This window comes from Microtus pennsylvanicus, chromosome 2 (assembly GCF_037038515.1).
Source record: "Microtus pennsylvanicus isolate mMicPen1 chromosome 2, mMicPen1.hap1, whole genome shotgun sequence".
Taxonomy (NCBI): Eukaryota; Metazoa; Chordata; class Mammalia; order Rodentia; family Cricetidae; genus Microtus; species Microtus pennsylvanicus.
In genome coordinates, this window is record NC_134580.1 from 100,222,816 (window position 1) to 100,509,335 (window position 286,520).

General features: G+C 42.4%; 5 protein-coding genes and 1 pseudogene across 8 annotated transcripts; 3 read left to right on the top strand and 3 right to left on the bottom strand.

The window, feature by feature from the left end:
* Positions 1–2,390: 2,390 nt before the first annotated feature.
* Positions 2,391–81,202, top strand: Golm2 (golgi membrane protein 2). 2 transcript variants are annotated; one of them, XM_075961968.1, is made up of 10 exons: positions 2,391–2,863; positions 32,613–32,667; positions 42,357–42,459; positions 44,581–44,671; positions 48,363–48,504; positions 49,444–49,524; positions 55,096–55,194; positions 57,244–57,414; positions 71,224–71,391; positions 78,960–81,202. In XM_075961968.1, exons 1-10 carry the CDS (start codon positions 2,537–2,539, stop codon positions 79,028–79,030), a joined length of 1,308 nt encoding a protein of 435 aa, XP_075818083.1. In that variant the 5' UTR covers positions 2,391–2,536; the 3' UTR covers positions 79,031–81,202. The 2 variants fall into 2 exon arrangements, with proteins under 2 accessions (XP_075818083.1, XP_075818084.1); XM_075961969.1 differs by lacking the exon at positions 71,224–71,391.
* A 10,490-nt stretch (positions 81,203–91,692) lies between these two features.
* Positions 91,693–145,731, top strand: Ctdspl2 (CTD small phosphatase like 2). Of its 2 annotated transcripts, none has more exons than XM_075961971.1 (13): positions 91,693–92,267; positions 106,842–107,051; positions 109,793–109,931; positions 111,795–111,941; positions 112,795–113,007; positions 117,918–117,996; positions 119,499–119,610; positions 123,391–123,477; positions 133,599–133,661; positions 133,761–133,840; positions 136,380–136,506; positions 138,262–138,357; positions 140,953–145,731. In XM_075961971.1, exons 2-13 carry the CDS (start codon positions 106,866–106,868, stop codon positions 141,016–141,018), a joined length of 1,395 nt encoding a protein of 464 aa, XP_075818086.1. In that variant the 5' UTR covers positions 91,693–92,267; positions 106,842–106,865; the 3' UTR covers positions 141,019–145,731. The 2 variants fall into 2 exon arrangements, with proteins under 2 accessions (XP_075818086.1, XP_075818085.1); XM_075961970.1 differs by having other exon boundaries at positions 91,698–92,267; positions 111,792–111,941.
* Positions 145,732–158,126: 12,395 nt separating this feature from the next.
* On the bottom strand, positions 158,127–158,697 carry LOC142845035 (large ribosomal subunit protein eL21 pseudogene; annotated as a pseudogene).
* Positions 158,698–165,752: 7,055 nt separating this feature from the next.
* Positions 165,753–189,309, top strand: Eif3j (eukaryotic translation initiation factor 3 subunit J). The gene is made up of 8 exons (XM_075961974.1): positions 165,753–165,916; positions 166,000–166,103; positions 177,883–177,937; positions 178,307–178,398; positions 183,019–183,133; positions 185,739–185,900; positions 187,073–187,146; positions 187,598–189,309. The coding sequence occupies exons 1-8, from the start codon at positions 165,874–165,876 to the stop codon at positions 187,727–187,729; spliced, it is 777 nt and encodes a 258-aa protein (XP_075818089.1). The 5' UTR covers positions 165,753–165,873; the 3' UTR covers positions 187,730–189,309.
* Spg11 (SPG11 vesicle trafficking associated, spatacsin) lies at positions 189,203–255,914 on the bottom strand. The gene is made up of 40 exons (XM_075961973.1): positions 255,628–255,914; positions 251,643–251,827; positions 250,046–250,264; positions 247,895–248,087; positions 243,283–243,420; positions 242,546–242,988; positions 238,478–238,623; positions 236,710–236,836; positions 234,337–234,492; positions 233,705–233,880; positions 232,806–232,982; positions 231,689–231,760; positions 225,102–225,229; positions 224,568–224,743; positions 223,740–223,950; positions 220,011–220,214; positions 218,100–218,206; positions 216,123–216,268; positions 214,823–214,984; positions 213,059–213,125; positions 212,428–212,593; positions 210,056–210,261; positions 209,583–209,691; positions 208,165–208,324; positions 207,475–207,744; positions 206,261–206,461; positions 205,488–205,595; positions 203,634–203,796; positions 200,593–200,807; positions 199,276–200,023; positions 196,549–196,688; positions 195,439–195,637; positions 194,956–195,093; positions 194,629–194,762; positions 193,906–194,013; positions 191,807–191,975; positions 191,356–191,444; positions 191,032–191,187; positions 190,217–190,368; positions 189,203–189,709 (listed from the first exon to the last, which is right to left on the bottom strand). The coding sequence occupies exons 1-40, from the start codon at positions 255,873–255,875 to the stop codon at positions 189,529–189,531; spliced, it is 7,293 nt and encodes a 2,430-aa protein (XP_075818088.1). The 5' UTR covers positions 255,876–255,914; the 3' UTR covers positions 189,203–189,528.
* Positions 255,915–257,238: 1,324 nt separating this feature from the next.
* Patl2 (PAT1 homolog 2) lies at positions 257,239–275,895 on the bottom strand. Of its 2 annotated transcripts, XM_075961975.1 has the most exons (20): positions 275,816–275,895; positions 272,622–272,717; positions 270,423–270,556; positions 268,933–269,112; positions 267,665–267,718; positions 267,137–267,265; positions 266,247–266,458; positions 265,036–265,116; positions 264,171–264,280; positions 263,639–263,713; positions 263,271–263,412; positions 262,785–262,905; positions 262,601–262,698; positions 262,361–262,414; positions 262,120–262,253; positions 261,835–261,994; positions 261,222–261,362; positions 259,568–259,662; positions 258,962–259,111; positions 257,239–257,569 (listed from the first exon to the last, which is right to left on the bottom strand). In XM_075961975.1, the coding sequence occupies exons 6-20, from the start codon at positions 267,207–267,209 to the stop codon at positions 257,551–257,553; spliced, it is 1,665 nt and encodes a 554-aa protein (XP_075818090.1). In that variant the 5' UTR covers positions 267,210–267,265; positions 267,665–267,718; positions 268,933–269,112; positions 270,423–270,556; positions 272,622–272,717; positions 275,816–275,895; the 3' UTR covers positions 257,239–257,550. The 2 variants fall into 2 exon arrangements, with proteins under 2 accessions (XP_075818090.1, XP_075818091.1); XM_075961976.1 differs by lacking the exon at positions 258,962–259,111.
* Positions 275,896–286,520: the final 10,625 nt, after the last annotated feature.

Here is a 286,520-nt window from a genome sequence, read left to right on the forward strand (position 1 = left end):
TCTCTTCACTTCCTGCTCCGCCGGCGACTAGACTCTTGGTTGCGTTGCGTAGAGGGCCGTTGCCTGGGACAGTGATCTGTAAGTTTTTTCCCCTTTAAATAAATATCACCCTATTAATCATAATCCCACATTGGTGTGGCATTGTTTGTGACTTACGCCTTCATCTCTCCACTTGGATTTGTTGGATGTTTTTCTCATCATCAAGAGAACTGTGGGGCATTGCCAGCACCACATCATACCGAGGAATACACACAGTCCGTGTATTTCATCATTGGGGTTAATCTTCATAACCTGACTTAAAGAACTGATGTCTGCCTTAATTGGTCAATACCTAACTCATAAACTGGTTATCTGAATTCACTTATACACTCCCTCAGTGATTTCTATATTAGACTCACTATTAAGGGAATAGGTTGAGGAGGTAACTGTGGGACGGGGGGGGGGGGGGTATTAAGGGGGAGAGGAAGAGTCCTTTAAGTGTCAGCTCAGCAATTCCCAGTGTGTTTCGTATAATGCAGAGCTGTCAAATCCCAGTTAAAAAGAAAATATCCTTGGGAAGAGCAGCACTTTAAGCAGTTAATAGCATTTAGGGGATTTTCAACTACTGGCTGAGATAACATGTAGCTAATATTAGTAGAATAAATGGTTACGATTTCCAATCTGGGGCCGTGAGAGGATGCAGAAGGAAAGGGCACTTGCTGCCGAGCTGCACAGTCTTGATTGAGTTCGATCCCCAGGACCCATTTTTAAGGAGGGAACTCACTCTTGCAAGTTGTCTTCTGACCTCTACACGTGTGCAAAGGCATGCATGCCCCCTCCCATAAGTAAATGTAATAATTCTTTTAAATTCCATTTTTGACCTGACTTAATTTTGCCAAAGTGGAGAAGACTTCTCAGATCTTCTGAAGTCAGGGTTCAACTTTTTGAGACATCCACTTCGTCCACAGTCCAAGCCGGCTTTGAACCCCTGCCTCAACCTCCCAAGTGCTCTAAGTACAGGCAAAACTAACCTTCCAGGCTAACAGTTCAACTTTGATGTGAACCAAATAGTTACAGTTCTGTGTTGGTTTTTTTGTACAATATACAAGAGATATCCGTCGGTGAAGGTACAATATTTTTTGGAAGCAGATAAATTTTATTTTTGAAATACACAGGAAGCAGAGAAACAATTATTCAAAGATGAGAAGTCTTCCTGTCTCAAAACTATCAGGCGGTTTGAATAAATACACTAAATTAGTTTGTGTTCTTGAGGATTTATACTGTTCAAAGTTCTTGACCCGGAGTAGCAAATCCACCTCCTGCCTACACAGGTGAAACCCAGTAAGTTTGCTTAAACACGAATAATAATAATAATAAATAATAAATAATAATAAAGCAGTAATTTTCCGGAGCACTGAATGATACCTGTTGTGACCAACGGTGTTAAGAGTCACTTGGCTTTAAGCCTAGTTCAGAAGAGATAGAGAGAGGACTTTGAAGTTTCCGAATATCTTTGTTCCCTGGCTTTCTGTTAAACTGTTATTGGGGGAGAAGGGATATAAAACTAGGCGTGCAGAAACAGCTTGTAAGCGCTGCTATTGCTAATTCGGAATGTGTCAGCCGTCAGTAACGGCGCATTAGCTGCCATTCACTGAGGGCAGCTTCTGGACTTTGTCTCCAACCCCAAGCAGCAGAGCGTTTTAAAATAGGAGCACCGCGTTCTGGAATTCTTTCTGTCCGTGACAGCAGTAACCTTGGAAACCAGGCTGCTAACACATCTCAATCCCAGAGCTTCCTACAGCTTAGGTTCTCTGGCTTTCTTTTCGTATTGTCTGGGCACCGCTGTTTTGTGGGCTGATGTTAACTGTTGGTTTTGGTTTTCCCACGTCATTGGCACAAAAAAAGGACAAGAAGAAAACCTTTCTAGACATCCTCTCTGGTCGCACCTCACCTAGAGCCTTCCCTACTTGATGCTATCAATCCCAGAATTCCTGACCAGGCAAAACTGCCAAAGGGCAGCTTAAAGCAGGCTCTCCCTAGACCTGGCTTCAAAAGATCCACCCAGGTAGCAGCAGTAGGCACACCCACCCAGGTACTCGGCGCGACCCCGACCGCGCACCCCAGCCTCCAGAGAACCCTCGCGAGACAGGACCGCAAGGGGACGAGAGTAAACCCACTATCTCGCGAGAAGAGGGGGCGTCGGCGGAAACGAGCTAATGGCCCCCCGGGCGCCCCTGCCCTAGCCGATGGGCGGGGACGAAGAAAACCCGCCCCCTTCCGGCCCGCATCCCCGCCCCCAGCCCTGAGGCGTGGGGCGTCAGATACCGACGCCTCCTTCTCCCGGTCCCCTGCGGCGGGCGCCTGCTCCGCTGCGCTCCGACTCTTGGAGGGCTCGCGGCAGGGAGCGCCGAGGGGGCGGGGAGGACTCGCGACGCCCCGCCCCCTTCCGCGCTCCGGCAGATAGGCCGGCCTCCGGGGGTCCTGGTCCCGAGGCGGCTCGGAGCGCAGGCCGGCGCTGCCCGCAGGTGTCGGCGGCGTCGGCGGAGCTACCGGCCCCATGGTGGGTTTCGGGGCTAACCGGCGGGCCGGCCGGCTGCCCTCCTTCGTGCTGGTGGTGTTGCTGCTGGTCATCGTCGTCCTTGCCTTCAACTACTGGAGCATCTCCTCGCGCCACGTTCTGCTTCAGGAGGAGGTGGCCGAGCTGCAGGGCCAAGTCCAGCGCACCGAGGTGGCCCGTGGGCGCCTGGAGAAGCGCAACTCGGACCTCTTGCTCTTGGTGGATACGCATAAGAAGCAGATCGACCAGAAGGAGGCCGACTACGACCGCCTGAGCAGCCGGCTGCAGGCCAGGGAGGGCCTGGGCAAGAGATGCGAGGATGACAAGGTAAGGTCGAGCCCTTTCCTCGGCCCTCCTAGGGGTGGGGTATAAATTAATATTAGCCCCCCGGCGTTTGCGGTACGCCTTCGGCATAGTAGCCCTGGAAGCTCCCCAGCCCCCAGCAACCCCGTGTGTTGTCAGACTTTCCCGGCACCAGCGCCACATTCTCCATTCGCTTCCAGAAAGGCTGGCTGTTAAGTTCTAGTTCTCCGGAGTGGCCTATGTGTAGATGCCGCCTTTTCTCCCAGAGCTCAACTGCTGAGCTGGCACTGGTAACCCTGGCCTGTGTGGCCGCCTTACGTTTACGGCCACACAAATCTGCAGACTGCCAGGTATGGTGTGGGCATTGTCTCACCCTCATTCTGTGCAGACTGATCAATATTAATTTATTTCAGAATGGGGCCTCCCTTCCCATTCGGTGCACAACATCTATTTTTAAACAGCATGACTTTTAAAATCTCTGTAAGTCTAGGTATTTTGTGAAGTAGGTTTTAAAAACAAATTATTTTTGTGTTGAAAATGGTATGATAGATGAGTCGGGAACCATATATGAGCCACACTTGTGACTTGGACACCGTTAATCCATTATCTTCTCCATTTGAATTGTTAATGAAATTAGCCAAAATGGTAGAATCTAAAAATAAGTTCATAGGAACAGAATCTATGTCTGTGTCATTATTATTCTTGAAAGAAAATAAAATTGGGTATGCTTAAGTAGCTGTTAGGACTGGTGTTAAAGGCAGATAGAAAATACAACATTTTAAATTTTAAAAGTTTAAAACGACAGTGATTGTATCCTACTTTTTTTTTATTGGTTTTCGCCATTTTATTGATAGCTTATAACCTAGGCAACTTCAGCTTAAAAATCAGAATTTTTAAAATTTCTTGATGGGCACTATTGTAGATGACTTTTCTGGGCTTTTAGAAAACAATTTTACATTTATTTATTTAGTTGCATGCACGTGTGCGAGGCGTGCACCTACACACACATGCCAGAGAACATGTATGGGGATCGGAGAACTGCTTTCTGGGGTCCATCCTGTGGTTTCCAGGGACTGAACAAACTCAGGTCACCTGTCTTGGCAGCAAGTGTTGCTGGCCCTTAAATTGAGTCGTGTGTGTGTGTGTGTGTGTGTGTGTGTGTGTGTGTGTGTGTGTCTTCACCTGAGTGCACATGTCGATTTCAGAGGACAACACGTAGGAGTCATTTTTCTCCTTCTACCATGTTGGTCCTGGAAATGGAACTCAAGTTCCATGAGATATCATGAGCTCCCAACCTTCTTACCCTCTTTGACCTTTACCTTGCTTCTTATTTCATGAAAACTGAGTCTCATTGTTTCTTGTAACCCTTTCTTCTTGACACGGTATGGATGTCCTCTGAGAGAGACTTATGCACCTGCTACACACTTAACTCTAAAGCATGAACAACTCTTGGATACAGTAGATGGAAACTTGTGAGAGTTTGGAGTGGTAAAGTAAGGTCTTCAAGATGGACAAGGACACCCTTTTGAGTTAACTCCCTCTGCCTTTTGGTTGTGGATCAAAATGTGAGCTCTTGGCTTTCTTTGCTCTGCTGTCTGATGGCCTTTAACCCTGTAAAACCCTAAGTGTTTTAGTTTTCTATTGCCTTGACAGAACACCCTGACCAAGGCACCTTAGAAAAGAAAGCATTTTATTGGTGGCTTAAATTTTATTATTGTATGTGTGTGGGTGTTTTGTCTGCATGTTTATCTGTGCACCACATGAGTATCTGGTTCCCAAGGAGGCCAGAAGGAGGCTTTGGGTCTCCTGGAACTAGACTTAGAGGTGCTTTTGAGCCACCTTATGAGTGCTGGGAATTGAAGCCAGGTCCTCTGCAGAAGGCACAGAGGAATACTGGGAATGGCATGAATCTTTTGAAACCTCAAAACCTGCTTGGAGTTGAATTTTTTTACTCTTTGGGGCCTGCCACCCTCCTCCCAAATAAAAACTTAGAGACTTATCCTACTTATAAGTGCCTGGCCTTAATTTGACTTGTTTCTAGCTAGCTTTTCTAACTTAAATTACTCTGTTTCTCTCTAACTAAGGTTTGCCTCTGGATTTTTACCCTTCTTTATTCTGTATTTTGTTCTTCTTATTCTGTGGCTGGGTGGCTGGCCATTGTTGTCCTGTTCTCCTCCCTTGAGCCTAGATTTCTCATATTTATTCTCTCTCTTGCCTGGCTATTGACCATTCGGCGCTTCATAAATCAGTCAGGTGTTTTAGGCAGGCAAAGTGACAAAAGTGACACAGCTTTACAGAGTTAAACAAATGCAACAGAAAAGAATGCAGCACATCTTTGCATCATTAAACAAATATTCCACAGCATAAATGAATGTAACGCATCTTAAACTAATGTTCCACAATACCTGTCCCCAGTGACACACCTCCTTCAACAAGGCCACACCTCCTAATCTCTTTCCCAAACAATTCTACCAACTGGGGAGCAAGTATTCAAACATATGAGCCTATTAGGACCATTCAAACCACTTCATAGATTCAGAAATCCCAGCTCTGGAACCAGGAAGATGATATTTGCTTCCTCCAGTTTATTGTGCCAGTTCTACATGAGAATAAAAGAGCTTGAAAGCGTTCTCATTACTGTCCAGGAAAGTGGAGATCAGACCCATTCCTCTAGATTCTCTCCAAGTTACTGTATTTTATTCTGTTCTGTAAATGATTTTAACTTGGAGAAGGTATTGGTGGAGAAGGGCTGCCATAACAGTACCACAGACTAGATAAAGAACTTCATTTCTACACAGCCTTGGAAGCAGAGAGTCCCAGGTCAAGGTACTGGCAAGTACTGGTTTTCTCTGAGACTTCTCACCTTGGCTACAGATGACTCTTGCTCCCTTGTCCTGCTATGGAGTTCCCTGTGTGCATGCATCCCCAGTGCCTCATCTTCTTAGATTCCAGGCGTTTTGGATTGTGACCCCTGTTGTACACAATTCTTCTAAAAGTAAAACAAACATCTTCTTCAGTTTTAACTGTTTAAAAGTAAACAGTTCAATAAGCCCAGACGGGATGCCTGCATAGAAAAGAGCATCCCGTCTGGGCTTATTGAACTGTTTACTTCCTCTCATAAATGGCTGAGGGGGGGGTCACTAAATCTTTCCTTGAGTGCTGAGCCACTCCATACCAGCTATTGTATACAACTCTGTACTAATTGTTCAGGGCATCAGGGAGGGCTAGAGTCTATAGGCTGGTGAAACCTAGGGGAGGAGGCTGCATCTGTGTGGCTGTGGGAAAACTTTCATTCCTCCTGAGTAAAGATCTTCTGGTGGGGCCTTGGTCAGTGAAAGAGAGCGCCACACTCATGTAAGTAACCCGTTACCTATGTGTGATAAGGAAATCCAGTAAACTCATTGGTTTCCCAGGGGTAGATGTCTTTTATGTTTTCCCATGAGGATGCATTTTAGCAACAGCCCCACACTAGTAACCTCACTTAATCACTTTATTAAACTCCAAATATGACCATATTCTGAAATCCTGGAGGTTGAAACCTCAATGTTCACCCAGTATCTTGGATGAGTCAATCACATACACAATGTAGTCTCTTTTTTTCCCCCTCTTCTTTCTGCCAAAAAAAACCCCCTCCATTACATGTACTATATTTTTCTTTTTGTAATAGACAAGAGGCTCACTATAGACCAAGGCTGGGTCCAAGTACTGGTGTTTATGTATGTGCCCTCCCTCAGCTTGCGATTAGATTCTTGTTACTTTGTCTCATGCAATGCAACAGATGGTCAGGTTCAAGCTCTTGATAAGGGAAAAAACTATTTGAGTGTAGACAATGTCTTCCTCAAAACTCTTGTTCTGTTACAAATATACATACACAAAGGTCAAATTTTGAAATTAGGTGTGGTAGCATTGGTCAGTAATCACAGCCTGGGGAGGTGGAGGCTAGAGAGCCATGAATTCAAGGCCGACCTAGGTTACATAATGAAACTTTGTTTTGAGAAAAGAAAAAAAAAACCTCAGTTTTGAGGCTTGGAGCTGAACAATAAATGACTCCTTTTTATCTTAATTGTCACAATCCTGACTGTGACTATATTAAAAAGAATAGCTGGACGGTGGCACACACTTTTAATCCCAGCAGTCAGGAGTCAGAGGCAGGAGGATCTCTATGAGCTCAAAGTCAGCCTGGTCTACACAGAGATACCTGTCTTGAAAAACAAACAAACAAACAAAAAAGGTGTGTGTGTGTGTGTGTGTGTGTGTGTGTGTGTGTGTATAATAGCTTTAGTTAAATGAAGAAAAGACAGAAAGGAGAATGGAGAGCATATTATATTTTTCCTTCAGAAATTATCTTCACTGTATGTACTGCACAATGTATAGGTATATAACACCCACACACATCAAACCTATGTATAAAAGCTTTGGCACCCAGCAGATGTTTACTTAGAAACCAGGTCTGGGCAGTAGGTGTGCCCTTTACCACACTATACTGTATTGTATAATCAAGCAAATTGCTTTTCTGTGCCTCATTATCCTCATCTACAAAAGGACAATGATAATCTTCTTACTCTTTGGAATTTTAAATTAAATTCATTAAAGTTCTCTTTTTTAAAAAGGTGTATACCCTATTGCCCATCCATTTTAAATGGGGCCAGAGAGAGAATGCTTCATTGGTTAAGAGCACTGGCTGCTTTTCTAGAGGACCGGGATTTAGTTCTTAGAACTCATCTGTGCTCACAACCATCTGTAATTCCAGTTCCATAGGATCTAAAGCCTCTTGTTGTTCCACAAACACCAGGCACATACATGGTGCACAGGCATACATGCAGACAAAACTTTATGCACTGAAAATAGTATTAAGTAAATATTAAAAAGAAAATCTTAAATGGTGTCTTTGCTGCTATTATTATTATTATTATTATTATTATTCCTTTACTGCTTACTTATTTATGCTGCCTTTTCTCCAGGATGGGACTCTGTCTGTGTTCCTGCCCAAGATCAGTCTTTTTTCCTAGATGTTGGACTTTTTTCCTTCCCATTTACTAGTCCAATTTCAGTTAAATTTAGTTGGTTTCTCCCATACTTGTCTTATCTGATTCCCTGGAGCTTGACTGTTTCTGTATTTTAAGGATCAGCCTTCCATAGTTCTAAAATGCATCCATACTTATGCTTTCCCTCAGCTCACTGGTCATAATCTGGCCAGCCACTTAATAACTAATAAATTGCTATCTCGTGAAACTCAAAATCATGCAAAATTAGAACCCTCCTCATTCTGAGCTTCCTCTCCTACTTTATTAGTCTTGTACATACATGGTGTTTATGTAACAGTTATTAAAACAGGTTAGAATTTTGGGCTTTTCCTTTAAGCAGTTCTCCTCATAAGCAAACCCAAGCACCCTCAGACCTTACTTTCCGAATGGTTGTATCAATTATTTCATGAAGTCAGAAAATTGTTCAGTCTTTAAGGTCTTCTGTAGAGTGGCTCCAACCACCTGTGTCTTCCACTCGCTCCTGATCCAGGATGTTCAAGACTGGTGGTTCTGCTGAGTTTTGTCTCCTTTTACCTTTCTGTGTCATGATTGACTTGTGTGTTTCTTCCTCTTTCTTGACTCATCCTCTTGATTCTTTTTTTGCCCATCCCTCTTTATCCACCTTCTGAGCCTTCTATATTCACTCTGTAACCGCTAGTACTTCTGATCATGCTTTTTGTTTTTTATGTATAATTTACATTTATTATTTGAGCCACACTAGTTTATTTGTTTAGCTAATGATAGCTTTCTTTGCGTTAACCTCCTCTTGTCAACATTGTAAGTTCCTTGAGGACAGACTGCTTTAAATTTTCTCCTGTGGGGTTTCTGATAGCACTTATTGTTGACTGAATGTTAAGAGTTCATATGCCTATCTCTCCCATACCGCCTCCCCAAATCCTGTTCAAGTTTTAATCCCTGTTAATGTGATTGTCACTTTTGGAAATGGGTATAGCTTCTGACATTCCTAAGAGAAACTTTCAAATTCTCTGTACCTCTGGCTCTTACAGTCTTTCTGGGCTCTCTTCTGCATTGATCCCTGAGTCTTAGAGTTGTGTTACAGAGATATCTGTTGGGGCTAGGTCCCACAGCTCCGCATTTTGATTGCTTGTGGATTTTTTTGTATGGTGTCCATCCATTGGAAAGAGAAGTTTCCTTATGAGGGGTGAGGACTATACTTATGTGTAGTTAGGGATTATGGTAGCTTAGTAAATGCTGAGTGTGGGTTCTTCAAGATTCATGAACTCGCTAGGCCTGGGTAGGTGACTAGGTTTCCAGTTCCAGACATCATTTACCTTTCATTGAACTGTTGATAATTCCAGTTAGAAAGCTATTGGTTACCAGCAAAGTATGTGTACTATTACTGTGCCATAGGATTATCAAACCTTGTTGGTGATTGTGGTTTATAGGATTGTTGGTTTCTTCCCCTCTTTGGAAGCTTTCATGGTATTTTCTGGTGCCTTGAAAGCTAGTTCCAAGGGAGGAGGCTTTCAGGTTGGTTCTAGCTTAGGAGCCTCTGAGCCCTGTGTCTGAAAGCATGGTGTCTTCAGCAATAGGGACTTACTTTCCACCGTTGGGGTACGGCCAAGGGTAATAAGAAGAGCCTATAATGTTCTAGAGTCTCTTGGGCAACCCTGGTCAACAGTTCAAAAGAGGGCTTCTTGTACCTGGTGTTGGGGTTTTTGTTAGATGGTCTTTGGCACTTGGATGTAGCATTGTAAGCCCAGATGGAAAAATTTCATTAAACTGTATATGTAGATTTGTACACTGACTTAAGTGTACTATAGGTATTTTAGGATGGTTAATAGTATGATTTCTTAAGACTTTCAGACATACTTTCTGTATTTATTTCTGTCCCCTTCCCTAACCAGAGCCCCCCTGTTTTTCCCATTTTCCCCTTCAGATCATCTGTACCCTGTTTTTCCTTCTCTCTTGTGCTTCCCGCCCCCATGGTCCCTTTTTTACTTTCCTGGTTTCTAAAGTTACTCCAGAATATGTACTCATACCTGAATATTTGGAGCTAGGATCCTCAGATGGGAGACAACATGCAACATTTGTCTTTCTGGGTACGGGTTAATTTATTCAATATGATCTTTTTTATTCCCATTCATTTACCTGGTTAGATCCTGGAAAAGGATAGGATAATCTTATTGATGTGTTTTTACTTTGGCTTAAAAAACATTTCAAACAAAAAACCAAATTTATATTTATTAGTTTTTATTTTATATGTTTGAGTGTTTTGCTGCGAATATGTCTGTGCACCATGTGTGTGTCTGGTACCCAGTGAGGCCACAAGAAGGTGTTGCATCCCCTAGAATTGCTTCCCCTAGAATGGTGAGCTGCCATGTGGGTGCTAGGAATCAAACCTGGGCCCTTTAATAAAGTAGTCAGTGCTCTTGAAAATACCTCGTTGAGGGCTGGAGAGATGACTCAGAAGTTAAGAGCACTGGCTGCTCTTCCTTAGTTTAGTTCCTAGCAACCACATGGCAGCTTATAACCATCCATAATGAGATCTGATACCCTCTTCTAGCATGCAGACATATGTTCAGACAGAATACTGTGTACATAATAAATAAATCTTTTTTAAAAAATGCATTGTTGAGAATTTTTACATCGATGTTCATCAGAAAAATTGATCTATAATTTTTCTGTTAGATATTTGTCTGGTTTTGGTATCAGAGTTAATACTGGCTTTGTTAAAAGAATTTACAAGTGTTCCTTTCTTTTTCTTTTTTATGGAATAGTTTAAGGAGTGTTTTTGTTCTTCTTTGGAGCTCTAGTATAATTCTGTTTTGCAGTCACCTGATTCTGGTTTTGTTGTTTTGTTTTTTAGTTTATATTGCAGATGTATACTATTCCTGGTTTGGACCTACTTTTCTTTTTCCCCAAATATATACTGTCTTGAGTTTGAAAATCTAGTCTGTACAGGGAGGATGTGTAGCGCAATAGCAGAGTGCCTGCCTAGCGTGCAATAGGGTGTGTGTGTTTGTGTGTGTGTGCATACAAATAATCCAGTCCAGGTCCTTGCACATGTAGGTAAACACACTACTGCTGAGCTGTATCTCCAACTGAAGCCCTTGGTTTGATCCCAAAACTGCAAAAACGAAACAAACTCCAGTCTTGTAGGGAGTGGGCAATTGGGAAAGGTTGGGCAACAGGTGCAGTGTTGGTTGACAGAATGACTAAGTTCTGATGTTCTCTTGCAGTCAGCTGACTACAGGTAACAGTAATGCACTATATGTTTCAGGATAATGGTAAGGATTTCAAGTATTTCGTCAGCAAGAAGTGAAAAGCATTTGAGGTGATGGATATATTAATTACTCCACTTTGATCAATATACATCAAACGTGTTTCAAAACATCACATTTTGCACTATGTATGAGTATTATATACCAAAATAAAATAGAATGCTAAGAAAGTAAAAAACTGAGTGTTGTAAACACAGATTTGGCACTACAAATTACGTGTGGACTCAGTAAATATTTGATGACTGATTTAGCAGTTTGCCCTGGTTTTGAAACCAAAGCATTGTAAATCTGTGCTGGGCTACCCAACAGATTACCCACGTCTCTGAGAGCACTATAAAGGTCGTGATCAAAATATTCTGATGTAAAACCGTCCATCATCAACTCATTGTCTTTTCAGCATGAAAAGAATATTGTGTTTGTTTCCTGTATATTTTTTTCTCCTACACACCCTCCCAGAGTAGTTAATTTTGAGATGGAGTCTTGCTATGTTGCTCAGTCTGGTCTTAAATCCTGGGTTCAAGCAGAACTACAGAAGCAAAAACGCAAGGTTAGTATATGTAGTGACTTCCTCGTGGACTTTGATGGATTAGGCCTGTGTTTTAGTTTTGGCAGGTGCTGTCTACATGCTGAGTTTTACAGCCAGAATGGTACTTCTACCATAGAGTCAGTTGTACTAAGATCTCTGGGACTCTGTCACACTACACAGAAACCCTGTCTTGGAAAAAAAAAAAGTATATATGACTGTTTTACTTTCTGTTACGTGTCTGCATGACATATGTATTGTGTCTACAGAGAACAGAAGAGGCTGTTGGATCTCTTGGATCTGGAGTTACAGAAGGTTTTGAGTCACCATGTAGTAACTGGTAATTGAACTCCGGTCCTTTGGGAAAATAGCCAGTGCTCTTAACCACTGGGCCATCTCTTCAGCTCTCACCTCCATGTAATTGTTGTCCTTGTCTTCGTCCTCCTTAAGGACTTTGCTTCAGCTCATGGTTCAGGGGCTGTCAGGCTGTCATGGCAGTCAGGGCATGGTGACTATTGAGGCTCCCTTTGTTCATTTTTAAAGATTTACTATGAGTGCTCTGTCAACTTTATGGCTGAAGAGGGCATTAAATTGCCACTATAGATGGTTGTGAGCTACCATGTGGTTGCTGGGAATTGAACTCAGGACCTCTGAAAGAGCAGCCAGTGCTCTTAACCACTGAGCCATCTCTCCTTCTCCCCCCCTTTGTTCATTTTATATCTGACATTGTTATTGAGCTGTCATTCTTTATGTACTCTAGGTGGCAAACTCAATCAGACATAATCTGTAATTTTTGTCCTCGATTTTGTAGGTTGTGTTTTCAGTTTGTCACTAGTATTTTTTGAAGTTTTGACTGTTGATGATTTCAGTTTTATATTTTTTTATTGGTTGTCTCTGCTTTTTATTATCAAATTTAAGAAATAAATATAAAATCCAAGGTTATAGACATTTTTCCTGTTCTAAAAGTTACACAATTTTATTTCTATTGAGGCCTTTGTTTCATTTGAGTTGGTTTTCCCATATGATATGATAGAACCTTGCTTTGCATGTGGTTTATTCAGTTGTCCCAGCATGCTGAAGAAACTTGTCATGGTCAATCTTGTTAATTTGATTGGATTGACAGACCCTAAGGGGTGTTAGTAAAGCATATCTCTAGTTGTATTTGTGAGAATGTTTCCAGAGAGTTTATGAGGGCTCTGACCTAAACAGTGGTTTCATCTTCTAATGGATCCAGTATTTGAATAGCTGTTGGGCGGAGGAAATCTTGGCCCTGGTCCATTTTGTACTGTTGTCTGCTTCCTGCCATAAGGTGAAGAAGCTCTTGTGTCACATCTTCTGTTGTTAAGATAGTCTGCTCTCAGCTAGGCCCAGGAGCTTTGAAGCCAGCTGTACTTCTGAAGCTGACCCAAACAAATCCTCCTTCTTAAGCTTATAGCAGGTATCTTGTCGCTGTGGAAAAACTGACACAGGTCTCTCTCTTTTTTTTTTTCATTAACTGTCTTGGCATTCTTGTAGAAAATCAGTTGATTGTATACATGTTGAATTGTTTTGGGTCTCTTAGGACTGTACACTTAACAGTCAAATACCATACTAAGGGGTTTTAGTTCATCCTTGAGGTGAAGGAGAATAATATAATAAGATTTATTTTGAAAAGATAAGACCTAGGTGGTGGCGCATGCCTTTAATCCCAGCACTTGGGAGGCAGAGGCAGGTGGATCTCTGTGAGTTCGAGGCCAGCCTGGTCTACAAGGGCTAGTTCCAGGACAGGCTCCAAAGCTACAGAGAAACCATGTCACAAAAAACCAAAAAAAAAAAAATGATAAGAGCTGGCCATTGTGGCACATACCTGTAAACCCAGGAAATGAAAGCATTTAGAAATAATGTTTACCTGGTGTGGGGTGGTGGCGAATGCCTCTAATCCCAGCCCCAGCACTTGGGAGGCAGAGTCAGGTGGATCTGTGAGTTCAAGGCCAGCCTGGTCTACAGAGTGAGTTCCAAGACAGCCAGGACTACACAGAAACTCAATGTCTCAACAAAAAAAAAAGTTTATGTTGAGATAATTTTCAGTAAAGAACTTGCTTTATAAGCAGGAGGACCTAAATATCCCAGCACCAGCTAAAAGTGGGGGCTTCTAAAGACTAGAGAAGGGTTCCATCTGTGCAGCTACGGGAAAGCCCTCATCTCTATTGGGTGTGGTCTGTTGGGGGGAGAGCACCAGCATCCCCTCTCTTAAGTAGTAGCCCCCTTATCAGTGCTCTGCAAGGAAGCCCAATAAATTAATAGGCTCCCTAGAGTGAATTTTGGTGGAATCATGCATCTGCCTGTTGTTGGGACCTTTGGAGAAGGGGTAGACTACATTGCTAATATCTCCTCTGGCAGGGAATTTGACTAACACTGTGTATGTCGTGTACATGTAGAAGTCAGAGGACTATTTGTAGGGTTAGTTCTCTCCTTCCATTATGTAGTTTTCTGGAATCAAGCTCAATCAATGGTCAGGCGGGATGGCAAGTGCCCTTCCACACAATGGACCATAGTTAATATTCTTTGTTTTGTTTTGAGACCGAGTCCCTTGAGTTTTTCTCAAGTATTGCTCTCGCTGTCCTGGAACTCACTCTGTAGACCAGGCTGGCCTCGAATTCAGAGATCTGACTGCCTGTATTTGTCTCCTGAGTACTGGGATTAAAGGCAGGCACTGACATTCTTTCCAGCTCATAGTTGATGCTCTTGAAGAAGATAGCCACAAGAGAATCATTAACTATATGTTCAAAGTGAAGGATTATACCATCTTACACCTGTCAGAATGGCTAAAATCAAAAACACCAATGATAGCCTTTGTTGGAGAGGTTGTGGAGAAAGGGGTACACTCATCCATTGCTGGTGGGAATGCAAACTTGTGCAACCACTTTGGAAGGCAGTATGGCGGTTTCTCAGGAAATTCGGGATCAACTTACCCCTGGACCCAGCAATACCACTCTTGGGAATATACCCAAGAGAGGCCTTATCATACAACAAAAGTATATGCTCTACAATGTTCATAGCAGCATTGTTTGTGATAGCCAGAACCTGGAAACAACCTAGATGCCCTTCAATGGAAGAATGGATGAAGAAAGTATGGAATTTATACATATTAGAGTACTACTCAGCAATAAAAAACAAGGACTTCTTGAATTTTGCATGCAAATGGATGGAAATAGAAAACACTATCCTGAGTGAGGTAAGCCAGACCCAAAAAGAGGAACATGGGATGTACTCACTCATATTTGGTTTCTAGCCATAAACCAAGGACATTGAGCTTATAATTAGTGATCCTAGAGAAGCTAAATAAGGAGAACCCAAAGAAAAACATATAGGCATCCTCCTGAATATTAATCTTCAGCAAGCGATGAAAGGAGACAGAGACAGAGACCCAAATTGGAGCACAGGACTGAAATCTCAAGGTCCAAATCAGGAGCAGGAGAGAGAGTACGAGCATGGAACTCAGGACTGCGAGGGGTGCACCCACACACTGAGACAATGGGGATGTTCTATTGGGAACTCACCAAGGCCAGCTGGCCTGGGTCTGGAAGATCCTGGGATAAAACCAGACTCTCTGAACATAGCGGACAATGAGGAATACTGAGAACTCAAGAACAATGGCAATGGGTTTCTGATCCTACTGCACGCACTGGCTTTGTGGGAGCCTAGGCAGTTTGGATGCTCAACTTACTAGACCTGGATGGAGGTAGGGGTTCCTTGGACTTCCCACAGGACAGGGAACCCTGATTGCTTCTCAGGCTGGGGGGGGGACTTAATTGGGGGAGGGGGAGGGAAATGGGAGGCGGTGGCGGGGAAGAGACAGAAATCTTTAATAAATAAATAAATTAAAAAAAAAACAAAGTGAAGGATTAAAGTAATTAGGAGAAGATAATCCAAAATGTACTTCCTTGTAGTATAATTAGCTCACAGCTACTAAACAAGAATGGAAAGTTGACTGAGTGTGGCAGCACTTGCTTTAGTTCCAGCATTTGGGAGTGGATGTTTGTGAGCTTAAAACTAGCCTAGTGCAATTAATGAGTTCCAGGCCAGCCAGAGATACACAGTAAGAAGCTGTCTCAAACGATTAAAGATTTAGGAATACCCACTCCCCCCCCACACACACACACACAAAACCGATGGGTAAAACTAGCAAATCTGGTAAAACTTAAGATTACAAACCAAGACACAAAAATCAGTTCTGCTTCTTTTTACAGGTGATGAACTGTTGGAACATATTAACAATTCTGTTTATATTAATAACAAAACAATTAAAACACTTGGGATTTTAAAAGGGATGAGAAACCCCTACATTGAAAATTACAAAACACTGATGAAGGAAATTAAAGAATACAAAATTATGGAAAGACCCTCCTGTTCCTTTATTGGAAGAAAGAATACTGTTAAAGTATCCACAGCAAAGACAAACATGGACTGAAAGAGAAAGGATTTAAGTTAATATCTCAAGCAATGCAAACTGAAAACAAGTGATGTATCTATTCTGCTCTCTGATAAAATAGACTTAAAGCCAAATTAACCAGAAAAGATAAAGGCCATATATACTAAGGAACAGTTCATCAAAAAGATGGAACAGTTAGACAGGCAAGATGACCTAGCAGCTTAAGGTGCGTCCTGCAGGTCTTATGATTTGAGTTTGATCCTGGGGACTGACACTGTGGAAAGAGAGAACCAACTTCAACAAGATATCCTCTGACCTCCAAAGGTGTGGGCTGGCTTGCATGTCTCCACACACTAAAATCTATCAATTAATTAATTAAACAATTGTTAAAAGATTTATGCACCAGGGAAATGCAAATCAAGACAACTTTAAGATACCATCTTACACCTGTCAGAATGGCTAAATGATAGCCTTTGCTGGAGAGGTTGTAGAGAAAGGGGTACACTCATCCACTGCTGGTGGGAATGCAAACTTGTGCAACCACTTTGGAAAGCAGTGTGGCGGTTTCTCAGGAAATTCAGGATCAACCTACCCCTGGACCCAGCAATACCACTCTTGGGAATATACCCAAGAGAGACCTTATCATACAACAAAAGTATATGCTCTACAATGTTCATAGCAGCATTGTTTGTAATAGCCAGAACCTGGAAACAACCTAGATGCCCTTCAATGGAAGAATGGATGAAGAAAGTATGGAATTTATACATATTAGAGTACTACTCAGCAGTAAAAAACAAGGACTTCTTGAATTTTGCATGCAAATGGATGGAAATAGAAAACACTATCCTGAGTGAGGTAAGCCAGACCCAAAAAGAGAAACATGGGATGTACTCACTCATATTTGGTTTCTAGCCATAAACAAAGGACATTGAGCATATAATTAGTGATCCTAGAGAAGCTAAATAAGGAGAACCCAAAGAAAAACATATAGGCATTCTCCTGAATATTAACCTTCATCAGGCGATGAAAGGAGACAGAGACAGAGACCCACTTTGGAGCACCGGACAGAAATCTCAAGGTCCAAATCAGGAGCAGAAGGAGAGAGAGTACGAGCATGGAACTCAGGACCGCGAGGGGTGCACCCACACACTGAGACAATGGGGATGTTCTATTGGGAACTCACCAAGGCCAGCTGGCCTGGGTCTGGAAGATCCTGGGATAAAACCGGACTCTCTGAACATAGCGGACAATGAGGACTACTGAGAACTCAAGAACAATGGCAGTGGGTTTTTGATCCTACTGCACGTACTGGCTTTGGGGGAGCCTAGGCAGTTTGGATGTTCACCTTACTAGACCTGGATGGAGGTGGGTGGTCCTTGGACTTCCTACAGGACAGGGAACCCTAATAGCTCTATGGGCTGACAAGGGAGGGGAACTTGATTGGGGGAGGGGGAGGGAAATGGGAGGCGGTGGCAGGGAAGAGACAGAAATCTTTAATAAATAAATAAACGGAAAAAAATGAAATAAAAAGATTTATGCACCAAACATTGGGGCTCTCAACTTTATAAAACAAAACTAATAGACTCCAAAGTATATGGAAGTTCTGAAAAATTATAATAGATGGCTTTAGTTCCTCACTGTGATCAGTAGATAGGTCATTCAGATTAAAAAATCAAAAAATTTAAGAACTGAGCTGTACATAGATTAAATGAATTTAACAGACATGTATAGAATATTTCATCCAGCAAGGCTGAGATACATATTCCTTTTAACAGCACATGGAACTTTCTTTAAAACAGATCATAGTTTAAACCATAAAGGAAGTCTTAACAAATAAAAAAAATAAAAATAATCTCTTCTATCAGATCATGCTAGAATAAAACTAGAACTCAATAGCAGGAGATACCACAGACAATATAAAACATCAGAGAGTAAACAGTACTCTCCTTTATTATTGAAGATACTATTGAAAAAAAAATCAGGAATCAAATGAAAGTGAAAAGAATTTACCAGACCCTTTGGGATTACAACTAAGGCAAGTCTAAAAGGGAAGTTTTTAATCTGGTTGACATTGAAATATTAGAGAAATCTCAAATAAATAAGAAATCTAATGATACCCCTCACAGTCAGAAAAGAAAGAAAAAGAAAGAGCAAACCAAATCCCAAAACAGTAGATAAAATAAGAAAGTTCAGGGCAGGAACTAATGAAATGGAAGATTGAAAGAATAATACAAAAAACTAGCAAATCAAAAAGTTCTTTGGAAAACTGAACAAGATCAAGAAACTTTTAGCAAAAGTAATCGAAAGAGAGTAAAGAGCTAAAAAGGGAGCATTGCATACAAGATTTACAAGATGTGGTAGTTTGAATGTACTTGGTGCCTCATAATCTCATAAAGGCTGGCACTATTAGGAAGTGTGGCTTTGTTTGAGTGGGTATGGCCTTGTTGGAGGAAGTACATCACTGTGGGGGCAGGCTTTGAGTTTTCCCTTGTTCGAATACCACCCAGTGTCTCGGTCTACCATTTCCTGTTGTCTGCAGTTACTCTTGCAGCACCATGTCTGCCAGCATGCCACTATGCTCCTGTCATGATGATAACAGACTGAATTTCTGAAATGGTGACCGAGCCACCCCAACTAAATGTTTTCTTTATAAGAGTTGCCATGGTCATGGTGTCTCCTCACAGCAATGAAAACCCTAACTGAGACACAAGATTATTGAAAGTTTACATTTGAAGAAAATTGGGAAGTGAAGATAGGATATAAATTCTACACACATATGACCTACTTAAATCCAGAAGATGTAAACCATTTAAATAGGCCTACCATAAGCAGTGAGATTGAAACAGCAATGAAGAGTTCCAAAAAAGAGAAGCCCAGGCTGCACAGATTCACCACTGAATTCTATTAGACTTTTAATGAAGAGCTCACACCAGTGCTTCTGTCATTTGAAATAAAAAGCAGAGAAATACAAACAAATTCACTCTGTGAGTCTAGTATTACCCTGATACCAAAATCAGATAAGTACACAGAAAGAAAACTTTAGACCAATTTCCATCATGAACATAGAAACAAAAATTATCAATAAAATATTTGCAAACCAAATTCATAACACATTGCAGAGACCATACACTATAATCAAGTTAGTTTCATTCCAGAGTTTCATCTAGGAATGGTTCAAATCAATACATATAATATAGCAGTACATATGTTTAAAGACAGAAACCAGGCTGGGGAGATAGATGACTCAGTGGGTAGGGTCCTTGCTGCTTAAGCATGAGGACCTGAGTTGAGATTCCCATTCCCATATGAAAGGCATGGCAGCCTGCCTGCCACCTGAGTGCTAGGGGCTGGGAGGGAAATGGGGGAAAATAAGAGAGCCCAGTAGCTCCTTGGTCAGCCACTGTAATTGAAAAGGTGAAGTCCAGGTTCAGTGAGAGATGGTGAAGCTGTGAATGACCCTCAGAAATACAGTGGAAACTGGTTAGAAGGCGATACCTGACATCAGTCTCTGACCATCACACACATGAACGGTCAAGCACGTGCAGGTGTGCTCATACACTACATATGCATACATCACACGGTCATACCAATAGATGTGAAAAGACCTTTGGCAAAGTTCAACATTTATGATGAAAGCCCCAAGGGAAAAAAAGAAGGAACATACTTAAACATAATTAAGATAATATGATAGACCAACAGCCAACATAATACTTGATCAGGAAAAACTGAAAGAATATTTATTTGTTTGTTTGTTTGTTTGTTTGTTTGTTTGGTTGGTTTTTCGAGACAGGGTTTCTCTGTGATTTTTGAGCCTGTCCTGGAAATAGCTCTTGTAGACCAGGCTGGTCTCGAACTCACAGAGATCCGCCTGCCTCTGCCTCCCAAGTGCTGGGATTAAAGGCATGCGCCACCACAGCCAGGCTGAAAGCATTATTTTAAATGAAACAAAGTATCTACTCCACTTGGTATGATGCTTGAGAATCTAGCTAAAGCAATGAAACCAGCAGGAAGAAGAGATCCAGATAGGGAAGGGAGGAGATAAATTATCCCTGTTTGTATGACCCTATATCTAAAGACCCAGTGGTTCTTGACCTTCCTAATGCTGTGAGCCTTTAATACAGTTCCTCGTGTTGTAGTGACCCCCAACCATAAAATTATTTTAGTTGCTACTTGATAACTAATTTTGCTATTGTTGTAAATCATAATGTAGATGTCTGATATGTGGGATATCTGATATGCGACCCCTGTGAAAGGGTCGTTTGGCCCACAGACTGAGAACCAGTGCTGCAGACTCCCAGAAAACTCTTAAGGTCTCATAAATGCTCTTAGCAGTACAAAAGGATACTAAACCAACACATGAAAATTAGTTGCTTTTCTTTTAGTAATGAACTTGCTGAGAAAGAAATAAGGGAAAGGGAAAAGATTCACAGTAGCTAAAACAAATAATTAACAGCAACAAAAATAAGCCTAACCAAAGATGTGAAAGACTTCCACAATGAAAACTTTCAAACATGGAAAAGAGATATTTAAAAAGACATTATAATGAAAAATATCTCCTATGTTCATTGTTTGGCAAAATTTCTATTGTAAAAATAGCGATATTACCAAAAGTGGTCTGCATTTGCAACACATATTCTAGTGACATGCTTCTCAAGACAAAACCCTAAAATTTGTATGAAGACACAAAAGACACACAGTCAAAGCAATCCTAGGTAGAAAGAGAATTATACTATGGAGCCATTCATTGTAACAAAATTCATGTTCCAGCATGGTGCTGAAACAAAAGCTGACTTGTAAATCAGTGGGATAGAATTAAAGAAACAATTCTCAAAAGAAGAAATAAAAAGAGCTCATGAGATGGCTTAGTGGTTAAGAGCAAGAGGACCCAGTTTCAATTCCCAGAACCCACGTGCCAGCTCGCAACTGTCTATAACTCCAGTCCCAGGAGATCTGACACCCTTGTCTGACCTCCTTGGGCAATAGGCACACACATGCACAGACATACATGCAGGCAAAACACCCATATACTTAAATATTAGTTATTTTAAAAAAAAGGCCAATAAATGCATGAAAAATGCTCAGCATCCTGAGTCATGGGGGAGTGCATATTAAAACTGCACTGAGCCTGAGGATATACCTCAGTAGCAAGAACATTTGCCTGCGTCCCTCATTTCTCGGCCTCTGGTAAATTGCTGTATACCCTAGGCTGCTCTGGAACTCTGTGCAACTCAGCAAGTCTTGAACTTCAGGTCTTCCTTCCCCTGCCTCTGAAATACTGGCATTGTTCATGTGTGCCATTACATTTAGCTATGATCTGTGTTCATGTGCTTATTTCAAGCATAGTTGGAGAAAGTCATATAACCTACTTGTAGAAATATTTGATCAGCAAACTCAACAGCCACACCTTAAGAAAATTTATCTAGGCACTATGCCCTTTAGAATACTTTTAAGATCTCTTCTCTGTTCTAACTAACTCACTCTTCCTCTTCTCTCACCCTTTCCCCCATTTAAATTCCTTTTCACCTTTCTTGAAGCTGTCCTCTGCCTATTTAAGAATTGTGTGGTATAGCTGGGCAGTGGTGGCACATGCCTTTAATCCCAGTACTTGGAAGGCAGAGGCAGGAGGATCTCTGTGAGTTTGAGGCCAGCTTGGTTTACAGAGCAAGTGCCAGAACAGGCTTCAAAGCTGCAGAGAAACCCTGTCTTGGAAAAAAAAAAGAAGAAGAAGAAGAAAAAGAAGAATTGTATGGTAAAACTTATACCAAATCTACATCTGCACTGTTTTCACTTTAGTAGGAAGGTTCTTCTGTCAACCTTCTTACTTGTTCTTTGGGTTTAATCCAGAAACCTTTAATAAATCTCTCTGAAAACTTGCTACCTTTATGGTTGGGAAGCACACCATTGATATCAGAGGCAGGCAGATCTCTGTGAGTTCGAGGATAGCCAGAGCAACATAGAGAAATCCTAACTCAAAAAACAAACAAACGCTCCATAGCATTTGAAAATATTTGAATTTTTCCCCTTTGCAGTCAAATTTTCTTAAAGAGAATTGCTTCTCTCATGCCTGCATTTTCTTTTCTACTCCTCACGTCTCAGTATCTTTTCTCCAGTTCTCTATGTGCTTGGCTCCCATGAAACCAGTTTTCCATTTTTCTGTTTCTTACTCTCCTTTGCTGGATTCGTCTCTGTTACCATTCTTTAGTATTGATCGTTCATTTTAGTTTGAATCCTCTTCATTTTATTCTTTTCCTAAGTAATGATATTTGCTCACAAAACTTGTCATTCTCTACATGCCCGTGACTCCAGAATTTGTATCATTTAAGCAGAACTCCTTTATGTTTCTTGTAGCTTACTTTTGTTTTTTGAGACTGGGTTCCTTTGTATAGCCTTGACTGTCCTTCTGGAACTAGCTCTGTAGACCATACTGGCCTCAAACTCACAGAAACCTGTCTATCTTTGCCTCCTAAGTGCTGGTATTAAAGGCTGTGCCACTACCACCCGGCTTGTATATATCTCTATCTCAAATCTCTGCAGTGTCCTTTACTACTGGGTGCTCAGTATTTCCTTGTGACTGGCTAATGGAATGAATTATTTCATTGATTTAACAGACCAACAAAATACTTTGTATGCCCAGTCTTAGTGCATAGTGTACTCAGTAAGTACTTTATAAATTATTGATTAAATGAATAATGAAATGTGTACCACAATAAAATGCAATTAATGAATAATTGAAAAAATTGTGGTTCATTTTAGCCAACCATGACCAAAGACTTGGTGTGCTGATTTAAAGTATGTAACTACAGGACCAGTGAAGTAACTAATGGTTCAGCCGAGAAATGTACTTACTGCCCACTGATGACCCAAGGTCAGTCTCTGGAACCCACATGGTGAAGGAAAGAAACAACTCCTGCAAGTTTCCCTCTGACCATCATACATGTACACAAACATGCAATAAATAAGTTAATATAATAATTTTTAAAAGTATGTAATAAGACAGGTGTGCAGTATACTTTTAAAGCAAACACTCAAGAAGAAGCAGGAAGATTGCTGTGGGTTCAAGGACACCCAGGGCTACATAACAAGTCTTTGACTTACGTATCTATCCCACTCCCCATGTAGCAAGGTATGGTTTCTGCTACTATTTCAAGAGAAACAGATCTTAACGGATAAAGTAAAAGTTACAAGTGTATTTGAAATGTTATTTGCATCTTACATGTGAAGTAAAAAAGGTTATTCTCTTATTAGATATGATACATGCACAATGGCCACAAGCACTGCAGTCTTTAGATTGGTTCTACTTGGAAGAGTATCCAGAATCTGTGCCTATGATTAGGGCACAGGGCCCCCATCTGTGAAATGGAGAATATCACTATACCTACTTTGTAGAGTGGTTGTAAGCATTAAATGAGGTTAATATAGAGAAAGAGAATTTATCACAGGATCTGTTGTAAAATAAGCATTTAATGTGCACCATGTGAGTGCCTGTTTCCTCGGAGGCCAGAAGAGGGCATCAGATCCTCTGAAACTTGGATTTACAGACAGTTGTGAGCAGCCATGTGAGTGCTAGGAACTGAATCCAAGTCATCTGGAAAAGCAACAAGTGCTAACTGCTGAACCATCTCTTCAGCCCCTAATTTAGTGCTTGAACATTGCTTTGTTCCCGGTCCACAGTACTACTGGCAGAAGGTGGGACTAGTGGTAAGGCCTAGTGGAAGCACGTGAAGTCCCTGGGGACAGGCCCTCAAGGGAGATACTGGTATCCCAGCCCATCTGCTTCCTTTCTGTTTCCTAGCAGAGATGGACAGGCCTTTGCCTTGGGTTTCCTGTCATGTTGTGTTTCCTGTCTTGCCACAGGCCGAAGGGACAAAGGGACCAAGTGGCTAAGAACTGAAATCTTTGAAAAGAGAGCCTAAATGAATCTTTTCTTGTGATGAAAAGATCTAAGATAATATCATCCTTCTGCATTAACATTCCTGTAGGGGAATATTTGAAGGGTAGTGTGACCAGTATGCAGTTAAGAGTCAGATCCACACAATCCACAGGTGTCTTCTGTAATTTCTCTTCAGTGAAAGTCAGTTCTCTCTCAGCTTCAGCTGATAATTTCCTGGGACTATTTAAGCCCTTGTCACCATCTAAGGTTTTGTTTAAATTAATCAATTCATCAAGTTTTATCCTAGTAGTGGGCTATAGTTGGGAAAATGTCTCCTAGCAATCTTTGGAAGTCATTAAGAGGCTGCAACTGATCTCTCCTAATTTATACTTTTTGTGATCTAATTTTCTATAACCCTATTTTATAACCTAAATAATTAATAGAATCTCCTCTTTGTATTTTTTCAGTAGCAGTTTGTAATCCCCAACAAGGCAATATTTTCTTTACTTCAAACATTCTTTCCAAAATATCTACATTTGAATCAGATAGCAAAATGTCCATGTAATGGTAAACTATAGATTCGGGAAATTGTTTATATCATTTTCTTCTTATAAGTTGATTATGAGTGGTAGCACACTTTCATACTCCACTTTCATACAGCAGCCATATTTTCTAGCCAAAAAAGTATAGATGAGTAATTGCTGTACCTGGCTATTTTTTGGGCATCTTTTGAGGGTTTTTTCCCCCTAAATTAAAGATTTCTGTACCATCCCTCAGCTACTGAATCATACTAGATGGTGAAGGAGAAAGACTATTATGGGTTTTTTGTTGCTTGTTTCTTTGTGAATTTTGAGGTCTATATAACTTGCTTTATTTGTAGTGTAAATTGGTTTGAATTTGTAATTCTCCTGCCTTTGCTTTTCAGTTTAGAAAATGCATTTAGTTTTTATTATATTTATTTAATTGTGTGTATATGTGGACCATAATACATATTTTAGGGGTCAGAGGATTACTTGTGAAAGTTGGTACTCTCCACCATGAGGGTTCTGGGGAATCAAATTCAGCTTGATAGGCTTGATGGCAAATTTCTTAATCCACTAAGACATCTTACCAACCCAGATTAAAAAAACAAAAACACAATACATACATACATGTCTGTTTATATAACTACTAAATATATTAAAGAAGATAGAATTGTTTGTAGAAATCGTTTGAGTGTATGAGATCGAGTTTTAAAATGGGGGTGATAATGGGAGGCAGACACTTTTTGGTGTTGAAAACAAAGGAGAGAGAAATGATGGTAGCTTATCAAAAGCTAAGTATATGTAACCTTCGTAGTTATTGGTCATAGCTGTGCTAATTGCCCAAGAACAAGCCATAATGAAAGTGCAGCAGACACAGCTGAGCCATTTTCAGGGTCCCCAGATGAAAAGGAAAACAGAGCAACTGAGCTGGTAACCGCTGCCAGAATTAATCTAGACAAACCACAAGGGCTGGAGAGAGCATTAAAAGAATTTCAGAAAGAACTGGTAGGTCAATAAAGACAAAGTTTTAGGTAATGGAGGGTGAAAGATGAGAGGAAATGTATGAAATAACTGGGGATAAATAAGAAGCATGCTAAGAAATCTAAGATAATTCTTCCTGAGAAGAGTCAAGAACCTGTGCCTCAGAAGAGAGGTCATAGGAAGGACAGTGTTACTGTTTGGACATGAGGTGTCCCCAAAAACACTCATGTGTCTAGGGCTTAGTCCCAGGGGTGGTGTTATTTGGGGAGACCTGGAAATTTGAGGAGATGAAGCTTGACTGAAGGACGTAGGTGGCTGGAGGTGGGTCCATAGAGGTATTTCAAAGAGGAAGACAGGAAGGGGTCAGAACAAAATACCTCAGAACAGCTCCCTCCCTCCAGATGCCGTGATACTCTTTCCAAATACATGAAACCAGGCTACCCTCACTTGAAACTATAAACTAGCATTAATCCTTGGCCCCTTTAGTTTGCTGATTAGTTAGTTGTAAGTACTAACTAATCAGCCCCACTTCATTTAGCTTCCAAGATCGATGAGATACTGTGCTCTCATGGCTGTATAACTATAGATTCCCTTAGGTTGTTTCTGCTGGTTATTTTGTCACAGCAACGAGAAATGTAACAAGTGAGAAAAAGACATTGATATAGCATGAATAATACAATCTCAGAGATGGATATTGGTGTTCAACCTGAAGATCAGAAAAGGAAAGCTGCTAGCCACTGTCTCTTACCTTTACCTCAGACCAAAAATGGGTGGGATCCTGTCTCCAGGAATCCTGAAGACTCTACAGCCTACTTTCCACTCAGTTCCTGTCTCTACCCTCTATACTCCTGTCTCTGCCCAGTCATGTCACTCTTGTCTCTACCTCTCTAGTGCTGAGATTAAAGGCGTGTGATCCCAAGTGCTGGGATCGCCTTTGTGTGAGCTCTGTTTCTCTTCTAGACAGATTCAATCTTGTGTAGCCCAGACTAGCCTTGAACTAACAGAGATCTGTCTGCCTGTCTCTGAGTCCTGGGATTAAAGGTGTATGCCACCACTTCCTGGCCTGTATGACTGACTAGTATGGCTGTTTTGCTCTCTGATCTTCAGACAAGCTTTATTTATTAAAACGTAATTAATATACCGGTATGCATTGACATGGCAGAGGCCAGAAAGAGTATAGTGAATACGCTTAATTTTTTTAGAGAAACTCCAATCCCAGAGATTAGTATTACGGAGAAGTAGAGAAGAAATAAACTCTTAAGACAATGAAAGTGTTGATGAAATTAAGTGAGGAAGTTCAAAAGTCTGTGAGGGATAAGGAATGTAGCTTAGTTGGTATAGTGCTTGCCTAGCATGTACTAAACTCAGAGTTCAATCCCAGCACTACATAAACTGTAATCCCAGCATTTGGAAGGTGAAGCAGGATGATTAGAAGTTTCAAGGTTAGTGGGTAATGGTGGCTCATGCCTTTAATCCCAGCACTCAGGAGGCAGAGGCAGGCTGATCTCTGAGTTCAAGACTAGCCTGGTATGCAGAGCAAGTTCCAGGACCTGCTCCAAAGCTACACAGAGAAAAAACCCTGTCTCAAGAAACAAAAGCAAAAAAATCCTAAGTGGCATTTGCATTAGAAATAAGACCATATGTAATTTTTGAAAAAAGTTGTTTTTAATGGACAGCTTATGAGGAAACTACTAGTAGAATCTGAGACCAACCAAGTTGTTTTCAACATTATAGAAGGTTTTTTCTTTCCTTCTTTCTTTATCCATGGCATTTTGCTATATTTTCCACATTGGCCTTGAACTCCTGGACTCAAGGAGTCTTACTGGCTCAGCCTGTCCAGTAGCTAACTAAAGGCCAATGTTCCCAGCCACCATTTTAGATTTTTGAAATCTGGACTGGTGTCTTCCTTAGTCACTGTTCTATTGCTGTGAAGAGACATCATGGCCAAGATTGCTCTTATAAAAGAAAACATTTAATTGATACTTGCTTACAGTTTCAGGGGCTTAGTTCATTGTCATCATGGCAGGGAGCAGGTAGCATGCATGCTGGCACTGCAGCCGTAGCTGAGAGCTACATCATGATCTGTAGGTAGAGAGAAACTCTGGGCTTGGCATGGACTTTTGAAACCTCAAAGCCCACTCCCAATGACATACTTCCTCCAACAAGGCCACATCTCCTAATCCTCTTAATCTTTTCAAATAGTGCCATTCCCTGCTAAGTATTCAAATATATGAGCCTATAGGGACCATTCTTACTCAAACCACTACAGTGTCTATCTGATTTTAAATGTGATTTGGGTAAGAGATGGGCTATGTTTGTTACTGTTGCCTGTCTGTCCTCCTATCTACATCACTTAACCTGCAAAGAAGCTTGAAGGAGAAACATATTTGATATCTTTCTTGTGTACATTAAGTAAGAATATCTTGGATAGTTTAAATAAAAAGCCTGAAAGTGGGACTGGGGTGTAGTTTAGTAGTAGAACACTTCGCTGGCATGAGGCCCTGGATTTAATTCCCAGTGCCAGAAACAAACAAAAGATCATTGTAAAAGCTAGTAAGGAGAGAGGGAGGCCATGTTGAACCCAGATAATGAAAATCCCTTTGTGAGATAAAGAGTAAATAATGATTTTTTTGTGTGCTGTTTCCTGTCTAGAAAATATTTAGAAGAAAAGCTAAAGTATTTCTAGAGCTTTCTAGAGCAGTTTAAGTATGTGTGGCTGTGTGATTTATAATTAGTCAGTAGTAATAAGAACCCAAACTAGGGCTTAGGCAGATGGCTCAGTGATCAAGGGCACCTTGTTCAGTTCCCAGCACCCGTGTTGGGCTGCTAACAACTGCCTGTGACTCCAGCTCCAGTGATATTTAGTTAGCGTCTCGTATCTTACTGTGCTGCAAACTCTTCCTTGGCTGGCTTGTCTGGGTGGCCCTTCCCCATGTGTATATCTCATTTACATTTATTAATTGGGGGTGGGGACGCGCTCAGGCCACTGTACTTACATTAAACACCAGCTTCAGTAGTCATTTTTCTCTTCCATGTGGGTTCTGGGAATCCAACCCAGGTCATGAGACTTGGTGGCAAGCACGTTTAACCACTTAGCCGTCATCTCAAGGTGCTGCCTTCTATTCTTACTCTGTTAGTTTAGGAGTAATTGGACCCTTTCTCTAAAAAGCCAGGCAGTAAAGTAGTTGAGGCTTTGGAGGCCATATACCATCTCTGTCTCTATCACCACAGCTGTCAAGTAGGCATAGACACTAGCATTATGGTACATTTCCCACAAAACTATTTATAGACATTGGAATTTGAGTTTTATATAACTCAGTATTATAAAATATTTTTGAGGAATTTTCCTCCAACCAATAAATTGTAACCAATGCTCCTTAGCTGGTCATTTCTCTATAAACAGGCCTAGTTTACAGACATTTTTCTATTGTCTATAAAATGACTCTGTTTAGTCTTGTCCCCTCTCATCTACTCATCATACTGAAGCAAAAATTACTGCAAAATTGCAAATTGGAATCATGCTCTTGCTTAAAGTCCTCTAAAGATCCCATAAGTACCTACCTTCTTTGTATTACCTTTGTGCTATAGACCTTCATTAATTTTTAAGAGATACATCTTATTATTTTCACTTAATTTATTATTCCAGCTCCTTGGGACTGATTGCAGTTCCTAGAATGTAGTTGCAATTGATATAACATCAAATTAACTATTTATTTATTTATTTGTTTGTTTATTTATTTATTTAGTGTGCTGAGTTCTGTCTGCATGTGTGCCTGCAGGCCAGAAGAGGGCATCAGATCTCATTACACCAGATCTCATTACACCAGATCTCATTACAGATGGTTGTGAGCCACCATGTGGTTGCTGGGAATTGAACTAAGGACCTCTGGAAGAACTGTCAGTGCTCTTAACCTCTGAGCCATCTGTCCAGCCCTAAAATTAACCCTTTTAAAGTATATAGTTCAGTGTGGTGTTTTAGAAGCAAACCTTATAGTATTACACAGATGGTCACCACTGTCTAATTCTAAAATATGCTTATTCTCCAAAATGAAGTCCTGTGTGCACATAAGAAGTCACCCTGCGTTGCTAAGGATACTACTCAGGTGTAGCAAATGTGTTTGTGAAAGGCTCTGGTTTATCCTTAGAGAGTCCTTGTTACCTTTTCTCCCCAGATGGCAGCCATTGTCTGTCTGTCCATGTGGACTGGCTTTTTCAGTGTGTTTCATATGGATGTGATCAGAAATTTTTTTGCCCTTTAGTGGTTTCTTCTTTCACTTGCCTGTGTAGTATTTTCAGAGTGAAACTGTGTTGTGCCATACACTAGTGCTTCATTCCTTTTCTATAACCATCTGCCAGCCTTATTATTTAACTTCCTTCTTTAAAGCCCCCAGGACTTCAGTGAGACTGGTGTACTTCCACGCTTGAATAGTTCTGTTTTCATCTGCTCTTTGTTTGGGGATAAACTTTCTCCTTAAGTATTAAGTCATTGGAACTCAGGCTGAAGAACACACCCTGCTTGATCCTAAAGGTCCTTCCCTGTCTTTTCTTCCAGCTCCTTTTCCTACTATTCTTTCTACTGTATCACCAGATAGTACTTTGGAGTCTCCTTATAGACCTCAGGCTTTCTTGACGCCGTACATTTTCTTGGTTATTTTCTCTTTCTGAAGTGCTCCTTTCTACTTGGTTCGAGCTTTACCCAGCCTTCAATTCCTATATCACTCAGAATTCTTTCCATAAACTCTTTGAATTAATTACCTAGGAATTACACTCTGTAGGCACTACCTTGCCTACCAATTCCTTGAAAATGCTCTTATGTTTTATCTGTTGTTTCATATTCTTGCCAATATGTTGGCACTAAATGGTAGGGGAAAGGGAAAGAGTGTGACTATGACAGAAAGTGTGAGCTAATGGAATGACTGTGAACCAGTGACCTGAGAAAAGAACCAGTTCCTACAATTGTCCTCCGACCTGTGTACAGGTGTGTACACACACACACACACTAATAAAATAAAAAAGAGAAAATAGAGTATGAGAGAGGTCTTTGTAGTGATGGAATAGCCTCTGTGCCTTGACTTGTCTGGGGTTCCCAAACCAGCACATTAGATTAGATGACACAGAACTGTACATACTCGTGTTATTGTCTCAGTTTTGGAGTCATACTAATACATGTACAATGGGAGAGATTGTGTGAGGTTATATGAGGTATCTATGCAATATCTTACACTTCAGATCAAAATTTTTATTTAGAAATTGAGTTGGTATTTATCATCATTTGCCTCTTACATTGTTGCTTTTGATCAGTGTGAAACTGGCCTACTTTTGAGGAGACACATTTATAGTAATATTTTACTTACATTTTAAAATTAGGCAAAGCTTGTCTACAACAAGAGCTAAGACATTTTAATGCAAAATAAGAGTATAAAAGTAGGGCTGGAGAAATGGCTCAGCAGTTAAGAGCATTACCTGCTATTCCAAAGGTCCTGAGTTCAATTCCCAGCAACCACATGGTGGCTCACAACCATCTGGAATGAGGTCGGGTGCCCTCTTCTGGCCTGAAGGCATATATTGTATACTAAATAAATAAATATTTTTTAAAAAAAGATTTTCAAAAAAAAAAAGAGTATAAAAGTGGCTGGATAATGGTAGTGCACACCTTTAATCCCAACACTCAGGAGGCAGAGGCAGGAGTTCAAGGCCAGCCTGATCTATAGAGCAAGTTCCAGGACAGCCAGGGCTGCACAAACCCTGTCTCAACAGAATAAAAAAAAGTGTATAAAAATAAAACATGAAAATGTTTATATTATTCAAGTGCATATTTTAACTGTTTCTTTAAGTGGGAAGCCTTAGTTTCATCATGTTTTGTACATGTAAACCTGAAGACCTGAGTTTGATTTTCTAGATCCACATGGTAGAAGAAAAGAACCAATTCTCTGACCTCTGCAAACACATGTACACACCACACGTGCACACGCATGCACGCTTTTGTTATTAGCATTCATGTGTACCTACTCCCTAGAGGACAGTAACCACCACTTGGAATGCTGAGCATATACCATCCAGAAACACTGTGTTGCCCTGGAGAAGCCTGATAAGAGTGAATTGCTTTTGATTTATAATGAATGTTTCAAACATTTAATCTTAGCTTAATATTGAATTATTGGGAGGTCTTCTGTAAGATTTGGGGTGGGGAAGTCATTAAATGATGTTCAACTCAAACTTTAAAACTTTCGATAGTTCAGGGCTGGAGAGATGGCTCAGCAGTTAACAGCACTGCCTGCTCTTCCAGAAGACCTAGGTTCAATTCCCAGCACCCACATAACAGCTGACAACTGTCTGTAATTTCAATTCCAAGGGATCTGACACCTTCATACCAATGCACATAGTCAAATAAATTAAAAAAAACTTTTGAAACTTGTTATACTGTGTATCAGGTAAACATTCCCATACAGTTTTAAAATAGTACAGAATTAGATATTTTAATTCCTTTGAAATAGAGGTGGGGTATAAATAGAGTTTTTGTTTTCATTCATGATCAAGTTCAAAGTGACTGAGTAAATATGAATGAAACTACACATTCTTGGTGGTGAAGTGATACATACCTGTAAGCACTTAGGGAGGTGATGGCGTGAAAATCAGGTATTCAAGGTGAAGTGATACATACCTGTAAGCACTTAGGGAGGTGATGGCGTGAGAATCAGGTATTCAAGGTGAAGTGATACATACCTGTAAGCACTGAGGGAGGTGATGGCCTGAGAATCAGGTATTCAAGGTGAAGTGATACATACCTGTAAGCACTGAGGGAGGTGATGGCTTGAGAATCAGGTATTCAAGGTGAAGTGATACATACCTGTAAGCACTGAGGGAGGTGATGGCCTGAGAATCAGGTATTCAAGGTCATCCTTGACTTTACAGAAAGTTGAGGCAGGTGTGGTGGCACACAGCTTTAATCCCAGCACTGGAGGCAGAGTCAGGTAGATGTGTTTGAGTTCAAGGTCAGCTGGTCTACATAGCAGTTCCAGACTAGCCAGGAATACATAGATAGACCCTTTCTTGAAAAGAAAAGCCTAAACCAAGCAAACAGCAACAAGAAAAATAACATAGAAAGTTCAAGATTAGTTTGAGCTGCATAGGGCATTGTGTTAAAAAAAAAAAGAAAAAGAAACTACATATTATTAAAATACAATTTCTTTTTTAGGTTAAACTACAGAACAACATATCGTATCAGATGGCAGACATACATCATTTAAAGGGTAAGAAACTTTTTAATTATAGGGTAAAGGTAAAGACTACTTCATATCTGAAATCTTCAAAATTAAGAAATAGATGATGAAAGAAATAAAAATTTTGGACATAGTTACTTTGATGGCACAATATCTCTTTACCTTAAAATATAAAAAGATCTATGTATTGCATACATACATACATATATGTTGCTATGTATGCAATAAGAGTTTGAGGCCCACATTTTAGTCTTGTGCATAGATAGGGTTCTTACAATGAAATATTCTTTAAAGAGTCCTTGAAAAGGGCTTGAGATATGGCTCAGTAGTTAAACTGCTAGCCCTGTAGGAGTAAGAACCAGCATTTGAATCCACAGAACCTATGTAAATCTGGGCAAAATAACATGTTAGCATCTGTAATTCCAGCACTCTGAAGGCAGACTAGAAGACAGAGACAGGAGGATACCTAAAAGCTAATGGGTAGATGTTATCTACAGCTATGAACAAAGAGACCCTGTCTTAAACAAGATGGTGGTCAAGGATCTGTACTTGAGTTTGTCCTTTGACCTCTGCTCATATGGCATGACACAAACTTGTGCACAAACACAAAAAGTCCTCAAAGAAGGGCTGAGAAGGTTGGTCAGCCAACAAAGCGCTTGTCATGCAGTTATGAGGACTCGGGGTGCCCGGTGCCCACATAAAACACTGGATGTGGGGCTGGAGAGATGGCTCAGTGGTTAAGAGCATTGCCTGCTCTTCCAAAGGTTCTGAGTTCAATTCCCAGCAACCACATGGTGGCTCACAACCATCTGTAATGGGGTCTGGTGCCCTCTTCTGGCCTGCAGACATACACCCAGACAGAATATTGTATACATAATAAATAAATAAATAAATATTTTAAAAAAAAACACTGGATGTGGTACACACCTCTAACCCTAATACTAAGGAGATAGAGACAGGTGATCCTTGGAGCTTCTAGCCAACTAGTCTCACAAAAACCTTTGAGTTCCAGGTTCAATGAGAGATTCTATATCAAAAAATAAAGTGGAGAGGAATAGAGGAAGACACTCACTCAGTGTTTGCTCTCTGGACTTTGATGTAAGACGGTCTTCTATCTATCTGTTGCTTTCATTGGTTAATTAATAAAGAAAACTGCTTGGCCTGATAGGTCAGAACATAGGTAGGTGGGAAAGACAGAACAGAATTATGGGAGGAAGAAAGCAGAGACAGGCAGATGCCATGATTCTCCTACCTGAGACAGACGTATGTTAGGATCTTTCCTGGTAAGCCACCACCTCATGGTGCTACACAGATTACTAAATATGGGTTAAAGCAAGATGTGAGAATTAGTCAATAAGAGGCTGGAACTAATGGACCAGACAGTGTTTAAGTGAATACAATTTGTGTGTTGTTATTTCAGGGTATAAGCTAGCCAGGCAGCTGGGAGCCAGGCTGAGGGAACTGGCCCGCTGCTCCTTTTACAGGACTTGATATGAATATGTATGCATTTGTACAAGCACATAACACGTACGAAAAATTCTCAAAGAAAATTGGACTGTAGTTTATGTGACCATGAAATTTCTAGAAAAAAGAGGTGGGTGCTTCTTTTGTATTGTGTCTAACCTGCAAACTTTACCCATTCAAATGTGAGGATGCTTTTGTGAGGTTAATGCATTGGACACTCTAGAGACAAAAAACCTGGAACACAGGGAAATGAGTAATAAATAAATTAAAACTTTAAAAATACATTGTATTAGTTACTTTTTTATCACTGTGATAAAAACACCATGACCACAGCAACTTGGAGAAGAGATGGTTATTTCTTCTGAAAGATTGTAGACTATCCAGGGAAGTCAGGGTAGGAACCTGAAAGTGGGAATTGATACAGAGGTCATGAAAGTGCTGCTTACTAGCTTGCTTTCCATGGTTTGCTCAGCCTGCTCTCTCACAGCATTCAGAACCATGTGCCATTTTGTTTTAGATGGAGTGATAGATAGTTACAGCTTCTATAGAAAGAGTAGGTAAGGAGAGCAAGTGCCACCTCACTTACCTGTCATCTTGCCTTTGGGAATTGGGGCATGTGCTGGCTTAATCTTCATTGTCATTTTGACTGGATGTATAATCACCTGGTAGAAACAATTCCAGGCTTGTTTGTGAGGGTGTTTTAAGGGGAATGTAATGGAGGAGCAAAGATTTACCCTGAAATGTGAGTGGTACCATTCCCTAGGTTTTTTAGATTTTTTTTTGAGGGGGAGGGTTCAAGACAGGGTTTCTCTGTGTAACAGCCCTGGATGTCCTGGAACTTTCTCTGTAGACCAGAAAGGTCTTGAACTCACAGAGACCCGACTGCCTCTGCCTCCCAAGTGCTGATATTAAAGGCATGCACCACCACTGCCCAGCTAGAATAATTTTTTTTAAAGTTAAGGTCTTTCTATGTAACCAAGACTAGCTTTAAACTTACAGTGGGTGCTGGCATATAGGCATGCGGCACTAAATCTGGCACCCCAGGAATCTTATAATAGTGACTACAGTAGCAGCTTCGCTGAACTTTATCTTTAAGCTCATATTAAGGAAATATAGTATAGCCAGGTTGTGGTGGCGTACACCTTTAATCCCAGCACTTAGAAGGCAGAGATAAGTGGATCTCTGAGTTTGAGGACAGCCTGGTCTACAGAGTGAGTTCCAGGACAGCCAGGGCTGCACAGAGAAACCCTGCCTCAAAAACAAAATTCAAAACAAAACAAAAAACCAGAAGCTCAACACTTAGGGCAGAAGCAGGTGGGTCACTGTGAATTCTAGGACAGCAAAGTTACGTGGAAAGACCCTGTCTCAAAAAAAAAAAAAAGCGAGACTGAAAGACCATTGCAAGTAATACAATGCAGGATACATCTAAGAACTTAAGTTTGAATCCTATTGAAACACTCAAGTGTTCTGTTAACATGGACCTGCTGAGGAACATGGTTGGTAAAGGAGAAGTAAATACAGACTTCAAAGTTGAAGCCAAAGAAAAATGTAAGTAAAAAAAAATGGCAAAGTTGGAAAATGTGTGATGTTTGAAATTTCTGGTGTTCCAATGGTGAAGCAGTATGGATAATTTTAGAATTTGAAAAAGTTGAGTCAGAAACTCAAACTTTGTAGAGCAGAATGGGAGGTATGTGTTAGATGAGTGGTTAAAAATACGTTTCTAGATCTAAAGCAATCACTCAGCAATTAAGAGCTCTGGCTACTCTTCCAGAGGTTCTGAGTTCACTTCCCAGCAAGCACATGGTGGCTCACTACCATCCGTAATGAGATCTGGTGCCCTCTTCTGGCCTACAGACAGACATGCAGACAGAACACTGTATACATAGTAAATCTTTTAAAAATAAAAGCAAACATGTTTCTACAGTTTGGAAGAATAGTAGGTTTTAGACTTGGCAGAAGAAGTTTAATTTTGAGAACTGGCGTCATCTCAGCATTCTTTGCATGAGGCACAGTATAAACAATGAGGAAGAGCTCAGTAAGCCCTGGAGCTTGTTGACCAGCCAGCCTAGTCTACTTAGTGATCCCCAGTGAGGTGAAAGATCTTGTCTCCAAAAACCTAAGAAGGGCTAGAGAGATGGCTTGGCAGTTAAGAGTACTTAGTGATCTTGTAGAGGTCCCAGATTTGATTCATAACACCTACATGGCAGCTCATAGCCATCTGTAACTCCAGGTGAAAGAGATCTAACACCTCTTCTGACTTCCAAGGGCTCCTACACACATGGTGCAGACAAACACTCAGGAACACAAAATAAATAACAAAAACAACAAAAGTGAATGACTCCTGAAGAGCTATACTGAAGATTAACTGAAGGCGTAAGTCACAAACAATCCCACACCAGTTTGGAATTATGATTAATAGAATGGTTATTTATTTAAAGGGAAAAAACTTACAGATCACCGTCCCAGACAACAACCCTCTGCACAATCAGGAAAGTAGTCTAGTAGCCAGAAGAGCCGGAAGCAAGAGAACAAGCACACAGCTACTGCTGCTTTTTAAAACAAATGAGACCACGCCCAAGTGGGCTGGTATCTTAGAGTCTATTGGCTGAAGGAGCGGAAGGAGCTCCCGCAGCACCTCCCCCCTTTGTTTAAGTAAGATAGTTCTAAACCCAATACAAAACAATATACGTTAGGAACAAATATTAAGAATAAGATTAGAATTACAATCACCATAAACAATATTTAGCAAGGAACATATGTTAAATGTTTTAATAAACATTGTATCCTATGGAATCTAAGTCTTGTATAGGAAATGGCTTGACTAGATCATAAGAGGACAGTAACTATGACTACCTAATCTTCAACCCTATCTAAGGCCTGAGAAGGGAGATAATATTACTTGATCAGGCAGGGCAGCGGGAAGTACAATCAAGTAGCTTCCAAAGCGAGCAATATATAATTTCAAACTAAAACCAATCAAAATAGACAAAAAAGGACATTTCATATTAGTCACAGGAAAACTCCATCAAGAGGAAATCCCAATACTGAACATCTATGCCCCAAATACAAGGGTACCCTCATATATAAAGAAACACTACTAAAGCTTAAATCACACATTAAACCCCATACACTAATAGTGGGAAATTTCAACACCACACTCTCACCACTGTACATGTACAGGTCTACCAGACAGAAACTTAACAGAGAAATAAGGGAACTAACAGAAGTTATGACTCAAATTAACTTAACAGACATCTATAGAACATTCCATCAAAACTTAAAAGAACATAGCTCCTTCTCAGCATCTCATGGAACCTTCTCAAAAAATTGACCACATGCTAGGTAACAAAGCAAACCTCAAAAAAAAAATTTGGAATAATCCCATGTATCTTATCCGGTCACCATGGCTTAAAATTAGAACTCAACAGCAACACTAATTCCAGAAAGACCATAAACACATGGAAATTAAACAGTGCTCACCTGAATCATCAATGGGTCAAGGAAAAAATAAAGGGGGAAATTAAAGACTTCCTAAAATTCAGTGAAAATGACCAAACAACATACCCAAATTTATGGGACACAATGAAAGCAGTATTAAGAAGAAAGTTCATAGCACTAAAGGCCTACATAAAGAACCTGGAAAAAATCCCACACTAGTGAATTAACAGAACATTTGAAAACTTTAGAACAAAAAGAAGCAAACTCACCTAAGAGAACTAGATGGCAGGAAACAATCAAAGTGAGAGCTGAAGTCAACAAAATAGAAACAAAGAAAACAATACAATGAATCAATGAGACAAAGAGTTGGTTCTTTGAAAAAAATCAACAAAATAGACAAACCTTTATCCAATCTAACCAAAAAGAGACAGAATATCCAAAATTAACAAATTCAGGCCGGGCAGTGGTGGCGCACACCTTTAATCCCAGGATTTGGGAGGCAGAGGCAGGTGGATCTCTGTGATTTCGAGGCCAGCATGGTCTACAAGAGCTAGTTCCAGGACAGGAACCAAAAAGCTACGGAGAAACCCTGTCTCGAAAATCCAAAAACAACAACAACAACAAAAATTAACAAATTCAGAAACGGAAAAAGGGGACATAACAGCAGACATGGAGGAAATCCAGAAAATCATCAAGTCATACTTTGAAAACCTGTACTTAACAAAATTGGAAAACTTAAAATGGACAACTTTCTGAATAAATATCATTTACCAGAATTAAATCAAGAACAGATAAGCAAATTAAATAGACCTATAACCGCAAAGAAATAGAAACAGTCATCAAAAGTCTCCCAATCAAAAAAAAACCTAGGACCAGATGGTTTCAGTGCAGAATTCTACAAGATTTTCAAAGAACTAATACCAATACTTCTCACAGTGTTCCATACAATAGAAACAGAAGGAACATTGCCAAACTTTTTTATGAGACTACAATTACCCTGATACCCAAACCATAGAAAGACATTACTAAGAAAGGGAATTACAGACCAATCTTCCTCATGAACATTGATGCAAAAATACTGAATAAAATGCTGGCAAACCGAATCCAAGAACACATCAGAAAAATCATACACCATGACCTAGTAGGCTTTATCCCACAGATTCAGGGATGGTTCAACATATGAAAATCTGCCAATATAATCCACCATATAAACAAACTGGGGAAAAAAACATGATCATCTAATTAGATGATGAAGAAGCCTTCAACAAAATACAACATCCCTTCATGTTAAAGGTCTTGGACAGAACAGGAATACAAGGAACATACCTAAACATAATAAAGGCAATATACAGCAAGCCAACAGCCAACATCAAACTAAATGGAGAGAAACTTACAACGATTCCACTAAAATCAGGAACAAGACAAAGCTGTCCACTCTTTCTATATCTATTCAATATAGTACTTGAGTTTCTAGCTAGAGAAATAAGACAACAAAAGATCAAGGATACAAATTAAAAAAGAACAGGTCAAACTCTTAACTACTTGCTGATGATAATTTACATAAGTGACCTCAAAAAGTCTACCAAGGAACTCCTACAACTCATAAACACCTTCAATAATGTAAACTTAACTCAAAAAAAAATCAGTAGCCCTCCTTTATACAGATGATAAATGGGCTGAGAAAATATTCAGAGAAATATCACCCTTCACAATAGTCACAAATAACATAGAATATCTTGGAGTAACTCTAACCAAACAAGTAGAAGACCTGTATGACAAGAACTTTAAATCTTTGAAGAAAGAAATTGAAGAAGACACCAGAAAATGGAAAGATCTCCCATGCTCTTGGGTAGGTAGAATTAACATAGTAAAAATGACAATCTACCAAAAGCAATCTACAGATTCAATAGAATGCCCATCAAAATCCTAGCAAAATTCTTCACAGACCTTGAAAGAACGGTACTCAACTCATATGGAAAAGAAAAAACACAGGATAGCCAAAACAATTCTGTACAATAAAGGAACTTCTGGAGGCATCACCATCCTTAACTTCAAACTCTACTGTAGAGCTACAGCAATGAAAATTGCCTTGTATTGGCATAAAAACAGACAGGAGGACCAATCGAATCAAATCAAAGGCCCAGATATCAATCCACACACCTATGAACACCTGATTTTTTGACAAGCGAAAAAAAAAACATAAAATGGGAAAAAGAGACATATTCAACAAATGGTACTGGCATAACTGCATATCAACATGTAGAAGAATGAAAATAGACCCATATTTATCACCATGCACAAAACTCAAGTCCAAATGGATCAAAGACCTCAAAATAAATCCAACTACACTGAACCTCAGAAGAAAAAGTGGGAAGAACACTTGGACGCATTGGCACTTCCTAAATATAATCCCAGTAGCACAGACACTGAGAGCAACAGTTAATCAATTGGACCTCCTAAAACCGAGAAGCTTCTGTAAAATAGAGGACATGGTCAACAAGACAAAACGTCAGCCTATAGATTGGGAAAAGATCTTCCCCATATTGGACAGAGGGATGATCTCCATAATGCACAAAGAACTCAAGAAATAGGTCATCAAAAGATCAAATAATCCAATAAAAAATGGGGTATAGACCTAAACGGAAAACTCTCAACAGAAAAGTCTAAAATGACTGAAAGACATTTAAGGAAATACTCTACATCCTTAGCCTTCAAAGAAATGCAAATCAAAACAACTCTGAGATTCCATCTTACACCTATCAGAATGGCCAAGATCAAAATCACTGTTGAAACAGCGTATGCTGGAGAAGATGTGGGGTAAAGGGAACACTCCTGCATTGCTGGTAGGAATACAAACTGGTATAGCCGCTATGGAAATCATTATGGAGATTTCTCAGAAAATTAGGAAAGAACCTACCTCAAGACCCAGTAATATCACTTTTAGGTATATACCAAAAGGATGCTCAATGATACCGCAAGGGCATGTGTTCAGCTATGTTCATAGCAGCATTGTTTGTCATAGCCAGAACCTGGAAACTACCTAAATGCCCCTCACAGAAGAGTGGATAGAGAAAAAGTGGCACATTCACACAGTGGAATACTACACAGCGGAAAAAATAATGACATCTTGAAATTTGTAGTCAAATGGATATATCTAGAAAACGTCATATTGAGTGAGTTAACTCAGACCCATAAAGACAATATCATATATACTCATAAGTGAATTTTAGACATGAATCAAAGAAAAACCAGTATATAATTCACTACCCCAGAGACCGTAGACAACAGTGAGGACCATAAGAGAGACATACATGGATCTAATCTACATGGGACATAGAGAAAAGAAAGAAATTTGTCCCCCCCCCCAAGAAAAACTATAGGATATATATTTAGATGTTTGAGTGCTTGCTTTAACGAAAGGCTGCTGTTTATTGGATAATTAGAAAAAACTCTTCAATTAACAAGTGTTCTGGCCTCAGCACCAAGGAAATGAAGCCAGTTTTTATTGGTATCAAAACCTCAGAAATATAATTTTAGCAGACAGATATGTAAAACTTTAATGTTCTCAAAATGGACATCTAATGGAATATTTAATGGCCATTTTCATTTTAGGAAGTACTTAGCCAAAAGAGTCATGAAACGGAATACCTAAGTATTTATGTTGTGTGTGTGTGGTGTGTGTGTGTCTGTGTGTGGTGTGTGTGTGGTGTCTGTGTGTGTGGTGTGTGTGTGTCTGTGTGTGGTGTGTGTGTGTGGTGTGTGTGTGTCTGTGTGTGGTGTGTGTGTGGTGTCTGTGTGTGTGGTGTGTGTGTGTCTGTGTGTGGTGTGTGTGTGTGGTGTGTGTGTGTCTGTGTGTGGTGTGTGTGTGTGGTGTGTGTGTGTGTGTGGTGTGTGTGTCTGTGTGTGTGGTGTGTGTGTGTGGTGTGTGTGTGGTGTGGGGTGTGTGTGTGTGTGGTGTCTGTGTGTGTGGTGTGTGTGGTGTGTGGGGTGTGTGTGTGTGGTGTGTGAGTGTGTTGTGTGTGTTGTGTGGTGTGTGTGTATGTGGTGTGTGTGTGTATGTGGGGGGTGTGTGTGTATGTCTGTGTGTGTGGTGTGTGTGTGTGGTGTGTGTGTGTGGTGTGTGTGTGTGTGTGTGTGTGGTGCATTTCAAATTATAATTAAGAGAAACTTTGAGCTGGGCAGTGGCTCAAGTCTAATCCCAGCACTCAGGAAGTAGAGGCAGGTGGATCTCTGTGAATTCAAGGCCAGCCTGGTCTACAAGAGCTAGTTCCAGGACAGGCTCCAAAGCAACAGAGAAACCCTGTCTAGAAAAACCAAAAAGAAAAAAAAAAAAAAAAGAAACTTTGAACTTCTGTAAAAGCAAGGCATGATTCTTAAAAGCTGATATTAGGAAAGTACATTTATAAATGAAATTTTCATTTATGATGTAAGTAGACATTGAAAGTACACAGTTTCTACCTAATATCCTTTTACCCAGGAATGACCTGCTCATAAAAAGCAATTGGTATCTCTGCATAGGGCATGTCTCAGCCTAGGCATGGAGGCGAGGACCTTGGTCTTGCCTCAATGAGGGGACAAGACAGTTGTAGTTGAGTTCCCAGGGGAGGCTTTAACCTCTCTGAGGAATGAATGGGAGGGGGGAGGGGAAGTAAGAGGAAAGGGGAAATGGGATTTGATATGAAATAAATGAATAAATAGTTTTTAAAGGAAAGCAAAGAAAATGTGCATAATTAAAAGATCACTCCATAGACTTTCATTAGAAAGTATTGCAGTAAGTAAATTTAATTATTCCATGGTTCTTCCCCTTGTATGGCTAGAACAACTGGCTGAGCTTCGTCAGGAGTTTCTTCGACAAGAAGACCAGCTTCAGGACTACAGGAAAAATAGCACATACCTTGTGAAGAGGTTAGAATATGAGAGGTAAGATGCTGCATGCAGCAGCCTGTCACAAGTGTTTATCTAGTGTTTGTACATAATTCACTTCTTCCTTCTGTCCTCTGCTCTTTCTCTCTCGTTTTCTTTATCTTGTCTTTCAGAGGCTCTTGGAGAGCCGTACTCTTTCATCTTGATATGTTCAACACTATGAAAACGTCTCTTATGTGATGTGTTAGGTCTTTCTAGATTGTAAAACAGGAAAATCCTACTAACGGCAGGTTTTGTTGAATTGGAAATGGAAAGGACTGAAAGGAGAGTCCTTTTTGAGGGACTTCTAGAAGATGAAAGCAAGCCTGGGGCATGTCTTCACAATAGCTAAGGGGGTTTCTGCTCCTGCTTCTGCTGTGTGCTTCTGCCTGTCATGCACACCTCTCATGGTGAAGAGATGGGGAAGTTCTTAGGGCCGTATGCTTTAAAGCAGCTTTATAGTAAAGGTTTTTCTTTAGGTCTGTACACCAGAGGTTAGGCTCAACAGTTTATCTGTTTCTGACTTCTTACTACTGTTATTACCTATGTATAATGTATATATGTATTTATACTGCCAGTATTCAGTGTTTTTCCGTATTTCTACAGGATTGAAGACTTAAACAGTGAGCTATAATTTTTTTTTAGCTTATCAGTTTATCAAAACTTAGTCTCTACAATTTGTGGAACCATTGTAGAAATGTTTGCGTTCCTTGGTATTTCTTGGGCAACAAGATGGCTTAGTGAGTAAAAGGCACTTGCTGTGCTAGTCTGACCTCCTTAGTGTGAGCCCTGGATCCTGCCATGGGAAGGAGAGGACTAACGTCCTCTACCATCCACCTGTGCACCGTGTGCACTCTGCACTCACGTGTCCACAGTAGTTATACAGACAGACATCATACAAATATGTAACAGCAATAGGAATGGTAGAGTAAAATAAATAATTGTAGAATGTTCCATTTTTATTAATTTTTATGTAAGAGATTGTCCCCTCTTAATATTTTACTAGTATATACTCACAAACATACATTCACTAAAAATGTTTTCATAAGTTAGCTGCTGTATAACATAAATAAAAGATTGCTTTCTAAATAATTATGCTAGTTTATAATATGAATATTTTCTCATAGCCCTACCAGTATTGTTTATAGTTTGATTTTAATTCTGGAAATGTAAGCATAAAGCAGTACAAGTATATCCAGATAGGAAGTTTAATTTGCAATAATTATATGAGCATTAATATATGTCTCTGTTTTCATTAAATGCTTGTTTCTATTTGCAACAGTGTCTATTTGTATCCTTTGACTACTTGTCCATCAGAAAGTCACCATTCTTTATCTGTTTTCACTTTTTTCTGATACTGTACTGTTTCTTCCTTCTCTTTATTCCATGCTATAAACTTGTATAATGGTGTTTAAAGTACTATTGCGGGGTATTTTTATACTGTGTAAAGATATATTGCTCTGATTGGTGTAAAGCTGAACGATCAATACCTAGGCAAGAGATATAGGGGGAGTTCTGGGCAGAGAGAAGTAGGAGATAATTGAGGCACACAGGAGACATAGAGGGGAAGCATGAGGTACGAGATGAAAAAGAGGTATTGCCCCATGATAGAGCACAGATCATTTGAAGTTATAAGAACTAGGAACATGCCTGAGCTATGGGCTGAGCTTTCATAATTGGTAAGAGTCTCTGTATTTGGGAGCTGGCTGGCAGGACAGACCAAGATTCCTTACAGAGTACTATTGAACACATTCCTTAGAGGCTCCTAATTCTAGCATTTTTCATCTATTTGTTGAGGGCCAACAGTTTTTTTATACAATATCTTACTCTTGTGATTAAAGTTGGCTCGGCACTTGTTTCTTTATAGGTGTAATTTGTAAAACACTTGAGAAAGGATTGCTTTGTATCTGTCTGATTTCTGGTTTTGTTTCTTGATTTTTTTTTTCCGGTTAATGTTAGCTGTATTCCTTTTCCCCATTAGAGAGTCAACTGTTCTGATTCTGGCTGCATTTCACTGTTTCTCTTTTCTGCTGCTCTCTACTGACCAATGTTTTGTCTTTCTAAACGTATGTGCCAGCTTCTGGACAGACTCGGAGAACTCAGTCCAATGGAGTCTAAAAGAATAACTTTCTAATTTAGTTTTCAGTGTGGACAGCAGATCAAGGAATTAAGAGCACAACATGAAGAAAATATAAAAAAATTAGCAGATCAGTTTTTGCAGGAACAAAAGGTAAATTAAAAATAAATATCTAAACAATACATGTTTTAGTTGTAATATATGTAATTTAGAAGTAGATATGCTTTTGTCATAACACATTAAGTATTCTAGCCTGCTTAAGTTTAAAAAAGGTTGTGTATTAGCTGAGTAGAGTGGGTGTCTAAAAATATCTCAACTTGCTTACTGGCTAGAAATTGAACTTAGGGCCTTGCACATGCTAGGCAAATTACCATTATTATTATTGTTACTATTATTATTGTTATATTGTTGTTGTTAATATTAGATTTTAAGATGAATGGCTTTTTCCTGAAAAGAAAACTTCCTTTTTCTCTCCCTCCTTTTCTTCATCCCTTACTACTTCTTACTTACCTTACTGTGTAGCCCCAGTTGGCCTTGAGCTCCCAATCCCTTTGCCTCAGCATTTCAAGTGATGGGTTACAGATGGATGGCACCGACTCGCAGCTTCAGAAAGCAGAACATAATTGTCACGATTTTTCTTATTAGTCTCTAGTAGTCTGGCACCCTGTCTTAAAACAGAAAGATACAACTAGACACTGCATAACTAAGTTTGGCTTGTATTTTCTTAAAGTACTATGGGTCAGATCTGTGACTTTCCTGTATGCCAAGTATATGTTCTGTTGAGCTACATACCCAACTGGTACATTTTGAGTCAGCAAATTCTATTTATTCATTTTGAGATGAGCTGTCATAAAGGTCATCATAGAAATAGAGGGCACTAGCTGGGCGTGATGGCACATGACTTTAATCCCAGCACTCAGGGAGACAGACACCGGTGATCTCTGTGAGCTCAAGGCCAGCCTGGTCTGCAAAGTGAGTTCCAGTTTGTTAGACAGGAAAACCCTGTCATGAAAAAAACGAGAAAAAAAAGTAAATAGAAATATAGGAAATTTTTCTGAATATCACTAACCATTATGGAATGAGGTTTTTTTTATAGTCTTAGTTGATTAAATGTGGTTTGTATAAAATCTTAGAATTAAAAGTAAAGCATGACTTAATAATGAAAAACATTTCTTTTGTTATTTGGTAACATATAAGGACTAAAAGTCAAGGATATCAGGGTTTTTGTTTGTTTTTCGAGACAGGGTTTCTCTGTAGCTTTGGAGCCTGTCCTAGAACTAACTCTTGTAGACCAGTTTGTCCTCAAACTCACAGAGATTGGGCTGGAGAGATGGCTCAGAGGTTAAGAGAACTGACTGCTGTTCCAGAGGTCCTAAGTTCAATTCCCAGCAACCACATGATGGCTCACACCCATCTATAATGAGATCTGGTGCCCAGAACACTATATATGTAAAATAAATAAATTTAAAAAAAAAACTCACAAGAGATTGACCTTCCTCTGGGTGCTGGGATTAAAGGCATGCACCACCACCACCACCAGCCAACTAGTCTACAGTGCAAGTTCCAGAACAGGCTCCAAAGCTACGCAGAGAAACCCTGGGGGGCGGGGGCGTTGGGGGGAGAAGAAGAAAAAAAGAAAACACTTCCGTCAGATTACTTGTAGGTACTCTATAGTGCATTTTCTTAGTTAATGATTGATGTGGGAGGGCCTAGCTCACAAGGGCAAACCTTGGCAAGTGGTCCTGGATGAGATCAGGTTTTTTTTTCTTTGTTTTTCCTCAGTTTTTCAGTGGGAATATTGAGGGTATTGCATCTTTCTCACAACTTTCCAGTCTACAGATGAAAACAGTTGCTGTTGTCTGCCTCTACTTTGAAGAGTGTGAGAATGGGCTAGTGGAAGAAGGCAGGCTTGAGTGGTCAGCCATTGTGTGGTCACTGAGTGTAGTTAGAAGATAGTATTGATACCCTGGAAGTGTAGAGGAGTGTAATGGGATGTGAACGGAAGGAGAAAGGCTTGCTGTGGTGCTGTGTCATTTATTGCAAGCTTTTATTAGTTTTTGTCAAGTTTTATTAGTTTTGTTGTTTTGACAGAAATAACTGACAAAAGAAATAGGGTTGAAAATTTAAAAGAATACTATTTCATGATGTGGAGATAATACTAAAAATTCACTGTGTTCATAAGTAAATTTTTATGTTTTTGTGATATAAGGACAGAAAGTCTAGACAGACCAGAGAAGCAGAGAAGAATAAGAAGACTTGAAAACTAAAACACCTTGTAGGAGAGAGAGAGAGAGAGAGAGAGAGAGAGAGAGAGAGAGAGAGAGAGAGAGAGAGAGACAGAGAGAGAGACACAGAGAGAGACACAGAGAGAGACAGAGTTAGAGAGTTAGATCTGGAATAGAAAAGCAAGACATGGTGGGAAAACTGGTTTAAAAAAATCTACATGAGCCGGGCGGTGATGGCGCACGCCTTTAATCCCAGCACTCGGGAGGCAGAGGCAGGCGGATCTTTGTGAGTTCGAGGCCAGCCTAGTCTAGAAGAGCTAGTTCCAGGACAGGAACCAAAAAAAAAGCTACGGAGAAACCCTGTCTCGAAAATAAAAAAAAAAAAAATCTACATGAAGTCTAAAAGTTTAGTTAATAATAATAATAATAATTTTATCTTTTTCTTTTGCCTTTTTTTCTTGTGTGACTCAGACTGGTCCTAAATTCCCAATGTAGCCAACAGTGGCATTGAATTTATGATTTTCTTGCCTTTATCGCCTGTGTGCTGGTATTACAGATGTCTGCTATCCTACCCGGCTTATGCAGTTCGGGGTATCCAACCCAGCGTTTTATGGATGGTAGGAAAGCAATCTACCAATGGAGCCACACCTCCAGCCCAGTTATACTGTTGTCTTTATTTTACAGGTCTATCATGGTAATATCTGTTTTAACATTAGGAGAAACTGAATGAAGAACAATTCATTTTCTATAAATTAAAATTATTTCATGCTGGGTGGTGGTGGCACATGCCTTTATTCCCAGTACTTGTGAAGCAGAGGCATGCAGATATGGGCTTCAGAGCAAGTTATAGGACAGCAAACACTACACAGAGAAACCTTGTCTCTAAAAACCAAAAATAAATAAATAAATAAATTTCATAATAAAAACTTTCCTTAAAAACAATGAGGAGTCCCCTCACTAAATCACCAAACACTGTTTTAAGAAAGTTGTCTTGGGGCTGGAGAAATAGCTTAGCAGTTAAGGGCACTGGCTGCTCTTCCACAGGTCCTGACTTCAATACCTAGCAACGACATGGTGGCTCACAAGCACCCATAATGAGATCTGGTGCCCTCTTCTGGCCTGCAAGCACACATGCAGGCAGAATACTATATGCATAATGGAGGGGAATGGATAGATAGATAGATAGATAGATAGATAGATAGATAGATAGATAGATAGATAGATAGATAGATAGATAGATAAGAGGCAGCTGGCCTGGTCTATCTTATCTAGGAAGTCCTAAACAGCATAAACTATAACCTTGTGTCTCAAAAGAAGAAAGGGAGGAGGTGGAAACAGACTATTCAAAAGGTGATGACATTAGAAGGAAAATAACTTTTTAAACTTGTTTTTGTTTTTTAAAATATTTTTGTAGCCCTTAAATGGTTTAGTAGGTAAGGGCACTTGTCAATAAGCCTGATGACCTGAGTTGATCCCCATTCCCACATAGTGGAAGGAAAGAAATGACTTATACAAGTTGTCCTTAGACTTCTATGTGCCTGGCACCACGTGTGCATGCAACACAAATTAATAATAATTCACAACTGAAAATACTGTTACTAAATCTTTATCTTTGGCAGGAGACCCACAAGAGTCAATCAAATGATGGAAAAGAATTGGGTATAAATGATCATGTAGCCCCTAAAAATATTCCAAATATGGCTGAAAATGATGCAAATAAGAATGAAGAACCCTCAAGCAATCATATTCCACATGGGAAAGGTAATATTATTGTTTTATGTTGATAGTATACTGACTATTTCTTCCTGTTTTGAAGTATGTTCAGTCATTAAAAGTGTTTGATTTTAGTTTTGAGATGATTTAGTGTCTGTATTGTTTAAAATTTTTTCCTTTGATCGAAGAGTAAAAAGTAAGATATTTTAGTTTAAAGTGTTCCTGGGCAGTAGTAGTACACCCTTTTAATCCCAGCACTCAGGAGGCGAGTTCCAGTACAGCCAAGACTACATGGAGAAACCTGTCTCAAAAAAAAAAAAAACTGTATCAGGGCCAGGGAGTTGGCTCAGATGGTAAAAGTACTAGCTATGCAAGTATGGCAACCAGAGTTCAGTTCCTCAAATCTACATTAAAAACTTGATTATAGGGCTGAAGAGATGGCTCAGAGGTTAAGAGCACTTACTATTGCTCTTCCAGAGGTCCTGAGTTCAATTCCCAGCAACCACATGGTGGTTTACAACTATGTGTAATCAGATCTGGTGCCCTCTTCTGGCCTACAGGCATACATGCAGGCCAGAATGTTGAATACATAATAAATAAATAAATCTAAAAAAAAACAAAACTTGATTATAGTGGCATACCTTTGCAATCTCAGAATTCCTGCGATGAGGTGGGAGCTAGAGACAGATTTTTCTGGAAGTACTCAGGTTCACTAGCCTGGTGAATGCAGCACAGCAGTACACAGAAGAGACCCCACCTCAGGAGTGGGCAGAAAGCACCTACTCCTTCCTACTGCCACACGTGCACAGACACACTCTGAGGAAAGTATGTGTTTTTTAAAATTAAAAGCAAAACAAAACTAAGTTCTAAAAACAGTTGTTCAGTTGTAACCTGTGACTTTAGAAACTGGTCTTTACTTTCCTTCAAAACTTTCTCAATTTATATAAACATAAAACATAATTGTATCATATTTTGTTACTTGGGCAGAACAAGCTAAACGAATTGGTGATGCAGGGATGCCTGGAGTAGAAGAGAATGATCTAGCAAAAGTAGATGATCTTCCTGCTGGTAAGTGAAAGTTGGGAGCCATTCTGTTGTAAGAGCTGCGGGCTGCGTTCAGCCGCCCCAGCTCCTGGTCGCCTGGCTAGCTTATGCCCCAAAATAACAACACACAAACTGTATTCTTTTAAACACTGCTTGGCTCATTATATCTATCCTCTTCTCAGCTAACTCTCGCACCTGGACTAGCCCCTTTCTAATAATGTGTGTAGCACCCCAAGGTGTGCTTACTGGGAAGATTCTAGCCTACGTCCATCCTGGGTCGGAGCTGTATCATGTCTGCCCAGGAGAGGGGAGCATGGCCTCTGAGCTCACTTCCTCTTTCTCCCAGCATTCTGTTCTGTTTACTCCTCCCACCTATGTTTTAACCTATGAGGCCAAGCAGTTTCTTTATTACTTAACCAATGACCTTCCTCCATCAGATGGCTCTTTTGTTTTTGTTTTTCGAGACAGGGTTTCTCTGTGGCTTGTGGAGCCTGTCCTGGAACTAGCTTTTGTAGACCAGGCTGGCCTCGAACTCACAGAGATCCTCCTGCCTCTGCCTCCTGAGTGCTGGGATTAAAGGCGTGCGCCACCACCACCCGGCTGGATGGCTCTTTTTGAACATTCATGTGAACAGTAGCTTCTGTCATGATACCATCATGTTCATATTAACTTTCTATTGATGTGGGATTCCCCTCTGTATGCTGTGAATATGTTTTATTACCATTTGGTTAATAAACTGCTTTGGCCTATGGCAGAGCAGAATATAGCTAGGTAGAAAAAACTAAACAATGCAGGGAGACAGAAGGCACAGTCAGGCAGATACCATGTAGCTACCAAAGAAACAGGATGTGAGGTAACAAACCACAAGCCTCATGGTAAGATATAAAATAATAGAAATGGGTTAATTTAAGATGTAAGAGTTAGTTAATAATAAGCCTTAGCTAATAGATCAAAGAGTATGTAATTAATATTAAGCCTATGTGTGTTTCTTTGGGACTAAATCGTTGCAGGACGAGGCAGGCCAGAAACCTCCATCTACATTCTGTGTTGTAGATTGTAGGTGATTTGCCTGTATTTGCTGGCCCAAATAGGAAAGGATGTATTCAAGCTGGGCTTCGTGGGGCACGTCTTTAATCTTAGCACTCAGAAGGCAGAGTCAGGCAGATTATACATTCAGGGCCAGCCTGGTCTACAGAGTGAATTCTAGCACAGTCAGGACTGTTACACAGAGAAACTGTGTCACAAAACAATCAAAAAAGTGAAGTATTCAATTTCATTTCGATCTTCAATGTCAGAATATAGGACTCTTGTCCCCTAACCACAAGGGAAAGCTGGTTCTGTATCCAGTAAAAATACAAAATAGGATCATATACCATCAAATTTCCCACACAGTCTTTGAGAAATAAACTGTACCAGTATTCATAGGTAGGAGTTTCTATTTTTCGTCCCCTCTTGTTTCCTTTCTTCTTGGTTTTCTTGTCAGCTGTCTACTTTCCTGTCATGTTTTTTTGGCGTTTGTTTGGTTAGTTTGGTTTGGTTTGGTTTGGTTTTTGGTTTTTCAAGACAGGGTTTCTCTGTGTTGCTTTGGAGCCTGTCCTAGAACTAGCTCTTGTAGACCAGGCTGGCATTGAACTCACCACCGCCTTGGGGTGTGTGTGTGTGTGTGTGTTTTGCCAAGGGATATATTGGAGTGATCAGTGATGTTCGAAAAAATTACCCAAGCTGGGCTGGTGATGACACACGCCTTTAATACCAGCACTCAGGGAGGCAGAGGCAGGAAGCAGGCAGATCTCTGTGAAGTAAGGCCAGTCTGGTCTAGAGAATGGGTTCTAGGACAGCCAAATATACAAAGAGAAACCCTGTCTCAAGAAAACAAGCAAACAATAATCTTTCCTTGTTGGCTTTCATATCTCTCTCTTTTTCTTTCTCTCGCTCTCGCTCTCAGACTCGCTCTGTAGCCTAGGCTGGCTTTGAATTCATAGCAGTTTGCCTCCTTTACTCTAGAATCGACCACCCTGCTGGCCTTCATTTCTTAAAAGACAAGAAATTTTTAACTCTTAAGTTCCTTCTTGTTGATAAAGCTCTATGTACAAATAACATTTTTCACCTTAAAAATAAAATTTCAGTGAGTGGAGAGATGGTTCAGTGGTTAAGAATATTTACTTCTCTTGTAAAGCATTTGGCTTCAACCCCAGCAACCCACATGGCAATGCACAATCATCAGCAGCTTCAGGTCCAGGGAAATGACTCCTTCTGACCTCCGCAGGCTCCTCCAGCATGCACATGGTAGACATACATATACTCAGACACACACATACACATAAAATTAAAATGAGTATTTAAGAGATACAAAACAAAAATTCTAGAGCCAAGCATGGTAGCTCATGCATGTAATCTCAGCACAAGGTCAGGAGTTATAGCAACATAATTTGCCTGGACTGAAGAATGAATTCCAAGCCCAAGTAAGCTACAGTGTGAGGTCCTGTCATATATAAATAAATAAAACTCAAGTTTTATTTTGTTTTAATTGAGAATTCCACATGATGGCTCACTGGGTAAAGGCACCTCCCACCATAGATGATTATCACAGTTAATCCCTACCTCCTACCACTACTGCACAAATAGGTAAATACAAATGTAATAAAAATTTTTGAGCAACTAGGATACCTTATTCTTTTTTTATTTTTATTGAGTTTTACATTTTTCTCTGCTCCCCTCTCTGCCTTTCCTCCTCCCCTCCCTCCTTCAACCTTCCCTCAAGGTTAAGCTTTTGTTAGATTTAATGTTTTCTTTAGCTGATGAGTCTATTTCCTCTATTGTATCTTCAGCGCTTGAGATTCTTTCTTCCATTTCTTGTATTCTGCTGTTCATGTTTGCATTTGTGGTTCCTGATCTTTTTCTCATGATTATTTTTCTATAATTCCTTCGGCTTGTGTTTTCTTTATTGTTTCTATCTCAGTTTTCAAGTCCTGAATAGTTTCTTTTATATGTTTGAGCTCTTTTTCTTGGTTTTCTTTAAGTGATTTGCTGGTATCTTCCAATTTTTTGTTTGTTTTATCTTCCATTTCTTTAAGGGGATTTCTCATTTTATCTTTAAGAATTTCAAACATTCTCTTGGGGTTATTTTTTAGATCATTTTCTTCTGGCTCATCCATATTTGGTTGTTCAGGTCTGCTTTTGTAGGTCTTTAGGTTTTACTGGTCTTGTGTTGCTCTTTGTGGTGTAGCATGTGATCTTACCTTTTCTACTCATCTTTTCCTAATAGGTATGGTTGGGGCTGTCTGAGATTCTGTTGAATAGTCTTCTAGGTGCCAGTGAATCCAAAGATGGTTGCTCCTCGTGGTACAGTCAGTGTTATAGTTCTACTTACCCCATTGGTTACTCCTGTTCCTGGAGATAGCTCCTGTGCTTTGGTCTGCTCCCTTGGAGTTTGCTGTCTCAGGCCTACTTTGGCCTAAGCTGCTGGCTTTGATATGTTTCTGTAAATCCTGGTCTGGATCTCCTCTGCAGAAGTCCCTGGTTTGGAGTTGGACCTGTTCTGGTAGAGATCCCTGACTCTGGATCTGGTCGTTGGCTCAGTCCTGATCCAACAGTGTTCCGGGACTGGGTTGGCTCCCAGGGCTGGATTTGTTCCTGGCTTTCTGCTCCCCGGTGGAGCTTACCTTATTCTTAATATTTTACCTAATCTGCAAAGTACAAATTTTTGCTTGTACTTATTTATATAAAAAGATCTCATGGTTGTGAGCCATTATATGTCAAGATATTAACTTGTTTGTTTATTCATAAAATCTTGGCTGAGTGCCTATTATTTGCCAGGAACTGTTAGGTATGGTCAGCTAGGCAGTGGTGGCACACCCTTTAATCCCAGCACTAGGAAGGCAGAAGTGGATCTCTGAGTTCAAGGCCAGCCTGAACAGGACCTTCTCAGAAAACCAAAAAGAGAGGGAAGCAGAAGGGAAGGGGGGGAGGGAAAAGGAGGAATGAGAGGAGAGGGGAGAGAAAGAGAGAATATGGTAGTCAGCAAGACAGAATAGAGAGTACTGTATATCAATGATCATAGAAAGAGGAAAACAAAAATGGCCATCAGCACCCACTGTGGAACTCTAAGGAGCCTGAGAGGTTCTGAGCGGTGACACAGCAGCAGAAAAAGGAGTCTGCAGAGCCTGAAGTAGCTCTGGAACAACTTCAAAAAAAAAAGAAAAGAAAAGATGCCAGGCGGTGGTGGTGCACGTCTTTAATCCCAGCACTCGGGAGGCAGAGGCAGGCGGATCTCTGTGAGTTCGAGGCCAGCCTGGTCTACAAGAGCTAGTTCCAGGACCGGAACCAAAAGCTACAGAAAAACCCTGTATCGAAAAATTCAAAAAAAAAAAAAAAGAAAAGAAAGAAAAGAAAAGAAAACACAGTCTTATGGGTGGTAAGAAAGATAATGGGGCAGAACCAAACATGGCACTTGGCTGCCACAGCTCAGCTAGTAGCCTGCAAGCACAAAGCTCGTGTTCCATGAGCCTTAACGCTGCCAGCACCTATGACAGCGAGATGCAGTAGCCTGGGGCTCCCACAGAAACAGGTTATTACTAGGGCTGGGCTGGCCACCGAGGCTGCTGCCTATGCTGCCTGCCCTGCTGGGAGATGGAGAGCACAGGTGGGGAAAATGGAGGAATGTACCTGTGAGTGCACGTTGGAGAGAGGCAGAACTAGAGATGCAGTGGAGGTGACGGGTGTGAGAGAAGGCTGCAAAGGCTGTGGTGGATGGCGGGGGGGGGGGGGGGGAGGGGGGTGTTCTTGGTGAATAGGGCTGATAAGGTGATGTGGGTATCCTGGAGCTTGAACAGACTCAGACCCCGAACTTGCTCACCACCTGCATGATCATCCTGGTTCTGAGCAATGAAGATGCCCAAGATGAAGCATAGTTCATTTATTGGATTGAACCTCCTTGAAAGACCTCTATGGTCCATGCTACCCCTGGAGGCCACATTGGTATCCCTTGGGGTTCAGGTTGTTGTCCCCGGTCCTGCAGCAGCCAGGGGCTATGTTGATGTACTGGCCTGTGTTACCACCAAAGTCCATGCAGATGTTCGTGACCTGTGCCACTGAGCCATGTTGATGTTAGTGGACTGTGCTGGCACCAAGGGCCAAGCTGATGTGAGTGGCCTGTGCAGCCACTGAGGCAGGCCATGTTGATATCCATGGTCTGTGCTGTCTTTTACCAGGAGCCATGTCTGGGTCCATGGTCCTGCTGCAGCCTGGGCCATGTTGATGTCCCTGACTCCTACAAGAGTTATTTGCCGAAGATGAGAATTACAAAATTAAGATAAGCTGGAACTGGAGAGATGGTTCAGTGGTTAAGAACACTGACTGCTCTTCCAGAAAACCTAGGTTCAATTCCCAGCACCCACATGACCACTCACAACTGTCTGTAACTCCAGTTCCAGGGTATCTGACACCAATGCACATAAAATAAAATAAATAAATAATTTCTTTAAATTAGAGTAAGCATCATAGAATTACTGCGATGTAAAATTGATTCACGATGTTTAGCTTTTAGAAATCACAGTATTCATGGGAATAATGATAGTCTTTTTGTTTTTTTTGTAGCTTTAAAGAAGCCCCCTGTGTTAGCTTCTCCACATGAAAATCATCAAACAATTTCCCATCTTCCAACTGGACAACCTCTCTCACCTAACATGGCTCCAGGTATAAAGTCTCACTTAGCATTTCCTTGAGAACCAACTTACTGTTCAACTGTTACTGTAGAATAAGTAGAACATGTCATTTAGAAGCATGGTGAAGTAGTATTTGTTCTTGAAATTATTATTTTTAATGATTGGTAAAGTTCAGGGAGAAATAATTATCTAAAACTGTACTGGGAAGGCAGAGGCAGGTGGACCTCTGTGAGTTTGAGGTCAGCCTGGTCCACAGAGCTAGGTTCAGGATAGCGAAGGCTGCACAAAGAAACCTTGTCTTAAATGATTAAAAAAAAAATCATCCTCTAGTAGTTTAAGACCATCCTGAGCCACATGAGACCATATCCAAAAAATAAGCAAAATCTTGCTAGATGGTTCAGGAGGTGAAGGCCCTTGCACCAAGCCTGGCAACCTGAGTTTGGTCCCTGAATCCATATGGTAGAAGGAGAGAATCAACTCCCAAAAGTTGTAAGTTGTCCTCCAATCCATACACATGTTTGCATGCTAACATTTGTATACACAAGCGCGCATGCGCGCGCGCACACACACACAAGTAAATAAATAAATTTATTAAAAGTTGGATTTTAAGCTGGGCAGTGGTGGTGCATGCCTTTAATCCTAGCACTCGGGAGGCAGAGGCAGGCAGATCTCTATGAGTTTGAGGGCAGCCTGGTCTACAAAAGCTGGTTCTAGAATAGGCTTCTTGTCTTGAAAAACAAAACAAAACAAAACAAATTAGGTTCTAAAGTGGGTGTGATGACGCATACCTGTAATGCAGATGGCTCATTCCAGCACTCAAAAGGTTGAGGCAGATCATCTGAAACTCAAGGCCAGCCTGAGCTTCTTGTAGGGAGACCTTATCTCAACAATCAAACAAAAAATGTTGAGTAGTGTGGTTGTGTTAATCACTGTTCTCTCCTAGTGAAAAGACACCATGACCTTGGCAGCTCTTACAAAAGAGAACATTTAATTGGGGCTGGCTTACAGTTCAAAGGTTTAGTCCCTCGTCCTCTTGGTGGAAGCATGGTAACATTGTAGGCAGACATGGTGCTAGAGTCCTCATCTGCAGGCAAGAGCAAGGGTGGAGCCACTGGGCCTGGCTTGGACTTTTGAAACCTCTAAGCCTACCCCACAGTGACATACTTCCTCCAACAAGGCTATACCTACTTCAAAAAAGCCACAAGTCCTAATCATATCAAGTAGTACCACTCGCTAATGACCAAATATTTAAATCTATGAGCTTGTGGAGATCATTCTTATTCAAACCACCACAGTGGTGGCCCACGCCTGTAATCTCAGAACTTGGGAGGTAGAGACAGGAGGACCAGAAATTCAAGATCATCATTGTTACTGTTCTATTGCTCTAAAGAGACACCATGACCAATGCAACTCTTATTTAAACAAACAAACAAACAGTTAATTGAAGCCTTGTTTGCAGTCTTAGTCTATAAATATCATGGCAGGAAGCATGGCAGCATGTAGGCAGACATGGGGCTAAGAGCTTACATTCTGATCCACAGGCAGCAGATAGAGAGCCTGAGACTGCTGTGGACTTTTGAAACCTCAAAACTCACCCCAGTGACACATTTCCTCCAACAAGGCCGTATCTCCTAATCCTTTCAAACAGTTCCACTCCCAAATATATGATCAGGTGGGAGCCATTCTTATCCAAAGAAATTATTAGACGAAAGTATTAGAAGATAACAGTTATGATTCATTGTATAGATGAAGATGACAGAGTTTTAAGGTGTTGAAACCCTGGTAGTTCCTAGAGATTTCTAGCAGCTGTTTAGAGTTTAGAGCATGGAGGAGAAATGAGTGTCATTTCTTCTGTGTAGAAACACACAGACGAAAAAGTTGAGTAGGCTTGTAGTCAGTGGTAGAGATGCTTAACCACAGAGAAGGTGGCATTTGATAAACTAGTAAAGCTTAATAGCAAACCAACTCTATGACCTCCCAAGGTCAGATGGTCATGGGATTTTGCTTTTCTAAAGCAAGTCACATTAAATTGTTCTCTTAAAGAATTACGTTCTTTTAATTTGATGTGTTTCTTCCACAGGTTCACAACTAAACCAGAATGAAAATCCTGGTACTTCCAAACAGAACCCTTCAAATCCTCTTCAGCACCTAATTCCAGGCTCAAACCTGGAGCGGGAACCCAGAATTCAACCAGATACACTAAAGCAGGCCACCAGGGACAGAGTCAGTGATTTCCACAAATTGAAGCAAAGTAAGAATCAATTGACGAATACTATGTTAACAGAAGTTTTTTAAATACAGTGAACTTGTTTCCGAGACTCAGTTACGGTCTCGTTGTTATGCTCTAACAAATATGTAAAGAGAAAGTATGGTTAAATTTTAAAGAAAAATAGGTTTTAAATGGATAGAAACTAGTCTAAGAAAATTATAAAGTCTTATCACAGTCACGATTATTAATAAATGTCAGGTGAGTTGATTTCTATATATATACTTAGTTCTTTGCATTTAAACTTTTTTTGAGAAATAAGGAAAATTCATTTTGGGAGTCTAATGATTGAAAACTTTGACTAGGAGGGGCAGAAAGTAGTTTTGAAAAGTGGCGTATTCTGGGGAGAACAGGCACCTGGTGAGGCTTCTGTAGAGGGAAGCTCAATATGGCTCCCTCCTCCATCCCTTCCAGTTGTTTCTGCCTTATGTAGGTATGAACAGTAGTACTGTGGAATGAAGTATGCTTAGTTACTTCAGAGACATTGATTTTGGCAAGTTAACATTTCAATGGGACCTATAAGTAAAACCCATGGTAGCAGAGAATTTACTGTAGGAGCTGTTCTTAAACTGTGCTTTCCATTCCATTTTTGTTTAATGGCTTCTCCCCTCCAATTCTAAGTTGACAGAATGCTTAAAAGCTCCAGTTATGATAGCCCCTGTTCCAGAACCATAGTGTTGTTTGCACACAGGTTGCATATGTGTTGAGAACTGGACAGCATATATAATTTATTCAAATACTTCTGTCTTCTAACAGCTACTTATATGGATGTATATGTGAAAATGTAGTTTGGATATTACTTGGCTTTCCTTTAATATTTAAAGCATATTTGTGCATATTGATTAAAATAATAGATAATGTTTTATTTGTAAGACTATAGCTAATATCTTAAATATGTTGGGAAAAAAATCTTTTCTTAAGCCGCACTGTGGAATTAGCCTGTGTGTTGGTTACTTGTTTCACTTCTGTGACAAAATACCTGCAGAAAGCACTTTAAGGAAGAACTTACTGGCTCACAGTTTAAGGTACGGCCGGCCCATCAAGTTGGGAAAGGCATGTCAGCAGGAGCTTGAGGCAGCTGGGCACAGTGCATCCTCAGGCAAGAAGCAGAGTGCTGAGTGCTCTTGCTCAGCTCCCTGTTTTCTTCTTATTCAGTCTGGGATCCCAACCCCTGAGTGACAGCACCCACATTTAGAGTGGATCTTGCAACTTTAATTAGTCTAATCTAGATAACCCTGGACAGACATGCCAGAGGCTAGTCTCTTCAGTGATCCTAGATCCTATCAAGTTGACAATATTAAGCATCACGCCTGAAAACAATTATCTCAACAAGGACAGAGGATAACATTAAACAAGAGATTTAAAGAACTGGTCCTGGTGGCTAACACCTATACCTCTAGGCACTTCAAAGACTGAGACAGGAGGATCATAAATTTGAAGCTAACCAGGGTTAGTGAGTTCAAGGCAAGTCAGGACTGCATAATGAAACCTTGTCTAAAAAGGGGATCAGGGAATCTGAGGATACATCTAAGTTGATAGAGTGTTTGCCTATTGTACATGAAGCCCTCGATTTGATTCCCAGCACCACATAAACCAGAGGAGATCATGTACACCTGTAAATTCAGCTTTTAGAAGGAAGAAGGGTATGAGTTCAAGGTTATCCTTGGTATGTGTTGAGTTTGGGATACAGGCAATTCTTTCAAAAAAAAAAAAAAGAAAGAAAGAAAGAAGGAAGGAAGGAAAATAACAAGGCTGGTAAGATGGCTCAGTGAGTAAGAGTGCTTGCTAACAAACATGATGATCCGAGTTTGATCCCCAGGACACACACAGTGAATAAAAGAGATAACTGACTTTTGCAAACTGTCCTCTGATCTTGACATGCATGTGCCAGATCATACATGTACTCATGCACATGTGTGCACACATGCATGCACACACACACTAAATGTTAAATATATATATAAACAAAATAGGACCGAACGTAGTGGTATATGCCTTTAATCCCAGCACTTGGGAGGCAGAGGCAGGAAGATCTCTGTAAGTTCAAGGACAGCCAGAGCTACACAGAGAAACTCTGCTCAAAAAACCCAATAATAACAACAACAAAGTAAAGTGTCTTAATTTGTCACTCAGATTCATATAACATTGATTCTGTAGAATTTTTCTCTAGTACTGATTTGTATTTATGTATAGGTAGATGAATCTGTAGTTAAAGAATGTCTCTAAATAATGCTTGGAAATTACTCTCTATAACTTACCTTAGAAGGATCTCTGCTGAGCCATAAATTATTTTCTGTGTATCATTAATGTATATGAAGAACTGAAATCACTACTCACTTTTTTGATGGAGGAAGGTCATTGGCTAATAAAGGAACTGCCTTGGCCCATTTTATTGGTTAGAACATAGGTAGGTGGAGTAAACAGAACGGAGTGCTGGGAGGAAGAGGAAGTGAGCTCAGACTCGACAGCTCTCCTCTCGGGAGCAGATGCCTCAGAAAGACGCCATGCTCCCCACTCCAGGGAAGATGCACGCATGAAGCTCCGACCCAGGATGGACTTAGGCTAGAATCTTCCCAGTAAGACCGGTGCTCACAGATTGTTAGAGATGGGTTGACCGGGATATCAGAATTAGCCAGTAAGGGCTAGAGCTAATGGGCCAAGCAGTGATTAAATGAATACAGTTTGTGTGTTGTTACTTTGGGCATAAGCTAGCCGAGCAGGCGGCTGGGGTGCTGGGGACTCAGCCCCGCCGCTCGTATTACTACACTTTTTTTTTTTTTTTTTGGTTTTTTGAGACAGGGTTTCTCTGTGGTTTTGGAGCCTGTCCTGGAACTAGCTCTTGTAGACCAGGCTGGTCTCAAACTCACAGAGATCCGCCTGCCTCTGCCTCCCGAGTGCTGGGATTAAAGGCGTGCGCCACCACTGCCCGGCTGTACTCACTTTTTCAAAGAAAAAAATGTATGTGTTTTGCCTACATGCATGTATATGCATCATATACATGCAGTGCCCCTGGAGGCCAGAAGACAGTGTTGGGCCTCTTAGAACTGGAGTTACAGGCAGTTGTGAGGCACTGTTTTGGTGCTGGGAGCTGAACCTGGGTCCTTTGCAAGAGTAGCAAGTGCTCTAAACCACTCATCGTCTCTCCAGTCCCCCAGGCACTGTTTTTAATTCACTTGACATTATTTGTTAGATGCCCCGTTGTGGGGTAATGGAAACAGGGTCTTGCTATAGAGCCCAAGATGACCTAGAACTTGTAGTTCTCTCCAAACTCAGCTTCCTGGGTGGTACAGGTGTATACCACTACACCAGCTCTCTTACATACCTTTGATCTTACTTTTTATTTTATGTGTATGGGTGTTTCATCTGTGTCTATGTCTGTGTACCACTTATGTATCTGGTGCCTGTGGAGGCCAGAAGAAGGTATCAGATCCATGGAACACATGTTACAGGCAGTTGTAAGCCACCATCTGGGTGCTGGGACTTCAACCCAATTTCTCTGGAAGAGCATCCATCTTAACTGCTGAGATATCTCTCCAACCCCTTAACCAATAATTTTGGTTTTGTTATTAAAAGAGACACAAATATATTCTTTGCATATGTGCATCTGTGTGTATGAATGTGAGTCCATATGCCACAGTGCTTAAGTGGTCAGAGGACACTTCGGGTTTGTGCCTCACTTTCCCCTCTGGCTCATACCTTTCGCCTTGTTTGGAATAGTTACTGGCATGTTGTTTTCAACTTTATATGCCAGACTAGCTGGCTCTTGAACTTCTGGGACCTTATCTGTCTCAGCCTCCCATCTACCTACAGGATCACCATTGCTTGGGTTACGTGTCTGGCTTTTACAGGAATCCTGGGGTTTTAAGCTCAGGTCTTTACACTTGAGCATGTGTTTACCTTCTGAGGTATCTGCCTAGTCTACATATACGTTTTTAATATCTAAATTCCATTGTGCCTTTTACTCTTATTATTTAGATTATTTCATATTTTCTTATTTTAGTTGTCATGATTATGAGTTTGCTTTCCCTTAGATTATTGATGCTTCCTACTTTGAGTGTTTCTTCAAAGAGAGTGCAATTACTGAGTCAAGTACTTACTTGATCAGCTTTGTAGCTGTTAGGTCATCACATTCTTCTTTAGAGCAGTTTTCAGTGTCACTGATCTGTTGTCCTCTGCTCTGTCCACACCCACTTATCTTCTAGGGTATTTAGAATATAATGTTTCCAAGACAAGATCTCCTGAGTAAATTGGGAGCATTGGGACCTTGGGGGAGGGCTGAAGGGGAGGGGGGAGAGGAAGGGAGGGGAGCAGAGAAAAATGTAGAGCTCAATAAATATCAATTTAAAAAAAGAATATAATGTTTCCTTCATGGTGTTTTGGTTGGGTTTGGAAGTATAGCTCAGTAGTAGCACACTTCTCTAGCTTATATAAGACCCTTGGTTCAGTCTCTAGCCCCACTTTCTGATGGTGCCTCTGTGTAACAGACTTAACTGTCCTGGAACTAGCTCTTATAGACCAGGCCTCGAACTCACAGAGATCCGCCTGCCTCTGCCTCCCTAGTGCTGGGATTAAAGGTGTACTTGTATTGATTTTTTAAGCCACTTACTCTGAACATTTTATAGTTTATTTCTGTATACTTACTTCAGATCTTTTAAAATAACTTAGATATTACCCTTTAATAAATGACTTTTGAATCTTTTTCCTACTCTGGTGCCTTTCCTGGTAGAAGGCCTTATTATGTATTTTCTTTAATTAACTAATTGATTGACTTTTTGATTTATGTGTACTTTGGGAGTAAAGTGTGTGCAGATGTATGTGCAGGTGCCTTCAGAGGCCAGAAGACAGTTCTGGGTGTCCTGGAACCGGAGTTACACACAGTTGTGAGCCTCCATGTGGGTGCTGGGAATTGAAACCTCATCCTCTGGAAGAGCAGTCAGAAGTGTCCTGAGCCCATTAAATTGTCATTCCCTATTCTCTCCTAAGAGCCCCTGGCAACCACTAATCTGGTATTGTAGATATCTCAATAAATATAATTATGAAATGTGTGGCCTTAAACCAAGTATGGTAGTACACTCCTGTGAGCCCAGTGTCTGAGCTGTCTGAAGTTCAAGGTCATAGCAAATGAGAAGGTGCCCTTTAATGCCTGGCTTAACATGTTTGGAGTCTTTGAGTGGTGTAGCATGCAATGCTGTTTTATTCCTTTATAAGCTAGATAGCAATCAGTTTATGCATGCAGTTTGTTTATTCGCCTATTTTTGGACACTTGATTTATTTCTACTTTTTGACTATTTTGAGGATTGCTGCCATGAAGCTTCATGCACAGGCTTGCTAAACACCTGTTTTCTGCTTCAGGGTATGTACCTAGACGGGGATTGCTGAGTCACACAGTAATCTATGTTTAGCTTTTTGAGGAACTGCCAGGCTATTTTCCATAACAGCTGCACCATTTTATTAATACATTTTCCCCTGTAATATGGAAGAGTTCCAGGGCAGGGGATATGGCTCAGTTGGTAGAGTGCTTGCCTAGCATTCACTAGCCTAGCATACAGAAAGCTCTGTCCTGGCTCTGATTCTTTGTCAGCACCACATAAAGCCAGGAGGCACACTTGTAATCTCAGCTTCCATAGTGAGTTCAAGATCAGCCTGAACTACATTGAGACACTGTTTCCCAAAAAAAAAAAAAAAAAAAAAAAGTTACAGTTTCCCTAACCCCTAGCAACACTTAGTCTTTTTCCTCTCCTTGTCTGTCTGTCTGTCTGTCTGTCTCTGCTGTCACCCCAGTGGATGTGGTGGGTTCTAACTCTTTCTCTTGTTTGTTTTCAGGGCTGTGGTCTCACTCTTGGCTTTGCACTGGCATCCTAGGCTTCAGATCTTTTGCTTTTGATTTATGTCCCTTGAGACTGAGCTCCTTTTGATGTTCCATTTGTGTGTCCTCTTTGGAGAAATGTCCATTCAAGTCCTCTGCCAGTTTTAAGATTGAAATTTTTTTGTTGTTATAAGAATTTTTTTATTCTTTGTGAATTTCATTCAGAATTTCTTATATATTAGGGATACTATAGCTATTAGTTTTCTATATTAAATACTAGAACCCTTAACTATACCACCTTCAGTTTCTCTCTCTCTCTCTCTCTCTCTCTCTCTCTCTCTCTCTCTCTCTCTCTCTCTCTCTGTGTGTGTGTGTGTGTGTGTGTGTGTGTGTATGTGTGTGTGTGTGTTTATGTTTTTTTGAGACAAAGTTTCTCTGTGTAGCCCTGTCCTCTGCAACAATGTCAAGTGTTCTTAACCACTCAGCCATCTCAGCTCCTTGTTGTAGGTTTTCCTTTAGAGCCTATGACCTGTGTAGCCACAGGTTCTTGGCCCCAGTACTAGTCCCAAGTATGGTTTGTGGAGCAGACCTTACATTCAGTCAGAAAGTGGTTACTCCCATGATTTGAAGATACTGTTGCTCCAATGGGCCTTCTTACCAGAGTTGACAGCGGGATAGGACTGCTGATGGCTTTTCTTCTCCAGTAGCCTGCATTGCACCTCCCAGCACAGGAAAGCTAGCCAGTAGGGATGAAGCTTTCATATCTCCAGAAGTTACCTTCATCAGCTCCTTTAAAGTATGATTTTATATGTATGAAGACATATGTTTGTAGAGCATGATGCATTGGAGTCCAGAGGAGAGCTTTGTGGAGTTGGTTCTTTCCATCTTTTCCTGTGTTCTGGGAACTGAATTCAGGTTGCCATATTATGTAACAAACACTTTTTACTCTCTGAGCCATTTCACCTGTCAGTTCTAATTAGTACATTTATCTTGAGTCTGTGAGTTTGAGAAGTACTGTTTTGTATGGATTCGATCCTTAAAGTTTAAAAAGGTTGGGGGTTTTTTTCTTCAAAAAAAATTTTACTTACAGTTATATTCTTTTTTTTGAGATGTGTGGATTGAATCCAAGACCTTATAGAGGCTAGGCCTCTATCTATATCCTGAGCATCAGTTGATTAAGTTCTAATGAACACCTTTCAGAAAACTTAATTTATGTTGAGTTGAGACTGTTTACTACTACTTAACAAAATCTATTTCCTATACTGTATAAATATTAGTCATAATCTATAATCTTTACATCCAAGACTTCATACTTCCTTGGCTTTGGTAGTCTTATGATTATCTCTGAAATTGTTGCTCTTTAAATTCAGTTGATTGTAGCATGAATAATAAAAACCGAGACAGATATTGGGGTTCAACCTGAAGGTCAGAAAAGCAAAGCAGCCAAGCCACTAGAGAGCCCTTACCTCTAAAAAATCCTCAAACTAAAGCCTATCTTATCCCAGTTTATATTCCTCTGTAGTGCGGGATTAAAGGTGTGAGCCACCACTACCTGAATTTGTTTCTTCATTGATCTTGTGTAGCCCAGCAGGGTCTTGAACTGACAGAGCTCCATCTGCCTCTGTCTCCCAAATCCTGGGATTAAGAGTGTGTGACACCACTGCATGGCCTCTGGTGGCTTAGTTTTACCTTCTGGTCTTCAGGCAAGCTTTATTTATAAAACATAAATAAAATATCACTATAGTTGATATTATATATTTACCTTTTTTCTTGTTATTTCAAACTAGGTTTGTTTTCGTTGTGTTTTGTTTGTGCATGTGTTTGTATATATACATGTGTGTTCATGAGGATATTGACACATGTATGTGCATGCATGTGGAGACCTGAAATTAGCATGAGGTGTCTTCCTATATCACTGTCTACTTTTTGCTGAGGCTGAATCAATCACATCAAGTGTAACTGGCTAGCTTGCCTTGGGGATCTTGTCTCTGCTTCCTGTGTGCTAGAATTACAGGTTGTCACCTGTAATTTTCAGATAGGTGCTGGGAACCTCAGCTCTGGGTTCCACTCTTAAGCAGCAAGCGCTTTATCCACTGAGCCATCTCTCTAAACCCTTGTTGTGTCTTCAACTATTACTGTAAGTAGATAATTTACCTTTCACAGAGATCCACCTCTCCCTACATTGTGAGTGCATGGTACTACTCATTTTGTAGCTTTCTGCTACTATTTGCTCATGCATTCAATACATTTTTTTACAAGGATTTGCAAAAATACTTATTGACGGTGTGGGAAAAGATTTTATAGAATTATCTTCACGATTCTTTTTGTTTGTTTGTTTGTTTGTTTGTTTGTTTTTCGAGACAGGGTTTCTCTGTGGCTTTGGAGCCTGTCCTGGAACTAGCTCTTCTAGACCAGGCTGGTCTCGAACTCACAGAGATCCGCCTGCCTCTGCCTCCCGAGTGCTGGGATTAAAGGCGTGCGCCACAATCGCCCGGCTTATCTTCACGATTCTTAACTCAAATTACTCACACCAAATTTCTGATAATGTTTAAAATGTTAAATCTAATGTCTTTCTTGTAAGTGTAAAACTGGCCTTTGTGGTTAAGTTCCCCTTTATTTAAAGAGTCCAATTTTTAAGAATTCTGTCTTAAGATCTGTAGATCTATGACTTTTACTGCCATTTTTATTTATACTCAGAGAATGTCATCAGTATTATTCATTCAGCTTTGTTTGCCGGGGGTGAACATCATTGAGTCATGACTAAAGTTTATTTTAAAGTGTAGTTTTACCTTGTAATTTTCTTCCTTTTGTATTTCATATTAGTTACTTTCATTGCCGTAACCACACCATCTTGCAAGAAGCAACTTAAGGAGGGAAATGTTTGTTTTGGCTCACAGTTCATGGTAACAGAGTCCATTATGGTAGGGAAGGCATGCTCACAGTCAGAAAAGGTAGAAAGGATGAATGGTACTAGCATTCTTTCTCTAGCTTGCTTTCTCTTTTTCATTCAGAGACCCTAGCCCATAGGATGGATTTGTCTACATTCAGGGTGGTCCTTCCTCTTCAGTTAATCCTTTTCTAGAAATGTCCTAGACACATCTAGAAGTATATTTCATTAGGACTCTGAATCTAGTCAAGTTGACAGTGAAGATTAGCCCCATAGCCTTATCATTTTCTCATTTATTTTTGTCTTTGTCAAATTTTTCTCCCTCTTTTTTTTTTTAGCTTTTTTAAAAGTTTTTTTTTGTTGTTGTTTTGGTTTTGGTTTTTTGGAGGATTTTGGTTTTTTGGTTTTGGTTTTGTTTTTTGAGACAGGGTCTCTCCATATAACTGTCTGGCCTGGATCTTGCTGTGTAGACCAGGCTAGCTTCTAACAGAGATCTGCCTGCCTCTGCCTCCTGAGTTGTGGAATTAAAGGCATGTGCACTCATAACCAGATACCCTTGTTAAGTTTTTATATCCTTGTCAACAATCTTCAATAACGGGATTATTAGAGCTACACTCTCTATCCTGCCAGAGAGTTGGTGAGTGGCAATGAGCAACACCAGTCAGATTGCTATGAAGATTGCAGTTCCTGACTTAAACCTCTTTTTACGTGTACATTAAAACTTGAAAATGCTGCTTTGGGAACATGTTGTCTGCTCAGGAGCAGGGGACGGAGGGAGTCCAGCGCGTGCACGTGCTAGGCAAATGCTCTATTACCTAGTTGCAGCTCCAATCCCAAGACTGTTATTTGGAAGTAGAATACTCTTTAATATGTCTTTGTGCTGTTTTTAGCGAGCACCTTCTTGTACTTTGAAACTGTTGTGCTGTCACATATTTGGTACGGTCCTAGCTTTGTCTGTGCTATCTTGTCTAAGTCAGTTTCTCTTCTTGAGCTTCTTCAGAGCATGCTTTCATTAGTATATGCAGCATGTCACTTTGTCCTATGATGACTGCTTACTTTTCTCTTCTCTGCTAAGATGATAACATCATTAGGGTGAGAGTGTATTACTTTTTGTTCTCCCAGTCTAGCAAGCATTTGTTAAACACTGATAAAGTTGTTCTATCAGTATTTGAATTTTGTATTCCTTTAGATAAGCAATGAATTTATTTATTTAATATATAATGATACTTAATATACAATTAATGTTTTCATTTTATATATTTTGGTGTAAGATTATTAGCCCTAAACAGGGTTTTTCTGTGTAGCCCTAGCTGTCCTGGAACTAGCTCTGTAGACCAGGCTGGCCTTGAAGTCACACAGATCCACCTGCCTCTGCCTCCCAAGTGCTGGGATCAAAGGCATGTGCCACTACCACCCGGCTAGCCCTAAAATTTTTGTATTTTCTCTTATTGAAAAATTATAAGGCAGTATACATCTTTAATCCTGGAACTCCAGAGGCATAGATAGGTGGATCTCTGTGAGTTCCAGGCCAGTTTGATTTACATAATGAGCTCTAGACCACACACTGAGAACGTTTCTCAAAATAAATAAGTGAATAAACCATATATGTGTATATATATTTGTTTCAGTTTTTATTTTTAATCAGTAGGGTGGAGGGGCTCACAGGTGGGCCAGTCTAACTGAAATGAAGAATTCCAGATTCAACTACTCTTTTTATCTTTAGGAAAACAGTGGCGGGGAGGGTGCTAGAGAAAAGGCTCTGAAGTTAAGAGCAGAGTACTTTTGCAGAGGACCTGAGTTTGATTCCCAGCACCAGCTCCAAAGGATCCAACATCTTCTGACCTCCACAGGCATTGCTGGTGCACACATATGTGCACGTGCACACATACATATTTTTAAAAATAATTAAAAACGAGAGAATATTTTACTAATTTATTCTGATTTTGTTCTTCGTCTGGAAGCACTAGAATATTATTTATGATTTTAATTGTTTTGTTTTTCAAGACAGGGTTTCACTGAGTGGAACTCACTCTATAGACCAGGCTGGCCTTGAACTCACAAAGATCTGCCCACCTCTGCCTCCCAAGTGCTGGGATTAAAGGTGTACACTGCCATGCCCAGATTTGATTTTAATTATTAATTTTTCTTTAACTATATTCCAAATAGGTGGAAGAATATTTGGAATTGAAAGTAAGGTTAAGCCTTCTTGTTTATTAGATACATAAGTACACACTTTATAGGAATGCTTAGACTTCTATGAAATTTGGCAGTTTGATCTTTTATTGGGCTATAACTATATGTTCACAATATGTTCACAATGTTTTGTTGAAAAATCTTTTGCAGAAATAGAAAACTTAACTGGGTAGTGGTGGTGCACGCCATTGATCCCAGCACTGGGGAGGCTGAGGCAGGCAGATCTCTGTGAGTTCAAGGCCAGCCTGTTCTACAAGAGCTAGTTCCAGGACAGGTTTCAAAGCTACAGAGAAACCCTGTCACAAAAAAGAAAGAAAGAAAGAAAGAAAGAAAGAAAGAAAGAAAGAAAGAAAGAAAGAAAGAAAGAAAGAAAGAAAGAAAGAAAGAAAGAAAGAAAGAAAGAAAGAGAAAGGAAGGAAGGAAGGAAGGAAGGAAGGAAGGAAGGAAGGAAGGAAGGAAGAAAGAAAAGAAAAGAAAAGAAAAGAAATAGAAAACTTTATGATCTGTGGCTATATTCAGCTAACATGGGAATTGTGTGTAGATCTATGTGATTTTTTTAATTAGAAGTGATTGGAAATATTTATTACATTTATATTGTATGTGTGTTCATACACCTGCTACAGTGTATGCATGTCAGCCAAAGGACAACTTGCCCTTTCTCCTCCCACTGTCTCCCTTTTTGGTTGTTGTTGGTTTCTTTTTGTTTTATTTTGTTTTGTTTTTTGTTTTTGTTTTTCTTCAAGACAGGGTTTCGCTGTGTAGTCTTGTCTGTCCTAGAACTCACTCTGCAGACCAAGCTGGCCTTATCCACCTGCCTCTGCCTTCTGAGTGCTGGAATTAAAGGCATGCACCACCACTGCCCAGCTCACCGTGTGCCTTTTAAGAATGGAATTCAGGTCTTCAGGCTTGATTTCAGGTTCCTTTATGTCCTTAGTAAATTAACCTCATTCCTATTTGGAGATTATAATGATGTTCGTATTTTTAAATGTGTGTATGCACGCGTGTGCACCATGGTGAGAGTATAGAGGCAGAAGATAACTTGTAGGAGTTGTTCTTCTCCTTTCATCTTTGCCTTGGGCTCCAGGATTTTACTCAGGTCATCAGACTTTTGTAGCAAGTACCTTTACCATCAGAGTCATCTTTCCTGACCTTTAATATTAATTTTCATTCTGGTAAATTTAATGCTAAAGTAGTTTTGTGAAGTTTTTATTGCTTTCTTTGTTGCAGGTCTAGGAACTGAGCACATAGCTTGATGTAGTGTAGACAAGTGATCTATCACTAATTTTTACTCCCAGCCCTCGTCTGTTTGTGGATTAGATTTTTGTGTACCTGGAGTGTTTACTTGTACATTTTGGAATGTGTGTTCTTATATATCAGGGAGAGAGATCAGGCATGGCAGAAGGCCCATTACCTGCTGAGCCATCTCACTGGCCCCATTTCTGCTTTTAATGTCCAGGTATTAACAGCTTTTTATATGAGGTATTAAGTTTATTGCCCTTCTTGAATTTTCATTGTTATGAAAGCATATGTGATTTTAAATAGACCAACTTCTTTAAGCTTCCATTGACATTTAAAAGACCTGACCTAGGAAACAGAAAGGGATAACAGGATTTTTTCAAGGCAAATACTAATAAGGATCTGATTTGTACTGTTTGCCATGCCTCCTTAGGAGCCCATGGCTATGGCTAGTCAGTATTACTAAAAGGAATTTGAAGTAGCCTTCAGATAGTGTTAGTTTGTCTTACAGTGCAAAGAGAATTCAGTTTGCATAGAACTCAATGATTGCTTTAAAAATGGTCTTCAAATCATTCATGAATAATATATGTAGCAGTAAACGACTTCAGATTTCAGTACATATCATATTTATTCTCTTCCTAAAATATCATTTTCAACTAGTACTTACATTAATGAAATTATAGGTCTTCCAGACAGTAGTGGCACATGCCTTTAATCCCAGCACTCAGAAAGCAGAAGCAGGTAGATCTCATGAGTTTGAGGACAGCCTGGTCTATAGAGAGAGTTCCAGAACAGCCAGGGCTACACTGTGAAACCCTCTCTTGTAAAACCAAGAGAGAGAGAGAGAGAGAGAGAGAGAGAGAGAGAGAGAGAGAGAGAGAGATTGATTATAGGTCATTAGAAAAGGAATTCTAGCCAGGCCTGTGGTGGTGCATGCCTTTAATCCCAGCATTTGGGAGGTAGAGGAAGGCAGATCTCTGTGATTTCGAGGCCCACCTGGTCTACAAGAGCTGGTTCCAGGACAGGCTCCAAAGCTCTCAAAAAAGAAAGGAAGGAAGGGAGGGAGGGAAGAAGGAAGGAAGGAAGGAAGGAAGGAAGGAAGGAAGGAAGGAAGGAAGGAAGGAAGGAAGGAAGGAAGAAAGGAAGGGAATTCTAAACATGGCACCCTTTACTTTAAGAAAACTTTTAAATCACCAGAATTAGGGAGACCATCTTGATCTACACAATAAAACTTTGCCTCAGCAAAAAACATTAAACTTTTTTGTTGTTGTTGTTGTTGTTGTCCTGGAGCTCCTCCTACCTCTGCCTCAAAGTTCTGGGATTAAAAGTGTCCATCACCACCGCCTGCAGAAAACATTAAATCTTAACAGGAAACACTAAACACAAAAGAGAAATTGTTGACTAAATTTTATTTGGGGGTACAGCAGGAGTAGAGTTGCTGCTCGGCCCACTATTCTCTTAAAGTATAATCAATAAACTTATTTTTTTAAGGTATTTTGAGTCTTCATTCTTAATTACTTTTGTCTTGTATAATCTTCATAAAATGTGTTCTTTTGTGACCAGTACTCTGAACGTTGCTGGGTTTCCCTTGACTACTTTCCCGTCTGTCTTCAGTATAGGTCCCTTCTTCTCTGCTCTTTACTCTTGAATTAATCCTCTACCTACTTCACAGGCCGATTCTTTGATGAAAATGAATCCCCTGTTGATCCGCAGCATGGCTCTAAACTGGCGGATTATAATGGGGATGATGGTAACGTAGGTGAGTATGAGGCAGACAAGCAGGCTGAGCTGGCTTACAATGAGGAAGAAGATGGTGATGGTGGAGAGGAAGACGTCCAAGGTGAGCGTGGCCTGGCTTCCATGCTGTGACCGTGAAACTCACCTCTTAGGTTTGGTTGAATTTGTGTAGAATTTTCCCCACTTACAGTCATAGCTGTATCTTAGTCTGAACTCAAGATTTTGTGCAATTTTTCAGTTTTGAGAACTATTTTATGATAGAAGTTTGTGAGTAATTGGAAGGGTCATTCTTTTCATTTTCATATTATATTATTGATATAGTGACAATTTGAAATGCAGAGTTCTCAAAATTTTTAGGATTAAATTGTTTGAAATGACTCTAGGCATTACTTGAGGCAAATACTTCAGAAAATACCTTTTTTTTTTTAAAAAAAATCTCACTGGAGCATACTTAGTATTCTAAGTATATACAAATATTGCCCAGACAGCTTTTTTGTTAAAGCAAAGCCACATGGTCTCCATAAGGAACAGAAATTTATTCTGCCCATGATGGGACATGAGAAGGTGAAGTGTTCTGACAACTTTAACCTTTATATTTAACGAAAGGTTTGAAAGATTTGTCTTCATGGTTAATACACAGATTCAACACATTTTTTTCTTGTTAACAATTGCTTCTAAGCTTTTAACTTAGTAAAAGTTAAGATTCCTACCTGTGTGCATGCCTCGGACCACACTGCTGTGCTGTAGTGGGGCTTTGGGCTTCTTTTCTGCCTGCTTGTGTTCAGTAGTATCTATGGAGTTTTAGAGTTTTAGAGTGTTTTTTATAAAAGTTACCTTTGATCTTAGGGTATAAAGTATAAGATTTCTGTAATACAGTGCATGAGTTTTCTGGGGTAACCAGTTTTTATTTCTTTTTATAGTTATTAAGTTACTTAGGTTCAGGACAAGAATTAATTTTTTTAAAACTTAGAAAATAATTTAATTGCCCTCGAATACTATATAGTTAGGATAAAAAGGAAGGCTAGTGATCTGACATCCTAGGCATTATTTTGTAGTCCACTCTAGATTGGGAATAAGAATAAATACAGTTATTTGTGGAAAAGGAGATTAATAGGTACTGGAAGTTCTGTGAGGACATCATCTCATTCTTTTCTCATCATTTTTTACTTTGCTCATTGCTTTTATGATTTGATTGGATTATGTTTGCTTGCCTTTATCTGTAACACTTTATGTCTTTTGTCTTGCATGTGTATCATCACCAATTAGATTGTAAGCTCTTGAGCAACCAGAATTTTCATTTATTTTACCTTGCATCTTATTTGTGTTCTTTTTTGTGCCTGTTCTCCCACAGTGTTTACACTCAGGGCCCAAGCAATGCTGTTAACTGTTAGTTATTCTTTTCCATTGGCTTCTGTTCTTATAACTGACCGGCTGAATGTTCTTTAACTCTGGTCACAGCTTGCTCATTTGCACTTTGAGGAGTCTTCCCCCCCCCTTAAGGATATCTATCATTTAATTAGTTCATTTTGAGGTTTTTATTAGAGCAATTAATTTCAAGTATTATTAATAATTCTTACATTTTTGCTTGTCTTAAGCCTGATGATTTTTAATCACAGAATTTCTTTTAATATTTGTGTCAATTTTATGCACAGTGAGTGATTTATCTTCAGTGATTTCCCTCTTCCGTTCTTGTATTCTCCACACCCATTTCTCATTACTGCTATGCTTTTCCTTTCACAAAAGAATCTAAGTTTATTGGTTCTAAGGCCCAAGATGTTTTCAGTGAAGTAGGGAGGTGCTTTTTATCCCCCCCCCCTCTTCTTTTAGGATCTCTTGTAATCCAGGCTCACATTTAGCATATAGTTGAGGGCAACCTTGAACTTTTAATCTCCTGCCTCCATCTCCCAAGGGCTGAATTAGAAGCATATGCCAACACCTCCAGTCTTATGTGGTGCTGGGAAAGAAACATAGGGCCTCACAGGTAGTGGGTGAGCACTCTACCAACTAAGCCACATCCTCAGTTCTAAATTCTTTGCTTCAGTGTTTGCAAGTAAATCTTCCTTGAGTTGAGACTTGCTTCTTAATATTTATCTTATTTTAGTGTTTGTTAGTAATAGTGGAGACTCATCACAGAATAGAAATAAGCAGGAATGGCAGCCCCAGTAAAGGGAAATATATTGGGTAAACTGACTTTAACATAAGTATTTAAAAGACTTAAAATAATTTCAAACGCATTTGTAAAATTAGGTTCATTATTAACTGTCCAAAGAGTGGGGGGGGGAGCAGCTCAGCCCCTACTTAACAAGTTAGTTTGCAGATATTATTGCAAGGTCAGATTTTGCAGAGTTGAAATCATTTTTCACTGTGTCAGTATCGTTACAGTGCTTTTACAGCCCAAGCAAGTCTTAAAATTGAGAAATGGGGGCTGGGAGAACAAAACCACATATTGGAGTTAGAGTTAAAAGAAAGTCTGTGTAGTGCTTCTTAAATCACATAGATATTCTGTGCAGTTTTTCATTTAGAGCTAGAATGTGGCCCACCTTTCAATGGAGTTGTTGTGTATAACTTAATTACTGTAGGAAAATACAATCCCTATTTCAAAATGCCTGAGGCACATTTATCCCCAAACTCAGGAAAAAAGAAATGTTTTTCCACTGTTAGAGCCTTACTACCAAAGATAAAAACAAACCCTGGTGCCCTGAAGTGTGGCTGGGCATGGGGGCCCACACATGTAATCCAGCACTCAGGAAGCTGAGACAGGACAACAGAGAGAGCTCTAAGCTATTCTGAGCTACAGATCCACATCTTTTCTTTTTGGTTTTTTAAAACAGGGTTTCTTTGGAGCCAGTTCTGGAACTAGCTCTTGTAGACCAGGCTGGCCTTGAACTCAGAGAGATCTGCCTGCCTCTGCCTCCCCAGTGCTGGGACTAAAGGCGTGTGCCACCACCTCCTGGCCACACCTTTTCTTTTTTTTTAATATTTATTGATTTATTATGTATGCAATATTCTGTCTGTATGTATGTCTGAAGGCCAGAAGAGGGCACCAGACCTCATTACAGATGGTTGTGAGCCACCATGTGGTTGCTGGGAATTGAACTCAGGACCTTTGGAAGAGCAGGCAGTGCTCTTAACCTCTGAGCCATTTCTCCAGCCCCCCACATCTTTTCTTTTACTTTAAATTTTTTCCCTATTTTATGTTGAGTGTTTTGTTTACGTGTGTGTCTGATGCCAGAAGAGGACAGAAGTGGGTGTTATATCCCCTGGAGCTGGAGTTACATATGGTTGTTAGCCACCATATAGGTGCAGGGAATCAAACCTGAGTCCCTTAGAAGAACATCTAGTACTCTTACTGCTGAGCTATCTCTCCAGCACCAAGACCTTGCTTAAGAGCAGGGAAGAAGTGGGGAGGACTTGAGGAAGAAGTATTATTAAGGTTTTCTAGGCACAGGCTCTGCTCTGCTGATTGTGGGAGCAGTTTGAGGAGTGAGGGATACAGGGTTAGAAATTCCAACTGAAGGCTAAGATTTCTGTTAAATATACTCTGGCATAGATCTTAAACAAGTCAGATTGTAAAATGGTGACTTTGACCAATAGGAAGCTAAAGCATTCCAGCCTTACTGTTCTCTGTTCATACATAACTGATAATGGAGTCAGCACTATTACTGTTACCTCCAGTATGTGCTAATAAAATTAAATAAGGCCTCCTTTCCTGTGTTGACTTATTTTTATTTCAGATTCTTAGAGTATCCTAAAGGGAATAATTTATTTGCAATGATATAAAAATTTGAAAAGAGTAACTCTGGAAACAGTATGCCTTAGATAGATAACAAGTCTTTGGGGTTTTTTTTTGTTTGTTTGTTTTATTTTGTTTTGTTTTATTTTGTTTTGTTTTGTTTTTTGAGATGAGATTTCTCTGTAATAGCCCCAGCTGTCCTGGAACTCGAGCTGTAGTCCAAGCTGACCTCAGACTTACAGACATCCCCTGCCTCTGCCTCCCAAGTGCTGGGATTTCATTCTTTATGCTTATAAGAAGATAGAAACTTGGGCCTGGAGGGGTAGGTGGCTCAACTGTTCGTCAGAGGACCTGGGCTCAATGCCCAACATCCACATGGCATTCCACGACCATCTGGAACTCCAGTTCCAGGGGATCCAGTACCCTCTTCTGACCTCCAGCCCATGTAGGTTGGGAACAAACAAAACACTCACATACATAAAATTTTTAAGTTTTTTAAACAGTTGTTACTTTTGGAGCTGGAGAGATGGCTCAGAGGTTAAGAGCACTGGCTGCTCTTCCAAAGGTCCTGAGTTCAATTCCCAGCAACCACATGATGGCTCACGGCCATCTGTAAGGAGATCTGGTGCCCTCTTCTGGTGTGCAAGCATACATAGAAGGAATGTTGTATACATAATAAATAAATAAATCTTAAAAAAAAATTGTTACTTTTAAGTGTTCCTGTGTATGTCTATGTCATCAGATCCCCTGAACTAGAGTTACAGATAATTGTAAGCCACCTGTTTTGGGTACTGAGCACTGAACTCAGATCCTTTAGAAGAGCAGCAAATGCTCTTAACTGCCGAGCTGTCTTTCCAGCTCAAAAGTAAAATTTTAAAAAGAATATAAATTTCCTTTGCTCTTTAATCTCGAAGTCTTTAGTTTATTTGTAAATATTAATAAGCAGTAGGTACTGTCTACATACAGAAGTTTAGCTGAGTATTTCAGAGCCTACATCCCAATGATTAAAAGCCTGGATTCCAATTCTCTCTTGTAATTCCCACAACTATAAGGCAGAAATACATGTACTTACGTATGTGTGTATGTACTTCTAACAGAAGTTATGTAGACTGCATGATTTGGTATCAGCACTTAAAACAGAGCACTTCATTCTGTAAAGCACTGTCTTAAGTGTTTGCTCAATAGTTTTTTAAGTAAAAAAATCTAGAATTTTCTCTCTGGATTGCCTCCTTTGAAGGATAGTTGTCCTCCGCTCTGTGGGTGAGCTTGTGACTCTGTGGGCCTCAGTGTCATAGTTTAGTTCATAGTCCTTTCTTACACTCTCAGGGGGCTTTACACTGATATCACAAATGATGGCTAGCTCTCTGGTTGTATTGCCTTGGTTTCCTCATGGTTAGATACTTCAGGTTCTGCTGCTTTCTCTTTGTATTTATTCATATAAAGTTCAGAAAAGTAACAACATTTTTCCTGCAATAACTTTTGTGTTTAATTTCTCAAAATGTTCCATTGCTCCATGATTGTCTTCATTTAGTTACTAATTCTTGAAAGATGTGTTCAGAGGCATAGATTGAGACCTCATAACTCAGGTTCTCCAGAGGGCATTCTGGCTAAGTGTCTATGATTGTTTCCCCACTTTTAAAGACAAAGATAGGTTTGTTTTGTTTTGTTTTTTAAGTGTGGTTTTTGTTTTTTATAAGAAAGTGATTGCCATGATTATAACACACAAATGTGAATATAACTTCAGCCTTTACAAATGTTTACATCTGGGATGCGTTTTACTTTAAAGATAACATACGTGATTATCAAGCAAGGCCTGGTGGCACAGGCCTCTAATCCCAGGAGCTCTGTAGGCTGAGGACAGGGGATTGTAAATTCAAGACCAGCCTAGGCAACTTTTAGTGAGATACTATCTCAAAAATAAAAAGTAAAATCCATCTAGGGATATGGCTTGGTGAGTAGTGTGATCAGAGCCTTGGGTCCATCCATAGCACATAAAACAGAAGAAAATCAAATGACACACAGATCTAACCAGGCTGAGGATGACGAGTGTGCAGACAGACTTTTTGGAAGTCAGTCCACAGCACCACTTCCTAAAAAACAAAAAAGTGATCAGTTTTAAGAATATGGTACAAAATGGTTGCCTGCAATTCTAAACAAGAATTTCTTTGATTTTAACAGGAAAGTTGTTGAAAGGAAAAATAAAGTTGGCTTGTTTGTCATTTCTGAAAGGCCAAAACAGCATGTGGAAGGTTGAAACAGGAGGATTATGAGTTCAAAGCCAGCCTGAGCTACATAGTGAAGTTGTCTCAAAAACAAACTGTTGTAGGGAGTTTAGATCTGGGAGGAGTTGGTGTAGGGCTTGGGGGTCAGTATGATCAAAATACAGGTATGACATTCTCATAAAGAATTCATAAAAATTTTAATTCAATATAATTAAGATTCAAAGATGGTCCCTAATTTATAATGGTCCAGCATATGATTTTTCAGTTTTCCAATATTGCATACAAAAGCATACCCATGCAGCCACTCTGCTCTTCATTTTCAGCATGATATCCAATCAACTATGGGAGATACTAGAAGATAAATAACAAAATGAAGCATTGAACAAAGAGAGCCAACTCCTGAGACTTTAATTAAACTTCTTTCCTCCCCCCCCCCCCCACCTTTTTTTGGAGACAAGGTTTCTCTGTGTAGCCTTGGCTGTCCTGGAACTTGCTTCATAGACCAGACTGGCCTAGAACTCACAGAGATCCACCTGCCTCTACCTCCCCAGTGCTATAACTAAATGCGTGTGCCACCACTGCCTGGGTCTTCCTTTGTAGCTTAACTATAACATAATTGTGCTTATTTTGAACAGTTATATTTAAAAATTAGAAAAGGGGGTTGTTATTGAGAGATAAGCTGACAGCACAAGAACGGCAGCTGGCAGGTGGGATTGTAGCTAGAGAGATCTGACCGCAAGGCACTCGGTAGTCACTTCATACAGCTCTTCAAAAAGGCTTTGAGGGCCTAACAGTTTTTTCGTTTTTTCTTTTTTTCTTTTTTTCCTTTGGTTTTTTTAGAGACAAGGTTTCTCTGTGTAGCCCAGGCTGGCCTGGAACTCCTGGTCACTCTGTAGACCAGGCTGGCCTTGAACTCACCTGGCTAATTTTTTTTTTTTAAGAAAGCGTTATGTTTTGGTTAGTGTGTTGCATTTAGGAAGTCAGGGGAAAACTATTCTCAGAGAACATCACTGAAATGTTCTATGTTGGGACTGGGGAGAACTTCTCGTCTCTTATTTTCTGATTTTTTTTTCTTTTTTTTGTGGCCACTATAGGTTACCTTTATAATTTGAAAAGGTGGTGGTGAATTTTCAAGAGTGTCTCCTGTAGCTTAGGCTGTCCTGGAACTGGCTCTGGAGCTAGGAATGACTTGAAGCTCTGACCTCACAGGCACGTGCACACCCAGCTCAGCTAAGATGCACAGCACTGGCGCTTCGGTCCTGGAGATTCCTAACATTTTGTTAGCTCTATCTATTGTACATTTGCCTGTCTCCATGATACCTGTCAGAGATGGTTCTTGTTCTCTTTTTAGATTGGGGATGGTTCCTGTTTTGTTTCTTTGAAATGGGGTCTTATGTAGCCCAGGTTTACCTCAAGCTCTCTATGTAGTCCGGGTCTTGAACTCCTGATCCTTCTGCCTCCGAATCTTCCCTAGTGCTGGGATTACAGGTGTGAGCCACCATGACATGATAAAAAAAAAAAAGTTTGTTAAAATTAACTTTTGGGAAGTAATGAGAGACTTTTCACTCTTCAACCGTGCAGCTAAAGAACCAGCTAAGGTAACAGATAAGAAATGTGGAAAGATTGCCAGAAAGGTGAAAAACTGGAGACAGTTTGAAGCTGGCTGGCTGTGGCGACTTTGGAACTCTACTTGTGATATGTATTATTTGTTTGCAGATGATGAAGAACGAGAACTTCAGATGGATCCTGCAGACTATGGCAAACAGCGCTTCAATGATGTCCTTTAAGTCTAAGGGATGCTCGCAACCCAAAGTGCTGTGCAGTGAATCATCTCTACTTGTCAGTTTTGACTTCTGTTGTAAAGATCAGTTGTATCAGTTGTAAAGATACATTGCGATAGATTTAAGGAAATTTTAATGAAGGAATGTACCGATGTACATATGTGAACTTTTTCATATTGTATTATCAAAGCAGATACTTTTTTTGGTTACAACACAGCTGAGCCAAAAACAGTTAATCTTTGCATTTAAAGCAAACTAATGTAAATTTCACATTTTATTGAACCTAATTTTTTTCACAAAAAGACAAACAGGAACAAATGTTTGTACAGGTTAAATGCTGCACACAGTGTAATGGCAGTGAGAAGTTAGTGTAGACACTAATACATTTTTGTTACTTCCCATAGGTGTCCTCTACTACCCCTCATTTAACACTCTCTAAAGAGTTACGGTAGAATAGTTACACACACAGTGGGGACCTGGATGCCAAGCAATGTGTGTACAGAATGACCTCCTGCTCCTTTTCTTTGGCTCGAGTGCTGAGGCCTGAGGCCTGATGGAAGCCCAGCTCATCATAACAGTGTTTATAAGTTATTCTTAACTTAGTTCTTGAAGTTGCGGAATGCATGGTTGACAATGAATTTTTATTTTTTCAGGTAATACCAGTACTGTTTAACTGTAGTCAGCACTGGCTAAAATTCTTTCTATTTTCAGAGTTGAGTCTGGTGAAAGTATTCACCGTTTACATGTCAGCTCCTGAAAGTGACCAAGTCCACCTTGAAATGAGTCTGCAGTCATACAGCAAAGCTCTTCTGGTAGTTTTAATGATTGTACTTGATTAGAGTTTTCCAGAACTACTAAGTAAGGGATTTTAACAGGTTTTTATTAATGAACAGATGAATAGAAGTACCATGAAGTCTACAGCTGTTTTATTGAAATAGTCGAAAACTTTGTAATAAAAATGAATATTTGTAATTAATGTTAGTTAAGAACCCACCAAGCTCGTTTGCTAGACTTACAGAATTATTTTCAGTGCATTATATCTTTGCCGTTATTTCATTAGGATGTATAAGCTAGCTAATCCTTGTTTTCTGATTTCACTTTTAAATTTTTTCATGTTACCTAAACATGAAAGGTATTGATCATCAGGGGGAAATGTAAGGCTGAAACCCTGTAATTGCACATAAACATGAAATATTGGGGAGTGACATAACTCAGTGGTAGTGTGAGGCCTAGGTTGATTCCCAACACTAAAAAATAAACAAGTAAACACATATGGAAAGTCTCTACACTAAGGTTGTAATAAAAATACTAGCCAATAGAAGCATCACTTAGTGAGATGCTGAAGTTCTTATATTTCAGTCCAAAGTTATTTAGTGGCCAGGAAAAGATGGAAAAACTTATTAAAATTTGTTTTTCTACTATATCAGATTATCCAGTGTTGAGGAAGCAAAGACAGATGGGTCCCTGGGGCTTGCTGGCCGCCATCCTGGCCTAATTAGCAAGTTCCAGGTCCCAATCAGGACTACTGCCGAGGAACACCACACACAGATTGACCTCTGGCCTCCATATACAAACACAAACACCTGCGCCTACTCCTGCACACGTGTAAATGCTTGTGTACAAACACACACCCACACCAAGAAACTTTGTTGTCCGTAAAGTCAGGCCTACAGTAAAACTGTGAGGAGTCACACTAACGTGTGGTTGACGGGCAGTGAGGCGCACCTGCAGGAGTGCAAGGGGAGCCAGCTGAATGCCTGGTGATGCTTTGTACTTGGCATTATGGAACTGTATAGACAGACCAGAAAGTCTCCTGCCAGTTTCATTGTCATCAAAACAGCCAATTGTTTGTATCGTAGCTGTCCTATACAGCAAAAACTTCATTGGACAGCCTAGACATTTTATAAACTGGGGAATCTTAGACCAATTGATAATATTTCTGACTGTATTAACATTGTAGTGCTATCAAGTGCTATGTGGATCTCTTTAAATTGTGGCATTCTACAGTCTGTATTAGACTTGCTGTTTTGTTTACAGTGTTTTACTTCTACCTTAAGATTTAGGGTTGTTTGTTTTGTTTGTTTCAGTGTATTTTTGCCCTGAATTAAGTGTTAATTTGACAGGAACGCTGCTTTTAAAAAATCTTACTGGGTTCTAATAAATTAAAAGTTAAACTTGTTTCACAGTTTTGATTTTGCTAGATATATAAAAAATTATGTAAATGTAAACATTTGCATCTAGACTCTGAAATTTGAATAAATGTCAGCATTTATTTTAGGCTAAACTGAACTGCAGGAGCGGGGTTGTTTGGAAAGGTAGAAAACTTCGGTGTCTTTAGCTTTAGTTCTAGACAGTGAGATAAGGGAGTAAGATGGCCAGGTTCTGTTCTAGCGCTTGGTTCAAATGAATCAGACAAAATGTGATAAAAAGAAACGGGAAGAGGGGGCTTTTCCTGGAGAGGAGGTTAAATAACACTAAGTATACTTCAGACAGACACACTAGGCCTGGATTGGACTTTTGAACTCTCAAAGCCCCACCTCAGTGTCATGCCTCCTCCAAGGGTCCACACCTCCTAACAGTTCCAAATTCCCTTGGTGATCAAACATTCAAATCCATGAGCCTGTGGGGGCCATCCTCATTCAAACCACCATATAGATGTATGTGCACACGCGCGCGCACACACACACACAGAGCTGCCACTTAGGGCAATAATGCTTCCTGAAAGAGCCATGGACTGTAACAAAAACCCTAATATCATGCATGAGAAACCCCTCCAAACTTGTTGGATAAGGGATTCCAAGAGACATAAAACAATATTCTCTTGCTGTTGCCCTGGTTGTCTCATTACTGAGAACTTGATACACCTTAGCTAGTACTTGGAGAAATGGAACTGACCTGAAACTTCCTCCCCAAGGAGTGACTCTCATAGTACCAGTGCTATGCGGGTTGCCAAGGAAGAGCAGCACCGGATAATCCTACCCAGCTGTAAAGCCTATGAACCATAACATTTACTGCACCAAAACATACTTACAATGCTAAAATAATGACACATATCTAACAACTTAAAGATCTGCTGAACAGGAGGGAAATCCTGCTGGTACTGTAAACCTAGGCAGCTACCTGTGGACGGAGAGGTCAGAGACCTAAGAGAGGAACCTACGCCAAGGCTTTCCTGACCAGCAGAATTCCTAATTGTACTCGAGATACTTATCTTTACACCCATAGATGAGTATAGGTCTCACCCCTCAAAGCAAACCCTTCTTTTTGCAGCTGGAGACCATTACAGAAAGCCACAGCTAGTCAAAATGCAGAGAACTGACCATGAGGTGCCAGCCACAACTGGGACATGCACAGCACAACGCTTGCATGTGAGGCTCGGGAACTAACGCTGAAGAGGGAACAAAGATTGTAAGAGCCAGAGGACTAGGAAGTCTGCTGGGAGGGTAGCTATAGCAGGAGTTACACCATGAAATCTCAACCACATGGCTGCCTAAACAAGACCTGAACAGCTGATAACCCAGTGTAAAAGGGAGCAATCGTGGGATACATCCCCTAAAGAACTCTAAGGAATTAACGACTGCTATGAATGGGAGAATTGGTGTTCCCCAGGGATGATCCCCCTAATTCGTTACCCAATACCAAGTGATCAGCCTTAGAAGTATGAACAGGCAACACTGAACAATTGTTAAAGGAAGGCTGGGAAACAGACAAGATCTCCTGAGAAAATTGGGAGAGAGAGGAGAAGGGGAGGCAGGAGGAGGATGGAGGGAAGGGGGAAGGACAGAGAGGCGGAGAAAGGAAAGATATCTTGATTGAGAGAGCCATTAAGGGACTAGCAAGAAACCTGGCACTAGGGAAATTCCCAGGAATCCACAAGGATGACCCCAGCTAAGACACTAAGCAACAGTGGAGAGGATGCCTGAACAGGCCTTTCCCTGTATCAGAATGATGACTGCCTAGAACCTTCATCCAGCAACTGATGGAAGCAGATACAGAGATCTACACCCAAGCATCAGGCCAAGCTACTGATCAATCCAAGAGAGGGAAGACCAATAATATGAGCAAAAGGGTCAAGACCATGATGAGGAATCCCACAGAAACAGCTGACCTGAGCTAGTGAGAGCTCACTGACTCTGCACTAATAGCGGGGGAACCTGTATAGGACCAAACTAGGCCCACTAACTGTGGGGGACAGTTGTGAGGCTTGGGAAGTCTGTGGAGCCACTGACAGTGGGACCAGGATTTATCCCTAGTCCTTGAACTGGTGCCTTGGAGAACATTCTCTTTGGAGGGATGCCTTGCTCAACCTAGATAGAGGGAAGAGGGCCTTGGTCCTGCCTCAAAGTGAAGTATCAGACTTTGTTAACTCCCCATGGGAAACCTTACCCTTTCTGAGTAGTGAGTGGGGGAGGGTCAGAGAGAGAGGGAGGAGAGGAGAGAGTGCGAACTAGGATAGTTATGTAAAATGAGAAAAGATTGTATTAAATTTTTACACACAAAGAAATGAGGCCCTGTGGATTTGGGATAGAGTGGGGATTACATGGGAGGGGTGAAGCAGAGAAATGATATAATTATACTTAAAATTTTTAAAGACAAAGATATTTTTGTTTGTTTGGTTTTTCGAGACAGGCTTTCTCTATAGCTTTTGGAGCCTGTCCTGGAACTAGCTCTTGTACACCAGGCTGGCCTCGAACTCACAGAGATCCGCCTGCCTCTGCCTCCTGAGTACTGGGATTAAAGACTTGTGCCACCACCACCCGGCAACAAAGATAATGTTTTAAATTAATTGATTAATTAATTTATTTATTTTTTATTTTTGGAGACAGGGTTTCTTTATGTAACCATGGCTTTCCTGACTGTAGACCAGGCTGGCCTTGAACTCAGACAGATCTGCTTGACTGGGTCTCCCCAGTACTGGAATTAAAGGTGTGTACCACAGCCACCTGGCTTATTAAAATTTTTTTTAAAGATTTATTTATTTATTATGTATACAACATTCTGCCTGCATGTATGCCCACACGCCAGAAGAGGGCGCCAGATCTCATTACAGATAGTTGTGAGCCACCATATAACGGGTTGGTTGCTGGAAATTGAACTCAGGACCTCTGGAAGAGCGGCCGGTGCTCTTAACCACTGAGCCATCTCTCCAGCCCCCTTATTAAAATTTTTAATTAAAAAAGTATCAAAGGGCCGGGCGATGGTGGCACATGCCTTTAATCCCAGCACTCGGGAGGCAGAGACAGGTGGATCTTAATGAGTTTGAGACCAACCTGGTCTACAAGAGCTAGTTCCAGGACAGGCTCCAAAGCCACAGAGAAACCCTGTCTCGAAAAACCAAAAAAAAAAAAAAAAAAAAAAAAAAAAAAAAGGATCAAAGTCTGGGAAGACAGCTTTGAAAACTCAAGGCCACAGGCAGGAGACGCACATAGTTAGGCAGTCTTGGTCAGGCTGTGACCTGACTGAATGACGCCTTAGTTCTAGTGTTTGGAGGCTCTAGGGTGAGTCTTAGCACCTGAGGGGCAGTTTGGTTCTTACTGTAAGGTGAAGGTGGTTCCTCTTGTTTTATACACCAGCCTCACCATAAAGTCACAGATAAAGATCACTGTCCCTGGCAGGCAGTGGGCCACTAGGTGCCGTTTCAGGGGTCTAGAAAAGGATGTGCTAAAAGCTGGCTCTCATAACCTGCTGATTATATTGTTGGAAAATCTTTACACTACTACTGTGTTAGTGTTTTGGGCCTTTCAAAAGAGGGAGGATGACCATTGCTAACTGCCCGCCCCTTTAGGGATTCACACCTCTCCACGTAGAGTGAAACGGAAATCTAACTCAGCTAAAGACATGATGAAAGCAGAGATGCTAAGCTTTATCATGCTTTAGTTTACCCTGCTTCTGCTTGGCAGTGCAGAGTCAACTGAGTTTTTGAGTCAGTGTCACCAAACCTGGTGGCACACAATGGGAGGATTATGCTGAGGAGGTGGAGGAGGCAGGAGGACCAAAAGATAGTTCTCATACTAGAGCCTAAGATGGCCTGATTGTTACTATGTAGCCCAAGATCACACCAATCTTATGTTCAGGCTTCTCAATGCTAGAATTACAAACAGGAGGCAACCATTTTTAAGAGAAGGGAAATGGGTTGTGAGCCTCACAATCACCCAGCTTCCTGTGCTGTAAAAAGATTGGTGTCAGAGCAAAACACAAGGGCTCTGCCCTGAGAACACTGAGACCATTGTTGGGACAGCTCAAAAAGCTGGAATCCGTTTGGTGGGCTACCAGAGAAGAGGAGCTCTTGAGAGATACAGCCCTAATAATCCACAAGCCCAGATAGGACTGAGAGCCGAGCTGTACTACGCTCAAATTGGAAACACCTGATATCTGATAGAGCCTGCCTCACCTTGCATGAGGCTCTAGATTTGATCCACTGTGCTGCGAGAAGAAAAAGAGGGAGGTGCCAGATATAGTGGTGGACGATTTAATCCCCACAGGAGGGCAGAAACAGGCAGATCTCTGTGAGTTCCAGGCCAGCCTGGTCTACAAGAGCTAGTTCCAAGACAGGCCTCAAAGCTACAGAGAAACCCTGTTTGGGGGGGAAGGGGGAAGATAAAGAAAACAAAAACAAAAAAAAATCTGGATTTTACCAGCAGCCCTTACTTGGAGTAGATCTTCCCAGGTCAACTAATGTTATCAGGACAGGGTGGACCCAGCCACAGCAAAGTCAATAGAAGCCTGAGTCTCAGTAGTTTACCCTAGGGCAATGCCTGGGTCCAAGAAAGACCACAAACTGAGACTACCCAGGCAGAAACAGACCCTCCAAAGGAAATTCTTAACATTCCAACCATTGTAGATAGGATCACCTGCCAGCACACACGCCCAAAAATCGCTTTTCACCAGTATACTCCAAGACAAATGTCAGCATATCATGGGTCCTGAACCTTAGAAATCCCTCACCCCTACCTTTGCTACTATAAAACTCAACCCTGAACTGGGGCTCTCCAATTATTCCAATACATTGGGCATGCTGAGAGACTGAGTTTGCAAACTTGTGTAAAATAAAGGCTCTTTTCTTTTTCACACAGGACTCAGTCTCCTTGTTGGGTTTTGGGGGACCTTGTGGATCTGGGTATAACAGGCAGTTATTCAGTTGATATTAAAACCAGCTATTGGGGCTGGAGAGATGGCTTTGCCTGCTTTTCCAAAGATCCTGAGTTCAATTCCCAGCAACCACATGGTGGCTGACAACCATCTATAATGAGATTTGGTGCCTGTAATGGATTTGCTGTGGGTCCTCGGCAGCTTGCTGCAGTAAGCAACCAGTCCCAAGCAGGCTGCAAGTCACCAGCAGCTTGCTGCTGAAAGCAGCCAGTCCCAAGTAGGGACGGGGCAGGAGACCACGTGGCAGGTCTCCATGTGATGGCGGAGGGCAGGCAGAGAGACAGATACATGGATAGGCATGCCATGCAGAGTGAGGTTGGATATTTATTCAGGGGGCTGTGGAGGGGGAAGGGAGATGGGGAGAAGAGCAGAGAAAGAGAGAAGGGAGAGACAGAAGCGGGGGATGGGGAAAAGTGGGGAGAGAGGCAGAAGGGGAAAAGTGGGAAGAGAGGCAGAAGCTGCCTCTCCGAGAAGAAGACAGAAAAGAGAGCTAGCTTGGGCCAGGAAGCTGAAGATCAGCTTGCCTCAATGGATGGGGGAGGGAGTGGGCGTGGCTTGTCTCTTAAAGAGACAGAACAATCATTACAGTGCCCTCTTCTATTCTACAGGGATACATGCAGGTAGAACACTGTATACATAATAAGTAAATCTAAAAAAAAAATCCAAATTAGAGTATTAAAAAAAAATGCCGAGCGGTGGTGGCACATGCCTTTAATCCCAGCACTCAGGAGGCAGAGGCAGGCAGATCTCTGTGAGTTTGAGACCAGCCTGGTCTACAGAGCTAGTTCCAGGACAGGCTCCAAAGCCACAGAGAAACCCTGTCTCGAAAAAAAAAAACAAAAAAAACCCAAAAAAACAAAAACTAACTATCACTGATGCTGCCAAGTCCTTGACTACACCCCTAGCCTTTTATTTTTATTTTTTTTAATATTTATTTATTTGTTATATATACAATATTCTGTGTGTATGCCTGCAGGCCAGAAGATGGCACCAGACCTTATTATAGATGATTGTGAGCCACCATGTAGTTGCTGGGAATTGAACTCAGGACTTTTGGAAGAGCAGGCAATGCTCTTAACCACTGAGCCATCTCTCTAGCCCCTACCCCTAGCCTTTTAAACCATCACAAATCTTCAAGTTATTGCTAGGTTGTTTACAGTCCTTGATACACTCTGAATGTTGCGTAAATAATTATTACATTATGTTGTTTAGGAGACATTAACAAAAGTGGGCAGTATATACATTATAGACTTTTTTCTCTTTTTAGATAGTAGGGTGAATCCAATGGATATGGAATAGGTATGGAATATTGAATAGGCATGAAAACTGAATTTGGAATATTGAATATGAAATATTGAAGATCATCTGGATTATACTTGGGTTTGAAGAAAACCTGTCTTTACCAAAGTCTAAAACACTGAGGTATAAATGGATGAGAGAAAAATCTAGTTTGGACCATATAAAGTTTCATTGCTGTCAAGTCATTACACAGCAAAATGACAGCCTGGATATCTCAATATTTAATATATTATTGCACTAATAAATTGATTACACAATGGATTAAATGATGAGTTGTGAAGTTAATATTGTAATGGTCTGCTCTATCCCTTTCAGAGACAAGCCATACCCACTTCCTCTCCCAAGCTGATCTTCCTTCTTTTCTGTCTCCCTTTCAAAGAGGTAGCTTCTGTCTCTCCCCTTTTCTCCCTTCCCCCTTCTTTTTCTCTCTCTGCCTGTCTCTGTCTACCCTTCTCCACTTTCCTCTCCATAACCCACTAAATAAATATCCAACCTCACTCTGCATGGCATGTCTAACTGTGTCTCTGTCTCTCGCCTGCTGTGTGGCTCCCTGCCCTGGACCAGCCACCTTGGTCTTGTGGCATGCCCATTCATCTGTCTCTCCTCTGTGGGACTCACTGTCCCTCATGGCCCACTGCAGCCACTTGGGGAATTGTGCTGTCCCTGCCCTGGACCGGCTGCTCTCAGGATCCGCTGCCTGCTGCCTGCCCCTGCTAGAGGACCTGCAGCGTGGTCTCATGGCCCATTGCCTGCTGCATTCACTCAGGAACCTACAGCATTTTACTTTTACCATTACAAATATACCATATGATTCAACTAAAAATAAATTTCTTATATGGGTGAAGTGATCTGAAATGCTTGGGACTAAAAGTGATTTAGTGTTTTTGGATACTGGAATATTTCCGCATGTATCAATGAGCTGTTGTGGAGGTGGGACCTCATCTAAACACAGAATTTATTTCCTGTGCACCTTATGTAGACAGCCTGAAGTTTTTAGTCAACCTGAAATTGACTGTCACCTGAAGGTCAAGTGTGGAATTTTCTCCCTTTGGTGTCAGTGGCGATTCAAAGGTTTTGTTTTGTTTTGTTTGGTGAGCTGAGTCAGTTTCTTTTCTATTGCTGTGATAAAATACTGGGACTAAAAGCAGATTAGGAGCTTACACTTGTTTTCAAAAGACTAGAGTCTTCTGAATGGTGGGGATAGGACAGGGAAGTTGGCTAACCACACACAGGAAGCACAGAGAGCCAGCTGGAATCAGGGTAGGGCTGTAAACCCTCAAAGTCCACACCCAGTGATGTATTTCCTTCAGAAGCCTGCACCTCCCCAAACATTGCAACCAACTTGGTACCAAGTACATGAGCCTATTGGGGACATTCTTAGTCAAGTCACAACAGGGACATCCCATTTGAACCATAGACTAAAGATCTGAGATGATGTCATTATTTTGTAAATATCATATGTCATGTTTCTCCAGAAACTTTTTTTAATTGATGTGTGATGTCACATTGTCTGTAATCTTGGCCCTTGCAAGGTAGAGGCAGCTGGGCTGGAAGTTCAAGGTCATCCTCAGATATGTGGGAGTTTGAGACCAAGCTGAACTACAAAGAAACTGTGTTGAAAAACCAAAGCCAGTGCTGAGTGTGGTGGTGTGTGCCCTCGATACCAGCACTTGGAGGAGGCAGCCAGAACTCTTAACCAGGGAGCCATTTCACCATACACCTAAACTTTTTAAAATAAAAATTAAAAAGTTCCAAAAAGTAGCTTTTTCAAACTTATATGCTTCTAAAACCTAAAACATGCATTTACAGACTACGTATGTATGCATTTCTATGTATTCTTCCAGAGGGCCTGGGTCTAGCGCCCTCTTCTGACCTCCTTGGGCATTAGCCACATACATAGTGCATATAAAGCACCCAAATACATTTTAAAAAGTCTTAGGAAAAAAAATAAAATAAAATAAAAAGTCTTAGGCCCGGTGGTGGTGGTGGCGCACACCTTTAATCCCAACACTCAGGAGGCAGAGGCAGGCAGATCTCTGTGAGTTCGAGACCAGCCTGGTCTACAATAGCTAGTTCCAGGACAGGCTCCAAAACCACAGAGAAATCCTGTTTCGAAAAACCAAAAAAAAAAAAAAAAAAAAAAAAAAAAAGAGCTTTTGCGCAGGCCTGATGACATAAGTGTCATCTCTGGAAGCAGGAAAGAACCACAGAATTGTCTTTTGACCTTCACATTCAACAGTAGTGTGTGTGTGTGTAAAAATGTATATAAAGTAATTTTAGTACTCAATGGGGATAATTTTTTAGTTTACATTCTATTACTTTCCAACATAGGCACTAGATAACCATGAATTATTTTTTGATTTTCAGTTGGTCTTTCAGGAGCCTATGACTATGTGGACTCCAAACTTGTTCTATGCTTTGATCACCATCGATTTGTAATCGATGCTGTATTCAAAGATTTCTTAACTTTTTCTCCCCTCTCTTTCTTTTGGAGCCAGGTTAGCATTATGTAGCCCGGGCTGGTTGGAATTTTTTTTTAATATTTATTTATTTATTATGTATACAATATTCTGTCTGTGTCTATGTCCGCATGCCAGAAGAGGGCACCAGACCCCATTACAGATGGTTGTGAGCCACCATGTGGTTGCTGGGAATTGAACTCAGGACCTTTGGAAGAGCAGGCAATGCTCTTAACCACTGAGCCATCTCTCCAGCCCTGGTTGGAATTTTTTAACCTCCTGCCTCAGTAATCCTGAATGTCACCCATGCCCAGTCTCAAACCAATTTTATGCTGGGAAGATTGCAAGTGGACTCTGATAGGATCTCTTCTGAAGACAAACCACCTGTTCCACATTTTGAAAAAGAAACTTTATAAGAGCACTCTAGGCAGAGCGGTGGTGGCACACGCCTTTAACCCTAGCACTCAGGAGGCAGAGACAAGCGAATCTCTGTGAGTTCAAGGTCAGCCCGTTCTGTGGAGCAATTTCCAGGCCAGGCCCCGAAACTACAGAAAATTTGTCTCGAAAAACAAAACAAAACAAAAAAAAGTACATTTATACATTAACCTTTCCGCCTCATCTGCTATTATCCCCTACCACCAACAATTCCTGCCGTGGAACTTTTACTTGTATCCTTTATCTAAGAACACAGCTCTTACAAAAATCAAACCATCATTCACGCTGCACTTAGCAAAGTTTTTCTTGTCTTTTTTCCAGACAGTTCTGTGTAGCCCTGGTTGTCCTGGAACTCACTCTGTTCTGCAAACCAGGCTGGCCTCAAACGTACAGAGCTCCTGACTGCCTCTGCCAACCAATACTTGAATTGAAGGTGCACACCACCCGGCTTACGGCTTACTTGGTTAAATTTAAGTTTAACTAAGTCTAAGCTCCCCAGAGCCCGTAGCTAGCGCGACCACATCGCTTCTCCCACCTTATCAAACCCTTAGAACTGTCTTCTTTGGTGGAGTGTTAACTCGGGAATGCAGTTGTTTTTCCTAGTTCACTGTTATGTTCCTTTTACACAGTTTTCCGATAAACATTTCTTACAGAAATATGAAAGCGGCTTACAGTTTCAGTCCAAAGCTAAATCCGCTAGCTAGATCAGTGTTCTCAACCTGTGGGTCTCGACCCTTTCATTCGGGTCGCCTAAGACCACCGGAAAACAGATATTTACATTACGATTCATAACGGTACCAAAATTGGTTAGGAAGTAGCAACTAAAACAATTTTATGGTTGGGGGTCACCACAACACGAGGAACTGGGTTAAAGGTCCGCAGCTTTAGTAAGGTTGAGAACCGCTGATCTGGACAGAACATTTTCTCGTGCTTGGAGCCCATAGTTGCGTGTGGAAACGCATTTGAAAGATCCGATTTTTCAGCATACAGGATCACTGTCCACATCGCGAAGAAGCGAAGGGTATGGGTTTGTATCACAGGACCGAGAACGACAGCGGCTGCCGGTAGGAAAGTGAGCAAAAAAGAGAAGCTCGGGGAGCCCGGAGAAACCCTAAAAGCATCCAGCATCCGGACCAGGCTGGGTCCCTGGCTCCGGCTCCAGCGCGCCAAGCCGTTAGCACCGCCCCTTCCAGCCGGCTCCACCCACCGCCTCCTAGTCTCTAACCCTGGCCTCCGGGCGCTCGGCGCGTTCTTAAACCCCGCCTCCGCGGCGAGGGCGCGCTCCCCTCGTCGCTTGGCCCTAGGCGGTTCCGTTAGCGGCGGGAGGGAAAACCGTCCCCGGCGTCCCCGCCTCCGCTGCTAACGCTTTCCTCCCTTCGCCCCCTGCGACCACCCTGCAGCCCGCTACGGAGGCCCCCGAAGTACAAACATCTCTTAGGCCCCGTGCCCCACTCAGTAGCTGCGTCCCGTCCAACTCGCGGACCCTAAGGCCCTGCGCTCGCTTTTTCGTCTTTTCTATTTTTATTTTTATTGTTTTGTCAGGAATTCGCGCCGCTGAGTTCCCTAGGGCGGCAGAAACTTCACCCTCTTTACGGAAGTGAAAGTTGCCCCTTCCCCCCCCTCTACCCCCGCTGCCGCCCAGGCCTCCTGCATTCCTTCCCTCCCGCCTAGCCGGAGAGCGGCTGGGCGGGGGAGGAGGAAGCCAGGGCGCCTGCGCGCAGAGGCCGCTTTCCATCCGGGTCCCTGCCCGTGCGGTGCAGCAGGTCGGTAGGCGGGAAATGGCGACTGGCTGAAGGAGCTGGTTCTGTTGCTGTTGAGGGATAAGCGGGAAAGACACCACCTATTGCGCAGTCGGGACCATCGCCGGAGCCTGAAGACACTTTTCTGTCGTCACAGTGAAGGTAATTCCCTTGGTCCAGACGCTGCCGTTGCTCCCAAGCTCAGTCCTCTCCCAGGGCCGTCTGCCGGGATCTCCTCCCCTTCCCTAGCCGAGCCTTCAGCGGTTCCAGCGCGTCCGTAGGCATGCACTGTTGGCGCCTTGTAAGTCCACAGTGTGGTCGCCGCTCTGGCCTGGACTTTCCCCTGGGAACGGAAAGGGAGCTCACTTCCCGCCAGCTTCAGCTCTTAGGCTGCGGCCTGTGTTGTGATTTCTGGGGTTAGATTTCACTTTGCTACCTACCCCCAACCCCATCTCACCTTCCTGGTCTCTGACCCCGTGGTCCTTATGACTAATGAAGTTAGATTGCCTTTTCGAACCTTCTTGTGGGCCCACGTAACGTTTGGGGTGTTTAATTCTTGTGGGGTGCTTTGGGGGGCGTTGCTTTAGCTCAGCTCTTATAAACAGCCTTTGAGAATCTGGAACGAGAGGTTACAGGAACTTCTGTCTTCTGTACTGGTAAAACGTTGAGTTGACATTACTCCTTCTGAAAATCAAGAGTGGTAGTAAAAACGAGCCCGTGTGGGAGGCCTCTGGTTTCCATAGTGGTCAGCTCGGGGTGAATTTGGATTATACAAACGTGCCGTTTCCTTTGGGTATGCCCGGCTTACTTTACTTTTGCATTCTTGACCAGGATTCTGTTATAAATAATTGCATAAGTAAACATTGTTTATTTACTTCTCGCCCTAGTGGCAGTTGGATGTGTGAATGAGTACCACAGGGAAACCTACGGAGATACTGTTGGGAAACTACCCTAAACTCCCGAGATGAATGGACTGAGTAGATGTTACTCTAAGGCAGGAATTTATCATCTTTCTAATGCTCGGCAGGCAAAACCAAGATTACTCCTTTACGTCGGTATACAAATTAGTGACATGAAATGATAGGCTTATCTGCATAATTTTTAGATTGTAGATTGCTTGTTACTTCGATTCATCAGATGCCAAGTTACACATTTTTGCTTGTGATCCAGCAGTTATCTTTATAAAAGCAGCGAAATGGCAATTTGAAGCTTTTTTTTTTTTGCTCACATTTTCTAGATGTACAGAGGTCCTCAGTTTTTGTTTTTGTTTTTTCAGTATTTTGGTCATGTAGAATTTGGGGCATTATAGGTGTTTTCCCCCATGAATAAAAATGAAGGTTAAAACATGGCTTATGTTACATGTCAGTTAATGTTTGTCATTCAGTATTTTTCTGCTCCATAGGTCCAGCCTTGAGTACTTCATGTTCATGTCAGGATTCAATTTCAGTAATAAGAAGGCACGTGCAAACATCATTATAGTTTTCATTTGAAAGACTTAGCCCACGTCATAAAGAAAGTCAAGGTAAAATGTAGCTCTTAGGTGAAGTAGTGTTAGGAGTGAGCTGAGCTCACTTCTTTTTAGGTTCGGTTGACTTAGGGGTTATCAATTTATTTATTTTTTTTGGTTTTTCGAGACAGGGTTTCTCTGTAGCTTTGGATCCTGTCCTGGAACTAGCTCTTGTATACCAGGTTGGTCTCAAACTCATTAAGATCCACCTGTCTCTGCCTCCTGAGTGCTGGGATTAAAGGCATGTGCCACCACCGCCCTTTCAATTTATTTATTTATTTTTAAATGTGGTCAATTACATTACTTGAAAGAATCCGGATAAGTTATGTGTCTAGTGCAGGCTTTGTATTTTAAGTTGTTTGGGAGATAGTTTTTTTTTTTTGGTAAAATTTAATTTATACGTAGCAGAGTCTGCATTGTAGACTGTTTCCAGGATTTTGCCAAGTTAGTTACTATTACATTCCATTAGTCCCTGCGTTCTTTGTCTTCTTTCTTTCTGTTTTTCATTTTTTTTTACATTTTTTTATTGATACTTATTGGGCTCTACATTTTTCTCTACTCCCTTTCCTGCCTCTCTCCTCCCCCCCCTTCAGTCCTCCCCCAAGGTCCCCATGCTCCCAATTTACTCAGGAGATCTTGTCTTTTTCTACTTTCTACTTCCCATGTAGATTAGATCTATGTAAGTCTCTCTTAATGTCCTCATTGTTGTCTAAATTCTCTGGGATTGTAGGCTGGCTTTTTTATGTTAAAAACCACCTATGAGTGAGTACATGTGATAATTGTCTTTCTTGTTTGGGTTACCTCACTCAAAATGTTTTCTAGCTCCATCCATTTTCCTGCAAAATTCAACCTGTCATTTTTTTCTGCTGTGTAGTACTCCATTGTGTAAATGTACCACATTTTCCTCATCCATTCTTCAGTCAAGGGGCATTTAGGTTGTTTCCAGATTCTGGCTATGACAAACAAAGCTGCTATGAACATAGTTGAGCACATGTCCTTGTGACACGATTGAGTATCCTTTGGATATATACCCAAAAGTGGTATTACTGGGTCTTGAGGAAGGTTGTTTCCTAATTTTCTGAGAAATCGCCACACTGACATCCAAAGGGGTTGTACCAGCTTGCATTCCCACCAGCAATGCAGAAGTGTTCCCTTTTCCCCACAACCTCTCCAGCATAAGTTGTCATCAGTGTTTTTGATCTTGGCCATTCTTACAGGTGTAAGACGGAATCTCAGAGTTGTTTTGATTTGCATTTCTCTGATGACTAAGGATGTTGAACATTTCCTTAAATGCCTTTCAGCCATTTTAGATTCTTCTGTTGAGAGTTCTCTGTTTAGGTCTGTACTCCATTTTTTTTTATTGGACTATGTGATTTTTTTTGGTGTCCAATTTCTTGAGTTCTTTGTATATTTTGGAGATCAGACCTCTGTCTGATGTGGGGTTAGTGAAGATCTTTTCCCATTCTGTAGGCTGTCGTTTTGTCTTGTTGACCATGTCCTTTGCTTTACAGAGCTTTTCAGTTTCAGGAGGTCCCATTTATTAATTGTTTCTCTCACTGTCTGTGCTGCTGGGATTCTATTTAGGAAGTGGTCTCCTGTGCCAATGAGTGCAAGTGTACTTCCCACTTTCTCTTCTATGAGGCTTTATGTTGAGGTCTTTGGTCCATTTGCACTTGAGTTTTGTGCATGGTGATAGATATGGGTCTATTTTCATTCTTCTACATGTTGAAATCCAGTTAGGCCAGGACCACTTGTTAAATATGCTTTCTTTTTTTCTATTTGATATATTTTGCTTCTTTATGAAAGATCAGGTGTCCCGGAGATGTGTGGATTGATATCCAGGTCTTCTATTCAGTTCCATTGGTCCCCCTGTCTGTTTTTATGCCAATACCAGGCTGTTTTCAGTACTGTAGCTCTGAAGTAAAGTTTGAAGTTAGGGATTGGATTTTTTTGCCCCCCCCCCCCCAGACAGGGTTTCTCTGTGTAACAGCCCTGCCTGGCCTAGACGCACTTTGTAGACCTGGCTGGCCTCTGCTTCCTGAATCCTGGGATTAAAGGTGTGCTCCACCATTGCCCAGCTTAATCCCTACATTCTTAATCCTTTCCTGTACATGATTTGAATGGATATGAATGCTGCCAAGTGGTGTAGTCTTTAACATCTGTGTGTTGCAGCTGTATGGCAATGTATAGGTATGTTTTAGGGTTTTCTGTTTCACACAGTGCTAGTGCCTTTTGGACATTGTGTTTGTGCTGGTGGTGTTATTTTCTCCCACCATTAGGAAAGTGGTGGTTGGAAAGTTTTCTTTTCCAAATTAATCTAACCTATTCCAAGACTGTAGATTTTGTTCAGGTGGCATCTTCTTGTGATGATTTTTAAAAAATCTGGCTGGGTATGTAGCTCAATTGGTAGAGTGCTCGCCTAGCATGCAGGAAGCACTGGGTTCTAGTACCCAGATCCCCATTACCACATCAGCTGGTTATAATGGTGTGTCAGGGAGATGGAAGCAGAAGAATCACAAGTTCAGTTACAAATTGGAGGCCAGTTGGGGCTATGTGAGGCCCTGCCTCTAAAAGGCTTGGACCTGTTTGGAAAGGATGTACTGGACATTAGACTTGTAGCTGCAGAATCAGTTGCTGATTGGATAAAGTAGAATTAAGTTATCTTGGTTACAATACACTATACTTTTGATTGATGAGTTAAAGAATGTAGTGATTTGCCAGGAATTTAAAAAGGCAACATCTCATTGTATTTGTAATTTATCAAGTTGTTAGGAAATATATAAGGGGAAAAGATAGTTTAAATCACAAATGCCAAACATGTGAAGAGGACCTCATATATGGGTATGGTCTTTTTTTAAAAAAAAAAAAAAGATTTAATTATTAAGCATACAATGTACTGCTGGCATGGAAGGCACCAGGTCTCATTATAGATGGTTGTGAGCCACCATGTGGTTGCTGGGAATTGAACACAGGACCTCTGGAAGAGCAGCCAGTGTTCTTACCCTCTGAGCCATCTCTCCAGCCCTGGGTATGCTCTTAAGTAATTTTTATTAGTTGGTTGAAATTGACAAGCCGTTTTAACTGGATTGGCTACAAGGGTCATTTGTGATGAGGCTGTTTATTTATTCACTTGTTTTTTTTTTTGTTTGTTTTTTGAGACAGGGTTTCTCTGCCTCCCAAGTGCTGGGATTAAAGGCGTGTGCCACCGCTGCCCGGCTCACTTGTTTTGTTTTGGTTTTTTTTTTGGTTTTTCGAGACAGGGTTTCTGTGTGGCTTTGGAGCCTGTCCTGGAACTAGCTCTGTAGACCAGGCTGGTCTCGAACTCACAGAGATCCGCCTGCCTCTGCCTCCCGAGTGCTGGGTCACTTGTTTGTTTTTATAATGAGTCAGGGTCTGGCTGTGTAGCCCAAGCTTACTCAAACTCCAGATCCTTCTGCCTCAGCCAGGAGTGCTAAGATTACAGGTTAATGCCACCATATCCCAAAATTAGGCTGTTTAACAGGCATGAAACTTCCTAGAATGAACAATTTGACTTCCGTTTTTTCTTACCCTGATATCCTTATGCCCTAACATCCATATTCATTAATGTTTGTATGAGTACATGCGTTTTTATTCCATTAAGAAAAAGTCCCACTATACACTATATAGCTCTGGCTTGCCTGAAACTTCCAATGTAGACTACGCTGGCCTTAAACTCACAGAGAACCTCTTACCTCTACCTTCTAAGTCCTTGGAATAAAGATTTACGTCGCTGTAGCCATTGAGTACATGCCTTTTTAATTTACACTGTGCTGAATTGTTATTGAACAAATAGGTAGCCCTGGGTAGTTGAGATTTTGTTAAGAATATCCATGCTTGAGTTCATTTATATATCCTCATTCTATGGAATTCTTTCTGAAGTACATTGTTTAAAATTACAAATTCTCCTGGGTGCGATGGCACATGCCTTTAGGATCAGCACTTGGGGGAAGAAGCAGGTAGTTTTTGTGTGTTTGAGGCCAGCCTGGTCTACAGACCTAGTACAGGATAGCCAAGCCAGGGCTACACAGAAAGACCTTGTCTCAAAACAAATTACAAATTTTAAAAATTTTAGATAAAATGTCATTGTATTTTACTTGTAAGTGTAGAATAGCTTGTTAAACTACAAGTGGGATTGAGAAAAGTTAAATTTTCTTTTCTTTTTTAAAGGCAGGGTTTATCTATGTAGTCCTGGCTCTTCTGAGACTCATTCTGTAGACCAGGCTGGCCTCAAACTCAGAGAATCATCTCCTTTGTGAGTGCTGGAATAAAAGACTAGTGTCACCACTGCCTAGCAAAGAAAGTTAAACTTTTATATGCTAGTTATGACCAGGAGATATGTGGAATTTAAGAGTATTGTCTAGGTAAAACAAGCTTGATGAGAATAAAATGTACACAGTGAGACTCTTAGGCCTCCAGGAATCCTTTGGTACTTTTGTGAACCTGGCAGTAAGGATTTTTTTTTTTTTTTTTTTTTTTTTTTTTTTTTTTGGTTTTTCGAGACAGGGTTTCTCTATGGCTTTGGAGCCTGTCCTGGAACTAGCTCTGTAGACCAGGCTGGTCTCGAACTCACAGAGATCCGCCTGCCTCTGCCTCCCAAGTGCTGGGATTAAAGGCGTGCACCACCATCGCTGGGCCTTTAAGTGTGGCCTCAGGTAAGACTTTACAGACAAATGGTTTTTATTTTGTTTGTGGAAGGCCAGACAGGCTTTGAATAGTCTATGTAGCAGGGGCTGACCTTGAACCTCTTTGTTCTTTTTGCCTCTACTTCAAAAATCCTTAGATTATAGGCATAAGCCACCATGTCCAGCAACAAATAAAATTTTGACATATAGTCAAAGTAGGATAGTTAACTATATTGGGATCCCATATTTTACTATAGGCATAGCTTTCTATAGTAGATTGAAAGATTGAACATTACTGAGTTGGATTTCTAACACTCAGGCTTTCATAGCTGCAATAATTTGTAGGGCAGGTACTTTTTCTTGTTTCCTTTTGGTTTTGGCTTTTCAAGACAGAGTTTCTCTGTTTAGCAGTGCTGGCTGTCCTGGAACTCAGCTTTTGTAGATTGAGCTGGCCTCAAACTCACAGATTGCCTGCCTCAGCTTCCTAAATCCTGGGATTAAAGGTCTGTACCACTACTTCCCTGCCTCATTTCTTTTTAAATAAAGAAAAGTGGCACTTGAATACTTTAAAATAATTAGGTTTAAACTTTATTAACTCTGTGTATGTAGACTTTTTGTCGTGTCTCTCCCCCACCCCCTTGAGACAGGATTTCTTTGTAGTTTTGGAACCTGTTCTGGAACTTGCTCTGTAGGCCACACTAGCCTTGAACTCACAGATACCCTCCTGTCTCTGCTGGGATTAAAGGCGTGTTCCACCACTGCCCAGCCCTTAATTTTTATAAGGTGGTAGAACAGCCTCTTTCTGAATTACTTTAGTGACTTAGATTAGTTGGGGAGAGAAAATGGGCAGACCTAACAGTGGAGCACTGATTTCAGTTTAGGTACATGAGAATGGACTACTAGACTACTTTCAACTGCTTCTTTCATGGGTATCATGATGAGGAGCACTCATAATGATTTTTTTTTTGGTTGAATAAGAATTGTAGAATTTGGGGGCTGGAGAGATGGCTCAGTGGTTAAGAGCATTGCTTGCTCTTCCAAAGGTCCTGAGTTCAATTCCCAGCAACCACATGGTGGCTCACAACCATCTGTAATGGGGTCTGGTGCCCTCTTCTGGACTGCAGGTATACACACAGACAGAATATTGTATACATAATAAATAAATAAATATTTAAAAAAAAAGAATTGTAGAATTTTAGATTTATCAGAGAAAAAAATCCTTAATTCTTCCAAAGTTAAGTTCATTGTTTTAAAACTGAGTTGTTGTTTTTTTTTTAATTAAAAAAGTTTTACGTTCATTGACTCTCATGTGTATCTGCATGTGTATGAGTTTGTGCGACTGTAACACTTGCACTTGGTATGCTTGTGGCAGTGAGAGACAGTTTGTAGGAGTCAGGTCTTGACTTTCACCATGTAGGTTCTGGGACTCAGACGCCTGTCAGTCAGGCTTGGTGGGAAGCCCTTACCTGCTGAGCTTTTGCAGACTTTAAATGTGTAATAGATGTTTAACTGAGTGCTGTTTGGACAGGTTGGAGCAATGACTTGTCTTTCATTTTGATTTATTATGTATGTATCCATATATGTTTTGAGATAGGATCTCACTCTGTAGCCCAGGTTGGCCTTAAACTTGATCGTCCTCTCAATGCCAAGATTATAGGTATGATCACCTTGCCCAGCTCAGCCTTTTACAAAAAGGTAAAATTTATATTTAGTTAAGTCCAATGATGCACCATGTGGATTTTGGGGATTGAACTCATATTGTCAGACTTGGTGGGGTTTTTTTTGTTTTGTTTTTTTGCCTTTTTTGAGACAGGGTTTCTCTGTATAACAGTCCTGGCTGTCTTGGAACTTGTTTTGTAGATCAGACTGGCCTCAAACTCACAGAGATCCGCCTATCTCTGTCTCCCAAGTGTTGGGATTAAAGGCATGCACCACCACAGTTTAGCTGTTGAGCCGCCTAATTGGCATGGTATTTCTTCCATGATACTGTCTAGACTACAGGACCTTGCCCACACTAAGGTAACTACTCCACCATGAATCTATACCTCTAGTCTATTTATTTTCCCCTCCCCCCCAAGACAGGATTTCTCTGTGTAACAGCCCTGGCTGTCCTGAAACTCTCTTTGTAGGCCATGCTGGCCTTGAATTTACAGAGAACTGCCTGCCTCTGCCTCCCTAGTACTGGCATTAAAGGCGTATGGCACTACTGCCCAGTTTCAAATATTCTTTATAATTGACAATCATGGCTAGCTTTGCCCTTTGGTGGGGGGTGTTGGTTTTTCTAGATAGGGTTTCACTGCAGTTTTAGATCCTGTCCTGGAACTAGCTCTTGTAGACCAGGCTCGCCTCCAACTCACAAAGATCCGACTGCTTCTGCCTCCCGAGTGCTGGGATAAATAAGGAAGGCATGAGCCACCACCATCCGGCTTTTACAGTTTTCTTTATTGTCTGTCCTTATTTAGAAATTAGTGTGCTGAAGACCTCCGTGACAAACTAAACTGAGTTTGTTCTTGTATCATTACTGAGAAATTGCTGCATTTATCTAGGAAACACCTAGATAAAGCCAGTCTAATACTTGTACCATTATTGTAATCTGGTAACCTAAGAGGATTTTTAATTTAACTGTCTGCCTTAAAAATTGCTTGGGTCAGCCAGGCGGTGGTGGCACACGCCTTTAATCCCAGCACTTGGGAGGCAGAGGCAGGCGTATCTCTGTGAGTTCGAGACCAGCCTGGTCTACAAGAGCTAGTTCCAGGACAGGCTCCAAAACCACAGAGAAACCCTGTCTCGAAAAACCAAAAAAAAAAAAAAAAATTGCTTGGGTCAGTGAGATGGTTCAGAGAGTTGCCAAGTCTGACCTGCTGAGCTTGAGCCCTGAACCCACATGGCGGAAGGAGAGAATGCACACCTGGAAGCTGTCTTCTGATGCCTGCAGGTATGCAATGTCATGTCAGTGCCCAATCTCCGCTCAGTCATACACAGGATGGCAAGAAAATGCAAAAAAAATTATAGCTTTGGTAGGTAGCAGGAATTTTGTGATGAAGAAGAACTTATTTATTAATTGGCCCCAATTTTGTAAGCAAACATTCTTAATGTACTTCTGATTGTTTCAGCGATACAGTTTTCTCTTATGTGATTTTTTTTGAAAGACATGGGAAGAAAATTGTTGAGTTCAGGGGAGACTGGTTGTGTGTGTCAGGTTGTTAGAGATCATTGCCTTAAAGAGTTTTTAATTATTGCAGTACCTCTGCATGCTTAGCCAAGGGTTCATACATCTCCTGTCCTGGCCATCAGGACTCACTTTTGTCAAGTGCAATTGAATCTATTGAAGGAGATTATTTTAGGGTAATTTGGTAGGAGAGATGACCTCAGGCTTTACAGAAGTTTATAGGTGTGGGGGTGGTTCTTTTATTGGTTCTGTGATACTTAGGCTGAGTTTTAAACAGTGAGGATAACGAGATAATTAGTTGAAATAATATTTGTGGTAAAGAGGACAGAAATGTGGGTAGAGAGCCCAGAGTGTCAGCAGCTATAACTACTGCAGTACAGAGAATAACAGCAAAAAACAACAAAGAGAAAGACTGGCTGGAAAGCTTCTTTGGGGAAGTAAGACAGGTGGATTTCTGGTGCTGATTGTGCGCTCCAAGTTCTGTAAGAAAGACTGAGGAAGGCATCTGATGTCTACTTCTGTCTTCCACACAGGAACATCAACACACATGAACACCTCTTTGTATTTGCACCATACACACAGACACACAGACAGACACACACAGACAGACACACACACACACTGCAGTACATATTTACCAGTGAATTTAGTTTACATTGGAAAGCAGTTGATGAGAAACTAGGTAAGAGGAATAGGCACATTTCTGTAGTTCAGAGGATAGATTTTTTAAAGGGAAAGACTGGAAAATTAATTTTAGAGGTTAAAAATCAGAATTTGGTAATTGACTGTAGGGGTAAGGGCAGGGTGTCACAACTAGCTGGGTGGTGGAGTTTGGATTTCTTGATTGGTAGGCTATATGGGTGACCATAGGAGAAAAATATACAACAGGAGGTAGATATTTTGGGATGGAATGGGATAAGAATGAATTCAGTTTTGTGTAAGTTGAGTTTGAAGTGCCAAACGTGGTAGTTAGGTGTGAGTCTGGAATTTAAGATGGTAGTTTAGAAAACTTGTAGAATTAATGTTGTTGTTTATGGTGAATCTTTGGAAGACTTTTTCCAGCACCAACACCCCTCCTCTGTAATCTGCTTACCTGGGCATCAAGTAACTACAGAACAAACTTACTGCTCAGTTTTTAGTTGTCATAATCTGAATGAGGGGCTAGAGATGGTTTAGCAGTTTAGAGCACTAGCTGTTCTTCCTGAGGACTTGGATTCAATTCCCAGCACCCACATGGTACTCAAAACTGTCTGTAACTCCAGTTCCAGGAGCTCTGACACCTTCACACCAAAAGCATGTAAAATAAAGTTAAATAAATTTTAAAAAAATCCTGAGTGAGATCTGGTTGGAATGTTTAAAAAAAAAGAGTGCTGCTGGATGGTGGTGGTGCACGCCTTTATTCACAACCTTTAACCCAGGAGGCAGAGGCAGGCAGATCTCTGTGAGTTGAGCCTGGCCTGGTCTACAGAGTGAGTTCCAGGACAAGCTCTAAAGCTACACAGAGAAACCCTGTCTTAAACCACCCCACTCCCAAAAGTGATTTTTATGTCTCAAGTTTTTGGACTTAACTATTCTCATTTTTATCATTTTCGTTCACTAGTACTAGATTTATTAAAACTAAGCATGACCATTTCCCTGCTTGTGACTCACATTTTTCCTCACATTCCTCAGAATTTGTCCATTCTACCTGAATTGGTGAATGTAAAGATGTTTGGAATGCTCCATAATTCTTTCTGAGTCTACAGTCTTATTTTCAAGTTTTCGTTCCCAATAGTGGTATCCTCTTTTTTTATTCTTGCTATAAGTTTATCAATTTACTGATCTGTTCTTAAAAAGTCAACTTCTGGTTGTATTTACTCTCCCTCCCCTCTATTCTATAATTCTAGAGACAACCTAGGATCTTATGCATGCTAAGTCAGTGTTCTGCCCCTGAACCGAAACTCCATCCCCAGCCTTATTTTTTCCGGTTTGTTTGTTTGTGGATAGTTTGTTGCATTTGTTGCTGGTATGTGTGTGAGAGTGTGTGTGTGTGTGTGTGTGTGTGTGTGTGTGTGTGTGTGTGTGTGTGTGTGTGTGTGTGTGTTAGGGGAGCATGCCACAGGGCATGTAGAGGCCAGAGGGCAACTCTCCTTTCACCTTTATGGGCTCTGGGGTTTGAACTCAGGTTACTAGGCTTGTGTAGCAAGTGCTTCTGCTCAACTTGCCACCTTTCTAGCTTTGGGAATATTTTACTGAATATTATGAATAGAAAGTAACTGCTGGTAGAGTATATTTGGAAAATTGGATTTATGGACTTGTAATTGAAGGCATTTGTGTTAGCCTAGTCAAGAGTTGAGTTTCAGTTTTGTTGCAGAGGATTCCTTTGTGCGTCATTGGCTTAATTAAGTTCCCTTGTTACGTTACTCAGAATCCTAGCTGAAATATGGGAAAGCATCTTAGTTTTCCTGTTCAGCTCTGGGCTTTTGTTTATTTAACTCTTTGCCTTCATTTTACCTGGTGCATGCTATCCTAGTGGCGGTTGTGAACATCTCCCATCCTTTTCTTATCCTTAGTGACAGCTTCTCTTATGTCTTTGGGGTCAGCTGGACTTGTGGCTCCAGAGCCTTCACAGTTTTGTACCTTAGGAGAGAGAATCTGGTTTGGACTCTATTTCCTACACTAGAGGTTGCTCCAGCACCACAGATATATACTGTGTCCTCATGCTAGCCCACGTGCATTCAGTCTGCTAACAGTTTTAAGGACAGAGATAGCTCAGTGGTCAAGAGCATTTGTTGCTCTTGCAAAGGTCCTGGGTATGATTCCCAGCACCCATGTGGTGGCTCACAACCATCCATAACTCCAATAAGTCTAAAGAAAAGTTTAAAAATCACACACACACACACACACACACACACACACACACACACGTTGGGTTTTTTCGTGACAGGGTTTCTCTAATAGCCCTGACTGTTCTGGAACTTGCTCTGTAGACAGACTGACTGTCCTTGAACTCATGAAGGTCAGCCTGCCTCTGCCTCCCTAAGTACTGGGATCAACTGTGTGTACCACCACCACCAGCACCTGGCTTTTTCTTGGATTGAGATTTCTTTCTTTTTTTTTTTAAAGATTTATTTATTTATTATGTATACAACATTCCTCCCATGCATGTTTGTATGCCAGAAGAGGGCACCAGATCTCATTATAGATGGTTGTGAGCCACCATGTGGTTGCTGGGAATTGAACTCAGGATCTTTGGAAGAGCAATCAGTGCTCTTAACCTCTGAGCCATCTCTCCAGCCCTTGGATTGAGATTTCTTAGTTACTGCAAGTCCTTACTACTATGGTTACAAGAAAAATCTCTTTTGTGATTCACCCAAATTTTCAACTGTTGTTGGTGTTGGGCTGCGGCAACTTAATTATCAGCTTTCTGTAATTGAGGCAGAATTCTGTTACAGCAGAACTTTTTTTTTTTTTTTTTTTGGTTTTTCGAGACAGGGTTTCTCTGTGGCTTTGGAGCCTGTCCTGGAACTAGCTCTGTAGACCAGGCTGGTCTCGAACTCACAGAGATCCGCCTGCCTCTGCCTCCCGAGTGCTGGGATTAAAGGCGTGCGCCACCATTGCCCGGTTTGTTACAGCAGAACTTTAAGCAGAATTGGTTATAGTCCTTTCTTGGATTACAGTTTTAATAAGTCTGCCCCCCCCCTTCATATTGTCTTCTGATTTAGTTCAAGGAAAGGATCAGCCTGGCCAGATTGAAAGTAAAGAAAGAAAACAGTGTTTTACTTGGCCCTGGCATTTTCCTCTTAAGACCCTGGGTAACTCTCTAGGCTGGCCTCAGTTCTTGGTTACCTTGTCTGTTGCTGGTGTTTCTTTTGGAATCTAGTCAATTTCTAGTGTCTGATGGGGTTCCTTTATGTAGTCTGGATACCAATTCCTTAAGATGAATGATTTGTACATATTTTCTTTATATATATATATACACAATTCATATGCATGCCATGATATGCAAGGTTGGAGGACAATTTATGGGCCTCTAATATCCCACCATGTGGGTCCTGAGGGTTAAATTCAAACTGTGTTTACCCATTGATCCAGCTCACTGGCTCTTGGGTTACGTTTTGACTTTGTATATTAGCGTCCTTGGTACACAATTAAAATTTTTAATTTTGATGTCTGATTTATTCTTTTTTGAGACAGGCTGTCATGTAGCCCAGGCTAGCCTCCTGCTCTTACAGAACTGCCTGCCTCTGCCTACTGAGTACTGAGATTAAAGATGTTTTAAGCAGGCTTTGAAGAGGCAAGCATTTTTTATCTCCAAGCCATCTCTCAAATCTCTCCAACACCAGATTTGGGATTTGGGATTTTGTGTGTGTGTGTGTGTGTGTGTTTATTTTATGGGTTGTCTTACAAGTATGTTCATTTAACAACATTTTTCCTTTTTCTTTCTTTCTAAACATTTTTTTTGAATTTGTGTTTTGCCTACCTACATGTGTATCTGAGTACCATGAAGGTGCTGGTACTTGGAGAATCCTAAAGAGGGTGTCAGGTCCCCTGGAACTGGACCAGATTGTTGTGAGCCTCCATTGTAGGTGAGAAAAATCAAACCTGGGTTCTCTGGAAGAGCAACAAGTGCTCTTAACTGCTGAGCCATCTCTCCAAAATTTCTTTTTAATTATGTATATTTGTTTTTGTTTTTTTTTTCAAGACAGGGTTTCTCTGTAGTTTTTGGTGCCTGTCCTGGAACTAGCTCTTGTAGACCAGGCTGGCCTCGAACTCACAAAGATCCGCCTGCCTCTGCCTCCCGAGTGCTGGGATTAAAGGTGTGCGCCACCACCGCCCGCAATTATGTATATTTGTATTTGTGTAGCTGGAAGCAGAACCTGAGACCTCTCATGTTGTAGCATTAATTCACACATCCGCCCATAAATCTAGTTTTATTATGTGTGATAAGACTGAACTCTTATCAAAGTGATCCAGCCTCTCTTTCAACTCTTACATTGCTATTGGTTTCATAAATATAATATTTATGAAATTCATTCTTCAAATGACAGGTTTTACCCCTAATATATCTTAAGGTCAAAAGGACAAAACCCTTCCCTACATTGTTTACTGTTATCTCAGTGCTTACCTAGCTTGGGATCTCAAGTGTGTTTAACTGCTTAATAAATATTTGTAGAGTAAATGATGACTTATCATAATTTTGGCATAGGTAAGGGTAAGCACAGTGTTAGAAAGATTGTGTACTCCCTTTGGTATTACTCTACTTTCTCTTATAGGATGCAATATCAACATGTTGTTGAGTTTACTTGGTAGATTACATATAAAATACAGTGCCTTTCACTTCCTCTTAGAAACCTGGGCTCTTTTAAAGAAGTAGATTTTTATTGTGTAAGTTAACTGGGCATATTGGGTAATTTGTGTTATTTTTTTTCCTACAGGTTTACATGTGGCACCCATAAAAGATGAAGCTGAGAACACGGAAGGCTTCTCAGCAATCCAGTCCAATCCAAGCACAGCGCACTGCCAGAGCAAAAAGGAAATACTCAGAGGTTGATGATAGCTTACCTTCGGGAGGAGAAAAACCATCAAAGAATGAAACTGGCTTATTGTCCTCAATTAAAAAATTCATTAAAGGAAGCACGCCCAAGGTAATACTTTAGCCTCACACCTACATAAAAAAAATCATGCTTAGGTTATTTTCTCTAAGCATATAGAAGTTGATATTGCTAGAGCTCATTTTAAGGGTTTTACACATTTTGGTTTTATATTGCATGTGAAATGAATGAAAGTTCAAAACAAACGTTCCACAGAACTAATGATAGCTTTCTGGCCTGGTTGCTTTGTAGTTTTGAGAGGTATTTGCTATGTAGCCCAGGTCGCCTTGCTTTAACTTCCTGAGTGTTGGGATTATAATTGTGCCGCTGTACCACTAGCCTTCTGTTTTTCAGATAGTATTGTGGAGAGCAAAAGAGGATTTTCTTCATTCTTTTGAATTATTAAAGAAAACAGATTTAGCATAGTGAAGATGAGCAATGGGTATAGCAAGAACAAAATTATTAAAAACTGCAGCAGAAACAAAATTATTAAAGAAAAAATGACTTAGATGTGTTCTACATTGATATTATGGGTTTCTCATAAGCAACTTAAGAAAGTCAGTTACTCTTCTAAGTGTCAGGGAAATTGGGGTCGATGCCAAGTGCTTGGTCTCAGAATCGTTTTCAGAGTAGATGATACAAAGTGGAAAATCAGTCTCAGAAACTTATTATTTATAATGTAGATTTTGTTATGGCTGTTAATGACTTTATTCTGTGTTTCTTGGCAAGTATTTTTGAAAGATAACAATCAGTTTCTTGGCTTATTCATAGTGATAAATATGGTTATAGCTAACAAATTCTTTTTAATTTAATTTTTTTTTTTGAAGACTCCCTCCCTTCCCCCACTCCCCAAGCAGAAGCAGGGTTTCTCTGTGTAACAGTCCTGGCTGTCCTGGAACTCTTTTGGTTTTTAGAGACAGGGTTTCTCTGTGTAACAATCCTAGCAGTTCTGGAACTAGCTCTTATAGACCAGTCTGTCCTCAAACTCACAGAGATCCACCTGCCTCTGCCTTTTGAGTGCTAGATTAAAGGCATGCGCCACCACCGCCGGCTTCGTTCTGTCATTTCTTTTAAAGATGATCATAAAACTATAAATTAATTTCATGATTCACTGTTGGATTTATGTCCCTTGATCTGAAAAACATTATTAGATCATTTTTGTTTTGGATCAGAGTTTCACCAAAAGTCCAGGACTACCTGGAACTCTATATAAATCAGGCTGCCCAGAAACTCCCAGAGATCTGCCTGCCTCTGTCTCCTGAGTGCTGGGATTAAAAGCATGTATCATGCACGATGCTTTCCAAAACAAAAAGCACTTCTCCATGCATGTTGCATTTATATGTTTTCTGCTCTGTCTACTACATTATATATGCCTAGCATTCAGCATTTCTACTATTCTCTACTAAAAGAAACTAAGAAGAAACTTGAAGAAATGTTTCAAATTAGGGTTTGGATAGTAAGATTGGTTGGTTGGTTGGTTGGTTTTTCAATTCAGGGTTTTCCTGTAGCCTTAGCTATCCTAGAACTCTGTGTAGATTAGGCTAGCCTTGAACACAAAGAGATCCATCTGTGTCCCGAGTGCAGATATTAAAGATGTGCACCACCACACCTGACATGGATAGTAATATTGTAATCCTTAGAATGAAATAACTGATGGTACCATAATAAATACTTTAATTACTTTTTATTTATTATGTACACGTATATGTATGGGTGTGTATATGCCAAAACACATGTGTGAAGGTCAGGATCTCACAACCATGAGAGTCGTAAGGCTCCAACTCGGGTGGACAGCAGGAACCTTTGCCTATTAAGGCATCTTAACTGGCCCAGGACCATAATAAATAATAAGTAGGTAATCTTTTCTTCGTTTTCCTTTCTCTAAGTTTCATGCCGCTTTATGTATCAGAGGATGACCCCGAACTCCTGATCCTCCTGCGTCTACCTCCAAACTGCTGGCAACGTGCTGAGATAAACACATGTCACAGCACCTGCTTTGGCTGCTGGAGAACAAAGCCAGGGCCTTATTCATGCTAAATAAGCACTGAGCAACAGCCCCAACCCTTTGTTTGTCTTGTTGAGACAGATTTGTGTAGCACGAATAATAAAAACCCAGAAACAGATATTGGGGTTCAAGCTGAAGATCAGAAAAGCAAAGCAGCCAGCCACTAGAGAGTTCTTACCTCTGCCAAGGCTCAGACAAGCAAAGGGGCAATCCTGTCCTCAAAACGACTGCAGGCTGCAGTGAGCTCTTGTCTCCTCATACCTTATATACCTCTCTCCACCTAGCCATATCACTCCATCTCCCTAGTGCTGGGATTAAAAGTTTGCACTACCATTGCCCAGCTGTGGTTTTTCTTAAGTTGAGGTCTTACCAAATATCTTGGGCTGACCTTGAATTGGCTGTCCTGCTCTAGCCTCTCAAGTAATGGTGTTTATAGGTCTGTTCACCAGGTCTGAATTACTGTTACTGTGTGTTCTGTGAAGAGTCTTAGATGAATGAGATAAATAATAAAGCTGGTCAGTAATCCAGAGCATATTGTAAAATTCAATGTTTCAGGAGCATAGAAAATTTAGGAGCCTTAGAAAACTTGTTCTGGGGATGCTTTACTTATAATTGTGAAGTATAACTACATTAACACTTTAACATTGCTGGTCTATCTTCATTGTTAATTGCATTTTGTTTCTTCATGATTTGAAAAGCATGAGAAAAATATATTGTGTCTTATATATTTCATTTAAATTGAAAGGCAGAATAATTATGCTCAGTAAATTTTTTTCTGTTGTGTCTTAAGGAAGAGAGAGAAAATCCTTCGAAACGGAGTAGAATTGAACGTGATATAGATAATAATTTGATTTCATCAACACCAAGAGCTGGAGAAAAGCCTAACAAGCAGTTATCTCGAGTAAGACGGAAAAGTCCAGTCAATGGAGGTTTGTTGATGATTTGATGCTATCTTTCTTTTAGCTGTAAGCAAAAGTCCCTCCACACCTGCCATGACCCTTTGTTTTGAAAACCTGCTTTGAAGCTAGGCATAGTGGCCTTTGCCTATAACCATAGAACTCAAAAGGCAAGAGGATTGAGACATCAAGGCCAGGCTAGGCAACAAATCAAAATACTAACTCAAAAAGCAACAATAAAACATTTAGTACAGGGGCTGGAGAGATGGCTCAGTGGTTAAGAGCATTGCCTGCTCTTCCAAAGGTCCTGAGTTCAATTCCCAGCAACCACATGGTGGCTCACAACCATCTGTAAAGAGGTCTGGCACCCTCTTCTGGCCTTCAGGCATACAGACAGAATATTGTATACATAATAAATAAATAAATATTTAAAAAAAAACCAAACAAAACATTTAGTACAATTTTTGCCTTTTAAAAAAAAGAGAAAGAAAAGATTTATTTATATGTGTGAGTGCTCTTTCTGCATGTACACCTTTATGCCGTAAGAGGGCATCAGATCCCACTATAGATGGTTGTGAGCCACCACCATGTGGTTGCTGGGAATTGAACTCAAGACCTGTAGGGGCAGTCAGTTTTCTTAACTGCTGAGTCATCTCTCCAGCCCCTTCCTTTGTTGTTGTTGTTTTTTTTTTTTTAAATATTTGTTTATCTACTATGTATACAATATTCTGTCTGTATGTATGTCTGCAGGCCAGAAGAGGGCACCAGACCTCATTCCAGATGGTTGTGAGCCACCATGTGGTTGCCGGGAATTGAACTCAGGACCTTTGGAAGAGCAGGCAATGCTCTTAACCACTGAGCCATCTCTCCAGCCCCCTTGCTTTGTTTTTATAGTCTATTTTTGTACCGAGAATTAGTTTAAAGCATCAAGTAAAATTAAAAATTATTTTTCTACAATTTTTTCTTTGGATTAAAATGAGTACAGGCAGAATACCAAATTTATATTACTTACTCTACAATATTTATGAATTGGAGCTAGGAGGAATTACCACAGTAATAGGGTGCTTGGATAGCTTGTTCAGTTTCCAACACCAAGAAAAGGGATACGCATCAACATTATGACAATTTAGTTGAAATTATATAAAACCCTTGTTTGTGGATCTAACTATATTCATTAGCAGTCATTTACTAGAAGTAGATGTCAAAAAAAGTTTTCTGAAATAGCTAATGTCCCAAAATATAAACAGCAGGAATCATGTGTCTGAGTGTTAGAATTGGTAACTTGTTTGCTTGCTTACAAGGATTTTCTTCATTTTCTGCTGATCGGAAACCTTTCAGTTTATTTCATTTTAGATGCAAATCACCTTTGAAAAAACTCAGTGATGAAAGGTTTCTGTACCCCAATATTGGGTTTCTCTCCTGATGCAATAAATCAGATCAGGCCAAGTTAAAAGTCCAGGTTTAATAAGCAAACCACCCCTGGGTGATTCTTGGGGACGAAAGCAGAAATCACATGGCAGGTCTGAGGCACACACACTCTCACACACACTCAAACTCCTTCCCCTCTTAAATACCCTGTAAGCTTGGTCTCGAGCATCTCAGAGAGGAACCACTGCTTGATTGCCTTTCTGAAGGTGGGGTCAGGAAAGAGAGGGGTGGGGACAAAGTGGAGCTTCCACCTGAACAAGTGAGTGTTAACAGAGCATTGTAAATAGATAAAAGAGTTTGATTTTTAAGGAATTTGCCTCAGGAGTTCTTTAATAAGCACTTATGAACATTAATGTTAGTCTACATGAAATACATTTTAATGTAAATACATTAAAAATTATTTACAGCACATAACCTGAAATGCAGTGTTTGTAGACATTACTTTCTTCTCTGTTTCTTTCTTAGAAGCTGGTAGTTATGAAATGACAAATCAACATATAAAACAAAATGGGAAATTAGAAGATAACCCTTCTGCAGGTAGCCCACCAAGGACTACATTGCTGGGGACCATATTTTCTCCTGTCTTCAACTTTTTTTCACCAGCAAATAAAAATGGTAAGTAAAAATCATTTTTTAGCTGGGCGGTGGTGGCATACACCTTTTGTCCCAGCACTTGGGAGACAGAGGCAGGCAGATCTCTGTGAGTTCGAGGCCACTTGATCTATAAGAGCTAGTTCCAGGACAGGATCCAAAGCTATAGAGAAACCCTGTCATGAAAAATTAAAAAAAAAATTTAATCTTGAGTCTTTTAATAAAAAGATTAATTATGGTTAGGGCAACATTTAGCCCCTTCTTGGATAACTTGAGACTTTAGCTGTCCTAGTGGCTAGAATGTTTATTGTATTTGAACTGGAAAGATGGAGAGCTGTTTGGGGGTGATGGATGTTTATCAAATGCCTCACACGCAGTACTTTAATGGAAAGTTCTAAATTGTGGTTGTTATTTGACTTATGAGGTGTTTCTGAACTATTTGAGAAGTTAAGGAAAACTTAATTCATAAATATTAGTGTAGTCATTCCTGGTGACACAGACCTATAATCCAAAACTGCTGTGGAGGCTGAGGCAGGAGGATTGAATGTTCAAACTCTTACTGGAGTACTCAATGATACCTTGCCTCAGAGAGTGAAAGAAGTCTAGGGCTATAGCTCAGTGGCAGAGGGCTGGGCTTGGCTAGTGTGTGATGAACTCCTAGGTTCAGTACCTAGTACTAAAAAACAAGGACAGGTGCCTGTAGTAATCTTTATTCCCCATTGTTTATTGGGATTTTTATAGATATTTCAAACAGTGGTACCCTCAGTTTTGCTTTTTTATGGGTTATCATTTAAATAAATTGTAGTGTTGATTGTATTTAGCTTTTCTAATATTTGTGCTTTGAAGTGATTTAGAGTTTACTTATGGACAATTTCAGGAACGTCAGGCTCGGATTCCCCGGGACAGGCTGTGGAAGCTGAGGAGATAGTAAAGCAACTTGATATGGAACAGGTGGATGAAATCACTACCAGCACAACGTCAGCTAATGGAGCAGCTTACTCAAGTCAAGCAGTTCAAGTGAGGCCATCGATAAATAATGGTTTAGAAGAAGCAGAAGAAACAGTTACCCGCGATATCCCACCTCTTACTGGTGAATAAAATAACCCCTTTGACACATCTTATGAATAGTTACAAAAACACAGAATTTAATATTTTTTCTTAAATGACTAGATTGAATGGTTAAGTTTTTATTCTTTGAAATTAAAAAGGCTGAACAAATTTTGTCCCCAAATTCTGTCATTATACATAATAGCCTTGGGTCCTTAAGACTAAAGTCCCAGTGTAGAGAAAGGCAATCTCATACCTTTAGATTTATTTGATTCATAAATGGAGGCTACCTTGCCCAGAATATATCTTCCCCTATGCCAGACTTTGCAGCTTAATCTTAGATCTTTACAAAGTTCTATCATTGTTACATTCCTGTGCTAGTTGCCATTGAAATATGGAACACGTGATATCTGAATTTATTACTTACTGTGATACATGTTTATAAAAAATACAAGATGAGGGGCTGGAGAGATGGCTCAGTGGTTAAGAGCTTTGCCTGCTCTTCCAAAGGTCCTGAGTTCAATTCCCAGCAATCACATGGTGGCTCACAACTATCTGCTGTGAGATTTGGTGCCCTCTTCTGGTCTGCAGGGCTACATGCAGGCAGAATACTGTATACTTAATAAGTAAATTTTTTTTAAAAAGTACAAGATGAAATTATGTTCTGCCTTTTTTTTTTTTTTTTGATTTTTATTTTCGAGACAGGGTTTCTCCTTAGTTTTTGGTTCCTGTCCTGGAACTAGCTCTTGTAGACCAGGCTGGCCTCGAACTCACAGAGATCCACCTGCCTCTGCCTCCCGAGTGCTGGGATTAAAGGCGTGCGCCACCACCGCCCGGCTTGTTCTCCCATTTTTTATTTGTTTATTTTTGGGTCTCATTATGTAGCTCTGGCTATCTGAATAGATCAGGCTGGCCTTAAACTCAGAGATGCACTTGCTTCTGCCTCCAAAGTGCTGGGAGTAAAGGTGTGTTCCTCCACTGGCCGGCTGCCTCTGAACTTTTTACAGTTGAATTAAAGAACCAAATATAGAGAAAAATTATGATAGCGTAATAGCAAATGCACATCACTGTTATTCTGGAATGCTATGAAAAGATAGACAGAAGTGACTTTTATTTATCTTTTAAAGGAGGCAGAGGTAGGTGGGTCTCTGTTTTGAGATCAAGGCCAGCCTGATCTGCTTAGTGAGTTCCAGGACAACCAGGGCTACAGAAAGACCTTATTTCAAAATTAAAATAAATAGACTAGGCAGTTATGCCACACATGGGAGGTAGAGGCAGGTGGATCTCTGTGAGTGCAAGGCCAGCCAGGGCTACACAGTGAAACCCTGTTTTGAAGAATAAAGTGGGGGAAAAGCGGTCAATAAATAAAATCAATAGTAATGATAAAGTGCTGCTTGTTTTAACTTTGAGAATATAGCCAAAGATGTCAGGAATACTGGAGGCTTGCTCTATCATTTCCTTGGCTTTATAACTTTGGACTACTTATTTAAGCTTCAGACAATTTCAAACAGTTAATCAAGCCATTACACTCCTCAGAAATAAGGAACTAAAAGTAGATAAATATCTGGGCTTGGTGGCACATCCCCACAGTGCTGGAATTTAATAATTATATTGAATTCTCTCTTTTATCTCAGATATTACTTGTTTACCTTGTGAGCTTCACTGCCCTCTCTAGCCATTGTAGAAAGTTGTTTCTGATGCTGTCACTTGACATGTCCTTGGCTCCAATAGAATGAACCATGGAATACAAAATAAAATTGCTTTTGGATTTTTTTTTTCTTCTGGTTTCTCGAGACAGGGTTCTCTGAAGCTTTGGAGCCTTTCCTGAAACTCACTATGTAGACCAGGCTGGCTGGCCTCAAACTCACAGAGACCCACCTGCCTCTACCTCCGAGTGCTGGGGTTAAAGGCATGCCCCCATTGCCGGGCCTTCTTAAACCATTTTTATTTCTTTATTTTTATTTTTAATTCCTTTGGTTTTGTGTTTTTGCCTGCATGTATGTCTGTGTACTATGTATTACTGGTTCCTGTAGAGGCCAGCAGTGGGCAAGCATCAAGTCCCTAGAACTGGAGTTACAGTGAATTGTAAATTATAAGACACCACGTGGGAGCTGGGGACTGACTCCAGGTCATTTTTAAATACACATAGTGTTATTTACTGCTGTGCCGTCTCCTCAGCCCTCAACCTTTTCTTAACTTTTGTTTTGTTTGTTATTTTGGGGTGGGTTTTTTTGAAACAGGGTTTCTTTGTAGCATTGGAGTGTATCTTAGAACTTGCTTTGTAGACCAGGCTGGCCTCAAACTCAAGGAGATCCGCCTGCCTCTGCCTCCCGAGTACTGGGATTAAAGGCATGCGTCATCATCACTACCCGGCTCTTTTCTTAAATTTTTATAATCATAGGTAACTTTGAAATTTCTGGACATATGTTCTTTTTTTAGGGTTTCTTTTCTTCAAGGGTTTTTTTTTTTCTTCCTGATTTGTTGTCTTATTCTTTTTTTCTCTCTGCCTTTATGATTTTGGTCACAACAGAAAAATTAAACATATTGCCAATACTTGAAGGATCTCATGATTTGAGGCCAACTTGAGTTACGTAGTGAGGCCTTGTCTTATACAGTAAGAGCTGTCGGGGCGAAAGAGATGACTTAGTAGTTGTTGGTTAGGAACACTGATGGAGGAGGGTCATCTTTCTATCTGTTGTTTCATTGGTTAAGTAATAAAAAAAACTGCCCTGGCCCTTTAATAGGACAGAAAATTAGGTAGGTGGAGTAGACAAAACAGAATGCTGGGAGAAAGGAGTCGAGTCAGGCAGTCGCCATGATTCTCCTGCCGGACACAGATGCAGGTTAAGATCCTCCCTGGTAAGCCACCTCGTGGGCTACACAGATTATTAGAAATGGGTTAGATCAATATGTAAGAGCTAGCCAATAAGAGGCTGGAACTAATGGGCCAGGCAGTGTTTAAAAGAATACAGTTTCCGTTTAATTATTTTGGGTATAACTGGGTGCCAGGGATGCCCGCCACTCATATTACTACAGAACACTTGTTTCCCTTGTTGAGGACACTAGGTTCAGGCTTACAACCATTTGTATCTCCAGTTCTAGGATAACCAACACCCTCTTCTGACCTCTCAAGGCCCCATGGTGCACAGACATACATGTAGACAAGACAGTTATATAGATAAATCTAAAAAAGAAAGAGAGTGAGAAATAAAAGCTAGGGGTGGTGGAGCATTCTTGTGATCCCAGCACTTAGGAAGCCGAAACAGGAGAATTGGTAATTTGAGGCTAGCCTGGGCTACATAGTGAATTCAAAGCTCATCTAGTCTACAAAGCGAGACAATGTCACAAAACAAAATAGGACAATACAAAAACATGGGAAGGGGAGGTATCTGCTATGTAATATTTTAGTTTACATGTATAATTTATAGTATTTAAGTTAGGCTAAATCTGTTTATCTCTTCATACATAACATTTCTTCATGATAAACAATGTTTTTCCCCCTAGCTTTTTAAAATGTTTAATACATTATTATATCTCATGTACAATAGCGCATGAGAACTTCTTTTTGAAACTGAGATACTTAGTGCCGGTTGATCATCCTCTCCTCTCCTAACCGCCACATGGTGAACTCATGTGCTCCTCTTTGCAACTGACTCAGGTTACTTAACACAGTGCTCAAGCTGCATCTCTGTTCTGAATGTCTGGGGATTAGTGGATTACTTAGAATGTTAGTGGGTTTTAGATTTTACAACTATATTTGGCTTGTTGTCAGCAGGTATTGATTGAACACCTGTATGTACATGGCTTGCTGTCTTAGTACTACTGCATGTATATACTGTCCAATTGGAAATGAATTGTTCTGGTTTGCTTTTTATTGCTGTGATAAATGTCATGAACAAAAACAAGCCAGGCGGTGGTGGCATACACCTTTAATCTCAGTACTCAGGAGGCAGAGGCAGGCAGATCTCTGTGAGTTGGAGGCCAGCCTGGTCTATAGAGTGAGTTCCAGGACAGCCAAAGCAACACAGAGAGCCCTATCTTGAAAAACAAAGCAAACAAACAAAGCAATTTAAGAAAGGGTTTATTTTATTTCATAGGTTATTGAGAACTCGTGACAGGACCTGAAGCAGAGATCATAGAGGAACTTTGCTTATTGGCTTGCTCCTCATGGCTCATTCAACTTGTTTTTTATATAAACCTTCTTAGGGGTGGGCTGGACATTCCTACACCAATTGTCAATCAAGAAAATATCCACAGACTTGCCTGCAGGCCAATCTGATGTAGGCTTCCTTCCTTCCTTCCTTCCTTCCTTCCTTCCTTCCTTCCTTCCTTCCTTCCTTCCTTCCTTCCTTCCTTCCTTCCTTCTCTCTCCCTCTCTTCTTAGTTTTATGTACATTGGTGTTTTATCTGCTTGTATGTCTATGTGAGGGTGTCAGATTCCCTGGAACTGGAGTTACAGTGTTCGTTGCCAAGGTGGGTAGTGGGAATTAAACCTGAGTCCCCTGGAAGAGCAGCCACTGCTCTTAATCACTGAGACATAACTATAGCCCCGGAGGCCTTTTCTTAATTGAGGTTTTACCTTCTAAAAGGACTCTAGCTTTTGTTAAATTGACAAAATACTAATTAGCACAAGATTTTTTGCTCTTTTTGTTGTTGTTGTTGTTGTTGCTGAGTATTACTTTCTAATAATAGATCTCCTCTTAGCTGATAGACATTTAAATTCTACCCATGTTGTAGTTTGCCATGTCATCGATAGCAGTAATTAATTTCCTTTGGGTGTAGAGTTGAATGTGTTACTGAATTGTTTTTAAGTGATCTTTATGAATTATTTTATCTTTAACCTAAAATACACAGAACCTCAAGAAGCTCTTGTATAGAAACAGTAAAAATGTGTACTTTGTGGGAAGCTTCAGAGAAGTGAAAGTAATCTTCCCTCTTTGTCTTCCTAAATAGCACCAGTAACTCCAGAGAGTGGTTACTCGTCAGCCCATGCAGAGGCCACCTATGAGGAAGACTGGGAAGTATTTGACCCGTGAGTTGTTTTCTGGTTATCAAATTTTCTATCTTGAACAATTTTCAGCTTCATGATGAAATTGAAAAATATTTGTCCAGTAGAAAATTTACTTTGAGGGGGCTGGAGAGATGGCTCAGAGGTTAAGAGCATTGCCTGCTCTTCCAAAGGTCCTGAGTTCAATTCCCAGCAACCACATGAGGGCTCACAACCATCTGTGATGAGGTCTGGTGCCCTCTTCTGGCCTTCATGCATACACACAGACAGAATTTTGTATACACAATAAATCAATAAATATTAAAAAAAAAGAAAGAAAATTTACTTTGAATGTTGAGTTTCAACTTCTTCCCAAGTAAGGAGTACCTAACAGGATACTCTCTCATGATGTTGGGGAGAGAATTCCATTTTCCTGTTCATTTCCATGTACTCACGAGGACAGACAGCTGATGCTCTGCATTCTTCATTTAGGCTTTATATTTTCTTAGTATTGTGTTTGGAAGTCTAGGTATATTAAATGCTTTTTAGTTTTTGGTTTTTCATGACATGGTTTCACTATGTAGCCCTGGCTGTCATGGAACTTACTCTGTAGACCAGGCTGGCTGTAAACTCACCTGACTCTGCCTCCTGAGCGCTGGGATTAAAGGCATACACCACCACAATCACCTAGCTCAAAGTAACTTTTTTTCAGGGAAAACGTTTCCACAACCATCAGCATGAAGAAAATAATGTCCAAGAATTCAGAGTCCCGAAGTCTGGATTTTTCTAGAGCAGTGGTTCTCAACCTTCTTAGCGTTGCTACCTTTCAGTCCAGTTCCTCATGTTGTGGTGACCCCCAGCCATAAAATTAATAGGTTGCAAAATTTCATAACTAGTTTTGCTACTGTTATGAATTCTAAAGTAAATATCTGATATGTGACCCCTGTGAAAAGGTCATTCGACCCCAAAGGGGTGACGTCCTGCAGGTTGAGAGCTGCTGCTCTAGAGGAATAAACACCTATTTCTTTGGTCTACAAGAGATGAGACATAGAATAAAAACCAAACTTATTTCTTGTAGGCAAAAACATATTGATTATTCTTTCTTTGTTTGTTTGTTTATTTTGGTTTTTGGAGACAGGGTTTCTCTAGCTCTTGCAGACCAGGCTGGTCTCGAACTCCCAAAGATCCACCTGCCTCTGCCTCCTGAGTGCTGGGATTAAAGGCGTGCGCCACCACCGCCCGGCCATATTGATTGTTCTTATTGGGATCAGTTGAGATGTGTTTGAGTCTAGTTACAACTATTTAAAATTGAGTAGCATAGCAATTCCTTTTGTGCCTATGTAATAATCCATTGGGGTAGATAATAAAGACCAGCCATCACAGGCTGCTTTTGTTTTACTTTGTACTGTAGGGATTGAACCCAAGGTCTTGAACCTTCTAGGCAAATGCTGTATAGCTGAGCACATCCCAAGCTAGTATAAATTCAGTAGTGTTTGATATGTATGGAACATAGAAGTGTTGATATTTTCTTAAAATTTGATTTATAGCTATTATTTCATCAAACATGTTCCGCCTCTGACAGAAGAACAACTAAATAGGAAACCTGCTCTTCCTTTGAAAACGAGAAGCACACCAGAGTTCTCCCTGGTCTTAGATTTGGTGAGTGTGTTATCTTTACAGGTACAAAGAATAAGGGTTAAATTCTCTTAAAGTAACAGTCTAAAGTGCTGTAAAGAATACAAGCAAATAAGGAGTCACCATATTTACTGTAAATATGTTCTGAGTGTTTGAAATGCTTTTATTTAAGTGAATAAATGCTAGGGACTCTACAGATCCTAGCATTAGACTAGTTTGGTTGAATTTGGTATATTTTGAAAATCAATTAGACTTTTACTTTTGTATTTAAATGAGTTTTTCCTCCACATTCTTGAGATCCTGTGATTTGTTTCTAATTTTATTTGATGTTTATTTTTTTGAGAAGTTGGTAATTGATCCAGGGTCTTGCATATGCAAGACAGGTGATATACACTGTATTATATCCTCTGCCTGAATTCTCTCTCTCTGTTTTTTTGTTGTTGTTGTTTGTTTTGTTTTTATTGTTTTTCGAGGCAGGGTTTCTCTGTAACTTTAGAGCCTGTCCTGGAACTAGCTCTTGTAGACCAGTCTGGCCTCGAACTCACAGAGATCTGCCTGCCTCTGCCTCCCGAGTGCTGGAATTAAATGAGTGTACCACCACCTTCCGGCTCTCTTATACCTTTGTAGCCTGTCCTGGCACTTGCTTGGAAGACCAGGCTGACCTCGAACTCAGAGATCCACCTGGCTCTGTCTCTCTTTTAAAACAAGACTTATGTATGTTTGTAGGCAGAGACTGCTCGTTCATTTCCCGTTTCCTGGCTGCCCAGACCCGAATAATCACATAGAAACTATATAACACTACTTGGCCTATTAGCTCAGACTTCTTATTGACTAGCTCTTATATCTTAAAATAAACCATTTCTATTATTCTGTGTATCGCCATGAGGCTGTGGCTTATCAGGCAAGGTTCCAGTAACCATCTCCTTTGGCAGCTTCATAGCGTCTCCCTGACTCTGCCTACCCTCTCTTTATATCTCTTCCAGCCTCGCTATATTCTGCCCTGCTATAGGCCAAAGCAGCTTCTTTCATTAACCAATAAAAGCAACACATATACAGAAGGACATCCCACATCATATGTTTGTATATGAATATTTTCCCTGCATGTATCTCTGTACCAGTAAATGTCTGGTGCCACAGGAGGCCAGAAGAGGGCTCTGGATCCCCTGGAACTGGAGCTGTGGATAGTTGTAACTGAACCCAGAACTTCTGCAAGACTAGCAAGGTTTCTAATCACTGAGTATCTTGCCAGTGCCGTAAAACCCCTGCAATTTCCAGTTTGATCCTATTAAAATGATGTCTAGAATTTAGATTTCCTTTTATTTTTATAATTTTCTTTTCCTGAAGGTCCAAATATAATTTGGCTTCAATAAGTTAATTATTAGAATGTGTTTTTTTCTACCCCTTCCCCCCTTAAGAAAAGTTCTCATGTGACCTGGACTGGCCTAAAACTCCACATGTAGCTGAGGATGATTTTGAACTTCTGAATCTTCAACTTTCTCCTCCCAAGTACTGGGATCTGAGGTCTCCGATGTGCCACTGTGCCTGGTGTGTTTGATGTTAGGGATTTTTGCGTGCTGAAATTTCCAGCTGAACTGTGTCCCTATTCTGTTTTTGTTGTCAGTTCATTTAATTACCGATAAAGTAGATTATTTAATTACCAATAAAATAGATTTATTTAATTACCAATCAACCTTTTTTTCTCAATGTGATTTAAAAATTTCTAGTTTGCATACTTGGTATAGAATATAACTTTATGTACTTTATAGCCTGATCTATGGAAGAGGCTGAGACATAAGAGTAGCAGGTCTGGGCTGGAGAGATGGCACAGCAGTTAAGAGCACTGGCTATTCTTCCAGAGGTTCTGAGTTCAAATCCCAAAAACCACATGGTGGCTTACAACTATCCATAATGAGATCTGGTGCCCTCTCTGGCCTGCAGGCATATATCCAGGCAGAACACTGTATACATAATAAATAAATCTTTTTTATATATATAAAGTTTATCAAGACTTCTATCTGGGGAAAAAAAATCTACATTTCTGAGGGTCTTAATACCCTTTGGGTACCAGAAAAAGTTTGAATTGAATATCTCATTTTTACCAACCCGTTTCTGTGGGGGGGGGGGTGATTTTTTTTTTTTAACATTTACCACCTACTTACAGTTTTATGTTCTTATCAAAAAATGTATTTAATGTGCTGGAGAGCAATTTATTGCTTAACTTGTTCCTGGTATCCCATAATTAGAAGTGTTATTTAATTCTCAGTAAACTTATCTTGATGTAAAGCCAGTTCTTTTACTTATGTTTGGTTTTGGTTTTGGTTTTTTATTTATTTACTTATTTAAGGCTTGTGCCAACACTGTTTGGCTATTTTAGTTGAGCTTAACTAAGCCCATTGAAAAATTTGAGGGTGGTTATTAGCAGTACATTTTATTTTTGAGATAGCCTAAGCTATCCTTGAACTTATATAGCCAAGGGTGAGCTTGGATTCCTGATTTTCTGCTTCCATCTCCCAAGTGTTGAGGATAATAGGCATGTGCCCCTTATATGATTATATAGTCCTGGGGATCTAATCAAACTGAGGCTTTGGTACATGGTAAGAAACACTCTTCCAGGTCAGTTATATTCCCAGTCCTTTTTAACATTCAGGTTTGTTTGTTTTTTTTTTTTAAATATTTATTTATTTATTTATTATATATACAATATTCTTTCTACGTTATGCCTGCAGGCCAGAAGAGGGCACCAGACCTCATTACAGATGGTTGTGAGCCACCATGTGGTTGCTGGGAATTGAACTCAGGACCTTCGGAAGAGCAGGCAATACTCTTAACCTCTGAGCCATCTCTCCAGCCCCTAACATTCAGGTTTTAAGACATGTATTAACTTAGACATTTTTCTTGAGCAGCTCTCTTATTTTTCTTATTTTCAATAAGAAATCAGGATTTGATATCCTAAGATGATAAGTTTTCATTAGCTGTCTAACCAAGGTAGATGAAATATACTCAGATACTATAACATCTAATCCTAAATTAATAATCTTATAAAAGTTTGAAGATGTTTTATATGAGAAAATACAAATAATTAGATTCTAAACTTGCATGAGCTAATTCAATAAAATATAGTTAGTATAAACAGATGGTGATGGCACATGCTTCTGTAATGTCAGCACTCAAGAGGAGGAGATCGTGAATTTGAAGATAGCCTAGACTATATAGTGAGACTGTCTTTTAAAAACTAAATGATGGGCTGGAGAGATGGCTCAGCAATTAAGAGCACTGACTACTCTTTCAGAGGTCCTGAGTTCAATTCCCAGCAACTACATGGTGGCCCATAACCATTCATAATGGAATCTGGGTCCCTCGTCTGGCTTGCAGGGACACATGCAGTCAGAACCCTGTATACATAATAAATAAATAAGTCTTTTAAAAAAACACACACAAAAAACTAAATGATTATTTTCTTAAGGAAGTTAAAATACAAAAGGAGTAACAAATGGTCTTTAACAAAAAGTTGAGCTGCAGAGCTCAGAGCAAAGGTTTTCAAACTTGAATATGCTGCAGAGGTGCCTGAGAAGTTTATCACAGCCACTGAGTCTGTAACTCATAAGGAATAGAGTTCCCAAGGATCATGGTGCTGTTTATGCTCTAAAATCTAGACTAGAGAACCAACTTATAGGAATAGCCCTGTCCTAATATGCTGTGTCACATTATGCGACATATAAATTCCACCTGTGAAGGGTGATCATGACCACATAACTGTCCTTTGAAGTTTCTTTTAATGTTTTGTTTTACTCTGTTTGTTTTAAGGATGAAACACTAGTGCACTGTAGTTTGAATGAGCTAGAAGATGCAGCACTTACTTTTCCAGTCCTTTTCCAAGATGTCATTTATCAGGTAATTAAGACATTTTAAACCTAATTTTTAAACTATTAGGTAACATTCCGAGCCAAGAAAAAAATTTTATGATGTTCAGCATTCTTTTTGTAGATTATTAATAGTTTTTATCTATATTTTAATAGTGATTAACACAAAATAGCATAATGCTAGAGAGTTATATGAACAACATTAATTTGTAACCAAAAAATTCTAACTTTGCTAACTTGTGATCTCTACTAGTTTCATACTCTTTGCCAGCAGGTGGAGGCAAGGAACACTGATACAGATCCCCAGGAAGAACTTGCCAGGTTAATACCTGGGGGTTTTGCCTTTATTTCCTCCCCTAAATCCAATTAATACAAAGAATGTTCATTCCTTGTTGGTCATTTTTACTTACTAAAGTAATGTTATCTGTAAATTACAGTTCAGTGTACCTAATTTATATTAATCACAGAATTCAAGGACTCCTGTAGTTGCTACTTTTATATATAAAGAATTTAGGTACCTGCATTTCTCTCATCTTTGTTGATGGACAGGTTACAGTGCAAAATATAAATACTGTTAAGATTTTACTGTGGATTATCTGTGTTGGCCATATTTTTGTTAAAATTTCCTGTCACAGGATTGGCTTAATTAATCAATGAATATATTTGGAAAATTGCAAAGTCCTTTGTGTGTTTGCATTTGCATTAGTGTGATCTTTATATATATATATATATATATACCAGCTGCTGAAAGATTGGAAAAGGTCAAATGTGTCAAGAGGAAGCCAAGCCACCTTGGGTTTTATAAAGTTGTAGGCATTTGTATGTATGTTTTGTATGTACTGTTGATGGGCACGTGCGAATGCTTATGGTTTTTGATAGATTTTAGTTGTTGTCTTGTAGGAGTCATAAGATTTCAGAGTTAAGGGGCTGGAGAGGTAGCTCAGAGGTTAAGAGCATTGCCTGCTCTTCCAAAGGTCCTGAGTTCAATTCCCAGCAACCACACGGTGGCTCACAACCATCTGTAATGGGGTTTGGTGCCTTCTTCTGGCCTGCAGGCATACACACAAACAGAATATTGTATACATAATAAATAAATATTTTAAAAAAAAGATTTCAGAGTTAAGTAGAAGTAGTTTCGAGCTACTTTGCCAAACACTTTTATGTAGTGTAGTCATGAGTAGTGAGGATTAATTTTACTAGTGATTTTTGGTCTAATTTAATCTAGATGGGTATTATAATATCTGAGTAGTATATTCATTTCCTTTTAAAGTAATCTGATATTATTCCTGATACATTATTAGGGCAAGAGGAAAACATACTTAAATTTTTTTTATTTTGGATTATTACTTGGTTTAAGGTGATTTTTGTTTCGTTTTTGTTTTTGTTCCTGAATGAACTATTCCCTACCAGACAGATTGCTCATGTTTAGCCCCGTTAAGGGATGGGAGTCTTAAAGGCCAACATACGTAATATAGCAATAACTTAGTGTTCTGTTTGAGTGCAGTAGTAGCCTTGTTTGTTGTTCTTTGTGGCTTGGTTTTAGCTATTTATTTTGAACGACTTTGAAAACTGGTTTTAGGCCTTTGGATTTCAGAAGTAAAACTTACTTGATAATTCTTAAATTTCCTGATTTGAAATTTATTTCTTACAAATGGGGGTTTTGTGTGTAGTTTTTTTGTTTGTTTTTGTTTCTGGTTTTTTTTTTTTTTTGAGTAGTGAAATAAATGTGAGAAGTAGATTCCATTTGGCTCCTTTCAGTATGGGTATATATAGAAATTTTTCTTACTGCTTTTACCATTTCTGCCTTTTTTTTTAAAAGTTATTTTCCTGTGGATCTGGATAATTGTCTTTGTTTGAATAAAAGGCTTATAACTGTATGTATTAAGTAATACTTAGAAAAGCTATGCAATATATTATGCTTACCTTTATAGAATTCTGAAACCTTTTCCACATATATTTTGAGTCACACTTCCTGAAACTGAGTGAAGTGACCCAGCCATCTAAATAGCAGTGGGCAGGAAGTTTGAGTTTTAGAAGCTGTAGAAATGATTGCATTTTTAGTATTATGATTTATTTACTTTATGAAGGACATATTTAATTCCCCTCTACTAAATTTTTTAAGATATCCATAGTTAATATTGGGTACATTTCCTTGGATTTCTGGTTTTAACGTAGCTTTTTAAAAATGGAGTCTTTGGCTTAGGGCTCCCCCCAGTTTTTTTCAGACCAGCAAGCTCCCTTTAAACAGGGAATGATGTCTTTTAAACTTTCAGTGGTGTTGTCTCCATCTACTGGCAAAGAAGAATATACACAAGGGTCTGGGATGAGCTAAGAGATTTTGGAGAAACCACATTATTAGGTAAGATGTAACTTACATATCTAACCACTGTAATGTAATATGGCCCACATAAAGGTGGAAACCCATAAATACTGTATATACTCTTATTTTAAAATAACTTATTGAGGTGAAATTTACATAGCACATCCATGACATTTACTTGTACTTCTTAAATATATCTATTCCATAGCACCCCCCTTGTGTGTGCATGTATGTGTATGTGTGAACTGCGTGCACTCATTTTTTTCTGTGTGTGTGTGTGTGTTTAAAAATTAGCTTCTTGCTCTGAATAAAGGTGAGATAAAGTATCCACTTGGGATTTATTTTAGGTTTGTGTTCAGTTTGTAATGTCATCTATATCTAATTTCAATTCTACTTTTTTCTACTTTAAAACAGTTTAAAATGTAAATTATGTTAAATATGCTTTAAAAATTATCAAAGCCGGGAAGTGGTGGCGCACTCCTTTAATCCCAGCACTTGGGGAGGCAGAAGCAGGCAGACCTCTGTGAGCTCAAGGCCAGCCTGGTTTACAGAGCAAGTTTTATGACAGCCAGGGCTACACAAAGAAACTCGGTCTTGAAAAACAAAACAAAACAAAAAAATCTAAATCAGGAGTTTTAGAAAAATCTAAATCAGTAGTTTTAGGTTTTACAGCTCTTGCTGCAAGCACTTTTTCTGCTTTTCCAACATGAAAGAACCATCTATCAAAAAGAGTTGGCCAGAAGTGGTGGCATACGCCCATAATCCCGAACTCTATAATTCCCGTACAGGGGAGGCTGTGGCAGGAGGAAGATCATTGATTTGAGACCAGCCTGGGCTATATAGTTCCTCGCCATAATGTGACCCTGTCTCAAAAAATAGCCAAAAATATGGTTGTCTTCTGGTAGAACAAAATATTTTAAAAAGTAAGTAGTAGGTTGTATTTGGCTAACAGTCCTTAATTTGCTGGCCTAATAATTTTTTGGGAGCATATACTTAAATTTGAGTAGAAGTGAGTAACCAAATATTAATCAGAATTCTTACTTTTATATAGAAAATTTAAATTCATGGTGATCTGGTAATAGGCTTTTTTAAGATTGAGGGAAGTTTCAGGTAACTACTAAGATTGCTATGCTTTATGACATATACTCTCCTTATTTTGGTAAATAGGAATAAATTCAGATACTTCCAGCCTTTAGAATTTTCAGGCAGATAAATCATTCAAGTCTGAATTTAGTATTTACCTAAATTCCATTTCTTAGGGGGGGAAAACAAAAGATTCATCTCAAATTAAAGTTGACATATTACTCCTGATCCTAGATATAGTGGGCAGACTTGTTTGTGTATATGGGAAATATGAAAGAATGGACTTGAAATTGAGGGTATTAGACTCACAAAAGGTACAGATTGTTTGAATTGCTGTACTTTTTAATACACATCTTCTTAAGAATTGTCGCCATAGTGATTAAGGAAGGATATATTCATAAAATGGTACAGATGCATTTCATTTGGAAAGAGGTGCATGACCACTCCCACTGCACGTTTAATATGACACATTGTCAGGAAATCCATCTCGTGGTGTTACTCAGTTAAGAGGTCTCCACTGTATTTAGTTTCTGTTCCTGCAGATCCACCAATTCAAGACTCTAGGTCATCTCACTCCCTCTTCCATCCAGAAGATGACTGCTATCCACAAGCAGAACTGAATCAAAAGACATTTTTCACTTAGCTCTTGAGCCGAAACACCTCCTCAATGACCTTCCTCTGTCTCCATCAAGAACTGGAGCTCAGTTTTTTGAAGATGTAATAGAGCTACTCAGCCCAAATGTGGCTGATTGAAGACAAAGAAGATACCTCATATGTCTGACCACAGTGCCTCAAACGCAACTGTGTTGTCCATCTCCTCAGTCTGTACAGTAAGGCAGGGGCATCTGATTTTTTGACTGTATTCACCATTAAGACTTTAGCCAGTCAGTGGCTTTCTGAGGATCAGTAAAATCAACAAACTTTGGGTCAGCTGTCCAGAAATCAGACTATGGTAAGCACTCAAGGAGCTAGGATGCTGTAGGGAGCTACTTGTAAAAGATGCTTTCTTTCATTGGTTGAGGTTGCTTTTATGGAGAGAGTGGTGGGGGAAGAAAGGCCAGTGGAGAGCTGGTTAGCAAAACAGCCTCTTCCTACTTTGTTTTCTTGAAAATCATAGAGCTCAGGGCATTTTCCATATCACAGAAAGAGTTAGAAGTGTCAATGGCTTTTAGCTCTTCCTAGAAAACCAGCTTGATTTTCACTTCATGAAGAAAAATATATTTAAATGAAAAATTCTGTTGTCAATACCTGATTATATTTTCTTTTGCAAATTCTGACTCTATAATTGAAGAGGCATTTTGTTGCTGAGTTTTATAAACTTTCTTTTGTTGTACATAAACATGTATGTTTGTATATAATTATGCCTTGTATATAGTATTTGGGGTTAAGAATATTTAGTATTGATGTCACTTTTAGATAGGAGAGAAGAGTATTTGGATAATAACTTACCTGAAAAATAATACTTTAGAATAATTATAAAGTAACTTTCCCATCTTTCTTAGTACTTAAGCATGGGCACTATGTTTTTGTTATAATTATTGATTTTTAGATTAGAAATTATATAAATTAAACTTACAGTTTTCTCTTTATCAAAAATTAGAAAATATATTTCATGGGAATTGTTAAAGTATCTCTCAAATTAGGAATAAATCACTTAGAAAAGCAAATTATACAGCCAGAGAGGTGATGCATGTGTGTCATCACAGCTTAGAAGAGTTTGAGGCTTGCTTGGGCTATATATGGGGAGGGGTAGATGGACTTTACACATGAAAGTTCTTATTTAACAGCTGAAAGTATTTTAAATATAGAAGAGATGAGAGTTGATTACAGCGTGAACTAAATTGGAGGGTTCATTATCTTTAGAATGATGTTTGAGAGTGGTTTTTATTTAATTTTATTTTTGAGATATGGTCTCAGTATGTATATAGCCCAGGCGGGCCTAGAACTCACAATCTTTTAACTTCCTGATTGCTCACTAGAATGATTTTTTATTGTTGTTGTTATTACTACTACTACAGACAAAGTCTTACTTTGAGGCACTGACTGGCCTGGAACTCACTCTAGACCATATGGCCTTAATAGCACAAAAATCTGCCTGCTTTGCAAAGGCGTGGGCCACCATGTTGGCTTATGCTAAAATGGTTTTTAAAGGCAACATTTTGCTACTTAAATGGCTACTTTCTTTTTGCCCTTGAAGTAATTATAGTTTCTCTTAATAGATGTCATTTAAAGTACTTATATACTTAAATTTATGTGTAAATATATCCCTATTTTTTCCCATCATAAACATTATTCTTCATTGAATACTTAATAATGTACATGAATACATTAAACTTCAGTTTTTCCTGTTTGGACTCTAAGCCCCTTTTCAGATTGAATTCTATTTCATAGTTAAGGAAAATTCTGGTTCTGGTGTTTGAGTCCTTCCCTGTTCATCCCCAGATTGATTCCCCACCTCTTACTGGAACTAGTTGAGGCAAATGATTACTAAATTAACCTATAGGTTATAAAGTGGGGGCCTCCATGGCTCTTACTTGAGCAGCCTTTCTGTGTTTTCATGCTAATGCTAAGAAAGTATTGGTGGAGTCAGTAATGATTTTCTTTTAAGAGACTAGTTGGTAGCTGTAAGGCTTTCTCTTTAGGATTGTGGTTGCTCAGTTCTACCCCATAATACGGGGACTGGTGACTTTTAAATAAAGAACTAGGTAATAGTGTTTACCAGTTTTTGTCACCTTACATTCACTGGGTACGATACCAAATGCTTACCTGTATTGTTTACCCTTTATAACATTGGGATCTATTTTATAGATGAAGAAATGAAGTTGTGCCAAAAGGTTGGAAATTGGCAGAGCCGCTTTGTATACCAGTATGTCTATTCATTATAAGATCTTCTGCCCCCCAATAATTTAACATATAGTTAATTCTTCAAAAACTCCAGCATCATTTGTTTTCTGCTTTCAGCTACCCAAGTGCTAAGATCACATGTATTGACATGACTTGCACTTGTCTCTGCTTATTAAATCATTAGTGCTCACAGTTATCTTTTTGTTTAAAGGAATACCTAGTGTATTTTCTCTATGGTATATACTTGCATTTGTTTATTTATTTATTTATTGTGGCTCAGACTGGTATTAAACTCAATGAAATCCTTCTGCTTCAGCCTCTGAAGCAGTGGGGTCAAAAGCATATATCTCTAATGAGTTACTGACTATATGTTTCTTTCAATGCTAACCCAGGGCCCGCCCTACTAAGCCAAGCATACATGTAAACCTTGATTTATACTTCTACCCTATAAACTTACTATTTTTTTTTAAATTATAGACATGTATATCAATAAGTTCAAAGGATATATCAAAGATTTTTTTTCAAGACTGGGTTTCTCTGAGTAACGCTAAGTGCCCTGAAACTTACTCTGTAGACCAGGCTGGCCTCAAACTCAGAGAGATTGTTTTGCTTCTGCCTCTTGAGTGCTGGGATTAAAGGTGTATGCCACCATCATATGAAAAATGAAACACAAAAAAACCCTTGTTTTTAATGTTAATCTGGGCTTGGAAATCATGTAAAATATTTCTCCTAAAAAAGTTGACTAGTAATTTTCTCACAATTTGAAATTGCTGTAGGTAGGATTTTGCTTTGTTTCTCTGTCTTATTGTTAAAATAACATGAAATTTTGATAAATTAATAGAAATAAGTTAAATTTGTGTTTGACCAGACTTAAATTCAGTGTTTATAATCAATTTATAAGTAGTCTTCTATGTAATTGTGGTTATATTGTGTTTTGTTAGTACCATGAACATCAGTTTTCATTGACAGGCTACCAAAGAGGACACAGAAAATAAATTATTATTCATTGTTAAGTAGAGTTATTATATTGTTAATGTAGTGTACTGGGTTCTTATTGTATATATGTGTGTCTGTGTGTCTGTATATATATGTATGTATTTATATACGTGTATATATAATTTTTCTTTCTAAATTTAAATTTTAGTAAAGCCAGTTCTTCATAGATTCTAATTTTTTTTGTTTGTTTTGTGTTTTGAAACTGGGTCTTATAACTTACACTAGACTAGGCTGGCCTCACATTTAGAGATCTGTCTGCCTCTGCCTCCCAAGTGCTGGGATTAAAGGCATGCGCCACCACCACCCAACAAATTGTAATGTTTCTGATTTTTAAAAATTTGGCAAAATGTACTTATTCGCAGATACCCACTTTTGAGTGATTGTCAGTCTTGCCAGATAGTAATAATTTATTGCTATCATTAAGCATTATTTTTAAATTTAACTTATTTTCCAAAATATATTTAGTTTATTGGAAACAGACTTAACCTAAATAGCATTGCTGTAGGTCTAGAAGAACATTTTAGCTAGAGTGAAATCAGTCTTTTAGTCTTTAAGAGTTTACACAAGAGTTGTGTTTGGTTAGGCATGGCTACAAACGCCTGGAATGCCAGTGTTGGAAAGGCTGGGCAGGAAGGATCACCATAGTACCCAGGTCATCCTGGCTACATAGGAAGTTCCAGACTAGTCTGGGCTGCAGACTAAGACCCTGTCTCAACAAAACAAAACAAAGAGTTGTGAGTTTTTATTTAGGAGGATAGTTGGTAGGAAATGATGGGTGGGTGCTTCATAATAGAATCCTGTATGAGGCTGAAGTTTGGAGAAGGAAAATGGAGCTAATTGTTACTTGTGAGCTTAAGTTTGGAAGGATTTAGAGGCAAGGCTGTGTCTGTCTTTGTGATCTAATACAATTAAATAATGTTAGTGTCAGGAGCTAAATTTTTGGAGCCAATGAGATGGCTCAACAGGAAAAGACTTGCCACTTGAGTTTAGTTCCTGGGCCCGACATGGGGAAAGAAGAAAATGGATTTTCAAAAAGTTGTCCTCTGACCGATGTCGTGTACACACACAGCACACCTTGCCCCCAGTAGATAGACCTAGTGAACAAAGAAAGACCATATTATACATGCCTTCATTCTTTCTTCTAGAACAAAACTTAGGACTTGCTGATTCATATGTATTCCTGTTCATGTTTAATAGATTTCTGAGTCATGAACCCTGTTGGGCATCTCTACTATTTTCCTTTATGGTTGTGTGCATTTGTATCGCATGGCACAGCTCTCTAGTCTTATTCCAGACCTAACCACTATTTTTTTTTCACCATTAGCTACTGTGTTATCTGTGTCTTTGAATCTTTTTGTGATACCTTTCTGATTAAACAGTGAATCTGTTCTGCAGATAGACACCTTGACAGACAGCTCTTCTTAACCCTTGTGTTCACAGGATGGAAGCACTAGCAATGGACTCTTCCGTCCCTAGTGCTACCTTTCATTTTGAAAGCATGTCAAATTATAGGTTGTGTGTTAAATTTAGACATAGAAATAGCAGTAGTGTGCATAATGCTATTATAGGTTTAGTCTAATCTGGAAGTCGCTGGAAAAATGTTACTTTTGTCTTCTTTTGTTGCATGCTTTCCCAGTTTTACTATAAAACATTCCCAGACCTGGCCTTTTTGTCACAGGAACATTTTTTTTTTTTCGAGACAGGGTTTCTCTGTAGCTTTTTTGGTTCCTGTCCTGGAACTAGCTCTTGTAGACCAGGCTGGCCTCGAACTCACAGAGATCCGCCTGCCTCTGCCTCCCGAGTGCTGGGATTAAAGGCGTGCGCCACCACCGCCCCCACAGAAACATTTTTATGTAGATGGCAAAATTGAACACTAAGCGTGCATTAGATGTGTTGTCACCACAGGCTTGTTACAAAGTCACAATCTGTTTAACTCAGTTTATTTATGATATATGATATCAGTAGTCATCTTTCAGTGGATGGAGTACAAAACTTTTCTAAACTTTAGTCACCGAGTGAACATAAGAAGAGGAGTAGACGGTCTTTGTAAGTGGCTTCAGTGGTTATTTGTAGCTTATATTTGTGTGTTTTTTCTGATTGTCGCAGCATATTAAAAGAGCAGTAACACTAGGAAAGAAGCTGAACTTAGAGATAAGAATATATAGCTGGGTGTTGCACGCTTTTTTTAATTCCAGCACTCCCGAGAGAGAGGCAGGTGGATCTCTGAGTTCAAAGCCAGCCTGGTCTACAAAGTGAGTTCCAGGACAGCCAGAACGACACAGAAACCCTGTCTCAACCCAACTCAGTATATATATAATTTTTATATATGTATGTGTGTAAAATCTTGAGAAGTAAACTTTGAGAACTACTGACTTTGTATACTTACAAACTCGGTTGTTATGTCTGAAACATTAAATGTGAAGGATAAGTTTGATTTCTTTAGAAAGGGGGGTATTGAAACTCGCCAATCCAGATACCACCTTCTTGACTATTACTTGTCTTAATATAAAAATTCAGTAGGTATTTTTAACAGGTACTTTTTTAGAAGACGTTCTGAGTAATTAAAGGTCCATTGAGACAGGTCAGCTTAGAGCTGGACTCACAGCCTGCAGCATAATTGGATGGATGCTACCTGCTTGGAAGATGGAACTGATTGGTGGATCACAATCTGTAATGAGGGAAATCTATTTTTAGTTGAAATGCTTTTTGTATTTCCAGTGAAATACAGTTGTATTTGCTATTAAAAATGAAACAATGATTACTGTCTCTAAAAGTCATCTTAAGTGCTTCTGGTACATGGAATATGTTTGGTTTGAGTGATACTTAGTAAATATTTCTATTACTTTAAAATAGGAACTTTAAAATTATATTATGTTTATTTGCTGAAAACTATCTTTGCATTTCTTCAGGTTTATGTGAGATTAAGACCATTCTTCAGGGAATTCCTTGAACGAATGTCTCAGATGTATGAGGTAAATGTGCTTAAACTAATTACTTATGTATTTTTTATTCAATATAGTACCCATATTTAGATCATGTATAATGATTACTTCTTTTCCCTGAATTTGTAGATCATTCTTTTTACTGCTTCTAAGAAGGTGTATGCAGACAAGTTACTGAACATACTAGACCCTAAAAAGCAACTGGTCAGGTAAATTTAATTAAGAAATCGTAGAAATGTCTGTCACACTCATCCATGCAATTACCTTGACTTTATTTAATTTTAATGGCCATTTTCAGTTGGCTGATATCTAGAGATTATTGTGTTGAATAGTAAATGAGTCTTTTAAGTCTCACAAACAACTCTTTAAGAGTTTCTAATTATGTGGCTTCAGACAGACATTCCTTAAAGGGTCCCAAAGTCAGATATATTTCCTATTACATCTATATCTTCATTTCTTTGGGAATTTGGGTGAGGCGGGTGGTGGTGGATATTTTCACTATGAGCTTGTTTTACTTTCGTGTCTCTGAGATAATGTTTGTTATATTGCCTTTGTAATGGCATTTAGAAATATAGTAGAAAGGATGCTTTAAGACTAGATTTGCCTCCCTCTCTCCTGAGAAAACGTTACATGCATCTATCTGGAAATTAAAACTGGATTGATCATGCAGTTTATCCTGAACTGGACTCTGTTCCTTGTGTTTGTCATTAACGAGCAAATGAAGTGTGTTTCTGGGTAGCAGGGCTGCCTTGGGCAATTTTGAAAATCAGTCCTTTATTTCTGTCAGCTGAAGACACTTTAGTCAAGACTGTAGTACACTTGCTCCATCGTCTGAGGCGCAGGAGTAAGTCTGACTTAGTGATAAAAAAAATAGAGAAAGGATGTAAGAAGCTCATAGCAGCTATTTAGCTGGATATTGTGTTGAGCATTATCTCCCATACTTTAGTTATAAATCTTAAACCTAGTTTACTATTGATGATACTTTCTTCCCATGTGTTGTGGCATAAGACTTTAACTCCAGAGCTTGTGAAATAGAGATAGGCAGATCTCTGCGTTTCATGCCAGCTATACAGTGAGATGCTGTCTCAACAAACTCAAAAGAACTTTTATTGAATGGTTACAATTAAACTGTGATCTTTAATTTTTAATTGAAAGGATCAAATAAGTTACAGAGATAAGATATGGTATTTCCTACTCACAATGTATACTGTAATAATATGCTCACTGTATCTAACTTTAATAAAAGTATATAAATTTAGATTTTGCTTTGATGACTATTCATGTTAAAAGATTTCTTTTCAGTATCTTTAGTATTGTAGCAACAGTTGTAAGCAGCATGGTCCTGGCTCTTGTGCAGTTTCATTTCCTGGGGAGGAGCCATGCTGTTACATTGTATTGTAAAATCTACACACTTGGAAATGCTCATTTGCTCTACCATATTGGATTTTTAAAGAGGAAAAAAATGTGACTGATTGGAATTTTTTGAAGTGCTTTAGAGAATTATCTCTTAGTAGCTGGGTAACTAAAGCTCCCTAATCGTCATTGCCACTAGCACTGGTTTTTTTAAGATGAGTTTGTGTGTGCTTTTTAAATGTTGGTATTGAACTAGGACAGGATGTATGGGTAGAAAATGCTTTCTTCTTTTTCTTTTTTCTTTTTTTCTTCTTCCAAGACAGGGTTGCTCTGTGTAGCCCTGGCTGCCCTGGAGCTCACAGAGATGCAGCTGCATCTGTATATGCACCACCACTATGCCCAGCTGAAAATATACTCCTTTCTTGAAATTATAAAACAAAAGTACAGGCATGAATAGTATATTGCTCATGAACATTTGTTAAGGGTTAAGCAGCAAGACAAACTCAGTTGTTAAGGCATATAGTACAAACGTATTTCAAGCTGAAAAACCTGTTTCAGTTATTAGTAATATTTAGGGAATAGTATCTTGATTATAAATTCAGATTGCATAATTACTATAGTATATAAGAATTACACATCTTTTAATAGCTTTTAAAATGGCAGAATTTTCTATTTAGTTTGTAAGATTATTAGTTTACATTTGATTTTTTTTCAGTCCCTGTTTTTTGAATCAGTATTACACACACACACACACACACACACACACACACACACACACACAGAGAGAAATAAGAGTGTTTGGGGAAAGTTGAAATGATGGAATGTTTTGGCCTCAGCATCTTTTCTCAAAAAACTATTAGGAAACTAAAAAAAAAAATTATTTTAACCCCAATACAAAAACATACCTTCTTATATTTTCTATTCTGGCATGTACAGGGATAGGGAGGCTGTGTGGTCTACTGGTTAGAGCAAAGGACTGGGAGCCAGGATCCTGGTTTCCAACTAACCACAGACTTACTGTGACCTTGGGCAAGTCACTTGTGCCTCAGTCAACCATCTGGAAAATTGGTTAAAAAGCAGGACCTCGATGACAACCAAATGCTGCATCTGAGCTGAGCTTTCTTGGGTAATTAAATTACAAAAACAACTTCAAAGTTTTAATTTCCTTTTTATTTTATGACATAGTATAAGCCAGAGTTGTTTAAACCATTGTAATATTTGGTGTTTTTTTTTTAAAGGTCTCAATAATTGCTAAGAATTTTTGTATTGAAACTATACTACAACTTAGGTCAATGTTTGTAGTTGAATTTGCTTCCTGAGAGAAAGAATACGTAGAAATCTTGTGGCATATGAATCTCAGTGCATGTTTTAAAATCTGTTTTTATTTTTGTTTAGGCATCGGCTTTTCCGAGAACATTGTGTTTGTGTACAAGGAAACTATATAAAGGACTTAAATATCCTTGGAAGAGATCTTTCCAAAACTATAATAATTGACAACTCACCACAAGCCTTTGCCTATCAGGTAGGGAGAAGATTTCTAAAGAAACCCAATTGGAAAAATTACAAAGAAGACAGTTGCTGCCAAGAAATTATGATAGAAAAAAAAACAGTAATTTTTGTTTACTATGTAATCTTTTAGGATTAGAAAGGCCAAATGGATAAGTACTTGTAGAAATTTTTTTTCTACATGAAGTACAACATAAATTAAGAGAAATCTAAGTAGTAAATCTGCAGATAAAATGAGGGGTCAGGACACCAGTTAGTAGCATTTCTATTTGTTTGTTTGTTTGTTTGTTTTGTTCAGGGTAGGTTTTCCCTGTGTGACAGCCATAGCTTCTGGAACTAGCTCTTGTAGTCTTGTAGATCAGGCCACCACCACCCGCCCCTTGATATTTTTTTAAAATTATAAACATGTTTGAAAACTAAAATTAGCAATGTTCTAGTCTATTGACTTAAATAATTTAAAGTGTTTTGGCTAGATTTTTGTGTGTTTTGCTAATATTACCTTTTGGTTTTTCAAGACAAGGTTTCTCTGTAGCTTTGGAGCTTGTCCTGGAACTAGCTCTTGTAGACCAGGCTAGACTCGAACTCACAAAGATCCGCCTGCCTCTGCCTCCCAAGTGCTGGGATTAAAGGTGTGCATCACCACCACCCGGCCTGTTTATTTCTATAGCTCTGTTCTACCACTTGAATTATTGTGAGACATTTTGTTTTATCTTTTAAGTCAGTCTTTCTGTCTCTCTCTCTCTCTCTCAACATATGTATATGTAGCCCATGCCAACCTTGAACTGAGAGATCAGCATTCTTTTACCTCCCAAATGGTGGAATTAAAGGCCCTATCCCTGCCCCAGAGTTTACTTTGTTAAAATCAGTGCTTTTCCTACCTTGTATTTGTACCTTTACTTGTACTCATGCGTTGATAGCAGGAAAATGGTTAGTCTGGGGTGGGAGTATTGATTGCTTAAGCACAGGTGTTAAAGGCCTGCCTGAGCCTCAGAGTGACAGGATTTGTCAGTGTAATAGCCCTGACTGTCCTGGTACTTGCTCTGTAGAGCAAGCTGGCTTCGAATTTAGAGAATTCCACCTGCCTCTGCCTCCCTAGTACTGGGATTAAAGGTGTATGCTACCACCACCCAGTTCAAGACCCCTTCTCTCTCTTCTTTTCTTTTTTGGGGGGTTGGGTTTTTCAAGACAGTGTTTCTCTGTATCTTTAGATCCTGTCCTGAAACTCACTCATTGACCAGGCTGGCCTCAAGCTAACTGAGATCCTCCTGCCTCTGCTTCCCAAGTACTGGAATTAAAAGCATGTGCCATCACCACCCAGCTCAAGACTTCTTCTTAAAAGAATAGAACAGTGACTATAGAGTGTTTCAAAAAGAAAAGGAGAGACCAAAAAAGGAAAGAAAGGAAGGAAGAAAGAAAAAAACCAATGAATAGGAAGGGCATGGTCCTTGTGGAAAAGTACTTACATATGCTTTCTGAGAGTGTTTAGGTTGGTAGTTTGTCTTTACTCCACAATGACTAGCGTTGTGCTGGTGACTTTCTAGAATGAATATTGTAGAATAGCCTAGTGAGCCCTTTTGCACTCACCGAGGAAGTCAGGAACACTGAACAGTCAGTTAAACTCTCTCTTGCATTATTTTGCTGCCAGTGAAATCTAATAATATTTTTTTCCAGAGAAACTTTTATGTCCATAGTTATTTAACTCTGTTTTTTAAGTTTTTCAAAGCAGGCTAATGTAGTTAAAGAGAACTTAATTACATATTTATTGTTTTAGCTTTCTAATGGAATTCCTATAGAAAGCTGGTTTATGGATAAAAATGACAATGAACTCCTAAAATTGATTCCATTTCTGGAGAAGCTTGTAGAAATGGTAAGTATGTCATCTATTTGATTTTTATTGCTGCTGCTGTTGTTGTTAGTTGAACTATATTGAACAAATCGCTCTGTGTGTATTGGCTTTTAAAGTTAACTGTGTACCAACTTGGAAGACTAAAGAGGGAGAATCATCAGATTGGGGGCAGTCTAGGTTACATATATAGAGAAATCCTCCCTAAAAAATAACAGCAACAAACAATAAAGTTAACTGGTAGAAGATTGTGGCAAGGGGCTGGAGAGATGGCTCAGTGGTTAAGAGCTTTACCTGCTCTTCCAAAGGTGTCCTGAGTTCAATTCCCAGCAACCACATGTGCTCACAACCATCTGTAATGAGATTTGGTGCCCTCTTCTGGCCTGCAGGGATATATGCAGGCAGAACACTGAATACATAATAAATAAATAAATCTTTTTTTAAAAAAAAGAAGATGGGGGCTGGAGAGCTGGCTCAGTGGTTAAGAGCACTGGTTGTTTTTCCAGAGGTCCTGAGTTCAATTCCCAGCAACCACATAGTGGCCCACAACCACCTGTAATAAAATCTGGTGCCAACTTCTGGCCTGCATGGACTTGTGCAGGCAGAACATTGTATACATAATAAATAAATAAATAAATAAATAAACAAACAAACAAATAAATAAATAAATAAATAAATCTAAAAAAAATAAAAAAAGAAGATTGTGGCAGAAGTTGAAAAAAACCAGTAGGTTTTTTTTTAATAAAACAATATGCAGTAGAAATTGAGTAGGCTCATTCTTCTATTGAAACAAAAGTTTTCTGAGTGTTGTGGTACATATGAATGATCAGTTGATCCCAGCACTAAGGATCACAGAGGCAGGAGGATCAGGAATTAAAGGTGATTCTTGAATGGTAAGCTTGAGGTCAGCCTGGGACTAAATGGAACTCTTGTCTTATAAAAAATCTCTACAGTTTGTTTCTGTTTGCATATTGAAAAGATAAAGTTTTCAGTACTCATAGTCCTCTGTTATGAAATGTACAAAAATAAGCAGAAAGTAGGATGACTTGCGGGGCTCTTGTTGGCAACACGAGAGTGAGCTTGGCCTTGCACTGTGATGCGCTGACACACTGCAATCAGTTAGCCTCAGGGAGTCTAACCTTTTACAAACTTCCCCTAGCTTTTGCTTGGAGTTAGGAGTAAGCAGGAGTGTGAGAGCTAAAAACAGCTCAGAATTTCCGTGACATGGAAGAGTTCAGCCATGTGTGTGGTGGTGGGACAAAAAGATTGCCTGGGAGAGTAGTTCTGGTGAGCAAATGATTTGGGATCCTCACTGGTAGTTCTGATGGGAGGCGGAGATTTGTGATCAGCTGGAACTGCCAGGATTCTGCCTCAGGCAGGATACGAAGCCTTCCGTGATGCAGCTGGTCTTCAAGGGAAACTTTATCAGTGGCCGGTAAAATGGACCAAAGAAATAGGTCAAGGTGGTTTTTTTGTTGTTTGAGACAGGGTCCCAGAGACTTGACTGGCCTGGAACTTACTATGTGTATCAGGCCGGCCTCCAGCTTTTAGAGACCTGCCTGCCTCTTGAGTGCTACTATGCCCAGCAAATCACAATGTCTACAGCAAGCAAGGCTTTCCTTCTCAGTGATTCGTCAGGAAAATTAACAGAGAAGCCAGAAGCTCTGGAGAGAACAAGGACTCAGAAAAGGCTCCCTTCTCCTTGGGCTTTATAAGAGAAATCCTGGGCTGGAGGCCGGATGCTCAAAGAATAAATAATATTCCTCCTCTGGGCAAAGATAGAGGGCTTAGCACAAATTTAGTGATTTGTAGCCTCATTTCAGGTTCTAAACCCTGGTCCTTACTGCCCACCATTGTTTTCCATGAACAGTTTTGAATTCTGTTAGAAATTATTAAAAAATAAGGCCTACCAGTTTTTAAAGGTTTATATACTGAGTGCTTGACTTTACTTTTTATAGTTTCCTCTTTTGTTTACATGTGTTCTGAAATGATGCATTTTACGGTCATAATTCACATTTAGTAGTAATGCTTTGTCACTCAACCTTTTTTCTAGGAATTATTTTCTTATTTATGAGTTAATCAATTGTAGAAAGTAGAATTTAGTGGTATAAACCTTTTACTTATTTATTGGTTTAGCTTCTTAATGTTTTTTAACAAAATGACAAAGAAAAAGCTTAAGTCTAAATGTAATTTTGAACTTATGCTGTAGTCTAATACAGTCAACCCTCCATAACCCTTCTAGATTGAATCCAGGATCCCCCATAATAACAGTATCCACATGTGTTCAAGTCCCTTAGAGAGTTGTGTGTGGTGTTTGTGTACAACCTTCACATACCTCCCAAATCCTTAAAATTATCTTCAGAGTTCTTAGTAATATCTAGTATGATGTAAATGCTAAGTTAAATAGTTTGCACTGTACTGTTTAAAGATTAATGACAAAGAAAAGTCTGCCAGTACAGATGTGAAGCTATAGATTGGTTATAGAAACTGACTGTATTTGTCAAGCAAAATAATGTGTCATTAAGTAAAGAAGTAGTTCACTTCCTCTGTAAAGAGTGTTATATAGGACCATATCTTAGAAATATGTGGCTTTTCAAAAATAATCTTTTCTCCACACAGAATGAAGATGTCCGGCCTCACATCAGAGACAGATTTCGCTTGCATGATTTGCTGCCCCCAGATTAAGTTCAGAGACTTGTCAGATCACTGAGGGGGGAGAGAGAATGCAGGACCCTTTGGACTAAGACAAAAACATTGCCATTACTGTTGAAATTTTGCATTTTTGTACCCCGTCTTGCTTTTCTTATCTTTGGTGCCCAATAATAATCAAGGGTTACAGAAAGAGACTATCTATCTCAGATTGAACACACACAGTGGGTAGGCAAAACAGAAGCGTCTGTAGAGCTAGTACAACTCCAGTGAAACTTTCTATGTACAGGACATCTGCAGTTTATAAAGAATTCTGTTTTCTGCCACCAGCAGTCTGACCTGTAGTACACAGGATTTTATGATAATAACAGAGGTGAAAGTGGACTTTCATTTTCCCTCTGTTTGGTGCTCTCAGTGGGTTTGTAGCCACTTTTCTGTTACTTTACTATTCTCATTTCAACAGGAATGGCCAGTAAAAGTTGTTTTATTTTTCCTGTTCAGGTTTATAACCTTTTTACACTTCTGACCTTTATTAGATTAGACTCTCATGATGCATTCCTTTTAGTTGAGGCGCTTCAGTTTTCTGGAAATAGTCAATTTTTAGTTTTTGGGTGTATATATATATATACATACATATATATATATACACACACCTATATATATACACACACATTTGAATGGCCGTTTTCCTGCTTTGTCTGCCTGCATATTGTATATTTGTTTAAAAATATTCTCTTTTAGTCCATGTAAGTTTCATTTTTAAAAAACATGCATTTATATTTTGTTCTGTAATATTCTACTGTAGGTAAAATCTTCAAAAATCAAGAGACTGGGTAGGTAAGAATATATGAATGACTAATATTCAAGCGATTTGAACCATTGTGATGACATGTATTCCAGATGGTAATATCTTGTAATGGCACACATGGAATGGATAAAGGTATACCTCAGACTTCACTGTGCACACCATTGAGGAGAAAGAGTTCAGTCTCCTGTCAGGCTTGATTCAGTTACTGCTGCCTTTGGTTTTCTCCAGGAATGAAGTATTCAGCACAGTGACTCAGTATTTGCTTTGCATGGACTGGTGGTCCCTCTGTTACACTCTCGGTTACAATCAGTTTAAAACTCTGTGTAACAGGCTTGGCACCTAACAGTAGCTATGCGTACCCGTGGCTCAGTACACTCCTAGCCACCCGTGCAGTTAGTCTGCTCACAGCGGTTTTCTGTGCTGTGTGGGAATAGTCGTCACGCCTTGGTTCTCTAATGCAGCTACCACAAGAGGTTGATATTTTTATAGTGGCGTGTAATCTCCTTTTCAGGGGCTTTTTATGGAAGGTAGAATTTGTAAGAGTTAGTATGCTTTGCCTCTCAACTGCATTGACATGCCGCAGGCTCAGACTGTTTTTGTGTAAAGGATGTCAAAGAACGGCACTTTTTCTAAAGAGAAGTTTGATATTTTGTATGCTTGTTAAGAAAGTACAGTATTGGAAATTAAAGGTGGACAACTGATAATTGAGGAGTATGTCAGTTAATTTTTTATGTATATTACCTGTTTACTTGTACAACTTCTTGTACAAATTACATGCAGCTTCATTTTCAAATGAATCCTTAAAATAAGGAAATCTTTTTAGGAAAACATTTAATTTTTGTATTTTTGATTTTAAAGGCATGAGTTGTCAGTTTTCAGTGTATTAATGAAGATTTTAACTTTTCATCAGGTTGAGTGTTTTCTTATTATTATCTGTTATGTATGTAGTTAGCATATTGTGTCACTGAACTGTTTAAAAATCTAGCATGTAGAGCAAGCCTGTTTTGTGGAAAATCCTTATTCATTAAAAAAAAATAATCATGGCAGATTTTCTGCAAAAAAAAAAGCAAAAGCATTTGCAATTCAGAATACTGATTTTTTTATTTTAAAAAAAGGTATTTTGCTTGCAGGAACAATACTACAGATTCATTTTAATGAGAATCTTTTAATGTATTTATCTTTAGGGCACCTGGGCATCTTTATGCTGTTTGTCTTATGTCTTTCTTGAAATAAAATGTACATACGTTACCTTTACATATGCTCTTGCTCAAAATTGTGAACCTAGTTAATTTCTTCCTGACCCCCATCATTTTTATGCTTCTTTAGCAAACCCCGAACCTACACAAGATCTGAATTTTTTGACATGCATAATTGTTGAAAGCTTTCCTAAGTGAATACAGTCTCAAAGCCCTTCCCACAACTTGAAGGGGAAATGTAAACACTTACACACCATTATGCCTCTGGGCACTTTGATAATAAAAGCAGACCCGTTTGAGGAGGGTTCCTTTAAAGTCAGCTGATAGATGACTCAAGAATGACAGAGAAAACACATTGTGGGAAAGTTTATATGACCAAATAAATGGACATTATTTTTCCATTACTTTATTTGGGTAATTCTAAAGTTATTGATACAAAGTTTAAAACAAATTACAAATACTTTAGCCAGCTATTTCCCTTCTCAGTAGATTATCTTCCAGTCATATCTTTCCGTTGTTGGTAGCTGTAGAACACTTCCATTTAGTTACTCGGAGGTGTATCGTTTTTTAATTGAGACGCACCCAACTGTCAGTACACACAGCAAACATGCCTGTAGTAAATGTAGGGGCAGTGGATCCATGAGGCATAGCAAGCTACCTGTGTACACATTACAACTCTTAAGAACCTATTAAAATTGTGCTATTTCCAGTTCTGAATGTTTGACTTTAAGACATTCTTTTAAATATTTGTATCATTGTTAGAGGATGTTTTAATTGGTTGTATTTTTTAATCCCATGTAATATATGTAGTCCTGACCAGATTTACTACCATTTTTCTGGGTCCTAAAAGAGAATCGATGACAATTCGTAACCAGAAATTGTTTTATATTTGCTAGTATGTATATTTATTTATCCAATGGCTTTATTTGTTTCCCAAAATTGTGTTGGGACTTGTTGAAAGCATTGTGTGACTTCTATAAATGGCTATTTTCTTGTAACTGTCAGTGATATGGATGTGTACATTGTTTTATATATATACATATATATATTTCTGGGGGTAATTTTTTTTTTAGGGTTGACAATGTTTTTTTGTTTTTTAAGTTACCTTTTGCCAATGACTTTCTGCTAGCTTTTGCTTCATTCAGCCTTCTAATGGAGTTCATTCTTATTCTGTTGTCAACTTGGCTGTAAGAGACTTCATCTCATCAGTGAAGAAGGTGTTTCATTATTCCTACAAGTCTTACAGCAAGCACAGATTCTTCATAAGGATCGGATCTCTTCCACGTCTGTGTCAGTCACATAAAGGACACTGAAGCCTTCGTTTCCTTGTACTGATATGATGGTGTTATACACTACATCACTAGCTAGTTAAGGTTTTGTGACCTGACCTCTTTGTCTTCCTAGGTATTTATTTGTTACCTCTTTAAATCTTGTATGTCTAAATTAACTTAGAATAGTTACCCACCGAATAACTATGCCAAGAACTAGGAAAGAATGTTTATTTTATTTCCCCTTATAGGGGAAGAGTGGACTGGGAACAAAAATGTAAGGCCAATAAATAGGCCTTAGGTTGTCGTTCATTCACTTTCTTATTCCTCTCATGGGCTGTATTTGAATTTTTTTTTCTTCAGTGCTAATGTATTTGATTATACCATTGCTTTTCATGTCTTCCCTTGAGTTGAAAACCTGCTAGGAATTTGTATGAAATACCTTAAAAAGTTTTCAGAGTTAAAACTCAGTTCCTTATATTCAAATCCTACTTAAATTATTGAAATCCAGGTCACATACATTTTCTCAAAATGTTTCTCTGTTATCTTGAATTGAGATTTCATTGTAAATCAATTTAGTCAACAAACGTGTTTTGAGATCTTTTTTAAAAAGAATTAAGGAAATGAGAGCAAGTTTATTCTAGTTTATGGTTTAATACTATTGTTTTAAGATACATAGTGATTCTCAAACCAGCATGTTCATCAGAATTACTCTGAGGAGCTTTTTGAACTGCAAACTCCTGAAGCCTGCCCCTGGGAAGCCTTCTCATTGTGTCAGGAGCACGGCTGGGAACAGTTCCGTTTTTTAAGGTTCTCCTAATGATTTAAATAGACAACTTTGGTGTGTCCCTGTTCTAAATAGTGTGGTTTGAGAATAGGCTACAAAAGTTCACCAGTCATCTCTCTGTGGTAGGTTTTTTTTTTCCTTTTTCTTTTCTTTTTTTTCTTCTTTTCTTTCTTTTTAAGTCCTGGGACCAGATTTCACAGAACTTATTCAAGATCCGAGGAGGAATAATGAAGATTGAGGCTACTGCTCATTATTATTTTTTGTCATTCATACTTTTTAAAGAGTTTGCATTTATAGAGCTCTGAATAGCTGATCATTTACGTAGCTGAAGGACATGTCCCTGAATGAGACCATTATATATAGTAACTAAAATATTTCACTATTTTTTTATTTTATAAATCTTTGTAGAAATGAGCAATGAAATGCTACTTTCATCTTTTGAAATGGGATTTTTCAAGGTAGTGTCCTTTTGGCATTAAGGTAGGGAGGAGTTAATATTCTCTCTACTTATTTCCACATGAATCAATATGAAGTTATGGACATTTAAAAATCTCAATTTAATTTCTACTTATTTACTATGCAGTATAGCCGTGAACAAGTAATGTAGATTTAGTTTTCTCATCTTCAAATGCCCTGATCACCCTACCTCACAGGGTTGTTGTGGGGATAAATAAAACTTTTATGGAAGTACTTTTCTTTGATGACGTTTTATCGGCCATCAGAAACAATGAGATTTTGAGTATTTTTTTTGTTTGTTTGTTTTTCGAGACAAGGTTTCTCTGTGGCTTTGGAGCCTGTCCTGGAACTAGCTCTTGTAGACCAGGCTGGTCTCGAACTCACAGAGATCCGCCTGCCTCTGCCTCCCGAGTGCTGGGATTAAAGGCGTGCGCCACCACCGCCCGGCGATTTTGAGTATTTTCATGTTCTTTTCGATACTGACCTTAGGACATGCTATAAAGATCAGAGTGGGTTGCAGATGAGGAAAGACCAGTACAGAAACAAGGTCAAGTCGGGCCTGTGAACCAAAGCCAAATTCACCTAGCACTGCAGTGTGCTGGCATTCTTGTGTGGTCATGGTTGTACATAAATACAAAACTTCCTCGTACGTCAGTTTGTCTAAAAGATACCGTTATAAAAAGGAATATAGAAAGGCTCCAAAGCTACAGAGAAACCCTGTCTCGAAAAACCAAAAAAAAAAAAAAAAAGGAATATAGAACCATACAAACTGGGCTAAAGGTATCCAGTTTTGAAACTAGAAGAAAACTGCTGCTTCCAAATTAACTCTCCATTATGCAGCTAAAGGTCACAGCTGGGAATAGAATGTATGTCTCATAATATCCACTACTCCATTATAGTCTTAGCTGTTTCTGTGCGCCCAGATGAAAGAAAATATCTGAGGTCAGTACAGATAAAGGAGGTTAGTTTGGGCGGTGGGCTTGATGAGGACTCTTAAAAGCTGATTAGAGTCTTGATCTGAATTCAGTTTCCTGAGTCTCAATTTTTTATTTGTAAAACTGGTACACTAATACCTACTTTTGAGTAATCTGATGGTAAACAAAAACTACAAAGCAGTCAACAGCAAGAATGGGGATTCCAAAGCAGATGGTCTTCTGAAGGGTGGTATTTGAAATAGTAACTGGTATCGTACCACACATACAGCAGCCTGGGCTATATGCATGCATGGCAAGTACTAGGAGTTAAAAGGGCACCATGGTTGTTGGAGACTTGTTATGAGTGTGCTTGGTTAGGAGGTAGGTGAAGAAAGCGAAGAGGCTGGGGAAACAGCATGGGGTAGTAGGTACCTAGCATATGTGAGACCCTGGGTTCAATTCTCAGCAGTGTGAAGTACTAACTAGTTGTAAAGTGTGAACAGGGGGCTGGAGGGATGGCTCAGAGGTTAAGAGCACTGGCTGCTCTTCCAGAGGTCTTGAGTTCAATTCCCAGCAACTACATACATAGTGACTCACAACCATCTGTAATGAAATCTGGTACTTAAAGGCATACATGCAGGTAGAACCCTGTATACATAATAAGTCTTTTTTTAAAAGTGTGAACAAAGTAGGTAATACGAAGGGCATTGCCATGCCAGAAGCCATCTTGAAAGCTAAATTGAGCCAGCCCTCAGAGCTTTCAGAAACAACCATATAAACTGATACTTAGCTATTTGATGAATGTACTACCCTTCCTAAAGATATTACTTTTAGTGGAGAGAATGCTTACCTTGCATGCACAAAGCTCTGGATTTGGTTTCTGGCTTGGAATAAAGTAGTCATTGTGGCAAACACTTGTAACCCCAGGGTTGTCCTAATTACATAACAGGTTTGAGGCTACTGGGATACTTGAGATTCTGTCTCAAAATACTACTAGTCCTGTACATGTAGCTTAGTGTAGTTCTCTTGCTTGAAATGTTTAAGACGGGGTTCTATTTCCAGTACCTAAAACTAAGGTGCGCTTTTTTTTTTAACTACTAAACCAAAGGTTTCTGTCTGCCATAAGCTTAGTGTCTATAAACAGTTCTCAGAGGACAGGAGGGGTCAAGCAAGGGAAGAGGAAGCTGCTCTAATTGCTTACTGCTGGGGAGTGAAAAGTAGCCAGCCAGGAGTTCTGTGACTAAGCTCTGCTTAGTGGTACACGCCTGGAATGCCAGCACCTGGAGAGGTGGGAGCAGCAGGCTGCATTCCCGGCGCCCGGCCTCCTGGCTAGCTTATACCCTGAAATAACACACAAATTGTATTCATTTAAACACTACCTGGCCCATTAGTTCTAACCTCTTACTGGCTAACTCTTACATACTCATTTAACCCATCTCCATTAAAGTCTATCGCCACTTGACTGGCTTACCGCCATGAGTCTAATCAGCATCTGTCTCAGAAAGGAGAGCCATGACATCTGCCTGACTCTGCTTTCTTCATCCCAGAATTGTTTTGTCTACTCCACCCACCTAAGGGCTGGCCTATCAAAAAGCCAAGGCAGTTTCTTTACTAACCAGCGAAAGTAACACATAGACATGACCCTCCTACACCAGGTTCTCTTGCTACAGGGAACCTTTTCAAAGCCGTATAGAAGTTAAGAAAGAGTATTTCCCTTTCTTCAACTGCTGAAGGCACTGCTAACGCCATCAGGCTGTTAAGACTGGTCAGAGCATGGTTTACTGTCTGAATCTTGGGTATTTCTTGAAGACAGGCATGTTTATTCCTCTGGCTAGACAGAAATGGAAAGTTAGTCTAGAACTGGAGCTTCCTGGCATCCCCAAAAGGGAGATTTTGAGGCAGATGCTTTTTTTCCTCCACCTTATTTTTGGTGCTGGGACTTGAGCCTTGAGCATGCTAGGCAAGCGTTCTACTAAGTGAGTCCCTCTCCCCCATTCCAGAGGCTAATGTTCATGTCAGGATTCTTGAGTGGATTTGGTTTGGGGTTAAAGAGTAAAAAGTCAATTAGCTGTTTCTGTATCAAATCATACAAATATTTTTTCAAATGAATCTGTGTTACTCAGGTCAGCTCTAAACTCCTGCCTCAGCTTCCAAGTTGCTGGAACTCAGCAAGCAAGAATCACAACTCTGGAGGGAATTCTTAAAAAGTTTGAATTTGGCTGTACTTGTAACCCTTCCTATTTCTTCTTTGTCTCCTACTCAGAATACTTTAAAGAGCAGCCTAGAGATGTGTACAGAGCAAGTTCCAGGACAGCTGGGGATAAAACTGAGAAACCCTGTCTGGAAAAACAAAACAAACAGCCAAGAAAACCTGGATTCCTTTCTGCTATCATTTATTCGATAGCTTGAATAACAAGTCTCCTTGAACTGGGAGTTTTGAAACTTGTTTTAATCCTAGCACTGGGGGAGGGGGGTGTGGTAAAAGGCTTATCCTAAATTTGAGGATAGATTGCATTATATAGATATAGCAAGGTTTTGTCTGAAAACAAGGAGAAAAGCCCGAGGGAAGAGTTTCTTTGTTCTGTATTGTTAGAGATGAAGTCCAGCATTCTTGGGAAGTAGTGTCCTACCACTGGGTTACACCCCCAGGCTGAAAGCACAAATTTCAATATGTTCAATACAAATTTATTTTTTTGCTGGGTGTGGTGACATGCCTTTAATCCCAGCTCTCGGGAGGCAGAAGCAGGCAGAGCTCTGTGAGTTGGAGGCCAGCCTGGTCTACAGAGCAAGTTCCAGGACAGCCAGGGCTGTTACACTGTCGAGCAGGAATAGTCAGTCCAAAATTGTTGACTTTTTATTTTCTAAGTTATATATTATAATCACATGGCATTTTCATCTTATTGAGTATTAATAATACAGAGGTGATTTGCAGAGTATGGGGGATGGTGTAGTTTTGTACAATTCTATGTCATTTTATATAAAGGACTTGAGAATCCACAGATTTTGCTACCCGTAGGCTGAAGGGCCAAACCAACCTTCCACAGATGAGAGATAATTGTGCTGTTCCTTGTGATTTTAGGGTTCCCCTAGAGCAGTGGATACAGGCTCATGTTGTGGTGACCCCAACCATACGTTTATTTTGTTGCTACTTCATAACTGTAATTTTGCTACTTTTATGAAACAAAATATAAATACGATGTGGGATATCTGATAGATGATCCTGAAAGGGTCATGACCCACAGGTTGAGAAACTGTCCCAGAGAGCACAATGAATAGATCCTTTTTAAGGACTAAACAAAGGGCACAGCAGTTTTAGAAAAAGCAACATGCCCACTATGGGACAGTCCTGCACTGAAGAGGTGGCCAGTGGTGCACACACTTTACATAGTACCTCGGGATGGTTAATCCTGCCAACTGGATCTAGAATTGCCCTGGGTGTGCCTGTCAGGGATTAGGCAGGTTAGGTTAACAGAGGTTAGGCGAAATTGAATTTAACTGTAGGAAGTTAAAGTCTACCAGGCCTAGAGGAGCCAACCTGGAGTCTGCCTGGCACAGCCAGAGGTCCTAATAGGTCCTAGCCAACGAGGGGCGACCACGCGATGCCAACAGATTGGAATGCCTGGGTGCTGGGAGGGTATATAAGCTTTTCCCTGTTACATGAGTCTGCAACATCCCTTTTGCTGGACTCTCCCGGTGCCTCACCCCCTCCCCAGTGGAAGATGCCCAGCAACATCTGGTACCCGGGACAGGGACTTCTAACATATGTGTTGGGGCCACCTGGTCAGAGTCCTTTATTTTCATTGCAGCTGTAATTTTGGGGTTTTGCCTGGAACAGGTTCTAGTCATTCCCCTCTCCTCACTTGCAATGCTAGACAGCACCCCCAATATGGTGTCGTTTCGATGAGAAGGCTCCTGGGTGCCTTCAGCAGGTAAGAGTTGGGACCCCCAGGCTGGAGAGATGGTCCTGAGTTCAATTCCCAGCAACCACATGGTTGCTCACAACCATCTGTAATGAGATCTGGTGCCCTCTTCTGGTGTGTGAGCATACTTGCAAGCAGAGCTCTGTATACAGAATAAAAAATCTTTAAAAAAAAGTTGGGACCCCCATCCTTGCCTCCTTTTGTGTCATCTGTCGTATTTGTCCACCTATTCGGTTAAGAAGGCACTTTTTTCTGTTTTGGTTTGCCCAGCGTCTCCATATAAGGGCTGACCACCCCCAGGAGGGGAAACCAAGGCTTGACTCCCTAATGCCATCTGTCACCCAGAGACACTGTGGGCATATGCCTGTGACCTAAAGAACCACAAAAATTCCTCACTAATCACAAAACATAAAGATCTGATACAATTTCCTACTTTGACTATTGTCTCCCTCTACAAAACGAGTAACCTTTCCACCTCCACCCCTCCATGTCTGGTCTCTCCTCAGCATCCAATGATGAGAAGGCAGACAACAAAACGTGCTAAGGAGAGCGAGGCTACAGTTAAAACTGAATGTGCTACTTCCCTGTCAGCTTCTCTCCCGCTGCGGGAGGTTACACCTTTGTGCGGTGATCTTGGAATGCCCCAAGGTGTAGCACGATTAACAGGATACTAGAGACAGATATAGGGATTCAACCTAAAGACCAGAAAAACAAAACAGTCAGCCACTGGCTCTTACCTCTACCTCAGTCCAAAAACGGCAATTCTGCCTCCAGGAATCCCAGAAAGAGACTGTGTGAGAGCTGTCTCGCCATCATTTATCTTCCTCTCTAGGGCTGGGATTAAAAGCGTGCACCACTACCGCCCGGTTTCTATGGCAAACTAGTGTGGCTACTGGGATTAAAGGTGTGTGTCACCACTGCCTAGTCTGTGGCTGTTTTACTCTGCGAACATCAGACAAGCCTTATTTATTAAAAACACAAATGAAATATCACTACACCAAGGGTCGCCTGCCCCCAAAGGCAGAAGTTCCCCAGCACTGTGGTATGACCCCCACAACTGCTGCATTCCCCCTGCCTTAGGCCTCAAAGGCTGGCGGGAGCCTCCCTGCAACCTTAACCAGCCCTGGATTCCCATTCCAGTAGCTGAACGCTCCCTTATCCGGAAGGGGACTGATGAGCCAGGCCCAGACTCACCTTACTTTGAACAGGTCCTCACTCAATGGGCAACCCCAGCCTGACTTCGGTTGGTGCAGTCTGCTGAGCCAGTCGCCTTTCTCAGCTGGCTATCAGCGTGTGAGGATCAAGCAGAAGCGTGAATGAACCTCTTCATTAATGTGTCAGGGACCCTTGACGTGCTCACTGGACGAGGTAACTGTCCGTTCCACCCATCAGGCTCAGATTGGCCAGCAAGCCTGTTACCAGCAGCTGTCTAACTTGACCTTCAAAGCTCCCATGGCACGTACCCCGCCGGACCGTCAGCAGACTTCCACAATCTTCTTCAATAGCCAAGGGAACTTTTTACTGACTTTCTCGCACATACCAATGAGGCAGTGGAGTGGAGAGTAGACCCGGGCCCCACTAGAGAAATGTTAATCAGCCGGGTGGTGGTGGCGCACGCCTGTAATCCCAGCACTCGGGAGGCAGAGGCAGGCGGATCTCTGTGAGTTCGAGGCCAGCCTGGTCTACAAAGGGAGTTCCAGGACAGGCTCCAAAGCTACAGAGAAACCCTGTCTCGAAAAAAACAAAACAAAAAAAAGAAAGAAAATAAAAAGAAAAAAAGAGAAATGTTAATCAAACAATTGGTTTGGGAAAGGCTTAGTGCCCCCACCCACAATGCGGTTGCAGCCGTCTGCGACGAGGACATTCATATGTGAGTACTGGCCATAAGAGATCTTGACCCCAGTAATGATCCCATCACTCCATCACTGCCCTCATCGCTTCCCTAGATGCCTTCCTTGAGGACAGGCAGCATGCCGAGGATACACCCAAGTAGACAGACCTTGCTGGGGATGCGGTAAGCCAGGCCATCTGTGGCGTGACTGCCCCTGGGCAAAACCTAGGACCTGATGCCCCAGAGGCAGTAAGGGATCTCATTGGGCAAAGGATTGCAGATCACAATCTGCCAAAGCACCTGCTCCTTTAAACTCCAGGCAGGGCGCTTCACTGCCCCACCAGTAAGATGAGGCTCTGATAATCCAAAACTCTATTGGACTCGGCCCGTTTTTCCAAACTTCCCAGTGCTGACCATCTATCTGTTAGAGGTTTGGTGGACATGGGTGTGGATACCACCATATTGACAGAAATGGAGGCACTCGACTTCTCCCATTAGAAATCCGGGCCTACCATCAGTGGAGTAGGAGGCCAGCAGGTTTCAAAACTTACCACCTGTCTGGTCCATTGGAAAGATCTTGATGGCAACAAGGGAGCCATTCACCCTATCCATTCTACAGTACTGAGAAACCTCTGCGGCAGAGACATCCTGGAAGGTATGGGTGCTGTCCTAACTCCTGACGATAGGGTTTTCTTCGCTAATCTTCAGGTCCATGAAAAGAACGGTCTGGGGGCAGTGGTGATGCACACCTTTAATGCCAGCACTCTGGAGGCAGAAGCAAGCAGATCTCTGTGAGTTCAAGGCCAGCCTGGTTTACAAAGAAAGAAAAGAAAAGACACGACAGGCTTGGTACATCGTGATCCTACACATGTGTTGCACCCCCAATTCTAAGGGCCATTGACCCTCAGAGATCCACCAAGACTGAGGCTGCTAGCCCAATCCCATTGACATGGCTCTCGAATTCAGACTTCCGGGTGGAACAGTGGCATGTGATTGAACCAAAGCTATCAGCTCTAAAGGAATCAGCTGCAGACAGCTAAAGATAGGGCACATAGAACCAAGCACAAGAAAACATAATACCCCTATTTGTTATTCCCAAGAGATCAGGACGCTAACGCTTCCTGCAGAATCTCCATACAGTTAATGATCAAATGGAAAAAATGGGGTACACACAACCAGGCCTCCCCCACCCTAGTGCTATTCCTCCACCTTATTATATTTTAGTTTTAGACATTAAATATTTCTTTTTTCTTCAATGCAATGCCCATCAAAATCCCAGCAAAATTCTTCAAAGACCTCGAAAGAACAGTACTCAACTTCATATGGAAAAGCAAGAAAACCAGGATAGCCAAAACAATCCTGTACAATAAAAGAACTTCTGGAGGCATCACAATCCCTTCAAACTCTATTCTGGAGGAGGCAATCTTTCAGCTACTCATTACTTCACAACGGTCCCACAGAGGTATTTTGGATAACTTGATTCCCCCACATCTGAAGACTGATAGGTCAGCTGGGCTGTTCTTTTTTTTTTTTTTTTTTTTGGTTTTTCGAGACAGGGTTTCTCTGTGGCTTTGGAGCCTGTCCTGAAACTAGCTCTGTAGACCAGGCTGGGCTCGAACTCACAGAGATCTGCCTGCCTCTGCCTCTGTTCCAGGATAGGCTCCAAAGCTACAGAGAAACCCTGTCTTAAAAAAAAAAAAATTGCTATATGTACAGTGTTCTGCCTGCATGTAACCCTGCAGGCCAGAAGAGGGCACCAGATCTCATTACAGATGGTAATGAGCCCACTAAAGAGTTGCTGTGAATTGAACTCAGGACCTCTGGAAGAACAGTCAGTGTTCCTAACTTCTGAGCCATCTCTGCAGCCCAATAACAGACTTCTTAAAGAGCAGTTGGCATCTACAAGAGCACTCTAAGCAATACAGGTAGGTCCCAGGTCACTTTATGGCTTAGGATTATGTTTCTGTATATTTCAATAATTCAAACAGAAACCATAAGGGTCCAGATTCAAGTAAGACAATGATGGGGGGCTGGAGAGATGGCTCAGTGGTTAAGAGCATTGCCTGCTCTTCCAAAGGTCCTGAGTTCAATTCCCGGCAACCACATGGTGGCTCACAACCATCTGGAATGAGGTCTGGCGCCCTCTTCTGGCCTGCAGACATACACACAGACAGAATATTGTATACATAATAATTAAATAAATATTAAAAAAAAAAGACAATGATGTAAAGGTTGAACTACTGCTCCCCGGGAGACAACACTGGAGAGGAGTTGACACACTTTTGATGATGTTACTGGGTTGCTTATACTCCACTTAGGGACAGGTCCCAACTATATCTCCCTTGAAGCACACACTATTTGGAAGGCTTTTGGAAATGAGAAGAGGTCCACAGAACAAGGGACCCTGAACTACAGGTCCAAGAGCGTTAGTTAATTTGCTTCTAAGTCTGGTAGGCCTGCTATGTAATCTGGTATGGTAAGACAGCAGACATGGCTTTGAGGCGCTCATCAGCTACTGTGTACTACAGCAATTTCCAGGAAAGGAGAGAGCAGCTGCACAGTCTCCCATATGCACAGTACAAGGGACGAGGTCAATAAAAGCAGAGCATCTGAGTCAGTAGAAGAACATCCATAGCCTATAGTATTGCATATTTAGATGCATCGTATATACCCAGCATTGGAATACAAAACTACACAAAGAATATTAGACATTTACTCAATATCTGTGTGTTCAAACAATTTGTTCTGTATTCTTTATTGTGAGAGGGATCACTGACTCATTTGTAAGAAAATGTTTTGAGCGTTTACTATGTGCCAGGTACTGGGAATTTAACAACAAAGAACACAAAGAGCTCCGTGTGATGGCACAGGAAGCAGACAGAAGGATGAATCTAGAGTGGAAATCAACAACTACCTAGCAAGTTCCAGGCTAACCTGAACTCAACAGTCCAAGACCTTGTCTAAGCCCCCCTCCCCTACCTCAGACAGGAAACAAGATCATCACAGAACACATGCTGTGACAAACCCAGAAAACAGAACGAGGCGATGGAGAGCAAATGGGAAGGTGCTTTGCAGGCGCGCGGCACCCTGCATGGCGCGCGGAACTGAATTCGGGGCCTTCTGCACGCCAGGCAAGCACTCTACTAGCTTAGCGCACGCCCAGCTCCCAGGAGGGATTTCTGCAAAAGTGACGTGCAGCTTCGCTGTGAAGGAGGAGAGGCCAACCATGCGGAGTGTGGGTAATAGCAGCGACTCTAAAGCTCCTAGAGACAAAGAGTAGCCTCGGCTCCAGAGGGGAGGGCAGCACAGGGGGAAGTAGAGACAGGAAGGAAGAGGACAAGAGGGAGGAAAGAATGGGCCAGCCTGTGTCTGAAAGGAGGCAGGACAGTCTATGCAAGGGCTTATTGGCCTTGTAACCCAGGCTGGCGTCAAACTCACCGTGTAGTGGAGGATGAGCTTGCTCTTCCGGGCCTCCTGTCTCCATCTCCTGTGCACTGCCACATCATTTATGTGGTGTTGGGGATGGAGCTCGGGGCCTTGTGCATGCTGGGCAAGCACTCTGCCAACTAAGCTACGTACCCAGGCCAAGAAGTGGATGCTTTTCTAAAAATAAATAAGAAGTCATTGAAGAGATTTTACTTGGAAGGAAGCAATGTTGTTTACTATGTATTCCTTCAGACAGTGTCTTGATGTGTAGCCCAGGTTGAGCTGAAACTTGAGCTCTTTTGGCCTCTGCATCAAGATTGCTGGGAGACAGGCCTGGATCACCACAACTGGTAAAAATTAATATTTTTTTTGTCATTTGTTTTGTTTGTTTGTTTGTTTCAAAACAGGGTTTCTGTGTAGCCCTGGCTGTCCTGCCACTTACTTCGTAGCCCAGGCTGGCTGTAATGGATTAATTAAAAATGCTGCAGGATCCCCAGTGGCTGCAGTGGCAGAAACGCTGCAGGTCACTGAGCAGCGGCAGTGGGCAGTGAACAGCGGTTCTGAGAGCAGCCAGTCCCAGGCAGGGATAGCATGGTTCCCCTAGTGGCTGCAGCAGGCCACGAGGGAGGAGAGACAGACAGATGGGCATGCCATGGAGAGACAGACAGATGGGCATGCCATGAGGCCACGCTGCAGGTCTCCGAAAGTGGATGGTCCCGGGCAGGAAGACACGTGGCAGCACGAGAGAGAAACCTTGTCTTGAAATTCCCCCTTTTCCCCTAAAAATGCAACTAAAAGCAGCCAAACTGATTAAAGCTTCTGACAATACAATGCCACGTGCAAATACTTGATTTATGAGGTACCAGGCTTTTCTGGGTCTTCTCTAAACCAAGTTTTTTTTTTAAAGATTTATTTATTATGTATATAGTGCAGGCCAGAAGAGGAGACCATATCTTATTATGGTCCACCCTTTATTATGATTATGAGCCACCATGTGGTTGCTGGGAATTGAACTCAGGACCTCTGGAAGAGCAGGCAATGCTCTTAACCTCTGAGCCATCTCTCCTGCCCTCTAAGGGAAGTTTTGCATAGGCTTTGTATCCATGGGAAACTCTCAGTTAAGATTCACATAGGTATTCAGAAGGTATTTGTAACACAAAGGAAGGCCTAGAGGCTGTGTGAAAACTCCTGAGCCAGGTCAAGTATAGACTTCATGGCTAGTGGGGGTTACTTGCTATCCCTCTGGCACCAGGTAAGAGGGACATTATACCCCAGATCTCCCCTTCTTCCTTTCTTCAAAATTTAATTTTCAAAGGTTATACAGCTTTTTTTTCTATCTATCTGACTTACAATTTTATATAAGTAGGCCAAAACACATCTTAAAACATTATTGATAGAACAAGAGCAACACCTGCTCCAATAAGAATTCTGATAAGATGATTCATAGGGTTGAATGGAGCTATGGTATCTAGAAGAATTTCCATAATATCTATTCCTGTCATATCAGGTATTTTTTTTTTTTGTAAAAGGTTCCCTGATTTCTTTCTGTAAATCATAGACCATTTGAGAAGAATTAGTGTGACCCATCTGTTTGGTTGAAAGCATCACCCCCGCTCCCTAACACCCCTGTATACAAAAAGTCCAGATTGTTTGGCTGGGAGCTTCACCTGGCTCCTGGAATAAGACCCCTCCCCAGGGAGTGTGAAGACCACTCCCACAAGCTATTTAAACCGCTCCCCAGAGAATGAACAAATGGTCTCTGGGCTTTGTGTGGTCTCCCCTTTCCTCTCTTCCCCTCTTCATGCTTTCCTGGTGCCACCCAGGAGCTTTCCACTAAACATGGGCATCTTTTAATTCAAATTCAGTTTAATTCTGTTCGACTGGAATTATTTGCGTTGGTGGAGAGGCTCGTCTTGAGAAATACCTAACACCGTCAAATACGTCTTAACCTTATCCCGATCATATTTGCTTTCATTAAATCTTAAGAGTGTAATACAATAAGAAGAAACATTCCAATCACATTTTAATCTCTTCTGCTCCTTAAAAATTTCTAACTGAGCCGGGCGGTGGTGGCGCACGCCTTTAATCCCAGCACTTGGGAGGCAGAGGCAGGCGGATCTCTGTGAGTTCGAGACCAGCCTGGTCTACAAGAGCTAGTTCCAGGACAGGCTCCAAAACCACAGAGAAACCCTGTCTCAAAAAACCAAAAAAAAAAAAAAAAATTTCTAACTGAACCCCTAACAATATAACAGCTCGTCTTAACTCAGCTAATTCACTCACTATCTCATTATCAATTTTATTTTGTTCAGTTCAAAGTTCTGATGAATATTTATGCCAGTCTCTAATGAATTCAGTAGTTTTGATTTATTTTCCTTTTTCTTTTTCTTGGTTTTTCGAGACAGGGTTTCTATGTAGCTTTTGGAGCCTGTCCTGAAACTAGCTCTTGTAGACCAGGCTGGCTTCGAACTCACAGAGATCCGCCTGCCTCTGTCTCCTGAGTGCTGGGATTAAAGGCATGCGCCAACACTGCCTGGCTAATTTTGATTTCTTTTCTTTTTTTTTTTATAGTCCAGGTCTTTTATTTCTTTTTGTACATCAGGCCCTGAATTCGTAGGGAATGGGCTCCAGCAGCTCAGGCTCCTTCCCGTTAGTCCTCACGAAGTGTGCTTCTCTGGGTGGAGCAGGCTGGCGCTTCAGCTGAAGCCAGGTGCCCTTCTCTTTGGCTTCCTTTTTCTTCTGGTCGTTCTCCTTCACCCGCTTCAGGAAGCTGTCTCTGCTCTTCGAGTGCTTGATGTGTTCAATCCGCACATTAATTCTCTTGGCAAGAATCTTGCCCTTAACTTGCTTGTTTACAATGATGCCCACAGCATGCTGGGTGACATTGTAGACTCTTCCGGTTTTGCCATGGTAACATTTATGGGGCATTCCTTTTTGAACAGTGCCCATCCCCTTGATGTCTACAATATCGCCCTTCTTGTAGATTCACATGTACGTGGCCAAAGGAACAACTCCATGTTTCCTAAAGGGCCTAGAGAACATATAGCGAGTGCCCCTCCTCTTTCCCTTTGTGTTTGTCATCTTGGCGAGTTACTGAAAGATGGCTACCGCGGCCGAGAGCTAATTTTGATTTCTTTATGAAGCATCATTATAGCTATTGCTGCTGTAGTTGTCAATACGATGATCCTCAAATCAATTACAATAACCAGTCTTGATGTGGGATTCCCTTCTGTATGCTGTGAATTTGTTTTGTTACCACTGCTTAAATTAAAGAAAGTAAAGATAAAGAAGCTGCTTCAGCCTATAGCAGGGCAGAATATAGCCAGGCTGGAAGAGATATAGAGAGAGGGTAGATGGAGTCACAGAGATGACATGTAGCTGCCAAAGTAGAAGGACATGCTGGATTCTTACTGGTAGGCAGTAGCCTTGTGGTGATACACAGATTAATAGAAATGGGTTAATTCAAGATGTAAGGGGCTGGAGAGATGGCTCAGTGGTTAAGAGCATTGCCTGCTCTTCCAAAGGTCCTGAGTTCAATTCCTAGCAACCACATGGTGGCTCACAACCATCTGTAATGAGGTCTGGTGCCCTCTTCTGGCCTGCAGGCATACAAGCAGACAAAATATTATATAATAAATAAATAAATATTTAAAAAAATAAAAAAAATTTCAAGATGTAAGAGCTGCTGGGCAGTGGTGGTGCACACCTTTAATCCCAGCACTCGGGAGGCAGAGGCAGGCAGATCTCTGTGAGTTTGAGGCCAGCCTGGTCTACAAGAGCTAGTACCAGGACAGGCTCCAAAAATACAGAGAAACCTTGTCTCACAGGGGAAAAAAGATGTAAGAGCCAACTAGAAATATGCCTAAGTCATCGGCCAAGCAGTGTATAATTTCTGTGTGATTATTTGGGTCTGGGCAGAAGGGAAAGAGCAGTCTCTGTCTACACAGTCTAACCATTTGACATGTTTTGTTTTTTCAATATTTTCTCAGGGAGTTTCTGCACCAGAGTCATCATAAAAGAGTCTTGCCATAGCTTCAGCAACTTCATGGGTATTCAGATTGCATGTCTTGCTCTAAGAATACTCTCAAAAGTAAAATTTAAGAACATACCAGAAAAGGATGGCTCTGATTTAGTTTAAAAGACGAATTATATTTATCATCCTTAATGTTTAATTTTCCTTCCCATGCCTTATGAGGGTGGAAGGCACTTTCCAATTTCCACAAGTTAGTCTGAACTGAAGTGCCAGATTGCAGGAGAGGACCTGCCATTCCAACTCCACGCCATCAGATAGGTTCACTAACAGAAGCACCAATTTCCACAGTTCCATTCAGATTATACCGTGTCCATTTTAGCTCTGAGTGAGAATATTTTCCTTGAGAGGGGCCAAAATGGTTCCAGTGTATGATGTCTCCTTGGGATATATTAATTAACACTCGAGGATTCTCGCTCTTACACTGTTGCCAATGCACCCAATCAGATTCCTTGTTGGTGACCCACATCTCACAGAATGGTAGTCTTATGGAACTAGTGATGGAGGAAGGTCATTGGTTAAATAAAAAGAAACTGCTTGGTCCTCATTGGTTAGAAGATAGGTGGGAGGAGTAAACAGAACAGAACACTGGGAGGAAGAGGAAGTGAGCTCAGACTCCACAGCTCTCCTCTCGGGAGCAGACGCCTCAGAGAGACGCCATGCTCCCCTCTCCTGGGCGGACGTGAGAGCTCTGCTCTCTGAGGCAGACGCATGCGATGAAGCAAGCCGCCAGGTCAGACATGCTGAATCTTTCCCGGTAAGACCGGTGCTCACAGTTTATTAGAGATGGGTTGATTGGGATATCAGAATTAGCCAGTAAGGGCTAAAACTAAAGGGCCAAGCAGTGTTTAAATGAATACAGTTTGTGTGTTTTTATTTCGGGGCATAAGCTAGCAGGCAGCTGGGGTGCTGGGGACGCAGCCCCGTCGCCGCTCCTATTACTACAAACTAGTATCATTAATCTCCTTTAAAACCAGATGTTTGAAGCATATAAAACATGTATGTATTTCTGGGAAGTATTGACTATGGATAGCCATACTAGAGAAGTTAATTTTAGGCACTGAGTTCCATTTCCTGTGCAACTAGGAATTCCTTGTATTCCCACAGTGTAATTGTCAATCCTCTACCTACCCTCTTCCCATGACTGAGAAGGGACCTCTGTTGTCATATGGACAAGGTAGCCATGAAGACGCATTAACTGCTACAGGGATCTCCCCAACTCACTGCTTTGTTAATTGGAGAATTGGGCATAAAAGCCCAGTATGTAAGCCGGGCGGTGGTGGCACACGCCTTTAATCCCAGCACTCGGGAGGCAGAGACAGGCAGATCTCTGTGAGTTCGAGGCCAGCCTGGTCTACAAGAGCTAGTTCCAGGACAGGCTCCAAAGCCACAGAAAAACCCTGTCTCGAAAAACCAAAAAAAAAAAAAAAAGCCCAGTATGTAAAGTTTGTCCTAGTCACCTGTCTAATTACCACAAATAAGTATATCGAGGAACAGATCTGTAGTATTCTGAGTCATTCGCCTCCCCTCTGTCACACAAACTCTTAAATTGTCCCCAGGTGGTAGGAAACACTGTCTGCTCCAAAGGCCTTGGCTTCCCAGAGGCATCTCAGCAGCTGAAGCATTCCTCTTGGCTGTGCTAGATTTTTATCAGTTTTGATGGGATACGCAATCTTTTATTTCCTGTGGAAACATGAGTATAACCTCAGCCCTGACTTAACACTTTCCCTGGGTTTACATGGACTAACCTAATTCAGCAGCTTTCCCCCATAATCCAATGTCTTTTAGCTGCTATCCCTTTTTCTTTCTTTTTTTTTAATATTTATTTTTTATTATGTATACAAGATTCTGTCTGTGTCTATGCCTGCAGGCCAGAAGAGGGCACCAGACCCCATCACAGATGGTTGCGAGCCACCACGTGGTTGCTGGGAATTGAACTCAGGACCTTTGGTAGAGCAGGCAATGCTCTTAACCTCTGAGCCATCTCTCCAGCCCCTGCTATCCCTTTTTCATTAGCATTTAATTTTTTTTTTTAAATTAGAAGTTAGTAAGTAAAGCATTATGTATTCTATCTCTAGGGCATCCTTATATTCCCCTTTGTTTAACAAGCATCTCTTGTTAGAATTTTTCTAATCTGTACTTTTGTAGCTGAATTTCTGTTTACTTACTTTAAATCTTAAATAGTTAAGAATCTCCTCTTTGTATTTTTCCAGGGGAAATTTGTAATTCCCAATGGGTAAATTTTTCTGTATTGCATCAAACATTCATTCCAAGGTTTCTGTATCAGAAGCAGCCAAGAAAATATCATCCTTACAATGATAAACAATAGACTAAAGAAATTGTTTACATACCACTTCCAGTGGTTAATTTTGTTTTGTTTTTTGTTTGTTTGTTTGTTTTTTGTTTTGTTTTTCGAGACAGGGTTTCTCTGTAGCTTTGGAGCCTGTCCTGGAACTAGCTCTTGTAGACCAGGCTAGCCTTGAATTCACAAAGATCCGCCTGCCTCTGCCTCCTGAGTGCTGGGACCAGTGGTTAATTTGTAAAATATTGACACAAAGCTGCGCTATTTAACAATCTAAGAAAGTACTTTTATTGATATCTCTTTATGGACTAGGCATTATTGTAAGTAGGCAGCACGAAGACATTTTTTTTCTATTTTGTTTGTGTAAAGGAATTTTAAGCAATAAAGATCCCATAGATTGAATTATCTTATTAATAGCTCTTAGATCGGTTAACACTTTCCATTTTTTCAGTTTTTGAGATTCTGTTTTATTACAAACCACAGGAGAATTTTAAGGACTGGTAGTTTCCTCAATGTGCTTAGCATCTAACTGTGCTATTACAAGTTCCTCAAGCATTTTTTTCTTTAGTTAAGGGCCATTGTTTTATCTACATAGACTTTAATATCCTTTTCTGTCTTTCAGGTTCTATATGTTTAATACATTTTACATTTTTTTCCACCTAAGATTTTATTGTCCATAAGTTGAGTGGAGACCTCTTGAATAGGTCAATTCAGATTTTAGGATTTTGAAAAATTACAGATGTCAACTTTGCATTTAATAGGCCTCAATCTTACTGTTATTTATTTGCAATTTTAACTTGGCCTCTCAGAATTAATAACAGTTTACCAAAACACCTTTTTCCCCAGTGATTTAAAACCTTTTACTTCATAATTGGAACTGTTTTACCTTTAAGATATGGGGGCAACAATAATTGAGCAATTCTATAACCAGTTTTTATCTGCATAATCTTTTATACATAAACCATCTTTAAAAGCATTAAAACAATCTCTATGAAGAACCAAAGTTCCTCCATTTTGTCCTCCACCTCCATCTGTGTCTTGCTTATGCTATTTCTGGTAAAACCTTCTAGTCCTCAGCAATGGCTGGGGGCAAAAGTGACAGGGTAGCCATCTGGAAAGTGCAGATAACCACAGAATGTCCCCACCTGAAGGTCAGCTGATATGAAAGATTGACAAGCAACAGGCAAGGTTTGGAAATAAAATTTGAGAAAAGTCCCTAGACACAAGCCAATCAGGATTGAACCCGTCACCCCACACCCTGCTAATGTAACTTTTTTGGCTTTTTCCTTTAAATAATGGCCTCTAGAAGGGCGGGGGACCTCCTCTTGCTGCTGCTGCATCACTTGCATTGACAAAGTCCCTGCCAGCTTGTATTGTGCACACAATAAACCTTGCTTTTGCATTTCAGTGAGTCAGCCTCTCTGGCAAGTCTTTTGGGGTAATTATGGACTGGGCCCAACAGTTTATAGGATTTTAAGAACTCAGAGTCACATTGAGAATGAACTCAGCCTCTGTGCCTGCAGGGGCCTCAGTCTTGGTGAACTGAAGCCTTCCCTTTGCCTCCCAGCATCTTTATTTTTCCTATATTTATACTTTAGCTAGTAGATTTCCATATCTCAAAACAAACTGATAGAAGCTTTTGACAATACAATGCCAGGTACACATAGCTGATTCATGAAGTACCAGGGTTGTCTGGGTTTCCTTGAAACCAAGTTTTGCATAGGCTTTGTATTCGTGGGAAACTCTCAGTTAAGATTAACATAGGGCAGCAAAAGATATTTGTTTGTTTGTTTTTTGAGACAGGGTTTCTCTGTAGCTTTGGAGCCTATCCTGGAACCAGGCTGTTCTCAAACTCACAGAGATCCACCTGCCTCTGCCTCCTGAGTGCTGGGATTAAAGGTTTGAGCACCACACTGGCCAGCAAAAAGGTATTTGTAACAAAGGAAGGCCAAGGGGCTGTGTGAAAACTCCAGAGCTAGGCCAGGTATACCCCAGCAGGGTTTCATGGCTAGTAGAGGTTGCTTGCTATCCCTCTGGTGCCAGGTCAGTGGGACATTATACCACAACCTGGCATAAATCACTTTTTTAAGCAAGCGAACTGTTGTGTGTGGGATGGACTGGGTAGAAAGAGATGAAGAGGGAACATCAGTTTGAAGTTACAAAACTCTCTGATTCAGGTAGTGGTAATTTTTCAATTTCAGTAATGAAAGCAGAGCTACAAAAGTGGGTAGCAAATGGAGTCCCGGGGGGACAGAGAGAGCAAGAAGTCAAGGTTAGCTCTCAGGTTTTGATATGCACCATCACTCAGTCTCCTAAAGCATAACCTTTCTTACTCGGAGCTTCAATAAATTCAGTCACCATATTAGAGCTCTCTGAAGACACAGATCAATGGGATGCATGTATAAAAGGAGAATTTAAGAAATTTAGATCACACAACTTCAAAATCTTCAGGGCAGGCAAGTAGGATTAAGACCCAAGGGAGATCTGGAGGCACAAGTCTTCCTTCTTGAGGGTCTTACTTTAACTAAATTACGGCTTGAATTCTTCTCACTGAACTAATTCACTGAGGTTAGGGGTTGCATAGCTCCGTGGTAGTGCAAGGCTTGCAGAGGCTCTTGGTTTTATCCTTAGCACAGCAATTAATTATACTTATGTATTAGGGACTTTGCCAAGTGTTGAAGATAAAATTTGTGAATGATTGTGTCCTCTTCTTTGTTGCCGTCTCTCTTGCTTAACTTTTAATCCACCTTTACAAATAGATGCGGTGTTTATAGACTGTCGCCTCACGATTTAATAATGCTGTACAACACTTCTTGAAAGTCCACCTTATGAAATGTTTATTTTTAGACCAAAAATACGCAAGAAATGGAAATTAATGAGAATGGCTGGTTACTGTATATTTTTTAAAGATTTTTAAAACTATGAATATAGCCAGACAGTGGTGGCGCACGCCTTTATCCCAGCCCTTGGGAGGCAGGGGCAGGCGGATGTCTGTGAGTTCCCGGACAGGCTCCAAAAGCTACAGAGAAACCCTGTCTCGAAAAACAAAACAAAAAACAAAATAAAAAAACCCTAAATATATCGGAAAATAAACAACAAAATACCTAAACTAGCTCGTCCCTTAATGTCCTTACAACGGAAGTCCAGTGCCAAATGGGGGGAAAAAATGCTCCTTTTTAGGTTCTTTATCATCAATTTACCTATTCGATTGCACTCTTTCAGGTGAGAGCCACAAGCCTTTTAAATGCACCGGAGGAGTCACGTGGTTTCTTAAATACCAACTTCACCAGCGCCTACCGCAGGCAGCCTACCGCAGACAGGAAACTGCATCCTCCGCCGTCGTTAATGCTACCTTTTTACATCTAACCTCATAATGCTTCTTTTTGTTGCAGCCAGAGCTCTATGTCGAAATGTGTTTACATAACTATTTTGCTACTGGGTTGAGAACAAACTAGAGCATATGCCTGGCACACACCACGGAATTCCGAAATGTTTTCGTTAGAGAATCACCGTGCTGGCCTCCGGAGGCTCACGGAAAGGGGAAACCCCGAGAGATTGGGGTCAACTTCGATCTCCCGACCCGCACGCTGGAATACTGCAGGAGGACGCCCCGTCTGCTGCCTCCACCCGACGCTCCACGCCGCTCCCAGTCCTTTCGCAGCGGGCGATCGACAGCCGACGGACCGCCCGACCCACGCGTGCGCACTTGCTTTCCTTCCAGGGGCCCCCGGCTGGGGCTGGCGTCTCCCAGCCAAGCGTCGCCCCGCCCCGCCCCGCCCTGCCCCGCCCCGCCCGCCGCGCGCGTCGCCCGAAGGGGCGGGGCCTCGGCCGGGCGCCCAGTCAGCCACGGTCCCAGCCTGCCCCGCGCGGGCCAACGAGAACCAGCCGGGTGACTCACCTCTGCCGCGCTAACTCTTCGCAGCTCTTCCCTTCACGCACGCTCATCCCGACTCGAGATGGCGGCGGCGACGGCGGCGGCCGGCGACTCAGACTCTTGGGGTGAGCAGAAGTTCCGGCCCGAGTGCGGGCCGTGACGGCCTCGCTCCCACGCGTGGACTAACGCGACTCCCTCTCTTCCGTAGACGCTGACACGTTCTCTATGGAGGACCCGATGCGGAAGGTCGCGGGCGGCGGCACGGCCGGCGGGGACCGCTGGGAGGGCGAGGACGAGGACGAGGACGTGAAGGTAGGTGCGGGCCGGGGCGCCAGGCCGCTCGGCAGGCGCCGGCTGCGGGCCGGCGGGCAGATCGGGGGGCCCCGGGGCGCCGCCCGGGCCTGCGGGCCGTGGGTCCCGCGTGAGCGTCGGCCCAGCCGTGCCCTGGTTCCCTCGGCCGGCCGGCCATGTGGGCAGCGGGCGGCGGCGTGTCCGGCCGGACTCTGCCGAGGGTGGCGGCAGCCCGAGTCCCAGCCCATCACCGGGGGTCCGCTCCCCGGCCTGGAACCTAACTGGCGACGAGAAGTGACAGCAGCAGTCGGGTCGGCCCACGTGCAAGCTTCGCAGTCCAGAACCTCTCACCGGAACGAGCCGAGCAGATTGGAAACTCGGTTGCAGTGTTTGTCCCATATGGAAAGTAGGGAGAGCCGCCTGCCTTGCCCGGTTCGCGGCTCCCAGGTGTCAGTAACTTAGATCGGCTCCTTAGTTAGGGTCGGCGGCTCGTTACAGCGGTTGGATGCAAAAAAGAGCTTGGTTTTTCCTAAACTAGAATTGGAACAGTAAAACAACTTTTAGCTCTCCCTTCCCCCACCCTGAGGTAAGAAGGATGACCCCAGTGCCGAGTTAACCAGCAGGCTAGTGGACAGAAACCTAGGCGCTGAAAACTGGGCGCTGTGGAAAAGGGAAAGGTAACAGTAATTCATCTGCACAGGGATAGGCCTTGAAAAACACTCAAGATTTGGTGGTTGAAGTAGACCAGGGGCCAGTGGTTTTGTTTTTCTTTGTCTTGTAAGTTCGAATCCTGTTAACCTTCATTGTTTTTGAAAACTCCCACAGCTCATCCTACAGCTTTAGATGTCATTATATTCTGTGTTCATTAAAAAAAAAAAAAGTTAGAAAGTCTCAGCTCCATAACTGTATACTAGTGAAGTTTTCTTTTTCTTTCTTTCTTTCTTTTTTTTTTTCTTCCCAAGACAGAGTTTCTCTTTGTAGCCCTGGCTGTCCTGGAACTATCTCTTGTAGACCAGGCTGGCCTCGAACTCACAGATCCGCCTGCCTCTGCCTTCCGAGTGCTGGGATTAAAGGTGTATGCCAGTACTGTCCTGCCACTATTGAAGTTTTCAAAGTCTTCCGATATTTGTGCAGATAAAAAGTTTTGTATGGACTGGAAAATGCTTTTTCGTCCTTTGATTAATCTAGTACTTTGTAAATCCTGCTGGTGTTCAGAATTTTGAGCTTGGTAGTCATTGTGAATTTAATAGTAGTGTTTGGATTTTTATGTCTTGTCTCTGACTTTTGTCGAGTGTGTGTCCACTTTACCAGACAGCCTGAGTTTGAGGAAGAGGTGAGGTCTGCGTACATTGACGTTAATAATGACTAATAGTTTTATTGAGTAGCCGCTTGCATTTGTGTTTACCTGTTGTGTATATTGCACTTGGGGATAATTTGTTACCAACCTTCTCTTAACACACAACAGCAGATTTTCAGTTTTGATTTTTCACTTTTCCTAGGAAGTGGAAGTTAAGACGTAAATAAAGAAAGAAGTTAGAACAAGGAATGGGAGTAAGTTCAAAACAAAACAGGAGGGCTGGGGAAATGAGAGGAATTGGAAATAAGTTCCAGAAAGTTGTTTAAGTTTGTCTGTTATGATGCCATGTAGTATCTATCTGGGATTATGGCATCTAGATGGTGTTGAGCCTGATGTTGATAATTCTTATCACTCACATTGTTTCTTAACCTTCCTAATGTTGTGACCCTTTAACATGTCCTCATGTGTGGTGACCCCCAATCATAACATTATTTTTGTTGCTATTTCATAACTGCAATTTTGCTACTGTTATGAGTTATAATGTAAATATTTGATATGCAACCCCTGTAAAAGGGTAATGCGACCCCCAAAGAGACCTATAAGTTGAGAGCTGTTATAAGTCTAAGTCTTAGAGCTAAATTTTAGAGACTTAAAGTAAGGTGTTGAAATGTTTATTTCCATTCTCATGGTACATTATAAGAATAGTTTGACTCCTGGCTTTTAGAATTATACTGATTATAATGTTACCTTGGCATTTTCTAGATTTGTGGCCATAAGCAAGTTATACTTTCTCAATATGTAAATAGTCATAATGAGACCCGCATTACATAGTTGCTTTGTTATTTTTGCTTGTTTTGTTTTGAGATAGGGTCTCACTGGGTAGCCCTGTATGTCCTAGAACTTACTGTGTAGACCAGGTGGTGTTCAACCTCATAGAAATCTGCCTAGCTCTGCTTCGTAAGTGCTGGGATCAAAGGAGTGCAACACCATGAGAATATGTATTTTAAATGAGCCTTAAGCAGGGTCACCTAACACCTGATAGGTATTCAATAAATATTAGTTTTCAGTGATCTTTACTTTTTTTTTAATCCTATGAACATATTTAGGCTGCTAAATGAGATTTATTTTGTGCCACATTTTATTATTTCCTGAGGCCAGAAAGATAAGTATTTTCTATAGTATTTATTTACTATGAATTTTGTGGGTTTTTTTTTTAAGATCCTGTTTTTTGTTTTTGTTTTTGGAGCCTGTCCTGGCACTCTGTAGACCAGGCTGGCCTCAAACTCACTGAGATCCACCTGTCTCTGCCTCCCGAGTACTGGGATTAAAGGCATGCACAACCACTGTCTGCTTTCAGCATTTAATCTTTTTGTGAGGGTATGCAAACAAGGTTTAATTTTCATGAAACCAAGTAATTGTAGTCCTTAAACAATTCAATGTGTGAATTTTTAAAAAAATATCCGAGTTTTAAAAAGATGCCCAGATGACCAGTGCCTATAGTTTCAGTACTTTGGGGAAGTTGTGGGAGAATCTCTTGATTCCAGGAGTTTAGGACCAACTTTGGCAGTTGAGTGAGAGTTCTATCACAAAACTTTAGAAAGCATTATTCATTTTATGTCAGGATAAAGTGACCTTTATAAATTGCCAGTTTAATGTTGTTTATTTAGTTACTCGCTCTGATTGACTGTCCTTTTCAGAAGCTATTTTGCGGTGGCAAAAATGGACTTAAGTTGCAGACCTCTTAAAGGATAGAGTTTTTCCCAGTAAAAAGGTGAGAAGTGACTAGAAATGGTACAGAGGTTAAGAACAGCAGCCTCTTCCTGAGGACCAGAGTTAAGATTCCTAGAGCTCCTGTCACAATCCCTGTGGCTTTGCATCTGGAGTCTGTTCTTGTAGACACATACATACACACTCAGACAGGCAGGCAGATACACATCTATGTATGTATATAAATAAGTGGAGCATACATTTCTGGTTTTATTTACTTGAACCTTTCTTACTATCCTGATACACAGAGGTCTGGAGAGAATGTTTTACTTTGTGTATGACTGGAATGACAAGAATGTTTTACTTTGTGTATATGACTGGAATGATGTGCAGGATGTAGACACAGGATTGAGCACTTAATGGAAGCAAGGACAACGCAGCTTTAAAACCATTTTACTGGATTGCCTACATTCCCATTGAACAAGTTACAAATTAGGTTTATTCAAAAGGTATACAGATTTTTAGAGGAAGCTTCTGACTGTGTTCAACTCTCTCAAGCATTTGTTTTGTTTTTATCTGTGTATGTTTAGTTTTTTTTTAGTCAGGATCTCATGTGGCCCCATTTTGCATAAATAGGTATCTTTTTGTTTTCTTTAAATTGGTGTCTCCTAAAGTCGAGGATTGTGTCAGATTCACTGTGTACCTGAGGATAGCCTTGGACTCTGATCTCTTGGCTTGGGCTTCCCAAGTGCTGGGATTACAAGTGTGTGCTATCAGGCCTGACTTATGCAGTTCCAGTGATCAAACTCAGGATGTCCTGACTCTACCAATTGGACTATCTCCCCAACCCTGTTTTATTTGGGAAGTGGGAGAGGCAGTCGAGTTATGTAGACGAGACTGGACTTGAATTCTCCAGGTTCTCCAGCCTTAGCCTTCTGAGTGCTGGAATTACAAGTGGTTGCCACCATGCTTTTCTGAAAATTTGTATATTGGAGAGATTATTTTTCTAAATTTTACAGAAAATTACAAATATGCAGGAATAGTTTAATAAGTTCTTCACTGTTTCTTGATCCTCAACTGAATGAAGAGAGTGACCATCATTTTTTTCCCCAGCAGCCTGCCTTTTATGGCCAAGGCTGTCCTTACAACCCCTGTCAGTTCTCCTGCTTTAGCCTCCCAAGTGCTGAGATTATAGCGTGAAGGAGCCACCATGTCTAACAGATTACTGTTAAGAAAATTCCAATCATTTCAGTATTGTAATACTTTTTGTAAAATAGCAGGTTTTTACTTAGCTTTTTATAACTATTGTTGTTGTTATTTTGCAGTTACTGGAGTATAAACCCAAGTGTTTACACTTAATATGCTATCATTGGACTTCATTTTCAATCCTAAAACATACTTTAAATTTTTTTTCCTTTTTTGTGTGGGTGCATGTGCCACATTGTATGCCTGGCAATCAGAAGATAACTTCAGAGTCAGTTATCTCAACAAGAATTTTTTGTTCTTGTTTTGTTTTGTTTTTGAGACAGGGTTTCTGTACGTAACAGCTCTGGCTGTCTTGGAAACTCACTTTGTAGACTAGGCTGGCCTCAACTCACAGAGATCTATCTGTCTCTGCCTTCCAAGTTCTGGGATTAAGGACGTGTGCTACCACTGTCCGACTCAGAGTTTAGTTTTTTGATTGTGATACTGCTCAGCCAAGAATGTAGAGTTTGTTAATAATCACTCTGAATGTAAGACAGGTAGGCATTGAGCTAGAACACAACTAAGTGCTGAACCAAACTTAATGAATTGGATTGCATGGAGTAGAATTTACTGAAACAATTACATTGACTTAAGAAAGATGATAGAACATTTATTTAACTTTCTTTCATAAACTGAATTTTTATGAGAAGTCTAGCCCTGTCGGTGCTGAGGCTGTTTAGAGCAGAAACCAACACATAATTTACAGAATACTAAGAAGTTGTTTTTCCAGTAAGATTATGATGTATTTTGTGGGCTGGAGATATAGCTCAGGTGATAGAGTGCTTGCCTAGGATACATGAAACTCTGGATTCCATTTCCAGCATTACAAAAACATGATTGTGGTGCCTTCCTATAATCTCAGCGAGGGTAAGAAGTTCAAAGTCATCTACTCATAGGAAGAGTGGGCTACTCTACCTTTAAAAGAAATGTGAGGGCTGGAGAGATGGCTCAGTGGTTAAGAGCATTGCCTGCTCTTCCAAAGGTCCTGAGTTCAATTCCCGGCAACCACATGGTGGCTCACAACCACCTGTAATGAGGTCTGGTGCCCTCTTCTGGCTTGCAGACATACACACAGACAGAATATTGTATACATAATAAATAAATAAGTATTTAAAAAAAAAAGAAATGTGAATCAGAAAGTTTTGCTGTGTCTTAACTAAATTATTTAAGGAGAAAAGGAGAGAAGTATATGTTAGCTCCTGGGATATTGCTATGAGGCAAAAGCCGTTTAACCGCTCTTTTGAAGCTATTCCTGTTTGACAATCTATAAATATGTCTTCCTTCAGCTGGAAATCATTTTCAGACTTGAATATATTCTCTCATTGCATATGACACTCAACATTTCGGTATTGTAAAAATGGCAGAACCAGCCAACTGCTAAGTACTTTATTATAAATTTACACATATATAATATGTGTACGTATATACACACATACATACAAAACAAAATAAAGTATTTGTTTTCATTTTAATACTTGGTTGTGTTTGGTTAGAAAAAAAGATATTGAGGGGCAGCCGTATGCCTTTAATCTAGCACTTGGGAGGCAGGCAGATCTCTGTAAATCCAAGGCCAGCCTGGTCTACAGAGTTCCAGGACAGTCAGGGCTGTTACACAGAGAAACCCTGTCTTTTTTTTGTTTTGTTTTTGTTTTTTGAGACAGGGTTTCTCTGTAGCTTTGGAGCCTGTCCTGGAACTAGCTCTTGTAGACCAGGCTGGCCTCGAACTCACAGAGAGTGCTGGGATTAAAGGCGTACCATTTGAGAAACTGTGTCTTTAAAAAAAAAAAAGATTTTTGAACTTGAAAAACAGCCATCTCTTTCAGACAAATGATTCAATTAGAATGATATTAGGCATAAGGAAATTATAAACAGTCTCTCTTCTAAAGAAGCTGGCCATTACAGGAAGGCAATCAATGTTTTTGTTATAGTCTCATGGTCCCAGCTGGCCTAGAACTCCACGTGTAACAGAGGATGGCCATGAACTCCTTATCCTCCTGTCTCCAGTCTCCAGCTGCCGAAATTACAGGCATGAGCCACCAGGATACCTGGATCAGATTTCTGGAGTGTCTGTTGTTTGTTTCAGTAATGGAGATTGAATCCAGGACCTCATTGCGAGTTGTGCGAATGCTGTCTCAATTGAGATATATTCCCAGTTTCTGGGAAAGGTATTTTTAATAGGATATTAATAGATTGTATCTTGAACCAAATAACACTTAGGTCTTTTTTATTTTGAAGTGATAGATAAGCTTGCTGTCTATTTTAAGTGTCTTGCAACACTTTTGTCATTTTATCTGAAAACTTGCCAGTGTTTACAGAGTTCTTGTGTTTACAGGATAGTCTGCACAGTTGTTTTTTTTTAAATAGCAATTGTGGTAGGTATTCTATGCCCTACATTAAATTTTTAGGACTTGCTAATTTCGTAGCTAAAGAGCTAAAATTTTAAAAATTCCTGTGGAAAGCTACTAAGCCTTCTTTGATAGTTCTGTGTACTCTTAAGAAAATTAATATGGTAATTTAGTAGTAACTTCAGGGCAGGTTTGTTGCATGTATTTGAAGGTAATGATGATAGACAGTGACTTGCCTTTCATGGTCCTTTGTGCATTGGGGCAGGGTCACGACTCTGCCTAGAATTTGTTTACAGGAACTGCCTCTTTGGCTATTAAAACCCTTTCTGGCCTGGCTTAGTGACATTGCCACAAATCCCAGCATTCTGGAGGTAGAAGTCAGAGGATTATGAGTTCAAGGCCAGCCTGAGCTACACAGCAAGACCCCACCACAATACCCTACACCCCCACTGGAAAAAAAAGGGATTCTGATAAAATGGGGAATTTCTAGGGAGCCTCCTGTTTGCATGGATGGGAGCTGGGTTATCTTTTATAGGAAACCATTTCATAATAGGGACAGGGTATATAGAGTTGATATGGATGAGCTACTAAGGGTGCTTCTCTGTGTTGAAGGTATCACCAGGGTACTGTTTATTTTCAGTGATAGTTCTCTCTTGGCTTTGTGGTACCAGACAGACTTCAAGATTTTTAAATTTTTAAACAAAATAATAGGCACCCTGAGTTTTGAAGGTGTGTAATTAATCTGGGCACATTTTACATATTAGCATGTACCTAACTCTGCTTTTTTTTTTTTTGAGATTCCCTATGATCTAGGGGAGTTCATTCTAGAACTAATTGAAAGGACAAATATTAATAGGAGAAAGTCAGTTTGCAGTTACTTTATATTCTGAGTCTCAGGAAGTTCTTTTGTCACTTTGAGCCACTCAGTGCAAGTCCCTATATTATTTCTTACTAAGATCATTTGTTGGCTATATCCGGATCACAGTTTTTTCTGTAAAAAGGGATGCTGCTGCTGTATATTGAGAAGAGTTACGAGAATTAGCCTTAATGTTACAACAAGAAAAAGCTCCTAACATTATTTTGGGTGTAAAGCAAATGTTCATCAATATGTTCTGTTACTATTATTATCTCGATTTTAAATCTGCACTTAATTGAAATACAGTACCCTCCTATCTGAAGCACTGTCTAAGCAGCATATTATAGACCCTGAAATACTTGATAGTTAACTTCTATTGGTAGCCCTTTGGTTCCCTTTGTACTACAGTTTTCATGTGAAAACTAAGGCATAGTAGTAAGGTAATAATACAAACTTTTTTTATTTTTAATTTTTTGTTTGTTTGCTTTTTGAGATAGGGTTTCTCTGTGAAAAGTCCTAGCTGACCTGGAACTTGCTTTGTAGAGCAGGTTGGCCTTGAACTCAGAGATCCACTTGCTTCTGCCTCCTCAGTACTGGGATTAAAGGTGTGTGCCACCACTGCCTGGCTCTGATTTTTTATTTCCAACTCTAATATCTTAGTTACTTAAATAATGAATAATTAATTTGTTTTCAGTCTGATAAAACTCGAAACCATGAGTTAAATTGACAAGTGATTGTAAAAATATATTTTTTACTGGTGAGTTAGCTCATTGGGTAAGAGCACTGGCTGCTCTTCCAGAGAACCCAGGTTAGATTTCCCAGCACTCACATGGTAGCTTACAACTGTAACTCCAGTTCCAAGACATCTGAATCCTCTCTGGACTCCCTGGTCATACAAGTGGTACATAGGCATACTTGAAGGCTGAACATCCAAACGCAGAAAATAGAATGTTTTAGAAACTTATACATACACATACTTACTTGCATATGAAATTATTCCAATAGATTTTTAATTTCTTTGCTGGATGTACAAACTTGTTTTTATTTAGGTTTAGTGTGTGTGTGTGTGTGTGTGTGTGTGTGTGTGTGTGTATCTGCATTGATTTAGACCTGTGGTCTGTAATGCTATAAAACTAGACGCTTGTGTTTGTGTCATAGCTGTGGTATTAGCTGTTGCCTCTTGTAATGGCATTAGGGCTTCCTGCTTTGCATCTTCCCTCTGATGGCTCATCTTTAAATGACATGTCATACTGTGCTGGTGGTTGCTGAGACTGTGTTCTACCTATAGATTAAAGTACAATTTAAATTGAGGGCTGTCTCTATCCCTGCTAAACTGGAATCTTGTAAATTCTACAGTGTCTTCAGAAAATTGTTTGACATTAGGTTTATATGTAACTCAGTATAGAGTTAGGCATAGAAAAACAGATTATAGGTCTACCTCAGAGTGCCTTGCCTGGCTTAAGGAGGCAGAGCCATAAAGGGATGAATAGTTCTTCACTTGTCTCTAATACTGTGCCTAAAAATACTGTGTAATTTGATTCATTGACTGTGATTGTGTTGTAAGCAATACCGCTGGAAACAACCCATTGATTAGAGAGCAGCATCTGGTGAACGAAACAACTGAAAAGCAGTGGGCGGTACACACACATAGGTAATCTCAGAATGTAGTAAGGGGAGGCAAGAGGATCAGTTCAAGGCCATTTTGGGCTATATAGGTAGACTTTGTCAAATTAAAAATAAGACAGCAGCTTACTTAAGGCTTATAAATTTGAGCTTGGTTATCTTGTATTTTTAATTGGTAAGCTTTTTATGGCATTAGATAAGTGGATATAAAGGCTTATGGAAAAACAAATATAACAGTAAAAACATTAAAAATCTTAATGGGGGCTGGCTCACAACCATCTGTAATGAGATCTGGTGCCCTCTTCTGGCCTTCAGATATACATGCAGGCAGAACACTGTATATATAATGAATATATAATGAATAAAAAAATCCTAAAATGGGGAATGACATTAAACACACATTATTTTATGTATGCAGACATTAAACATACCATAAAGCTTCTGTGATGAAAGTAGTGTGGTAGTAAATGGGTGTTAGTTCCACTTTAACCTCTGCACTCAGGAGATACAACAGGGTCACTGCAAGCTTTAGTCTGTATGACAAGGTCTGTGGTTTTTACTATAGATAGATCAGGGGTCTAAATAAAAAACAATGAAACAATATACATTCTAGAAGAAAACATGGTGAATTCTTTGTGAGATTTTTTTGACTTAATGCAAATCTAATGCAAATATAGAGGTAGCAAAAGCCAGTGACTCATAGATTTTGCTGTATTTGGAGGACAGTTTCATTAAGAGAGGAACAGAAAAGGGTGCCTATTGTCTCTGTTCTGTTCACTAGTGTACTGGAGATTAGCAAGTACAATTAGAGGAATTAATTCATCAGGCTGGTGTGGAGGGCCTTCTTCATGCCTTCAATCTCACCACTTGGAGGCAGAGGTGGGGAGATCGCTGAGTTGGAGGCCTGCATGGAATATATAGTGAAACCCTGTCTCAAAAGTCAAGAAGTAGTGCGCCCTTTCTGTTGTTTTTAGGTGATGTGTACTGGTTGTATAGTATATCCCTTATCCAGAACACTTGGGGCAGAAATACTTCTATTTGGGGATTTTTTTTTTTTGCTTCAGATTTTGAGGTGTATATATGTATATATATGTAATGGTATGGGACCCAAGTAAACATGAAATTCTTTTGTTTTAAATATACCTTATACCCATAACTGGAAGGTAATTTTATACACTATTTTAAGCATTCTGTTTGACAAAAGATCTATCTATCTGGGTCAGATGTGGAATTTTCTGTTGTTATTTTTATTTTTTGGTAGTACTGGGGAGTTAACCTAGGGGTCTTGTGCATGCCAAACAAGCAATTTATTATATAATTTCCCTACTTGCTCTCTCTCTCTCTCTCTCTCTCTCTCTCTCTCTCTCTCTCTCTCTCTTCTTAATTTGAAACAGGATTACTCACTTCGTAGAGGCAGGCCTTAAACTTTGATTTACCTTTCAAGTAGCTGGAATTATATTTAGGCTTGTGGTACTAGGTCCATTTGTTGTAAGTATGGAATATTTTTCTTTCCTTCTTCGAGACAGCCCTAGCTGTTCTGGAACTCACTCTGTAGGCTGGCCTCAACTCACTGAGATCCGCCTGCCTCTATCTTCCAAATGCTGGGATTAAAGGCATGCAGCGCCCCCACCCCCACCCCAAGTATGGAATATTCTTGTGCCAACATGTTGATGATACTCGAATGTTTTGAATTCTGAAACATTGCAAATTTTTTTTTTTTTTTGGATTTTTGAGACAGGGTTTCTCCGTAGCTTTTTGGTTCCTGTCCTGGAACTAGCTCTTGTAGACCAGGCTGGCCTTGAACTCACAGAGATCCGCCTGCCTCTGCCTCCCGATTGCAAATTTTTTAATTAGGGAATTATAAGTAAGGAATTGATAATAAATCTTAAGTGGTAAAATTGCTGTTCAAAGGCTGGGTGTGGTAACCTGTACTCCAACCACTTGGGAAGTGGAGGCAGAAAGACCAGGAAGGAGTTCAAGGCCAGGCTAGGCTATACTGGACTCTGTCCTTCACTAATGTTCAAAGCCCAGTAACCTTTGCTACATACAAATAACTAATTATAGGGCATGATGGGAGCAAGGGAAACTTAACTTACAAAAGCAACAGAATTTACAGGAATTTACAGAATACTAGGAACAGACCCAAAGAAAAACATGTAACACTTATTATACTCCTGAGATACGGAATTAGACTTGAAAAAATGGAAAGATAACCATTGGCTAAGGGCCTTACTGTTACAAAGGCTATAATACCAAAATTACCAACAAACTTGTTTGTGCAGAGTTAACCATAGAGATTCCCGCCCCCCACCCTCCCACCCCCAGACATGGTTTTTCTGTAGCTTTTGGACCCCATCCTGGAACTAGCTTGTAGACCAGGCTGGCCTCCAACTCAAAGAGATCTGCTTGCCTCTGCCTTCCGAGTGCTGGGATTAAAGGCATGCGCCACCACCACCCGGCAAACGTAGAAATCTTGTGGGAAAGAAAATGTGTAAGAATTACTAACAGAGGGGCTGGAGAGATGATGGCTCAGTGATTAAGAGCATTGCCTGCTCTTCCAAAGGTTCTGAGTTCAATTCCCAGCAACCACATGGTGGCTCACAACCATCTATAATGAGGTCTAGTGCCCTCTTCTGGCCTGCAGACATAACACAGACAGAATATTGTATACATAACAAATAAACAAATATAAAAAAAAGAATTACTAATGGAGGTTCTTGTCTTCAGGATAACTGGGATGATGATGATGACGAAAATAAAGAGGAAGCAGAAGTAAAACCAGGTGAGCCACTGATGCTGCTTCGTTGTTTTAAACCAAATCTCTCTGTATATTTTCTTTTTCTTGTACTTTTGTACAACAGTCAGATTAAGTACCTACGGGTTTTCTGTTTGATTGCTGGGTCATCTAGGTAGGAGAAAAGAGTAGAGGAAATGGTGTTGTTTGAATAATCTTATTTGTCTATTTGGATCTTTGGGGATAAGATTTGAAAGGAAAAGGAAGAGTACTGGAACTTTTATCATTTCCAGAATATCACCATAAGACTCTGAAAGCTAGGGAGGTTTTGTCTCTTCAGGTGTTCAAGTATCATATCTGCCTAAGCTACAAACTAGAAAGTATTCAATATAATTGTAAATAAAATATTTCTTTCAGAAGTAAAAATTTCAGAAAAGAAAAAAATAGCAGAAAAGATAAAAGAGAAAGAACGGCAGCAGAAGAAAAGGCAAGAAGAAATTAGAAAGAGGGTAAGTTCTGTCAGTTTCCGTATAATGCATACAGAATTCATAATGTGTCAGTTGTGGTACAGCGTCTTAACTGGCTGCAAATATTACCTCACAACCTGAAGGGCTCTGTAAAGACAAAGTGGATATACCATAAGATAGGTGCATCCCAGAGCAAAGGGATTTTTGGTGCAAAAATCCAACCCAGAAGTCTTACATCTGAAAATATTTTCAGTTTCATCAGAACAGTTAGATTGTGCAGTGACCACACTTAATGTTTTTGCTAGCACCTGCAGTTTTGCTTTTTTTTTTCTTTCAGTGCTGGGATTGAATTCAGGGCCTCATGCATGTAAGTGATCCCTCTGCCCCTGAGCTGTATGCCCAGCCCACCCGCAGCTATTTCTAGTCGCAGTCATACACAGAGAATACACTGAGCAAACCTTTGTCATGTCCTAAACTGGTTTTATTCTCGATTATTTGTAGCAGGATCCAGAAGTATTGTTGTATTTATTAATTTTCTTTTTAATAGGAAACATTTCATAATTCAAACTATAAAACACTTGTAATTCCTTATTCTGTCTTTCCCACTATCCCTCATGTAAACACTTGTTCCTTATCTTTCCATCACACCTTTATATTTCTGTGTGTATTATCTCCAGCTCTCTTTGAGACAGACTGACCTTGAGCTTGATTTTCTCCTGCCTCCACTTCCCAAGTACTGAGATTATAGATATGCACCGCTAACTGGCTGTCCTTTCTTCTGTAGTTTCCACTTCATTTTTATTTACTTTACTGTAGAAATCTTCCCATACATAACATGGAAATACCTCTAATGCTTCACTTTTTGTTGTTTTGTTCTGTTTTTTTTTTTTTTTTGAGACAGGGTTTCTCTGTGTAGCCTTTGCTGTCCTGGAACTCACTTTGTAGACCAGGCTGGCCTTAAACTCAGAGATCTGTTTGCATGCCTCTGCTTCCTGAGTGGAATTAAAGGCTGCACCACCACCCCTTTGACTTCTTTACTTTTTGTTAAAAAAAGATCTTCAAATATGAAAGTAGGAAAATAATCAGGCATAGTGGTGTATTCCTGAAATCCCAGTACTCTGGAAGTGTGAATTACATTACTGTAAGTTCAAGACTAGCCTGAGTTGTATTGTAAGGCCCAGTCCCATAAAGCCAAATGTTGGTGATATCCATACCTATAATCCTGGCATGTAGGAGGCAGAAAGAGGAGGATTGCTAAAAATTGTATGCTAGCCTGGTCTATATAGCAAGTTCTAGGTCATCCAGGGCTACGTAGTGTGAGACTGTCTCAAAAACAACAAATATCACCTAATATTGTTAATGTGTCCCCAGATTTGTTTCAGCTATTTTTGTTTTGCTTAATATAACTAATATACATTTTACCTTTAAACCTCTGAAAGGGGGATTTTTTTCATATCAGGTTGTATTTATGCAATATACCTGATATTTTAGAAAACTATATTTTTAGCTGTGTCTGTATAGCTTGTTTTTACCAGAAAGAGATGTAGCATGGGATCTGCATCTGTGAGATGCAGCTCATTGATGGAGTGCTTGCTTGTGTGAAAGGTGCTATGGTCAGTCTGCTTTATGTGGGGGAGACAGTGTCTCTGTGTAACTCTGTCTCTCCTGGGATTCACTCTGTAGACCAGGCTGGCCTCAAATTCAGATCCACTTGCCTCTGCCTCCAAGTGCTGGTATTAAAGGTGTGTGCCACCATGTCTGACTCTGCCAAAAAAATAATTCTTTGTTTTCATATAAACTTGTTAATAAGGTTTTTGTAACTTGTGTTTTACTCAAGCATAGTAGTTTATTGTTTGAGACTTTTATACTTGTATATAATGTGTTTAGTTGAAACCCCTAGTTCCTCCTGTCTTCCCCATTACTCTCCTTCCCAACTTCATATGCTGTTTTTAAAAACTAAAGAGTCTACTTGGTGCTGGCAGTGTGTAGATGGGTACAGGACCATCTACAAAACCCTGTGTTCAATCCTTCGCACTTCATAAAACAGTGTGGCCCTACATGCCTATAACCCCATTGCTTGGGAGATGGAAGCAGGAGGATAAGAAGTTTGAGTAATCCTAAGTTAGGTAGTGAGCTTGAGACCAGCTCGGGGGCAGGGGGTAGGGGAGGCTGTCCTTGTGCTTGTTCACACCACCACCACCATCATGTATGGTACACACATATGAATGAAAAAACATTGAAGTTTCAAGCAGGTTGTGGTTCTGCATGCCTATAATCCCACTGAGAGAGTTACAGGTTTGAGGATAGAATAGCCTGGGACAGAAGAGATCATGTCTCAATAAAGAAGCAAACATTTGTAAGAGCTGTGCACGGTGGCGTATACCTGTACTCTCATCCCTCCTTACTGTATGAGACTATCTCAAAAGAATTTAGAAATCAAAAAACAAAACAACCAAAAACAAAACTATAACGTGTTAAAGAATAAAATTTAAAGCTCTGAAGTGGAGTTTAGGGTTTGTTTTGTTTTCCGAGACAGGGTTTCTCTGCGTAACAGCCCTGTCTGTCCTAGAACTCTGTAGACCAGGCTGGCCTAGTCTACAGATTAAAGACATGCACCACCACCACCTGGCCAGGTTTTCAGGCTTTCATATTAGTCTCCAACTTGAGGAGACCTTGACTTGAGTGTTAGTTTGTCTTAAGCCTGACATTGAGATATTTTCAGTTTTGATCTTTGTCTAGGTCTAAAGACACTTGGAAATATTCCATTTTTCTTTTTTTTAACCTCTTTACATTTCCACTCCATGAACAAGGAAATGTGTTTTCAGGGGCTGGAGAGATGGCTCAGTGGTTAAGAGCATTGCCTGCTCTTCCAAAGGTCCTGAGTTCAATTCCCGGCAACCACATGGTGGCTCACAACCATCTGGAATGAGGTCTAGTGCCCTCTTCTGGCCTTCAGACATACACACAGACAGAATATTGTATGAATAATGAATAAATAAATATAAAAAAAAGAAAAAGAAAAAAAGAAATGTGTTTTCAACATGAAAATTTGCATAGGTGGGAACATGCAGGTGCTTGTATTATTCCCCAATAACTGTTATCTGTAGAAAAGACACCAGCTACTATCTACCCTTTCAGAGGGTTGGGGGGATAAGTGAGAGCTTTACATTACTGAGGTGTCATGTTGGTTTACATTTAGATTACATGTTAGATTACATTTGTAACTCTAAAATAAAATAAAACTTTTTCTAATGGTTTGAAAACATCTTTAATGTTTATGTTGCCAGATGAACAGTGTGTTAAACATTCTGTAGTTAATGTCACTAGATTTACTTGCAATTATAAATAGTATTCCAGTGGATATCTTTGGGTTCAGCTCAGGTTTCTCCACCTCCTCCCATCCCATTTTATTTATTTATTTTTTTAATATTTATTTATTTAGTGTACAGTATATCCCTTCAGGCCAGAAGAGGGCACCCGACCTCATTATAGATGGTTGTGAGCCACCATGTGGTTGCTGGGAATTGAACTCAGGACCTTTGGAATAGCAGACAATGCTCTTAACCCCTGAGCCATCTCTCCAGCCCCTCCCATCCCATTTTATGTATATTGGTGTTTAGCTTGCATGCTTGCCTGTCTATCTACCACTTCAGTGCCTGATGCCCTTGGAGGCCAAAAGAGCACATTGGATTCTCTCGAATTGGAGTTGTAGGTGGTTGTGAACCCCCGTGTGGGTGCTGGGAAGAACACTTGGTCTTCTAGAAGAACAGCCAGTGGTAATCTTTGCCACTGAGCCATCTCAGTGCCTCCTCTCTTTAAAAAAAAAGGTTTATTGTTTTTGAGTGTCTTGTGTGTATGTATATTTGTACTGTGCTCATGTGGTACCTGTGTATCTCCTGGAACTAGATTTTTAAGTTACCATGGGGGTGCTGGGATTTGAACCCCTGTTCTATGGAAGAGCAGCTAGTGCTCTTAACCACTGAGCCATCTCTCCAGCCCCCTGCCCCCATCTCAGGTTTCTTAATACAAATGTTTATTATAGAATTGATGAAAGCGGGGGCTGGAGAGATGGCTCAGTGGTTAAGAGCACTGGACATTCTTCCAGAGGACCTGGGTTCAATTCCCAGCACCCACATGGCAGCTCACAACTATCTGTAACTCCAGTTTCAGGGGATCTTATGTGATACCTTCGCACCAATGCACATAAAATAAAGTTAAATAAATTATTTAAAAAAAAAAAGAATTGATGAAAGCATGTAGAAATATTTTAAGATGCCCGATAGAGGTCTCCATATTCTAGAAAGGTTGCTCAATGTCTGTTGTGGCATCCTGTGAAGAGTGCCGTTTCATCTTACCTATAATTTCATCCACTCATTTTTGACAAGTGGACTGGGTTCAAATATTACTCCTATTATTGTGTGTAAGTTGTTTTACCTCTCCGTGTCTCCATGCTTTATTTAATTATCTATATAATTGAGATATGAATATCCTTTAAAGTGTTTAGAAGAGTGCCAAAATACAGTAATCATTTGTATGATTACAAGTATGTGCTTGCTTCTTTGTGTAAGTGCTGATGACTGACATAAAATCCATACAATATAAAAATATACTCTGTCTGCTATAAGCTTGTCTTTTACAAGTGAAACTTGTGTTTCATTTTAGTTAGAAGAGTCTGAAGAACCTAAAGTGCTAACACCTGAAGAGCAATTAGCAGATAAACTTCGGCTAAAGAAGCTACAGGAAGAGTCAGACCTTGAATTAGCAAAAGAAACTTTTGGTAAGATGGTGGGTGCAGTGTTGAACTACTCCAGGTGAAAAATTCTGCCAGTCTTACTACCTTATCTGTGAGAGATCAAAAACTATGTTTTTAAAGGACGCACACATTCTAATTGAGATTAGAACACTGTTTTAAGCTGTTGTTTATATATTTAAGATTACTTGACAAAGTATAGACATGTTTTCAAATTTTTTAAGTAATATTTTATAGTATCATATATATAAAACATCATTTGTAACACATGCCCATATTCCTAACACTTGGAAAGCTGAGACAGGAGAGTCAGAAGTGGTGGTTAACTAGGGCTATATAGCAAGAAGGCCTCCCAACGCCCTCCAAAAGATGCCAGCAGACCAGTAAAGTGTACTGTTGCCTAAATTTATGAACTGGATAGATTCTGCTGTCTATGGCTTTGAAATTGAAATACCCAACTGTCTTTGGTGATATCCTATTGCTGTAAGTCCAGATAGGACTTGGACAGAGCAGGTTGGTCCATGTAGAATATTCAGTTTTGGCTTTGCCTTGTGTTCAGGGTTGTTTCTATTTTTTTGGCCTTCATAATACCTTACCTTTCAGGGCCATCATTTATCTTACAGCTTATATAGTCCATCATCAGGGAAGTCAGGCAGGGCAGGAACTGAAGCAAAAGTCATGGAGGATTGCTGCTTACTAGTTTGTCCCGTAGGGCTTGTTCAGTCTGCTTACTTACAATTCCCAAGACCACCTGCCCAGGGGTGGCATTGCCCACAGTGAGCTGGGCTGTCCCACATAAATCAAAAATCAAGAAAATGTACTGCAGGCCAATCTGGTGGGGGCATTTTCTCAGTTGAGGTTCCCGCTTCTCAGAGGACTCTAGTTTGTCATGTTGCCATAGAACTAGCCAGCATACCTAAGGAAGAGTTCAAAGAAATAGAGAAATACAGACTACTTCATTTGTCAAGTTTGTCCTTACCTGGTGTGAAAAAATTCACCAACCCCTTCTCTAGAACAAAGAGGCTTGCTTGTTCCCCTTTAGGAAAGTGTGTTCATACCCTCAATGGGTTTCTAGCAGTGTTGGCTGTAACTGTGGGTGTTCCTCTCTTCAGGACAGCCCATGTGTGTATGCTCAGTGCAGAAAATCTCATGGGGGTACCAGTTGCAAATTAAGAAAATGAGCTAACAGTCACTATTTGGTTAATAGGAATTGAATTTGTGGTTTTGCTAGATCATTATTTGACATTGAAAAAGATATGTTAAGAAGCATACATACTTTTAACCTAGAATTTTAGAATTTAGATTATTTTTCTCTCAGGTTTTAATACATGGTTACTTCTGTTTAATTTTTGGAGTTAGCTAATTATTTTTATCATATCCGTCTCCTTATCCTTTCCCATCTTTGTAAAAAGTTTTGTTTTTACATTTATTGGGTTTCTGTACCCAAGGATGCTTGTGGAAGCCAGAGGACAGCTTGTGGAGTTGCTGCCATGGGGGTTCAAGGGATTGATTGAATGTAGGTGGTCACGCTTGGTGGCCCCCCATCCCTTTTGTCTTTCTTGGACAGATCTTTTGAGAGCATCCTTCTTTGAACAGCTAGTAAATTCTGTGGATTCCTTTTCTAGTTACAGCTTTTGTTTTTGAGACAGGGTCTTTGTAGCTCTGACTGGTGTAGAACTTACTATATAGACCAGGTTGGCATGGAACTCAGAGAAATTTGCCTCTGCTTCCTGAATGCTGGGATTAAAGGTCTTTCTAATACTTCAGTTGGAACAGGAATCAAACCCCAAAACAAATCCATGACACACACAGAATTCAAGATTTTTAGTTTTTAGTGCAGGGGATTGAACTCAGGGCTTCATATAAGTTAGGCAAACACTATGTGAGTAAGCTACATTCTCAGCCCCTATTTAGTAATTTACTGGTTTGTGGTTTTTTTTTTTTTCAGACAGGTTCTTGCCAGGCTGGCCTTGAATTCTTCATCCTCCCAAATGCTGGGATTATAAATGTTTGTAACTACTCAACTTCATATGTTTTTTTTTTATTGGTAGTAGTTGACAGTATTGTAAGCAGACAGTGATGGGGTTTGTTATTAAATATGATTGTTGCCTAAAATAAAAATGGAAGAAAATGCTAAATTGGAGGTCAGTAAAATTCAAGATAAAATAAAATTTTTTTAATATTTGAATTTCAGAAGCACCCTTCTGAATTCTGTCCAGGAACTCCCACTGGCCCAGGTTAAAAAGTTCAGTAGTTTAAAAAGCTTCCTAGGGGTGGAGTGGTGGCTCAGTGGCTAATAAGCCTGATAACCTGAGTTTGATTCCCCAGAACCCTCATTGGTGAAAGGAGTGAAAGTTATCCTCTGATTTCACATGCAGATGGTGGCACATGTTTTTGTAAAGTTCTGCTTTAGAGTAAAACTGATTGTTTAGATAACAGCTTGGTTTATGAACTTTAAAGTTTTTGTTACGGGGAGGAACATGTGGAGATCAGAAGACAGTTTTGTGTCCTCAGTTCTTTCTCCCCATCTTTACATGGGAAGCTCTTACCCTGTGAGCCATTTCTCTAGTCCCCATTGATGAACTTAAAAATGTTTGTATCTTCCTAATGCTTCAGGTCTTCTCTCCCGCAGGTGTTAATAATACAGGTTATGGAATAGATGCTATGAACCCATCTTCAAGAGATGATTTCACAGAGTTTGGAAAGTTACTAAAAGATAAAATTACACAATATGAAAAATCACTATATTATGCCAGTTTTTTGGAAGCCTTAGTTCGAGATGTCTGTATTTCATGTAAGTGATGCTGATTTCTAGCCCCTTTTGTTAAGATTATATTGTAAACATCATACTTGGGAAATTTTTTTTTTAAATAAGCTTTAATGCTATATAATGTAGACTTTTGGGATTTCCTTTTTAGCAACTATTTTTGGAATGTTATCCAATTTGAGTATTTGGGGGTGGGACAGGCTGCTTTCATTGTTGTGTAGGAGCTTCTCAAAAGAGATAGCTGATTTATGCCTAGCAAAGCAGGTCACATTGTCTCCTAAAGGACTACAAAGTATCTTTAGAGGGAATGGACTAGGGGCTCTTTGGGACTGTTGATTTTACAAGTAGGGTTTGAGATGCTATCCAAATTGCCCAACAGAACTGGTGCCTTTAATGTTGGGACACCATACCAAGAATGTCTGAGGGTGGTGAGGGGCTTGGAACTGGTTGCAGAGTGTCAAAAGGCTCTTGAATTAGGAGTCGTAGTTTGAGGAATGGTCAGGAAGCAGGGGTCAATGTAGGTAATGATTACGCACAGATGGGTTTTCATTTTACACATATGTACTGTTTTTCCTGTTTCTTTTGTGGGGGGCTTTCTAACCAAACCCTAACATTTTCTGTATCTAAGAACTGATCTACTACTGTTTGTCCACTACTAAAAGGTGTTGTTCCTGGGCTAGAAAACATAGCGGGGGGCAGAGGCCTATCATTTGTGTGTTTAGTTATCATTTCATATTCTATGTCGCTGCTACTCAGTGATTGTAGAGGCTGTGGTTAGTCTCCCCTCTGTTTAGACTGAGGGAAGACAGTAAGAAGCCATGCAAACACTAAGGAGTTTACAAACATTGTTCTTTTGTTTTCCAAGACAGGGTTTCACTGTGTTTTGCTGTCCTGGCTATACTGGGTCTCACTCTGTAGACCAGGCTGGCCTGGAACTCAGATCCACCTGCCTCTGCCTCCCCAGTGCTGGATTTAATGTGTGCATCTGGCTAATTAGAGTTCTTATACTCATTGGGTTGACCATTGTACTTTAGTGTGCTATAGACTGAACAGTTACTTACCTGTTTATTTATGAAGGAGAAATTCATAGTTGTTTTAATAAAGGTACCTAGGTTACAAATGTAGGATATCTATTTTGATTTTATTTTTTAAAATGCTTAAAAATTGAAGTTTAGTATTATGTCTCTCTTTTTTTAAAGTGGAAATTGATGACTTGAAAAAGATTACCAATTCATTGACTGTGCTTTGCAGTGAAAAACAGAAGCAAGAAAAGGTAAGAGCAAGCTGTACAGAGAAATGCTTTATGTTAGGGTGGGGCTGTGGGCAGAGTTCCCTCAACACAGTAAAGAGCCTGTTGAAATTTTAAGTTAGAACAGAACAGCAGTGTGGTGTCTGTTGTCTCCATTCATAGACATACTTGCTTTCTTTTCTGAGACAATAAAACTTGCTGTAGCCTAGCTGAGCGGTGGTGGCGCACACCTTTAATCCCAGCACTCAGGAAGCAGAGGCAGGCGGATCTCTGTGTTTGAGGCTAACCTGGTCTACAGAGCAAGTTCCAGGACAGACTCCAAAGCTACAGAGAAACTCTGTCTCGAAAAACCACCACCAACAACAACCCCCCCCCCCCCAAATGCTGTAGCTTTAACATCTCAAGGGTTTGCTGTGACAGGTGAAATATTCATAGCATACAGGTTCGTGAATTTTAACTCTTCCTTCATTTTTAGCAAAACAAAGCCAAAAAGAAGAAGAAAGGTGTGGTTCCTGGAGGGGGATTAAAGGCCACTATGAAAGATGACCTGGCAGACTATGGTGGATATGATGGAGGATATGTACAAGACTACGAAGACTTCATGTGACATTCTATCTTCTCCTGGTGTCTTCTTTCTGTTGCCCACAATCCCTTCAACATGTAGCACAACTTCCTTTCCTTTCAGTTCTGCCAAATGCTACAATCAGAAGTGCAGTATCTTTCGTGCTGGTTATTTAACCCCTTGACACTCAGGTGCTAATGAGCAAATGAGGGAACTTGGATCTTGTTGCCAAGGGGTTAAAATTGGGAACTTCAGTTGCTACTAAATCATAGTTTAAAAACAAAACAAACCTAATAATGTTGTCATTGTTGCTATCTGACTCCATAGCAGCAGTCACTAAATTGGAAACAAAGGTCGCAACATGACAAAAAATTGTGTAGTATTTACCAGCACCATTCAGTAATACAGCCTTAACCATACCTCCTTGAACTACTTCATAACTTGTCAAGAAGAGCAGTTTGCAGCAAGCAAGGGCATGTGGGATGCACCTAATATTAAAATTGCTTTGTCTAAAATTTGAGCTTGAGGATATTAAAAAGATGTTGTGAAGAAGACTGCTTATCTCAGAGTGAAGATACTGTGGCTGAAAAATACTAGTTTGATACTTAAGATTTTAATGACCAAAACCCTTCAACTTTGAAGCTGAAGAAGGTAAACCTCTCCATTGTCACAGTGCCAGTGGTGGACGCTCCAGTGCATTGACTGTCTAGTTATTTATCGGCCTATTTCTACTGATGGAGGACTTCAGATGGGGGAGGGAACTGTTTCTATTTGCCTGATTCAAGTGTCTGAGAAACAAATCTTGTTCTTCTAGGCTGCAACAGAAAAACTTAACAGGGTTTTGGCATTTCCTTTTCTTTATAAAACATACTCAGCAAACTGCACCAGTTAACTACAGTTTGGTAAATTGTTATGTTAACAATTATGACATCTGCAATGTTTTATAAAGCAACTAATTTAATAAAATCACTATTGTGAGGACTTAAATTTTGTGTTACCTCCCAAGAGATAGTTGAGTACAGGATGCAGCTCTTGGGTAGAGTCTCTTTGTACTCACCAAGGCTTAATCAGTGCCTGATGTAGTTACAGTTTTGAAGCAGGAATGTTTGGGGTCTTTAGTAGAGCAACAGATATCGCTTTCCTCTTTATTTGGGAAATTATTTTGTTTAGATGCTAGAGGCTCAATTAAGTACCTTAGGACTATTTATTTGGAGTATTGGCGCCTACTACTTATGTTATTGCTGTAAGCATAAGTTGGGTGATCATTTAAGTCATTTAACCAAATTTGTGGGTTTTTTTTTTTTGTTCCTCATAATTGTCACTAGGTCAAAAATGTTTTTAAATTCTCTTCCATAGGCAATAGGAACCTCAAAGCTCTGTAGACCACTAAGTGGAAAGCAGGACCATCTAAATGACTTGAATTGATGAAAGGCCGTGACTACACAGCAATAATTACAATAAATACTGTTGAAGGCAGACAAGGGCTAAGATCTCCTTAGCAGTAATAATGACAGACACTGAATTTAAACCTATTTTATTATAAAAAAGATCAGTTTCTAACTCATGAAAATGTATTACCTGTTCCTTAACTGTGTAAATAAGATTAAATTGCTTTGAAACTGGAACTTGCAGGCACAGGTACTCTTTAATCATGACTGTTCTCCTAATGTGGAAGCCATTCTAACAAGTCTTTGACCTTATACCAGTTTTCCCTTCATTCCTTGTAGTCATGATTGGTGTGATACGGTGTGTTTCTGGGCTTCTCACCTCAAGCGGGGAGAAAGATCTTCAAATACTTTATTGCCATATAGGTACAAAAAGCAATAAGGCATCTTTCAGATCTTCTAAGCTGCGAGCATATCTTTAAGACAGCATCCTGTTTGAGGGTCCTTCAGAAGCACATTTACAATTTCAAAAAATTTGTGTTCATATGCCAACTTGTAATGCAGGTAGATGTCTTCACAATATGAGAGTAACTTCTTCAGGTTTTCTGTGACCCTGTCGGTAGGCTGGTGTTGTTTATATCTACACAAAAATATGTAAAGTACAGGTTAAATACTGTAACAACAACGGGGGTGGGATCAGCTCTGCCACCATACAGGAGTGTTGTAGCTTAGGAAATTATTGAACTAGTATTAGATTTAGTATTAGATTAGTTAATTAAGAGCAATTACGTTGCTGGGCATTGGTGGCTCACACCTTTAATCTGGGAAGCAGAGGCAGGTGGATCTATGAGTTTGAAGCCAGCCTGGTCTGTAGAGTGAGTTCCAGGACAGCAAGGGCTACAAAGAGAAACCCTCTCTTGGCAAAAAAATAAAACAAGAAACCCCAAATATGTCAGCACCTACCTTAATTAAATTTAGTACTACTGCAAAAGACGACTTGCTGGAGTTTCTGGCTCACTATTAACTTTTTCCTTTTTTCCCCTTTTTTTCCTTTTCAAGACAACATCTCCATATGTAGCCCTGGTTGTCCTGGGACCCACTAGGATTTAAAGCAAGTGCTGGGATTAGGGTCAATTTAAGTACTTACTTTTTGGAAATGTCTTCAAATATACTGGGTCTTAGTAACTTTTGCTGCTTAAATTCTTCCAAGTAACCAAAGTCTCCTTTAAGAATCACTTTTTGGTAGAGAACTTCAGCCCAGTCAGGAACAAAGTCATAGGCCTCAGCTACAATAGAAGCCTTAAAAGGATGGAAATGAAGGGAGGGGACGTTAGAGCCCATGCTGCAGAAAACTGAAGGCACAGTGTTAAAGGTATCAGGTTGCCTGGTGTTGCTCTCCTCTCATAAAGCCCTCTCCAGTAACTTGTTTTTAGTCTTCCTCACAATGGACAGTAAAACCGCTGATGTGAAAATTTATTTTCATAACTCAACTGTGGGGGAAGCAGGAAAGCACTGATGCTGGGCCATTTGTGCCTTTTGTTGTAAAGGGCAAGACCCAATCTCTGGGCAGTCTTGATTCTCATTGCTAACCTGCAGGCTTCATTCCATGGACACCGTCTGAAAGACTGTTAAAAGGACAAGCCAAGGAATTCTCTTCAAACCATAACTGTCAAACATCAAAATTCTCTAGCCTTTGCCCAAATGATGCGCTTGAGATAATATGCTGGGCGTGTGCCTTAAATGGTGCCCACATTTGTGAAGACCTTGTCTGATCTGAACCACTACCAAAACACATGCACATCTATCTCAAATTGCCTCTTCTTGATACTATTAGACAGCTAAATCAGAATAAGTAGTTTGCCGTGGGTCTGTCCCTAATGCTGAGACCAGTTACTCAGCCTCTGGACAGCAAGGGGAAGACACCAGGATTACACTGGAGTACCTGTCACAGAGTGTTTGTACCTGGTAGAACCTAGGTAGAGCCATGATACAGTCCATTAGCTTCTGCTGGCCCAAGTTGATTAGCATTGTGTTCTGACCAGTGTTGAGAAAGTGAATCTGCAGTGTTATCAGCTTAGTGAGCCGGTTACAGTGTAGGGCTTGTCGCACACAGGAGTCCTGAGGAACAGGTGGAGGAAGCACAAGAAGAGAATTTTATTACCATCTCTTCTTTACTCAATAGTGACCTCTGCTTGACCCATTACACACTCCATCTTCACTTGGAAGAGCCCAAGCCAAAGTAATTCCTACTAATCCGGAGGCCGGGCTAGAATAACTCTTGGTTACCTTGGCGTAACTCTCCGCCGCATCTAACATCAGAGTCAGGGCTTTAAGCAGGAGCTGTTTGAGTTGGGCTCCATCCTTGAGGCTTTCCTCTGTAAAGGATACTTGCTGTAAGCTGGGCAGTGGTGGCGCACGCCTTTAATCCCAGCACTCGGGAGGCAGAGGCAGGCGGATCTCTGTGGGTTTGAGACCAGCTTGGTCTACAAGAGCTAATTCCAGGACAGGCTCCAAAGCTACAGAGAAACCATGTCTCGAAAAACCAAAAAAAAAAGAGGATGATTTCTGTAAAGTTGAGTGACCGACCCCTCAGGCCACTCAGTGTGGCAGGCCAGATGAGAGAAACATCCTAAGTATGTGTATCCATAGGTACATTTCACTTGGGCAAGAAATGTCCTAAGGTTCAAACTCTTCTGTAAACGGCTGTCTCCCGCCACCAGGGCTGCAGCTCACTCACCCCAGGGCTGGGACTCAATCAGCTTCAGCTGGATACAGGCCGCCGCCTCATGATTCTCCCCTATCTCCCGGCACATGCTGAAGCACAGGGCAATCATATTGTGCTTTTCGCTGTCTCCAGGGCGGCAGCGTTTGATGTAGTCTAGCAAGGCTGTCTTCAGGGTGCCAGTCTGCCCAGGAAAAAAGGATATTTAAGTTCTTAACCAGGGACCACAGGGGAGGATCAACTGAGTCCCTTTGTTTTATACTGCTCAAAATGCCCAAAGAAAGGTAAGTGACGAACAACAATGGACTGTGAGATCTTAGGCTGTCTAGGGGATAAGCAAACAGACGCATCCTTTGGGAGGACAGCCAGTTAACCTGACCATGAAGGCAGCCCCGGAAGCACACACTGACCTACTATTGTGTTCGCTAGGACTCTATCCTAAAGACCCAAGTGTGAAGGTGAGTGTAGCAGATTTAACAGCTTTAATTAGAAGCAGTTTGAATGCTCCAAATAAAGGCTAAGAATACCTTGTAGCCATTAAATTGCTGAAGGGAGTCTGTTTTGTTTTGCTTTTTTCAGTTAGGGAATTGAACCCAAGGCTAAGCACATGCTTTAAACACTTTAACTGAGGCCAGACTACCTTGACATGGGAAATAGCCACAGCAGACATTTTAAAAGGAGAACCTCAGTCATCTTATTTTCAAGGCATAAAATTTTGCTAAAATGTGAACTATATTTTAAGGTACACGTACAAAGAAAGGGGTATGTTAGCAGTGGCTCTCTCCAGATGGTGAACACTGAGGACTTCCGTATTGTTTTCTAAATGTCTTATATGGAGTATGTATTACTTTTGTAATCAGAAAAAGTTATTAAAATAATTTTAAATGCAAAATGCTTCAGAAGAACAATTTTAAAATCTGGGGATCCTGAATGGACCTGTGTCGGGTCTTGCTCCTTTGTCAGCAGCAGGATTGTCTGGAAACAGCCTAGTAGAGGTTTTTTAAGACTTGGTATTTTTTGACAGAGGAAATAAAGACAACCCACCAACCCAAATGCTTTGTAAACAAAAGCTATATGAACGACACCTCGTGTCATAGCATGTAAATGGGGCTGGAGAGGCTGGACCCAGCAAGCCAGGCCTCTGTTTCCAAGGCTTTTTCCTGTTGTCATAAATGGGTCTCTGGTCCAGGTTAATGCACTTGCTTCCTACCTTGGTAATTGCTTTTCTTTTCTTTAGTGTCTTTTCATATGTGTTTTGATCCTGTTCTTTTCTCTCCAACTACTAGATCTTCCCTACCCACCCAACTTTGTTTTCTCGGAAAAACAAGAAAACAAAAACAGGCCAAAAAGAAAGTGCCAAATGAAAACCATGGAGTTTTTGTGGTGACCAACATTTCTGAGCATGGGTCTGGAGTGTGATTGATAGTACCCAGAGACACTCCATAAAAACAGCTTTTCTCTCTCCTAGAAGGTAGCAGTTACAAATAACTTCTTGTGGAACTTTACGTCCTTTTCCCTTTTGCTGTGCTGGAATTCTGTCTGGTTTGAACTGGGGCTAGGCTGGTGCATGCCGCCAGTCTCCGGTCCCTAAGTGTATCAGCCCTGATGTGTCTGGAAGACACCGGTTCCTTGCAGTCATCTACTCTGCCTGGCTTTTAAAATCATCCTGCCTTCACTTCTGAATTAGATTTCTGAGCCTTTTGTCAGAATAGAGACCTGTTGCAAGGAGACTTGTTTTTCCCGGCTGCCCGGCTAGGCTGCAATGGCTCTCAGCACCATAGTTTGTCTGGAAGAGAAAAACAAACCCCCCAAAAAACCAAACCCTCTAGTGGCACTTCCGCACAGCCTCAGCACCGACAGACCACTTGCAGGGTGGTTCTCGTCAGAACAGATGCTTTAAACAACAGAGAGGGGCTGAAGGCTGAGATGAAAGACAAATATTTTCTTCAGTGTTCATCAATATCATGACCTAGTGTGAACTCTAGCTTAAGTCACTGGTGGTAGTGTGTACCCAGGGGAAGACCCTGACCTCACTGAACATTCTATAGACCTATACAGATACATTCCCAAGAGCAGGTTAGACTTACATCCTGAGCTCATTACTAAACACGTACCGGATCCAGCTTCTTCCTCATCAGAACTTCAAAATAGTGCTTTTGATGCAGCAAGTCAAATATGTATGTCATCTCATTGTACCTTCCGATGCCGGTGAGGAGGCGTACCTGCGGGAAAGAGCATTGAGCTGCTGAAGCCAGACCACTACCATCGCCCAACACAACATGCTGAGAATGGTCAGGCTGCCTGCCATGTTTCATTCCCTCCCAGTCACCCAACTGAGGCTTCTCTGGATAACTGGAAATGTATCTTTGGGATGTCACTGTCACCCCTTCTCGGTCTTTTTTTAACTGACTACCAAATGCTATAAAACCTCTCTGAGCAGGTGTTTCCTCTTGTTGCTTCTCATCCCCCTGGGATCCATTTTACTTACCCACGTGGTCAGCATTTGCAGAGCCATAAGGGGCTTGAATGCTTTGTTTACACATCATGCCTAAACCCCTGTTTGGGGGAGAAGCAGTTCTTTCTCCTAGAAAAGTTGACTTCCCTGGCAAGAAGCTATAGTAGCCCTGGGGCATGATGGGACGTCTTGCTTTCTGCTCTTTTGGGACACTTCTTTAGACAAATCAACCAGCAACCCGGGGCTAAACTGTCTGGCCAGTGATCAGGAGATGTGGGGCTTCTGACGGCAGAATTCCCTGAGGCCCTATTAGCTGTGAGCTGGGTCTTTGTTTCTCTTCAGAGCTGCCTCAGGGTGAGGTGGGCTTGAGGGGACTACTTACCACCAGCCCGTACTCCTCCTTAGGAGCCAAGTGGTTGTCTGTAAGCATCCGGGCGGCCTGTAGGACTCTGATGATGCCCTCCATGTGGCACGTGAAGGTGAAGCAGTGGTGGGCCAGGATCAGGAGCTCTGTGGCTGGGTAGTAGGATGTGGAGAAGCTGGGCTTGTAACTACTGTTGACTTTGGCTTGCCAGGAAAGTAAAGGGCCTGGCAGAGTGTCCTGTCTAGAGAGCGCTCATCCTCTGACAGGCTTAAAATTTAACAGCAAAAACTGGAAGCAATCTAAAGACACTACAACAGTACAAAAGTTTGGATTATAAAGACTTACTGCAGGACAGCTCCCCGTGGGGGACAGACGGAATCCTGTCCAGCAACTTCATGCCTACCAGTGTGCGGTCTTGACACACAGCAGTTAGCTGAACAAGTGTTTGGCTTTCCTCTGCTGGGTTGAGAGGCTGCTTTTCTCCTGCACAGAAAGATGAGGAGACTCACTGAGTCTGCCCTAAGAGAGCTGCAGGAGGCCAGAGCACGGGGCCAGGAGGCCCACTCTGTCCAGGCCCGGCAGTGGGTGAGTATGCTGACAGCTCTGTCCATCTGGCCTTGTGGGTCAGGGGCATTCTTCAGAGGCAGAGCAAGTCTAACCACGGTCATAAAACAGTACGGAGCAGGAAGAGGAATGTAAAGGATTTTCCCCCAAGAATCTGTAATCTTGATAGAGCAACATACAAGTTGTGTATGATTCTAACATTCACATCTTTCATGCTGGGAAACAGTGCTGTCTGAGAGGCTGGGAGGTCTGTAGAGAAGGCACCTGTTCCCTCCGATGAGGTCAGCAGCTCTCGGGTCACCTCTTCAGCCACCAGTTCAGCCACAGTGTCCGGCTCCAGGCCTTGGGTGCTGATAAAGACCTGGGCTTGTCTGCATCGGTCAGGTCGCTGAGAAGCCAAGATTGTTCGCAGCATGGCTTCACTGTCCCTGGCCGCAACATCAGCATAGGAGCAGCCCAACTCCTAGGTGGAAGATAACAGAGCAAAGCCATTGTGAAACAAAAAGTAAACACACTCAGAAATGTGCAGACCACTGCTGCCTGAACTTAGCAATTCCAGAAGACCAGAAGCAGCCAGCAGCACGCCTGTGAGCCCGGTCACCTCACCAAGCCAGTCCCTCACCTTGTGTCGAACGCTCACCTTTTCAGTCATACAGTGTAAAGGAGTGGACGTGAAAGAGCCTTTATTGCTCCCGGAGCATGCGCGAGGCCCGAGTTTGCAGAGACCCTGTCTGAGGCGAGCGCTGTACTGTTCAGCTTCGCTTCCCTTACAGTCTTGCACTTGTGGCTGTTTCCCAGCCAGTGCAGGGCCACACACAAATCCTGGCTGCTCTGGGTTGTTTTGGAGTAGGGATGGAGGAGACAGGGTCTCTCTAAACAGCCCAGGCTGGCCTCAAACTCCTGGCAATCCACCTGCCTCTGTATCCCAAGTGCTGGGATTAGAGGCTTAAGCCTTCTGTCTTTATATACATCAAATGTCATATACAATGTTAATTTATAGAGCAAAATCTTACCCCTGAAGTCTAGAAGGAACTCATGTTCAAATCAGTGTTTATAGAGAAGAGCCAGGAGCCCATGGGAGTTAAATATCTTGCCCCACCTTTCTGTTTGCCTGAGCTACAGCCAAGACTCAAAGTGGCCTGGCATCCTCCCCACTAGTCCTCAGATGGGTCACCATCTTGACAAGGGCCTGCACTACAAGTCATAGTTCTGTTTTCTTGTGGCTATGGGGATCTAGGGACCCTGCTCGTGCTAGGCAAATACTCTCTCCCTTTCACAATTATCATCTGAAGAACTCCCACTGCAATGTCCAAAGTCTACCCCAGCTTCCCACTTCCCTCTCAGACAGTGCTCTGTGGGCCCCCTGGCACACACCTTGGCAAGTTCATACAGACAGAGGACCTGCCGGCAGTAGTTCTTCCCGTGGAGGCACTTGCTGGTGAGAGCGCGGAGACTCCTCGCCACCTCATCAGTAGAGGGCGCCATCATAAATGACTGACTGTCCAAACTCGAAGCTGAAAGCAAACCCAAGTCTGAAGGGAGCTTTAGGTTGCCCTCTTCCCAGCGCCCCATGACTTCATCACTTTGAAAAGACCCCCGCCCCTCACTGCCCCTGAATTGAGCTTCCATGATGCGCCTGGCTCTGGGGCCACTTCTGACAGAGCCTCACTTAAACTTCCATCACCGCCTTTCAGGAAATCCAACCATGGTTTCTTCAGTGATCTCACTACCTCAGACTTCAAGCTTCCTGCCTGCACTAGAGGCCAGCACCGAGACGCGCCAGGCCCTCTGCTCTCGAGTCCCCCTTGTGTTGCACAGACACATCTACCTATCTCCAGACCATCTCTCGACCCCTTGGTTCTCACTTCAGCAGGGCTCTGCCTCCCTTCTCCTTCAAATAACTCCTCCCCAGTCTTATTCCAGGTTTTAGAAAAGAAATCTTGGGGCCAGGCATGTGGTTCAGAAGCAGAGTGCTTGCCTTTTTTTTTTTTTTTTGTAAAGGCCTTAGGTTGAAACCCAGCACTGTAAAAATGCCAAGCCTTAGCCTGAACTAGGAGAAATGTTTCTTGCTTGGGAGAACATTTTCGTAAGGAAACAAAAGTAGACCGTGTGACACTTTGCCTCTTTTCGTCTCTCAGCAGCTCATTCTTAGCAGGGGTGGCCCGGAACTCACTTTGTAGCTCAGGCTGCCTTAACTTTGGAGTGATTCTCCTGCTTCAGCTCCCAAGTGCTAAGATTGTAGATGTGTGCTGCTACCCTGTTTGTGACACAGGGTTTTACTATCAATCAAACCCCCTGAAGTATGGTACATCCATCCAGTAGAATGGTCTTTCCCCATTAGAGAGCCCACTGGTCCATCCTGACAGATTAATATGATAGGGTCTAACTTTTGGGGAAATGTGTTGTGTGTGCTTACACTGACATGCAGAAAAGAACACATGCAAGCAAAAAATTGGTGTCCTGGAAGCTCTGAAAAGACAGCACTGAATTTACTTTTCGTGTTCTGCATGACTGCACTCCGTCATTTGTTACACTAAGCATGCTAAACTTCTATACTTAGAACATGAAGCATCATGAACTGAAAAGCCTAGCATGCCTGCAGCCCTGAGCTCCACTCGCATCACATAAGTCTGCGTGGCGGCATAAGCCTGTGACCCCAGCTCTCTAGAAGTGGATGCAGGGAGACTCAGTAAAGAGTTCAAGGCCACCGCTGCCCATATAGTGATACAGCCAAACAGAAAAACAGCTTAAATCTAAAAACATACACTTTAAAAGTGAAGCAGGGTGTTGGGGACATCTCTCTGATCCTGGTACTTGGGGGTAGGAGATCAAGAGTTCAAGGTCATTCTTGGCTACACAGCTAGTTGGAGGCCAGCATGGGCTAAGTCTTAAAACACAACAAACAAACCTGTAGAAGTCCAGACCTGAGCACGGAGGTGGAGGAGAGACTGCAAGTGTCTGTCCGTACATACGAGCACTCAAGCAAGTGCTAGGACCAGTTTTAAGGTAGGGCATATGCTCCTGTGCCTACCCTCCCTTGCCCTGGCATCTAAGTTACCTCTTGGCAGTGGTGGTAGAGGCTGCCATGGCAGCTGGAGTGAGCTGGGGGTTGGGAGGAGGTAAATCCATATTGAATCCAGGTTCAATCCCCAGTACCCACATGGCAGCTCACAACCAACCCCAGCTCTTGTTCCGGGGTTGGATACCCTCCTCTGGCTGATGAGGGCAGTGAATACACACGGCGCACAGACAAACGTGGTTAACATACTGAGTTCTAGGCCGGCTACATAGAGAGACCCTGTGTCAAAAAGGGGTGGGGGGCTGAAGGATGGCTCAGCAGTTAAGAACACTGACTGCTCTTCTAGGGAATCCCAGTTTGATTCCCAGAGTCCACGTGAAGACTATAACTGTATTTTCACACACAGTGAAAAACACCCATGCACTTTTCTTTAAAAAGAAAAAACAAAAACATTACACAATAAGGTAGAAAACCGTCCGAATGATCCAAAACACAGGGGAAAAAGTTTTCCTGAAAAAACCACAAACTACCAAAACTCATCTAAAAGCTAAAAGATAACCTTAATAACTGTATAATAATAAAAGGAATTCATAATTTAAAATATTCTAAAATTAAGCCTCTAGATTCAGACTTGGGGAAACAATATCAAGTCAGCCATGGCGGCTCACGCCTCTAATCCAAGCACTTGAGAGGGAGGTAGGAGGATGGGGTTTAACATCATCCTCAGGTACACAGGAAATTAAAGGTTGGTCTGGGCTACATAAGACCTTGGGAGGTGTCGGGTAGGGTGTGTGTGTGTGGGTAAATTACAACTGGGTAAACCACAGCTGGGTTATAATATTTATATAATTTTAGTCAACTAAACTAGCTATCAGCCAAGCTGAATTCCTCCACTTGATCTACTTGAGCTAGTAAAAAGATGTTACTTTATTGACTAGTTAATAACCTTGTTAACGCATTACTTGGGGGAAAGTTAGCGGCTCCTTAGTTTAGTGTAACTAAACATCCTAAGAGGGGGCCCCCTTCTGGAGATAGCACCGCACCATGTGGCAAAGACAGACAGGGTGTCACCCTTTACTCACTGCTATGGACTTTCCGGAGAGGGGCGCTAGGGCTCTCTTGGTCGTCAGGCAGCGCAGCACTTGGGAGGAGAGCTCGGATGTCTGAGTGCAGGTCGTCCACGCCGGCCTCTGCGGACGCCAAGGCTCTAGAGTGCAGCACCAGCGCCACGTCCTGACTGTAGAAGTGGAAATACCGGCACACCCTGCTTGCTTCGTGCACACAGCCGCCATCCAGCAGCTGTCCGATCAGAGCATTCAGTGCTTCCTGCTCCTTCCAATTCAGTCTGTTCTCACACGTCTCTTTGGATGGAAGACCATTAAGGTCTAAGTATTTGGGTGTGTTCAGAGCAGCAAGCTTGGAGAAGGAAAACTCATCGGCTAAGATATCAAAGGACAGTTCAGCACCAGCTGACACTTGTTGAGAGGGGCCGGGCTGGGCTTCCTCCGCGCCCCCTCCACGGGCATGCCAGGTGATGCGGAAGATCCAGGCCTGTTTCTCCAGCTCTTCCAGCTCTCCCAAGGGGACAGGCTCTTCCTGGGCCAGCCAGTGCCCCCCCAGCGTGAGCAGCAGGTGGCACTCCTCCAGGCTGCCTGGCTCAGCGGGATGCTCACTCACCACAGGGACCTGGCTGGAGAAGAAGGAAGAGGCCGCTCTGTTCGAAATGGAGTTTTTCTTAAAGTTTTCATGGCATTTTTTCCAGAAGTCAATTCTTGTGTGTTTGACGGACCACTTCTGAGTGTGTTTTAGGGTCTCCATTTCCTGGGTTAGCTGTGAAATTGAACAAAGCAGACTTCAGCTTTGCCGGGGTAAGGAAGCATCCTCCAGACATTGATGCGCTAAGGCCATGCTGGCTACAAGCCAATCTCACGATTACAGATGAGCCTGGGCTGCAGAGGGCGCTGGGTACAATTATCAACAAAGTCAGAATGAAAACAGTTCTCAGTGCGTCTAACTGAGTTCTATTTACCCTGTTCAAAGGAAAGCAGCTGAGCTTATTCCAGGGCGTGGTTCTCAACCTTCCTAGTGCTGCGACCCTTGAATGCAGTTCCTCCTGCTCTGCTGACCCCAACCATAAAATTAATTTTGTCACTACTTCCTAACTGTAATTTTGCAATTATTATGAATCATAATATAGATATCTGATATGCGGGCCATCTGACACGTGACTTCCAGGTAGAGAACTGCTGTTCTACAGGCAATGCCTATGTCAAAGAGGCATATTTTTCAGTATATGCAAAGCGTACTCACTTCTGAAGTAAGGCAGAAAGGGCTGCCCCGTCTATGGACTGCATCTCTTGGGTTCTCTGTTAGGAGCGTGAGCATCTTAAATGTTCTACCTGCTCAATGACCAAGCTGTCCACAGGCAACGCTGCTAATTCTGCCACTCTCCTGGCCACAGCAAACTGTCCATCTGCCTTCAGCTTTTCCAAAATAGATCTACACTCGTGCTGGAAATTCTCAGGGCTGTAGCTGGTAATAACCGCAGGGCTGATGGCCACAGGTGTATCCTTCAAGATCTGGCTGAGCACACACAGCTTCTGCACGTCTGGGCCTGTGTGGAAGAGAGGACACAGTCATACAGTACTGAGGAAACACCCCGTGAGGAAAGGAGAAACAGACACAGGACTTTCTTTTTTGGGTTGTTTTTGTTTGATTGATTGTTTTTTGAGTCAGGGTAGCACATAGCTCAAGCTGGTCTTGAGCTTATTATCAAGGAAAACCTTGAACTCCTGATTCTTTTGACTCTACCTCCAAAGTGCTAAGATTATAGGTGTATGTCCTATAAAAACAAGTCTTTTATTCTGACTGATTAGAAAGCTGTAAGTTCAGTTACCTACATACTCAAAATGCTAAGTCCCATCTATCTATCTATATCTATCTATCTATCTATCTATCTATCTATCTATCTATCTATCTATCTATCTATCTATCTATCTATCCACAAACACATATGTATCATGAATATGTATATAAATATGTGCATATGTATGTATATATGACATTTAGCATTTCCAGTGTATGTATATATATATTTGTGTGTATATGTATGCATGTATGAGTGTGTGTACATTGCAAAACCCTTAGTCAAAGTCTGGCTGAACTTGCCCAACTTGCTCTAAGAACTGGCAGAAATTAGATTAAGACATGAAATCAACATCTATCATACACATGTGGCTTTTATTAGACAGAATCTCACTTTAGTACAGACTGGCCTCAGTCTCATGGCAATTCTCCTACCTTAGCCTGCCCCCCCCTCTTTCTCTCTCTCTCTGTATGTTTCTATCTCATTTGTTCTTATTTCCATCTAATTTGTTTGGTCATTTGCTCAATCAAAACCAGCATCATGGAGACACAGGCTTGCAGGGCAACTACAACTTTACTGGCCGGTCCTCAGGCATGGCTACTGAAACTATATTCAGAGTGGAGCAATATTTGCTCCATCTGGTGTTTGTTTAACACAGCGGACACAGCTGCACTTCCTGTTTCCTGTGGTAACATCAGGAATCTCAGAGCTGTGAGTACATCTTGAGAGTAGAGAGCCTGGCTAGCACACGACACCCGGGGTTTGATAGCCAGTACAGCAACACCGACAAACAGACAAGCACGGATTCTCTACCAATGCTTTGTGCGGCTGGGTTTGTTCCTACTTCCAATTAGTATCATGTGAAGCCCATGCATGTCCATTTACACAGGACGATACGAGGTTATTTCTAGTGTTTGCTGCAGAATGGCAGTTTGATTTAGGTAGTTCTAGAGACAGGCGACACACCACACAACGGTCACCAGCTTGGTCATGCCTTCTCTCTTTATATTATAGAAAACGCAATAGAAATATAGAAAACACAAATGTTTTTCTTGATTTTTGAGACATGGTCTTGTTATGTAGCCCACACTGGCCTCAGGTCTTCCTGCATCAGCCTTCCAGTTGCAAGGATTACAGAAGTAAACCACAGGCTCAGAAAAAGCATAACTGTGCTTATAGACATGTGCTGTGGTCGGTCTGCTTTCTGTTGCTGTGCTACAGCATTCTGAGCAAACGAAACTCAGAGAGGAAAGGGTTTCTTTCAGCTCACACTGCCCAGTAGCAGTCTATCACAGAGGGAAGTCAGGGCAGGGACCGGAAGCAGGAACTGAGGCAGAGCCCATGGCAAAGTGCTGCTTACAGGCTTGCTCTTCTGGCTTGGGCTCGGACCAGAGCTGCCCACAGTGGGCTGGACCCTCCCAGTCAATCAACAACCAAGACCATTCCTCATAGACATGACCAAGGCCAGTCTGATATGGGCAATTGGTCAACTGAGACAGCTCTTCCCAGGTAAATGTTGCTTGTGTCAGCTTGACAAAACACTAACCAGCACACAGTCATTAGCCCGTGCTGTTCTGGAATGCTACCTCTTAGGAACACTGTTTCCTTTCAGCCATGAGACCCCGAGCCTGGAATGTCTGGTACCGAGCCCAACATTCTGTCAGTGTTCCGTGGAGTTCTGCTCATCAGCTGAACATCTATGAGCATCCCAGAACAGTACAACCGGAGGACACTGTCTCTCAACAACTTGAAAGACCCAACAAGCAGGAAAGAGAAAGACAATGTCAGTTTGATATAACTGGCAACCATCTTAGAGAGCCAGTGTCTGGAGGAAAAAAAGAAAGCACAAATTGTCTCTAAAATGCTCACAATTAATTATTATTTCTGAAATAGGGTTTGTGGCCATAAGCAATGAGGACATATTACAGTTATCTGGCAGAGAGGGTTACAATGATGTGTCAATATGGAGGCGTGTGCACACACGCGTGTGAGTGTGTGTGTCTGCGTGTGGGACCATGTGCTATGGGATAAACCCTGTGAAGATTTGTCATTCATACTGGTTTCATACAATGCTGATTGGCCAGAAGCCGGGCAGGAAGTATAGGTGGGATTACCAGACTAGGAAAATTCTGGGAAGAGGAAAGGCTCAGTCTACAGTCACCAGCCAGATGCAGAGGAAGTAAGATGAGAATCTGCACTGAGGAACAGTACCAAGCCACACGGCTAAACATAGACAAGAATAATGGGTTAATTCAAGTCAAAAGAGCTAGTTAATAAAAAGCCTGAGCTAATAGATCAAACAGTTTATAATTAATAAAAGCCGTTGTGTGTTTTGTGGGGACTGAACGGCGTGGGACCGGGTGTGACAGAAACTTCCATCTACAACCATGTGACAGCTGTTTAGAAGGACTGGTTGCATCACGGTGGATGGCGCCATGACAGACGACCTCAGTTATGGACATCAGTGTGATGCTATCTCTCGATGCATTCTAAAATTCTGAATGCCCTCCCAAAATAATTCTAAGATATGGGAGCTAACTTCTTGGCAGCAGCTCCAGGGCAACGCTGGCTTACCGTCGGAAAAGAGGTGCTCAGTTCCAACAAGCAGCTGGAGGAGCTTCCCCAGCTCATACTGTGTCTCACACTGCTGTGGCATGAGTTTCAACAGGAAACACGTCTGGTCCTTCATCCATGCGGCAGGGAGGACAGGAAGGCCCCTTGCAGGAGCTGTGTCAAGCTACGAGAAACAACAAGGGCTCAAAGACAATGGTTCACGGGAATGAAAAAGCAGAATCCTCAAATTTCGGGACAGGAAAGCCAAAAACTTTTAAGGGTATTCTCTAGTGGGTCTATCACACAGGGAGAGTCTGAGCATCCTCCTCGGCCTATCACACACGGAGAGTCTGAGCATCCTCCTCGGCCTATCACACACGGAGAGTCTGAGCATCCTCCTCGGCCTATCACACAGGGAGAGTCTGAGCATCCTCCTCGGCCTATCACACAGGGAGAGTCTGAGCATCCTCCTCGGCCTATCACACAGGGAGAGTCTGAGCATCCTCCTCGGCCTATCACACAGGGAGAATCTGAGCATCCTCTTCAGCCTATCACACGGAGAGTCTGAGCATCCTCCTCGGCCTATCACACAGGGAGAATCTGAGCATCCTCCTCGGCCTATCACACGGGGAGAGTCTGAGCATCCTTCTCGGCCTATCACACACGGAGTGTCTGAGCATCCTCCTCGGCCTATCACACATGGAGAGTCTGAGCATCCTCCTCGGCCTATCACACAGGGAGAGTCTGAGCATCCTCCTCGGCCTATCACACACGGAATGTTGATATCGGGGCTATGTGTATGGAAGTCGAGAGACGCCAACACTGGGAACCATGGAGTTCCCTGGCTAAATTCTTCATATTACCAAATTAGTGTCTCGCTTGGGCCTATATCTGAGCACAGGAGATTTCAAATTCATATAATTAAGTTCTTTTAGACAGCCTTTCTTACCTCTGTTGAGAAGAGGAGGAGAATTATAAATTCCAGGTCAGTCTAGGATACCGAGCAACACAATGTCTCAAAAACCCTCACCTGAGTAGGTATTTCCTTTCTTATTAAAATACGAAAAATCGGGCTGGAGAGATGGCTCAGTGGTTAAGAGCACCGCCTGCTCTTCCGAAGGTCCTGAGTTCAATTCCCGGCAACCACATGGTGGCTCACAACCATCTGTAATGAGATCTGTGCCCTCTTCTGGTTTGCAAGCAGAGTACTGAGAATACTGTATACATAATAAATAAATAAATCTTAAAAAAATACGAAATATCTTATTTTACTTAATATTTAATTTTACTCTAATATTTTGAATGCCCTCCAAAAATAATTCTAAGCTATGGGCACTAACTTCGTGGCAGCAGCTTCGGGGCAACGCTGGACTGAGAGATGCGTGAGGCGGCTCATGTGGGACACTTCAGGGAGTTAGGCCTCTCTCCTGCTTTCCACCCTGGCTCTGGGGATGAAACTGAGGTTGTCAAGCTTGCGAGGCGAACCTGCTGAGCCTTCTCAATGGCTCCCGAACCAAAACCTTTGCCTCTCCCAGGAGATAAAGCGGTGTCTCGCCTGGGTCACCCTCAGGGCCATCCCCGATTGAGAAAACGCAGCCATGGGCCACCCCTCTCTTTTTGGCGTCCGCATGCATCTCTGCCCCACTAAATGTGGCTACACCACCAGGACACGAGCGCAGCAGCGTATCATGCGACATGTCTCTGTGGCAACTACAAGTCACTGCATGCCTGCCTGGCTTCCCCGCAAGGACACACGTGACTGTCAGTCACATGATGCACTCGCTCGCCTGCTGTCTCCCCATGCCAGCCACCAAGCACAAGAGCCAAGCCAACCAACTTCAGACCAGAGGGCGGGGCACTCCCATTCCAGCCTACCGTCTCAAGGCTTTTCTGAAACTCCACAAGCTTGACTTTGGCTTTCTCGTAATTCTTGAAGAACATACACAGTTCGTACATCTCCATAATCAATAGAAGGGGCGAATCCTTTGAAGAAGAGTTGAAATTAGAAAACCCAGAACATCAAATGCTATTAATAACAGCTTCAGAATCAAATTGTTATTTCCTACCCTCTTACGGTCTCTGTGGCACCATCCAGACTAGTAGTGGGGTTGTCAGGTCAGAAGAGAGGAATTTTGGATTAGAAAGGAGTAATCGGAACTGTAAGTGTGCCCACGTACTAGTGCACTTAAGTCTGTGTGGTTTCAGTCCTGTGACTTTAGTTTTTAGTCTGAAAATAAGGGTAATGCGCCGGGCGGTGGTGGCGCACGCCTTTAATCCCAGCACTCGGGAGACAGAGGCAGGCAGATCTCTGTGAGTTCGAGCCAGCCTGGTCTACAAGAGCTAGTTCCAGGACAGGAACCAAAAACCAAAAAAAAAAAGGGTAATGCCACTTCATAACATCTACATATACATAGTTTTATATTGTGAGAACTTAATACACCAATACATGTAAGTCCTCTGCTAAATAAATGTGGTATCTCTCAAAGGCCCTGGGGCTTGATACCTAACACTAAACACCACACAGTAGGTCTACTATCATTTCTTGTTGATTCCGTAAGAAAAAGCCAAGGGGTGCTATGCCTTGAATGCTGAAGTTCTAGAAACACCTGGAGAGAGAGAGAGAGAGAGAGAGCGAGCACATAAAATACCTTAATGAAAAGTTGGAAGCCTCGGATGAGGGTGTGGCTCTTCTGCCTTGTCAACACAGTTCTCCAGATAATGGACAGGTCCTCAAGGCTCCATGGATGATCCTCTACAGAGGCCTGGATGTGTCCCATTGCTTCAGCTGCAACCCTGTCCTCCACAGAGGTGACAATCCAAACACACAGGCAGGGGACAGCACTGGCACCCTGTCACCGGATAAGAATGTTTCAAAAGGAAAGAACTGGGCCTGGATCACACAGATGCACAAAGGCCACAGATGGGCATTCCCTCTCAGAAGAGGTCACTGTTTCTCAGAGAGCATCCAAACGTGACACAAACTGACGACTATGCAAGGAACCATCACATACTGTCCTGAAGAATGCGGCGGTCAAAGGCCACCAAGGGGACGAGTTCTCCAGAGAGGGGGAGGTGGATGCCTGCCCAGCAGAGTGCTCTTGTGACAGACAGCCAGTCAGGGTCTGAGCTCTGACTGCTGGCTTCACTGGTGTCAGGAGACAGGGAGGAACCTCAATGGATGGGACAGCCTGAGCTGTGGCAGCACGGACACTCAGTGACGCTGGAAGCAGGTGCAGGAGCCTCACTATCGTGCATCCCCATCCCCGCCTGTGGCTAGCTTTCCTTTCTTTCCCTTTCTTTTTCTTTCTTCTCTCTCCTGTCTGATTCTCTGTATCTGAGCACTGGTGTGCTGATGCCCACAGAAGCTAGAAGGGGACATGGGTGCCCAGAGCTGGAATAACAGGTGGCTCCAGTTTTCTGCAAGAGCAAAAAGCACTCTTAACCACTGAGCCAACCCTCCAACCCTTATCTCCTTCCACCTTGTAAGGCCCAGGAATCAAACTCAGGTTGTCAAGTTTGTGGAAAGTGCCTTCCCACTGGCTGTTTTTATGGTTGTTATTTTACTTTTTAAAAGACTTAGTTTATTTTAACTACGTGTGTGCTGAGTGTCTGTGTGGGGTGTATGCACGAGCGCCGGTGCCCAAACCCAGGTCCCCAAGAGTGCAGTGTGTGCTCTAAGCCCTGAGTAATCATCTCCCTAATCCTCATGCTGCTCTCTCGAGACCCAGGCTAGCCTCAAACTTTCCATCCTCCTAACGTAACCATCCAAGTATGTGGGACTTCAGGCCCCCACCACGATGCTCAGCTCTGTTCTGTCTTACTGCTTTCTGGCCCCTTAACTTAGGCTTCGCGTGCCCCTCACCTGGAGACAAGCGGCCAGGACACTGAGGACAGGAGCCCGTTGTCTCACTGCCTCAGCCAGAAGCCAGCACCAGGAGGCTGACTCCTCCGAGCACTGGTGGAGAATTTCGAAGAAATCCCTTGTCTCTTCTTTGCTTTGCTGGAGTTCCTGGTGGCCCCTGTAGTCTTGGTCCCCGTCCACTTGAGAGATGGGTCCTGATGACAGTTTCTCAAAAGCCAGCTTCAAGTGGCTCTGAAGGACGGGGCTGAAGTACTGGAGGAGAGAGTTCACCTAAAGGGCAGATGATTAAAACACACTCATACTCCTTTTTAGCTAGAGGGAGCGCGTGCATCACAGAAAGGCTCAGGATGGATCTTTAGGATGCTGAACTGTCAGAGGTGACCACATGCTGCTTCCAAAGTCATCTGACTTGCATGTGATAATGTCCGGCTATCTGGCCCAGGGTGGCCTAGAACTTGTGATCCTGCCTCCCCCGTCTCCCTAGTACTGAGATGACAGACCTGAGACACCACAGTTGGTTGCTTTTGAGTGAATCTGAGTGAACTTCCATGTTCAACCTGGAATCCTCAAAACTCGTCCACACTCTACCTACGAGCACCCTCTTGTCTGATGCCCTTCTAATGAACTTGACAAACATGGCCCTCACAGCAGACAAAAACAGAAAGAACACTGTTCTGGAAGTGGGTTTACCTCTTCTGGTTGGTAGTTATGGAGTTGGCTGTGAACCAGGAACTGCAGCCAATCATTTGCCTTGGCACATTCTCTAAGGTAGGACAGGCTCAGCTTCATATTGTGGACCATGCAGAACTGTAACACTAATGCCCACTGGCTGCTGGATTCACTGGACAACCTAGAATCAGAATTGGGGATGGACAGCAGATGGGAAAATATTAAAATATAGCTCTGAGGCCAGACATGGCGGTGCGTTTCTGCACTCAGGAGGCTGAGGCAGGGAGTATCTATGAGTTTAGAAGCCAGCCTGGTCTATAGAGAGAGCTCCAAGCCAGTCAGGGTTCCATAATGAGACCCTATCTAAAAAACAAAACAAAACAAAAACCATGAAATAAATAAATAAATAAGATGGCTAAGTGGTGAGGGGAGCTTACTGCTCCTACAGGGAACCCAGGTTTGGTTCCCAGCACCCATGTTAGGTGGCTCCCAGCCGCCTGCAATTCTCATTTCAATACCTTTGGCTTCCATGGGCACCTGCACACATATGCACAAACACACACACATACACACACACACATATGAACACACTTATAATATAGATCTAGTTTGAAACTTGGAAATTGGTAAAAATTAACCAGAGCACTTTCTTTTTAAAAAGGGAAAAAAGCAAAACAAACAGAAACCCTTTCAACAGGAGTAGGCATTACCACCCAGTACAGAACAAATGCTTAACATGCATGAGGCTGTGGGTTTGATCTCTGTTGTGGTAAAAATAAAAATAATTAAAATATATGCTTCTCAACACATACCAAATATTTATTAGAATTCCTAAAAACAAAACAAAACAAAAAAACTAGATGGGTGTGATGGTGTACACCTTTAATCCCAGCACTCAGGGGGCAGAGGTAGGTAGGTCTCTGAGTTCTAAGCCAGCCTGGTCTACAGAGTGAGTTCTAGGACAGCCAAGGCTACACAGACACAAGACAGAGAGCCTGTCTTGAAAACAAAACAAACACCCCTCTCTTGGGCTGGAGAGGTGGCTCAGGAGTTCAAACAATGGCTGTTCTGACAGAGGACCCTTGTGCAGCTCTAGCACCCACAGGACGGCTCACAACCTTGTGTAACTTCAGTTCCAAGGGGCTGATGCCCTTTTCTAGCCTCTGAGGACACTGAACTTATGTGGTACACAGATATACATGCAGACAAAACACCACAACAACCTTAACCACCCACCACCTCTCTTGCCTACGAGGAGGAGCAGACTTCCTTTTCATCCACACAGAGGGCATCCACAGGGAAGATGCAACTCTTTGTCTGCTTTATGCCGGCTGAGGAAGACCGGGATTTTGAGGAAAGACATGACACTGGAAGATCAGCCGAACACAGGCTGCCACGGCCAGGTTGACTAGAACAGCCCGAGGCTGCAGCTCACAAACCTGCTGAGACCCTGCTGCTCAGCGCTGTTCCACACGCCTTCTTCCAAGAGAACGAGCAGCTCTCCGGTGGTGGCCTTGTCACCGTCAGCAAGCTTGGTCAGCTTCTCAGCTGTGAAAAACACAGGCGAGAAAGACCCAAGTGGGCCCAGCGGCACAGCCCTGTTCGGGTTCAGGAGCTCAGGGTCAGCCTGAGCAAGAGAGAGCACAGTGGGGCCCCATCTCCAAAAAGCCAAAAACCAAAGAAAAGGCTCAATGAGATCAAAGTCATCAAGGGTCCGGGCATGCGTTCAATAGAAAAAGTCAGGACCTGGGCATTTCTGTTCAAGTAATGAGGCTCGGGGTCATTTAAATCCCGTTAAAATGACATCTAAGAAAGTGAAATAAATAATACGAACTGAGTAAGAAAGGGGGTAAGTACTGTCTCCACCCTTCCCCGCGTGTCCTTTGGGCAAAACGGAACAAAGGCGCTGTACCTAGAGACTCTCTGACAGAACTGGGGTGAACGTCTTCATTTCTGCACTTGTAGCCCAGAATCACATTCACCATTTTCATGTCAACTCTGAGCTTGAGGCTGCTAAGACCAAGCAACTCTAAGAAGCACACACAGGCAGCCGCTACCGAAGGGCTGTGGGAGGAAGTGAGCCCTAAGGTGTAGGCCTCCTTGCCCACTTGCTGGATCCTGAAAAACAAAGATCAACATTACATCAGTCAGAAACATCATTTTCACACTGGCTGGAGCCCTAGCTCAGTGGTTTAAGATCCTGCTGTACAAAAGTGTGAGGACCTGAGTTCACACCTTAGAACCCACACAGAACAGTCAGATGAGGGGGGCCAGGAAGACGGCTCAGTGGGTAAAGATACTTGGTACCCTGCCTGACAGCTTGGGTTTGGTTCCCCAGACTCACATGGCGCAGGGAACCAGCTCACAGACATTGTCTGCTAGGCTAGAGAGATGGCCCAGTAGTTACAAGCGCTTACATTATTGTCGATGACCCAAGTCAGGCTCCCACACCCATGCCAGGCAGCTCACAGCCACCTGTCACGCCAGCTGCAGGGGACCTGGTATCCTCTCCCGGATTCCCACCTGCACGTGTATAACCCCTCCCTACTACAGACACATAACTTAGAATTTTTTGTTTGTTTTTTGTTTTTTGAGACAGGGTTTCTCTCAGTAACAGCCCTGGCTGTCCTGAAACTCACTCTGTAGACCAGGCTGGCCCTCTTCCTCTGCCATACAGGTCCTAGGGCTCAGCTTGTCGGGCTCCTCACCTGTGGAGCTGTATTGCTGACCGCAGATTCTCTTGGAGCCCCTATTCAAACTCTTGAGCACTGTGGCTTCTACCTTCACCCAGCAGCCACCAAGAACTTTCAAAAGCGCTGGACCTGTGCTCTGAGCATGCTACGGGTATGAGCACGAGGTGCCGAGAACATCAACACTGCCTGTCTTTTGAGATTTATTTCTACTTTATATGTACGAGTGTCTGTGCATCACGTGTGCTCAGTGTCCATGGAGAGAAAAAAAAGGGCATCAGATCCTCTGGAACTGGAGTCACAGGTCCCCTGGAAGAGTGGCCAGTGCTCTTAACCACCAAGTCAAGCTCCAAGGCACATTTTAGAGGTCTCAGATGTACATTTTATATACGCAGAAAGTTTTCTAGCAAGATGTACAAGACATTGCCGACCCTTTAATATGAAGAGTTGGAGTCCGGCCTCCTGTCTTTCACTCCCTCCTTCCTGAACTACTGAACTACATCACCAGGAAAACCTACTACTAAAACAAAGCTTAAAATGCATCCCTGTGTTAATCATAAAAAAAAAAATCTTGCTGTCAATTACATCAGACAGTTCCCCCAATTCTGTATGAAGAAGAACACAGAAGACAGCTCATGCATACAAAATGCACCTTGTATAGAATCCCTCTGCTGCAGCTGCTGGTGCCTGAGCAGCTGTCATGTGACTTTAAAACAGGTCTCTTTTCAGAGTTATTGTTTTACTTTTTCCATTAGCAAATATTATGTACAATAAAGCCAAAAACTCAAAATGCAAAAGAAAGGCACAATGGAAAAACACAGTCACCTCGGTGACCTGGGACTGCTTGGAGTCTGACAGAGTCTAAACCTGAACTTGAGCTCAGCCCTCGTCAGAGAAACTTCTCTTTGCAGTTGGTGGTGATGACCACAGACTCCCAGCTGATTCATTTGCACAGGATAAGGGACGCCAGAGTGCTCAGTCCCCTGTCCTCAAGGTTCAGGGATCTATGTGGAAAGGGGACCAAAAGATTATAGGAGCCAGAGGTGGTGGATGATGTCAAGAAAACCGTGGCTCTCCAGACAGAGCGGGGCGGGAGGACACGTGAACTCACAGACTGTGACAGCGTGCCAAGACCACATAAGCTCAAGCCAGACAGAATCCCAGCTCGGAGCAGGGGAGGTGGGCACAGAGTCCCATGATAGCTGAGGAGCTGCTAGCATGTGATTGTGCTGGGGGAGGGGAGGGAGATCCCATCTTCCTTAGCGGGGTGACACCTGGTGCACTGACCATCTGCAAAGCAGGCCTCAGGCTCAGCTGTGCTCAGTTCACACAAAGTGGGCTCAAGGGGACAGAGGGGACAGGGGAACACACAGAGTATGAAGTTGGGTAAGTAGGGAGGTGGGGACACCTGGGATATAAGGGGGTGAATAAGGTCAAAATGCATTCTATGAAATTTTCCAAGAATACAAACATTTAAAACAAAACTAAGGCAAACAATCACAGTGCAGGTAATGATTAGTCTCATTACTCTTTAAAATGCACAATAAACACACATATGCTTTTCTACAGCGGAAATGAAGCTCTCAACACTTACAGTTGTTTGGGAGTCTTACTCTTGATCAACTCCTGGACCAGGAAAGTGCCAAAGGCAAACGATGGGCGTCCATGATGTAAATAATACGCATAATTTAGACGCTCCACTACGGCGTATTTACTCACCAGGTCAGGGCTGGAAAAATGTGGGAGATGGCTGGCTGTATCTGGGGAGAAAGCAAACTGTATCAACCCTTACGACAGATAGTATGAATTTAACATCACAAGCATGGAGACAGAGGCATGATACATGATATTAAACATTAACCCCAAACACAAGAGAAACAGAAGCTGAGTTCCTAAAATGGCACAGAACTCAAAGATTCTTGCGTCCTACCCCGGACAGCAGTGTGTGTGAGCCTGGCACATGGTGAAGGGAGAGTGGCAAGCACCTTGCTCTCTGAGCTGAGGCTGCAGCTTGGTTGGTAGAGAGCTTGCCTCACACGCATGAGGACTGGATTTGATCCCCAGAACCACTCCGTCAGATGTGGTGGCAAACACAAGAAACCCAGCATTAGGGAGGTAGAGGCAGGAGGATCAGATATCTAAGGTCAGTCTGGACTATACAGCAAGTTCCAGACCAACCCATATGAGGGCTATGTGCTCCCAGAGTAAGAAGTCCCACGTCTTACCTCCTATTGCCAGTGTGTTGGCAGACTGCCAGCCGAACAATCTGCTAGGATCAAAGGGCGGCAAAGACTGAGAAAGAGGAAAAGTTAATCAGACTCGAAAGCTTATTGACCCTAAAACAAATAAGCAAAACGACAGAAAGCCCTCCAGAGGACTCTGGTAGAACCTTTGCCAGCACATGTGGGCCTCTGACTTTGATCCCTAGAACTGAACACAGCTTAACGCTATCTCTCTGAACGTAAAATTCATTACAGAAGAGAGCACGAGACGGCCCCTAAGGACCAACACCCACGGGTGGCCTTTGATCTCCACATGCACGGGCACACGTGTGCACCTGCACACGCATGGAGAGCACGGGCACACGTGTGCACCTGCACACGCATGGAGAGCACGGGCACACGTGTGCACCTGCACACGCATGGAGAGCACGGGCACACGTGTGCACCTGCACACGCATGGAGAGCACGGGCACACGTGTGCACCTGCACACGCATGGAGAGCACGGGCACACGTGTGCACCTGCACACGTATGGAGAGCACAGGAACAGAAAAGTGCACACACACAGAGAGCACGGTGACATGAGACCGCAGTCCTAGCACTCGGGGGGCTGAGGCAAGCGGGTCACTTGAGCAGCACGTAAGATGCAGCTTTAAATAAACAAATGAATAGCCAGGTGTGGTGCACCTGCCGGCCCAGGTCCTGGGTGGTAGGAGAGGGAGGATCAGGAGCCGAAGGCCATCCTAGATTACATAGTGGGTTTGAGCGCTGCATGAGATCTTGTTTCAAAACAAAACAAAACAAAATTATGTACGTCAAGAAGAGAACAAAGAATAACATGATTTGTTTTAGAAGTTGATTCAAATGCTGGAACTCTGTACACCTTTGATCCTAGTACCTGAGACACTGAGACAGGAGGATCACTACATTGAACCAAATCTGGACAGAGCACTGTGTCACTGAAGCGTCTGGTTTACACCAATGCTACACAAAGTGCTGCAACCATGGCAGACACGCCTGCACCAGAATGTGCAGCCAGTACGAGGCTGCCTTCAGGAAATTCTTCTAAGGATTTCTGTATATGAGTGTTTTGCCAGCGTGTATGTGTGCCTAGTACCTGTGGAGGCCAGCAGGGGGCAATCGGATTCCCAGAATTAGAGTTACAGATGGTTGTGAGTGGCCATGTGGGTGCTGGGAATCAAACCCAGGTCCTCTGGAAGAGCATCCAGTGCTTTAACCGCTGAGCCATCATCCAGACCCATTCTTCGGGAAACTACAGAAAACTGATCTCGAGGGCATACCAAGTGGCGTGATGGGCTTGCACTCTAGCACAAGCTGCTAACCTCAGGGTATTCCAGAAACAGACAGTTCTGGCATATTTGTGAACCACACTTCCAAGTAGCGTTAGTCCACCTCAAGAATTCCTCACATCTGAGTAGGGCAGATTTCACATCTCTAAAGAACAACAGAACTTAGGCTGCACTGAAGATACTGTGAGCATATATGTAAAGAAGAAAGCCTGTTGAACTGAGATACGGGCAAAAGATGCTTCTCCTCCACAGCCTGAGTAGGTCTCAGAGGGTCTGTACATCCTTTGAAACAGAAGCAAAATGATATGTTTCCACGCCATTCTTCTGGGTGTAGGCTCAGAGCTTTATCCTTCTTTGCCATGATTCCTTACCCTGAGTGTCTACAGGAGGTAGGGTTTTCTGTTTCCTGGCAAAGACCTGACTGGCACACCCAAGAACCAGCTCCCTAAACACATTACCTGAAGGAGGTGGTAGAGTGTGACATCAGAGGGCAGGACACTGGGAGCGGCGCCCTGTGGGAAGAGGGCGGCTTTCAGCTTTGGGTAAGGTGTCAAAGCCACCTTCAGGAGCTGGGGGTCCACCTTCTTCAAACAGTTCTCATTTTCTTCGTTCTGAATGACCTAAGCAAGAAGACACATTACAGATGGGAGTGACGTTTAGCATGTATATTTTAAGATGTAAAAACCAGCCACTATAGGAGACGGCTCGAAGTGAAACAGTACTGGCACAGCGGCCGCACGGCTGCATGACGCTGGACTAGATCCAGCCTCCATTTCCTGCAAGATTAGGAGGAGAGCTAGATCTACTGCTCTCAAACCATATGTTGTTTGGGGAAAAAGTCATCCCTACTCCAGTGTTTATAATATTTCTATTTAACATTCATTAATATCTTAAAAGATCTCACAACTATTACTGCTGGACATGGTGGGGCCTGCATATCGTCCAGCATTTGGGAGGCTGAGGCAGAAAAATCACTCAGAATCCAAGACTAGCCTGGGTCACACAGGGGATTACAGGCCTACTTGGCCTAGAGAGTGAGCCTGCTCACAAATAAAAGAGCTGGGCAATGACAGGGCACACCTTTAACCCCAGCACTTGGGAGGCAGAGGCCTGGGCTACACAGTTGAGTTCCAGGGCAGCCAGAGCTACTTAGTAAGACCCTGTGTCAAAAAACCAAAAATAAAAACACATAAATAAATAAATACCATCATGCAGATGATTCCACAGTCCTTTCTTGACCTGTACCCTCTGACTGGTGGCTAAAAGTGGGCGCGAGTAGCTTAGCCATTCAAGCACAGCAGCAATCTAAGGGTAACTGCCACCGGGAAGAAACTCCTGGAGAGGGGTTGTCCGGCAGCATTCTCGCCCTCTGCCCCGACACACTGTATGTTCAGAGAGCACAGGAGCACATCCACATGTCCCCCAGAGGAGTTTATAGGGAAAGCTAAAAATTATGCTTTCAAATAAACCTTTCAAAAGGGTAAACGCACAGACACATCACAAGCCACAGATGACTTGCAGAAGTAACCTGATCGTGATTCTGTCCTGGCGTTATAGAAAACACACCAAAGGGACAAAGAATCTCTGTCCATGCCTGAATTCTGTTTCAGCTCAGGACACAGGACCGTGAACTCACCCGTTTAGTGCTCACCCATCTATGAGGACACTTGGAAGCTAAGGTTTAGACAATCCCGGTTGTCTATGCCAAGTTTCAAATCAACCCGATTTCACCACAGTAAGTCTGAGTGACTCCCGTACCTGGCTGACACCCCCAGGAGCATACATGGTAGTAGCGAGGGCCAGGAGGGTGTGTCCTTCCAAGAGCATACTGCTCACACTGGCCTGATTGGTGGGAATCAAAATTTGAGCATTTGCAAGGCTGGCCTGGAAGATCAGTTTGGGATCTGAAAATAAAAGGGATAATTACCAAATTGAGAGAGATAGAATTCTGAGAAAGATATTTTTAACTCTGTCCACAGTAAGAACAACTTCCTAAGTTTAAAAACAATGAAAAGACATGTGTGTGTGTCAAACTCAAAAGATTCATCTTCATAAAAATAAAACTGTCAAAAGAAAATGTAAAGGTAGCAGAGTCAAACTTCAACACGTGACATTCTAAAGTAGTAAGGCCCTCTGGACAAAGAAAGCAGCAGACATGCCTACACACAGCCCCCTCGCAGCAAGGGACTCGGAGGCCTCAGGTAAACCGCATCAGCAGTGCTCCGGGGTGACTGTTTGTTGGTCATCACGAATAGGCTGTGCCAGGCAAAGGCCCGACCTCACTGACGGCAACTGGCCTGACAGTAACCCTTTCGGCCAACGGCCTGCGACTCGTTAATTCTGTGTGCAGAGGCCTGCGTGTGCTGCAGAGCTCATTTGAACATAAGCGACGGTTTTACGTTAAGATATATTCAAGACAATTATTTACAATTGGGAAAAAATGTAATGACAAGTTCATCAAAAAAATAGAGACTGGTAAGTTAGTGGAGGGACTATTTCTCCAAGAGAAATCTTACGCCAACATTAACATGAGCGCTGTCTCATTACGCAAAGGCAGTTACAAAGCACAGATGTTTCCTATGCTTCTGCACAGGGCAGGCGCCACGGGAACCAGATGGAGAATGTAAGAGTAGTCATGAAAGAAAGCAGAAAGAAACTGGAAATGTTACCGATGGCCACTTGTGGGCAGTCATCTTCCCATAAGCCCAGGCTGGGTCTATGCAGGTTTGACCTTATGGAAGTTATAGGTGGCTTCCTTTGTTTGTTTATTTGAAACAGGACCTCACCACATAGCCCTATGGCCTAGAACTCAGGCGTAGACCAAGCTGGCCTTGAACTCACAGAGATCTGCTGGCCTCTGCCTCCCGCGGGTGTAAGGATTAAAGGGTGTACACTGCCACCTGTAACCCTAACAATACTGGACACTACATAAAAGACTGGTTGTTGACATTACTTGATGTATAGTTGCTTACCCAGTATCTTTCCCCAGAATTTGGAAAGAACATTACTAGCTAGAATGCTTGGCGGTAAAGGGGATTTTTTTCTTGTCCAGTCATAACCCCACCAGTTGTTTCAGCAGCTCCCTTCCAAGGACACAACAATCCCACACATACATGAGTTTTTTTCCCTTTCATTTGGAGCTCCAGACTGCAAGATTTATAGGCTCCTAGAACCTGCCTAAGGGTGGAAGGAGAGAACCTGACTCCACAAAGTTGTCTTCTGACCTCCACAGACATGCCTGGGGCATAGGGACTTATCATGAGAGGCCCTAGCACTGTAAAAGAATAGAAGGGAGGGAGGGAGGGAGGGAGGAGGGAGGGAGGAGGGAGGGAGAGAGGACAGAGGGAAGGGAGGGAGGGGAGGAGGGAGGAGGGAAAGACTCCTAGCAGGTTTCTAGAAGGCACACCAATTCTTTGTGAGAAAGGGTGTCAATCTACCAAAGCAGGAACTGAGCCTGTGCTGCGGGTGGCGTGACCGAGCGGCAGAGCGGAGCACAAGGCAGACGTGATGGGAATTTAACTGCATAAGCTCTCGGCTCCAATTCTGACTTTTCTTGGCAGGCAAAAACCATGTTTTTTAGTTTTCTATATCATTAGTAAAATGTGAGCCTGGATCACAGTCAGACATTTGACTACAGTCAAAGGATTAACTTAAAGGTTTGTAAGTTAAATGCCATTCAGTTAGACTCACAGTTTACCTAGAGAAGACTTGTGTATTTAATACTGAACGTAATACCTGTTAAGTTACTGGAAACTTGCCGACACTGAACCAAAAATTCAAGCCAAGGATGAGCTTCATGTAGTTCTTTCTTTTCCAAAAAAGGACAATTTCCAGGGCTAAGTCTATATTTAAAGACAAACAAACAATGTGTGGGATTATCACACGGGACATGACTGTCCTGAGCACATTTGCTCAGGTGAGAGCTAGCATTAGAAAACAATTTTGGTGTCGAGTATAAGGTAGCATTTCAGGCCAGCCTGGGCTACACAGCAAAACCTTGTCTCAAAAACCCTGAAAGTTAGCTGTAGGTCAGATGCAGGGCCCTTGCCTGGCAAGTAGAACACCTTGGGCTGGATTCCAGCACGGCCACACAAAAGAACATAAACTCTAGCACCTGTAATCTCAGTGCTCAGGAGGCTAAGGCAGGAGAACTGCTGTAAGTTCAAATCCATCCTGAGCCACAGAGTGAGAAAACAAACACCTCCCTTCCCTATAATGAGTACAGGCACACACACACACACACACACGCACGCACGCACGCACGCACGCGCGCGAGGAGAGAGAGAGACAGACAGAGAGGGAGACACATACAAGTATACAAAGGATGGGGCTGAGGAGGTGGCTCAGTGGTCAAAGCTCTCGCCATGCGACCATAGTGAGGACCAGAGTCCAGGTTTCTAGAAACCCACATAATTACAGCGTCAGAAGACAGAGACAGGAGATTCCCCAGAGCAAGCTAGCTAGAGAGACGAGTCATATTGGTAACCTCTGCATTTGACTGAGAGACAGTGTCTGCTATACAATAATAAGAATCTGAATGCAGATCTCCAGTGCCCACACAAAAATCTAAGTGACTCAGCAATCTGAAGCCTCAGCTCTAGAGAGGTGGAGTAGAGATGGGGAATTGCCTAGCGTCCATTGGCTGGCTGTCTATCCCACCAGCAAGTTTGAGGTCCAATAAGCGATCGTACCGAAAAAGTAGGTGGACAGTGACTGAGGACATCACTCGGTATCAACATCTGGCCTCCACATGTGCCCACCTGTGCATATGTGCCCACCCATCCACATGCACACACACACTGAATATGTATATATATGTGTGTGTGTATATGTATATATATATATTGATATATATATATATCAATCAAAGACTACATCTAATGGTGCTAATACTGATCCAATAACAATTAGCAATGGCCACAGACAGGATTCTACAGTTGGTTTTAAATGAACGTATGCTGATTTATGTAAATTTATCTATATAAACCTACCTTTTAAAATTAATCCATTTTACAGTGGCTATGAAATTTAAGGTTTCTTTTTAGAATTCTCTGAAGAGAACCAAGAATTGCTAGTTCAGTCTATCTTTCTGCTAAGGTCTCTCCTTTTAAGCGTTTAAAACGAACGTGCTTTTCATTCTATCATTTTTCCATGCAGCGCTGGTGAATGACTCCACGGCCTTGCGCACGATACACAAGGGCTTTGCCACTCACTGACGTCCCAGACACACCATTTCATTCTGATCTCAAGTGATCTGAAAGGCTAATAAGATGCTAGACTCATGTCAACAAACACACATGTCTTTAGTTGAATATAATCCTGAGATCACAGATGTGCCAAGTGTGGAAGTGGAAGAAACTATTTCCAAAGGATCAGTTTCTCAACACTTAATGCTTTCTCAAAGCAGTTCAGGAGCCACATGTGACAGCTGCTGCCTTTGACCCCACAATTTAGGAGGTAAAAGCAGGCCTCTGTGATGCTGTGGCCAACTTGGTCTACACAGTGAGTTTCAGGGCTACATGGTGAGACCCTGTCTTAAAAACAAACAAGACCACAGCAGTTCATGTAGGCACACGGTGCACATTTGTAATCCCACCACTCAGGCAGCACAACAGGAAGGCACGGGAGCCGGCTCACAGGGCTCACCTGTAGTAGTCAAGATAGACGTAGAGAAGGTGCTGCAGGCTGTGCTCCACACAGTAGAGGATGAAGTGGGCGTGGAAGTCCCACCCTCCCGAGGGGCTGGAGCTTCGCACGGGGAGGGTGTCCTGCATGACGCCCCCAATCCGGCTGAGTCTCAGGAGGAGGAGTTCAAAGTCTTCGAGTTCAGATGCGAGAAAAACCCCGTTCCTGTGGGGCAGGATTGAGAGAGGAGACGTTAAACCCATTCCTGTGGGACAGGGCTGAGAAAGGTTCAAGTTAACATGTGTCCACAAGAGTGGCTAAGAAGCCATAGAGTTTAATAGACACCAACTACTTAACAAGGATGGAGGTCTGCACTTAAATATCACCTTTCATTAATTCACTACTAAATACAAAACTGCCATACAAAAGGATCATGAAACACACGCACAGAGTTAAAAGAAATACTATATAAGGGCCACAGTGATGGCTTGGTGGTTAAAACATGGGCCACTCTTCTGGAGGACCCGGGTTCGATTCCAGCACCCACATGGAGGCTCACAAACATCTGGAACTCTAGTTCCAGAGGATCTCATGCCCTCTTCTGGCCTTCATGAGCACCAGGAACGCAGGTGGTGCACAGACACACATGCAGGCAGAATACTCATTTACACGCAATAAAAATAAACTAATATTTTTAAAAATTAGATATTTTGAAACTAGAAATACCACATAACTGGCATCCTGATTATAGACAATTGTGCTTTGGAAGCTACTGCTATATTCCTTCCCGCTGCAAGCCCTACAGCAACCCGTCTGACTTCTGTGGTAACTAATTCCTACCTTTTAATTCACAGCTTATAACTACAATCAACCCCAATAATATATGGTTCGATTTTGTCAACTTTGAACTTTACACTAAGAATGAAGCACTGAAAATGTATATTATTCTCTGCTCAATTCTTATTTATTTATTTATTTAGTATACAATATTCTGTTTGTGTGTATGTCTGCAGGCCAGAAGAGGGCACCAGACCTCATTACAGATGGTTGTGAGCCACCATGTGGTTGCCGGGAATTGAACTCAGGACCTTTGGAAGAGCAGGCAATGCTCTTAACCTCTGAGCCATCTCTCCAGCCCCCCCCCCCCATTCTTTTTTAACTCTCTTTTTATTTATTCTTTATGTCTTTCACATCATGCCTCCCGATCCTACCCATCTCCTTCCCTGCCCCAAAATAAAACAATATAAACTTTAAGAGAAAAAAAAAAAAGGAAAGGGACAATCTCATCATGGAAGCTGCAGTGTGACACCGTGAGTCACGTGGTAAACCCCTTTATCCATACAGCTTTACATGTAGGCGAATCACAATCACTGGTCTGGTTTGAGGCCCCGGTCTCTGCTGCACCACTGACACCGGGCCCCCACTCAGACTCTTCCTTTGCTTAAGTCTACTTTCTTATAGAACCCAGGGCCACCGCCCAAGAATGACCCCTCCTCCACAATGGGCTGGGTCCGCCCCCATCAATCACTAGTTGAGAACATGCCCTACATGCTCGCCCATAGTCGCTCTTACGGAGGGAATTTCTCAAGTGAGGTTCCCTCCTCTCAGATGACTCTAGCTTGTGTCAAGTTGACAGAAAACTAGCTAGTGGTCATTTGTGCTTCCTTTTCAGTGAAATATCCAAGAATTGGTTCTAGTGGCCTCTCTCCTCAGACCTAAGCTCTGCTCTTCCCCTGCTGTGGTCCTGGACGCTCACCTGTGTGCTGTGATTTGCCCAGTCAGGAGCGAAGAGTCAGGGAGAGGGGACAGAGTTAGCCTGGCTCTGCAGTAGAGACTGCAAGCTGCCCGCCACCTCTCTCTGAGGATCCTGACCGACAGTTCTGGTATCAGGTAACTGCTTCTCTGCTGCCTGGGACATTTGGGAAGCAAGCCTCCTCCTTCAGGCTCTTATGTGTTCTGACATAATGACTCGATACACAGTGTCAGTTTGCCAGACGGCTGCTCATTTCTCACAGTGCTGCTCGCGAGAAGACCACCATGCTCTGGGACCACTCTTGTCGCATAGAAACCGGTCGCATATGTCCAAGTCTCTTCTCTGCTCTCACTCTGTCTTCCCTGTTTAGAGTGAACTTTGCCGTCTTTAGGACAACTTCTTTCTACAGGTTTGTGACCCACATTTCCACACATGCATTTAAAATCAGATTGTTCCAACCCAAAGCAAGACCCGCTGGAAGTGCTCCTGAGCCCACAATGTAACACAATGTGGCCGTGGGCTCTTTTTGTTCCAAATCTAAAGACAATGCTTGTACTTTTTCACCATTTGGACAATGTTGGCTAGAATGGTTATTTTTAGACACCAATATTTTAGGGTAAGGGATTTTGCATCTATTTTTAAATTGCTAATCTTTCTGAATCTAATGAGAATGGTATGATTTTCCTCTTTAATATAATTACATAATAGGTATTATAATCTTTATTATTATTATTGTTTTGGGTCTTTCTACATAGCTGTTGCTGTCTTCGAAGTCAGTATGTAGACCAGGCTGGGCTCAAACTCAGAGATCTGCCTGTCTCTGCCTCCAGAGTACTGGGATTGAAGACATGTGCTGCCATGCTTAGCATAAATTAATTTTTCAATTCATATTAAAACAGATAAGTTAGTTTTTTAAACAACCAAATGCTAAGGCAAATATTTTGATCATATAAATTATACAATATCTCATTTTTAGTAAACGAGAAGAGCATTAATGCAATGAGAACAGAGGCCAGAAAAATCAGATGTTCAAGGGCTCCACTCCATAAATGAGAGGTTTAGGCAATGCTCTCCACTTCCTGGATCTGACTGCACCTGCACGCTGTGAGGGCGGAGAGCATCAGGACTTCCCCAGCAGTAGGAGCGGAAAGGAACTCGAGTGACAGTGGGAGACACATGCTGATGTGCACACCTAGCCTTCCTCAGAGGAAGACAGGTAAGACTGAACCACGTGAAAGCTGACAGTCAACTACTTGGACACACACAAACGGCAAGTTCACATGGTTAGATCTAACACAGTTATCTTTATAAATGAGCTAAAATCACCACTCAGCTCTGTGTCTTACTCCCATAGTCCTCTGCAGCCCGCTCAGCTCTGTGTCTTACTCCCACAGTCTTCTGCAGCCTGCTGGGCTCTGTGTCTTACTCCCACAGTCCTCTGCAGCCCGCTCGGCTCTGTGTCTTACTCCCATAGTCCTTTGCAGGTCAAGGCCATGCAGCAGAGGTGGTGACATTATCTTGTATTATTGTGCAAGAAGAGTGGATTCAGCCACAGGACACCTCATCTTGGGGTTTCTAACTCTGTCTCCTGCCACATGCTCCTCAGAGTTCTAATGACAATTCTGCATCAGAGATCACTAAGTAGCAAGTTCCAGGCCAATCTGGGCTACCTCACAAGACCCTGTCTCACAACAAACAAAACAACACAAGGCACAAAATGTTGTGGGAGAACCTGCAGCTGGAGTTTGAGAATCTCTTCACCACCATGGCATTAAACCACACCCTTCAAATGCTACGTTATGAAGCAGCCCCGCGCTGACCTGCGGTGATTTAAAGGGGGGAACCACACCTGTGCAATCGCACACCTGTGAACACACACACTGAACACAGCCTGCAGGCACCGGGGAAGCATTCTGCCCCTCACCATCATTATTATTTTTTAAAATTTTCCTTTCTTTTGTTTTCCCCATTGGACTTTCGTCTCACAGTTACAGTACCTGGCCAGCTTGTCCAAAATCTTATTCCTCATGTAACTGTTGCAGCAAGTATTCTGATCAATGACATCCACGCTCAGAGGAGGCCACTTGTTCTGCTGAGGGGGCCCAGTCTCCTGGGTCTGAAATTCTTCAATCCACAGGCTAATGCTTGACCAGTCATGGCAAGCCGTGAGGTATCTCCAGAGAGCATCCGGAGAATATGCTTTGTATTCTACATGAAGAACAAGACAAGAGCCTTTAGGAGCGCAGTGAACTGTGGTCACTGACTGTGTAGTCAAAGCATGTGGCCTACGCAGGCCTCTACTGATGTAACAGTCTTCTCTGTTAATCTTCCAGTCAACACTACAGATGCGAAGAGGGAAGGTTCCTCCCTGCAGAGTCTGAGCGAAACAGGCACCGAAGTTGCCAGCTTTCTCCTCCTCTGCCACACAGAGACTCAGGCTAAAACAGAGGCATGAATCTGATGCTAAGACTTTATCACTGCTCACCTAGTTAGCTAGGCTCCAGAGCTCCGTGTGATACTAATTCCCAGCTTATGTAAGAAACTCAGAGGCTGTTTGGACAGAGAGATGTCACTCCAAAGCTGGAGTGATAACACTGCTTTGATAATATCCACTCGCTGAACCTCATGACTTTTTCACCACCACAGTGTAAATCCATTACAAAAACCTTGTAAACAAGAGGTCTTAACTCATGGCTGAACTTTAAAGAAAGTGAGCCTTCCCCGCCGAAAGGAATTCTCAAGTAGAGACTTCCAAATATTAAAACATTAATGTCTAACTTACTCCCCGTTTAATATGCTCACATTTCAGGGGCTTTTGTACTTACCTTCTGGACTTATCCTGGGGAAAAGGATGCATTCCTGTGTTTGCTGATCCCACCAGCGAGCCCAATTCAGTGCAATCCTATGGTCCTTTTCACTAAACTCATCTATTCGATCACATTTGAGGAATGTATCCAAGACAGATTTGTGCTTCAAATAGTCCTGTTCCTTTATCCAATAACTAAAAACAGTGAAATTTCATTTATTTATTTATTTACACACACACACTTTAATTTTTTTTTTGTATTTGTTTTTTCGAGACAGGGTTTCTCTGTGTAGCCCTGGCTGTCCTGGAACTCACTCTTGTAGACCAGGCTGGCCTTGAACTCATGCTGATCCACCTTTCTCTGCCTCTGGAATTAAAGTCACGTGTCACCACTGCCCTGCCTAGCTGATGCCCCTCTTTAAGATACAAATTTTACCTTCCTGAGAAATGAGTACTTATTTTCACAAAAGCAAAGTTGCTCACAATTATTACAAACAATGCGCTCGCTACCCACGGCCTTCTCCATTGTTACCTAGGGGACGAGTGAGCCTACCTGGGGAAGGAGTGCATCTGAACATTTTCTTGGAAATGTCCTGAATAAAACTTCTCAACTTGATGAACAAAGTCTATAGTTCTTCTTTCTTTTTCAGAAAAACATTCTTTTCCTTTTAAAATTTCAACCTTGGATAAAAAGCAATTAGAGCAATTACCACACAAAAATCAAAACCATTGACAAAACAAAAGCCATTTTGTTTTTGAGATTAAATGCCATTTAATAACTGTATGCTGAGGTAGAATGTAGCTGGTAGAGTGCTTGTTTGGCATGCCTCAGGCCCTGGGTTTGGTCCACAGTACCACAAAGAAAGAGTGGAGGGGAGGGGGAAGAAGAAGAAGAGAGAGGGAGAGAAGGGAGAAAGGAGGGAGGGAAGAGGAGGAAATTGTATTCCACACTAAAAATTTTTCATTCCATTATTTGATTTGCACAGCAACACCTGTCTGTGTGTGTGTGTGTGTATATGTGTGTGACACAGTAGGTGTGTGTATGTGTGTGTGTGTGCTGTGTGACACAGCAGGTGTGTGTGTGTGACACAGCAGGTGTGTGTGTGTGACACAGCAGGTGTGTGTGTGTGTATGTGTGTGTGTGTGACACAGCAGGTGTGTGTGTGTGTGTGACACAGCAGGTGTGTGTGTGTGTGATACAGCAGGTGTGTGTGTGACACAGCAGGTGTGTGTGTGTGGTGATACAGCAGGTGTGTGTGTGTGTGACACAACAGGTGTGTGTGACACAGCAGGTGTGTGTGTGTGAGCACAGCAGGTGTGTGTGTGTGTGACACAGCAGGTGTGTGTGTGTGACACAGCAGGTGTGTGTGTGTGACACAGCAGGTGTGTGTGTGTGTGACACAGCAGGTGTGTGTGTGGTGTGGTACAGGGTGTGGTGACAGCAGGTGTGTGTGTGTGATACAGCAGGTGTGTGTGTGACACAGCAGGTGTGTGTGTGTGTGATACAGCCAGGGTGTGTGTGTGTGTGTGACACAACAGGTGTGTGTGGACACAGCAGGTGGTGTGTGTGTGACACAGCAGGTGTGTGTGTGTGTGACACAGCAGGTGTGTGTGTGTGACACAGCAGGTGTGTGTGTGTGTGTGACACAGCAGGTGTGTGTGTGTGACACAGCAGGTGTGTGTGTGTGACACAGCAGGTGTGTGTGTGTGTGATACAGCAGGTGTGTGTGTGTGACACAGCAGGTGTGTGTGTGTGTGACACAACAGGTGTGTGTGTGACACAGCAGGTGTGTGTGTGTGACACAGCAGGTGTGTGTGTTGTGTGTGTGTGACACAGCAGTGTGTGTGTGTGTGACACAGCAGGTGTGTGTGTGTGTGTGACACAGCAGGTGTGTGTGTGACACAGCAGGTGTGTGTGTGTGTGTGACACAGCAGGTGTGTGTGTGTGTGTGACACAGCAGGTGTGTGTGTGTGACACAGCAGGTGTGTGTGTGTGTGACACAGCAGGTGTGTGTGTGTCTGTGTGACAGCAGGTGTGTGTGTGTGTGACACAGCAGGTGTGTGTGTGTGACACAGCAGGTGTGTGTGTGTGTGACACAGCAGGTGTGTGTGTGTGACACAGCAGGTGTGTGTGTGTGACACAGCAGGTGTGTGTGTGTGTGTGACACAGCAGGTGTGTGTGTGTGTGTGACACAGCAGGTGTGTGTGTGTCTGTGTGACACAGCAGGTGTGTGTGTGTTACACAGCAGGTGTGTGTGTGTGACACAGCAGGTGTGTGTGTGTGACACAGCAGGTGTGTGTGTGTGTGACACAGCAGGTGTGTGTGTGTGACACAGCAGGTGTGTGTGTGTGTGACACAGCAGGTGTGTGTGTGTGTGACACAGCAGGTGTGTGTGTGTGTGACACAGCAGGTGTGTGTGTGTGACACAGCAGGTGTGTGTGTGTGTGTGACAAGGCAGGTGTGTGTGTGTGACACAGCAGGTGTGTGTGTGTGACACAGCAGGTGTGTGTGTGTGACACAGCAGGTGTGTGTGTGTGACACAGCAGGTGTGTGTGTGTGTGACACAGCAGGTGTGTGTGTGTGTGACACAGCAGGTGTGTGTGTTGTGACACAGCAGGTGTGTGTGTGTGACACAGCAGGTGTGTGTGTGACACAGCAGGTGTGTGTGTGTGTGACACAGCAGGTGTGTGTGTGTGTGTGACACAGCAGGTGTGTGTGTGTGTGTGACACAGCAGGTGTGTGTGTGTGATACAGCAGGTGTGTGTGTGACACAGCAGGTGTGTGTGTGTGTGATACAGCAGGTGTGTGTGTGATACAGCAGGTGTGTGTGTGTGTGACACAGCAGGTGTGTGTGTGTGATACAGCAGGTGTGTGTGTGTGACACAGCAGATGTGTGTGTGTGACACAGCAGGTGTGTGTGTGTGTATGTGTGTGTGTGTGTGTGTGACACAGCAGGTGTGTGTGTGTGTGACACAGCAGGTGTGTGTGTGTGTGACACAGCAGGTGTGTGTGTGTGACACAGCAGGTGTGTGTGTGTGTGACACAGCAGGTGTGTGTGTGTGTGACACAGCAGGTGTGTGTGTGTGTGATACAGCAGGTGTGTGTGTGATACAGCAGGTGTGTGTGTGTGACACAGCAGGTGTGTGTGTGAGATACAGCAGGTGTGTGTGTGTGTGTGTGACACAGCAGGTGTGTGTGTGATACAGCAGGTGTGTGTGTGTGACACAGCCGGTGTGTGTGTGTGATACAGCAGGTGTGTGTGTGTGACACAGCAGGTGTGTGTGTGTGTGATACAGCAGGTGTGTGTGTGTGACACAGCAGGTGTGTGTGTGTGATACAGCAGGTTTGTGTGTGTGTGTGTGACACAGCAGGTGTGTGTGTGTGTGACACAGCAGATGTGTGTGTGTGACACAGCAGGTGTGTGTGTGTGACACAGCAGGTGTGTGTGTGTGACACAGCAGGTGTGTGTGTGTGACACAGCAGGTGTGTGTGACACAGCAGGTGTGTGTGTGACACAGCAGGTGTGTGTGTGTGATACAGCAGGTGTGTGTGTGTGATACAGCAGGTGTGTGTGTGACACAGCAGGTGTGTGTGTGATACAGCAGGTGTGTGTGTGTGTGACACAGCAGGTGTGTGTGTGTGACACAGCAGGTGTGTGTGTGTGACACAGCAGGTGTGTGTGTGTGATACAGCAGGTGTGTGTGTGTGATACAGCAGGTGTGTGTGTGTGTGTGACACAGCAGGTGTGTGTGTGTGACACAGCAGGTGTGTGTGTGTGTGACACAGCAGGTGTGTGTGTGTGACACAGCAGGTGTGTGTGTGTGTGACACAGCAGGTGTGTGTGTGACACAGCAGGTGTGTGTGACACAGCAGGTGTGTGTGACACAGCAGGTGTGTGTGTGTGATACAGCAGGTGTGTGTGTGATACAGCAGGTGTGTGTGTGTGACACAGCAGGTGTGTGTGTGTGACACAGCAGGTGTGTGTGTGTGACACAGCAGGTGTGTGTGACACAGCAGGTGTGTGTGTGACACAGCAGGTGTGTGTGTGTGATACAGCAGGTGTGTGTGTGTGATACAGCAGGTGTGTGTGTGACACAGCAGGTGTGTGTGTGATACAGCAGGTGTGTGTGTGTGTGACACAGCAGGTGTGTGTGTGTGACACAGCAGGTGTGTGTGTGTGACACAGCAGGTGTGTGTGTGTGATACAGCAGGTGTGTGTGTGTGACACAGCAGGTGTGTGTGTGTGACACAGCAGGTGTGTGTGTGTGATACAGCAGGTGTGTGTGTGTGACACAGCAGGTGTGTGTGTGTGATACAGCAGGTGTGTGTGTGTGTGTGTGTGTGATACAGCAGGTGTGTGTGTGACACAGCAGGTGTGTGTGTGTGTGTGACACAGCAGGTGTGTGTGTGTGTGACACAGCAGGTGTGTGTGTGTGTGACACAGCAGGTGTGTGTGTGTGACACAGCAGGTGTGTGTGTGTGATACAGCAGGTGTGTGTGTGTGATACAGCAGGTGTGTGTGTGTGACACAGCAGGTGTGTGTGTGTGATACAGCAGGTGTGTGTGTGTGATACAGCAGCAGGTGTGTGTGTGTGACACAGCAGGTGTGTGTGTGTGACACAGCAGGTGTGTGTGTGTGACACAGCAGGTGTGTGTGTGTGATACAGCAGGTGTGTGTGTGTGATACAGCAGGTGTGTGTGTGTGTGTGACACAGCAGGTGTGTGTGTGTGACACAGCAGGTGTGTGTGTGTGTGACACAGCAGGTGTGTGTGTGTGACACAGCAGGTGTGTGTGTGTGTGACACAGCAGGTGTGTGTGTGTGATACAGCAGGTGTGTGTGTGTGTGTGTGTGTGATACAGCAGGTGTGTGTGTGTGTGTGTGTGTGACACAGCAGGTGTGTGTGTGTGTGTGACACAGCAGGTGTGTGTGTGTGTGACACAGCAGGTGTGTGTGTGTGTGACACAGCAGGTGTGTGTGTGACACAGTCAGGTGTGTGTGTGTGATACAGCAGGTGTGTGTGTGTGACACAGCAGGTGTGTGTGTGTGATACAGCAGGTGTGTGTGTGTGATACAGCAGGTGTGTGTGTGTGTGTGACACAGCAGGTGTGTGTGTGTGACACAGCAGGTGTGTGTGTGTGTGACACAGCAGGTGTGTGTGTGTGACACAGCAGGTGTGTGTGTGTGTGACACAGCAGGTGTGTGTGTGTGACACAGCAGGTGTGTGTGTGTGTGACACAGCAGGTGTGTGTGTGTGACACAGCAGGTGTGTGTGTGTGATACAGCAGGTGTGTGTGTGATACAGCAGGTGTGTGTGTGTGACACAGCAGGTGTGTGTGTGTGACACAGCAGGTGTGTGTGTGTGACACAGCAGGTGTGTGTGACACAGCAGGTGTGTGTGTGACACAGCAGGTGTGTGTGTGTGATACAGCAGGTGTGTGTGTGTGATACAGCAGGTGTGTGTGTGACACAGCAGGTGTGTGTGTGATACAGCAGGTGTGTGTGTGTGTGACACAGCAGGTGTGTGTGTGTGACACAGCAGGTGTGTGTGTGTGACACAGCAGGTGTGTGTGTGTGATACAGCAGGTGTGTGTGTGTGACACAGCAGGTGTGTGTGTGTGACACAGCAGGTGTGTGTGTGTGATACAGCAGGTGTGTGTGTGTGACACAGCAGGTGTGTGTGTGTGATACAGCAGGTGTGTGTGTGTGTGTGTGTGTGATACAGCAGGTGTGTGTGTGACACAGCAGGTGTGTGTGTGTGTGTGACACAGCAGGTGTGTGTGTGTGTGACACAGCAGGTGTGTGTGTGTGTGACACAGCAGGTGTGTGTGTGACACAGTAGGTGTGTGTGTGTGATACAGCAGGTGTGTGTGTGTGACACAGCAGGTGTGTGTGTGTGATACAGCAGGTGTGTGTGTGTGATACAGCAGGTGTGTGTGTGTGTGTGACACAGCAGGTGTGTGTGTGTGACACAGCAGGTGTGTGTGTGTGTGACACAGCAGGTGTGTGTGTGTGACACAGCAGGTGTGTGTGTGTGTGACACAGCAGGTGTGTGTGTGTGTGACACAGCAGGTGTGTGTGACACAGCAGGTGTGTGTGTGTGACACAGCAGGTGTGTGTGTGTGATACAGCAGGTGTGTGTGTGATACAGCAGGTGTGTGTGTGTGACACAGCAGGTGTGTGTGTGTGACACAGCAGGTGTGTGTGTGTGACACAGCAGGTGTGTGTGTGTGTGTGACACAGCAGGTGTGTGTGTGTGACACAGCAGGTGTGTGTGTGTGACACAGCAGGTGTGTGTGTGTGACACAGCAGGTGTGTGTGTGTGACACAACAGGTGTGTGTGTGTGACACAGCAGGTGTATGTGTGTGATACAGCAGGTGTTTGTGTGTGACACAGCAGGTGTGTGTGTGTGATACAGCAGGTGTGTGTGTGTGTGACACAGCAGGTGTGTGTGTGTGTGTGTGTGACACAGCAGGTGTGTGTGTGTGTGTGACACAGCAGGTGTGTGTGTGTGTGACACAGCAGGTGTGTTTGTGTGTGACACAGCAGGTGTGTGTGTGTGACACAGCAGGTGTGTGTGTGTGACACAGCAGGTGTGTGTGTGTGTGTGACACAGCAGGTGTGTGTGTGTGTGTGATACAGCAGGTGTGTGTGTATGTGTGTGTGTGTGTGTGTGTGTGTGTGACACAGCAGGTGCGTGTGTGAGGAAGTCAGAGGACAACTTGTAGGAGCTGGGTTCTCTCCCTCTACCATGTGGGTCCCAGGGACAGAACTCAGGCTGCCAAGCTTGCCAGGAGCCTTTATCTGCAGAGCCGCCCGCCAACCCTCTAAGCTGCATTTTAAAGTTTTTGTAAATTTTCCTTTACCATAATGTCAAATATCAAAATACAATCATTAAAAAAGGATTATCATGTTTCCCCAACTCATGTTTCCTAGATATTAAAATTATTTATTTTAAAGTTAAAAAAATTCATCAAGGTGGTCTAATAAGAATGTAATCCACAGCCAGGCATGCCTGTAATCCTAGCATCCAGAGAGCCGAGGGAGAAGGACGAGGAATCGGAGGCCAGCTTGGACTACATACCAACACCCTGTCTCAAAATGAAAAACAAAGGCTACACAGTCACACCTTTACCTACCAAAAGGTCCCGTATATTTTTATCAGTTGTATAAAAGCATATCCTGAGCAACTCATCTTCCACATTGAAGCCCTGAAATGAATGAAATTTAAAAGCTTACATTTGTAATGAACCCATCTGAATGTAAGTATGTTAGACGCAGAAAAGCTCCTGTAGACACGTGTTCTGCTAAGCAGTGCACGGCTTCTGCTCTTGGGAATATTTACTTTCTCCATCAGTTCTATGTATTGATTGCTTCTCCCCAAAGCCCTTAGTTATTTTCCCAGAGCGAAGGCAACACACAGAACAATTTACGGTAATGCCAGGCAACCAGAGGACCAAGACTACAACAAACTGCTGCGGTGGTTTAGCAGGAACCCAAGTTTGACAGAAACAGCAAACGCATCTGCGCTTTCAGCACGTTTCCCTGGTAAGACTCCAGCCACACAGACGAGGACCAGATCTTAACTTAGCTCAGAAGCCCTGCTTCTTCTAGGATTTCCCTTCTCAAATGAAGCAAAACTAGGGACTATAAAGCCCTAAGCCAGTGCCTAACCCACCAGAAAGTTCAAATGGACATGTAAGGCGTTACATGAAGAATACAGACTGCCCTCAGCAAAACCGAGGCCCTCTGCATGACACGTCCGAAGTCTTTTTTTTTTAATTTAGTTATTTTTACTTTGTGCACATTTGTTTTGCCATGGGTGTTGGGTCTCCCGGAACTGGAATTACAGACAGTTGTGAGCTGCCATGTGGGTGCTGGGATTGAACCTGGGTACAACCAGTGTTCTTAACCTCTGAGCCATCTCTCCAGCCCACGTCTGAAGTCTTCTAGGAAAACACTGTCTCAGAGGGTGTGATAGTACAGCGCTTGAGAGAATGAGGAGGACTGTGAGTTCAAGGCCAGCCTGGGCTACACAGCCTCTAAAAACAAATGAAAACAAGAGATGTCAGGTGTGGTGGCTCACGCCTGTAATCCCAGCATGCTGAAGCTGAGCTAGAAGGATCACGAATAAGTCTGAGGCCAGTCGGGGCTGTAGAGTGAGCTCTGGGTCAACCTGGTCCACAGAGACTTTGTCTCAAAACAGAGGGGTGGGGTCAAGCCTTCTTATCCACCAGAGACAGAGTCACCACTCACCATATTCCTCAAGAGCGTGGAGGCTTTATCTACACTGTTCTTTTTCAAACTGTCAAACACCAAATCTAGGCCTATCCTGACCAGCTCCTCCAGTTGTTGAGCAGAATGACCAGTAATCCTGAAGAAAGTCTGCGCCTCTGGTATCTTGTTATTTAAAATGGCATCGGCAATAACTTCCTAAGGAAAAAGAAGAAAAAGTAAGTTTAAGTTCCTTGTAGCTTTCTTACTGTCAACGCAGAATATATGCATGGACTAGACATCTACTAAGGGGCCTTTGAAAACCTACTTCTTGCTGGGCTGTGGTTGGTGCACGTCTTTAATCCCAGCACTTGGGAGGCAGAGGCAGGTGGATCTCTGTGTGTTTGAGGCCAGCCTGGTCTATAGACAGGCTCCAAAGCTACAGCAAAATCCTGTCTCAAAAAAAGAAAGAAAAGAAAATCTAATCTTGGCAAGGTGTAGTACTGACTGAAGTGGAGAACCTCAATAGCCCAGGACCCCACAACTCGGAGGACATGGAAGAAAGTGACAGTTACGGCGCTCACTGATGGGGGCTGTGATAGCTGGGTTATAAAATGAGTTCAAGGAAAGCCTGGGAGAGTAAGACCCTGTCTCCAAAAGAAATAAAAAAATAAAGCAGTGATGCAGGGCTGCTGGGCGCTGCCACTGGAGATGGGTTAAAGGCTGATCCTGCGGCCGACGTGGCATTCTGAGGGCACAGCATTAAATGGGGAGGCCCTGGAGATACGGATTTGACATCATGCCCCGAGAACGCACATCAGCAAAACCTAAGACCCTGGCCAAAGACTCCACAGCACGGGTACAGACTCTAAAGTCCATTTCTTCTGGTGTCCTCTTAGGCTATCCGAATCTGCAGAGCTGTGATGAGTACTCATATTTACCTCAAAGCTGAGTTTCTCCCAAGTTTTGCCCTCCTTTACTGTGAGGACATCTTTGTTTATGTCACAGTCCTCAGGGGCGTCTGCTGGCTTCCAAGGAAACTTTATCATGAAAGTCCGAAGTTCATTGATGTAGCTGGTCAAAATGTCCACTCCTTTCTGGAGATGCTCATCTAGCTCTGTAAAACACACCAGTGTGCGTGTGTGTGTGTGTGAGTGTGCATGTGCACGAGTTTGTATGTTCACGTGTAAATAGGCATGGAAAGAAAAGGAGGGGAAAACACACCACAACTTGTTGAAAGGAATTCTGGGAATTGTCAAATTTGAAAACAAGTATTTTCAAACAATAACCTGAGGTGTTTCTCCCTTTCTACGAGCAGCTGCTTTTAGCACAGTCCACTCCACTCTGCACAGAGATTATCCTTAGATCTTCCTGCTGGTGCTCCTACGTCAAACCCATTCCCCTCACTCTTCTTCACTGCAGTGTGCTCCCCTTCACTGCAGTGTGCCCCCCTTCACTGTGGGGTGCCCCTTCACTGCAGTGTGCCCCCCTTCACTGCGGTGTGCCCCTTCACTGGGTTTTCTGTTTCTGTTCTGATAAGGAGTGGCATGGCCACCCTCACTGCTATTCTTACCTTCAGTGTGCACAAAAAGCTCCCTTATCTGCTTGTTAAGGAAGGAGAGTGTGAGGTGAAGCAGCTGCTCTGCAAAGTGCTTGCTCTGGGTCTCAGAGTCGCTTTCTCTGATTGCCGAGCAGAGCAAATCCAGTGCTGGTCTCATCTCTTCTACCTCTGAGAACAAACGAGGAAATTAACATGGCAACCAGCTCCCCAAATTAGCAATCCAAATGTTAGTTGCAATGTTCTTACATATATGAACAAGGTCCAAGGTCTTGTTTTCACAAGCTCACACACCTTAGGAAGGCTTATGACTTGCAAACCTCAATGACTGCAGCCATTAATAAACTTTTACTGGTATTACTACTATTATTTTACAGACCTGGTGTTTTATAAATTCTTTTTTTTTCTTTTAAATAACCTATTAAGTGTTTACTTCCTTTCCATAGAGAGGAGATTGAGGTTGAGAGAGAATAAGTCAGTACCCAAGCTAATTCTGAAAGCAAATAAAATGGCAGAGCCAAAATTTGAACTTAAACCTCTGTGGCTCCAAAGCCACTGCAACAGGCATGTAGAGGACAGGGTTGGAACACGCCCTGAATCCCCCTTCCTGCTTGAGGACCCTCTCGGGGGATTCCTGTCTCTCAGCATCCACCCAGCTTTGAAAGTGCATGTGTGCAAGAATTATGGGAAACAGGCCTAGGAAGGTAAGCGAAGCTCGTTCCCAGGCATCTGATTTCAGATCCATTTCTGCCTTTAGATAAGGGCAGTGCAGGTAAGAAAAGAGAGAGTCCAAACTATCAAACACATGCGGGAATAGCGGCCACACAGCTGCTGACGGAACACTTTCAATACCACAAATCAAGTCTTTTCCTATGAATTAATCTATATGTGTATTTTTAATTGAGAAGCTTAAAAAACACATCCAAGAGGAAGAAAAACCAACCCTATGATCAAGACAAAATCAGGTTGGGAGTGTAGCTCAGTGGCCTAACACGTGTGAAGTCCTAGGCTTGATCCTCAGAACAGAAAGAGGGGTGGGTAGAGAGAAGAGAGGAGGGTGAGGGAGGGGGAAGGCTGTCCTTGCATCCCCAGCAATCTGCCTGCTTCTGCCTTTCAAGTTCTTAAATTAAAGTTCTGTGTCTGGTTTATTTTGAAACAGATCCCAGGTTCCTTCAGACTTACTAGGTGGCACAGACTAGCTTTGAACTTGCAATCCTCCCTCCTTCAGAAAGGCTGCATCACAGGCATACAACCCATGCCTCGCTTCACTGACAGAATGCCCATTGTATTATTTTATTTTATGTGTATGAGTGTTTTGCCTGCATGTATGTATGTGCACATTGTGTGTAACTAGTAACCAAGGAGGCTAGAAGAGGCATCAGATCCCTTGGAACTGGAGTTACAGACAGTTGAGGGTGCTGGGAATTGAACTCAGGCCCTCTGGAAAAGCGCTGAGTGCTCTTAACCACTGTGCCATCTCTCCAGTCCCTCTTTATTTTTAATCAGAGGTAAGAGGTCTTGGATCTCTTGGAGCTAGAGTTGCAGGAGGCTGTGAGACACCTGACAGGGGTGCTGGGAATTGAACTCAGGTCCTCTGCAAGAATAATATGCACTTTTCACAGGTGAGCCATCTCTCCAGCCTGAGATATTAAGAAGAAAAAAAAAATTGCTCATATCTCATGAAGAAGATTGCCATTTTCTCCTGTAACTAAAGTGAAAATTCATAAAACTTGCCTGAGGATAGTTTCAACTGCATATTGCAGCCAAGTATGATAACACCCTTAGAGATGAAAATTCTATGTCTAGAATTTATCCCAAGTAAATGACTATACATAGGTATACACACACACACACAAAGAAAGAGAGAGAGAACATTTATATCATACAGCTAACAGTTTAAACAAAACAGTAGACACTGCAGTCGCACAGAGCACAGAGCACAGGCATGGACAGTAGACACTGGAGTCGCCCTGGGTGGCACTCTCTAGTACTAAGGATTGAACAAGTGCCCCACACATGGCAGACAATGCCGCAGCACTAAGCACCTCCAGTCCCTACAATGAGAACATTACAGACTTCGACAAACTCCCTCAAAGTACATCAGCCCTGTAACTGAGTTTCGACAGCAAGAAGCCGTTAGTGGAAAGATGGCTCAGCAGTCAAGAGCGCTGGCTGCTCTTTCTCAGGACTGGGGTTCTGCCCCCAGGACCCACATCAGGTAGTCTACAACCACATGTAACTCTAGTTCCAGGGGATCCTCTGTGGGCCTCCCCAGGCACCTGCACAATTGTGGGCACATACACACAAGCAGGCACACACACATACACATAAATTATAAAGACTGTAATGATTTGAAAATGTCTAAAATGATAGAAATATTTTACTTACGTCTTAAATATAACTGGGATGGAAGCTGATGATCAGGAACGGGAGGTTTTGACGACGGAGTAAGAAGATTTTCCTTGCTCTTCAGGAAGAAATCTACTGTATCCAGCTGCCGATTTTCTATGCCAGCCTAAGCACAGAGAGGAAAGAACCCAGAGTTTTACCCTGTGTGTGCTGGGGGTAGGGTGGGGGCAGATTTTAATGAGGTTAAGAGCGGAGACTACAAAACAAATAAAACCATCTTTACTTTGTACAAGTACCTGGGTTCTAGTGAACTCTGATCATTTTTGTCTAACTTGTTCTCTGAGTCATTTGTCTTCCTTAGCTCACGTAAAGTTCTAGGAACAATAGACTGTACAGTCAACTGCCCCACGACGGAAGCTCATCAAGCCTGGATTAGGTCTACTTGGAGCGGGTGCATGGCCAGCACCAGTGGTGTCCCCTCTGCTTGCTTTATAGCTCTCTACCCTAGACTCTTAGTCACAACAGCCCCATCCATGGCAGCCCTCGGCTTAACACTGAAAGATTTAACTCGGCACATTCAGGGCACACGCTTGTGCATTTAAAGACAGGTGGATGTGGCACACAAATGCCAGCATTGGGCGGAGGTGGGGGGGAGTAGTCAAGACAGGAGGATCATGAGTTCCAGGCCAGCTTGGGCTACATAGGGAGACCTCGGCTCAACAAACAAACATAATCATAACAGAAGGAACCACAGATCTGTGGGATTCATTTTACCACTCAGACTTGTTTTTCTCCCCTCATTTTCTCTGCTTATGCTCTCATTTGAGAGGCTGCCTCTAAAGACTTAGTGACCTCCAGAAACGACACTCACATATAGCTTATGTGTGATCAGTAGAGGGCTATATGTTTTGACATGTACGTGCAACACAATGTCATGAATTGGGTGAGGTGTGGAAGAAAGACTTTGTCAACAGCTCTAGGAGACATGATGCCCTTGTCTGGCCGCCAAGGACACCCGCACTCATGCACACAGAGCCCTACCACTTGCTCTCAGCTCTCAGGAGGTAAAGTAGGAAGATCAGGAGATCAAGGCCAACCTTGGATAGACAGCAAGTCAGAAACTGGCCTGGGATACTCATCTTAAACCAAACCAAACCAAACAAACAAACAGACAAAAGTCTGTCAGAGGCTGTATCGTAAAGCAGAAATGCCCTGACTCTTAATTTTAGCTCCTTTTTCATCAGTATACTGTGGTTACTCAGCTGGCCACTCTGTGTCTATTTCTTAATTTATAAAGAGAGGGAGGAAGGGAAAGAGAGAGAGAGAACAAAAATTACTTAGTCATGGGTAGTTCATGTGACTGTTTCAGGACCAAATTAGATAATACATATGAAAGAACATGTGAACTGTAAAATGCTACAGAAATTCAGATTATATATTCTAAAGATAGAGAAGAGTACAGAAATAAGAAAATCATTTCTACTCTGTTCTCCACAGCTTGCTTCTCATTATATTAGCTTATTTTTGTCTACATTTCTGTCACATTACCTTTTAAAAATACTGTTATTATCTCCTATCTTTAGAGGCAAAACCAGTAATAAGCGCAAAGGAAATCAACAGTCAGCCCTGGAGAGACGAAGGGTGAAGACGAAGAATATATGAATTCTCTCAGTCACACGAGGGCAGGTGCGTGATCTGCTTTGGAAGTTTCTGTGTATGCATGTTTATGTGTATGTATCTCTATATATCTTTTACTTAGTAATATATATTTATTACTAAGCGAAGTGGGGCAGATTCCTGCCATTACCTCTAGAGCGTGTATAGGAATGGAGCAGCGTCCCCAGCCGTTGAGATGGCAAAGGGAGTCCACGGTGCTGGCACTGCCATGGATCATCAGTCGGTTCAGAAACTCCTCTTGAGTGAGACCAAACAGAATCAGACAGAGTCCGTTTTCTACGGGGAAAATAAAAGTTAGCATTAATCAATTGATAGGAACTTCGATCTTAGAATGATGACTTAGAAATTCATTTCTAATTACCCAATATTTTCATACTATAGCTAAAATACACATACTGAGCTGAGTATGGTGGAGCATGTCTTTTACTCCAGTACTTGGTGGGTAGAGGCAGGTGAATCGGCAAAATTTAGGCCCATTTGGTTTACAAAGTGAGTTCCAAGCAAGTCAGGACTGTATAGTGAGACCCTATCTTAAAGAAAACATTTAACTATCTGTGTGTGCGCACACACGCACACACACACACACACACACACACACACACACACACTACCCTATGTATCAGTTACTATTTTACTGCTGTGATAGAACACCATGACCAAACTTGGAGGAAAAAGGGTTTATTATTTCATATTAAAATGACTGCCCTTCATCTTACGAAGGGAAGGCAGGGAGGGAGTCTGGAGGACTGCTTACCGGCTGGCTCCCCAGGGCTTTGCTCAGCCTGCTTTTGTTTCTCATTTTAATGTTTATTTTATGTGAGTGACATTTTGCTGCATGCATGTGTGTGCATCACATGCCTGCCTGTTGGGATTCCCTGGAATGGGATTAGAGATGACTGTGAGGCACCATGTGGGTGCTGAGAATCGAACCCAGATCTTCTGCAGGAGCAACAAGTGCTCTTAACTGCTGAGCCAACACTCCAGGCCCTCAGCCTACTTTTTATGCAACCCAATCCATCTGCCCAGGGGTGGCACCATCCACAGTGGGCTGGGCTCTCCAAAATCAATCAATAATTGAGAAAGAAAAGGCCTCCAGCCAGATTGCCTGCAGGGCATTTCCTCAGCTGCGGCTCCTCCTCCCAGAGAACTCTGGCTTGTGTCAAGCTGACAAGAAACACCAGCCAGGACATAGCCCGTATTGTTAGGGGCTAATTACCTGATGCTTTTAAATTTTTTATTGCACTTACTTATTATTGTGTGAGTATGTGTATGTGTGTGGACAGAAGTGTGTCAAGGTGCACATATTTGAAGGTCAATGGACGGATTATGAGAGTCAGTTCTCTCCTACTATGTGGGTTCCCAGAATGGAAATCAAATTATTAGGTTTGGTGGCAAATGGTTTTACTCAATAGGCTATCTTGCTTGCCCAGGAGTTTTGTATTTAAAACACCAATCATAAATTGAATTTTTATAAGAACAATACATTAGGGCTATAGAAGTAACAACATTTGCTTAGCATGTATGAGACCATGGATTACATTCCCAGCACTACAAGAACTAATATTTAAAAAATAACCAAAAATGAATACTATGAAATGACATTAAAATTGACATTTATATTTTATATATTATCTTACCTGAAAACTTTATTTATAGAGGTGTCAGATTTCTGGTTTACCAAAATAAATCAAGTAACAACATACCCCTGGATACACAAAAACACCAGAATTTGTATTAAGGACTGAGATTGTACCTCAGTAGTAGAGCATTGGTCTAACATGTACAATAGCCTGAGTTCAAGCCATAGTACAAAAACAGAAAGGAAAGAAGGAAGGGAAGAAGGGAGGGAGAGAGGGAGGAAGGGAGGGAGGGAAGGAGGGAGGGAGGGAGGGAGGGAGGGAGGGAAGGAGGGAGGGAGGGAGGGAGGAAGGGAGGGAGGGAAGGAGGGAGGGAGGAAGCATTTCCTGATCATGGGGTACACACCTGAAAGTCTGCCCTTGGTAAACTGAGGCAGGAAAATCATGGACAGTTCCTGGCTGTCCAGGGCTATTATAGAGAGACCTTGTCCAAAACAAAACACACAAAAACCGAGCCAGGTGTGGTAGCACATTCCTAAAATCTTGGCACTAGAGAGACAGAGGCAGGAGGATGGCCACAAGTTTTAGACCAGTCTGGTCTACATAGCAAGTTCCTGGCTAGCCAGGGCTAAGTAGTGAAATTTTGTCTTTTAAAAATCAAAATAAAACAGAAACAAAAAACTAGGCTGAAGGAGAAACACAGCAGTTGAATCCCATACAACATTCAAACCTGCTACAGCAGGCCTAGCACCTATGCTGAATGAATGCATCTTTTATGTAAATTACTCTATGACTACAGTATAGGGCCAGAGAGGTCAGGGAAGTGCAAGAAAAGTCCAACCTGAAATACAACAGCCACTGGGGAACCCCAACAAGAAAGACAACAGCCACTGGGGAACCCCAACCATAAATGCAACAGCCACCAGGGAACCCCAACAATAAATATAACAGCCACCGGGGAACCCCAACCAGAAAGACAACAGCCACAGGGGAACCCCAACAATAAATATAACAGCCACCAGGGAACACCAACCAGAAAGATAACAGCCATCAGAGAACCCCAACAATAAATATAACAGCCACTGGGGAACCCCAACCAGAAAGACAACAGCCATCAGAGAACCCCAACCAGAAAGACAACAGCCACCGGAGAACCCCAACAATAAATATAACAGCCACTGGGGAACCCCAACCATAAATACAAGAGCCACTGGGGGGACCCCAACCAGAAAGACAACAGCCACCGGAGAACCCCAACCAGAAAACAACAGCCACTGGAGAACCCCAACCAGAAAACAACAGCCACTGGAGAACCCCAACCAGAAAACAACAGCCACTAGAGAACCCCAACCAGAAAACAACAGCCACTGGAGAACCCCAACCAGAAAACAACAGCCACTAGAGAACCCCAACCAGAAATACAACAGCCACGAGAGAACATCAGCTTCACCCCAACACTTAAGTTTCTATGCAGAAATGCAGGTCCAGTGTGCTAGAGTGGTAACAGCTACAGGTCCAGATTTTGTAAAATTCTGTCTATTTGAACTTTGTATTTATGTTATCTTTTTTAAAAGCCTAAGCTAGGTGTGGTGGCATGTACGCCTGTAGTTCTAGGAACTGGAAGATATAGATAATAGGATCAATGGTTTCTTTTTGTTTTTTTCGAGAGAGGTTTTCTCTGTATAACAGTCCTTAGCTATCCTGGAATTTACTTCGTAGATCAGACTGGCCTCGAACTCACAGAGATCTGCCTGTCTCTGCCTCCCAAGTACTGGGATCTGGCCTAGGATCAGTGTGTTTAAGACCAGCCTCAGTTACACACACAGCAAGTTTGAGGTCAACTGGGGCTATGTGAGACCCTGCTTTAAAACCAATAAAATAAATCCCTAGTCAGTGCCAACCAAAATGAATACGCAGTACACACATGGTCCATGATTGGCTGGCTTGTAACCTCTGCTGCAGAGACTCCAGTCAGAGGAGGTTTCTCCAAGTTAAAAATCGGCCCATATTACTCTTACTATCTAGTATTAACATTTAGCTCAAGAGAAAGTATTTAAATTAAAACAGGGCTGAGGGATGGCTCAGTGGCTAAGAGTACTGGTGCCCTTTCTCTGGAGCCAGGTTTGAGTCCCAGCACCCACATGTCAGCTCCAGGGGATCTGACGCCCTCTTCTGGCCTCTGCAGGTCCCAAGCATGCATGTCAAAAAACACCCACCCACATAAATTAAGACACATGAGACAATTACAGAGAATAAGGCCAAGTTTCCTCCCAGAATAAGGACCACTTTGCAGGGAGACTGGGCACATGCTGGCACCAAGGCAGCAGAAGGGAAATACACCAAGAAGTCACATCTTGGCTGGCAAGATAGCTCAGTGTAAAATGACCTCCAAGCCTGATGACCCAGAGCTCAATCCCTGGGATCCAAGTGGTGGAAGGAGAGCACCAACTCCCACAAGCTGTCCTTGACATGAGTGCTTTGGCATTTGCGGGCGTGCGCGCACGCACGCGCGCACACACACACACACACACACACACACACACGAAACAAGTAACTGTAATTTTAAAGAAGCAGTTGCACCTCTAAGCAGTGGATTCTAGCCGGCTACGAGACAAGCTCACCTGTCAGAACAAGGCACTGCTGCTGGTCCCCACTACTGTCGACAGGAGAACACGGCTGGCTGAGAGGAAGACACTGCAGGCCCTGGGTCTCCAGGTCCCAGAGGACAATGGTGCAGCTGCTGGTTCCTACTGCCCAAGCAAACAGTGCAGTAAATCCCGTCACAGACATACACTGGAGCTCCGCGGGCTGCTCTTGTCTGCTCAGCCGCATCGTCTCCCACCATCTTGGGTCACTAGTCTTGATGTGCTCCTTCTGCGGAAAAGCACACTGGCCACACGTGGCATCCCCTGGAATGAAAACGTGGCTTGGCACAACGGGAGTGGGGTTACCAGATTCCGGGGACTCCAAACGCAAAACACCCTGGAACCACGGAGCACAACAGGAAGCCTCTGGCTTGGAGCTCATTGTTTCCTTCAGTGCTGACAGCTGGGCCCTCCAAGACCTGGAAGACAGGGCAACCGTCAACACCCATGACAGTCGGGGCACCAAGTCAGATACCAGCTGGGGTAAAGACACTCAGAACGGCAGCTTCCACCTGCAGTCCCAGCACTTGGGAGGCAGAGGCAGGGGGATCACTCTGAGTTCAAGGCCAACCTGCCCTACACAGCAAGCTGTAAGCCAGCTAGGACTACACTGACTTCAAATAAATAAATGGATGTATCTGCCAGGTAAAGACTTTTCATATGAAAAGGACAAAAATGAAAAGGAAACACACGAGCCCTTAAAGTGTTCATACCTATCAACCCGAAAGGAGACCTTGGTGAGTCTCATGTTGTGGACAGAGTTAGCAAGGTCATCTTCGTCTGTTCCAGTAGGCCCTTCAATAGGAAGGTCTTCCAGTGTTCTTGCATACAGTAGGTGTCCTGGGTGTTGCCTACATTGGAAAAGAATGATAGCTGTATCAAAAAAAAATTATAAATAACCCCAAATTTGTGTCACAAGTGCCTCTGGGTTTGTGTGCAGGCACTTTTTATTTATTTATGTTTTTGTCCTGTTTTTTTGTTGTTGTTTTGATTTTTTTTTTGAGAGAGAAAAAGAGAGAGAGAGATATCAAAATATATTGTCTGAAATTTCAAAATAAAAATGGACAAGAATGGCATAAATTTTATATCCCCAAGATTGTAGTCTCTCTAGCCTCCCTCATAGAACAGTGATAAAGTCAGCATCAAGAATCTGACTCTATGGGCTAGAGAGATGGCTCAGTGGTTAAGAGCACTGACTCTTTCGGGAGACCTGAGTTCAATTCCCAGCACCAACATGGCAGCTCACAGCTGTCTGTAACTCCAGTCTCTCCAAGCACTGCACACACACAGCACACAGACAATGCACAGGCAAGGCACCCTTATATACAAAATAATAAAATAAAAAATTACCAATACCAACAAAAAGCACTTGGCTCCATGGAGCAGTTCCTTTCCCAGAGTGGAAAGAGCAGCCACTGTCTAGCACACTGCAGATGTCAAGCTGACTTACATGGACTCTTAAGCCTTTCAAGACCTTACAGAAACATATAACCCACTTCAGGGTACAGACACTAAGGTTAAGAGAACACGGAACCAGGCTAATGTAACCATAAAACTTGGGGTTTGATTTTTTAAAAACATTTATTTACTTATTTGGGGGTAGGGTAGAGAGGATTCAGGCATTCCACAGAATGCATGTGGAAGTTCATTTCACCAGCTCACAGCTAAGGTTCCTAATAACTCTTTACCGTAGCAAAGCAAGACTTAGGCCAAGGTCAGTAAATGAACAAGAACCGCGTATATGTATATGTATATGTGTGTGTGTGTTCACATGCGCACATGTGTGTGAGTTAAGATGGAACAGCCGTGTGGAAAGAGGGTCATCACATCTGAGAAACAGAGAGGACCGTGGTGCCCGAGCACAGCAAGTGAGAAGCAAAACGGAGTGACAGTAACAGAAGCCGGAAGAGCTGGCGGGAGAGAGTTCAGAGCCTTACGCGGGTTAAGGAAGTCTGGCTTTCATCTTTAGGAGAAAAGGCAGCTAAAGGAGGGTTTGGGCAGAACTACAACATGATCACATGCAGAGCATAGCTAGGGAGAGGGAAGCATTTACTGTTGTCACACACTTCAGAAGTGTTCAATTTGGAAGGCATTGTGTAGACACTTAGCAAGGAGATGAGAAATGTGAGTGTGCGTGAGTGTGTGTGGTTGGGCCACTAATGAGACAGACATTTTACTGATGCCACTTTAACTACCTTGGAGGAAACAGGTTTAGGGGATGAGGACAGACACAAGGAGACTGAGCAGGCATTTGTTAAAGACGGGCACGGCTTGGGTGGAGGCAGAGAGGAGGGGAGCCTGGGGAGACACTCAGGAGGGAGATGGCAGCTACTTGTCTGTTAACTGGACACAGACCTAATACTGAAAAGACATTATAAATATGGAAAAGGAAATAGAGAAAGGTTTCTTGAATGGGGTGGGGGAGGAAGGGATGAAACCTCATAAAACAAAGGAACCAAAACGCTAAAGGAGGTCTCACGAGACATCAGATGGCTTCTGTTCCCTTAAAATTGTGGGCGGCAAGGTCACTCAAGAAAACGGAAGAATAACGAGATGAGCAGTTCTGAGGAAAAATAGAGGATTAAGAATATTTTTGTAAGTCTGGGTAAGGTGGTACACATTATAATCTTAGCCTGGGGAGGCAGAGGCTGGCAGATCTTGAGTTTGAGGCCAGTCTGGACTACAAAGCAAAACTCTCTCAAAAAATCACAAAATGGAGGTTGGCAAAGATTACTTTTACAGGTTCCCCACAAACGCAAACTTGCTTGGGTGTAGGCAGCAGAAGGCAGAATAAAGATTTCATTCAGGGTCGATGTTTTGGCAGGCCAAGTGCTACCATGGAGCAAGAGCAAAAGTTTAGAGCATGTGCAAGAAGCTGGTTAGAACAATGGATCGCCAAATCCAGGCTTGCAAAGGGGGGAAGTGGAGACAGGTGGAGGGGAAGCACAGAAGGTCCATTAGCTGGAAATCCCAGTGAGGTCAGCGGGCACGCACTTGGGTAAGCCGGCTAAAACCTTTGGGAAGTTGTGTTGATCCGTGGAGAGTAGTGATTGAATGCTGACAAAGCCCAGAACAAAGCCCAGAGTTCGGCTCTGACAATGGACAGCTAAGATAAAATGGAAGATGAAGCGAAAGAATGAAACTGAGCTACTGAGGAGGCTGAGCTGGGAAGATCACTGGAGCCCACAGCAAGGGCCCATCTCCAAAGGGAGAAAAAGATTGGAAAAAACCGAACTATTAGACTTTATTGGAAAAAATGACAAAATAGGAACTATATAAAACTACAGTTAAGCACGAAGCCCAGCTAGGGAGGGGAAGTGCCACACACACCACAGAGGAGTCCTGAGTGAGATTCTGGTAGAGTGCCCGTGAGCACAGGGCTTCAAGAAAGAGCTGTCATGCCAGGCGATGGTGGCGCACGCTTTTAATCCCAGCACTCGGGAGGCAGAGGCAGGCGGATCTCTGTGAGTTCGAGACCAGCCTGGTCTACAGAGCTAGTTCCAGGAGAGGCTCCAAAGCCACAGAGAAACCCTGTCTCGAAAAACCAAAAAAAAAAAAAAAAAGAGCTGTCATTCCAGTGGATTCCCACGGGAAGAAAAGGGCCGAGAAGGAGGACTGATGTTCTGATTGGGGAGAGAAGTTCGCTCAAGTCAGGAATGACGAGATACACCTGGACTTCAGGCAACTCCAGAGAAAAGGCACTAAACAGCATTTATGTGAAGAACAAAACACAGATCACTTGCTTAGTTGGACAGACTGGTCCCTAAGTTAGTTGTGGGGGACAGGACAGAGCTCTAAAACATCTAGAGCATAGGACAGGCGACTAGGCCTTCCTCTTTTCCCACCATTTACACCGTTTCCAATGAGTGATCAGGGATATGACTGATGAGCGAAACCACCTATGGGCAGACAAGAACAGGCTACGGAAACTAACAGCCCACACTCAAAGATTTAAAAACAAGGCCAGGCATGATGGCCTCTCCTGTAATCCCAGCACTCAGGAGGCTGAAGCAAAAAGATAGGCGTTTGAGAGAAGTTTCACCTACATTGTGAGACCTTGTATTAAACAAACAAACAAACAAACCAGGTCAGATCACAGCTCCCTCCCCTCAGCTGAAATTCCATCAACATCTACTCATTTTTAGAGCAAGGTCAAAACGTAAATAAGTAAATAGCCACTTTGAACAAACTGGGGCTTGGAGTCTAGCTTAGCGGTAGGGGGGTTGCTTGCTGAACATGACTGAGGTTCTGCGTTTGATCCCTAGAAAACATCACAGCTCTAAAGATACTTGGCAGGTACATAAAAATAAACCAAGCCATAGGCAATAAAACTCATCAAAAACATTCCCAACTACTCAGGGATTTGTCTTATTCATATCAAGGTGGAATCAAAAGACTAAATGGTTTGAATGGCCCTAAATGTGGTCAGCTCATAAATGTTGAAAGGCCTACTTCCAGATCATCAAGTTACATAAGTTTATAAAGCCAACAGCAGCTAGAAGCTAATGGAAAAGAAATATAAGAAAGCGTTTAGCATTACTGAGGTTCTTAGACAGCCACAAGCACCAGTTCCTCATAAGGAAATACCACGGAAATCCCCAGGCAGAAAAGCTAGCTACCTGAATAGATCTTGTCATATTCCTTTAAGAGGAACATGAGTCTCAGTGCAGCCAGGATCCCAAGCCACAAAAACAGAAAGCCCAACAACAGGTAAATTCCATTCTCCTCTACTCTTAAATGGAACAAGAAGGGGGTGATATATAAAAGTGAGGCTTTTTAAACTGTACAATCCTGATTCTCTCTCTCTCTCTCTCTCTCTCTCTCTCTCTCTCTCTCTCTCTCTCTTTCTCCCTCTCTCTCTCTCCCTCTTTCTCTCTCCCTCTCTCTCTCTCTCTCTCTCTCTCTCTCTCTCTCTCTCTCTCTCTCTCTCTCTCTCTCTCTCGGATGTGTTTCAAGACAGGTTTTCTCTGTGCAATAGTCCTGGCTGTCCTGAAACTCGCTCTGTAGATCATATTGGCCTCAAACTACTGAAACCTTCCTGCTTCTACCTCCCAATTGCTGGGATTAAAGGCATGCACCACCACTGCCCGGACCGCCATACAATACCACTTAAGTCAAACCAAACCTTTGCCATACAAGCCAAAAGACAAAGGTGGCCAGCAGTCATTTAGACACATTCTTCACAGTTACAATCTTACTAATGGAGCCTTAGCAAGATCTAACTGCATAGAAAAGCTGCTTAAAACAACAACAAAAAGCTGAGTATATTTTTAATCTTTTATGGGTCTATTTACCTCAAATGAGAAGTTTTAGTCATCTGCCTACCTGAAATACAAATTTAGGTTCAGAGCAACTGCAGAGTGAGATGAACTGATGATCACCAAAACATCTAAGTCCTGAGACACTTTCAGTGATGTAAAGGAGGGAACGCTGGCTGCCTCCTGCTGCTCGGAATCCTCTAGGAGAAGAGCCAAGTCCACATGAGCTACCTGCTTGCCATCTGAAGTGTCAAAAATATCTTTGGGCTAGAGTTAAAGAAGTGTCTTTTCTATCCAGGACCCTTTGAGTCTCAGGATGGGGAAGAGCTGTCATCTGGATCACTACAACCTTGCAGGGCTAGCAGCAGGCACTCCCCGATGTCGGAACCAGATGACTATGGAGCCGGCTGCACAACAGGGGATGTACAGTTCTTCAGTCTGCTGCTCCAGACCCCAAGGCACTGTTTCCCAGGGTAAACCCCAGTTAACATTATATATTAGCTAATGCCCAAATACTATCATCTCAACATGCAACCAACATTAAAAGCTGAGATATTTCATTTTCTTGTAAGCCACCAAAATCTAAGTTCCACTTAGATTGCAACTTTAGACACTAACTTTTTTCTCTCACTCTTTGTTTTTTTGAGACAGAGTTACTCTATGTAGCCCCAGCTGCCCTGGAACTCGCTCCATAGACCAGGCTGGCCTTAAACTTAGAGATCCGCCTGCTTCTGCTTCCTGAGTGCTGGGATTAAAGGTGTGCACCACCACCACTGTGCTTGGATGCTAAATTTTCATCAGAAATATCTCACCCATATTTAGACCCCACGGAGTTGCAGTTGAAACAGTAAGAGAAACTGGGCAGGAGATAAAACTAAGTAAGCAGAGTGCTTATCTAGCTCAATGAAGCCCAGGTTCGATTCCCCAATACCATTAACCTAAGCATAATGGCTCAAGCCTGCTATCCCAGAACTTGGGAGGCTGAGGCAGAGGATCAGGTGTCAAAGGTCAGCCTTGACTAATATAGAGTACAAGTTCAGTCGTGGCTACAAAAGACTCTGTTTTGTTTTATAAAAAGAGTCCAAAAGAATAAGTTTATTCTAAATATACTTAAACTCTTTAATAACTGAACCAAGTGTCAGCTTTTAAACCTAAATAATTAATTATCCATATGCCTAGACCATTCCAGATGTTCAGCAGCCTCACGTACCTGACACTCATTGCAGAAGACAACAAATTCAGCAACAAAAATTAAGTCAGTTTAGTATCTTATGACATCCTTGTAAAAAACAATATATCTAAAATAGGAAAATCATCCCTTCTGGAGGCAGAGTCAGAGGCTAGCTCCAAAGTGGACTACAGAGTGAGTTCTAGGCCAGCTTCAGCTACAGAGGCCCTGCTTCAAAAACCCAAAATTTAAGGACGCCTTTAATCTCAATACTCAGGAGTCAGGGGATCTCTGTGAGTTAAGAGGCAGTTGGTCTCCACAGTTAGGTCCAGGCTAGCAAGTCTATATAGTAAGACTCTGTCTCAAAAATAAATAAGTAAACAAACCAAGGGGCAGGGATTGTGGCTCAGTGATAGAATATTTGAATACCACCCCCAAAAGCATAAAGAAAGGAAGATATCCCTTTACTTCAGAAATAAAAGTCCCAAAAATCATTTCATAAAAGGTCATTTTTTAAATCTTCAAAATAATTTTACTGCTAGATACAAAGTATAGTACTTTAAAAGAGTATTAATACTTATGCAAACCATTCATTAGAATGATGGGATTATCTGGGTGTGGTAATGCATACTAGTAAGCACAGTATTTGGGTATTTGAAGCCTCAAAAAAAAAAAAAAGGAAAAAAATGGAAAAAATGGAATCATCATTGAGCAAAGTATGTTATATTCATGCGGAAAGGATATATGTCATATATCGTATCAGTAATCATGCATTTTAACAGACACTTAAGAAATGTAGTTGGGTAAATAAGCAAAGAATATAAATATGGGTAAGATTATTATGACAATAAGAATATTTCTATACATTGAAAAATATAACATAATATAGTTGAGTATTTTATGAGAGTATTTCTCCCCTAAAAAGTCTTAACTAAAAACTAACTATTCTCCCTTAGCTCCAGTTCCCCCAATCGAAAGTGCGGAAAGGCTCATCTTTCTACATATTCTTTTCCCCTACACATTAACCAACAAGTTTACGGCCAAGGATACAGATCCAGTGTAATGTACTCAGAACAAAGAGAAGTCCCCTGCAGAACTGCACATCAATAACCGTGTCTGCTGCCGGTGGCGGCAAGGGCAGCGGGAAGCAGTCCAGTACACTTCCGGAGTCTCTCCCTGGAAATGCGAAGCGGAGGACGAGACATCTGTTGATGAGCAGTAAGGCCGTCTTGTGAAAGGACAGAATTCTCAGAGACTCCAAGGAAATACCTGTGAATCAAGAGGATGTTGTCTCAGACTCTTCACTCACACGTTTACAGTTGGTAAAGATGACCTTATAAACACAGAAAAAAACAGATAAAACAAAGAAAGGGAATTGCATTTATTCCAACTCCAAGTGGTTACTGTTCACATCTGTGGACACAGGCATTAGGAAGCAGGCGAAGATAAATAAAGACGGCTCACAGTGGCCCAGGGTTCTTTTTGCTTAAGGCTGACATCTCAAAGCACACTGGAAGAAGATTCAAAAGAGCTGAGTTACCCATGAGATCATTCAAAGTCAATCAGACATTTTTTTTTCCTTAACGAAAAAGAAGGAACCTTATAGTCAAGGGTAGAAAGGATGTTACTGCCTTAAAATAGAGGCCCAGGAGCTTGGATTTATGTCCCCCCTCCCCCCACAGCTTATCAGACCAAGACACAGGCAACAGCTCTATAACAAGTTTAGGTCAGCACTGTCCACTATAATACAAGAGTCATCAATCCATGAGAGAGATATGATTCAATATGACCAACAGCCAAAGAAACAGGTGAATTAATTTAATATATATTATTTAGTTTATTACATACAAAATATTCTAATATGTTAGTTTATATAAAAATTATTAATGATCTATTTTACTTTCCTTCTAGTAAAACTTGAAAACCTGGTATGGTAGAACCAGTTTGGTGCGCAGGCCTATAATCCCAGCTTTTCAAGAGGCTGAGGCAGGAGGATTTTAAATCCAAGGCCAGCCTCTGTAGCTTAGTGATAATCTTTCTCCAAATAAAGGCAAAAAAAAAAAGCCTGGAGACTTGGGTATGTGGCTCAGTGATTGAGTGACAACCTAGCATGTATAGGCCATAGGTTCAATCCCCAGTATCCCCTAAAAAAGAAAGATGTATTATTATTATTTTTTTTTGATTTTTTTTTTTCGAGACAGGGTTTCTCTGTAGCTTTTGGTTCCTGTCCCGGAACTAGCTCTTGTAGACCAGGCTGGCCTCGAACTCACAGAGATCCGCCTGCCTCTGCCTTCCAAGTGCTAGGATTACAATATTATGGCCACCTCACTTGGCTGGGACATTTAAAGTATATTTTTAGGGTGAGGATGTAGTTCAGGGACCAAGGGCTTGCCTAGCATTTGTGAAACTTTGGGTTTGATTTCCAGCACTGCAAAAACGGAAAGTACAACTTAATTATATTAACCCCATTTCAAGGGCTCAGCAGCCCAGTCTGGACGGTGCAGACTGGTCACGGTGGCACACTCCTGAGTCCCCAGCACTTGGAAGCTGATGCAGGAGGATCACATTTGAGGGCAGCCTCCACAACACAGTCAGACTGTGTCTCTAAGAAGGAAACAGAGTAGAGCGAACTTAGCAGGACACTCACAGACTCCTCGGTCTTCAACAAGCGTCTGCAGTGTCCGCCCACAGCAGCTGTGTAACAAGGTCGACTCGCATCGCCCGTCCTTCAAATCAAACTCATACACGCGCAGTTCATAATCCTCACAAACGGCGAGCAGCTTGGGCTTGTCTGTGGATATGCTGTGGTCACGACACTCCTCCCATACGAAGCTAAGGAAAAAAGTCTAGGTTTATTATATTTCTACGCCCACAATCCCATTGACCGCAAAGGCAGGGATCAAAGGGCAGAACAAGAGAGCTTAGCTCACTCAACAGCACCAGTTCTGCAACCCAACTTAGGAGGATGGAACTGCTTTAGGGTCTCTTCCTTCTCCCCACTTTTCCCTACTCTGTCCCCTACACTGTCTGAGAGTAGGAGATGAAGTGAGCTTAGAGCAGAAAACTGCTTCCTCATCCCTTCAGCTTTCATTAATTAATTAATTAATTCATTCATTCATTTATTTGGTTTTTTGAGACAGGGTTTCTTTGTAGCTTTGAAGCCTGTCTTGGAACTCGCTCTGTAGACCAGGTTGGCCTCGAACTCACAAAGATCTGCCTGCCTCTGCCTCCTGAGTGCTGGGATTATCCTTCAGCTTAAAAAAAAGCCTTATTAAATCCATTTATTTTTTTACCTTGAGCATCAACTGATATTTTTAAACAGATTGTTATCATGAAGAATAAATACCAACAATCAATCTTAGTTGTTTTTTTTTTTGACACAGGGACTTTCTATGTAATCCTGGCTGTTTTGGTACTTGCTCTGTAGACCAGGCTAGCCTCAAATCTGCCTGCCTCTGCCTTCTGAGTGTTGGGATTAAAGGTGTGTGCCACCAAGCCCAGCTCTAAATTTATTACTTATAAATATATTACTTATCACAATTAATAAAATGGGCTTATAGAGCTGGAGAGATGGCTCAGTGATTAAGAGCTCATTAAGAGCTCACAACTCTCAGTAACTCCAATTCCACAGAATCTGACGCCCTCTTGTGGTCTCTGCAGGCACCACCAGGCATGTGGCACACATACATGCATGCAGGCAAACACTAGATACATAAAATAAATATTTTAAATGGGCTTTGGCTGAGTTGAATTATTTCAGATTTTAAAGATTCTTTACATATAGTCTTTGACTACTCCAGAATGTTATGGTACAGAACAACCCTGTCCAATAGAACCTTGTGATAATGGAAATGTTATTTTCCATTTCAGTGCTGCCCATGACAGCCACAACCAGTGGGCAGATATTGCTACGAAGCACTTCAGCTGTGGGCACTGCAACCAAGGAACTGGATTTCAACATTCATTTTAACAGCCACCCGTGGCTAACAACAATTATTCTAGACAGCACAGTCACCAGTGTGGGCTAACAAGGCTGGGGAAAGACCAACTGTCGTAAACTGCATTTAAAATAAACATAAGGGGGCTGGAGAGACGGCTCAGCGGTTAAGAGCATTGCATGCTCTACCAAAGGTCCTGAGTTCAATTCCCAGCAACCACATGGTGGCTCACAACCACACGGTGGCTCACAACCATCTATAATGAGGTCTGGTGCCCTCTTCTGGCCTTCAGGCATACACACAGAAAGAATATTGTATACATAAATAAATAAATAAATATTAAAAATAAATAAATAAACATAAGGGTTGTAGGTGGCTAAGGGGTTAAGGAGCTGGCTCCACAAGCTTGAGAATGGCAGTCTGGGTACTCAGAACCCACATAAAAGCCTGTTGGGCATGGCAGCCTGGCCACCTGTTAATACCAGCACTCAGAAGGAAGAAGCAAGGGATCCTGGGGACAAGCTAGCGGCTCAGATCAGTCTGATCCTGTGAGCTTCTCCTTTCAGACACAGACTCTGCCTCCGGAAGTGAGGTGGAAGGCCAGCAATGGCTCAGCGGGGAAACGCACCCACACGCAAGTCTGGCAACCTCTGCTGGATCCCTGAAATCCATGTGAAGGTGGACGCAGGGAACCAACTCCACAGAGCTGTTTTCTGACCTCCCCAATTTGTGCGGCGCCACGGGTTCATGAGCATGTGCACACACACCCAAAAACTTATAATAAAATTTAAAAAAACATTGTGGAGAGCAATCTACTAAGATGGATGTCAACATCAGGTCTCCACGTGCACATATGCACACATTCGCACACATGTACAAACAAATACAGAGACACGGACCTGTTAGCTACTCAGAAGGCTGAGGAAGGAGGGTCTCTGGAGCCCAGGAACTGGACAGCCTAAGTGACATAGCAAGACTATCACTAATACACATGAGCCAGATGTGGTGGCTCAACAATAATCACATTCCTCAGTGGCTGAGACAGGAAGACTGAGACTTTGAGGCCAGCCTAGGCTACAGAGAAAGACCCTTTCTTAAAAGCAGTCAGTAGGGCCCACTCTGAAAGCAACGCAGTTCGAGGAGATGAGGCACCCTCTGAGAGTTTCAACTTCTTTAAAAGCTTTGTTTTCTACAGAAGTAAGTTTTATATTAAATGGGGCGGCTATTAGGTCCTTAGTAGAAAGACTTGCACTTCAATCCCGGCACTCGGGAGGCAGAGACAGTCACTGTTGGAGGCCAGCCTGGTCTACAGTGTGAGTTCCAAGACAGCCAGGGTTACAAAGTGAAACCCTGTCTTGCATCATCCCCTCTTCTCCCCTAAAAGGAAAAGACCAACAGTTCACATTTCTGCCTTTTAAATAACAGGAATTATTTCTTTTTTACGAACACCTAATTTCTGTTTACACTGAAAATTTGGGAAATAACCTAAATATCAACCCTGGAAAAGGTTAAACAAAGTAAACTATTTAAAGGCACTGCACTATTCCAAAGGGAGATCACTGTGAGACCTTATCAGACAAGGTAAAACACTTGCTGATTTACCAAACTTGCCTTGTGTGTACAGAGCTGTTACAGAAGTTGGAGGGTTCTAAAGTGAGATACCTCTTGGCTCTGCTCTACAGTCTCTCACAGACTGGTCCTAGAATACTTCCCACTATTAGAAAGGTCAGCATATAGTCGGGGCATTTCTAAACTTTATGATGCCGACTGTCTATCCTGGATAGGATTTATGAAAATGGAAAGTAGTACATTATTGTAACTGTCTACCTTCTAGGTTCATGGGAACCTCGTGCCTAAGAAACAGCAGACATGCAAGTACAGAGATTGGAGACACTAGAAAGGGTAAAGCAGGAGGATTGAGACTTGCAAACCAGCTACCTGGAGACTGTGATCAAATACGTTAAAAGTGGGACTGGGCTAGTTCAGTGACCCCAGGGCACTGAGTGGGGCTATGTTTGCAAGAAAGCATTATTTCCGTAACAAAAATGGATATTTGAAATAAGCCAGATCATCTGGCACTTTTTTTTTGTTCGCTTGTTTTTCAAGACAGGGTTTCTCTGTAGCTTTGGAGCCTGTCCTGGATCTCGCTTTATAGACCAGGCTGGCCTTGAACTCACAGAGAGCCTCCTGTCTTTGCCTCCCAAGCGCTGGGATTAAACACGTGCGCCACCACCGTCCAGCTCATCTGGCATCTTTAAACAAGGTCAGGTGTGGTAGTTTAGGCAGAGGCACGTGGATCTCTGTAGGTTCGAGCCCAGCCTAGTCTGTGTACCAAGTTTTAGTGCTGCCTGGGCTACGTAACGAAGACCGGGGATGGGGGGGGAGGTGGGGGAGAGAAAGACAGGCTTAGTACTCCTTTCTGTAACAATTTGTTTTAAGTTAAAGAAACAGTTCCTGGACTGGGACCCATCCAGGGTTATCTTCTCTGCCCATCCAGAGAGTGAGTTAGGGAGATGCAACAAGATGAGCATTTCGCTCCGGGATGGGAAAGGTTCCTAGAGGAATGGGGCTCACGGTTTTGGGGTGATTCCCCCGCTGTCACCCCTCTCCCACCACCCCGCGCCGCGAGGAGCGGCCGGAGCAGCTCAAGGTCCAGACGCCTCCCGCACTGCACAGCTGTCCCGCAGCACTTACTGCCCAAAGGGGCCTTGGAGGCAGCAGCTGCTTCCACCCCTGCTGCCCGGCGCCAGGGAGAGCACTCGGAGACTGCCCGCAGCCGTCAGGCTCCCCAGGGCCTCCTGCTCTCGGTGCAGCTGCGCCCGCGCTCCGAGCTGCGCCGTCTCCTCGGCAGGGAGCTGCACCAGCAGCACAGGTAGAACCCGCTCCATGGCCCCAGCACAGCCAGGGGAGGCAGCACTTCCAAGCCCCGGTTCAGCAGCCATCCCTGCCCGGGCGCTCCTTCCGGGAGAGACGCCCCGCCCGCGTGCGTCACGGGCATGCGCGGTGTTCTGTGCCTTGTGACTGTCATCTGAACTGCAAGGCGCTCCTATGCCTGTAGTCTTCTTAGCTGGGGGGTGGGGGCGGGCCTAAGCAGACCCCGTGAAACCACACCTGCGCTCCTCTCTCAGCTCAAGTCAATAAACGCCAAGTCCTGTCAGTTGCTTCCGCTGTGCTTGCTCATTAAAACCCAGTCGCTGGCCCCTCGTCACTTTTTGTGCAATTGCTTGGAACAACAGTCATGCGGTTCTTGGTAGCAAGGACTCTTTAATAGACTAGAATTAAAGAACCCTTTCCTCTTAAAAACAAAACCAAAACAAAACAGGGGCACAAAACAGAGCCCACCCTTCTCCCCTGGGCTTCAAGAAATCTGCTCCCACGGAATTTTGCAAAGCTGCCATTCCCATCAGATGCCCTGGAGCCCAGAGTTTGCAAAAGCAGGCCACCTGATTTATCTCCCACCAGGCAGTTTTGAAGAACATTTTTTACCCGAAAAGCATTCGCCAGCCCCTGCCTACAAAAATTGCTTTTCAGACCCCACATAGTGAGTTTTTCTGTACCCCTGGATACGTAGCTGCACGGTTTGGGGGTGCCGACCTCTCAGACCAATAGACCTCCACTGAGTTTTCTATTCCTTACAAGCATGAAGACTAGCATGAATATCGGAGTCAAATGATGTCCTTTGTAACAGATGGATTGAGTACAGAGTGAAGCAGCTCACTCAGGGACGTACAATCCAGTATAGAAAAGAAAGGGGGAGAGCGCTGAGACGTGCTGGAAAGGCGTTTGGGAGAAATTGAACAGTACCCTGCCAAGTTTTTTATTTGATAAAGGCTCCCTGGTGGCCTTGGACTCCTGCGGCTCCTTCCCCAGCCGTCTAGCTACTCAGGAATTCAGGGGTATGTCTCCATGCTTAGCCTTGGTAACGCGGCCACTTCCACAGTCTGAGGATTGACTCAACAGCAACCTGTTAAAGCACTGTCCTAGCCAATCCAATCTAAAGCCTCCTCCACTCCAGTCGCTCTCAAATCATCCTGTTTCCCGACAGTATTTATGACTGATTGATATTTTCTGTCAATTCTTACCCAGCCTCTATGTACATCTGAAAGTAGCAGAGACTTGGGCGCCATTGTTATCCTCCTACCTGCAACCCAGCCTGGTGCATGAAAGGTTCTCCAGTGCTCCTTGACGAATGCAGGACTCCATCTGACAACCAAGCCAAGGAAGATGCTTACGTCCAAATCTCTCAGCCTTAGCTCAGCTGTTTGGTTTACAAAAAGTCTAGCACACTGAAGCAATGTCCCAGATTACATTTTATTACATATAACAAGGCCTTGCCCCTTATATTGACACACTCACAAAAATGGTCTTCATTGTAATCCTAAACTTACAAACAAGTTTCAACATATCATTTGATGTTTCTCTAATTATACCTAAAGTCATGCCTTAATTTTAGGCAAGTCACTTAGCTTTTAAGAAGGGCTATGACAATATGGCAGGGTCCTCCAATATAACAAAGTATGGGAAATGACTTGGACTGTATCACTGTAGGCAGGTGATGTGATGTAGTTTCATTTCTGAGATTTCAGCTTCTCACACGTAAGTTCAAGAACTCATAAATCAGTAGATACAGGCAAGCCTAAAAAGAGAACAAGAGTTAACTGCAAACAATCCCATATTTACAAATATTTATGGTTTAATTCATGCTTGGCTCATTCTAACAGCTAGTAAAATTCCGACGACAGAGATTATCTCTGTGTTATTCCTGATATTCTGAAATAATCATTCAACTATTTTTTGAATGAATTATTCAACTTTTCAAATTACTGCTCTGAAACAGTACTTACAAATGACCAAACACTGGGAATAAACCAAAGGTTTGACTGAAGAGTACAAAGGACCCTAATGAGTCCACAAGTACACGAGGGTCTAGATTGACTTTTTTTTGTTTTTTTGTTTTTTTGTTTTTCGAGACAGGGTTTCTCTGTGGTTTTGGGGCCTGTCCTGGAACTAGCTCTTGTAGACCAGGCTGGTCTCGAACTCACAGAAATCCGCCTGCCTCTGCCTCCCAAGTGCTGGGATTAAAGGCGTGCGCCACCACCGCCCGGCTAGATTGACTTTTTAATGTTTTCCTATGTTTACATGCTTGTTCACACGCACACAAGACAACACCGTCTCTCTCACACACTCTCACACGCACTCTCTCAAACATGCACTATCACATGAACGCACTTTCACACTCACACTCTCGCACATACTCTCACTCACACACATACACACACACTCACACACTCATACACACTCATACATATATACACACACACTCACACTCATACACACACACTCACACACTCACACATACACACTCATACACATACACACTCACACACATACACACTCATACACATACACACACTCACATACACACTCACACACATACACACTCACACACATACACACTCATACACATACACACTCATACACATACACACACACTCACACACATACACACATACTCACATACACACACTCACACACACACACTCACACACATACACACACTCACACACATACACACTCACACACATACACACTCACACACATACACACTCACACACATACACACTCACACACATACACACACTCACACACATACACACACACATACACACTCATACATATACACACTCACACACATACACATTCATACACATACACACACACACTCACATACACACTCACACACTCCATAGTGAACATTTGCAGGTCACAGGACAACTTTTAGGAGTCACTGCCTCCTTCCATGTGTGTCTGCCTGCTCAGCCATCTCACTGGGGTCTCATATCTCACTACATAGCCCTGGCTGGCCTAAAACTCACCTCTGACCCGAAGTGCTGGGATCAAAGGCATGTGTTACCATGCCCGGCCCATAGAACTCTGTCTAAAGCACATTACTGTTCACGCTCACAGCTTCACTGAGATTGGATCCGCAGACCCAGACGAGGCTGTGACTGTTTCCATAAGCACTTACTCCATTCTGGCTTCCAGCTGCTGCACTAGCTGTTTGTCCATGTGATGGCAGAAGAGGGGAAGCAGGTTCCTGGGGAAGGCTAGGGGCTCTGCCAGGGATGCTGTGGGCAACTGAGATATCTCCCACGCAACCAGAATCACCAAGTCTGTCCTGAGGGATGGAAGAGAGCTGCTGTACTATTCAGGAAACCGCATCCACCAGCAGCCACTGGTCCCATCCCAGCCAGCAATTGAGAGGTGATGCGCGTACATTTGGTACATACCTGGTAATGCCTATCCGGTCTTAATAACTCTAAGGAGTTAAAAGCACCACTCCCAGATGAAGAAACAGAGTAACAGGTGAAATGTCTCAAAGTTACATTGCAATAGACAGGTTTGTTTGACTATAAAATGTATCTTCTTTAATTACTATGACCCTGTTCCCTATGGGAAACCAACATTGTAGGATACTCTGTGGGGCCAGGAGAAGATACAGTTCTGGGATGTCTTCTTCTCTACCCAACTTCCTTCCTGGTCCTCTAATGTGCTATTCAGGATCTCTTTGGTCAGGCTCGCCCTGCACACCCAGCGATGTTGGAAAGTTTTGACAAGGCCTTTGCCATCTTACCAGGCTGCGCAGTCACTGCTGGATTGGAGGGAAGAATCCAGGGACACCAGCTGCTCTCCATGACTCAGCAGGGCATAAAGCAGAGATATCCCAAACTGTGAGCGATAGAATAGACAGTTCAAGACAAAAGGGGGACAACCTAGGCATTTTGGGCTTCTCTGGTTTTGCTGGCTTCCTCCTGAAGGACAGGCTTGCGTGTGCAGATGGAGACCAAAGCCACAAGTGTGGTCAGATTTTACAGCTAAAAAAGAACTCACTGCCCTGAGCTTTCCACAAGCCTTTGAGAGCTGACTAAATGGGGGGGGGGGGTGTCAGTCAGTAGATGAGGAATGATTCGGGTAGTCTGTGGGCCGCACTTTCAGAAGTACCACCTTCAGCAGAGAGCTACAGAGGAGATTGCACAAGAGAATTCACTAGCAATGAACACAGTCTGTCAAGTCTAAAGCGGCAATACTTACAGACTTGCTGTTGTAGACTGGAGGCAGAGGTCAATGCTATGGGAAGTGCCTAATTTGTCACTTATTTTGGATGCTCAGGACAAAGAAAAAGACTTTTTTATCTCTTCTTTAGAAGAAAAACCTAATGTTATAAACACATGGGATGTCTCCATTTTTTTTTTCTCTAAAGGGTACACAATAAAAAGTTTTGAGACTTCTGGTGTGGAAGTGGTTACCACCAGCAGTCACAGGGATTCCATCACAAAGATGTGGCACCCCTCCCCCGCCACACAGAGATCTCAGATAGTCCAAGCTAGCCTTGAACTCACCCTAAAGACAAAGGTGACCCTGAAACCCTGATCCCCTCATTTCTATTTTCCTTTTCAAGTATGCACCACCACTCTCGCTTTGTGTGGTGCTAGAAACCGAAACCAGAACTTTGTGCACACCCCACAAACACTCCACCAACGGAGCCACACCCTCCCGAGTCAAGATGTGTACTTCTCTTTTCTAAATGCCAGGAGGTAAGAAGTCCTGTACCACGCGCCATTCCCACTGTGGCATTCGCCACAAGTCTCACCACATACTGAGAAGCAACAGTGCCAGACGGTGTAGAAACAAAAGGAGAGAAGAGATGGGGAAAGGAAGAGAACAGAGAGGAAATGAGGGGAGGAGCAGCCACCCTCCCCACCACACACAGCTCCTTGTTATCTTCCTGGGAGTGGGACCGAGGACCTGGTACTTAATAAGCTATGTCCAGATTATCCTGTGCTCCCTGGAAGGTTTTGAGACAGGTTTAGGGTGTCCTAATCCTCACTGTGATGCTTAAGCTGATCTTGAACTCATGGTCCTTCTGCCTCAGCCTCCTGCATACTAAAAGTAGACCATGTCCAGTTCTCACTGGACACTGAGAAGTGCTACTGAAGATAAGATTTGTGTAGAGATGAGACTATCCTCTTTACAATTTCTAGTAGGCCACTGAGAAGTCATCTGTGGGAGGCCTGTCATGGTGGCACATGCCAACATAAAGGTCATGAATTCAAGGTTATCCTTGGCTAGCTGGAGAGTTCTAGGCTAGGCTAAGCTATATGAGACCCTGTCTCAAAAAAAAAAAAAAAAAAAAAAGAAAGAAAAGAAAGAAAAGAAAAAAGAAAAAAAAAATCAACAAATCAAACAAAAAGCCATCTATGGAAAGAAAAGTGTCCCGGATATATTACCTGATTCTGAAGCACCACAGAGACTGGCCGCTCTGAGGTGCCAGGGGGCAGCAACATTAGACCCTGAAGTCCATGGAGGAGCTGATGGAAGGTCAAATAACGGATGTATTTTCCCAGAGGTTTGAATAGAATGTGTAGAGCCTACAAGAAAATCACTAAGCATCTCTCCCAACTCTACCATAGCTTCAACCCCTCATCTTTACCTCCAGTTCCTTCCCTGGCTGACGGGCTGTACACAGCTTCGTGGTCTAGGTCCTCGCCAGGTCTACTACTGCTCATGACTCTCTATTCCTAATGGAGTCCTAGAATACTGACTTATCTTACAGTGGCTTTCTATAGGACGCCGCCAAGACCCGCCCCTCCTCAGAGGACCCTTATCTCCTCTCACGCTCACTCACACTGGCACGGCCGCTCACCTACTTTCCTCTCTTGTCATACCTGAAGATGATCTGCTGCCGCTATGGTCGTTCTTTCTGTAACTTCCTTATTTGAGGGGTGGGCAGCACACTACTCTATCTCTTGCTGGCATCTCTATGAAGGGAGGGGAGATGGGGGAGGGGAAAGACCCCAAACCCATCGAGACCACCCTCTTTGCCACTCATTGCCGCAGTACCTGGTCAGCCATGTCCCTCAGGATCAGGAGAGGCAGATGGTAGGTGATATACAGGAGAAGGCTAACGGCTTGATCGTGGGGCAAGAAGGGGAGCAGCCGAGCCACCAGAATTTTCCCTTTCCTCACAGACAGCACCTGCAGAAGGCTATCTGCTGTCTCCCTACAGGGGAGAGAGGAGAGTGTTTTGAGACCTGTGCCAGGGAAGAAGGCTTCGTGCCAGCAGCCAGGTCCCACAGCCGCTGAGCCTCCTCTTCTGAGGCTAAGGTGGGACTCTCTCATACTCACTCCAAGTTGTCCTGCCCCTGGGTCTTTAAGGCCTGAAAGAGCTTCTCCACCTGGTTGCTCTGTTCCCCCGAGTGGTAGAGCTGTGGAAACCCATCATTCTGGCCCTCCTCGATCTCTAGCAACTGAAGGAACACCTGGGAATTCGACAGTGGCGGGGAGGGGGGAGAGGTGGTTAATTGAGCAATAGCCCATCCTTAAAATTTTAGCCAAGAGCATCCATCTCTCAGTGAGCTTATCTCACCTTCTCAATCAGGGAGAGTACTCGGAGCCTCTGACTGCTTGCAGCTCCCGTATCCTAGGCACAAGGGGTTCCTGGCCATCAGTCACACCATCAGTGCGGCTGGAAAAGGCTAGACACCAAAGTCTGACCGCGCTGCTTCCTCACCCGTATGTCACGATGTAAGAGTGTTTAAACCCCAAACACAAATGCATTCTAGACAACAGGGGCAGGGAAAATTCTAGGAAGATCACACTCTCCTACCTGCTCTTGAGTTCCATGAGACACAGCATCAATAGCTCGGCGAGGGCTAAAACATGTTGATACAGCTACCTGGCCCAGGGAACCCTCGATTCGTACCACTGCGTAAAGAGCCGGGAGGAGCATGTTTCTCTACAGGAACACCCATGCACCCAGATACCCAGCCCAAGCCAGCAGTTGGCCATACCTGACTCATAAATTTCTGCCTTCTGGATGTGAGGCGTGACCAGCTTGAGAGACTCAGCCCTGTTCCTCTGCCCAAGCAGCTCTTTGTCTGCCTGTGTCTTCTCTAGCTTCTGATAGTACCCCTGAGGGTCCAGGGAGCAGGCAAAGGGTGTGGGTGTTTATAAGGTATCCTGTAGGCTCACAAAAGTGCACAGACATGGACAGGCCCACATTTCCAGGGTAGAAATGGGAACCTCTCAAAAGGATGGAGAGACCAGCCTTGGGTATTTAGAAAAGAGTCGATAACTCCATTAGACCAAAGCGTAGGAGATGAGGAAGGAAGGGGCTTGGGACACTAACTTTAGGAAGACGGGTTCTTTCTTGGAGTGACTGTGCCGGCACCTAACCAGATGTGGCCCCTAGGAGTTGGAGTGAGGGTCACAAGGCCCAGGAGTCCTAACTCATCTGGCCAAGGTCTAAAGGTGGGATGAGGGGGTTGGGAGCTCACCTGGTAGTAATAATCGTCCAGGCGAGGGTTCTCACTCTGCAGCTGAACCATCTGCACCTTTATCACCCAGTCCTTCTCTTTTTGGGTCATGAGGTTAGCATAGGTGTCTGGCTTCAGAGACCAAGGCTTCTTGGCTAGGAGACTTCAAGCCAGTAGAAACATCCCTTTAGGCAAGCCCTGCCACTGTGACTTCCCAAGGTGATGTGAGCAGGCAGTGGAGTGTTCTTGGAAGGACTGGAAAAGGTGCAGTGTTGGGCAATGGTGATGGAGTACCATTATGCAGTGGGGGAAGATGGCTAGTCACAAGGAAATACCAGGTATACGTGCAGACTACTTCCCTTCAGCCCTGCTTCTCATCTAGGCCTTACCTCACGGCTTGACTCCTCTGCCGCAGTAGGGTCCTTTGGTGCTGAGGGTGAAGCTGGGTCAGATGACTGGGAAGGCTTAAAAGGAAATCAGCTGAGTGGAAAACTTCTGTCCTGCACCCCAACTGTCCGTGCATTCACTGGGTAAGCTCCAGTGAACATCTAAGGCAGCCCTGTGTACATACCGCCCCCCACAAAAAGCAGAAAACAACGCAATCCTCATTTCCCCATCCCAAGAAATGGTTCTCTGTAATCTGAATGCTGACAATCTGGGCACAATAGGCAGCCTTTTGGCATGGTTGTTAGCAAGTCCTAATCTGTCAGGGTAGCCCACCTCTCTTTAATTCCCTCGGGGCTCTGTTTCTTCAGCTGTGAGGGAGCAGAGACTGGACTATGCTTCCGATTTTTATTAGTGTATCTAAGTGTTTTTCTGTGGCAACTGATAGAAGGTAATGGAGGTGGTCCTTGGCCACCATGTCTTATGACCTATGGGAGGAACTCAGCCTGTCCTCATTGTGCAGCCTGTCCCTGATACCTGAGTTTAGGGGGCCACGGGGCCAGTGGGTTGTAGGACAGAAGAGGATCCGGTGAAGGCTGGTGAGGTCCCATGTGGCAGGCTGGGAAGCTGGCTCTTGAGAATGGAGGCTGGAAAGGAATTGGCCATAGATAGTCCAGGGGACAAGCGGGGGATACTCCACTGAGAGAGGAGTGAATGCTGCCCCTGCTCAGGTCCTTTCCCTCTGGGTTTCTCACCTCCCCTCAGTGATTTCGCCCAGGGTTTTGCAAAACCCTCAAGGCAGCTGTGGAGACCTTGCTTCCTGCCTTTGACAGTTTGCCACCTCCTAGGAGATGCCTTTTCCGTCTTTGAGGATGGGGGAGGAGGATGCTTTTGAACATCCTTTCTGCTTTTGTGTTCTGTCTTCAGCTACCGAGGGCAGGCTTCTCAGCATTTTTTTTCTGCCTCACCCAAGCCCTTAGCAGAGCTCAGTTACCTTATAGCTCTCCCTACGGGGTTTCCCAGTCTTCCATTCTTACACTATTAAGTACTTCATGGGCAGCCAGTGTCTTTCCTGCCCCTGAGTTCAGTACTTGATCATCTGCTGAGATATTTTATAATGGAGTAGGAATCCATTGCGTGTCCCGTGTCGTATGAGTGACAGTTGTTCCCGTAGCACTTATTAAGGTCATCCGGCACCACCTGTCATTTACCAAGCTCTTCTGCCTGGTGTGGCTGTCCACCCCATACCAATGCCTCACTTTGGACGCTTCATCTCCAGGGCAAGGAGAAGGGTAGACTGAACATAAGGAAGCAAGCAAGGGACATTCAACACTTCCAGGAATGGAAATGTTCTGCGTCACTCAGTCACCTCCTTACAGGACAGAGACTAGACTCGACTCACCTGGCACAGAAAACGCAAGGAGGCTTGTGACATCCCCAGGGTACCAAGGGCCTCGGCTCCAGAGGAACCGTGCAGGCCTCTCTGGAACAGAAAGGAAGAAATGCCAGATTCGGACGGACCCCACACTGTCTTTTGCTTTTTGTTTTCATGGGAACAAGGCTGGGGTAGCAAAGTCAGTTTTTCAGCAGCCGGGAGAGTAACAACCTAGCTTTCCCCTTCATCCTCAAGGCCAGGCTTCTTCCTCCTCCTGAGAAGAGGGCTAACGTTTTAGGGGTAGGCTGCAGGAGGGCCAAGTCACCTGGCTTATACTGAAAGTCTTTGTCTTTTTCCACTGGTTGTGTGAATGTAAGGGATCACATACGAGGCGTGGCCTGCCAAGACACAAGGCTAAAACAAAAGGGACGACCAATAGTCGGGTGGCTATCTATGGGAGACACAGGACCCTGTGAGGTTTTGAGTCCACATGAACTTGGAGGCACACACATGTGTGTGTGTGTGTTACTGTGTGTGGTGTGGAGGGAAGAGGAGGACCTCAGATGTTGGTCTACAGGCTTTTTCTACCTTTTTCTTGAAACAGGATCTCTCATTGGCCTGGAACTTGGCCATATTGGCTGGGCGAACTGAGCAAGCTGGCCTTAAGCTCCTAAGGCCCCTCTTGTCCCCACCTCCCATCTTGTACTGGTTAGAATTTCAGGGACACACTGCTGTATACAGGGTTTACATGTGTTCCCGGGATCTGAACTCAGGTCCTCATATTTGCAAGGCAAGGACTGCAGTTTAGTGGCCTCCTGCCCCAGCCTTGTGGATTTTTGCTTGTTTGATTTTAGGGCACACTTGTGTGTGTGTGTGAGAGAGAGTACATGCACACACGCCTGGTCTGTCTGTCTGTGCCTGGGTCTCTTTATGCAATCCAGACTGAGGACAGGTCATGATCCTTCCATTTCCACCTCAGGAGTCTTAATGCTAGGATTGCAGGTGTGGTGTGCACCACGGCACCTGGCTTCGGACCTGATTTAAGGTAAAGTACAGCTGCAGAAGCGTCAATGGGAGACAGGAGGAAGGAGAAGGAGAAAGCCCCAGCTCAGTGTCATACCTGAAATAAACACTGGTAACTCAAAATGGGTCTTAAAGCAGCAGAGGTGACAAGAGGATTGTTGAGTGACAGTCTGTGTAGGAATGTGGACGTTCAGGATTGCTCTCTCTAGCCCTACCTGCCGTGGTACTTGGGTATTTTGGATGACACTCAGGATGGCTGGATCCCCGAGATCATTCCTTTCCTCCTCCACATCTGGGGCCTGATCTGAACACACATCTTCCTCTTCATTCTCCTCTTCCACTTTCTCCAGGTGGAAGGCAGATACTGAGCCTTCTTCAGGAGCCAGGGGAACAGAGAACTTGCTTGGTCCCTGGTGTAAGTGCAGGCCTCGGGAAGAAGATAGGGAGAGACATTGCTGTGTTAATGGTGTGAAAACTCTGATCTAGACAAGCTGATGCTAACCAGAAGCTCCATTCAGAAGCCATCTCTAGAATCATTTTTCTTTTCTTTTCCTTTTCTTTCTCCCCCCCCCCCCCCCCCACCCCAGGGTTTCTCAGTGTATTCTTGACTATCCTGGAACTTGCTCTGTAGACCAGGCTGGCCTCGAACTCACTGAGATCCACCTGCCTGTACCACTGGGCTCTAGAACCATTTTTGAACACCACACTGTTTTAGCTCCACCCCAGGACCCTCCCAAATGAGCTGCCGTTAGCACGAGCAGCACTAAACAGATACCAAACCCCTTCACTGCCCGGGGATCACTTCTGAATGGATACCACAGGCCTCCTTCTCCACCCATTCTTCCTAATCTAACAAGCCCTTCTGTTGCCTCTTTAAATGAGCTCATCTCAGCTGTCCCCATTCAGTGCAACTTAACCCTGTATGCTCCCTACCTTACACTGCACGCCTACATACAGTCATACAGTGCTGTTAGAGCATTGCTGATAGTTTTCCCACAGCAGCCAGGAAAACAAAAGCCCAGACAACCCTGTCTCAGAAAGCTAGCCGCAGCAGAGCTTTCAGTCACGGTACTGCGCCCGGTCTCTTAACCACGCTGATGTGTACCTCTTGCCTGCGGCCTTCTGGACATTTTCTGTAGACACTCGGCCCACGTGGTAAAACCTTCAAGACATTTCATCTCGGCAGCCTGGTGGGATTCCTTGCCAGTTGTGTCCCTCACTGATAGAGAAGCCTCTAGAAGGGAAACCTGGGACGGAGAAGAGACCCAGAGACCCTCTCTTCCTCGATAAGGATGGGCTGGCCCCTAAAATGTCCATGGTCTCCTTTTAGCACGGTGGGCAGAGAATTATTGACCCAAGGCTTCAAGAAGTCAGAGTCTGAGCTCTCAGAGAAGCATACACCCCTACCCTCCTCCCTCCCACCTGATCAGCTCAGCCCCAAGGAGGGACAGAAGTTAGGGATCTGGCTAGGTCCTGGAAGACTACAACCAGCCACTGTCTGTGTACAGTGACATCCTGTTGCTTGACACCCACCACGTGACTGCTGCTGTCCTTCCCACGTAGGTTAGCCATGGCAGCCGGGGCCTGCTGGTTTCCCCTAGCTTTTGAAGACTCAGCTCTGCCTCCTGCTCACCTGTTAAAGGGCCAGCATGCTTCACGGCTGAGGTAGTGTAGAAGTCTGAGAACGCTAATAAGAAAATTCTTAGTCAGGTGTGGTAGCACAGGCCAGTGGTCCTCACTCTTGAGAGATGGAGACGGGAGGGTTAGGAGTTTAAGGGAAGTGTCAGCTACCTAGGAAACTTGAAGCCAGACTGGACTTCTCACAAGACTGACCCAAACAACAACAAAATAAGAACAAACAAACAAGAAAACTCTTAACTGATTATAGGGCCCACACCTGTAATATCAGCACTTGGGAGGCTTAGATTTAAGGCCAACCTGGGCTACAAAGTGAATTCCAAGTTAGTTTGTTCACCAGAATTTGGCCTTGTCTCAAAAGATAAAACAAAACAAAACAAAAACAAAAACAATAAAAGCAAAACAAAATCCCTCTTGACTGGGTTAGAGAAATAAACTGTATATTTAACTAAGACTCTGAGTACACTTTGATGAGGCTGGCTGCAAGTTTGTGGGCAAATGCTTAAAAAGGTGTCCTTTAAGGAAGGTTTAGGAATTTGTGATGAACTTTGCTTCCATTAGATACTCCAGCCTAAGTAGGGAGGAAAGTTCTGGATGCATCCTGAGGAGGCTGCCACTGGGATGAGCATCCAAGGCTCCTCCAAGTCCACCTGAGGGTGCTTGAGCCTCACTGGGTTACAGCAAGCAGCTCATTCACCCAGCTGCCAATGGTGCCCTTAAGGGTGAGCCCGCCTTTGCACAAGAAGGCACGGACTTACAGCGTCTCAGCTAGTTTCACAGAAAGAGCTGGGACTGCGATATGTAGGTATGCATTTTACTGTAGGCAAAACACAATTATGTTTCCATGTCATTTGCTATGGACATGCGTGTGGTCTGGACCAGGGCTTTGTACACGCTAGCCAGGTGCCCAGCCACCTGAGCTCCATGCCCAGCACTTGGAAGGCCGAGGCAGGAAGATTGTCTCCAGTTTGCGGCCAGCTGAGGCTTTAGAGCTGGTTCAGGCCTGGGCTGCATAGTGAGACCCTGTCTCGAAGCAAACAAATGGAGGAGGAGAGGAGGAGGGGAGAAACTAACTGTACCGAAAGACTCTGAAGAACTGCAACCTGGCACAGAGATGGTTTTCTCCAGGGATGCCTAACAACTGTCCAACCTAAAAATAGACCAGTGCAGGGCTTGATTGATCCCTGTAGGTGAGGCTTATTTTTTAAGGACACGGGGCGTGACCTGTATTTTGCCTTCACCTCAACCTCCTTAAATACTCACGTTATTGACTCTAGCATGGATTCCCTATTGCAATGTTACTCCCAGATGATTCGTGGTCTCTGGAGCATCTGTTATTCAGGTTGCAGCTGCCACCCTGATGTGTCGTATTCCAGCCATGCCTCCCTCCATGTGGTCCCCAGGACATTGCTAAGAACATAATGATGACACCTCATCGTGAAGCTTAAAAAAAAACAAACCATAAATTTCACCTCAAAAAGTGAAACGACACTGAAGATATTTATGCCAAATTCCAGATAAAGCCAAGAATTTAAGTAAATAAATCGTTAAACATACTAAAAAATGGAAGACTGGAAAGACGCGTGACTAAAGGTGCTGCTGCCAAGCTTGATGACCTGAGTTCAATCCCCGGGGTCCCACGTGGTAAAACTCTTGACTCCTGCAAGTTCTTCCCCATCTCTTCACACATACACCAGGGTGTGAGCATGAACACACGTGTGTGCATATACACACAACAGAAACAAATAAATGTTTAAACATTCTTTTTAAAACTCAACAAGGAGCTGGAGGTGTTAGAGCACTTGTCTAGCATGAACATGGCCTGGGTTACAGAAGTCTCCAATCCAGGCATAGTGGTACACACCTCTAACCCTGGCACTTGGAAGAAGGAGGCAAGAGCATCGAGAACTCAAGGTCACCATAGCTACGTAGAGAGTTGAAGAGCAGCTTGGGCTACATAAGACAATGTCTCAAAACCAAACAAACAAACAAGCCCCTTCCCCCAAGTCTCAAAGTTCTTATTGTTTCTCTCCATATATGCTTCTGGTTACATTATGAGAAAGGTGACTATATAAATAAGAAAAGATGCTTTGCTTTTCAAACCTGTATTCAATACCCAGTCAAGTAATTCTCTAGTGATTTATAGCTCAACACATTAAAATTTTCATTGTGTTCACGTGTGTGTGCATGCGTGTGTGCATGTACTATGCACATGTGTTCAGATGAATGTGCTCAGGGGAGGACAAAGGAAGATGTTGGGTGTTTTCTGTCACTCTGTCTTTTTTGAGACACGCACTCTCACTGAGCCTGGGGCTAGCCATTTCTGCTAGGCTGGTGGGCTATCGAGCTCATGTGATCTTCCTGTACTGACCTCCAACACTGGGCTTACAGGCACATGAAGCCACAGCCAAATTTTATTTAGATTTGAACTCAGGTGCCCCCGCGTTCCCACACAACGCTCTTACCCACGGAGCTGTTTCTTCAGCCCCCACACTTTCTATTATCAATATTTAACTGCTACATTTGCAAAAGCCCCGGGCAAGTGAATCTTTTGTTTTTGAGAGGTCTTGCTATGGAACTGATTTTGACCTATAATTCCCTATGTAGCCCAGGCTGGCCTCAATCTCAGGATCCTCAGGCCTCAACTTTCCAAATACTTGAATTGTAGATGTGCACCACCACCACCACCTTGGCTTGGAAGTTCGGCTTTCGGCAGACGTGTGATAGAAATCTAGAAACCCATTTTGCTCTACCTGCAAGCTGGTAACTGATTTCCAGTGAGGCTCGGGGGATCTGGCTGGCGGGAGTAATTGTTCTAGAGCACCACGGCAGGATAATGCTAATCACTGGAACAGGCTGGCCGCTCATCCTGCCAGGGGATCTCAAGCTGGAAGAGATGGGTGTGCCCAAGTTGACAGAGAACTCACAGTCCACAGTGGCTACTGTACTCAGAGCTAAAACCATAGACCATAATTCCTTCCTCTGCCCCTTAAAGCCTCCCTCCAAGTGTTTAATTCTAAAAGAGAAACTGAATGATCAAAGTAACCTCTTTATTAATCTCTTTAATAGTAAGGTTCGAACCCAGGGCCTTGTGCATGTTAGGAAAGTGTTCTACGACTGACCTACCCCCCAGCTTCATCTCTGTGACTGTTCCTTTCGGTGTGTGTACAGGTTGCAGGGGGATGGGGTGGGCACACACCCGTGTACGCATGTGTAGAGGACAGAGACTCATGTCAGGTGTCTTCCTCTATTGTTCTACTCCTCATTTTTGGTGACAGTCCTCCTAGAACCTGCAGCTCTCTATGTCGGCTAGCCTGCCTAGACAGCAGGCATCCTAGATATGACTCACAGATGTTCTGTGTCTGTAGCCCTCCCAGCCCCGGGTTATTGACATGCACTACAGTGCCAAGCATTGATGTAGGTGCTAGGGATCTGAACTCAGGTCCTCGCTTTACCAACTGAGCCGTCTCCCCAGCTCGAAACTAGCTCTGTAGATCAGGCTGGCCTCAAACTCACAGAGGTCCACCTGCCTCTGCCTCCCGAGTGCCACTGCTGCCCGGCCTGAACTGCTTTTTTGCCTCTGGCAGTTTGTCTCTCTGCTCTCCATGAAGGTCACAGAGATGCCCACAAAGTCTGTCACTGAGAACAGGCTTTGAGCTTTCAAAGGGCTTGGGTCATTCCCAGTGGCTCTCTGCCTCTTGCTTACAGTTTGAGATGTGAGCTCTCGGCCATTCCTGCCTCCATGCCTTAACTCTGCCATCACAGACTCCAACCCTCTAAAACCCAAGCCTAATTAAATGCTTTCCAAGTCGCCTTGGTCATGGCATTTATCACAGCAATGTAAAGGGATTGCTTCCATCCCATCTCCAGGTAGCAGAGTATCGGGGAGTGGGTGGATGTGTGTGTGTGTGTGGGGGGGGGGTGTTACAGAGACAATTGATCTTGTTAGAGTTATGTCTTGGCTCTGGTAAGGTCACATCCCTTGTGCTCTTCCTCATTCTGTGGATGTTTGGGCTCAGGCACTATTTGAAATGTGAGTCTATAGTTACTTTTTAACTGGCACCAACTTTGTACTCCTCTGGCAACATCTGGGCTGGGGAGTAGTTAACTCGGAACAAACATGTAACAGTGTGTAGATGCTAAGCTAGTGACAACATGTATGTATGTATGTATGCATGTATGTATGCATGCATGTATGTACAGATACCGTTTTACAGTGTGCAGTGCAATTAGGTCTTTATAATACAGAAATCAAATCATATTAAACCATATCAGTCCCATCTACAAAGCTCTGTTATTGGAAAGGCGGCATCCTGTCACCACGCACTCAGCTGAGTGTCGGCATCGTTTATTGCCAGTAAGAGAATTCTTCAGCACACAGTTATGCATGTCAGAGCACACCGTGCACATCAAGCAGCCATGACTTGGTGTGAACATTTCTGAAACACTTCTGTGTCTGAAATAAGCAGAAACAGAATACAAGCAGGGTCAAGGTTAGAAGACACTTAGGGCATGTTAGATAAGCACGTGTGAGAATCGTTTCTCCATAACCTCCAGGCTTCACTGCTTTCCGAACGCCTGGCACAAGAAATTCCACTGGTATTTGGCTTTGAGACAGGGTCTCTGTGTGTAACCAGGCTGACCTCGAATTCACCATCTTCCTTCTTAGGAACCCATGGACTGAGATTATAAACAGAAGCCATTGTGTCCAGACTGAGTTTGTTCTGACTCTCACAATCCCCCTGGTCCCTGAAGACATCATTGATTTGACCTGGATTGTCCCTTGTTTCTGGTCTGACCTGATCTACACAGGGGGTGGAGAGTGAGTGAAGATATCAAGGAGTAAACAACAACAATAACAACAACAACGCAAAAAAGACCCAAGGAAAATAATTTTTATGGCCAGTTTTAAGTAAGAGGTATAAAAGGAACGGCTCTTAGGCTAAGCCTACCTGGGGTCTGTTCTTGAAATTAGTTTTGTCTGTCCTGGAGTGCTGTCCTAGTATCTTCAGAAGCACAGTCCATGTTCTTTGTCAGGAGCTGGACTTCTGCAGAATGTCAGTACAGAACCCAATCTTATAAGGAGAATACAACACACAATCATAAATTCACAAAGGACCAAGGCTGTGGGTGACAAGAGTCAGAATAACCATGCTTAGGAGGCTACACAAAGTTTAGCAAGTGGACTTCAGCACAAACAGACACTTAAATAAACGCTGACTTTGTTAAAACTTCGTTTCTTAAATACTTAAAATGCCGACAAACAGCTGAAAACAAGTCAAACATATATGTGTATATATACATACATATATATATGTATGTATACACACACAATATATAGTATCACATCACACTGGTTCTTCCCTCTTACCTTGTCATGAGCGTGTCAATCAATATAATCATGGCTTAAGCTTTATTGTATACATGACATTGAATTATTTGTCACCAGAAAGTTTTCATCAAATTGTGTCATGCTTAAAAATTCCTAAAATAAGCTGGGTAGTGGTGGCGCACACCTTTAGTCCCAGCACTCAGGAGGCAGAGACAGGCAGATCTCTGTGAGTTCAAGGCCAGTCTGGTCTACAGAGCGAGTTCCAGAACAGAAACCCTGTCTCGAAAAACCAAAAAAGAAAAAGAAAATTCCTAAAATAACATGGTGTGGTGGCACATGCCCCTTAATTGTAGCACTTGCGAGGCAGAGGCAGGTGGATCTCTGTGAGTTCGAGTCCAGCCTGGTCTACAGAGTGAGTTCCAGGACAGCCAGGGCTACACAGAGAAACCCTGTCTCAGGAAACAAACAACAACATTCCTAAAAGAAACTACTCAAGGTCAGACTCAGTTGTGTTGAAAGAACTACCTTGTTGTCTCCCTTGCGTTATTATTCTGCTGACTGTAGTGATCTCAGACACCCCCCCCACACAATGCATACATAAACACCCCCACAATCCCCCCCCCCCACGGAGGGACACACAGAGAGAAACAGAGAGAGAGAGAAAGAAACAGAGAGACAAAGACAAAGGAAAACAGAAACAGAAGTGAGTTGAGTCAAGGAACATTCATGACACATTTTAACAAATTAAGATTATCTGTCCACATATTGTTAAACTATAAATTTTTGTTTGTTTGTTTGTTTTTGAGACAGGGCTTCACTGGGTAGCCCTGGGTTCTAGAACTCACTGTAGACCAGGCTGGCTTTAAACTCATAGAGATCCATCTCCCTCTGCCTCCTGAGTAGTGGGATTAAGGGAGTGGCCCCCAATTCCCATTTATAAAGTTCTTATCTGTTGCAAGTTTAAGCAAACTTTATTGTTGTTTGGATTTTTAAAAGGATTCTTCTACATATTTTTTGTTTTATAAAAGTCTTTGGGGTATAAAATGTTACATTTCATCAATGGCTAGCCAAGAGATCAGAACTTCTAGCCACCGTAGACAGTGAACCAGCGAACTGTCTTGTATAAGCAAGAAGACAGAAGAAAAACAGCCAAAAATCAGGCTGGAGAGATTGCTCAATAGATAAAGGGGACTTGTGCAAGTCTGAGGCCCAGAGCCCCAGGCTTCACATAAAAACCTGGCTGTCAAGCAGCAAGCGGGAGGTAAGGGTGAGGGTGCGGCCCCTGGGCCAAGTTTGCTAGAATTTACCACACTGAAATAGTCAGTCTTAGCTGGAATTGATGAGTTCCAGTCTCAACAAGAAAAATAATAAATAAAAGTAGCCTGGATAAATAACTTGGAGAAAGATCCATGGAGACATCCCACCACAGCCTCAGGGCTCTATGGTGGTACACTCACATGTATTGTGCATGTACACATTTGATCACATAAACATACACGTGTGGGGGTTGGGGAGCAAAGACAACTTTATAAGCCTGCATTGCTCCAGAGTGGGGCATGGGTGTGTTTTTAATAGCAGCGTAAGCACAATGGCCAGTTAGCTCGCCAGAACATGCCTCAAGGACTGTCCCCAGGAACTGAGGCTGCACCACTGTTCTGACAGAGCTTCCTGAAATAAACCAAACAGTACAGAAATGGAGGCCATAGAGACCATAACCCAGGGATGGGAATGGAACAGGAAGGGCTTTTAAACCAGAGGTCAGGCGAGTCTTATCCCTGGAAGAACCAGACTAAAAAGTGCAAAGGTTTAACTGTTCAGAAGGAAGCTGTGTCAAGTGTCAGGGAGCAGAGGAAGGAAAAGTCCTCAAGCGAAATTGTTTGCTAACTTTGCCTCTGCTTCCGGAGTGCTAGGATTAAGGGAGTGGCCCCACCCCACCCCCATTTATAACTCCAGAGGCCCCATGTCCAGGCACTGATCAGGACTCCTTGCTAACTCAATGACTTACTGGGGAGTCCCAGAGCCCTCCCAGTCGAGTCTCCAGAATATGCAGACTGGGGCTCATGATCCCTGTTACCACGAGGCAGATCAGCAGAGGCCGGACTTGAATCTGTAAATTAGGCTCTGTTGAGAATCAGTAATCTGAGAAGGCAGTAGGCTAACAAAGCCTTAAAAACTGCCTGTCTCCCATCTCCAGGCAGCAGAGTCCACAGGGAGGAGGTGGGTGGGGTGGCTGACCACATTTCTGAGACTTGGGATGTCTCTCTTGTTGTCATTCCCTCAAGCCCTTCTCTCATTCTGGGGATGTTTGGGCCTGGGAACTTGAAAGGCCAAGTTTAGTTTGTTTCCACCTGTATTGAGGGCATCTGGTGGCGAGTATGTGTGTGTGTGTGTGTGTGTGTGTGTGTGTAACTCAGAACAAACAATCCATTAACAGTGTGTGTGTTAAGATACAGAGAACAAGTATGTCTTTATAATACAGAATATGAATCTACCTGTTCCACCCCGTCCCTTATCATTACAAATATTCTTTAAATAAACTCTTTTTGTGCTATGTCAATTGGGAGGCAGAGGCAAGTAGGTCTCTGTGAATTTGAGGCCAGCCTGGTCTACATAGCAAGTGCTAGGCCAGCCAGGGCTACATAGTGACACCCTGTTGTAATATGAGCGGCGGCAGGGTTGCGTCCCCAAATCCCCAGCCGCCTGGCTCCTGCTCGGCTAGCTTATGCCCCAAATAATTACACGGACACTGTATTCTTTTAAACACTGCTCTGGCCCATTTCTAATCATCTGTGTAGCGCCCCTAGGTGCGCTTACCGGGAATATTCTAGCCTACGTCCATCCTGGGTCGGAGCTGGGGCATGGCGTGCGTCTTCCCTGGAGCGGGTAGCATGGCGTCTCTCCTGCGTCTGCTCCGGAGAGCAGAGCTGCGGAGTCTGACCTCACTTCCTCTTCCTCCCGGCATTCTGTTCTGTTTACTCCTCCCACCTATGGGTGGGCCTATCCAATGGGCCTAGCAGTTTCTTTATTTTAACCAATGACCTTCCTCCATCAACACCCTGCCTCAAAAATAAACAAACAAATAAATAAATAAAAGATACTTCAGCCAAATGTGGCATGCACACCTGTAACCCAGCACTTAGAACTTAGGGGCCAGAAGAGCAATTCAAAGCCATTCTGGGCTACATGACACCCTATGTCGAATTTGTACACACACACACACACACACACACACACACACACACACACACACACATCTTCAGTAGCCAGGGGTTTTGGCTAATAGTACCATAGATAGGGAATTCGCAAACAGAAGTGCAAAGAGCATACATAGCTGCCCAATAATCAATGGCCGGTAGCTAGGCAGGATTTCCAGGCACAGAGGACACTGGGAAGAAGAAGGGTGGAGATACAAGGAGACAGGAAGCAGGATGTACAGTATGTAGATGAGGTATAATATGTAGATGAGGTAAATGAGCCTGCGACAGCACGCAGATGAATAGAAATGGGTTAATCTAAGTTATATGAGCTAGCTACAAACAAGTCTAAGCTATTGACTGAGCTTTCGTAAGTAATACAAATCGCTGCATCATTTTTTCTGAACTGGTGGCCCAAAGAAAAGCCCAACGACAAATGACACCCCACGTGGGGTTCCAAATTAAGCGTTTATCTAATTACTATTTATCAATAAAAACTTGGGAGTCAGCTACTGGGATAAGAACCTAAGTGATCAGAGAAGCAGTGGAGAAGCCACCTCCTCTCTCTCTCATTATTTGAACCAAGAGGGCCAAGACCCCTCTCTACACCCTGCCCTGTCTGTCCTCAGTCCTCCAAAACCTCTATGGCTAATTTTGGTCAGCTAGTAGCTAGCTCCAAACAAACAAATAATTGTTAATGCTCTGGACTCTGAACTGAGTTTGTATCTTGGTGGAACCTGTCCCTTGAGGAAGAGACCTGGTCAGTCTGTCCTCAGCAATTCAGACCTTGAAACCCAATAAAAACAGGCTGGTGCGTGCTTCAGCATTGCTGGGAAGGTTTCACTTTTGTTTCAGTAGCTAGCTCCGCCCTCTGAATCAAAACAAACTTTTACCGGCCGTATTGGGAGTGTCAGAATGAGATCAAAATATTACACAACAATCTTTAAAGACTTAAAGTAAGGCCATTTTTCAGTGGCAATAACCATCAAGGGAAGGTATAGGGAGCTAAGTAGATCTTTTGGTTTAAGGTGGGAAGTATAACTTGCTACAAAGTCTCTGGAAGACAGCTTCATGATACAGAGGATGGGCTAGTAAGGGAAAACTGGAAATGCCCCAATGAAGGATTAGGTTTAAAAAAGCATGGTCTAAACTGGGTGTGGTGTAGAAGCTGATAATCCCAGCATTCAGGAGGCTCAAGCAGGAAGACATCTGAGCATTCACGTCCTTCCATAATGAGAACCCACCTGTTAAAAAAGTATGATGTATTTATATAAGAAAATATTATGAAAGTATAAAGTCACAGTGCATATCTATACTGTCAGAGAAACAGTATCCATGACATATGGTTATTTAAAAGCCAGTTTGCATAGAAATATACTCAGGAGGATTAGACTTTCGTTAACATGTGTATCCATACACATATCTGTGTGAGCAAAGTCCAGGCATAAATACACCAGTGTACTGGTGGTGGATATCTTGGAAGGTAGACTAACATGTGATCTTATTATTATCTATACTGTCTGAAATTTTCTTATGGCTGTGTAGTTTATAACTAGAAAAAGGGGGGCTGGGGATGTAGTTCAGTGGTAGAGCTAGCATACCTGACCCCCGAGTCTGACTCACAACACCCCAAAACAAAGAAGGAAAGTCTTAAGGACCAAGGACAGAGGGGAGGAGGTGGGAGGGATGGGGAAACTAAACAAATAAACCCATCTTTAATCCCAGCACTTGGGAGGCAGAGGGAGGCACATCTCTGAGTGTGAGACCGGCCTGGTCTACACATTAAGTTTCAATCAGGGCTATATAGTGAGGCCTCACTCTGCCACATAGAAATGTCTAGGTCTCTAGTTACATAAACATGGTTTCTATGCTTTGATAATTAGTTCCAGGAAGGCTACATAGATAAACCCTGCCTGGGTGTGGGGGCAGCAAGCCTGTCTCTGCTGGCACTGCATCACAGTCCAAAGGGCAAAGTTCGGATTCTTTCCCCTTGTTCCAAGGTCCTCTGTTGACCACTCCTTATTGGGTCCCTGGAGAGTGAGTTGCTGTTCTGATATCACTATCTATTTGCAGGTCTATAAACCACAGTTCACAGAGCTCCTCTGGGGAAAAGTTCCCCTGTGCTTAGCAGGTAGCAGAAACCAGTACAGAACTGCTGAGTAACTGAATGATTTTTGTGGGCATTGATGTGTTAGGTGGACAAGCTGGGGCAGATTGTGGAATTTTTTTGGTACAGGCTAAGAAGAAAAAAGGCAAAACTGTGGACACTTCTGTCCTGTTCTAGAAGTTCCCTCTTGTAATTCTCAACCCCCTGTAACACTGTAAACCTCAAGTGGAGCCCAGGTGGTCTGGCCCATCTGGGATGTGGCATCTCTGGAATAACGTATATAAGGCACATATCCAGGACTGGTCCCTCTCTTGCCGTCCTGGGCCCGCATTCCCAGGGCTGACCCAGCTCAGATGAAGGTGGTGAAGGAAGGGGATGGTGCAAGGCTCTAACAAAAATTCCAACTCCCCTCAGCCATAAAGCCATAAAGCAGAGAACACCCAATATGAGCGTACCCCCAAATACCCTGTGAAGCCAGAGCCTGCTTCGTCAAAGGCAAACTAGACTTTGGAAAGGCAAACATTTATGTGGAGCTAAGTTCTTGGTAACCAGGTCCAAAGCTGTAGGCTTCTGGAAAGGAGGGTTGGGCTGGTTTTCTGTTGCTGCTGCGATGAGTTTCTCAAAACTCTCTCGCTCAAATCACTTTGTTGTCTTGTACTTCTGTAGATCCAAAGTCTAGCACAAGTCTCCTGGAGCTAAAACAAAGGTGGTGATGGGGCCGCAATGATCTCTGGAGACGCTAGGCCCTGGAGTGTAGTGTTCTGTCTCTACAGTCTGCCTTCATTTCTTGATTCACGACCTCTTCCTTTGTCTTAGCCTTGCTTATTGAATGCCTCTGCTGAGCTTCTGTAACAGTATTGCCCGAATAACCATAGTCAAAAAAATAGTTCCCCGACTAAAACAATTTAGAGTTGTTTATTTTATGTCTATGAATGTTTTGCCTACATGTATGTATGCATACCAGGTGTGTGTCTGATGCCTGCAGAGGTCAGAAGAGGGCATCAGATCCCCTGGAACTGGAATTACAGATGGCTGGGATCTACTGTGTGGGTGCTGGGAATTGAGCCTGAGTCCTTTGAAAAACAGCTGATGCTTTTAACCACTGAGTCATCTCTCGTTGGGATCTACACAGTTAAAATAGATTTGCTCAAAATTTCGCTAGTAATCCAATCCCAAGGTTCTCAGCCTTGATTATATCAGCAACATGCCTTAAAGATAACAAATTCGCAGGTTCCAGAAAAGAGGGTGGCTTCTGGGAATGGGGGAACATTATTCAGTCTGACAAGGTATGATGTGGAGAAAACTCTGAAATGATTGTTCATTAGGATTCAATTATCTATATAAATGATATAGAGGTGAAGCAAGGCTCCTTAAGGGTGTTAGGCTGTTGAAAGTACATGGTGGCCCACACTCTTTTTTTTCTTTATGCTTTTTAGAGACAGGGTTTCTCTGTGGTTTTGGAGCCTGTCCTGGAACTAGCTCTTGTAGACCAGGCTGGTCCCGAACTCACAGAGATCCACCTGCCTCTGCCTCCCAAGTGCTGGGATTAAAGGCGTGTGCCACCACCGCCCGGCTGGCCCATACTCTTAATCCCAGCACTTGGTGGGCAGAGACAGGTAGATCTCTGTGAGTTTGAGGCCAGCCTGGTCTACAGAGTGATTACAGGGACAACCAAGGCTACATAGTGAGACATTGTCTTAAGAAACAAAAACAAAACAAAACCCCCACAAACCACTACCACCAACCCTCACAAAATAAAAGTGCTAACAAGCTATTTTTATTGTTTTTGCTGATGTGTATATGTGTATTTGTGTACTGTGCTTTGTTTTTGTTCTTGTGTGTGTGTTTTTTTTTTTTTTTAGACAAGGTCTCACTATGTAGCCCTGGCCTGCCTAAGAACTCATTGTGTAGATCAGGTTGACCTTGAGCTCACAAAGATCTGTGCCTCTGCCTCCATTGTGCTAGGATGGATTAGTGGCAAGGAAATAGTTCTTTGCTGTAAGCACTATGATGTGTAATTTTTCTATAAAAAATTAAGTTGTTTTCTGGTATATTAGGGTTCTCCAGAGGAACAGAATTTATAGAATGAATACACACACTGACACACACACACACACATGTTAGAATGACCTATGGACTGTGGTCCAGTTTGTCCAACAATGGCTGTTTACCAAAGGAAGATCCAAGAATCCAGAATTTGTTCAGTCTACAAGGTGGGATGTCGCAGCTTGTCTTCAGTACAGACCAGAATTCCAGAGAAGTAGTAGGCTCTAATGTGGGTAAAGGAATGGACTTGCTAGTGAGAACAAGCAGGCAGAGAGAGGGAGCTTGTGTCTTCCCTAGCCTTATACAGGCTGCTGTAAGCAGAAGCCATTTGTTCATTCCTGGCTTCCCAGACCAGAAATTATTACACAGAAACGATATTATTTGGAATACTGTTTGGCCAATAACTTAAGTGTATTTCTGGCTTACTCTTATATCTTAAATTGACCCATTTCTATTATTTTATATTTTATCAGGAGGCTCATAACCTACCAGCAAGGTCCTGGCACATCTGTCTCTGGAAGATGCTTATGGCTTCTCCTTTACCCCACCTTCTTTCTTCCAGCATTCATTTCAGTCTTCCATGCCCAGCTCTGTTCTTCCCTATTGCAGGCCCAAAACAGCTTCTTTATTAATCAGTGGTAATCACAGCATACAGAGGGGAATCCCACATCACCTCCAATTTTCTGTATAAGTAAAAAGGAAGGTTTTAACTTTAACATAGTAAAATTACATATAACAAAACTGTTGCTAAGCAAGAATTATAGTTACAATATTTATATCTACTTTATCTTTTATCATAACTAAGGAAAACTATAACTATCTATTCTTCAACCATCAAAGACTCCAGAATGAAATAATATTACCTAAGTAAACAGGAAGTGCATTGTAAGCAACTTCCAAAACTTTAGAATTGATAGACACATTTCACTGTCTGGACAGTCACCCAAAGTTCTTCTGTAACGTTGGGGCATCCATCTTCAGCCTACAGGCCCATAGTATCCAGCAGACTTTTCCATGAAGCAGGAAATTTCAAAGACAGTTCGGCCTTTATTGGCAGTTTGTTAATCACTTTCTTCTGTGTCCTTCAGAATGTCTGGCAGACTCTTTCATGAAGCAGAAACCCTGAACAGACCGTCTTACCTTCTTTAGGCAGCTTCAGCAGTCATTTGTCTGTGGGTCCTGTAGGTCTAGGCAAGAAGTTCAAGCAAGAGCAGTTTCTTGCCCAAATGGCTAGCAAACTCCATGAGGAGCCTTTTTGATGCCCATCATCCTCTTGAAGTAGATTGGTACAGCCAGGAGCAGATGTGTCTCATGTCATAAAAAGTCTTAAGTTTTTAAAATATTTTAAATGCCATATTCTGTAGGTCTTTGAAAGGTTTGAAGATTATCTCTCTAACTGAAATACATCTCTATATATCTAGAAGACATAACTAACAAGACTACAAGCTTGACTATTATAGATTACTATTAACCTATATTTCTTAATTGTACATCACATTTCTAAATGAGCTGCACAAACACAATACCTTAATGAAGAGCAGAAATATACATATAATGAAATTGACCTTAAATTTGTATCAACAAACCAAGATTCACACCAATGTAAAGCATTTATATCTATAGCATATCCCCTTTAAATGGAAAGAAACATTTATAAACAATATTTGGGAATTTGGGTGTAGTTCTCTTCAAACTTGGGGAGGAAGGGGCTCCTTTCATCTTATACTCCCAGGTAACAGTGCATCACTGGGCAGAGTCAAGGCAGAAACTGAAGCAGAATGCTAGGAGGCATGCTACTTACCTGCTTACTCTTTATGGTTAGCTCAACCTACTTTCTTATATAAAAACCTGCCTTTGGTGGCACCACCTCCCTGTCCCTAGGCTGAGCCCAACCACAACATTAATCAAGAAAAAGACTTACAGACTTGCAGATAATTTGGTGTCTCATTTTCTCAATTGAGGTTCCTCTTCCCAAATAACTCTAGCTTGTGTTAAGATGATAAGAAACTAACTCAGCCAGAACCTGGAAACAACCTAAATGCCCCTCGACCAAAGAATGGATAAGGAAAATGTGGTACATTTACACAATGGTATACTACATAGCAGAAAAAAAATAATAATGACGTCTTGAAATTTGCAGGCAAATGGATGGATCTAGAAAACATCATATTGAGTGAGGTAACTCAGACCCAGAAAGACAATTATCACATGTACTCACTCATAAGTGGTTTTTAAACATAAAGCAAAGAAAACCAGCCTACAAATCACAATCCCAGAGAACCTAGACAACAATGAGGACCCTAAGAGAGACATACATCTAATGTATGTCTCTAATCTACATGGGAAGTAGGAAAAGACAAGATCTCCTGAGTAAATTGGGAGAGTGGGGACCTTGGGAGTGGACTGAAGGGGAGGAGAGAGGATGGGAGGGGAGCAGAGAAAAATGTAGAGCTCAATAAAATCAATTAAAAAAGAAACCAGCCCAGACAACTATGAAGAGGAGACAGTGGTGTGCAGCTACAGTGAGGAGGTAGCTAAAGAGTTCCTGAGAGCAACGGGCAGAGATGACAAAGGATGGAGGAAGCATACATGTGCTGGTTTGAATGTGTTTGGCCCCCATAAGCTCATAGGGAGTGGCACTATTAGGAGTAAGTTGGAGGATTTGTGGTCTTGTTGGAGCAGGCTGGATGATACGCACCTTTAATCTGGTCCATACATTCTGGAGGAAATATGTCTGCTGTGGAGCAATCTTTGTACTGTAAATATTATTATTCCCTTTGGTTAACAAACTGGCCTATAGATGGGCTGGAGAGATTGGGCGGGAGAGACAGACTGGGAAGAAGAAGGGCAGAGTCACAGAGTCACCAGCTAGACACAGAAGAAGCAGGACATGTAAAAAATGAGCTAACAAGCCATAAGCCATGTGGTAGAATTTAGATAAGAAATCGGGTTAATTTAAGTTGCAAGAGCTAGTTAGTAACAAGCCTGAGCTATCAGATGAGCATTCATAATTTATTTAAGTTTCCGTGTAAGTCATTTGGGAACTGTTGGTTGGGAAAGAAAAGTCCATCTACATGTGTCACTGTGGGGGCTTTGAGGTTTCATGTATTCAGAATACTGCCCAGTAACTCAATTGACTTCTTGTTGTTTGCAAGATGTAAGGACACTTGGCTATTTCTCCACGACCATGCCTGCCAGCATACTCCCATGCTCTCCACTATGAGGGACTGAACCTCTGAACTGTAAGCAAGCCACTACAATGAAATGTTTCCTTCATAAGAGTTGCCATGGTCATAGTGTCTCTTCACAGCAGTAAAAACCCCAACTCAGACAATACAGAAGGTGAAAAGTTGAGCTGCTAAAGATGAGGGATTGGGAGTCATGGTCACCAGAAGAGTTCTAGGCTGAAGATCCCCATATCAAAGGTTTAGGAACCTTAACACTGGCTGCTGGGGGCTTTTGGGGCCTGCTGGGGACTGACTGACTAACTGATTGATTCACTGACTGCTGCTGCTGCAAACCAAGGGTTTCATTAGGTGCTGGGTACATGACCTTTGACAATCAAAATGCAGAGCCATAAGTTCCATCATGACACCCAGAGCTCTCAGCCTCAGATGTATGACTCCAGGCTCTAGAAATAAATCTCTAGTTCTCAGAGCTTGGAGGAATATGTCTCTGACCCTGGCAGGCTAGCCCACTAGCCTTTGATAATGGAAATGACATTACCTGCCTTTGCCTGAACAAAAGGACCCCTGCTAACAGAACAACATGGAAGCTACCTACATTTTGTTAATGTGAAAACAAGCAAATTCAATGGACATACATGAAATTATCCCAATTTTGTAGAACTTCTTCTCCCTACATATGTGTTACCCTGTTTCAATTTTCTTGTTTATAAATAAAGATGTCCACCTTCAAAACAGTTGTATGGTTTGGGTCAGCACTTTCACATTCGTGGTGTATGTATGAGTCATCTGGGATGCTGTTAAAGGGAGATTTTGCTACAGTTTGTCTGAGATGGACCCAAGAGCCAGCATGTCTAAGTGCTCCTAGATGTTGTCGGTGCTGATGTTAGGTCATGTGTTGACTAGCAAGGGACTGAGGACAGCATTGGGAAGATCTCAGCAAAACGCCCTATTGTTTCCAGTGGACCTGCTGTGTAGACAAACCTGTCTCAGAAAACTGCTGGGAGAGGTCCCCTCACATGAACTTAACCTGTTCCTGTCTCCCACTTTGATAGCTTACTTTTCTTTCTTTCCAAGCACTTTGTTCTTTTTTTAAAATCTAGCAATAAGTATCTGTGCGTATCAGAGTTTATCTTTCTTTTAAGCGTTTATTTATTTATTTATTTAGTGTGTGTGCACACCTGTGCCTACAAAGGCCAGAGTGGGGTGTCAGATCTCTTGGACTTGAAGTTAACAGAGTGGGTGCTGGGTTGTATGTAAATCCTGTGCCTTGAAAGAGCAGTAAGTGCTCTTAACCACTGGTCCATCTCCCCAGCCACAGGGTTTACCTTTTGTAACCATAATAAGTAATATACTGTAAGTATATTGAAGTACATGGCGAGTATCGATTTAAGAGCACGTCTGTAAAACAACATCGAACTCTGAATAACAGTTTTCACCGCCAACACTTCCTCCTACTTCTGAGGCCCCCTCTGTACCCTGGGAACCACTCACCTGCTTTCGGTCACTACAGACTACTGGATCTTTGTAAGTTAAATAAGCAGACTCATGCAGAGTACATCCTCCTGTCTGGCTTCTTCCAGAATTATTATTTGATCCATGCTCTTGTATCATTAGTTGATTTCTTGTCTGTTCTTGGTAGTATTCCATCGACAGAGCTACACCACAAATTTTGTATCTGTTGGTGGTTATCTGGATTATTTCTGGTTTACAGCTTTACTTATTTATTTATTTTAGTTTTTCAAGACAAGGCTTCTCTGTGTAGCCCTGGCTGTCCTGGGACCACTCTGTGGACCAGGCTGACCTTGAACTCACAGAGATCCCCCCCCCAGCCTTGGAGTGCTGGGATTAAGGGTGTGCACCAGCACTGCCCAGCTGGTTTACAGTTTTTTTCAAGCAAAGCTGCTGTGAACGTTCATGTACAAGTCATTGTATAACATATGCTTTTGTTTTCTCCTTGGAAAACACCTGAGTACAGAGACTAGATCTAATGGTCCATTATATTTAATTAAAACCTTTTTAAGACTTACTTTGCCTTGTTTGTATGGACATTTTATCTGCATGTGTGTATGTGTCCCGTGTACATGCCCCTTGGATCCTCTGAAACTGGGGTTACAGAACACTGTCAGTTATCATATGGGTGCTAGGAACTGAGCCCCAATCCTCTGCAAGAGCAACAATTGCTGTTAACCACTGACCCATCTCCCTAGCCCCAAAATGTTTTGCTTTAAATAAAACTGTTACATTGTTTTCTAAAATACTTATGCCGTTTACATTGCTATCGTAAGGAGTGCATAAAAATTCTAGTTCTTCTGAAAGAATTCTTGCCAATATTTGCTATCTTGAAGTATTGATTGCAAAAATCTTTTAGGCAATCATGTAGCAAGAAAAAGAAGCCACCAGTTAATTAGTCTCCTGGGAGATTATACAATAGTATAATATTATAATATTAAATTGTCATGTTTATGGGCTCCCAAGGTCGGTCCTCTTAGACACACAGGGTTCTTGTCTTTTCTATTTGTTTGTTGACGGAGTGTGTGAGTGTGTAGATGTGTGTGTGTGTGTGTGTGTGTGTGTGTGTGAGAGAGAGGGGGGGGGGGATCGAAGGACAGCTTGCAGAACTGATTCTCTCCCAAGTGGGTCCCAGGGGTTGACGGCAACCTCCCTAGCACTCACCTTTTGAACGACAGTTTTTCTTTCCTTTCAGTCTTACCATCCAGACGTGCCATAAACGGGAGTTTGAGAAAACACAGAAGTCCCCACATGCAGAAAACTGAAAATACTTCTCCATCCTTGACTCTTCTCTGTTTGAGATAAAACCTTATAGTCCAGACTGGTCTCGAACTTCTGGCCTAAGCAATACTTCTGTCAGCTTTTCCAGGACTCGGGACTGGAATGCGTGCACCTCTCTCATCATCCCTCCTGAGACTTCTTTCTTTCTACTTTTAAAGTGGGTTTATATGTGAGTAGAAAAGAGTCTATCTTCA

What these genes read in the sequence shown, in the direction of transcription:
- Golm2 (XM_075961968.1), top strand. Translation starts at nt 2,537, where the DNA reads ATGGTGGGTTTCGGGGCTAACCGGCGGGCCGGCCGGCTGCCCTCCTTC. An exon ending in AAGAGGTTAGAATATGAGAG is followed by an intron (nt 42,460 to 44,580) that starts GTAAGATGCTGC and finishes TTTCTAATTTAG; the next exon opens with TTTTCAGTGTGGACAGCAGA. An exon ending in TTTCCACAAATTGAAGCAAA is followed by an intron (nt 57,415 to 71,223) that starts GTAAGAATCAAT and finishes CCTACTTCACAG; the next exon opens with GCCGATTCTTTGATGAAAAT.
- Ctdspl2 (XM_075961970.1), top strand. Translation starts at nt 106,866, where the DNA reads ATGAAGCTGAGAACACGGAAGGCTTCTCAGCAATCCAGTCCAATCCAA. An exon ending in GAATGTCTCAGATGTATGAG is followed by an intron (nt 133,662 to 133,760) that starts GTAAATGTGCTT and finishes CTGAATTTGTAG; the next exon opens with ATCATTCTTTTTACTGCTTC. An exon ending in CCTAAAAAGCAACTGGTCAG is followed by an intron (nt 133,841 to 136,379) that starts GTAAATTTAATT and finishes ATTTTTGTTTAG; the next exon opens with GCATCGGCTTTTCCGAGAAC.
- Eif3j (XM_075961974.1), top strand. Translation starts at nt 165,874, where the DNA reads ATGGCGGCGGCGACGGCGGCGGCCGGCGACTCAGACTCTTGGG. An exon ending in TCGAGATGTCTGTATTTCAT is followed by an intron (nt 185,901 to 187,072) that starts GTAAGTGATGCT and finishes CTTTTTTTAAAG; the next exon opens with TGGAAATTGATGACTTGAAA. An exon ending in AAAAACAGAAGCAAGAAAAG is followed by an intron (nt 187,147 to 187,597) that starts GTAAGAGCAAGC and finishes CTTCATTTTTAG; the next exon opens with CAAAACAAAGCCAAAAAGAA.
- Spg11 (XM_075961973.1), bottom strand. Translation starts at nt 255,875, where the DNA reads ATGGCTGCTGAACCGGGGCTTGGAAGTGCTGCCTCCCCTGGCTGTGCT. An exon ending in GGGAGAAACTCAGCTTTGAG is followed by an intron (nt 232,983 to 233,704) that starts GTAAATATGAGT and finishes CTTTTTCCTTAG; the next exon opens with GAAGTTATTGCCGATGCCAT. An exon ending in AAAATATACGGGACCTTTTG is followed by an intron (nt 225,230 to 231,688) that starts GTAGGTAAAGGT and finishes TTTTTATCCAAG; the next exon opens with GTTGAAATTTTAAAAGGAAA.
- Patl2 (XM_075961975.1), bottom strand. Translation starts at nt 267,209, where the DNA reads ATGAAATGTCTTGAAGGTTTTACCACGTGGGCCGAGTGTCTACAGAAA. An exon ending in CCGTGGCCCCCTAAACTCAG is followed by an intron (nt 263,714 to 264,170) that starts GTATCAGGGACA and finishes TTTCCTTTTAAG; the next exon opens with CCTTCCCAGTCATCTGACCC. An exon ending in TGAGGGACATGGCTGACCAG is followed by an intron (nt 261,363 to 261,834) that starts GTACTGCGGCAA and finishes ATTTTCTTGTAG; the next exon opens with GCTCTACACATTCTATTCAA.